The sequence below is a fragment of the Rhamphochromis sp. 'chilingali' genome (assembly GCF_963969265.1).
Source record: "Rhamphochromis sp. 'chilingali' genome assembly, chromosome: 9".
NCBI classification, from domain to species: domain Eukaryota; kingdom Metazoa; phylum Chordata; class Actinopteri; order Cichliformes; family Cichlidae; genus Rhamphochromis; species Rhamphochromis sp. 'chilingali'.
The window spans coordinates 19,024,635-19,277,311 of record NC_137936.1 but is presented as its reverse complement, the minus strand read 5'-3'; the positions used below and the strand labels follow the sequence as shown (position 1 = coordinate 19,277,311).

At 40.1% G+C, this 252,677-nt stretch overlaps 14 protein-coding genes and 1 long non-coding RNA gene across 21 annotated transcripts in view; 5 read left to right on the top strand and 10 right to left on the bottom strand.

Annotated features, from left to right (window-relative positions):
* Nucleotides 1-18,205: 18,205 nt before the first annotated feature.
* Nucleotides 18,206-25,072, top strand: oxtra (oxytocin receptor a; the record flags this gene model as incomplete). Its single annotated transcript, XM_080892361.1, has 2 exons — nt 18,206-19,133; nt 24,067-25,072. The coding sequence occupies 2 exons, from the start codon at nt 18,206-18,208 to the stop codon at nt 24,315-24,317; spliced, it is 1,179 nt and encodes a 392-aa protein (XP_080748487.1). The 3' UTR covers nt 24,318-25,072.
* A 2,382-nt stretch (nt 25,073-27,454) lies between these two features.
* cav3 (caveolin 3) lies at nt 27,455-30,105 on the bottom strand. Its single transcript, XM_080890541.1, has 2 exons — nt 29,800-30,105; nt 27,455-28,475 (listed from the first exon to the last, which is right to left on the bottom strand). Exons 1-2 carry the CDS (start codon nt 29,914-29,916, stop codon nt 28,134-28,136), a joined length of 459 nt encoding a protein of 152 aa, XP_080746667.1. The 5' UTR covers nt 29,917-30,105; the 3' UTR covers nt 27,455-28,133.
* Nucleotides 30,106-31,532: 1,427 nt separating this feature from the next.
* On the bottom strand, nt 31,533-33,985 carry LOC308402509 (caveolin-2-like). The gene is made up of 3 exons (XM_080891411.1): nt 33,736-33,985; nt 32,972-33,159; nt 31,533-32,765 (listed from the first exon to the last, which is right to left on the bottom strand). Exons 1-3 carry the CDS (start codon nt 33,886-33,888, stop codon nt 32,609-32,611), a joined length of 498 nt encoding a protein of 165 aa, XP_080747537.1. The 5' UTR covers nt 33,889-33,985; the 3' UTR covers nt 31,533-32,608.
* A 3,715-nt stretch (nt 33,986-37,700) lies between these two features.
* On the bottom strand, nt 37,701-40,704 carry gpr61l (G protein-coupled receptor 61-like). Its single transcript, XM_080892129.1, has 2 exons — nt 40,428-40,704; nt 37,701-39,538 (listed from the first exon to the last, which is right to left on the bottom strand). The coding sequence occupies exon 2, from the start codon at nt 39,484-39,486 to the stop codon at nt 38,182-38,184; it is 1,305 nt and encodes a 434-aa protein (XP_080748255.1). The 5' UTR covers nt 39,487-39,538; nt 40,428-40,704; the 3' UTR covers nt 37,701-38,181.
* A 750-nt stretch (nt 40,705-41,454) lies between these two features.
* Nucleotides 41,455-46,770, bottom strand: parp3 (poly (ADP-ribose) polymerase family, member 3). Of its 2 annotated transcripts, none has more exons than XM_080892581.1 (11): nt 46,615-46,770; nt 46,125-46,327; nt 45,920-46,045; nt 45,474-45,656; nt 45,124-45,262; nt 44,083-44,306; nt 43,832-43,987; nt 43,609-43,695; nt 43,350-43,527; nt 43,121-43,264; nt 41,455-42,630 (listed from the first exon to the last, which is right to left on the bottom strand). In XM_080892581.1, the coding sequence occupies exons 2-11, from the start codon at nt 46,308-46,310 to the stop codon at nt 42,455-42,457; spliced, it is 1,599 nt and encodes a 532-aa protein (XP_080748707.1). In that variant the 5' UTR covers nt 46,311-46,327; nt 46,615-46,770; the 3' UTR covers nt 41,455-42,454. The 2 variants fall into 2 exon arrangements, with proteins under 2 accessions (XP_080748707.1, XP_080748708.1); XM_080892582.1 differs by having other exon boundaries at nt 46,161-46,327.
* Nucleotides 46,771-48,881: 2,111 nt separating this feature from the next.
* Nucleotides 48,882-84,824, bottom strand: grm2a (glutamate receptor, metabotropic 2a). Its single transcript, XM_080892583.1, has 6 exons — nt 84,460-84,824; nt 71,951-72,687; nt 58,436-59,273; nt 55,828-56,891; nt 49,736-49,913; nt 48,882-49,131 (listed from the first exon to the last, which is right to left on the bottom strand). The coding sequence occupies exons 2-6, from the start codon at nt 72,476-72,478 to the stop codon at nt 49,058-49,060; spliced, it is 2,682 nt and encodes an 893-aa protein (XP_080748709.1). The 5' UTR covers nt 72,479-72,687; nt 84,460-84,824; the 3' UTR covers nt 48,882-49,057.
* A 3,385-nt stretch (nt 84,825-88,209) lies between these two features.
* On the bottom strand, nt 88,210-169,770 carry tex264a (testis expressed 264, ER-phagy receptor a). Its single transcript, XM_080890442.1, has 4 exons — nt 169,276-169,770; nt 156,899-157,120; nt 98,465-98,636; nt 88,210-89,569 (listed from the first exon to the last, which is right to left on the bottom strand). The coding sequence occupies exons 1-4, from the start codon at nt 169,531-169,533 to the stop codon at nt 89,205-89,207; spliced, it is 1,017 nt and encodes a 338-aa protein (XP_080746568.1). The 5' UTR covers nt 169,534-169,770; the 3' UTR covers nt 88,210-89,204.
* On the top strand, nt 131,227-133,514 carry LOC308402624 (uncharacterized protein). The gene is made up of 2 exons (XM_080891608.1): nt 131,227-132,070; nt 132,958-133,514. The coding sequence occupies exons 1-2, from the start codon at nt 131,718-131,720 to the stop codon at nt 133,226-133,228; spliced, it is 624 nt and encodes a 207-aa protein (XP_080747734.1). The 5' UTR covers nt 131,227-131,717; the 3' UTR covers nt 133,229-133,514.
* Nucleotides 133,040-135,226, bottom strand: LOC308402625. Its single transcript, XR_013972785.1, has 3 exons — nt 134,667-135,226; nt 133,653-133,832; nt 133,040-133,165 (listed from the first exon to the last, which is right to left on the bottom strand). It is a non-coding gene; the product is annotated as an uncharacterized lncRNA (long non-coding RNA).
* A 1,770-nt stretch (nt 169,771-171,540) lies between the features above and the next one.
* On the bottom strand, nt 171,541-184,999 carry fancd2 (FA complementation group D2). Its single transcript, XM_080892431.1, has 44 exons — nt 184,903-184,999; nt 184,624-184,684; nt 184,322-184,456; nt 184,167-184,234; nt 183,969-184,075; nt 183,784-183,844; nt 183,602-183,654; nt 183,415-183,493; nt 183,173-183,297; nt 183,002-183,089; nt 182,817-182,921; nt 182,626-182,726; nt 182,398-182,509; nt 182,240-182,275; nt 181,530-181,676; nt 181,296-181,430; nt 181,078-181,209; nt 180,831-180,935; nt 180,594-180,703; nt 180,432-180,486; nt 180,036-180,155; nt 179,236-179,309; nt 178,995-179,138; nt 178,792-178,892; nt 178,580-178,695; nt 178,325-178,433; nt 178,130-178,228; nt 177,931-178,025; nt 177,694-177,849; nt 177,479-177,595; nt 177,097-177,225; nt 176,895-177,013; nt 176,661-176,771; nt 176,218-176,348; nt 176,028-176,127; nt 174,826-174,948; nt 174,614-174,707; nt 174,442-174,513; nt 174,261-174,299; nt 174,098-174,172; nt 173,636-173,710; nt 173,385-173,531; nt 173,192-173,302; nt 171,541-171,888 (listed from the first exon to the last, which is right to left on the bottom strand). Exons 2-44 carry the CDS (start codon nt 184,682-184,684, stop codon nt 171,802-171,804), a joined length of 4,359 nt encoding a protein of 1,452 aa, XP_080748557.1. The 5' UTR covers nt 184,903-184,999; the 3' UTR covers nt 171,541-171,801.
* An 888-nt stretch (nt 185,000-185,887) lies between these two features.
* gpx1b (glutathione peroxidase 1b) lies at nt 185,888-187,484 on the top strand. Its single transcript, XM_080892403.1, has 2 exons — nt 185,888-186,188; nt 186,806-187,484. Exons 1-2 carry the CDS (start codon nt 185,973-185,975, stop codon nt 187,154-187,156), a joined length of 567 nt encoding a protein of 188 aa, XP_080748529.1. The 5' UTR covers nt 185,888-185,972; the 3' UTR covers nt 187,157-187,484.
* Nucleotides 187,485-188,717: 1,233 nt separating this feature from the next.
* Nucleotides 188,718-199,297, bottom strand: usp4 (ubiquitin specific peptidase 4 (proto-oncogene)). The gene is made up of 22 exons (XM_080892402.1): nt 199,107-199,297; nt 197,717-197,844; nt 197,422-197,552; nt 197,211-197,337; nt 196,971-197,116; nt 196,543-196,604; nt 196,288-196,422; nt 195,295-195,409; nt 195,008-195,181; nt 194,739-194,897; nt 194,246-194,470; nt 193,975-194,058; nt 193,757-193,851; nt 193,468-193,650; nt 193,063-193,289; nt 192,756-192,953; nt 192,588-192,658; nt 192,393-192,508; nt 192,165-192,314; nt 190,684-190,787; nt 190,242-190,330; nt 188,718-190,081 (listed from the first exon to the last, which is right to left on the bottom strand). Exons 1-22 carry the CDS (start codon nt 199,256-199,258, stop codon nt 189,959-189,961), a joined length of 2,994 nt encoding a protein of 997 aa, XP_080748528.1. The 5' UTR covers nt 199,259-199,297; the 3' UTR covers nt 188,718-189,958.
* A 3,032-nt stretch (nt 199,298-202,329) lies between these two features.
* emc3 (ER membrane protein complex subunit 3) lies at nt 202,330-208,663 on the bottom strand. The gene is made up of 9 exons (XM_080891009.1): nt 208,428-208,663; nt 207,868-208,035; nt 207,719-207,776; nt 207,522-207,615; nt 203,246-203,350; nt 203,060-203,141; nt 202,865-202,944; nt 202,654-202,736; nt 202,330-202,554 (listed from the first exon to the last, which is right to left on the bottom strand). The coding sequence occupies exons 2-9, from the start codon at nt 208,020-208,022 to the stop codon at nt 202,426-202,428; spliced, it is 786 nt and encodes a 261-aa protein (XP_080747135.1). The 5' UTR covers nt 208,023-208,035; nt 208,428-208,663; the 3' UTR covers nt 202,330-202,425.
* Nucleotides 208,664-209,759: 1,096 nt separating this feature from the next.
* On the top strand, nt 209,760-218,574 carry LOC308402293 (RNA-binding protein 5-like). Of its 4 annotated transcripts, none has more exons than XM_080891007.1 (24): nt 209,760-209,868; nt 210,888-210,937; nt 211,019-211,187; nt 211,301-211,444; nt 212,513-212,582; nt 212,885-212,958; nt 213,648-213,731; nt 213,824-213,884; nt 213,983-214,048; nt 214,643-214,803; nt 214,906-215,003; nt 215,181-215,268; nt 215,567-215,684; nt 215,767-215,870; nt 215,991-216,111; nt 216,244-216,335; nt 216,444-216,638; nt 216,724-216,873; nt 217,090-217,161; nt 217,249-217,428; nt 217,615-217,689; nt 217,800-217,900; nt 218,026-218,155; nt 218,337-218,574. In XM_080891007.1, exons 2-24 carry the CDS (start codon nt 210,921-210,923, stop codon nt 218,460-218,462), a joined length of 2,496 nt encoding a protein of 831 aa, XP_080747133.1. In that variant the 5' UTR covers nt 209,760-209,868; nt 210,888-210,920; the 3' UTR covers nt 218,463-218,574. The 4 variants fall into 4 exon arrangements, with proteins under 4 accessions (XP_080747133.1, XP_080747132.1, XP_080747130.1 ...); XM_080891006.1 differs by having other exon boundaries at nt 215,991-216,147; nt 217,093-217,161; XM_080891004.1 differs by having other exon boundaries at nt 215,991-216,147.
* A 13,409-nt stretch (nt 218,575-231,983) lies between these two features.
* The window catches only part of LOC308402479 (sodium-coupled neutral amino acid transporter 3-like), a 35,541-nt gene continuing 14,847 nt past the window's right edge, over nt 231,984-252,677 (top strand). The window contains exons 1-5 of one of the 3 annotated variants that reach the window (XM_080891369.1): nt 231,984-232,333; nt 245,764-245,993; nt 246,857-246,889; nt 247,066-247,159; nt 247,258-247,373. In XM_080891369.1, the coding sequence (XP_080747495.1) occupies nt 245,857-245,993; nt 246,857-246,889; nt 247,066-247,159; nt 247,258-247,373 (380 nt within the window). In that variant the 5' untranslated portion in view covers nt 231,984-232,333; nt 245,764-245,856. Of the gene's footprint in view, nt 232,334-232,601; nt 232,732-245,763; nt 245,994-246,856; nt 246,890-247,065; nt 247,160-247,257; nt 247,374-252,677 lie in introns of those variants that run through there. The other 2 variants (XM_080891370.1, XM_080891371.1) reach the window with 2 other exon arrangements.

Here is a 252,677-nt window from a genome sequence, read left to right as displayed (position 1 = left end):
ACATTAATCTAGTAATTTAATGGGATAGGGGTTTGTTTTTGGCTAAAGGTCAATAGCCGCTGTGTGAAAAATACTGACAGTTAATTGAAAACATGATGAATTGCTATGTAAAGGGATAATAAGGACATCAACTTGCTAAGAGGCAGGTGTCCTACTGAGGCAGATGAACCAGGTATCATGTAAAGTATGGGACCCTGACATGCATCTATTTATAAAGCAATCAAAGATCCAAGTTGTCCTTGCTTTCTCGCCACCAAAAACAATTTCCAAACCACTTTGTTAAGACTGAGAAAAGCTATGAATTGTAATTCTTTACATTTTAGAGAAAAACACCAATTGCAGGTTTTTGTTACAAGGATACTCACTCTTGGTTCTTTAAAGTTAGGGAGTCTAATTGCATCTGAGGGTACACATTAAACAATGCAGACATATCAGTGTTTTAAAGCCTTATGAGTTAATTCCAGCAGTGCTGTTGATGTTTGAGTTGGCTTTTGCTCGACTCCATTCTGCTCTGGATTTTCTCTTTTCGAATAGAAGATAATGAAGGGAAAATGATCTGAAAATTATGGGCATAATAGACCCTCGGCTGCTCAAACTGAAGACAAAATCTGACACTAATGCAGGCTAAGCATGATCCTCAGTCTTGCTCTTAATGGGGTGATAGAGTACTTACTGATAAGCTAATAATAGCTTTCATTTGGTAAGAGGATTATGTTTTGTTTCAATTAAATGGGATTATTAACCTCTGATTCTATTCTCTTTGGTGTTGGGCAGGATGATGAGAAAAAGTTCACTTTCATGATTGCTTCCCACTGTCTAACAATAACTTTGTTACGCTCATATGACTGCTGAACCATGAAGCTTGGCTGGGTAGAGGGTGCACTAAGAAACTTATATAACTTTCTCAAAGAGCCACAACTCTCAGTGTAAATGTAATATCAGTAAAATTAACTTAGCTGTCTCTTCTTGGGAATATTTAAACACTTTGCTGTCAGATATTTATTTTGAAGTCTCGGGATGAGCATTGACACCATTGCCCTCTTGTTTCGGTGGCGCTTTCTGTCAAACTGCTCATTCGCTAATGACTGCTCATTAGTCAACCGCTTGTGGTTTCATAAAACCAATAAAGCTCCATTTTGGAATATAGTATGAGCAAGATTTCCAAAACAGACTTAATTTTCTTATTCAGTATGAGCCAAACTGAGTGACTGACACACACTTTGGTGGCTTTCAAAGAATGCAGGTTTAAGAAACTTGTGCATTGACTAAGTTTTTCAAACCAGGAAGCTTTGTCCCTGCTCTATACAATTTCAAGAGGTCAGTAAAACTTCTGTAACTACATTAACTCCCTTGTGCACACATTAACATTAGCCATTGGTGAGCTCAGACCCTTTTTGGGGGGGTGCTCAAGCACACCTAAATTTCATCTGAACCCCTCCTAAAAATAACATTGTCTTCTAATGGTTTTTTTCCCCCAGTTTCTATGCTGTAGATTCTGTTTCACCGTTGCATTTACCTTTTGGTGACTGTACAAGGACGATACAGAGGGTGAGAAGGTGAGAGCTGGGTGACCATAGCAAAAGGAGAGAAATAAGCATGAGTGGAAATGTAGTCTGAGGTAAATTAAAAATAGCAATAATACAATATTTAAACATTTGGCCTCTATACATAAAGGCCAAGATTCAAAAATATATATAAAAAACAAAAGCAGTCCTGATTGGGCTGCTGCAAATGTAAAACCACAACACACTTTAAATAAGCAAAACTGGATGCTCACTTAATGACTATGGAAAAAGAATTTTTAGACAACATATGTAACCTTCAAAAGATAATAAAAGCAAGCCTGTATGATTTATATCTCCTTTAAATTCTCAGAAGCTTCCTATTTTTTAGTTGCAAGCATATAAAGTCAAAAGAGACGACGCAATAATTTTTAAAAGTTTCTCAACCCGATCAGAAGATTCTGTGAAGTTCTTAGAACGTTGATAGTATCCCTCGAAGCTTTGCGGTTTATTATATCCACCTCAGTGTTTATTTTGATTGCATTAGATTATGGATTTGTTTACATTGTTGCTGTGTACATTTCGTGTTCGCTTAGTATTGCATTTCTGTATTGATATTGCTGTTCCCCATGACCCTAAATCAGATAAGCAGTTAAGAAAACGGCTCAGTGAATAGATTTTGTTGTTTGAACTATAATAAACTTGTTTTTCCCGACAGGTTGGTGTAATTTGTCGTTTAAGAAACCAATGAACTTGAACCTTCCGCTTTGCACTTAAAAGCGGAAGCAGCACAAACACCTAAAAGTTTAAAAATGCACAGACACGTTCACGAGACACGAGCACGTCAGCTCTACTGATGATTGCTGGCTGGTAGAAGGAGTAATCTTTCATTTATACTACATTTACATTAGAAATGAGAAGCTATTAGGTATTAAATCCAATGATGTAGTTTTTGTTTTCTATTTTTAGGGTATTTTTTTTGTCCCATGAAGCCATATTATAGACTCCAAAACCTCCAAGATACACCAATACACAAACACACAGAGGATAACAAACAGTCCAAAGGCCACTGGCCAACTGGTGTATTTGGAGGTAATGGTCCGAGAAAGGGGACTTACCAGTTGTTCAAAGAGCTGTAATTATCCTCCCTCACGTACGTCTCAGTGCCAGTAGTCTCAGCACAGTTTTCTTGCACAAGTCTGTGTCCGAGGTATTTTGAATAATTTAAAAGAAACACCGGCTTTACCCAATGCCACCAAATCCTGGTGTTTCATTTCTGAGGCTGTTTGAGGCAACGAACATAAAATATCAACCCAGTTATATCAAACAAAGAGAGGAAAAAGAAAAGAAGTAAATATTTTTTCAGTCCCATTTTCAGTCACGTTGCAAATATCAGTGGGAAGGATTTGTTTTTGGCTGCACATTATTAGAAGAGCACTACCTAAATATGGGCAAAGAAAGAATTACTGATCATTTATTCTGATGGCGCGGCAGGTGCATGTGTGGTGGTTAGTCTGTGATTGCCATAAACCCGACTCTGCCGTTCGCTCCATTCACTAATAACAGACTCTAAACACTGTCACACTGAAGCTCTGATGTATTGTCAGTGTGTCTAACACTCAAACAGTGACGCCCTTGGCTGCGTCTCAGTATTGCTGCTCCCGTCACAGCCTTGTTTTTCCTTTGCTTTGTATGGAACGCCAGGACTGCCATAATGAATTAATTAAATACACCATTAAATAATTAATTAAATGTGTCAATAATTAATGAAATGTGTCAATAATTAATTAAAATGTGAAATACATAAATAATTAATTAAATGTGTCAATAATTAATTAATTAAATGTGTCAATAATTAATTAAAATGTGAAATACATAAATAATTAATTAAATGTGTCAATAATTAATTAATTAAATGTGTCAATAATTAATTAAAATGTGAAATACATAAATAATTAATTAAATGTGTCAATAATTAATTAATTACATGTGTCATAACTATTTATTTAATTAATTAATTCCAATTTTAATTAATTATTGCCACATTTAATTAATTATTTAATGGTGTATTTAATTAATTCATTATGGCAGTCCTGGCGTTCCATAGCTTTGAGGTCACGGTGTAAATGGAATAATGTTATCTGTCGTGCCTTTCACAATTTTTCCTTGTTTCAATGCTTGTGAGTCAAATATTTGCATGTCTGAGGAACAGCTGCATGAAGTTAATATAAAAGTTTGTTAGAATATCTGAGGTTATCAGTATATGTGCCATACTTCAGCAAACCAGGCAAAATAACTGAACAAAAACAGTAGTTGTAGATTTCTGTCCTGTAATGTTATATACCATATTGCACCACTAGAGGGTGGTGTCATAAAAAAGTGGGAAAAAAGTAGTGTCGAAAAAATTAAGCTAGTTAAGATGGCGAACTGATAAACTTGTATGTAACACCATGCTGTTGGTCATTAATCAAAATTAAAAAATTAATTAAATTAAAATCTTGACCCCATAAAAGGTGTTAATTTGACTAGTTTTAGATGTAAACGTTACAATGTACTTTTTTATTAGAGGTGCAGTAATTAGCAGTGCTGGATTCATACACTACAAAGGTGAGTTGTAATGGTTGACACATCATCGTTCATCGTGGCCATGCCTTTGATTCATCTCACCAATAAAAGCAAGAGGAAAGAAAATACAGTTGACTGGTCATAAAGATAATAAGGCGAACGCCTCTGCTTTTATATACTAAGGCACTGCGCATGTGGAAAAAACAATTAAGTTTATCTGACATCATCCATCCATTCTTCACCCTTTCGTGACAAGAGCCATCTGTAGAGATTCCATAATCACAGTTTTCTTGGCAAACAGGCCAGATGTTATTTGTGGATTTTGTCGGTAGCCTGAATCGAACAATGTGTGTTTCGTCCAACAAACGCGAAGCTGGAATTGGGAAGAGTTATTGTTTAGTTGTTTGCTTTTTTTTTTTTTAAATTCAAGATCCTGTAAATTCCCTTCAGAGCAGGCAAACCCACATGTAAGTAAGTTTTCCAGACACACTACATGAGGTCTTATTGTTTTATTGTTCTATAAGAAGATGTCTTTTAAAATAGCCTGAACTCAGGAAGCTCCTGTAATGAAGTAGGGCATTTCCGCAAAGCTGAGGCCCACATCAAGAACTCTGCATGCAATATCGTACAACAAGTCTGTTATCCAACAAGTTCCAGCTATCGCAGCTCCATGTTTGAGTGAGAGATGCCTCGAGCTCGTGTGATGCATGACTTAGTTTGCTTGTTTAGACAATCTATCAAGCCACCAACACCCATGGCTGTAATCTCAGAAATCACTAACGTCCTCTCCTCTGTGAAGGTAACGTTTCTCATGGTTTAAGTGACATTAGCATGCAGAATATATCTTACTCCCACTGAGCCAGGAGTGGCAGAATCCCGCAACACTTTAGAGTGCATTGTTATGCTTTTACATGCATCGAATGACACAAGATCACCCAGAGGAAAATGACTGAGAACATCATGATCTGAGTTATTACAAAAGCAGCAGGAGCCAAAAGTATTAGCGAGCAGATTCCTTGCATCCTACTTCAATAGAAGTTTGAGCCTGAACCTTGTCTCTAATTAGATCTGTCAACTGAAAGCCCAAGATGTGTGGGAACAGCACAGAGAAGTGCTGAGCAAGTGGAATCAGTCATGAGGATGGGATACATATGCTGAATAGGTTTTAGTGGGCAGAAAACGTGGAGAACAAACTTACTTGTTTTAATGAGGCTCGATGTGATCACAGCAAATTTATCAGCGCTTCGGAAAAAAAGCGTTGCCTGCGTTTACTATAGCTCCAATGTCCACAACTATCTGTAAACTTATACTGTTTTTACAACAGTTGTCTCAGTGCCAGATCAGCTGTATGTCTGTACAAACAGAAAACATCTGTCAGCTCACTCCGCCACATCTTTCTACTGTGACATGGGAAATTCACACCACAGTGGAACGAAGACAGGCTGAAAGGTAAGAAAACAAATGCAGTACTATCCGAATAAAATCAATCAAAAAAGTAATATAATGTTTAAGGCACACACAAAAAATCTTAAACATGTATCCACCTTTGTAAAAGTTGGATATATTAATTATATTAAACACTTAGCACTATATGAGTGATTTTGTGCAAACATTTCTGCAAAAAGAGATCAGTACTTTAAGTTTTAAAGCCATGATTTGTGTGTAAACTTAAGATCCTGTAAATGTATAGTTCTAGTTATGTATAGTATAATACAATATACAGTACCGTGCAGTCTAGAGCTAACCCTCATGTCTTTATATTTTGCTTCCAAAGAGTGGCCATGAGCAGTACTTTTCTCTTTAGGCATCGGGTGCAGTCTTTACACCTGACCATTTTCAGAGGAATGTTTTTTTTGTTTATTAAGACACTAAAAATTGGCATATAAATTATCTAAGCATAAAAAAAGGCATCTGACTCAAGGAATGAACCGGTTTTAAAAATTACACAATTTGACATGAAAATAGAATTTTTGCACCAATAAGATGACTTGCACAGAATTATTAGCCAAAATCTTGGTATATCTCAGCATTGTGTGCAGTGTCTACTTAAAAAAAAAAAAACATTGAGGAAGTTGGACAAGTGGAGGAGAAAAGAATAAGTGGCAAACCTAAAAAAAAATCTAAGTAATCTAATCTAATCTAAATCATGTAAGAGGGAAATATCCAGCAAAGACCTGAGCTAGGACCTGAGACATGCATCTGGACCTGAAGCTGAAACATCTACTGTTCTCAGTGGTAGGGTGTTGACAACAGCTCTGATCAAATGATTAATGCAATTTTTTTTTAATTGAAATTGTCATAAATATGTACAGGAGGAGGTCAAAAGAGAGGTCCAGGAGCCAGAATTGGCCCACTGGATGTCTTTAGAGTCACACATACAACCTTTCATACTACACAAGAGTAATCAAGTAACAGATAATCAATTAAATGAGAGAAAAGTTCCTTTTCTGTTTGTTTGTTTTGATTTTACGATCTACTATAAAAATCTGACTTTTTTTACAATATGTACAAACATACAAACGTTCTGCTTTATAATAACAGGACAGTCTGGGTAATGAGCTGCCAGAACTTTTTCTGTAATTTACAATTTGCGATTTTTTAAAGTCCAAAGAGTTGTGCCAACAGATCTCTGTCATTAACTAAGTAGCATTTCTTTGTCTTGTATAAAAACTGAGACATGCCGCTAAAAGCGCACTTCTTTTTTCTTCTGTTGCTTTTCTCCATTCTGGCCCATTTGAAAACAAAGTGAGCTGTATGTGGCCCACGATGTAAAATGAGTTTGACATCCCTGGTCTACAGCCATCTGTAAACATGGTGGAGACTCGTGGTCATGGTTGAGAACTGCGTTTCAGCCAGTGGTGTTGGAGAGCTTGCCAAAACTGATGGAATTAGGAAACATCTGATTGGCAGTGGCTTAATTTTTTACCATGACAATGATCTCAAACAAACTGCCAGTGCAGTACAAGCATACCTGGGTAGAAAAACACACAGTGGAGTACTATCAGTCATGAATTGGCCTCCACAGAGTCCTAATTTCAACATTATTGAAGCAGTGTGGGATCATCTTGAAAGAGAACAGAACAAAAGGCAGCCAGCATCCAAAAAAAGAGCGTTGGATGCCGTTCAAGAAGCCTGCTGAACTATTCCTGAAGACTACTTAAAGAAATAACAAGAGAGTTCAGGTTCAAAGGTGTTAAAGAAAAAAAAAGTGGTCATAGCAAATATTGAGACTTTTGTAAAGCGCTGTACATTATTAGGAAAACCTGAGCAATATATTCAATACAATAGCACATTCACAAATGTTGTCTTAACACGGTTTATAATGTTCAGATTTTTAAACAATAGTGTGTATTAGTGAGGTCATAAATGGGGTGCTGTACTGGGGAACATTTTATTTTACTCCTGCTTGTGATGCAATAAATGTCTGCAAATGAAATCACTGCAGTTAGACTATGTGAAGACCTTTTATTATACGGTATTCTCTGTAGACCAGTCAGCTGTAATTTGCCTCTGAGCTGAGTCTTTTTGAATTATAACATTGTACATAAGATAAGATAAGATAGAACTTTATTAATCCCTCGGGTGGGTTCCTCTGGGAAATTCGACTTCCAAAAAAAGCACAGCAACGACCAAAGTTACAGTTACAGAACTGTATATATATATATATATATATATATATATATATATATATATATATATATATATATATATATATATATATATATATATATATATATATATATATATATATATATATATATATATATATATATATATTTATTTATTTTGAGCAGCTGGATAGCGTAGTGGTTAGACTACACGCCTTTGGAACAGAGGATCGCAAGTTCGATTCCTGCCTGGGGCGTCTGTATCCAGTAAGGGTCCTAAGGCTAGACCCCCTATGCTAAGCAAGCCTACCGCAGACATGAGCGAGACAGATAAATATGAAGGCATGCCGGCTCGGACGTCGCCCGGATCAACAAGGTCCGCGTCAGGTGTTGAGGAACCAGGGCACCCTGACGAAAAGTGGGCTACTGGAACAAGAAGGCATCGGTGGGCAAGGGACGAAAACAGGGCGTTGTTGGAATGCTACTACGCAAGTAACCCCGGCGGAAGGGGCTACATGAATAGGATGAGGGACCTATGGATTCTTCGATACCCAACATCCACAATGACGGCGAAACAACTAGTAGCTCAGTGTTCCAACATTCGAAAGAAGGGACTGCTCTCACAGCTAGAGATTGACGAGGTACAACACAAATGCCACGGCAAGGAGGAGTCAGGACGCCAGGTCAGGGGGGAGATATCATCACCCCCACCCGAGATTGGGTACATAGCCCCAAGTGCGATAGGAGAAGGATCGTTGAGTGCGAGAGGAACTGACCTAAAAAATAGGATCATGGCCAAGCTTGAAACCTGGATCCCCCGTAGCCGGTTACCAAGATTACGTGAAGTACCCTCAGAAGGTCTGCTAGATGATGTTAATGCAGCACTACGGGCAATACCTACAACCACGATTACCGACACTAACAAGCTGATCTACAATACGGCAGCAGTGATCAGTGAGATGCTTGGCTACAAGTTGAACAGCCACAAGGGGCAGTACCCTCCATGGAGAAGGAGGCTAGAGGGCAAGATCAAAGTAGCACGGAGAGAGGTTAGCCAACTAACGGAGTTGCAGAAAGGTGCGACGAATAAGGTGCCTAAGAAATACAGCAAGCTGTCCATACCTGAGGCCTTGGAAACTGCCAAGCAAAGACTCACAGCCTTGGCCAGCCGCTTGAGGAGGTACACCAGAGAGATAGAAGGCAGGAGAATAAACCAGCTGTTCTCCACAGAACCAGCAAAGGTGTACTCTCAGTGGCAAGGGAACAATAAGAGAACAGCACCACCAAGGCTGGAGACGGAGCAATACTGGAAGAGCATATGGGAGAAGGATGCAACCCATAACGGCAATGCTCAGTGGCTAGAGGATCTGAGGGCAGACCACAGCGACCTCCCTGAACAGGGTCCAGTAACCATCACAGTGGCAGATATCCAAGAAAGGGTCTCCAGTATGAAGAGTTGGACAGCACCAGGGCCCGACATGGTTCACGCCTACTGGCTGAAGAAGCTAACTGCACTCCACGAGCGTCTGGCAGCACAAATGAACCAGCTGCTAGTTAACGAGAGACATGGCTAACCGAAGGTCGGACGGTCCTGATCCCCAAGGACCCCAAGAAGGGACCGGTCCCCTCCAACTACCGACCAATAACCTGCCTCAGTACTACATGGAAGCTCCTGTCAGGCATCATATCGGCTAAGATGAACAGGCACATGGGTCAATACATGAGCGGGACACAGAAAGGAATTGGCAAGAATACCAGAGGCGCAAAACACCAGCTACTGGTAGACAGAACAATCAGCCGAGACTGCAAGACCAGACTGACCAACCTGTGCACTGCCTGGATTGATTACAAGAAGGCCTATGACTCAATGCCCCACAGCTGGATACTGGAATGCCTAGAATTGTACAAGATCAATGGGACCCTAAGAGCCTTCATCAGGAACTCAATGGGGATGTGGCGTACAACACTAGAGGCCAACTCCAAGCCCATAGCACAAGTCACCATCAAGTGCGGGATCTACCAAGGAGATGCTCTGTCCCCACTGCTGTTCTGCATAGGCCTGAACCCCCTCAGTGAGATCATTAACAAGACTGGCTACGGATACCGACTACGGAACGGAGCAGTTGTCAGCCACCTCCTGTACATGGATGACATCAAGCTGTATGCCAAGAGTGAACGAGACATCGATTCACTGATCCACACTACCAGGCTATACAGCAATGACATTGGAATGTCGTTCGGACTGGAGAAGTGTAGTCGGATGGTAACAAAGAGAGGGAAGGTAGTCAGAACTGAGGGGATTGAACTACCAGAAGGCAACACTGCAGACATAGAGGACAGTTACAAGTACTTGGGGATCCCGCAGGCGAATGGGAACCATGAAGAGGCCGCTAGAAAAGCTGCAACCACCAAGTACCTGCAGAGGGTCAGGCAAGTCCTGAGGAGTCAGCTGAATGGTAAGAACAAGATCCGGGCCATCAACACGTACGCCCTGCCCGTGATCAGGTACCCTGCTGGGGTAATAGGCTGGCCAAAGGAGGAGATAGAAGCCACTGACATAAAGACAAGAAAGCTCCTTACCATGCATGGAGGGTTTCACCCCAAGTCCAGCACCCTGAGGCTGTACGCTAAGCGGAAGGAAGGGGGCCGGGGACTGGTGAGTGTCAGCACCACAGTCCAGGATGAGACAACGAACATCCAAGAATACATTGGGAAGATGGCCCCAACTGACCGAGTGCTCAGTGAATACCTCAGGCAGCAGAAACCCAAGAAAGAGGAGGGAGACGAGGAACCATCATGGAAGGACAGAGCCCTGCACGGTATGTACCACCGGCAGATAGAGGAGGTGGCTGATATCCAGAAATCCTACCAGTGGCTGGACAAAGCTGGACTGAAAGACAGCACAGAGGCACTAATCATGGCAGCACAAGAACAAGCTCTGAGCACAAGATCCATAGAGGCTGGGGTCTATCACACCAGGCAAGACCCCAGGTGCAGGCTGTGTAAAGATGCCCCAGAGACAATCCAGCACATAACAGCAGGGTGCAAGATGCTAGCAGGCAAGGCATACATGGAACGCCATAACCAAGTGGCCGGCATAGTGTACAGGAACATCTGTGCCGAGTATAACCTGGAAGTCCCGAGGTCAAAATGGGAGATGCCCCCAAGGGTGGTGGAGAATGACCGAGCTAAGATCCTGTGGGACTTCCAGATACAGACGGACAAAATGGTGGTGGCTAACCAACCGGACATAGTGGTGGTAGACAAACAGAAGAAGACGGCCGTAGTGATCGATGTAGCGGTTCCGAATGACAGCAATATCAGGAAGAAGGAACACGAGAAGCTGGAGAAATACCAAGGGCTCAGAGAAGAGCTCGAGAGGATGTGGAGGGTGAAGGTAACGGTGGTCCCCGTGGTAATCGGAGCACTAGGTGCGGTGACTCCCAAGATAGGCGAGTGGCTCCAGCAGATCCCGGGAACAACATCGGAGATCTCTGTCCAGAAGAGCGCAGTCCTGGGAACAGCTAAGATACTGCGCAGGACCCTCAAGCTCCCAGGCCTCTGGTAGAGGATCCGAGCTTGAAGGATAAACCGCCCGCAGGGGCGTGCTGGGTGTTTTTTATATATATATATATATATATATATATATATATATAGACACACACACACACACACACACACATATAAATACAGAGACAAATATAAATAAAATATACAAAGGGGATAAATAGAATAAATAGGAATAAAAAATAAAAATACAAGTGAATTGCACATTTCAAGTATTGAGTCTATTGCACTGTTGACTATTTACAAAAAGTATTGCACAAGGTATTGTACAGTGAGGTGCAGAGGCACTACAGCTTAGTTGTTCCCCCCTCCTTTGTCCTCCTGTTTCCCCTACCTCTCCCCTCCAGAGAGGAGTTAAACAGTTTGATGGCGTGTGGGACAAAGGAGTTTTTAAGTCTGTTAGTTCTTGTCTTGGGGAGAAGCAACCTGTCACTGAACAGACTCTTCTGGTTGTTTATGGCCGTGTGCAGAGGATGCCCAGCATTGTTCATAATGTCCATCAGTTTCTTTAATGTCCTTTTCTCTGCCACTGTCACCAGAGTGTCCAGCTTCATGCCGACCACAGAGCCAGCCCTCCTGATCAGTTTCTCCAGCCTGGATGAGTCCCTCTTTGCTGTGCTGCTCCCCCAGCACACCACAGCATAGAAAAGTACTCCAGCAACCACTGACTGGTAAAACATCCTCAGGAGCTTCCTGCAGATGTTAAAAGACCTCAGCCTCCTGAGGAAGTACAGTCGGCTTTGGGCTTTTTTATACAGGTGCTCTGTGTTGCATGACCAGTCCAGTTTATTGTCCACCCACAGCCCGAGGTACTTGTACTTGTTGACCACCTCCACCTCCTCCCCCTCTATCTGAACTGGCAGTGGACCTTCTCTGGACCTCCCGAAGTCCACAACCAGTTCCTTAGTCTTTGAGGTGTTGAGTTGCAGGTGGTTTGTGTGACTCCATGCGACAAAGTTCCTCACCAGACTTCTGTACTCCTCTTCTTGATCATCCCAGATACACCCCATGATGGCCGTGTCATCTGCAAACTTCTGAATATGGCATAATTCAGAGTTGTAGCAGAAGTCAGAGGTGTACAGGGTGAAGAGAAGAGGGGACAGCACAGTTCCCTGTGGTGCTCCTGTGCTGCTGACCACTGTGTCAGACGTGATGTCCTTCAGCCTGACGTACTGTGGTCTGTCGGTGAGGTAGTCGGAGATCCAAGCCACCAGGCAGGGGTCCACCTCCATCCTGTTCAGTTTTTCCTGAAGCATACAGGGCCGGATGGTATTAAAGGCACTGGAAAAGTCAAGAAACAGGATCCTGACCGTGCCTTTTCCCCCATCCAGGTGTGAGTGGGCTCTGTGTAGGAGGTACAGGATGGCATCCTCCACTCCGACACCCGCCTTGTATGCAAACTGTAGTGGGTCCTGGGCATGTTGTACCTGTGGTCGGAGGAGGTTGAGGAAGAGCCGCTCTAGAGTCTTCATAAGATGTGACGTCAGTGCCACCGGTCGGAAGTCATTCAGCTCATTGGGCCGGTTCTTTTTGGGGACCGGGACGATGCAGGATGTCTTCCATAGGGCGGGCACTCTCCCCAGTCGCAGACTGAGGTTGAAGACTCGTTGTAGCGGCTCCCCAAGTTCAGCAGCACACGCCTTAAGCATCCTAGGACACACCTTGTCTGGGCCTGCTGCCTTTCTGGGGCGAAGCTTCCTGAGTTGCCTCCTGACCTGATCCACTGTGACACTGGGAGATGTTTGGGAGGAGGGGAGGGGGGGAGATGTCTTGCTGCTGAGAGAGGGATTGGAGGAGGGGGGTGTCATGGTGTCAGGAAGGGGGGGAAGCGAGGGAGGCAGGAGAGTGGGGAGAGGACTCTGTAGTGAAGGTGAGGGTGAGGGTGGGGGGGTTGTGGGCTACATATGCAGACTTAATTTGCCATCCTGTTCTCCTTCATCACCCAGACACGGGTAAGTCCTTATGCAAATCCCCTCCAATAGTTTCCAATGAATTTTTTCCTTTAACGTTGCTAATATCAGGAAATTCTAGACCATCATATTTTCCATCTGTAATCTTTCTTACTTTCCTAATGTTTCCATGACGGTCTGTCCTCACCACAAGGAACCTGGACTCTGAGCCTTGTCAATTTTTCTCTCTTCATGGGAGGAAAGATCTGTCTAACACTCTGCTCTCTGCTTTGTCACACAAGCCTCTAACTGTTGCAGCCTTCTTTCCTTTTCAAACAATCAATCAAGCACCAACTTCGAACCAGATTTCCTGCTGCTTAGCACTCGAAATGCATTCACAATTATCCACACCTAGTTCAACCCATAAGCACCACTTTGATGATTTGTTGCTTGAATTTTTTTCTATTTTTGACCAAAACTACACAAATTAAACGCTAAAACACAATCAACGAATAAACCGCACACAATACCAGTGTCACATTTCAGTGGCCTCGCCTTTAATAGATGCACAACATGAAGCTGTGTTCTTCAGGCAGCCTGCAGCTCAGACTGAATCTGTGCTTCTTCCTCACATCAAAAGGCTTCATGTCACCTGAGCATATAACAGAATTAACAGCATATTAGGCTGCCCTCGTGAAGCCAACTGTTTCCAAGTTTAGCACCAGGGGGTTTACCCGAATTGAAAACAAAGAGAAAATACCATTGAAACATTTTTTTTTTTGTATTTTAAGTTTAAGTTACAAGCATTACGGAGCTACAGACATTGACGCATAATAAGAAAATAATTTGTTATAACAGTTATTCTGCAAACACAAAGGTGTACAGTAAGGTTGGCTCGCTTTACGATTTGCAGGGTTTTATTATTTCATGCTACACCACAGTTGCTTCAATAGACACTAGCCAGAACATGTTTTTGTTAATATGTCCCGATGAGGACCAATCTGTTCTCAGAATGAGCACCTCTACCTGCAGACAGAAACATAACAGAAATGTATTTTATCTTATTTATTTTGCCCCAGTTTGTTGAAAATTGAGTGTTTATTGAATCTTCTGGTGTTTTTTTTTAATAAATTAAATATCATTTTGTATATATGAGTTTTAATTTGCATATATTTCCTTTTTTGTGCCTTTTTTCCAATTTATTGGTTTCAAATGATATATTTTGCTAATTATTTAGGTTTTAAAGGTCCACACTGGTCATGTAGAAGACTCAAATACTCATGTATGAAATATGATACACTAGTTGTTAAGGGGTTAAAATCTGCATTTGTCATTGTTACTATGGCAATGGCTTTTAAATGGAATAACTTTTTGGGTGTACTGGATTTATTTAACACATCCCTGAAGCTAAGATTACTCCTCTACATACGTCTGTTTGCACAAATATCTTTTACATCGTCTGCCTTTTCCGTAACTCGCTTATAAGGCCCAGACTTGGCAGTGTGGCTTCAGCCTTTCTCTGTTGTCAGATAGCAGCGAGACACAACCTCTGACAAACCATCCCCTTAAAGCTTCGCAGCCCTGATGGACTAGGGATGTGCTTTTCATTTTCAGAACCATTTTGCAAACATTTCTCACTTTATTCCACATCTTCTTCCATGAAACGTTTTAGCACTCATCAAACTTTCTGCAGAGCTGCAGATCGTGACGTACTGGATGTACTAAACTTTTCCATTTTCACTTCTGCTATATTGGGACAATTTCTCTTGCTATTCTGTTATTTTCAGACCTCCCCTCTTTCATTACTTGCTGACTCACTCTATGCGTCTCACCAGAGATCTAGTTAACAACCACATTAAATATTTTCACTGCAGATTGCACAGTAGATTCAATTCATCGTTACCCTTCTTTTCTTCTTTATCTTCTTAATTTACAGTCGCTGCTAAGCCATCTTCTTTTTTTTACATAACTGCTTTCAAACTCCGGGGTGCCTCTGCCTTTTTCCAAACCAAAAACCACAAAAGTGGGAAGGACCCTGTGGCATAGATATATTTTCCCACAAGGCTTTCAAGGCTGTGTTGTTGGAAATGTAAACAGCGTGCAGTAGCAGACAAATCCTATTTTTCAATAAACTCTATCAAATAAATCACATAAGAGCATTTTCATATGTTTTTTTTTAATGTGGTCATGAAAAAAGCAAACCTCAGGACTCATTAAGTGTAATCATCTACACTCTGTCGGTTTCACATGGTTAATGGTGTATATTATTTCTCTATCACAGAGAGTGGCACACATTATTTAGTATTTCACATGATGTTTAGCACAAATCCTTCTGTGTTTTTTCTTTTTTTGTCCTTTCATTTCTGCACTAACTCTCCAAATTAATCTATAACAGTTTTCATGTTGATGTAGGACTTGCGCAACACCCTTCACGCTTAAGTAGTATTAATCACCATTGTCATTTGAATCCCTAAATCCCAGTGCAGTGCTGCTCTTGGCAGCACATGTAGGAAGAAAAAAAGAAGTATATGTACAGAGGAATCAGGCCAATGTAACACATGGATATGAACATTTTAAAGGCAAATGTCTTCTTGTGATGGCATCAGCCACACAGGGGTAAATCAGTCCATTTTTTCACCTTATTAGTTTGCTTTGCAGTTTTCTTCATTAATATAATTCATTAATCATTTGGTTAAACCTAACACTGATATTATGAGGCGCGCACATAGTAGCATTGTGTGGTTTTTCTAAAATGTTTTGTTATATTAATTATGTTTCTCTTTCTTTGAGTTACCTGGGTTTGGGCGGTGGCTGTTTCCTGTCTGGGTAAAAGGTGTGGCTGAGGACTCTGGGAACAAAATGCCTGCTCAGCAGGACCAACCATGGGCTTACCAGGAGCAGGGGTGTTTTAGGTTTAGTTAGGTTATTCTGTGCTTAGTTAATATTAGTGTGTGTTTTTGCTTTCCCCCCTATTGTGTGTAAATGGTTTGGCCAAATCATTATAAAAGCTACTCTCACGTGTCTTTGTAATTAGGTCAGTTTGTGAGTTAAGTTGTGTCTCACTTTGTTTTGTTTAAGTTTCTGGAAATTACTTTTCGTGGAGGTATATTTAGTTGACCTCTTTTATGGGCCTGCTAAGTATGTTTTTGAATGTTGTTAATTCTGGACTTTTTGATGGTTAAAATAAAGAAAACCCTTTTTGAAGATACTTTTTTTGCCTCTGTCCTCTTTGCTTTGGCTGCTTGGTCCCTCACACTTATCCCCATGTGTGCGGGGTCATCATTCTGTCTTCCTTTATTATATATACACACATACATATATATATACATGTATGATTATAGAAAGAAGAATAAAAGAAGAAGAATGCTGGTCACATAAGCAAAACCAGTGTTATTCTTGTCCTACTGGACAGTTTAAAGTGACCCTTAGAAAATCAGGAAGACATTTCCAAAACTTAAAGCAGCCGAGTCATGCATCTGGTCTAAGATGCCTTTTGATTCAGGCCAATAAAAAGCATATGCTGAGAGCATCAAGGTGCCTTTAAGAATAGCTCTTTGTCAGGTCTCAGTGCCTCTCCTAAACAGCTTGTGCTTCAGACATTTCATATGCCAGCCAGCATTTCCTCCCATTCATAGCCAGATCAGCTTCAAAGGGTGAAGATGATGTCACAAGACTGAAACTATTACCATTTATGGCGTGCCTTATAAAAATGAATTGCTTTCTTTTTCTTTTTTAAATGTCATTTCATACGTACAATCAACACGTTTCTGATTTTAAGTTATACAAATGTGTTTTATGGTACAATTTTTTTTAAAGTTATTCACCCGTATGTGCCTGCACTCACATTTAGCCTGTGAATGAGCTTGTGTTTATTAAACACATGTTTACTTTTCTAGCTGTTCCAAAATTTGACTCTGGGTGTCTTGACGTCAGGATCCCTTCAGGTCTCCAGCAGAATAAAAACATATTTCACTCTGACTTCCCAGGCGGTTTCAAAATATGAAAACAGCTTAATATATCTTCTATATCAGACTTCAGTTTGGAGCTAGTGTTTTCTTCATAGCTTTCTTGATATTAAATCTGACAACAAACAATCTTCATCAATGAGAAAATCACGTCTTAAAACCCACTTTTATTCCTTGGCTTTTAACCTCAGTGAGACTTAGTTTCTTTTTTAATGCAGTAGTTATTTAATTAATGATTTCACTCTTCTTTTATTTGTTTTTTATTTATATCTCATGTAATTTTATTTTACAGTTCCAATGTACAGCACTTTGTGTCAGCTGTGGTTGTTTTAAAGTGCTTTATAAATAAAGTTGATGATGATGATGATGATGAATGAGGCTGGTTGGTTATAAAATGAGCTCCGTGATTTATTGCAGATCTGGAGGAGAGTTGGTCCTCCGAGCTGCAAACACCATCGACGTTACTACTGAATAGTGCATATAGCCACCTAGTGGTAGTGTTGGTGATGAGTAAGGCTGTTGTCTGTTTTTACTGAACTGGGAATCTTATAATAGGGGCTTATGCTGTAGTGCCGGTCATTCGGATTCTTACCACAGATCATGGTGGAGCTTTCCATTTCTATAGCTTTTCGCCCCTCTCTGTAACATTTTAATTTGCAAGCCTTAATCTTAATTTTGAAAACAGATGAATGTATATTTTCAAGACCACAGCCTCTTAATTGAGAAAGAATGATTTTTGTTTTGGGATGTTACTTTGACCAGTGAGATCCTTATATTTTAGATCCTGTTGTTGGTCGCTACTATTCCCTTCTTCAGCTGACGTTTCTTTTTCAATGGACTTTTTGTGAACTGTTCTATATGATTTAGATAAGTGGAAACATTTGCTTCCCTCTCACACTCATATCCTGCTTTCAGAGGGGGAAATGTATGGGTGATTGAGATTCAAAGAACGAGTTCCTTTCTTTATTATTAAGGAAACATTTTTGAGCAGGGTTATGTCTTGCCACTGGTGAGGACTCACGGAAGACTTAAAGACCCTCCAGGTGACTCTTTCAGCTATTGCATGACTGCACAACCCTGACGCATCTGCGGAGGACGAGACTGCAGCAATGGAAAGTATTTCAAATGAAAGTGACATTTGGCAATTCAATGAATCTTGGAGGAACTCGAGTCTCATTAACGGAACCGGTGGTTTGAATCAGACAAACCCCTTGAAGCGGAATGAAGAAGTGGCGAGGGTGGAGGTGACTGTGCTCGCCTTGGTCCTCTTTCTGGCGCTCGCGGGTAACCTGTGCGTCCTGTTGGCTATCCACACAACCAAACACAGCCAGTCTCGTATGTATTATTTTATGAAACACCTGAGCATCGCCGATCTGGTTGTGGCGATATTTCAAGTTCTCCCTCAACTTATCTGGGACATTACATTTCGGTTCTATGGACCAGACATCTTGTGCCGGTTGGTGAAATACCTGCAGGTCGTTGGGATGTTCGCCTCCACTTATATGTTAGTTTTGATGTCTATAGACAGGTGTTTGGCAATTTGTCAGCCCCTCCGTTCTTTGCACAGGAGAAAAGACCGTTTATATGTCATATTTTCCTGGATCCTGAGTCTGCTCTTCAGTATCCCCCAGATGTTCATCTTTTCCCTGAGGGAGGTTGGCTCGGCCGGGTCAGGGGTGTATGACTGCTGGGGCGACTTCGTGAAACCTTGGGGAGCCAAAGCTTACATCACATGGATCAGCCTTACCATATACATAATTCCAGTGGCCATACTGAGCATTTGTTATGGGTTAATAAGCTTTAAAATATGGCAAAACTTTAAACTGAAAACCAGACGGGAGCAGTGCATAAACCTGACGCCTAAAACCACCAAAAGCAACACACTGGCCCGTGTAAGCAGCGTAAAGCTCATCTCCAAGGCGAAGATCACGACAGTGAAGATGACTTTTGTGATCGTGGTGGCTTACATCGTCTGCTGGACCCCCTTTTTCTCAGTTCAGATGTGGTCTGCGTGGGATCCAGCAGCCCCCCGTGAGGGTAGGATCAATGTTTAAGTTTAATAATATGCCAAGTGCGCGGCAGTGCGCAAAGGATATCGTGCTCCACGCGTCCTTACGCACTTACATTAATTTAAAACATGCTATTCCCATCACTCCTTTACGCACCATCCACACAGTATTTACAAATGACAATAAAATATATTTATTTATTTATTTATTTTTAATCTGTTCCTCGTTAATTTGTGCACCAGAGCTCGAGTTAGTTGAAACAGACTGAGAAAGAAAACACAATTTAAGCCGTGCGTGCTCGGGTGCTTCGTGCCTTACGTTTTATAATGACTCAAAGAAAACCTGGTTCTGTTTTTACTAGAACGGCAAACTGTACATGGTGGGGTAAAGACTGGGTAGAGGTCTTACGGTGAAACAAACGCAAAGAAAACAAAACGAGGAAAGATGTCTGTGAAGGTTCTCAGTCATCCAGGTCATCGTAGTCAAAAACGAGGAAAGAGTTTCACATAAACGTTTGGAAGCGCAAAGCCAATGTGAGATATTCACGTGATTTTAACAAAATTACCATTAATATCATTACCACTGATGCACCTGGGAGTACGTAATTAAAAGGTTTAAATGTGTATTGCCATCCTGTGACTGGCACATTCTAGGCAGGAAACCAGTGAATTCATTTTACTGTTTTCAGTAATGTTTTCTCATCTCATAATACACGTTTTTGCGGTTAGAAACATCAGGGCAAAGCAGAGTTTTTCAAGTTTCTTTTGAGCCTCCCTGCACTGCAGAGACTGAGTGATTGCTAATCATTAACCAAATTAGTGTGCACCACCACGCGCTCAGCAGCTTTCATTTGCGCCGGTGGGGTACACTGACATTTAGCCACAATGGCCACTAAACAGCCATCTACTGCATTTGGTCTCAGTGTGTATGGATCTGCGGGACTGTGTCCACACCCACTCAACATCATAAGCTTTAACGAGTCACAATACATTTGCACATCTGAGCGACATTCTTTAAGCAGAAAAGATTAAAAGCACATATCTATCACCTTGGTGATTAAGGAAATTAAATTTCAGCCATTAACCCGAGAGAGTTGCAAAATAATGTGCTTGCATCTCATTGTGAGTAAAAATAAACAGCCAAAGGGCATTGCAAAATCTGTTTGTTTGTTTTTTGTCACTAAATCATGTGTTCTTTAGTGACCATGAAAAATGTGTCCTTTTCCACACAGCACAATAAGATAAAAGAAACTGTCATGATGCCCCCCTTAGTAAATGGGACACATTCTCTGGTGTTACGGTTCTTTCTGTTCTTCTGCTTCTGTGGGTTTGCATTAAAGGGTTCGGCTGACCGGAACTTCCTTAAGCTTCATTGTTCACACCAGATGTTTATACTTACACTTAAGTTTTAAAATAAGAGGCTTATTGCTCGATAGTTTGCTGAAAAGGCTAATTGGTGTAAGGGCACCGTAGTCAGCGTCAGAGAAGCGAGAAAAGAGTGCTTGATCCTGTGAATGGAAAATGAAGTGATTCATTTATTTTCTTTTGCAGAAGGCTCCATCAGTACAGGTTGATGATTGAAAGTGAACAGCACTCAGAAAGGGCAGAACTGGCAGTGACACACGCCAGTGTTCATGCACAAAAGGCAGACAGGAATGCCATCCATGTGTGCGTGTGCAGATACACTTTTCCTTTAAGTCATAATAAAAAAAATTTACGTTAACCCAGACCAGACTGCTTAAGAAACAACAGGAAGAGTCAGTTCATTTAATATATGTTTTAAAAAGAATCAGCAAATGGTTGTCAGTTTTCAAATGGTTTAATCATTAATTTCTTTAATCTAATATTTGGTTGGGATACAAGGAGATGACAGATTGTGCTTTGTATTACACTGGACGATTAGTAAGGATCATACAATGGATTAGACTTCCCTAAGTTTCTTGTAGATGTTTCACGTCTCATTTGAGAAGCTTCTTCAGTTCTAAGACCAAATTATGGAGAGTCCCAGGTATTTAAGCCCTAGTGGGAGTGTCCCTTAAGAGGGTCGTTGAATCATTTGCCTCATCACATGAGCCAACAACATTGTCATGCCTTATGAAGCAGGTTTATCAAGAGAAACTCAGGAGAATCTTCTCCAAACACAACATCCCAGTGCACTTCCGATCCAGCCACACACTCAGACAAAACTGGCTCATCCCAAGGACAAAACTCCCAAACAAGCTAAACAATGTAGTGGATTCTGTGCAGTGCAGCGTGGAGTGCTCAGACCTCTACATTAGAGAAACCAAACAGCCTCTCCATAAATGCATGGCACGACATAGAAGAGCCACCTCAACAGGACAAGACTCAGCTGTACATCTGTATCTAAAGGACAAAGGTCACTCTTTCAAGGATGCTATTTTTCACATTTTGGACAGAGATGGTTTGAAAGAGGAGTAAAAGAAGCCATTTATGTCCACTGTGAACGACTATCTTTGAACAGAGGGGATGTCTTATTAAGGAACAACTCCGACTAAGGCTTAAAATTTGGGACTCTCCACCATTTGGTCTTGTAACTGAAGAAGCTTCTCAGATGAGAGGTGAAACGTGTTCAAGAAACTTGACGAAATCCAGTCACTTTTCTTTCCAAGCTCCTTAGACTACGTTAAGCCAAGCAGCTCCAGTGCAGACAGCACAGTGATATCCATCTTCTCTCGCTTAGCTTGCAAAGAAACCAAAGTATTCCCTTGCTGTCATTTGAACAAAGCATTTGTATGCTGTATATGGTTGTGCAGTATACACACATTTAGTGTATGAATATGTCCTCAAAGCTAGTCAGTCTTTTTCCAAATTCCTCCCAAACTACTGAGATGTCAGCGTTATTATTCATGTTAAGGAGACAGGACCTTTCACAGATGAGAATTTGACCATTTTTAGCACCTGGTTAGGCTTATCAAGGCTATTTCTGGAAATGTCATGGGATACTAAAATGTCCCATTCCTCTCAGGTTTGCTAGAAGGACATCAGCAGCATCTGTGATTTCACATTTAACAGCCAGACAGATTTCATTATGTAGAGGACAAAAACAGAAGAAGGTTAAAGCCTGAGTCAGACACTCACAGAATCACCCCACCCCCCCAAAAAAAACCAGAAAGAAAATTTAACACAAACATCTCCCCACTGAGCCTGCTGCCCTCAGACACCGGCTCACACTCTATATACTATTGATTAAGAGCTTGAGGAACACAAAGCCCCATTGTTCAATCTCCAAGTGTTACACTTTTTAAAGGACAAGATGTGAAGAGAAAAATGCAATTTACTCATAAATATCACATATTGTAATAATCAAAATGAGATTACTGCTGATGTTTGTTTGCCCACAGGAAAAAAGACTCAGCATTAGGTCATCTCAGTAATGAATTGCTGAGAAGGCTATTATCAGTTGTGGCAGCCAGACAGATGTACCACCCAGGAGATGATGCTTCTTATTCTTTTCATTTGCTGAGTGATTTATTATTTCCTTGTGAAAGACACCAGGAGCTAATTTATTAAAGCCTTTTTGGGAGTAGTTCCTGATATTATTCAGCATCAGTGCAGGCCGTGCTCTCACTGCTCTGATAATAAATGTCTGAAAACTGCTCCAGCTGATATTATGCTCTGGCTGTTTCACACACTATTGCTCAAATCGTAACATCCATGACCCTCTAAAAGGAGTTCTTTGAGTCATAAATCCAACCCTTAATGGCTACCTTTAATCATGCATGTGACTTTCACACCCTTCCAAAGAGCATTTACATTGATTTTTTTCTTTCTTTCAAGCTTAGAAATTGTCATTAAAGACAACATGAAAATGGGAGGAGCATAAACACACTGAAGAAAAGATCAGCAATCAGTGAGATGAGGTTAAATACAGGGTGTAAAGTAATTATATATATTCCATACATTTGTTAAATGTCATGTGAAAGGTGTAAACTTCATTTTGCACGCTTCTGCAGATTACTTAGTGTAAGGTATCATAATGACACTGCAGGGGAGCCATTTTCACTTCTCTTATTCTAACTGTTCCTCTTTGCAGGAATTCCCTTTGTTTCAGAAAGTCATCACTTTTCTTCTTTAAATAATTCACCATTTCAATTCTTTGTGTTGTATATTCCCCCTTCTCACTCTGCCAGCATCCTGAAACAGGAGCTGTTTTCAGCAGGAATGCATCTCCAGGAATATGTTAAATGTGTCGGCACAAGCAATTTTATTTTTATTTTTTAAAGGAAGCCAAGCAAAAATTACAGATGACTGCAGGTTGGTTTAGTCTGTGGCTGTCATCATATCAAATTTTTTACCCCATCATTAACTTTATTATAAAAAAAAGTATCTTTCAGTTTGTAAGTTTGTTTGTTTGTTTTAGCAAATGAATTAAACTCATAATATGATGATATGAAGGAAAATGCACAAAAGATTTCAAGAAGAAAAACTGCAGATATTTCAATATTATCAACACATCCTCACCTCCAGCTGACTGTCCCCCCTGAGTCTTGTTCTGTTGATTTCTTCTTGTTGAAAGGGAGTTTTTCCTTCCCACTGTCGCCACGTACTTGCTCATAGTGTCTGATTGTTGTGCTTTTTTCTCTATTATTGCAGGGGCTTTACCTTACGATATAAAGTGCCTTGAAGTGATTGTTTTTGTGATTTGTCACACTATAAAAAGAATAGAATAGAATTGAACATGATATCAATATTTATTTTAAATATCACACAGTTATGGTCAATATCAGTGTAACACGGTACCTCATAGGCTTTTGTGAGACATGAAAATATCCACTGTGAAAAAACTCTACTGGGATAAAGACAGCTGTACCGCACTGTCAGCCAGTCAACAGCATCTTATTTGCTAGAATACAAAATTTCACAGAGTAAACAAGCTGCCTTTCAGTCCAGACTTGGCATAAATCTTTCATCTTTGTAACTTTTCTCTCTCCCCACACGCAGCCATGCCCTTCATTATCTCCATGCTGCTGGCCAGCCTCAACAGCTGCTGCAACCCCTGGATCTATATGTGCTTTGCCGGGCATCTGTTCCAGGATCTTAGGCAGAATCTTTGCTGTTCCACCCGCTACCTCAAGTCATCCCAGTGCCACTGTGAGCGTGACTTTAACTCCAGTCACAAGAGCAACTCTTCAACCTTTGCCATTAAGAGCACTAGCAGTCAGAGGAGCATCACACAGACTTCTACCACATAAGCCCCGGGCCCTCCATTCCCCTCCTTGCGCTGTGCCCTCAGCCTTTCACTACGTGCTGTCGACCATAAAATATCCAGCAGTTTGATTTCTTTAATGCCTCCTCACTGATGCTTGATGTTTAGAAGTGGGAAGACAACAAAAGTCTTAATTTTTTTTCTGTTTTATATCAGAGTGAAGTGGGAAAAGAATTGTGATAAAAGGAAATCTTCAGCTGAGTATTCCTAGGGGGTAAAGCGTTGCTCTTTAAAACTCACAGAGAGATAATCACAGACTAAGCTGTATCTTCAGCTGATTTTTTGTTGTATTTTCTTCTTACACTTTTCATTTTAGATGTACAGTATATGTTTGCAATGCAGAAAAAGTACAGTCTTTACAAAGCTTCTAAGTGCCGTCAGCCACAGCATGGGTTCAGTTAGTGTCACCAGCAGAGCTTCTGGATCCTACTTGTCATGTTGTGTTATGATGAAATTGTTCTTCTGTTGTAAATACTGCGCACCACATTGTTCATTTTGTCACATTTTCAGTGGACTGCATACCTGTAAAACATGTAAAATGTTACTTGAGTTCTTGTTAGATGTGAGATGCCTGTCACTGGTAAATATTTTCAAAAAACATATTAAAAAAATAAAGAATGAAAGCAACCAAAAATACACTTATGATAAAATTATTTAAACACAGCTGGTTAGTTTTCCTTTCGCCTCCTGAAAGGAGTCTAAAAAGATTCTTGGCATAACATTCAAGTTGGGAACATCCTGTTTCAGCCCCAAAATTCAGTATAGGGTTGAGACCTGACCTGGTTGAGACTTTATACACTAATGAGTGACTCATGTTTCTGTCAGATACCTGAAGGCAACAGTTGCTGCATGACATGAAAATAAAACAAGCTGTGACTAAATAACTCTGACGTGTTGACAGTCTGGATTTGTTAATTGCAGCACAATGGTTATCAATACTGGTAGTCAGAAGGGACTTGAATGAAAAGCCAAAACTGTATGATACAATGAATATTATAATTAAATATGAATAAATAATACTGAAAGTACAGCAACATCCCTCAGATGTGTAAAAGGCGAGCTTCATTATTATTCAGCTGCCTTATACTGATCGAGCCAAGCTTTAGATTTAATCTTGAAGAGTCAAAATGATGGATTTGAGTAGGCTAATATTTACCTTGAACACTAATTGGCCACTTTTTCAGGTACAACTGTTCAAATGCTCATTAATGCAAATATTGAATCAATTAATCACATGGCAGCAATTCAATGTATTTAGGCATGTGGATTTGATCAAGACAACCTGCTGGAGTTGGAACCGAGCATCAGGATGAAGAAGAAGATCATACTACTGTAGATGCCACTCCTGTCATCCAAGAACAGGAAATCCAGGCTACAGTTTACACCGACCCACCAAAATTGCACAATGGAAGATTGGAAAAAACATTGTTTGCTCTGATGATTGTGACGGATTCAGATTCCAATCATTTTATTTATCCCCAACTTATTGGGAAATTAAGAGTGTCACGAGTGGCATATAGTGAAACAGAATAAGTGGCTGGTGGTCATTTTGTTGACACTCTCTCCCCCCCAAAAGTTACCCGAGTATTGCTGCCAACCGTATCACTTTATGACCACAGTTATCCATCTGCTGATGACTGCTTCCAGCAGGATAATGCACCATGGCACAAGTTCAACTCATCTCAAACTGGTTTCTTGACCATGACAATGAGTTCACTGTACTCAAATGGCCTCCACAGTCACCAAATCGCAGTACAGTAGAGCACCTTAGAGATATGATGGAATGAGAGATTTTCATCATGAATGCGCAGCCAGCAAATCTGCAGCAGCTGTGTGATGCTATCATGTCAATGTGGAGCAAAATCTCCAAGGAATGATTCAGCACCTTGCTGAAACTGTGCCACAAACCATTACTGCAGTTCTGAAGGCAAAAAGCAATCTAACATGTACTAGCAAGGTGTACCTAATGCAAAGGCCAATCTTTCTATTAAACAGGTATACATATGTATGGATTCAGTCATTCGTAGCCTTGTTACTGTGCTAATGTTTAAAGCCACTAATGGAACCATTATTATTAAATGACTCATAAATGAGCGGTTATTGACCACATCAATAACTGCTCATTCACAAGTACTTTATGGGTACATTAATTAAAAATAAATATGGAGGCCAATCAGTGTGTGTGATTCTGCTTTTTTAATTTATGTTTCGCAAAAGGCAGAAAAAATATGTAAATGAAAAACTTAGAAAATGAGTATTTATATTTTATACTTTACTTGCTAACTGCCCTTTTTTTCCAGTGATTCAGCAGCATTAATTTTGTGCTCATGAAACTGAAAATTTGTTTTTGAAAATAAAGCCCTGCATTTCCTTTTAATCTGCTTTCCAGTGGATTCAACCTGACAATTCAGTGTGAGAATTGTAAAAATCTGTGAAAAGGTTTAATCTTGCAGTAAACATATGTTTACTAAAGTCTGTGAGTTTAAAATGTGTGTCTTGGTTATTAAAATGTGTGATGAGAGCTTAACCTAATTAAGTCTTACAAATTAAGAGCATCATTCTAGTAAAATGAAAGTGATTAAAGCCTTTTTGTTTTAATAAAATGTGGTTGCATAACTACATAAGGCATTAAACAGTGTGATAATGTCTTGAAGAGTCTGCTATTTCTCAGTATTATAGTATGTGGACTATACAAAAGTGGTTTATAGCTAAGAAGAAATGAGTATGGTGACAATGAATTATTGATCGTGGATCTCAGACACAAAAGAAAAGCACATGAAAGATACACAACAGCAACCTCTGGTGGGTCACAGGTCACAGGTCACCTCTTCCAGAAGGACAGTATCAGTGAAACAGATGTTAGGCTCAGATATTTTCTGACGCCTCTCAGAAGGTTTTGAAAAATGCACACAATACACTCAAACTCTGGTGCAACATAGTCAGCAAAACGATTTTCTGTCCAGTTTAAGGTATTTTTGTAATGTTTTTGCTTCTCAGACTGCAGGTCTAAAAAAAAAAAGAAAAGAAAAAACCAGAAAAGAAAAACACTGTGAAAAATTAACACAGATCTCACAAAGAAATTTTACTTCACTCCAACATATATGTTTAGAATTGACTAAAATACGCAAATAAGCATTTTTATTATTCACCTCATCACACTTTGAATAGAGGAAGTGTCTGTTCGACACATGTATGCATTTGTAAGTCTTCAAAACGACTACTATGTTTTGTACACTAATCAGAAATTAGGGGGAAATTACATCAGAATACACAAAGAAACCGGATCAGACAAAGATAAATTATTTCACTCACGTTAAAGTATTAACAATAAGATACATTCATTTAATTCAAGTGAAACAATTCCAGATGCAGGATCATACAGCATCAATTTTAAGATGGCCAAATGCGATTCAATAAAGCAGCAGCATCCTCAGGTTACAGCAGTGTCGTGAAGTTCGTTTCATGTGCAGTGAACCAGTAGACATTGTCCGAGCATTTTGTGTAACAAATAATACATGAGGGCGATCGAATCTAGATAGGGCCTTTCTCCAGAAGTGCCAGAGCTGTCGGAGAACCACACTGCCTGCTTCAGCTGTCACAGAACTTCTGCTGGCACAACCCACAGTGGGCATGTCAGGATTCAGATCGATGAGTCAGACACTGGGAGGGTGGGGAACAACATGTCATGTCAAGGTGGAGGAAGAGTATTAGGCAGCAAGCAAGATGCCAAGTCTGGTCTTCTGGTGTATAAAAAGATACTACGCTTCATCCGATCACGCTACAAACACTACTGCAGGAGTTCTTAGACTTCTTTGCGCAGTGCCACGCGAACACTGCTGAAGATCTTGCCCAAGGCTTCAAAGAAGGGATCGCAGAAGGTCTGGATGCAAAGGGAGTAGATGCGGCTCACGCACTGCGACTCAATCAGGCAGCTCTTGATGCAGGGCACCACAGCCCAGATGTGGCAGAAGGAGATGCAGGCAAACAGGAAGCCCCAGAGCAGGGCCACGGGGATACCAAAGACAGCAGACAAAACGCGGTAGCACCAGTATTTGGAAACAGTGAAAGTGGTGTAGCTGAGCTTCCACACCCCATCCAGGCTGTGTGTACCATCAGGCTCTGCAATGACATCCTCAAACTCCACCTAATAAGACATTTTAAAAAGCCATTCATTAATACCGATACACAAGAGAACAACGCTTTCAGAGCAAGCGTCACGCACATGGCAATGACATGCTTAATAATTAGTAATCATATGCCTCAGAAAGCTGCAGTGTTGGCGCATGCAGAGAAAATAACTGTTTGTAGCACTTTGTGCCTTTCAAACAGAGAAAAACTGAGGAGTGTGTTTAATGCAGCATCGTAATAATTCTAAAAGCTTTATTGCAGCACAAACCGAAGATAAACTCGTGTAAAATTCATGAGAGCTATTTTACATTGGTCTGATTTGGTTTTTAGTTTTCTAAAGTGCAGTCTTGGTAGGCTGCTTTTTCAGCTCAGGCTCAGTGATGAAATGTTATTCAAGCTAGAAAGTGATCATGTCCACATCTAAAGCATTTTCTTTGCTTCCAGAACATTGGTTATGATCAATTTGGGAGTAAAAAGGCTGTTTCCCGCAGAGATAGCGGGGTGAGATTATACTTTGAATGAACAAATGAATGCACTGCTGTTCTATATTTTTCTGCATGGTCTGGGCCATTTCAGGCATTAGAGTACTATTAGAGGCATATGTAAAGCAAAAAGCAGTGTAATTTTAGAAAAACCTAACACGCACGTGGTTCATACATAAGCTGTCAAATCCTCTGAAGGATTCTGTGACTAATTGAAGGATAGCGTTTTCATGGATCATAAATCATTTTGGTTTAATGAAAAAGCAAAGAATATGAAGTGTTAGCAAAGAATTGGATTACATTATAAGTGCTAATTCATCAATAAAAGTACTATCTATGCAGGAGTAAATGGATCAGAGATAGCCCTTACAGTTTGATAAATATTTCAGTTATTATGAGTTACTGTTGTATAATTTTCTGAAAACTGACAAAAGCAAGCCTCTAAATCAGTCATGAGCTTACACACTATACACAATCACAATCCTCATTGTTTAAATGTTTACCTTAAGTCAAACAATATATAATCTAAAGTATGGTGGGTTCTGTCCTTACATAAAGGATTTTGTGGTGAACACATGGCAACAATCACAGTATAAACAGTAACTTAAATAACACATCGTGGCACAGTGTATCAGTTTCAGGCTGTCCTGCCCCTTTCCTAAAATAAACTTTGCGTTCTGCACAAGCAACAGGAATAGCTCTTGGTCTATTTTTTTTTTTGCCGTTACACTCATATGTTATCACTTCTTTTTTTTCCAGCAACCACTTTAAAAAAATCCACATTTCCATACATGCAAAAGCAGGTGACAGATTCTTAAAGCTGTTAATGGCAGGGTGTCGTGTCCATGCTGCACAAACCTTCACCACGTCCTCGTTGATCTGCTTGGGATCTCTGTTAATTAGATCTATCTCTTTGGTGTGGCTGTCCTTCACAAACTTCTCCTCATTAGTGTTGTACTGGTACTGATCCGCCATGGTCGGGCTGCAGGTCCTGGATGAAGAAAGTGAAGATAAACCTTTAATCAACCTGCGCGCAGCAGCCTCAGTTCGCTTCTGACCTGGTATCACTACTGTGCCGCTCCCGCTGACATGCCAGGGGACAGCTGCTGCAGACGCCCTGGTAAAAATGGAGGCCTGACCCCCCCACCCCGCACGCACAGAGAAGGTTTACACTCACACACTTGCACACAATGTAATGCACACAGACATAAAAGGAATGTCTTAAAGGAGAACCCAGGGTTGTGTCACATTTCACACAGGGTTGTTGGGCTGACTGGGCCGGGTTTGCACAGAGGCCCCAACTTCCACTCGAAAGTGAGGCAGAAAGTCTCATCCTGTGGCTTTAGTTACTACACACAGTCTTAAGACTGGAGTTAAGTTTAGAGGATTGACTTTAACATGTTTGCACGTCAACAATCAATGATAACAGCACTCTGTTCCATTAATGTAATGGTAATGTAATTAATTAATGTTCACCTTAACACTCAGACTCATCCTCCATGTCCTATTTTTCTCAGCTTAGAATTTGTATTATAAATTATTTGAGGCACTGTATATTCTTTTAGAGGGCTTGTCGGGAAGGTTTTGACACACAACAGAGTGCTCAAATACTAAGGAAAATACTGCTCCATCATTGGAAGCTAAGGCAGAAAATAGATAACAAAAACAATTTAGCTTTTATATTCTAATCAATATGTTTACTTTCATAATGGTAATCATAACAACAATGTGACTCAGTCATTACTTTCCATACGCTGTGGTACAGAGCATGACGAGCCCACACAAATGCATGTCCTTAGCCTTCTCGTAAACTTCTGATTTAGTCACAGCGAATACATAAAATTCAATAGTCCCCAAAATAAAACAGGCTTCAGTCTTTCCTAAGCTCTGCAGTTGTTGCTATCAGTCATAGCTTTCTATATCAGTATATTCCCTAAACAAACTCATACACTATTGCTGCAACAAAAAAAGGAGGTGGGGAATAGGAGGCAGCGCAGAGATTGCTGTGATGAAAATTGTTTCAAAGGCTCTTAGCACCACCAGCAGCACCGGCAGCTCTGTGTTGCTATGTATTTCAAACAGTTGCGTGTAAGAGAAGTACAGGAAGCTCGACTGTGGATGAAGGACTGGCATTCCTTGTCCCAGTTTCCTGTTGGTAGAGACGGAGATGAAGAGGGAGAGGTGGAATGAGATCAGAGTGCATGTGATTGGGTGCCAAGCCAATTAGGGGTGTATTCTTGGCACTGAGGCAGACGGACAGAAATAGCTCTGCAGAGAGTCACGGTGGGCATACCTCTGCCTCCATGGGTGTCGGCGCAGTTAGCTGAGACTGCACTGGCTCTTGTCTTCCACTTAATGTACACAGACACAAGCGGGTCTCATGCCTATATTTAGACTCATATAGAATGTAGTGGGTAGAGTAGGTATCACTAGCTCAGGTTATATTACGCACACAGGTGGTGCTCCCTTTGCAATGAGCACTGCTGGGTGTGTAACTTGAGACAAATACAAAATATGATTTATAATGAAATGAATTTCCAATAACAATAAATTCTTACACTTGTTTAATCAAATATTAGGTTTGATCCTACAAGCTGTACAAATGAGGTGAATCACAACATTTACAGATTTGTTTTAATTTCTCAAACACAAGGGGAAGCACGCTGGTTCAATAGTTAGTTTTGCATGTTCTGCATGTCTGCATGGGTAATTGGGCTTTCTTCTACAGTCCAAAAATTTGCTTGTCAGGTTAATTGGTGTATCTAAATTGGAATATGCAGATGTGATTGGGTGCCTAGGCAATCAGAGGTCTCTATTTGAATATGCAGATGATGGTCTGTATTTGACTATCATCCACAGATAATGGCAGACAGGTTCCAAGGTTGCACACCTTCTGGCTCTTAAACTTCCACTCCTTTCGATTTACACTACATTTAACACAGGAGGCTTTCTGTTATAAACGTGTTACTTCCAATCAAGCTAAAAGAAGATTCAGAGGAACCTTTTTCCATAGAAAAATAAATCAGAGTGAAATTAGTTGTTGGTCTCCACCTTCAGCTATCATCTTGTTTAGTAGAAACTACTGCATATAGCTGGATTCAAAACCTTAAACCAAAAGTTGTTAGCAGGTGTTGAAACTTTTTTTTTTTTACATATTGCATTCATATTGTCTTCATTAACCTCACATACACATCAGTCCATCCAGAGGACTGTCCAGTGCTCTGCTAGAGCTCTTAACCTCCTAATCTGTTTTTATAATCAGTTCAAATTTTATGGGTGGATTAAATTGGAAATTAATTGCAATATTTGTCATTCACTTTGCTTTCAGTGGATTATTCTTTTACATGTGTATTAAGGAGGTTTAAATATAATTTATTATTGAATTATTATTTATTAATTCCCCTCAGTGTATGCTTTTTGTGTTGCCCTTATCTAGACAGCCAAAAGGTTTTATGCATAATGCACCATAATATTTAGAAAACAGAAGACTAATTATATATTTCAGCATGACAAATTACACGATAGGTGAATAAAAACAGAATAATCACAGATGGTTAAAATACAGATGATCATTTCCCTCCCAGCAGAATTAGTATGCAGTCTGTCGCCGCTGTTCATGTGCCATAATTGCTGTTTTAACCAATCGTTTCCACACAGTGTGCTTCCATCAGTTTTCATCTTTTGCCAGAAGGATGGTGACTTGACCACAGCACTTTCCAATACTGGTAAAGAATGGACTGATAAAAATGTTCAGTATGCTGGCCCACACAGTCTGAACCCAGCGCATATTGATGAGAAGGAGCTGCACACATGGCACGATCAACCTGAAGGACACAAAGAAGAGGACAAAATATGAGCTCATTTAATAAAAAGGAAGTAAAAATCATTTTGGACTCCTGGATAGAGTCCCCTGAATGTATCAGAGAAAACGTGACAACCATTTCTGCCTAAAGATTCTTACTTAGCAGAAAACTAGTGCAGCTATTCAGTCTTGTCTGTAAGTCTGCTTGTCACAGTGTAAGCGTCCTACCAGATATGCAGGCAGCTGAGCACAGCAAAGAGGAGCCCTGCTGCCAGTGAGACTGGCACAGCCAGCAGGAGAGAGATGAATCGGTAGCACCATAGTCTGGATACCTCAAACAGGGCGTGACTCCATAGCCACACTTTATCAAAGCTCCGCACAGAGGGGGGTTCTGCAATCACATCCTCAAACATGACCTCCAGACACAAACAGGGAGACTGTAAGTGATTCCTATGCTGGCATGAATGCCGTTTGCATGTTACAAATATCAGAAAATGATCATGAGAGATGAGGTAAATGAATGTGTTACTGTATCAGAGAAACAAAACAATACTTTATAACAGTGGTCCAAAACTATTTCTGCCATGCTCTCCCTCAGATTCCAGTAAAATTTCAATACACTCACTCCACAATTTTTATTAATGACTAACAATAAAAAATCATTTACATGTCACTAATAGCACTATTAGAGTGTGTGCATATGTCCACTTGAGGTCAGTATTGGGAAACACATTATTATTATTAAACTGGTAATTCCTCTTTCATTGAGTGGAAATTAAGCATAAGGAAAGTTTTCAACAAGGACTGAATTTATCCAAACTGGATAACAATTTACTCTTACAAACTTTTTAATTGGATGAGTCATGTGTACAACAACAGCTTAATAACTAAATCTGAAACACAGATTTAGTTACTAAGATTTAGTGCTCCCTGTCTCGTGTCCTGTACTGTGTATTCTCTGCTCATGTTTCTGCTGGTTGCACATTGGTTACCTTAAGACTGCTGTTGACTTTTTTGGGATCCCTGTCATAAATCACAGGCCTCGTGTCACTGTGGATGAAGTCCAGAGCTTCAGAGTGAACATCCACCTTTACTTCCAGCAGTTCCCCCAATGGTCTCTTGTCTTTCAATCTTTCGTCCTCCATGTTCAATAAGCTGCGCTGTGTGTCTGAATGGTATCATCGAAAACAGGGAGGATGAGCAGGAGGACGGCTGGCTTGTTGCTAGCACCCAGGTGGAACATAGTATTCTGCTGACTGAACTGACTGCTGTTGAGGAATGCCTTTATTGGCTTTTACAGCCGTGCTTTGACATTTTGTGACACACTACATTAAAAGTCTCATTTGTGCCTGCATGAGAAATATCCATCACTTGTGGAATCAAATCAGTCCTGACTTCCTGCTTAAATATTGCCAGGGTGATGATCAGGGGGAGTACTCTGGCACTCACATTACAGAGTTACTTCATCACAGCGACAGTGTTTGGCAGTGTTGGTCAATTAAATATAGACTCCTCACCAAATCACCAGCTCCTTGCTAGCAGTCCCTATCCCTCACAGCATAAAGTAAGCTGTCCCATTGATTTTTTTTGTATTCGTTTGTCTATTGTAAAACCGTGCCTGTGTAGTCACTTTTTTTTAACTTCAGCATGGCTCCTTGTATCAAGAAAAAAAACCCTCAAACCTTAGAGTCTTTAAATTGTCCTCACAAAATGAATCCTCATTCATTTCAAAGCATCAAATTACAGTGTGAGCTTTATGTATTGATTTCATATCATATTAAGTGTATTTCTATATTTTATTGTGACTTTTTCTCCCCTGACCTTTAAAAATGTATTGCTGAAGGTTTCTTTCACTTAAGTGTGTGGCGTAGGCATGTTTTTAACATGTTCTTTGGTACTGCCCTCTGAATTAATCAAATGGATCTTTCAATTCAATATTCTGGGCACAACTGTGCTGTAAAGAGTGTCAGATTTGATCATAGACAGCTCTGTCGCATCTGTAAGACTTAATATTCTGTGAAAAAGAAGACAGCCGTCTATCCGGTTATGTGTTGAAAATTATTTCAAGTCTTGGTCTTGTTAGAGATGTCAAAATAAAAGGATGTGAGGAGGATTGACTGGTATGTAGCACACTCTGTTGGTCATGGTTCTTCATTGCATTTTTTTTAATACATCCCTGTTACATAAAGCAGCTATTCCACTCACACATGCTTAAATTGCTCTTTTTCCCCACATGCTTGGGATGCAGTACTGTGGTAGTGTTGGCAGGATCTGATTAGCTGATGATTAATAGTGTTTGGCAACCACTGTGATGAAAAGCCCCTGGAAGACCGTGTTATATGATTGTGTTCACAGTCAGTAGATTCACTTATTATTAAAAGTTGCTTACATAGTTTAATCTAGCTTATAAAATTATCATTTTAATCAAAGTCATATCATCAGTAAAAATTAAGAGGAAAATCACAGTAAAGCAGTGTATACTTACAGTTTGAAAAGATAGCATAAGCACTGCACAAGTACTTGGTTGGGTATACTGCTAAAACACCCAACCAGAATTAAAATATCAAGTGTACTTTACCCAGATTAGGTTCTGTGTGCATATGGAAAACAATAAATGAAAACATAATATTAAATAAAACTAATAGCAATGCCCAGGCCATAGTGGTATGACTTATAGTATTGTGTGTTTCTATTATTATTTTCTGAAAATGTATTAAAACTGTACAAAATAAAACCTGAAAACAACAGTCTAGGTCATGATTTGTGTTGAGCTAGAATTCTTCACAGCATTCATCATAGCTGTATTTCACTATGTCCTCTGTCTGTAGCTCACAGGCCCAGATGAATTGCCTGAAGATCTGTTAAGGAGGCAGGCACACTGTGATTTGAAATACCTCAAATCTTCATGACTGGATTTTTTATTTTCACGCCAGCTGCAAAATAAAAACATCAAAGAGTGCATACGTCTGTGTTGTCTGTGATCAGTTTGTTCCAGATCAGGCCTTTGAAATGTGTGTGTCAAAGTGAGTGTTCTTTCCTTTGCCACTATTCAGCCGGATGAGATAACACTCAACAAATATCTTAAAACGAGCTTTTCTTCCCCCACCCCATCCTTCAATTTCCTCTATCTGCGCAGATATAAACTATTGACAGGTCTTGAACCTCTAGAATTACATTTTCAGATTCAAAGGGTGGTAGATCCACACATAATATGAACATCAGCAAACAGGCACAAAAGCACCCAACACCAATAACCCGCTGCTGTTTTATACTCCCCACAGCTCTGTCAGATTTGAAGAGAGAGGTCAGACTTCTGTCTGACCTTTTTTCCTGTTACTGTAAAAGAAATACTCGTACATTTCAAAGCTGTTTCCACACCAGCTGTGTGTGTATGTGTGTGTGTGGTCGTGAGAAATGATATGATGGTGATCCAGACTGTGCACGGTAAGAAAATTCCCCATTAAAATATAAGACTGTATTATAGGATTGCTAGTATTAAGATCTTCAGAGTGTACATCCACGTTTACTTCCAGCAGCATTCTCATTAATTTATGGTATGTTTACTGTAATTTACAAGTAAAATTTGTTACTGTAAAATTTATAACACAGTGCTGTGATGCTGTGATGTGATGAAGCTTTGCCTTTTTAAATTGGTGCTACTGTATTCTCAAAAGAGTTTATTAAGCTATGTAAACTATAAATGCACCTTCTATTCTTTTTTCTTTATTTATGAAAAAAAAATCCAATGCTTTGATTATGAAAAACTGGTGTAATCAAAATTTTACCAGCTGTCCTCAAGGCAAACACACACAAACACTGGAAACATTACAACAACAAAGGCTGAAAACAGCCTAACTGGAAAAAAAAAAGCAGAATAACAACAACTTATTAATTAATGATTCGAGCGTAAAGATTTTGTGCTTGTCATGAGAAAATACTGAGGTCACAGTAAAAATGTACAGTAATCGGTGGTTTACATTATCCCCAAAGACATCAGCATTTACACAATTTATTTTTGCATCAATGTTTTACTGTGTGTCCTACTATTAATCTCTTGATTGATGTGTGTGAGTCCTAAATTGTGCGTATTATTATTATAATCTCAAAACTGTACATTTGAATAATAGAGTCCTTTATGCTCCCTTGTGTGCTTCTGCATCATTAAAAATAAACTAAAAAAAGCTACCACGGCATTTACCCAGGGATTAAATATACAGCTACAGTAAGGTAAGAGTGGTGCATCGTGTATAGTACAGCAAGTGAAATGGTGTTAGCCGTTATTTGCTGTAACCACACTATTCTGTCTTTTTCCCTGTTTGTGAAAGACTAACACAAACAGCAGGGGTCATAAAATAGCACTTTGTCACCACTCTCAGAGCATAATCATTGCCCAGTAATGATTTCCATTGTAAATTCACTATCGTTTCCTCACCATACCTATGTCACTATTATAGTAGCCCTTATTTGCAGGGACTTCTGTGACCTACCTTCAGTCTTTCTTTGCATGTTAATGATCCGTATCTGAACTTCCAGACCTTTTAAATGTGAATTAGCAAACTCCAATCAGGATCTGATTCTTAAGTATACATCCAGCTGAAAGGTCGCTGGTGCTGTGCGAGTCACCTCCAGTCACTCAATTTCCACGACGACAGAGCCAGCTGATGCCCATGATCCATCAGCATATCTGTTGCACAGAAGAACTCAAAGGTATTAGCCCTCAGGTTCATTTGACCTCTGAACACAGAGAGCATTGGCACTTCTACGGGATTATTTGGTCATATATGATAACCACAAGCTCCTGAATATTAAATAGAAAGGCCCACAGCTTGGAAACATGTAGCACTTTAAAAATATCAACACAAAAATAGCATTTAAATATACATTATTATTGAGATATATAATATACTTGTTATTGAGAGGAAACCGGGAACCAACTCTCAAGACCTTATTATTGCAGTATTCCAGATTTACATTCATTCCAGATTTACATTTATAAACATATAGAAAATTACCACAAACACTGTTAAAATCTGAGAAATCAGAGAAAGGTTAAATTACGTTGGAGAATAGATCATCATTTCAATATTTCCGGTTACAGTACAACCACAGTCCCTTGACCTAAATAGGAAAACTTATCATAATTAAAAGATAAAATATCCTAAACATTATATTTGTACTTGAACAGATTTTTTCCAATACTATCTTAAAACAATACTGTCAATGTCCATATGTATGTTAAAAGCATTATTGTAACTGTTCCTTCTGTTTATAGAGGCCACTGGATTTTGTCCACCATCACTTATTCCTTCAAAAGTGGCCTGCTTTTCCCCAGCACGGACAGAAACATATTGATTAAGATCAAATGTCTTGCAAAAACAAAGAACAGCTACAGTGACTACATATTAGCTCTGCAGTACACAACTTCTGCTCATCATTGTTTAAGCATGCTCCTCTGGTATTTGTCCAGGTATCTTATTTACTTGATCCACAGTATGGGTAGTGGATGGTTGGGGACTGGAGTTGGCACAGTTGGATCGAGTTTCAGTTGTACTAGTGGTTCTTTGAATGAACTGCAGGAAGTTTTCCTGAAACGAACCCTCTTGGCTTGATGCCCCAAACTCCAAAGGCTGTGTAAGGCAGCAACGTCTAAACTTTACCAGCTCCTCTCTGATCTGTCTGTTCAACAGGCCGTAGAAGAATGGGTTGACAGCAAATGAGGAGTAGGCCAGCCAGGTGACAGCTTCCTCCAAGTCCCCAGGGCTCTGCATGGAACCAGTCAGAGACATCTGCAGGTGGAAGATGAAGTAGGGCAACCAACAAACCAGGAACTGGCCTACGATGAATACCAAAGTCAGTGCAGCTTTGCCTCCACTGAATGCCCTCTCTGGAGAAAGTCTTTGTGGCAGAGTACGGGTGGTAGTGATCATGGTAGTCTGGCTGTTGATGGAGTCAGAGCGATCCTTGGCAGGGCTTGCATTTGCCCATGTTGTTACTGCAGGGGCTTGCTGCAGGGCTGCAGAACGAGCCACCTTGTACACAGCACAGTAAACAGCAAAGATAACCACTGCTGGAGCCATGAAACAAACCACACTAAATAGCACTGCAAATACTCCTCTTAGGCGACTGTGGCTCGCGTGAAGAGAGCAGTGAGCCGCTGCAATCGAGCTCTGAGGTCCGTAAGCTGGCCATCCAAACAGTGTGACAATAGCCAAGAGGACTGACTTAACCCAGATCAGTAACATGACACCAATAGCAAGATTGATGGTCATCTTGACTTCATAACGCATTGGGTGTACAATATAGAAGTAACGTTCTACACTGATGGCTGTGATGGTGAGAATGGACAGACAAATGAGGAAAACATTAAGAAAGATGTAAACCTGACACTCCAGAACAGTGAACACAACAGTTCCAAAGAACGGCGAGCTGGATATGATCCCCAGAGGCATCAGGAGGATGGCACACAACAAGTCAACTGCACACAGGTGGCACACAAAGGCAAACCTCTTAAGGTGAGGCGCACGAGCAATCGCCACCATCACACCAGTGTTGGCCAACAAAGCAATGAGGTTGAGGGTAACCATGCAGAACAAACCGAAAAGATCTTTGATCTGTGACTGAGAGCTTGTGACAACACCCACATCAGCAGGAACGGTAGGATTGGGTTCCCACAGGGCAGTTGTAAGATTCAGAACAGAATGATTTGCCACAGAGGCTAACATGGACCTGGTCTTGTCAGCCATTATTAAATCGCAGCTTCCTCCATTTTTATCTCAGATTTCTTGATATGTGGATCTGTGTTGAAAGGAAATGGAAAAACTCTCATAAAACATCTATAAACATTTTAAAGTAGTTTAAAAGCAGACTTTACAAGCGTATTTATGTATCTATTAAAAAGGTATGCTTTTTATCTCTGTGTATGTGATCGCCTCTGTCCATAGAATGTCTTGCAATTTTATTTAATATGAATTAATTGAGAAATATATTGCAATTAAATTACCACAGTCATTTAATTCCTCACTGTGACTTGTTAAAAGGTCATAAGAATAATAGCAGCTGGTGTAAACATATTGATGGGTAAACTTTGAAACGTTTAGAGTAAAAACAATGGTTATACAACGTTCAGTCAGCTTACTAAACTGCTGTTAAATTAAAGAGTTGTGAGGAGAGTTGTTTCTCTTTAAAAAGTCTAATCCATTAACAGCCAGTACTCTAAGTGGTTTTACAGACTGATTTAGATCTAACTGCAATCTGATAAACCTTTGTTCACACGGCATTTTGTTTTCATCAGGAAGGAATTATTGACTCCTTTTGTTGTATTTGCAATGTCAGGATCAATTACGAGGAGATGATGTGATGTAGAAGTTATTATAATCACAACTGTGACTGAACAAATTTTGGTAGATTTTGGTAGACACACTAATAAAAGTAACTGAAATTATAAACCCATTGTTATGGTAAAATGTAGACAAGTACAAGTTATTACTTTAGACCTGCTGTAGGAACACACTAGTACCACTACTAGATACTGAAATAGATTGCAATGGTACACTTTCAAAAATTTCTGTGCCTTCATACATTATTGTGGGGAAAATATATTTATTGACTCCCTTTTGTATTTTTGTTTGCTTAATAAAGAAACAAATAGAGCACTGAAAAATGAGATCAAACTGAAATAACTTACCCATGAACCACTCTGTTTCTACACCATAGTTAAATCTGAATAGGTTAACCAAGTGTCAGTGCTGACACCACTATAGCTTAAATCCCACATATTGTTTATGCAGTCCCAGCTTTTTTGTTGTTCTTGTTAATACCACATGAAAAGTTTAAGAGGAGAGTTTCAGAGCTGCTAGACAGGTATATTCCCAATTCCATGACGGCTTTCCATTTTTAAATGATGCTTCTTCTCTTCCTTCTCCCTTCCTCTAGTAACACCCCAATTGCTGTTTGATGCTGTGTATGGCGGTGACTGTCACACATTGTATTGTGTGATTGTGTGAGTGATGTGTTTTTTGTTTTTTCAAGCGGACACACACTCCTCTGTCTTCCTCCAGAGCCCAGTCTCTCCTGGGTCCTAACAGCCACCAGTTCAAAGATTTATTTCTGTTTTTAATGTAGCTTACGTTGGCACTGCAACGGTTTTCTTTTTACATCTATTTGACTTTAAATATTTTCAATTTACTGGATCTTAGGTCATCTACATCTTAAATTATATGTTTCATTGAGCTGGATTATAGTATACCTGTAGAGAACACCACTCACATAATACGAACTTTCCTAAACATTAATAAATAAATGATAAGCAGTGTTTGCAGCAAGCACAATGTGAGCTAGTATCTTGCAAAATGAGTCCTTTAAACCCTTTGCAATACAGTGCTTAAAAAAAAATCATTAAACCACCTGTTATTAAAAAAAGAAACCACAAATACACACAAGAGAAAACATCTTAATCTTCACCAATATTCTATACTACATTTTCCACTTTTCTGTAAGATGATACATTTTTGGATAAATTCACAGATAATAACAATAACTTTACTTTAGCATTAAAAATATTACTCCGATTAAAGAGTCTGCACATGCTGGTGGATTAATCATTACATTGGGTGGTGGACTAATAAATGTGTTAAGCACTCTACATAACACATAAACACAGCATTATATGAGAAACATTATGAATTCGAAAGAGAAGATATCCAAACAACCAGTAAACATTTTAGATGATTTATTCTTTATTTATGGATTACTTGTTTACAATCACAGTCAGTGCATTACCATTATGGCATCATTTTAACTAATTGCCTTCATAATAAGAGATGTTGCAGGGGCACTTCAGTATATTCTATATTCACGTAATGTCATAGTGCATTACTACAAACATTTTTTTAATCTAAAATGGAGTTTCTCATTAATGACACCATGTGGTTGTATTTGGAATAAACCAATAAGGCATAGTGGGACTGGCTTCCAAAGCAGAAAACTCCTTGAAGCCTTCTTACATTTGTAACAGTTCTTCAATGTTACCTAAGAATTTGCATTTTACATTTTCATAAATATGTCTTTGTATAGGTACCATTTATGCCTCTTTCCCACACCAGTTTAACTTAATTTATCACTACTCAAAATGCATATATAAGTGCACATTCAAGACCCTTTCTTTCTGATGCACAGAACTGTGTCCTTCGTTGTCACTTAGACAAAATGATGCGTATGCAAATATGTAAACCCTATAGAAACAGAACTGAGACGCCAAACAGAAGGTGAGGTTCAATATGTAATTCAATGGTTCTCAAAATGGCAGGCTCCACCTCATTAGCTGTAAGAAGTCATCCACTGCTTCTCAACAACTAAAAACTTGAACATTACTGTTTTTTCTTAAAAAAGAAAAAACAAAATCACATGAATTGAAATCAGTTTTCACTTTACATTTTTCACATCGTAGTCCAGCCCTCCAGTTTGAAAACCACTAATTCAATTCAAAAACAAAAATGTGCAAAGACCACCATGCATTGTATATTAGCTTTACATTTTTTAAAGTATGTATAAAAACTTGCAAACTACACAAACATAAGCGTAAGGCACAGAAAAGTGCATCTAAAATGAACAGATCCACATTCACTGCATTAGACCATAGCGTTATCAGAAGGACTGTAGGAAGTCCATCACCAAGAAACAAACAAAAGGACCTTCATTTTTCTTTGGTTAGAATTAGCCATACATATTTAGCTCCAGCAGGTAGCGAAGGCGGCACTGACTCTCTTTGTAGATGAGATATTCACTGTTGCTGAAGTGACTATCAGAAAACTGGGGTTGCTTTATTGGCTTACCCTGAGGCACAGCAACCTTCTTACCCTCCTGGGTGATGAAGATATCCTTGGACGGATCTGAAATCAAAGAATCACAAAGTGATATAACAAAATTGACAGGAGGTGGCATTCATATTGCACTTTTCCGGACTAATTTATCATTCAAAGTGCACTACGGGCCACAAGGTGCTTACATGAACACCTGCAGCCTATTTAGGGTCACCATTTCACCTAACATGCATGTCTTTGGGCCGGAGGTAAGGCAGCGAGCACAGAGAGATCATGTAAGCTGCACACAGAAAAGCTACTGCCACTCTGATTTTCAAATGTTTATATTTTTATTCATTTGGGGGAAACTGACACAATCTGATAACATGAATAGCAAGTTTCTTTTAATGAATTTGTCATGAGTTACCAGTAGAAATTAAACTTCATCCAAACTGCCAAACAATTTCAAGGACAAAAGGCACGCAGATCTCTCAATATGCTGATAGTTTACTTTGTGACATTGTATATTTCTTTATACAAAGGTATTATTTTACCGTACAAAACGTAAAAAGTACTGCACCTGGTTCGACCATGCCTCGTGCCACCACACTATCATACCCGGCCGGAGGCGTCCTCAAGGAACAATTGTCTCTGGTAATGGTATGCTCTTTGCCAAGGGCGACCTCGCTGAGAAACATCACTCCTGTATTTTTGGAAGGGCGCACTGAAAATGGACAGAAAGTGAAAAGTACAATGTTATGACTCCAATAAAGACCCAAAATTGTCTTGTTTCTTGCTTCTAGCCTTACCGTAACATGCAGACTTGCTGTTTTCAGAGGCAAAATAGATACCACAACCGACACGGCCTCCCGAATGGGGCATTATCCTCAGACCACTCTTCAGGATAGCTGCAACCACTGCTATGTTTGTACCATGCCACAGCAGACGCCGATTCTCCAGATTATCGTTCTCATTAAAGCGCTGCCCCTGCAATGCGGAACATGTGCTTTCGGTCAGAGGACGCCCGTTTTCTGTGTTTGACTTAATAAAACTGGCTGTAGTGCCTACCTCTGTCTCTCGATCGACTTCCCAAACATTGAGAATTTTTGGTTTGTAATAGTCACCTGAAGTCGCTTTCAGGTAATTTTCTATGATCTTCAAATGTGAAAACACAAAGAGGGAAATAACACAACTGCTACTATTGTATAAAACAACATGAATAGCAGATCTGAGATAAGCAGCAGTCCAAAACCTTTGTATTTATAAGACTTAGTCACGTAAGAGACAGTACCTTGAACATTTCTGTGTTCTTTTCCATCAGAGTCAGCTTGCATTTGAGAGAATTGTAGTCTTGGTCTATAGGGTGAGGAACCGTCTGTATCATCTCTTCTTGAGCCTTCTCAGTCTCTGACTTCAGAGTCTGGGCAAGCTCAATGTCAGCCAACACCTGTAAAAAACACACAACAGGGAACAGACTTTAGGAATGAGAACACAGCACAGCGAGACAAAGCTTCTCCTAATTTATGAACCAGAAAATCTTACCAAGAGCATCTCTTTTTTCTTCTCCACAATCTCTTTGTCATTAATAGTAGGCGGTCTGTTCCTGCCAAAGTTATGTGGGATTGTGGTGTAGAATTTTGAGGAAAGCTCTTCTAGACGTCCTTTTCCACTTTTTTGATTCATAGCAGCTTCAATCTCCTCCAAAACCTCAAAGCCTTTTGCAATCTGGACCTTGCTGAGCTTGCCCAAAGGCATCTTTTTGATGTCTGCGTAATAACCACATACAAAAAACACAATTCTCAAGCAGATCATTGCATGTTTTCATAATTTTTGTGCCCAGGATTGCACTAAAAACACTTGTCAAAAAGTGTTTTTAGTGCAATTTAAAAGGTTTCCAAATTAGAAACAAAAATGTAAGGTCAGGTTGTTTTCAGATGATTAGTGTGCTCATAGAGGAAGCTACACAATTGATCCTTCTTTTGACTTCTTTTGATTTCAGGGTTTAGAAAAGCATAGTCAAAACAGGACACTCTCGTAAACCACGCAACCTTTCAGACCAAATCAGATAGTTACTATTAAGTCTTCACAGGAAACAAGTTATGGAGGTGCAGTGGGTTAAGCATAATAATGTGTGAAGCCAGCACTCACTTACTTTTAGAGCTATGAAACATGTACGGATGCACAAAGGGGACAAAGGTGCAGAGAGAAGCCTATCGAGTTTTAAGCCTGGGATTGCTTTTACTGTTTTATCTCTTCATTTTTGCCTTTTCTAGCTTTCTGCCTACTGCAGCTAGCAAAGCCCAGAACATTAATCATATATGTCCAAAATGCTGAGATGAGGGAAGATATGCAGATGTAGACTTTACCCTTTGTTTGTAACAATGTTTAATCATTTACATCGCATTCTTTATTGTTTCCTACAGTTCTTAGAAATACAAGTTGGGCTTAATATACAGGAGTATTTTTAAAGTCTGCACCCATTTCAGCTTCACAGGTACATTACACAACTGGTATTTTAAATACAAAGAGTGTTTGCAGACTGGATCTGTCGTGTGAAAACATTTACAAGTGAGACACACCCACCTAGGTTCATACATTCCATCGCCTCCTTGAACATGTCATTGCTGAAAATGAGCTTAATGAGGCTCTGTGTAGCTTCATCGAGGGTACAAGGTAGGGCGTTCTTTGCAACCTGGGCTGGCTTGCCATCAACACAGTCTACCTGCAATGTCCAAGAGAAGGCACAGGGAGATTCTGCTAAAGCTCATACAGAGTGTCAAAAGTCTAAAATATTAGAGACGCAGTTGAAGAATTTGTATTATTATTATTATTATTTTTTAGAGACTTTGCTTTTCATACTGTGATTTTAACAATTTGAGGTTTCATAACCACACTCAATGCTCCTTGACCTAATCATCAGGTATTTAAATTACCTTGATTTCAGCATCTTGCTCTCCATCCACCTCTATCAAGGTGTACTTCCCAGGGTGAGAGACAAAATTCATTCGGTCGCTCCAGTTGTTCTTTGTCTTGTCCTTAAACTTCTTCTCAAAGTCCTTGACAGCATTTTCAGCCTTATCAAAGGGCGAACTAAGTTTACTCTGTCCGACTTCCCCCTGAAACCAGGTTAGAAATGAAGCACTAACAGTGATGCTAATATGTCAACACACAGCAACAAGGGGTTAAAAATCAATAATGTCTGCTTTTCCCCCCTAAGCCCTTTAGAAAAAGAATCTATCTATCTATCTATCTATCTCACGCTCTCTCTATACACATATATACATAAATATATATGTATAAATATATATACACATAGTGTGGGTGGGTACATGAATTAACAGAACAAAATGCATTTAAAAAAACAGTGGAACAAACTCACCACTCTGCCCCATCTGTTCCATGAATAGTACTTCTTGTTTGCTTTAACAACTTGGATGACATAAAACTTATTGTTGTTATGTCCGATATTTGTCTGATTGAGCATGCAGTCGTAATCCTCATACACCTGGTGAAGACATTAGAGAACATTTATCAAAATCAGCTTTCTGCTCCTGCACTAACAAGCCCTACTTCACGTGTCCTACCTCTCCACAGGATGACAATGAACAGTGTTCATCTACCTTCTTGTTGCTTTTTACTTGTGGCCCTGCAGCCAGCAGGGCTTCCTTTGCAGAGGTAAAGGCATCTTTGGCTTTTGGTGTTTCAGGCTCTTGTTTGACCTTCTTTCCACCAGCCTTGGCAGCAGAAGCAGCTCGTCTCTTTGGTGCCATGGTCCTAACTGAAAGGCCTGTACACAAACTTATCACTTTGGTCTCTGGACATCATGACTGGACAAGTTCACCGGCATGCCTGCACTGCTCATACAACCATCTCTGACTGTTCATCAGAACAAGCCGAAGTACTCCCCACACATCCGTTACCGATAATTACAGACTATCTGCCATTAGTAAAAACAACACCCGACACTGCAACAGTAGTTTTGATATGTTTTGAAGCAGCGCAGACACTGGACCAGTTCCGCCCCTTGTTATTTATCATAAAAACAACAAGAATTTCCCTGTGTACGGGACTCACCTTGTAACGATAAATGATGCTAACAGCAGACTCAAAGATGTTCCTCGTCACCAATGCAGAACACCGGCTGTAAGTGAGTGTCTATAATTTTCTGTAAGTTTACAATCACTTTACAAAACACGGAAGTGCTGGAGCTGAGTTGTGCCCTCCTCTTCTGCTGCTGGAGTCAACGGAGCGGACAAACGGCTATACCGCCACCTAGCTAGCTGAGTCCGGTGTGAGGCTCGTTTGTGCCTTTCACAGGTGGATTAAGCGAGGACCAAGGCCAAAATGAACTGGTCTTTTAAGTTCTGTGACTATCTGTGCCCTACCTATAGCTATATAATATAACAGAGGTACTTTCTCAAAGGATTAATCACCTTGCTTTCCCTTCATCCGGTCCACGATTAACAACAGTAGGAGCTTCACAACTGTGCGTTTCTTTTTCGGATTTTCATGGAAAATATATTTTATATATTAGCTTAAATATTTTTATATTCATAGAATTTTATGTAGTAGCAAATTGCTATATAATATCATTTTCACAGCTCCCTTAACTTAAAAAAAAAACTCTAGCAAACAGTCTTGCTAAGCAAAAATATTAATTACCTGATGTTTCCAGTTCAGTATATTTTGACATTAAATGTGTGAGATTGAACATGTTAGACTTACTGCAACTTGATAAAAAAAAATTATTGCAGTCATTTTTTTTAAACTTATATGCATATTTTATGCTAAAATTGTGGAGTGAATAGGTTGCAGAGAAAAAAAATTGGTGGTGGTGGTGTGTGACAATTTATTAATGTACAGTTTAAACTCATCAGCCACTTTTCAACTGCTCTAATAAGTTAATCGCATGCATAATATAAGATACTATGAGATGCTACGTATACATGTTTATTTCTAGCAACCTAATAAAGGCATTGTTCAGACAGCAGGGTACCATGTGACCTTTGTGTTTGTCCAAGGGTTAGACAAACATATTGGACAATCTTTGTCTCTTAAGCAGTTTAGTTGTAACTTAACTTAATAAAAATCCAGAAAGACTGTTTAAAAGCTGCCTAACATGATGAACTAAAATGAATGAGCTACATTTACAGTGGTGGTTTTCCTCATGAGGGTGAGACTATCAGTTCAAGAGTTTAACAGGATTGCTGCAATCAACTGTATTGCACAATCAGGCAATGCCGAAAATTAATTACCCCCACAAAATTGTGTCTGTGTCTTGATAATATGCTTGATATATTGCGAGCCTGTCTGTCACAGTAAGGAACAGCATGTTTGGCCTGTCCCACGTAAAAACAGCAATTTGATGATGTCCAGTGAGCAGATCTACTGAAGCAGAACTGCAATTATTCATTGACTTCCTTCATATGGAAATGTTCTATATTTGGATAAACCCCAAAGCTGCGTGCATGTTGGTCAAATTAAGACAAATGAAAAAAAAATGTGGACACAAGATGGCAGTGTTAAATCGTTGATACTGTATGGGCCGGGTCCAAGACAGCTTTGGTGAATTTTATCCCATGTCAACAGATGATATTTGTGCAGGTAATTCTCATTTCAGTGGCTGTTTGGTCTAGGCAGATGGTGTAGATTTAAGCTGTTAAAATTTGGGCAGCATAGATTTCAGATCCCAGCTGATGGAGGTTTGATTTGCACACTATTATTTTAAAGAGTCGTGAAAGTTGACTTTTGTATTCATTACTGGGTTGCTTCTTTTGTCCAAGTGTGAAGGTAAATAAGACACTGAGTCCCAAAATGTTCTTCTGGTCACATCAGTGCTTTGCATAGGCCTGTGAATAAATTACTGGAGTTAGGGGAAATGAGAGGCACAGTGCAAAAACACTGCATATGTGTACTCTGTTTTGCATTTAGATAAATCCTGCACTTGCCAAGGGTGAAAATTTCATGTTATAACATAACATGACAGCAGATTTACAGTATATTTTACTGATTTGGCTACTGAAAATTGAAGGTTTATTTCACATTTTTAGATTATTGGCAATGTATTTTTGCACATGTTACCCTCTACAATATGAATCTCAATATGATGTGTAAAGGAACAGACTTTGAATCATTTCAGTTTTAATAAAAAACACATTTTATTTACATAAATTACAAGAAAGCACAAACTGGTTCACCAGAATCTACATTAAAAACGTCTTGTATATATTACATTTAACAGATTTACTATAATTTACTCCATTGTTGCAAGTAAAATCCTCAAAAACAAGGGCTATATGCGACTTTATTGGCATCTCATTTAAAATATGCTACGAGTAAAAGAACAAAAGAAAATAATCGGGACATTGTACTCACAGCACTTTGAGGACAACAAAGCCAGGACGATCATCTGTGTGACCTCTTCGATATCTGAGACACCTGACTCAGGACTAGTGATTATATAACTTTGTTTACAATGCTTGGCGAAAAATAAAATAAAATATAACTCAGCTGATCTTCACAAAGAGGATGTTGTGGAGTCCACCACCTCTCGTCCATTACACACTGTTGGAACAACATTGGAGGCCGTTGCTGCAAAACATAAAAAATAGGATATTTTGTGTAATGTCAGCAGTGTAGTGTAACTACTGTAACTACTAGTTACAGTTTGTGATATAAGCCAAAATTACTGTAACCCAAAGGGGCACCTGGGTCCCAGATGCCCCTGTGAAGCATGATAATTAACTCATGGATGATGTGGAATGCAATGCAGCTTGGTTTTTTTCTACTTATGATATGTATATTGAAGCACTGTATTTTCACTTAATTATCATAATAACACACAACACACAACAATTCTGTTCAAATCTTATAGAAATGTTCTAAATAAACAGACTTGGATTTTTTATTTACTTATTAAACTTATTAATTTATTTTTGGCTACACCAGGTCTGCACCATCAGGGATTGTATGGGGCCATTTTTGGTATTTTAAAAGGTTTTGTTTGGGTTTTTTTTTATTATGTATGACTTAAAAAAGACAAAAGAAAAAGGTTATGTATAACTCCCAGTGTCAGACAGACAAGTGTGACACAGTGATAAAGCATGTAGCAATATTTTCATAATAATATCAATTGTATTATTATTATTTAATATTTGTTTCAGTTTCACGAGTTTTGCTGTATCTTGGGTGGTACCTTGAGAAAAACTGGAGCCGGGGCCAGTGTTTACACTGAAGCGGGTGGTGTTCACCCTGAGTGTACTGACATTCTTCTGTGGCTGGAACAGGATGATGTGGATCTTGGGAGCAAAGAGGCAACCCAGTACCACCGACCCACTGAGACTGACCGAGATACACATGGTAGTGGTCTGTACCTGGAGGAGGAAACAAAAGGTAAAACTCCAAACTGTTGTGTTTCAGAGGTACAAAAATATGTACAGTAAGAGAAACGTAAAGTCACATTTCTAGATTGCCAAGCATTGAGGGAATTCCCGTATACCTCATAAGTGCTACTCTTAATTTCACACCTGTGGTTGAAAATGCCTGAAAGTTGCTAACTCTGTATATGGAGGACCGTTTTTGCAGCTCAAGAGTATTCATTCTGAACAAAAAAAAAACCCTGAAGTCAGAAAAGAAATGATAAGTACGTCTTTCATAATTCAGAATCAAAGCCAGGTGCTACAGAGGAGGAAGGGGATTGTTTATCAGCTGGGATTTCTAACTAGAGGTGTTAAGCGATCTGTTTATTTGCTTGTCAATCAACTGCGTAACCCTCGCTCCTTTTCGGCTCACCCTGCCCACATCTTGCTATGCATCCTCAGTCTGCTTCTTGCTTTCCAACGCTTTCACAGTCGTCTTTTTAGTTTTTTTCAGTGAGAAGATATAACACAGCAACATGGCAGGTGCATTTCTTTTTCGCAAGACGCAGCAGGTGTCTGTCATCAACCTGAATGCTAATGTCGGTATTAAAATATTGTGGGTACCAAGTGTGATTCTGTGCACTGACAGCTCCACAGAAAAAGCTATGCAAGTTGAGACAGAGATGTAACTGGCACAGCGTCAGTTTACCTGGTTTATTTTGAATATTGTTTAATTACTGCATCGGTTTCTTACTCTCTCTGTAAATTCATGACTTGAATATAGATTTTATGACTAATCAAGAAAAATATCTACAGGACATTATTGATATGTATACTGTATTTCACACTTTGGAAACATAGTGGTTATCACTATGTGTGGTCATGTACCATGTAGTGTAATACAGCTATATCACTAAACTGACCTTTAGTTGCATCGAGTTTTCTAAGTTGCCATCTGCAGTGAATTCAACATTAAGATTCTCCTCACACCATCTTTGAAATACAGTGCACACTGACAGGCTCAGGTGCTGTGTTGTAATGTAAATTCACAAAGCCTCAGATTCCCATTTTTTCACTATATTTCTAAGCTGTAGTTTTGAAAGCATGGAATGTAATGTACGGATGCATGGCGGCTGTTTAAAAATAATAATCTCACCAATCCCAACGCGGACAAAGGCTAAATACTTTTGGTTTTGAATAACACCATGGACAATACTGCATAGAAATAACCTGTTAAGTGGTTTTAATAATTCACAATATGTTGGAGTGAAAGAGCACAAGGAAGAAGAGGACAAGGAATCTGCTTTTCCCCTTATATTTCCCCAGATGTGTTATATTCTGGAGTGTGGATATAGAGCATGGCTGCTACAGTCTCTCTTCAACCTTGTTTTTCGCTGTATTGACCTTTGATGGTGCTGTTTTTGTTGCACAAATACAGCATTGTCTCTGTGTCTGTGTTCAGCTAACTTAATCCCTACAGAGACCCTCTGAGATGAGAGATGAAATTCTTCCTTTTTATTGCAGGTTTTACTGTGCGTTTATTGAAAAGCTTTACTGGAGTCTTCCAAGTCTGGCATGGATGCCGAATTTGCTAAAATCACAAGTAATTTAAAGATCAGTTTAAGATTTATTCGATATTTAGATGTCGAGAGAGGGGTTTTTTGTTTGTTTTTCAAACTGCTGAACTTTAAACTTTGGACAGTGAACAGTTACTTCCTATGCATTTGGTTTTCAAGGAATTTGTGGTTCACCTCTTGCTTAGTCTGATTGTGTCTACCTATATATCTATATGGTTACTATATATTTAGTGGTGCTACACTAATTTTAGCTGAAGGCAGGTGTACCCTGCCTCTCGCCCTAAGACAGCTGGGATAAGCTGCAGCGCCCCCTGTGACCCTGAAAGGGATAAGTGGAAGCGAACTGATGGAGTTTGAAGCTGAAGGAAATCAAATTTAGGAAATATCTGTCTAAACACATGTCTTGATAGACTTCACAAGCAGTAGTAGTTTCTGTAGCCTTCGGTGATTTCATAGAAGCACTTTGAATTTTAACAGTCGTAGCTATTTAATTAGCTTGCATTTGCTGCTGAGATGACCAGCACTGGCATAAGAGAGGAGCCCTCTTCCCCCAGCGGTGTGGAGAGCGTCTTAAATATTTCATTTGGTAATCAAACGTGTTATTCACGGCTCAGTAGATTGTATTTAGCTTAGTTTAACATTTCATGACTGCCTAGTACAGATCTGTATTTGTTATTCAGCTGGAGGTTTGCATCAGGCTGTGACAACAATTTGAGAAGAAGTGTAAAGCAAGGAGAACGCTGGTAATGTGTCCCTGCCTGTGAAAAACTAGAGACACTGTGCCAACTCAGTTGCTTCAGTAATTATTCATCGGTCAAAGGGGAGATTTGTGTCTATCTGATGAGTCTGTTCAGGCTGCGAATTGCGTTGCCTACAGGGCCTGGAGGAAGGGTTCCTCTGAGCCTCACTACAGTCCCAAGACAGAAAGCACAGCTGGGACTCAGCAGCCCAGTCTTTCACACTCCATTCCACACAGCTACGCACAGGGACTCACAGGGACTTTCAGTTCCCTAGCAGCCCTCATGGTCTAGCCTGTCTTCACCATGTTTCTGTAGAGGCAGCTGTGTCAGGAGGTTCCGCTGTCTTTCTCCCTTCTGCCTCTGTCTCATTGCACGTTGTTCAGATCCCAGTGGGATGAACCCACACAACTCAGACCACCTTTTCTCTGAAATTCTATCAGTTCAATATATGATCCTATTCAGCAGATGTCTGACTGGCTGTCTGCCTGCCAGTTATTTCATTTAGTCATAAGTAGTGTATAAAAAGAGAGTGAAAACAATGTAACCAAAACCATAGCGCACAGCACATTTTCCCCAGAGAGGGAAAAGACTTCTATCTTTGAAGTTCTGTTAAAGTTTTACATGAGGTGCATAGTCTCATTAATGGGTTGCTCTCACTCCCCACATTATTATTTAAACATTAGAGGTAAAATAAGGTAGTGAAAGTGTGCTGATAATCATAAAAAATTGAAGCAACTGTAATAAAGAATACATATCTGACTGTTAAATGCAGGCCCATCTACCTACCTAGGGAGTTCACCGTTGTCATAATAACAGCTGTTTACATACCACCAGATGCTAATGCTAACTCTGCGATCGCACTCCTGCATACAAACATCAATAATAAACAGAGCACTTACCCTGACGCTGTACATATCGTAGCAGGGGACTTCAATCACACAGACTTAAAAAAAGCAATCCCCAAATTCCACCAGCACGTCAAGTGTGCCACTAGGGGTGACAAGATTCTGGACAAAGTTTATTCCAACATCAAAATGGGCTACAGGGCCAGACCTTTGCCACATCTGGGTCAGTCTGACCACTTGTCACTGTTTCTAATCCCTGCATATGCCCCCCTCAAGAAAACTGCTCTTACCATCACAAAGAATATTACCGTATGGCCAGAGGGTGCCTCTCAGCAGCTGCAGGACTGTTTTGACAGGACTAACTGGGATATCTTTGAACATCAGGACTTGGAAATGTTCACAGACGGTGTCCTCTGCTATATAAAACACTGCATAGACACTGTTACAGCAGTCAAACGGATCCGGGCTTATCCCAACCAAAAGCCCTGGATGACCCGGGAGGTCAGGCAGCTGCTGAAGGAGAGGAACATTGCGTTCAGGTCTGGCAACAGGGATTACTACACCACAGCCCGATCCAACCTGAAGAGAGGCATCAGAGAGGCAAAGGGGGACTATAGGAGGAGGATCGAGGACCATTTGAAGAGTAATACCAGCCGGCAGGTGTGGCAAGGCATCCAGCACCTAACCAACTATAAGATCAATCTCGGAGCTGCGGACGGTGACCTGGAGCTGGCAGAGGAGCTGAATATCTTCTTTGCCCGCTTTGAGACCAGGGTACCGGAGGTATTGGAGCCACAGCAGCAACACGCCACCCATAGCAGCACCACCCTCACCCTGGAAGAGCACGAGGTGAGGCGCATGCTGCAGGCTGTTAACCCGAGGAAGGCGGCGGGTCCTGATGGTGTGCCAGGTCGAATATTGAGGGATTGTGCAGGACAGCTGGCTGGGATCTTCACCAGGATTTTCAACAAATCCCTCGCACAGGCGACTGTCCCACTCTGCCTGAAGTCCTCCACCATAGTCCCCTTGCCTAAGAAGCCCCACATCACCGGCCTGAATGACTACAGACCGGTGGCACTCACCCCAGTGGTAATGAAATGCTTTGAGAAGCTGGTCCGCAGACACATCACAGCAGCCCTGCCCCGCAGCCTGGATCCACACCAGTTTGCCTACAGAGCAAACCGATCCACGGAAGACGCTGTAGCCACAGCACTCCATGCTGCATTAACTCACCTGGAAGAGCATGGTAGCTATGTGCGGATGCTCTTCGTGGATTACTGCTCAGCTTTTAACACCATCCTTCCACACAAACTGGTGGCCAAGCTACAAGACCTGGGGCTTCCATACAGCACCTGCATGTGGATCAATAGCTTCCTCTCGGGCCGTAGACAGAGAGTCAGAGTTGGCCATCACACATCCTCAGCCCTGAGTCTCAGCACTGGCTCACCCCAGGGCTGTGTGCTCAGTCCACTGCTCTACTCTCTCTACACACACGACTGCACTCCTCGCCACCACAGCAACATCTTTGTGAAATTTGCAGATGACACCACAGTGGTGGGGCTCATTTCCAAGGGAGACGAGTCTACGTACAGAGACGAGGTGGAGCAGCTGACGTCATGGTGTAAGGCCAATAACCTCCTCCTCAACACTTCAAAAACCAAAGAACTCATAATAGACTTCAGAAGGAAAAAGGCAGAGATCCAACCACTATTCATAAATGGGGACTGTGTAGAAAGGGTGGCAAGCTTCCGCTTCCTGGGAGTCAATATAGAGGAGAACCTTTCCTGGAGTGTGAACACCTCCGAGCTGCTGAAAAAGGCCCAACAGAGACTGTACTTCCTGAGAATTCTCAGGAGGAATAACATCACACAGAGACTGCTGGTGTCCTTCTACAGAGCCACCATTGAGAGTGTTCTAACTTACTGCATATGCATCTGGTACACTAGCTGCACAGGGGCTCAGAGGAAAGCACTCCAAGGGATCATTAACACCGCCCAAAAGATCACTGGCTGCCCTCTCCCCACACTGGAAGTTCTACACAACGCCCACTGTTTTAAAAAGGCCCAAAACATCATAAAAGACACCTCACATCCTGGCCACTCCCTGTTCGAACTGTTGCCCTCAGGCAGACGGTACAGGGCAATCAGAGCAAGGACTAATAGACTCAAACACAGCTGTTATCCAACTGCAATAACCCATCTGAATACTACAAAAAAATGTCCATCACGCCACTCTTGTGTTAATCTATGCACGGTCTGAAGCATGTGTGTGGGAATGTATGTGAATGTTTTACTGTTATATCTTATTAGTATTTTAAGTATTCTATCTATTTTATTTATTGAATTTTATTGTTTTATTTATATTTTGATATTGCTAGGGATGATGCAATGATCGGGGACCATTCTTAATTTCGTTGTTCTCATGACAATGACAATAAAGTTTCTGATTCTGATATTGTTGGGAGCCACAGGCGATGCAGATATTGCTGACAACTGAATCAATATTAACTGGCATTGCATATAAAATTCAAATTCAAGCCCAGAAAAAATTATCATTATCTACAAGGATGTATTCTGGTCAGACTATAGAAATCTAAAGCCATCTGAATAAATAATTTATTGCAAATGATTATCATCCCGTGTGTGTGTGATTTAGAGAAGAATTAATTAACAGTCAGTGATAGTAAGAAGTCTGTGCATTCCCCAACTTCCATTAAAAGAGCTGTGTGTGCCTGCTTGAGGAGCAGGTATAAGCTCAGTTAACTCACCCTGTAGTCACTGGCAGTAACATAGAAAATGGGCTGGAAAGCCAGCCAGATGATGCAGGTGGTGTACATGGTAAAGCCGATGAACTTGGCCTCATTGAAGTTCTCGGGGCATTTGCGGGTTTTGAAGGCGTAGACTGTGCAGAGGATAATGAGGATGCAGTTATAAGTGAGAGACATGAGCATGCTGGAGTCCTTGCTGTTACACTTCAGGGTGACCACATCTCTCCTCTCTGGGTTCACTTCCTTCCTCACCCCTGGGGTCTCCACCAGCAGCCAGACCACCACCACTACCAGCTGGCAAGAGATCAGAGCACCACAGATGGCAACCTGGGAAGCTGGGCTGATAAAACGAGGCCTCTGGGCTCCATCCTTCACTCCACTGAAGATCCGAGCAATGCGATTGGTCTTGGTTAAGAGGGCTGAGTAGCAAACGGCAAAAGAGGTGCCTAAGCCTAGCCGGCGTAGCGTGCACACAGCTGTGGAAGGTTTGGCGATGTAGATGAATGTCATGCAATAGCACATCAGCACTCCAAGCAGAAGAATATAGGAGAGCTCACGTCCACTAGCCTTCACTACTGGTGTCTCATTGTGTTTAAGGAAGAGGCCAATAACAAAGAGTGTACACATGATCCCAAGACATGCAATGGTGACAGGGCCAATGGCCCAAGCATCTTCCCAGCGGATGTACTCCTCAGGCAGATCATAACAGCCTGTCAGGTTGGCCAGGGGCCACTGTCCAAAACTGCAGTCAGCACAGGTAAACTCATCATGCAAGTACTGGTAGGGCTGACAAGGGATACAGATCCAGCAGCACACATCTCCCGGCTGCATACTCTTCACCTCATTCTTCCTGCAGGGGTCACTACACTGGGAGGTGGGCACAACATCACCAGGCCAGGGAATCAGGCTGTGGTTCAGGCTCAGGCTTTGAGCCCAGTAGCCGACTTTACGGTAGACATAGCGTTCCCCGTCTTTGTGATAGTGAAAAATGTTGTAACGACCCAGGCTGTCTCCAAAAGTATCAAAGCGGACTATATTGTCTCTGTCTGGAGGACGAAAGGGGGCTGAAAGGAATAGAGAAAAATATTGTGTATTAGTAACAGATGTAAGAGACTCATCATAAAGAGTTTGGGACTACAGTATAAAATGTAAGGTATAAATATCTAAATTGGTCAACTTTGTAACATTTTAACTATTCAATTGTTTTGGAGCAACAACAGTGTGGACTGTGAACTCATATGTTATGCAACTCATTCTGTTTGTTCTGAAAGGAGAGTCTTATCTTTTAATATGTGCCCCTCAATATAGACTCCATGACTGTGAAAGGACACAGGTGCAAACTGGCAATTTACATGATGGAAGTCACAGTCTGAGTCTGTTCCTGGATGGAACAATAGGATGAAGATTCAGAACACACAGGACCTTACATGGCAAAATGTAAATTCATGGAAATCAAAGCAGAAATGAGCTATCATCTAAAAAATTGAAAGGTTACCTGCATATGAAAATTAGTGCTTGGGCCAGCTGTTAGTGATAATTTTCAGTACTGGTTAATCTACCTGCTATTTTCTCATTTATTTAAATAAAATGTTAAAAGGCTGTAAATGATGCCTTTTATTGTTAACCAGAGTATGAGGTCAATTTTTAATCACCGTTACTCTTTTAATCTTATTATTAAAAGTTATAATACTAATATATTACTCAACTTATTATTTCTTAAAATTACAGTTAATAAAATTGCAATCAAGTAACTGCTTCAGTCTGATTACTGTGCTAAACAGCCATTCTTTTACATACACTGTAGGGTTCCTCATTCAGTATTTTCATTTACAGCCTACGTATCTATCACACGTAATGATTTCAAAATATGTATGAGTTTAGTGGTCCACCTGTTTTTGTATGTTTTCTCCTTAGAGTGTTGCAGTGTCTCATGGGATAGACTAATTTAAGGCCTTTCATCCAATTTTAATTCTCTGGATAGTAAAAATCCTTTGGGTATTTTATTATTTATTTATTTATGTTTTTTTTAATTTAGAAATCGTGAAATGCAGCACAGCTGGATACAAACACGGCTGTCTGCATTCATCTCATATCAATGAAAATGTCAGTATTTCCATAAATCAAAGCTAATTTGCACAAGTAGGAGCATTTATATTGGAAAGCCAATCACTTACGATGTGTGTGAACTGATGCTGTTACAGTAGTTGGCACTTGTTTTGTGCTGCAGCTTTGTGTAGACAAGCAGGAAACAAGTTATATTTTTTAAGCTGTGTCTGATTTGTTTTAAACTAAATAATCCATTGTTCTTTTCACACTTGCATGCATGACAAAAGCAGCCTCCGAGCACGAGGGTGAGGAAATTGTTTCATCTCTGCTAATTGAATCATTATAGAAATGTTCTCTGGGTGCAGTGAATAAACATGCAGACTTAGTCTTAAATTCAACATTTTATGGAACTCTAAATTGATTTAACTCAATCTGGCACCATCTAGTACATGCATTGGTACCTGGAGTTATATTTAGTTTTATATACAGATGTTCAAATAATGACAAACATATTTCTTTAAAGCTTTGCTTAAGTAATGTTAGTTCATTAAGATTCACTCACCATCAATTTTGACCTTGAGAATATAGTCTCTGTAAAATTTTCGTCCATTGCCAGGCTTAAGAGCATCACACACCTTGGTGGAGTTTGGGCACAAGGCTTGTCTCATGTTATGTAAGGCAGTAGCCATTGCATAGACAGCATTCACTACAAACATGATCTTGGATTCTGGTTGAAATGGAACCTCCCGGAGCGAGTGTTTCCCACAGCCTAGATCATGGAGGCTGCACTGGAACTGGTTTTCCCAAAACTCTCTGAACCAGGGATTTCTGGTATTGTTGTATGGATGTAAGGAGGTGAAGTAATCATTAAACTTGGGAATTTGATAGGAGGAAAGTTCAATGGTGAACGCCCCATCTGCCACAGCTTCACTTCCCCTCACCACGCTCTCCTGGGCTCCCCAGCCATCACTTGCCACCCAGGTAAAGGTCACATTCATGCGGTTGGCTGCTACCAGCAGCTCACGGGCATCTTCGCTGCGGGTAAACAGAATGACCACCTTGGCGGTGGACTTCTGCTGCAGGGAGCGGATCACGTTTTCATAACTCCACCGGCTCATGGAGCGGCTCACCTTGGCCGAGGTGGCAATGCAGATTTGGCGGGCACGAGCTTCCTGTTGGAAGGCATCAATGCCAGTCTCACCGTAGTCACCTTCTGATGCCACTGTCGATACATATGTCCAGTTAAAGTAACGTAGGATCTCTGCCATGGCCTTAGCCTGGTAGAAATCGGGGGGCACAGTGCGGGCAAAGTAGTCATAGCGGGACTTGTCGCTTAGCTTGGCACTGGTTGAAGCATAGCTGATCTGAGGGATCTGGAAAAGTCGCAGCAGGTTGGCAACCTGGAGGAAGGGAAAGACAACAAATAAGCCTTTATGAAGTATTGATAATATGAACATGCAGTTCCAATTTTCTATATTTCTACATAAATATAACCAGAAAAGATGTTCATGCAATAAAAGTAGATAAGGTTAAACAAATAAAGCAAATACTATTTATTTATTTGTGTATTAATTGAGGAATAGATGTTTCACTATAAATCTGTGAGTGTGAAAAGTAGGAAAGCTCTGGGATCAGAATCCACTTCTATTTAATGAACAGGGATATAAGGCAGTTAGATTTTCACAACACATGTATCAGGATGGAAAGGGTTATAGAGCCTAAAAGGTTTAGACCGCGCCAATTTACTGTTAAACAGACTGTGTACAAATAAGAAATACAAATGAAGCTTATAATAGCCCGGGAGGTCATCACAAACCCAGGGCACCTCCTCTGCAACGACAACCCTCTGTCACTGGCTACAACAAAAACAATAGTCTTCAATCCAGGGCTGCTAAAGGTCAAGTGATCGAGCCAGAAAGCTGTTTGACAGATGATTTATGAAAGAAAGAGATCAAAATAGAAGTTTCTGGTTAGGGTTAGGCAAGGTAGTGGTAGTATCAAGGTTTGGGCTTATTTTCCTGCATCTGGGCCAGGTGAGCTTTCTCCATCATGGATGAAATAATGAATTGTGAATTAAACCGCTAAATACTAGAGGCAAACATGAGGCAAACACCTGTATATGAAGTGAGTTTAAAATGTCAAGCAACAACGCAACGACTCCCAGCACATGAATTATTCTATCAAATAATGGTCAAAGAAGCAAACAAAGAAAACAAATCTGACGGAGCAAAGAGTTCACGTAAGAAAACCCACCAACATCCCGGTTTGAACCTGCTCAGCACTGAAACCTGGGATTAGCATTGAGGAACTAAAATCCCTCAAAACTAATGAGCAGGTCTGATCCGCAGTCACCTGAAACAAACATTCCCATGCTTTTGCCTCTGAGAGATACATAATATTAGATCACTGTCTTCAGTAAATAAATCACAATGTGTAACACAATTGGATTGTATTTATGAATGCAATGATATGCAGCCGCATTTATGCAGAAAATCTCTAAGGATTCACAATATTTTTGTCACAACTACATTTTTTTTCTTTCAGACTGAAGCGATTAAGTTGTTAAAGCTACACAGAAAACATACACGGACCATCTGTGGGATTTGTTATAATTGCCTATTATTAAATATATTAACGAAATTAACTACACTACGTCTTTTCCCCCTGCAGATGCAATTAGTCTCCCTTCATCCAGGCTCCTATTTCTTAAACGGACCCCTGCTAGTCTCTTTAAAACTTAACACTCCTGTTGAATCAGTGGTGAGATCCTTTTATGTCTGTAATAATTGCAGCGACTGCCTGTCTACCTCAATATTTTTGATCTGTAATGCTTTCAACAAAAAATAAACAATAAACGTGCGGAGCACAAATGGCTGAGTGGCTACAGGTGGTACACAAAGTAAACAGAATAAGAAGGAACACATTTTCAGAAAAGTTTCTGATGAGAGAAGAAAGAAGCATGACGAGACAGGAGTAGAGTGAAACCGAGGGTAGGGATGAGAGTGAAATGACGTCAAAGTGTCAAAGAATCTCAAAACTTTGTATTTTCTGTGTAATAAGCTTTGTCAGTGTTGTGACACTGCATGCTGTGTGTGCAGAAGCCGCTACTGACTAACTTTTGCTTCAGGCACTTCTGTGGGAGCCTAAGGGGAGTCAGTCTGATCAGTCAAAAGAATGCCAACCTAATTATGGCTGACTTTAATGCCGACTCTCACACCAGCACACTCATGGTGCTGCATCCTGAATGTCAATGAGTCATTCTTATAAAAGTCAGAAAGGAAATTCACATTCCAGCTCATCCAGTGTGATTTCATTTATCATTACTATATATTATCTGCATGTAGCTGTAGTGAGAGCAACCTGGTTTACGCTGCAAGCAGTTTATAATAGTGGTAGTATTATAGTTATATATATATATTATATAGTAGTATTATTTTGACATCTATTTGAAAATAATGGCACTAATTTAAGTGCTTTGATGTATCAAAATCATGAAATGGAGACAAAGTAAAAGCATGGCTATATGTGAGGCTAGAATAGTATTCCTATAGGTAGTAGCCAATATGCAAATTGCAAGTTATTGGTAACAAATCGCTTGATTTGGGTGGAAAACAGTGAGTAGCAAGGAAAAAGCAAGTCACATCAAATAACATAGGCAGACACTTCTTCGATGAGAATTTATCGTTATAGAAACACAGAGCAATGCACTGAAATGTCCCCTTAGATCTGCTGTGATGTGCTTGGATTTAAATCATCAGAGCTTTATAATTCTGTTGGATCGTAGTGAGATGAATGTTAAATGAGCCAATCACAGTGATTTCCAGGCTGCTAATTTTATTGAAATGAATGACAGGATGTTTCACACAAAAAATGATATGCACAATCAAGTGCCACTGGTCTTGTTTTTTTACCACCACTCAAACAGGCACAATATCAAACACTTTTACTAGCGGATGATTTAGAGTTTTTATTTTGCTTCTTCTGTAGTGTAGCAAATGAAACACTATGAAAATCCAGGTTGTTGAAACACTTTACTGATTTTTTTTTCAAAGGTTCGTATTCAGTGAGAGTTTGAGGTCATCTGGAGGAACTCTGATTATGCAGAAAGGCCTATACGTAATCACATTTCTACATAAAATCATCTCTCTCCATAAACCGTCATGACAGCCATTCTCAACATGTGGTAAAACAGCTGGCAGTACTGTGCTTGCTTGCTTTAGGAAGAAATCAGCGCATAACTTAAAGTGCAAGTGACATGTTAACACAGATTAATCATTTTTACATTTACCAGTTCATCCTATGATAGCTAATCAGTGTACTCCATAATTCTTTCATATTTTCAGTGGGAAATGTTTCCTAACAATTCATTGGGGACATTCACAATTTTTTGTGTTAAATTGAGTTTCTCCTGTATTTTTTTCCCAGTTTAATATTTACATAATGATATCAGCATGTTGGTGATATGACTACAAAAAGGGACAGTAATGTTTCCAAAAAATCAAGGTTTGCTGATATCATTAATACATTACTAGCTGTGCTGTGCAATGTATTTCTGTCATGGACTGCAACTCCTGACTTAAGCACCTTGATTATCACCATCTTGATTTTTTCAATTTAGACATCACAGGTGTGACATCTCACCCTCTATGCTTCCTGCTTCTCCCAGTCTTTCAGTCTATCCCCCTCTCTGTGACTTCATCTCTTAATGTGTTAGTGTCATGAAAATGGCTCTCCTTTAACCTGGCTAAATCACCATGGTAACTAATGCTAACCTGATCAGGAAAAGTTTTTTTCCTGAATTTTTGATTTAAAAATTGGCTTGAAGTGCCACATTTTCACTGATAGTTTTATTTACTACATGTTTTAATTGTAATATGAATTTTCAGCTGGTGGAATACATTTTTTGTGCAAGTTTTTAAGATTGAAGCCCAGCTGTAAAGTTACAGCAGCACAAACAGTGTGTTGCATAATTAATTTGGTGATGCAGAAAATCTTTGCTTGTTTTTATACTTGATTCTAGTGTTTCATACACTGTTTGAACTGCAGCTACTAGAACACAGAGCACACACCAAGAACACCTGTCCAGTCAATAAATGTAATTTTACTCTAAGTTATCTAGAAACTGAAATGATTTCCACGTCTTTATTTATCTTTTATTAGGCTGTAATGTTTCCAGTTTGAGACCTCTAAAGTACTGCCGTCATGTTCAAAATCCCAAGATTGATGCTTTTCTGCAGCATTATATTCATGTCTTTTTTTAGACTTAAATGTTCTATACAGACTTTTATTTTTACTTTTTATCATCATCATTTTATCATCATCATCTAATAGAATCACTGATTGGAATATGCATCACTTCCCTATGAGTCATACGAGACATGAAATGCATGTGAGCATGCACAAAATCTGAAGCTGAAAACCAAGTTTAACAGAGAAAGCTGATAACCACCATCACCACCTCCCCCCAACCCCACCAGTAAAAAAGCAAAAAACAAAAAACTGGATGTGTTTAACATCTTCATAGTGTTCGCTGTTATATAAGGAACAAAGGCTAAAAATTCTTTTGGTTGTACTGATGGTTTAAACCGTGTGTTACATGCTCAAGGATGATTAACTGGTGAGATATAAAATGAACTTGAAAAGTAGAAAATTCGAAGTAGAAATTGCTGTGAAAGACGTTTTTCTTTCAGTTTAAAGTTTGTATTCACATCCTGACTTTAGCATTAACAGAAAAGCAGCCAGAAAGTCTAAGAGGGCTCCTGTAGGCAAGAAACAGACTGTCATCGAGGCCTGTGAGTCCCGTGACTGTTAAGCTGAGGGTATTAACCATCTCTGAGCTGTTCTAGACAAAGAAACAGACGTGTGCTATCGATGCTAGGAAGACCAAATTGGTCATCTGAGAATACTCACTGGAAAATTCATTAAGTATACCTTGCTGGTACTGGGTTGGACCCTGTTTTGACTTAACCCTTGTGTGGTGTTCGTATTTTTGTTACTCAGCCAGTGTTCATGGGTCTGGTGGACCCGCTAGAGTTTTGGCTTTCCAAATTAACACTATCAAACAATTTTATGTTAAATTACTCAACAGATGTTTACTTCATCCCAATTACAAGACATATGAACAGCAAACATGGTTAATTTTTTCCCTTTACCTTTGTTAGATCACATTTATGAATTAATGTGCTTCTCGTTTTTCTTTTATATAAAATGTTATAAATAAATCAGTTATAATCAAGTGGAGTGAGTGGAAAGACACAACACATTTACACGTGAAAAAATAATTCATTGTTTAATTTTTCTTTTGAAAAAAACTGAACACGGGTCTCACAGACCCGAACACCATACAAGGGTTAATTTTTCATGGCATACATTTAACAAAGTTCTGGAAACATTCCTCAGAGATTTTTGTCTATATTGACTTGATAGGATTACACAGTTGCTGCAGATTTGTCTGCTGCAAATCCACGATGCTAATCCCCCAAAGATGCTCTCTTGGATTGAGATCTGGTGACTGTGGATGCCGTTTGAATGCATCCACAGTCATTGTCATGTTCAAGAAACCAGTTTGAGATGATTTGACCTTTGTGACGTGGTGCATTATCCTGCTGCAAGCTCCCATAAGAAGATGGGTACACTGTGGTTATAAAAATATGGACATGGTTAGCGACAATATTCAGCCAGGTCATGGTGTTTGCACAATGTTCAGTTGGTACTAAGGGGCTCAAAGTGTGCCAAGAAAATATCTCCCACGCCATTATACCTACCACCCACCTGAACCATCGATACAAGGCAGGATGGAGCCATGCTTTCATGTTGTTTGTGTCAAAGAAACAGAAACCGAGACTCATTAGGACCTGACAACATCTTCTATTGTCCAGTTTTGATGATCCTGAATGAACTGTAGCCTCAGTCCATCTGCTTCAAGGTTCAGCGTGTTGTGCATTCAGCTTTCTTCTGCACACCTTGGTAGTAATGAATGATCGAGTCACGTCAGCTCCAAGTATACTGCCCATTCTCCTCAGACTTCTGACATCAATGAGGCATTTTCAGCCAGAGAGCTACTGCTCATTGGATATTTTCTCTTTTCCAGACCATCCTCTGTAAACCCTCGAGATGGTTGTACAGGTAAACCAGCCTGTCTGATACCACTGAAAGTCACTTAAATCACTTTTCTTCCCCATTCCGATGCTCAATTTCAACTTCAGCACATCATGTCTATATGCCTAAATGTAATGAGTTGCTTCCATGTGATTGGCTGGTTAGATATTTGTGTTAATGAGGAGTTGAACAGGTGTACCTAACAAAATGACCGGTGAGTGTATTTCGTTGTGTTAATGTTCATACGTGAGTTCACCAGCTGCCTTTTGTTCTCTGGTTCCCTTAGGTTTACACCACCTGCAGCTTGATGCAGGTGGTTGTTACAGCTTGCCTCCTTTGTGTCTGCATTTTGGCCCCTTTGATCTGAACTCTATTACTCGGTAATTATATTTATAACTTAGCACGCTGCTTATAAGGAGGTTGTCACTATCGGTTGTAACAAACTTTCCTAATCTTTGCCTGATTTCTGTCGTCACTACAATACAGTATGATAGTATGATATAATGATGACATTTATATAAATATCTGTCTAGGGTACCTAATATTCCACCTGTAGTATCAGTACATTTCACGGCATAGTTTTGTTGCCATGATTTTCTGTGCACGGTTAGAAAAATAAAAACATTTATCTGTGCTGCAGAAATTCTTCAATGCTCACAGTGATAGTTCTCTGTGGGGTGTTGAATGGAGCTGTAATCCACTTACACGTAGCTTATGGAATCTTGTATCACACAGCAGCAGGCATGACACTGATACAACAGGCTTAATGGAAATCATTATATAGATGTTTATATGGCATGTATTAAAAAATGACGATTTAGGGTCGAGGCCACTGGTAAAATAGGATGGTGTGCGCACAACTTCAACAATCACCATTTTTCTTTTTTCTGCTTATCCATTTATTACTCTTGTCATCTTGATTATTTTTTAACATCATTACGTTACTTTAACCTGGGAGGTTTTTGCCAGCTGGCTTCTGCGGCACAAGGATTCTCAGTCGAGAATGAACTCCCGACAGGTTCAAAGGAATACAAAATATGACAGTAGAGGGCAAGAAGTTGAGGAATGAATCCTGTCACTGGAAAATCTGTGGCAAAAGAGGGAACGATGTGAAACACATTAAGTCAGTGTCTACCGGAGAAAAGTTTTCATCCTGCAGTCTTTTCTGTTTAACAATTTGCACTCGGAGGGTTTCTTTCTGCCTGCACCTGCAGGTTTTAAGAAGGTCCTGAGAACGGCTCTATAAATGGCTATATATAGACAGACCTGCATGTGCTTCTTCTGGTGTTGTACATTAATTTAATGTCAATATTAATACTTTTGTACTGGAAATTAAAGAGGGAATCTTAATCTTTAGTAAATTTGGTTAATTTAGTGGTCGATATTGCATGTCTTATGACTAAAATTTATTGATATAGCACTTATCGAAATAAAAGCTGAAACCTTAATTACATAACTTACGGTTTGGTGTCGGATCACCACTAACACTGCTACTACTACTTACTTTTTGCAGGCAACGATTGGCATTTTGTCTATTGTTTTTGTTTTGACAAAAAAGACAGCAGGTGGTGTACAAATACGAAATCTTAAAAATTCATGCAAAGGTAAATGGTAAATGGACTGATTCTTATATAGCGCTTTTCTACTCTCCCGGAGTACTCAAAGCGCTCTATAAAGCGCAAAGGCAAAACTGAACACTCATTAAATTAATTTACTTGAATGGATCAAAATACTAAACTATACATAACTGCCTTTGGTTTTAGCTGTAGTGTGTGGCTTCCAGTCTCTTACATTCAGCTATAAGGGATCATGCTGCCTCAGACAGCACCTTATTTAATTAATACAATTAAGAACTGGCCTAGTGTGGATTTACAGCTCAGGGTCTGGTTCTGAGCAGATTACTGTGAAAGTGGTTTCCTACCAAGCAGTGAGGGCATGCCTGATCTGGTAGCAGCACTTGGGCCGATCTCTCAGCTGTCATATACTGCTAGTTGGCAGGAGAACAATGAAAAGATTTCAGATTGCATGACAGAAAAGTAAAAATATATATGTGCAAATTTCAAATGTAAAAATATGCTTTGATCTTTTGGAGATATGGAACATATGTTGCACTGATTTTTTATTATTATTAATTCTCCAATTTTATATCATCTCCCTCTACACCGAATCAAGTTTTCTCTGATTGGTTGACCCACATAAACAAAAGGTTTCAACAGCAGGTTGGTGGGACTATAATTATATATATATATAACTATATTAATGATATTATTGAGCTAATTGCCATACAGAGCTCATAGTTTTAAAAAAATGTTTATAAGAAAGTGTTAATAGCATTCTGATTTTTGTACATCCGTTGACCTTGATATAACATTTTGGCCATGTTCATTATAAGCATCCACCAATGTATATACGGCAGTAATGAACTGAAAGAATTTAATATACTAGTGAGTGGGTGAGATGTGCTCAAAAGAAAACATTTAAAAGCGAGAGATATACAAGAACACAGAAATAAGAAACTGAAACAGTGTCCTCGTCCAGGAAATATCAGGCCTCCTTTGTAGAGATGTCATGATTTTTTTTTTATTTTTTTTTTACATGAAAAGCCCATCTGCTCTTCCCAGAAGACTGTTTCTGTGTGCTTCTACAGCTATAACACTGTATTCCCAAAGCAGCAGTCCTTAGCTTCACTCAGTATCACACACACACACGGCCCACTGCAGCACTGTGGAACACTCAGGCAAACACGCACACGGGGAGTGGACATGCATGCACGCACAGCACACGCACGGTGTTATCATTAGCAGTGGATCGTTATCAGTTTATTTCTTATCATTTAGTTGCTTGGCAACAGCTTTAACAGAATAGAAATATGAGCTGTCACATACTTGGAGCAAGGTTGTTTTTGATCAGGTCCTGCCCTCTAATGCTGCTGGATAATACGAGTCTCCTTTATGCTGCAATAGTCTTTCAAAGCCCCCAGAGCCATGCGGCCATTCAGATTACACTAAATGAGAGGCTACGGCTGCACTTCCATTCATTTTAATGTCAGTCACTCAGCTTGGACATGTACTGCTTTTACTCATTTTCATTCTTTTTAGTCATTATTTCAATTTCATCTTTTTAGACTTAAATCATATCTGCCAGACATGGTCAGTACAATCCAGCCGGACACTGGTGTTAAAAAGCCTCAGACACAGAACAACAAAACTGGGGTTCAGCTGACTTTAAGTCAAGTTATCATTCATATCTATCATATAAGATAGATATAGATGTTTGTGTGTTTGTGTGTGTGTATGTGTGCGGTGAACATGATATTTATTTCAACCGCACAAATAGTGGATTTGGTCAGGTGGCTGAATAATCCAATCATACGTGAATTATTTACAATTTCAGGGCACATTCTTCACTTTTACCCATGAATAATGTATTTTGCACAGCATAGCTTTACCGATACGTTTCATCATTATTATTCTCCGGGGCTTGCGTTCTGTCATGTGTGTATCCATGTTTAAATCCTTCATATGACTCATGTATGCTCTGGAGATTGGCACAGTCTACCTGCAGATGAAGACAATGCTAAAAATAGTCTTCTTTGCGGGTGATAAAAATGAAATTCTCGAGCTGGCTGAAAGCTCATATATATATAAATATGTCCTATTTTTTTGCTCACACAGTTTAGTCTTCAAATGTCAACCAGACTGCTCAAATCAAGATCAACATTTTTTTTAATTCCAGCATGCTTCCTTGTGAATCCAGAAGAAATTCCATTTATCCACAAAGTTGCCGTTATTCAGAAAGCGCTTTTATCCAAATACCCTGGAACAAGCCACGTTTCTGCCTCCAGACAGCGATTTTTGTATGCTGCTCTGAAACATCACAGTGTGTTATTTTCCATTGTTTGCAGATTGGTTCCAGAGTTTTTTGATTTTTTTCTTTTTAAATCTATCCGTGTTTTATGCCTGAGCATTGTTCTTTTGTGAGCACTTGAGTATTTGACATTCCAGAGGTGTTGTTCTTCTAATGCGCCCCGGTGATTATGTTTTGCCTGGGGATGCTCTCATACCGGTGAGTCATATTCAGCACCGAAGACTGCTGTCGGGGTAACAAAAAGTGGTGTCCCGTCCGTGTATTAATCAGAATCCGACCCCGAGGCTAGATGTTCCTGGACTGCAATTGTAGAATTTAATGCACCCTTTCTTTAACCCACCCATTTAGGACACTGCAGAGTAATAAAGCTAATGTCCCCGGTTATATAAAAGGTATCCCAACAAAAATTAATATAACGTGACACCGGATGTGGACTGGCAAAGCGCTTCAGTGTCTTTGCTTCAAGTATAGAATGATATGTCCAGAGGGTAAACGTGTAACTTGTTGGTGCTTCACACATGAATAAAGATGCTGAATGTAAGCGAGCATGTCATCACAAGGTCATTACTCACCTTGCACTGATGACCCACTGTTTGGATACTCCACAGGGAAAATGGTCAAGGCTAAAAATTTGAATCACCCAACGATTTCTATATGTACATTTAGTCAAAGCATCCAGATGGCATCACAGACTTCCCCCAGACTGTTTAAGATACAGACTTGGGGTTGTGAAGTGCTTTGACGCCACATGACGCCATGTGACTCACTCCATCGCCTTCACTCTGTGATCAGATTTGCACGTTGGCGTCTCCGCGTTTCTGAGAAACATGAGCTTTCATTCCATCCCCCCGTTTTTTTCCGTCCTCTGTGTGCATGCACACCTCTGCCAATCTACCAGAAAGCCCGGCTGCAACCACAGATGGGGAAGACAGGACCTACCCTGCAAGAGCGTCATCAAACTTCGCCTCCACACTTAACTCAATCTGGGCCCGTGTAGCTGCAGCATGGCTAGGCTGGCAGCCAGATCCGCCCCCATATCTGCGATTGTCACACCACAACACCAGCAGCACAGCACAACACGCTTCTTCATTGTGACAGATTTAGACAGCACTCAGCGTTCTCACCACCTGTCAGTTCGACATGTTCCGCCACGTCGCCGGACCGAAAAGCGCCTTTAAACTAATAAATGCTGCTTGTCCTGTAACTGCCTTGCCTTTGGGGTGAAATACACACATGTGTATTAACTCTGTGCCATTCGCACAGATGGGCAGACATTATAAAGTTTCACTCACTCAGGCTGGTTCACCGAAAGGTCTGACAGGCTATAGATTATATACAAATGAGGCAGTTACAAAGAACGGACACATTATGTGGAGATGATTTCCAGCAGCAGCACAAAAATATCACATATTTCTCATGGCCCAAATGCATATGTTTGTGGATGAACACTGTCCCAGAAAATAGCAGTAAATCTTTAGAACATTAGGAAGATTAAATATAACTATGTGGTTAAAGTTCATTTTAAAATGCTAGCAAGTGTGTAAGAGGAGGGCAGATTTATTTGCATAATCACACACTCACCAACCAGGCGTGAGAAAGAGACGGCGAGCACACCTCATGACTGAACTTCATTACAAGTTATTTGTGGTATTGAAAAAAAAGACATCTGTATCCTATGGTGTACTTCTACTATGAGAAATATTCAGCGAGAAGCTAGGGCAGACCTGAGACCTCAGGCTTGTAATAGCATACCCATAAATTACCACAAGACAAGGGCACTCTCTGAGGAGCCCCAGATGCAGAGTTTTGCTAAAATTACAGCTCGTTTATCAACTCCTTTATTTTCAAACTTTCCTTTTGAACAGGAATCCCTCTATAGGTGCTATAGGCACGACTTCCCTTAAGCCTTTTCCCTATAGCTCTCCAGGAGCTCTCCACCTGCAAAGTGTATCATTTCTTTACATATTTGGTATTATTTTTTTGTCAAGACTACAGTAAATGAAGATGTTTGCATTTACATAGCACCTTCCCAAACTTACTAACCATCATTTACTCATTTAAAAACTTTTGGAGTTATCGTATCAATTTTTTGCAGAATAGAGACAGATTTTTCATGTGCCCGCTATAGCTAGTGAAGCAGCTGTTCACAGGGAATTAATTATTTTTGGCTTAGCATTGTGGGCATGTCTATATTGTCTATATATATACGCAGTGGGGAAAGGCTGCAAACAGCGCACTGCCACTGACAGGGGTTCCTGCAGTCTGTTGTTTATCTGCGACCTGATTCCAATCATTGTTTTTGGATGAGCAGAAGTGTGTTTCTTTTCTTCCAAGAAGCAGATATCTGGAACATGAAGCTGCATATCTCAAGTGGGGTGAACCGTGCTCTTCAGATGAGACGGCGTACTGGGTCGTCTGGCTGGCTGAGCCGGGATGATGAGTTTGGATTAATGCTTTAAGGCATGTATATTTGTGGATGTTTACAAATCTCAGTTCTGCAGGACGCACAGTATCTCTTTTCACAATGACTTGAAATTGCATTTATGTGGCAGCCATATTACAGCAGAAGATTGGGAGGCCCAATTAGCAGAGCTTTCATCGCATCAGCTTGAGTGAGCCGAAAGGAGCACTGCTGCTGAGAGTAATCATGCCATCACTAGTCATCCTGTCAGCCCGTCCTGAGTGCAACATCTGTAGCATGTCTGCCTCTGACAGGACCACAGCTGAAGTGTGAATTACTGGGAAAGAGAAAGAGAGCTTCCAAATTAGATCAGCCAAGCACATGGGCGTACAGGTAAACAGATCCTTCTTGCGGAACTGATACTCATTAAGTCCCTGTGTTAACATCTCGCAAGGGGTAATTGCACGTGGTACTTAAGTCTAAATGGACAGTTATATGACAATCCATCACAATCACTCTTGGGTTTGTAATCCCTCCCCTCTCTGGCGCTCTCTCTTGTGCCTACAGTAACAGCTAAAAGTGAAGTTCATCTTTTGAAAATGGTCTCTTTGACAAATTTAATGCAGAATTTTGATCAGTTTATTTATTGGCATAAAGCATTTTTAAAATAAATGAAAAAAAATAAACATTTCTGTTTTCACTAGTCCTTACCTGAATGGAGACATCGCTGTAGGACCCTCCTATGACCCCAGAGATAGCCAGAGGGACATCATCATGGATGGCGTAGGAGCCATCAGGGCACGTGTACTCACTGTCATCCACTTTGGTGAGGGAGGCCCTGACAAACTCTAGGGATTGCTCCAGAGCATAGGTGTCCTTAGAGCATGTGTCCAGTATGTGAGCTCCCAGTCTGAGCCCATGAAGGATGTGTTCATCCTTGTTGATTTCGTCTAATGCCAGGAGCATGGCTTCCAGTCTCTGGATCCCTCTCTGTGCATTGATCTTTCCACAGTCCTCTGCACCCTCGCCCTTCTGGTGCACAGGGAACAGGCCACCGATCATCAAATCTCCCTCCAGTGTGATCTCTTTCTTGGTGTCAGTGTTGTAACCCACCACAGGCAAACCCTGGGGAGCCTGGGCAAAGAGAGACACACATAAGCACAGCAGGCTGAGGTTGGACAGCCAGAGGGGTCGGGGTTGAGGGCGCACCCCCAACACAGGGGCTTTCTCCAATGACATATCCCTGGGCAAAACAAAGTCACCGTCCCGCCTGCGATTTCTGGTCAGCGTCCGGTCGGCTTTTGAATACGGCAGCACTGAGGAAAAGAAGGTGCAGCAGCAGCCCCGCCAGATCTCAAAGCTCCACTGTTTTTATTCTGACGGAGGCCATTTACAGCATCATTGCCATCCTCCGCGTCCTCTTCTTCAGAGTGTTTGTAGATTACAGCCTACAGATCAAACAGACAAATTCAGTCACAGCTTTTGAGCTGAAGTACAATGATCCCTTTGTCTCACAGACTGTGCGTCTGCCAGGGACAGACTCAGCCCTTGGAAATATTTGACATCTACACATTAGTAAATATTTGTGTCCTTTGATTCTTATTGATGATAGCTGTGACAGGCAAGACAGTGAAAACAAAAACTCTCCATTTGTTAACTGTCACCACACGCGCTGCCACACAGCTGGAGTGAGTTCGCTACCTTAGACAAATTTTTTTCCAGTTTGTTTTACAGTTTTCATGAAGACCAATGTTTCTCTTATCCAGAGTTATATGACATGTCTAGCTTTGAAATAGCCAGCTTATAAAGCAGCTTAAGGACAGGGTTCACCATTAGATCAGAGTTCACTGAGAATAACAAAAACATCCCCGTAATGGCTTTCGCATGTTTTCGGGCAGCATACAGTTAATCTCTCATTGTCAAGGGCCTCATTTAGTGAGCGTGTACGCTACACTTTTGATTCTGCTTTTCTATTCTCCCTCCATTTCATCCCCTCTATCTTTGTGACCTCACATTGCTTTTCTTCCAAGGCAGATGATTGTACAACTCTTTTATAATCACATGTGCACATGCTCCTGTACACCGAAAGTCGAGAGAGATAACAAATCGTGTCCCGAAGGAACATTTTGTCAAATCACATTAAATGCTCACAGAGTCTTACAAAGACAATATTTATGCACAACAAAAGAAAAATACGCGCAAAAATAAAACGAGATGGATTTGAGGACTCTGTTTTGAGCAAGCAAATTGATTTTGTTGCCAACAAATTGAATTAGTGGGATTTTATCTAGAGATACATGAATATACTTCAGTCTTCACTCACTGTTTTGGAACATGATTTATTTTCATGGGTTTGATGAAACGCAAAATTAATGTGGGAAATTCTTAGAAAATGAAAAGACATTTTTGTAAGGCCAATGTGAACAAGACAAACAGTGCACTGGGTGCAGATGTTCAGCAAAAGTGCACCAAAGCTGCCATTTGGGTGTTAAATCACAGCCAGTTACACTGTGTTTATTTAAAGCACTTGTTCTCTAACGATGGGTCAGACACCCTTTTGTTTTTAGGGCACACAGTGTGTTATGTTTAAATTTTAAATATAAAAAAATAAAAAGAATTCTCTGTATTTGTTTCATTTGTGTAATCATTACAAACATATAACACAGTATATAAAATGTTATGGTATGATGCTGTTGTCATTGGAAAATAACAGTTCTCAGCTTCATGCACATTACTATATATAGTCATAACTAATCATTATTATGTGTATTAAAACCAAGTATAATTCCATTGTTAATACATATATGCCTTCTAAAAACCTGTTTTTAACTATAAATTTAACATTCGTTAACTGGTATAATTGGACAGCCTTACTGAGGAAGGTGTGGTAAAGGTCACTCCTCACTCACAAAGCACACTGAGTCTTCTGCAGTCAGTCTTGTGTGATATGATGTGATATCCATCTATCCATCCATTCTCTTCTGCTTATCCAATTCAGGGTCGCGAGGGGGCTGGAGCCTATCCCACCTGCCGTAAGGCAAGAGGCGGAGTATACCCTGGACAGTTTGCCAGTCTGTCACACGGCTAAATGATGTGATATCATGGACATTAAATATAAGATTGAGTATAAGTTCAGAAACTTATTCTTACATAATAATATGATTGTTTAGTGTTCTCCTGATGGTGGTTTTTACAAACGTGAGCATTAGTCAATGTGAGCGTGGCATAGTTGCTGGTTCTGGTTCCTTTGTGACTTTTGAAATTATCAAAGTATACACTCACCAGACATTTTATTAGGTACATCTTTCTAGTACTAGATTGGACCATGTTTTGCCTTCTGAACTGGCTAAATTCTTCATACAGATTCAGACATCATCAGCAACAACACTCTGGTGTTTAAATGATGCTCACTTGGTAATATGGGGCCTGAAGTGTACCAAGAAATAACCGTTGATGCAAGGCACGATGGAGCTATGCTTGCATGTTGTTTACACCAAATATCTGAGCCTACCGTCTGATTGTCGCACCAGAAATCAAGATTTATCAAACCACTGTTCTATTATCCAGTTTTGGTGAGCTTCAGTTTCCTGTTCATAGCTGAGAAGAGCGACACCCAGCTCTTCTGCTGCTGTAGCCTGTCTACTTCCTATCTTCTGCGTACCTTGGTTGTAAGCAGAGATGATTGTGTGGGAAAATCCTAGCAGATCATTCCTAGCATATTTGGCACCAATAACCACACCACATTAAAATCACCTTCCTTCCCCATTCTGATGCTCGGTTTGAACTTCAGCAGGGCATCTTGACAATGTCTACATGCCTAAGTACAATGAGTTGCTGCCATGTGATTAGCTGATTAGATATTTGCATTAAATTGGAGTTGAACAGGTGTACCAAATAAAGTGTCTGGTGAGCATAGTGTCACTGACTAAGCGAATTATTTTCTTTTTCTTGACATTTGAGCGATTAGTTATCTCTAAATGTTATCCTCAGCTCTGTAGAACTTTGTCTGTTTCTCTTTGAAAGCTATAAATTCATTAATGACACACTATGGATGGATCCAATAAAGGTCCACAGCAATAACAATTATGCATAATGACATCTGTTCTGCCGCTGATGGAAAACCTTACCAGCGCAACTAATGTCCAGTGACTGTGCATGTATCAGTGTTCGATGTGTGGTGAACTGCAGGAGAGCAAATGGGGCTTATAAATGTGCGCCCAGCTCCACAGTGACAGCAAAACAGAGCCAGGCGTACTTGTGGCTATATAAATCTGCTGAAAAGATTGTGCATGCATATTTCTGCTCTCTGTGCATACACAGCCTTTTAGTTGTTAATCTACGTAGAGTTTTATGCGCCTGTTCCCTGGTGTCAGTTCCCACAAATCCCAGAGGCTTAATTAAGCAGCGTGTTGAGTGTGGGACAAGTTTATCGGAGTAAATTATTGAGCTAGAATGATCTGCCTCAAATCCATTGTCTCACCAAGTCAAGTAGGCTGACAAGCAGTAATTATCTGTATTGATGAGAGATTATGAAAACAGAGCAGGGGGATATTAATGCGCATATGTCTTCAAATCCATTTAAAAATACTGACTTACCTATTAAAACAACATAAAGCTCTCAATGGGATCAGGCTGCAGACCACGTTCTTTGGGGTTTTTCTCTGTTTCTCTGTCTACACTCTCTCTTTTTTTCTGTCTTTTTCTCTGTTGTTTCCATGGAAACTTGCCAGTAGATGGAGAGGGTGAAGGGAAAGTGGAAGACAGACCAGGACAAGTGGGCCAGTCTGATCATGCGTGGTGCCTGGTCTTATGGGAGAACTGGGGAAGCCTGCACTGTTCACTGACCAAACTTATCAAATTCCTGCCAGAGCGTTTCATGTTTTGCCTTCTAAACAGCAGCCCACCCTCAACCGCGACTGAAATAAAACAGCAGAAAGACGCAGCTAACACCGCTATTGTTTTAATATGTTATCTTTGACAGATTCTTAGTTGTTTAAAAATGGTTTGATGAAGAATTATCGCCTAGGAGATGCTTCTGGTGTATGCGCGACATACTTTACTGGGAAACAAGATGTGACATGTAGCGTTACACTTCAGGAACCATCAGTGAAACCTAAAAGGTCCTTTTTCTTCCGCACAAAATAATTGTGTAGGTGTCAGACTTTCCATTTGCTCCCTCAGCAGCTTGTCAACAAGTGAAACTCCAGTGCAATCGCCTGCGCTACTTGCCGCACGTACAAAGGCAACCACAACAAGCGAAGGAATATGACTCTGTACAATAAGAACATTCTAATGTTTGAAGAGTGTATTCCGGATTAAGTGTAGCTCTCTGCCACATTAAAACACCGATGCACAAGTTTTCATCGAATTTCTGAGATGTAAGCTGACTAAATGTATTTACTGGAGATTCTGCAGGGGGAAAAATTGTCTGCCATGGCTCTGGCAAAGCACTTAAGTGCATAGTCTCAAGGGAGAAGGGTGACAAAAGGATTTCTGACAGACACATTGTCAGTCTCTTTTCTGAGCCTGCATTCCCACTGGGAGCTTGTGTGTTACCAGTGGACTCCAATTCTCTGTTCAGAACACTCCGGTGTGCAACCTATCATGGTAGCAGACAGACAGACTCCTGTTGGAAAACCAATCTTTTAAAAATTCCAGTATGTCCATGTGGAATACAAGTTGGGATTCCCGATCCCATCAAAATGCTGTTATTTTAGGGCGAAATAAATTAGGCAAATTCTATGTGAAATTGACAGTCAAAGGAAAGGTTTGACATTATACAGCAAATATGAAGTTCGTTATCTGTTCATATACTTTTAGTTTCCTCAAATTAATAAGATTTTCACAGTTAAGCTTTGCAGTTTGTTGTATTGTAGATCAGTGTGGTGCCATTCCAAACTGCTGCGTGTATACTTAAATGACAGACGCTAAGAGCGATATTTACACTTTAGATGTAATACCCCACCCAGGATTCTGTCTACATGTTAACTTCAAAGACAAACTGTTCCTCTCATTTTTTCCTCTCCCCTCCTATCCAGCCATCTACATTTCTGTCTCCACCAGATGGCCTTTTTAATTCTGAAGTGTAAAGCCTGCCAGCCTCTTACACACTTCAAACCAGACTGTGCGAAGGAATTGGTTAGGGGGGTGTGTGTGTGTGTGGGGGGGGGGGGGGGGGGCTGCAGAAAATACAACAAAAGATAGCAGATGTGAGAGGCAGGGAAAAAAAGCGGAGGGAAATAAAGAGGGGGGGCTAGGTTTGAGGAAGACGGTATCCAGAGTGATTTTTTTTTTTATGACACTCATTTGCCCCAGGAGTGCAGCATTAATATGGTAATATCCCCCGCAGGCAACAGAAAGTGTTGAAGACTGGAGGTCATTTTCTGTACATGCTGCCATGAGTCTGGATGAGCAGGTTGGAGATCCCCAGTGGAATGACTTGGAGTCTTGCTAAGAGGAAGCACAGGAAATGGAAGTCAGGCTTCCCTAAAATCACATTTCCTGCTGACAAAGAGAGTGGTCCTGGGCTGGGGGTGGGACGGGCCGAGCTGGAGGTGGTCTGTAAATGGGAAAGAGGGCTCAAGAGTGCAAAACATATACATGCACATATTGCCAATCATAGATGGAAGATCAGGCTGGAAGAACCTGAAATTCTATATCAGCTTCTTAATATTCTATTGCTTATTGTCAAGGAAACTCTTATGGCCCAAACCCAATCTGACATTACTTAACTCTTTAGCTTCACGGTGTTCCAGGATGTCTGGAGGGGCGTTAATCTCGAGTGCATCATTTTGCTGCCAGATGAATGGATGAATATTATTCTGTCATTTCAAATTTCCCTCTGAAATTGCACCACTGACACCACACAGTGCCCAGGTTGCCTTTAGGCATCACTGACGCGTCCTGTAGTGTAACACTAAATGTTGTATCTTATTTCCCAGTACAATGTGTTGCTTTTGCAACCAGAAGCTTTTCTAAGGCAATCATTCTTCACCAAACAATTTTTTGATGAATTATTTTAAGTATAAAAGCTGGAAAAATGCAGGCACATCCATTCCAAAACAGGGATGGAACTGGTGGGCTGAAATAAATCAGGCAACAGAAACAAAAGGGAAAAAAGCTAACCGCTTGGATACTGTGGGCCTCCACTTTTACCTGCAGATTGATTCCTTCAGTTTTTCTCAGTCTGCAAATGGAAAACCTCTGTGTATGCTTCCTGTTTTGTTTTCAGCAGCTTGCTTTGTCTTTCGCACTTGACTTCGCCTCCTCTTCATCCTCTTTCTACCTGCAAAGGGGGAATCCCTCGCATGTGTTGAATGGTTCTTTGACTCCCAGCAGCCTCGTCCTGCTTCCATCATCAAACATTCATCCACTCCCTTGTCTCTCAGAGATCATTACTGCCAGGTTTATGGCTGGTCCGAGCACGGTGATAGATGTGCGGCGCTTGGTGTTGTTTCAGAGATTTGCGTTTTTTACAAACACAACAGATCGATGTCTGTTTTCCAGCAACTGGACTGGAGACTGGTGCTACTGGGGGAATTTTAAGTTTTAATCATTATTTTACATGAAATATGACAAAATGAGAAGTCACATTTAGCAATTTTGGGATCTTATGTAACTACAAATCCAGATCCCACAGCAGGATTGCTTTTAAAAACCTGCTCCAATTTTTCTCAGTTAGCTTTTTCTTCAACTATATGAAAGTGTTATTGTATTCAGGCTAGGTTGCAAGATTAAGCAGTGGTTTATTTCAGAGGGTTATTATGTTTCCTTCTTGGTTCCTTGTTTTACTAATAAATCCTGAACGTGAACCTCAACATTTTATTTGGCTTGATTTAGCAACTCTTTCAAGCTTAAACTGAAATGGTAATCCAAGTTTTTTTTTTTTTTTTTAATGATTAGGACTAAATAATTACTCAATTATTCAGCATTCAGAGTTTCCTGTTTCTCAGTGTAGTATCATGCAATGAAATTGTCAGTAGCCTGGTAACAAAACAGAAAATTAACAACTTTCATCACACTTTGATTCAAATACAGCTTCGTGATTGGTGCTTCGTACATGTCATCTTATTTTAGTCAACTAAGCACCACCCAATTCAAGCTGGCAAGAAGAATGCAAAGGCAACAGTCACAAATCAACCCCTAAATCATTTTGGTACAATGATTTGGGGGTTTGTTCATCAAGTCCCATTTTTAAAAGCCTTGACTTGAGCATTTTGGTCATCACTATCTTGGTTTTTGAAAAGGAAGGAGTGTATTTGAAATCAAGGATACTGAACAAAACTGCTCTATTAGCTGTCCACACTTTACATAATGAACACAAAGTTTAGTATTAAAAAGGCATCAAACTAGTGATTGAAACCATGAACTTATTGTGAGACTTTTTTCAGAGGTCATAAATCAAGTGGCAAACTAGTGAACAGCTGTTTTCGCATACACTTTTATACAATCAGTCATTTTGGACATTACATGCACATCTAAGGTACTTCTGCCTTGACTTTAGACTCCGAAGCTTAATCCATATTTTATGTACACTCTGTGACAGGAATGATGAAATCCTTTATGTGAAACAACCAACACAGGCCCAAGGACTCAGGCGCACTAGACTAAAAGTAGGATGGCAACTTTTTTGCAACTCATAAAAACTTTTAGTTACCGGGTGATCACACTGAATTCTTTTGCATTCAGCGGCTGATTGCAAGTAGTTGCATTGACCAGCTCGTCACTAAGAGATCAACTGTTCAACATCCTCAACTTCTGGGAATCTATTGTCATGAAAAGGTGATTGTGCAGGTCATCAATTATTAACAGCAGTCTGTCTTCTGGTGTGGTTCCTGCAAATTTCAAACATGCAGTAGTGCAGCTACTGTTTAATAAACCTGGCCTTGATCACACAATTTTAGCGAACTATAGGCCTGTTTCCAAGCTGCCTTTACTTTCCAAGGTTTTAGAGAAAATTGTTTTTAGTCAACTGAAAGATTTTCTAGATGATAATGGCATCTCTGAGGTTTCTCAGTCAGGTTTTAAAACCCTTCATAGCACAGATCTGCATTATTAAGGGTTTTTAATGACATCCTTCTGGCATTTGATTCTGGTAACCATGTTGTCCTTGTCCTGCTTGACCTAACTGCTGCTTTTGACACCGTAGACCACAATATTCTAATTTCTCGATTAAGTAATGTAGTAGATATTGGTGGCACTGCACTTAATTGGTTGAAGTCTTATTTGTCAGATCGAACTTTCTCTGTCAGCCTTCTCGGTTCCGAATCATCTTCTGCTCCTCTGTCATGCGGCGTCCCACAGGTCTCAATTTTAGGGCCACTACTGTTTTTACTGTATTTACTGCCTCTGGGTTCTATCCTTAGAAGGCATGGGGTCGCATTTCAAATTTAGTTGCCACTGAAGCAGAAGGATGGCATCTCCATAAAACCTCTCCTGCCTAGATGACATTAAAGCTTGGTTGGCTCTGAACTTTTTAAATTTTAATGAAAAGAAAACAGAGTTGTTGGTGTTTGGACCCAGTGGTCCCTGTGAGTCCTCCTCTGTAGATTTGGGACCCATGAAAGTTTATTTTAAACCTGTTGTTACTGATCTTGGTTTTAAGTTGGACAGTGATTTTAGATTGGACAACCAAATCAGAGCAGTGGTGAAGTCCAGTTTTTATCATTTAAGGCGACTGGCAAGAGTAAAATCTTTTCTTTCGAGGCAGCACCTTGAAGTAGTGATCCATGCTTTTATTTCTTCCCGCCTGGACTACTGTAATGCACTTTATGTGGGGGTCAGTCAGTCATTGCTCTCACGTCTGCAGCTGATTCAAAATGCTGCTGCACGACTCCTAACAGGAACTCGTAAAAGAGAGCATATAACCCCTGTCCTGGCCTCACTGCACTGGCTGCCTGTGTCTTTTAGAGTTCATTTTAAAATTCTTGTGTTTGTTTTTAAATGCTTTCACAGTCTTGCCCTCTCTGAGTTTCTTCATCTCCACACACCCTGTCGGTCTCTCAGGTCAGCTGACCAGCTGCTCCTGGAGGTACCGAGATCCAGGTGGGGACAGGGCCTTCTCTATCATGGCTCCAAAATTATGGAATAATTTGCCCTTGCACGTTAGAGAGGCCCCTTCACTGTCCACTTTTAAATCACGTCTTAAAACCTACTTTTATTCTTTGGCTTTTAACCTCAGTGAGACTTAGTTTTCCGTTGACATGAAATTAGTTATTTAATTAATTATTTTATTTTTTCTTTCTTTTATTTGGCTTTTATTTATATCTTATGTCATTTTATTTTATGGTTCCAATGTACAGCACTTTGTGTCCGCTGTGGTTGTTTTAAAGTGCTTTATAAATAAAGGTGATTGATTGATTGATTGATTGATTGATTGATTGATTGATTGATTGATTGATTGATTGATTGATTGATTGATTGATTGATTGATTGATTGGTTGGTTGGTTGGTTGGTTGATCTGGTGGGAGACTGTCGCCAGACAATCACAGTGCAACTTGGACCGACTGTCAGACTGGTTGCCAAAATCTACAAATAGCTGTCATCTAATTTATTAACATAGATTACCAACATTTTACAATCAGTCTGAGAACAACTGGTCCCGCGGAGCTGCTGCTTTACATTAAGTTACTAAAAGCAAATGAAGGTTGGCTGTTTTAATTAACATTAACACTGGGTCTGCAAACACTAATCAGCCATAATGTTAGGACATGCTTTCATCAGCAGAAACCAGGTGTCACCACTTGACGCTTTAAGACACTTTCTTTTTATAGTAAATGTGCAGTATTAGAAGCAGAGCAAGGTCATTGGGCTGACCCCTTTCCACACTGACGTTTTTCCCACAGACACATACAGAGGTCTCTCTTAGACCACAGCAGAAACCAGACTCCTATTGCTTAATCCTCAAATACAAAGTATAATCCTGTTCAAGCAGAAGTCAGAATTTATTTTAGCACGAGTTGGAAGTAAAAGGACTGAACAGCTGTTCATTATGACTCACAATGGAAATTATTGGTGCAGCTGACCTAGGACTCACCTAGGAACCTCTCACATATGCCCAGCATCACTCCAGCAGTCACTTTTAATCTGAGTCACGCGCATCATTAATTACCTGGAAGCTCCTGTATGCTTTCACTGGAATCCATGTTTAAATATTTCTACTTCATAAGCTGATGGAACAATGCTTTGTTTTTTTGTTTTTTACTTAATGCTCTTTGTCCTTGTCATAAGTGAGAGTTCAGGGTTTCGTGTATTTTGCATTATCATATAGTGACTTGAGCTTCATTTTAATTTATGTCACACAGAAATGAAACTGTAGGTTTCCCCATTTATTGTAAAAATTGGAGCCAAGACCGCATTTCCGTCATTTCCTATCTTTCACGCTTACTCTGTCTTCACTGTGTGCAACGCAACTGCACCTTATTAAAACTGGTGCAGACGTACCATCTGATTACCAAATCTAAATCAGCAGATGAACTCCTATGTTAACACTGGTGCAGTGAGAAATTAAATATTTAACTAAACAGATGTATTGTAGAGACATAACATGATCAGTCTGTGGATCCCACCTGCATGTATGTGCGTATTTGCGTGATCAGATGGAAGGGTGAGCTATTAAGCTGTCCTTTCAATAGCACAGGCGTGTCGTCATGCTTGAATTTAATCACTTGTGGCTGGTAGCAAATGCAACTCGTGTGTATTGTAAAAGGTTTGAATGATGATGAAGTAACAAGACCGATGTCTCTTAACATGAAACTGAAATCTAGAAAGCAGGAGGGGTAAAGTTTAGTCACGCACCATTATTAATAACTTGGTAGTCAACCACACATTGGTGCTAATGTTTACATAAGAGTAAGCTGGTTCGTGCACAGAGTTTTGGGTTCTCTGTGCATTTGAGTCTTTTTTGTATCGTCTTTGTTCACGCTGCTATCTGCACTGCTCTGAGAAATGAAGGTAATTAGGGATCCCTATCCCTGTGCTGCACTGGCAGTGAGTCCCCGTTGTCATCAAGTGAAGAGTAACAGGTGAACCTGGCCGCACACAGGAGTGAGCTGTGTGGAGGGATCACTAGGTTAGACAGCCTTGCCCCTTTCTGCCACTTTTTGTTTCTGGATTCAGATGATGGCAGCAGAGCGTGTTCCTCTCCAGTCAGCCATGACCTGAATAATTTACAGTAATCAACATCTTCAGCCATGAGAGCATGAGCTCACATATTATTCCAGTTTTTTAGTCTTAGAGGAGCGTGCCTGCTGTAATTCTGTTATGTAAGAAATTCAGATACATGCATCTGATATATTAACAGTTGATCAAGCAGCCTAATAAGTATACCTTTTGGTTTAATCTAAATCTGGGGTTTGACTAAACTGAGGCATTAAAAATGAGCCATTTTTTTTCTTTCTTTCTTGTGTTTTATCTGCTGAACGTGCAGCCACACAGATGCCCCCTGGGAATAATCCACAGTGCATTTTGCCTCCTTTAATACCTTTCTCCAGTATTAAGGATGCAGCCTCAAACTGTTTGCACGGCTTTTGCATTTCTTCATATTCCCCATGAGTTTTGAAAATGCTTTTTAGACGCTTGTGGAACAAATAATTACACAGACACCCCATTTCTAGACACACACAGGGCATCACAAGTCTCGGCTGCTGAAGAATTAATATGAAAATGCCCAATTTAGTTCCAAAGTGAAACATTTGAGATAGCAATCCATTTTCCCGTGGAAGAGAGCCAGAGTCAAGTAAAAGCCTTTGCCTGGAAACAAAAGAAACAGCTCCTTTGTGCAGATCATATTCTTCTTACATGTAACTAATGTCAATCAAGTTTTTGTCTCACTTTGAAGTCACACGGGAGATCAACCCAGTGAGGGAGATGGTGGATGTTGCCGTGTAGTAGTTACTGCATCGCCTGTTTAGTAGTTTTTTCAGCAGCCTCGCTCATTTATCATTCTTTTACTGCTTATGGTTATGCCCGGAGCCAGAGATGCAAACAAAAATCAGGTCAAAATGATGATAAGCATCGAGATAATATCTCGATGCTTATCCACAGTCTTGTCAGCATCATAAGAATAATTTTGTCAACCATACAAAGTCAAAACGCGACTTAAGCGCCTTCCTTACAAAACAACTCGTTTAACTTCAGAAAAATGCACTTTGGAGGCTTTCAACGCACAAAAAAATCCCAGAAAATAAGAAAGGGGGGAAAAAGAAACACATTTTCTTACCTGCCAACGGTTCCTCAGTTTCCAGCGCTACCGTGCAGTGGATCCTCGGTGCAGACTAAACGCATATCCTTCGCGCCACTGTTGGAGTTTTTCTTTTTAAAGCCTAAAGCAAGTGTGTTTGCGAACTACAGAGGAGCTGGGGAGCAGGGTGGATGAAGGAGGTGAGCGTAGCTGCCTGAAGTTTGAGCCGCGTGCCAGGCAGCTGTCCGTGGTGCTGAAAATAATAATAATAACGCCACACACACAGCACAAAGAGTCGCCGGATTCCTGGAGGAGCGATTCCTGCAAACAGCGGTTCAAAAGTCACAGCTCCTAAACGCGCTTGAAATAAATGCAAGTGAAGCCCACATCACTGCGTTGAGCGAGAGAGGGTTCTCTCTCTGTTTGAGCGTCAAGTGTGAGAGAGATTAATAAGACGGCGTGCATTAAAGGTGTTGTTTATCCTGGTGGGATGCCAGTTTATCGACTTGGCGCCCTGAGAACCGACACAAAGTTTAAATTCTACCTGTTACTCGACTGGCAAAATCCCCCATAGCTGGCAACGAGACACATATGTGTATATATATATATATATATATGTTGTTGTTTTCGTTGTTTTTTACATCAGCTGATGAACGCGCTCGCTGCGGATATGACCACAGCAACCTGGGAGAACTCTCAGAAGGTTTTTCGCACTTGAACAAAGACGCAGTTGCTCCACGCAGGAGCAGTCTTGGATATAGCAGTCTGCCTCGTCGCAACTCTGTGCCAAATTATGTCATTTAGAGCCCAATGAACCGACTGCGTGGCTTCCTGCAGACGCGAACTGACGGACTGTGGATGTCAGTGGAGAGAAGCTTTAAAGAATCGCCCGCTGTTTAGTTCAAATGTGCGGGGGGGGGGGGGGGGGATTATCTCCAGATGTGATCATTTTAATTTGGGATCGGCAAACAAGTTGTGACACGGCGCGAGATGAGTGTGAGGTCAGTCCCAGATGGCAGGCCGATGCGTTTCAAGGGACGTGCGCTTGGAGAGGGGATGTGCTGGGACCCCCCCTCCTTCCTGTCAAAAGCAGCTTCGCACACGCAGTCGTGGGCTTCTAAATTTGTATGTTGAGACTTCACATCGTCTCTCTCTTTCTCTCTTTCAGTGTAATGAGATTAATAATTAACTTCATGGACAGGCAATAATCTCCGCGCCCTCGAACGCTGTGTGACACCCATGTGGGTTTCACAATTAATTAAATCAGTTGTTGACCCAGTGTGTCATCGCACTCTTTTCCTCACCGATTTTTATTTTTGCCTTTGGACCACGGCTGGGGTGCCAGAGTTGATCCTGAAAGTGCAACACACATGTGGTGAGGGCATCTGTCCCCGCAGACTGGTCACGCACAAGACACCGATCTCATTTTTTTTTTCTCGTCAGAAAAAGATAATATTACTAAAGGCTGGCGTGGTTTGTGCGTTTTCTGGTCAATAGATAAGGTTATATTTCTGCTTGAGACTTGCAAGGCAATCGAGGACAAAGTGAAGGAAAAAACACGGTTATAATGAACCCTCCAACAAAAGTGGCCCTTGGTTAGATTGCGTGCTTGATTTGTGGGAATCACTGTATCAGACCAAAAGATCAGCGCTGTGTTGATGGTGGTTGTTCAGTAACACTCAGGTGTCACATCTTCATCTTCTGCCATCATCTACTGTTCATTTATTAGGATTTCCTGAGAGTTTAAGGAGCCAGACCAATATTACATTGTGGGGATAACATTTGTAATAGAATAACTTTAATAGATTAGCTGTTGCGCATTCTTAGAGTCACTTTTTATTATTTAAAGATCTGTTAAAAATGAACACAGTACATTTCTGCAACAACAGGGTTTAGAAATAACACTGATGTCATAATAAAGTTAACACTTATGAGATTTTTGCAGAGTATCAGTATAGATGTTAAGGGTCCAATAAACATGGAAGGCAGCTTAAATAAAAGATTTCATTTCTGCCTAACACCATTGTGGAGCTCCATATCTCTAAAAAGCCAAAGCGCATCTGAACATTAGATATGCCAAATGTGAAGCAGAGTTTTTAGAAGAACTGGCTATTTTGGTACATCAGGGTACCCATGTGTACCCATTTGAAATTTCTCAAGTCTCTTTCTGTCTGCTATGGTGACGTCAAAGCATGTGGAATATTTTTGAAACTGCAAATATGCTATTGAAGTATTGCTGCTAGCACATACTCTGCTGTGTTACTGTGGTAATCATGTGACTGACGTGCAGACTGAGTTGTAATTCATTGGGTTTAACAAAAGTATTATTTAGGATTTGCAGCCATTTTTATAAATAATCCTCTATTTTCAGAGGCTCAGAAGTCATTTAAAGATTGAATGACAGTTTCATTGCCAGGTTAGTGTACCAGAAGGGTTAACAGTTTAAGATCAACACATGGAAGCAACTCTAGATCTTTTATCTGCTTAATTTGTTGTGAAATACTGTGGAAACAGACCTCGCCTGGCCATGAAAATGCTTGTCAGACAACTGTACAGTTACTTTTGAACATGCAAATATAGAGGTTATGTACAAAAATGGCTGTAATTCCTAAATAATACTTTGTAAAACTCTTTGAAGTGAAGCTGAAGGACTGTATTGCAGTCAGTCTGGATTGTTTTATATCCAACCCACTGTCGGTGGTGGTGTATGGGGGCTTCTTCTTCTTTGGCCGTTCCCTTTAGGGGTCGACACGGCAGATCATCTGCATCCTCCTCTGTGGCACCAACCCCATGCACGTCCTCCTTCACTTCTCTTCCTCCTGCTGGCAAACCATCTCACCTTGCTTCTACTGGCTTTTATTCTTCTCTCCAGAGCATACCTCCACCTTTCCATAGCCTCTTCCACCTGCTCCCAAAATACGTATCACTGTCCAAATACTCCAACTGCAAGTCAAATGCAAAGAAGAGTGTAGCTGTGAAATCCTTCTTCAGTGGACTTTGGTGTCTACACATCTAATTTGGCTTGCATTCCTAACAAGCCCTAAATACATTTTTCTTTATTCAATTAAGTCAATATCCTCAACACTAACAGCACGACCAGGCACATGAAAGGCTTTTCTCTCTCTCTCTCTGGTTAATGGCGTATTACTCAGTAAAATTACCATGGTTACAATGGCGCTGGATTGGAAACAAAACATTAACACTTATAGGTCATGATGCTCATTAAGAACCGCAGGCTAAAGAACAAGTATGTCCATCAAACTTCAGTAGTCAGCTGGAGCCTATTCTTCCTGTTGTTTTGTGCACACAGCTGATTAAATAAATTGTAGAACAAATGCCAAACCACTCAGTCAAATGTTGACCCGATCGATGCAGCGCCGGCATTTGGATAAACAACATTTTGTGAGACTAATCTTAAGTGTTTATGCTTTCCAAATGTATCTACATTTGTATTATTTTATGCATTCTGATTAAACAGTTTCCCAGTTTCCCAGTCCTAAGGGTGCTGGGGAAATTGCTCACTTAAAAAAAACAACCCTTAAAGCAGTGCATTGTTTAACTCACCCAGCACTGAAAAACTGATGTTATGGGCTATTTTGTACCATTTCTCTTTTATGCTTCTTATGAATTCACATGTAATCCCCACAAAGCAATCGTTACATCGTAAAGTCGTGAAACTTCAGAGAAAGCTTTGACTGCCACACACACTTTGTTACCTTCCTGCATCCCTGTTGGGAAACGCACAAAAAAATATAGATAAAAGCAGCAGAGCGGAGACCATTTTTGCTGTTCTTCTCAAACTAACATTTCTTTGAAAATTTTATTACACACAGGAAGACATACAATGCATCATACATCATATCCGACGTCAACCTACAAACATGTTACATCTAGTTTCAGATAATAGGTGAATTTTGTCTACAACAACATAAATGTAAATGAAATGTGGCAGAACAAACTGCCCACAGAAAATGAACAATACGTTAAAATAATTCAATTAACCTTTTTTTGCAGAGTGACAATAAAATATTCTGTACACCTTTCAGGGGGAAAGCTTACAAATATGTTTGAACTTTAATCTAAATCTTAGTCCTGGTGACCCGGAGGCATTGATGATGTTACTTTAATAATCTTTTTCTCCACCTCAGCTTTTAGAATTTCCCCTCGTATAAAATAACACAATGAAACAGCACCATGAACATCTCTACAGCAGCGGCAACGCCTGCACTTTTTCACCCAGTCGGTACATCACAACACCAAAGTCGGGTAATGCGCACAAACGCGTGACACAAATTTCCTCAGGACTTGACCTTGAGAGTGGGGTTGCAATATCACCTGTCACATATGGGCAAAACAACATATACTTTCTGATGATCCATGATAGTTGGTAACTCTGTTTCCCCCTTGCTTTTAATCCTTAATCTTAAACTGAAAGGTTACTTCTAATCTGAAAGGGAATTAAAGTGATCCAAACAGGATTACAATTAAAATGAAATATCTAATTAAATCTCCCATTTGTTGTGTGTATGTTTGTATAGGCAGAGATACAGGATCGGGATTTTTTTTTTCTTTTTTCTTTTGAACTGAGATTAGAGCATAACAGAAAGTACAGGCTTCAAAAAGAGATTTAGAAGGCGCGGAAATACGGCATGTTGGTCATTACATTAACGGCTTTAGATCCATCAACAAGATTACATGACAGATAACCAGCAACAGCACAGCTGAGAAGCTCTCCAGCATGCCAGTGTTACGTGGCTACATCCCTTATCTCCTCAGCATCCTCCCTACTCCTCTCCTTCCCCTAAGCGCTCCTTCTTCTCAGCCGCAAGTTCAGCTCCTTCTCTAGCTCCGCCTTCACCTTCAGGAGTGTCCTCCTCTTCCCCATATTCCTTCTTCACCCTCTCTTCACCTTCCCCCAGCTCCTCCTGATCCATGTCAAGCTCTTCAAAGGAGGAGCCACTGCCCACTGAGTCATTAGAGCCTCTGTCGCTATGGTCCCTGTATTTAAGGTCTTCGCTGGCATCTAAAACGTCTCTCAGGGGCAGTGAGGAAGCCATGGAAGCGGCTGTGGAAACAGCCAGGGACGTCTCTCTGCTGTCCCAGGGCACGCCACCGCTTACTGAGCTCACATCACTGTGGGAATCTGCACCTGCATCAATGCAAAAAAACAAAACAAAACAAAAAAAAACAGAAGAAATTGATCAAATTGGCTGTGAGAAAATGGGTCATGCACAACTAATTAACAAAATAAAATCATTGGAGGAAAGGCAGGAAAGCTCACGTAGACTAAAACTGAAAGATTGATTTTACAGGTGAACAGAGGAAGTCTGTACTAAATATTTTGCTAATTCAGCAAGGTGGTGTTCTGATACTCTGTAGCGATGTGAAAACTTCAGTGGCTGAACAAAGTCATTAGGATTCATCCTCCGGGACATTGCTGCAGATATTCAAATAATGGTGGCAAGGCAGAGACTATTACTTACACAAAGCACGCAAGAAAGAAACAATGGGAACAGCTACGGAAAATAGTAGTTACTGCATGTATATATCTGTAGCCAACTTCACAATCGGTTGTCATATCTCGTGACTTTATGATCCATGGCAACACTGCGAATATGGTTAAAAAGCATCATCTTCTCAATGTTGGTTGGGTAATTAACATTAACAATATGCTTAGTATTGAAGCTCAACAAAAATGATGCAAGGATGTGAAGATATGGGTATATGCACTTACATACTCCTCCATCCTTTGATCACAGATTAGAAATGTAACGTTGGCTTCATGAAACCTAAAAGTGCTCACCGCTTAAAATTCAGCAGATGTAGCTCAGTCAACTTTAACTAATCAGATGAGCTCAGAGGGACCAAAATATTATTGAGAGACATTATTTATACAAAAGTCACAGACCAGCCATTTACATGTTGGCATTACTTGCATGAAATTGTGTAATGGACTATAATTTGCAGAGAGGGATATTCTTGCTGTGCATATTGCATATCTGTAATCACAAAGAATGTCCATTAACCTGATTGATGGAGATTTTCTCACCCACATGATCAGCTTACTAATGCTCTCTGTCTAAGCCTGATTCTAATTGCCCTTTGATCTATGATTCACTGTGACCCAATAACCACTTATTGTCCCTGATGAATGTTATTCATAGGAGTTTTTGTGCGAGCGATTTGGAAGGTTATTGCTGTACTGTGTAGGTGGACCAAAAAAAATCTGCATTATTTAGGAGAAATTTAAAAACTAAAACTTACAGGAAGGTTTAAATACAACATGTTCAAGGTTCACGGAAAGAAAAATACTCTGCATGGGCCAAAGATGTAAGCAGAGACACATGAAAGATATAAAGCTTTTTCTGCTTAGCCTCCCTAAAATTACAAATGAAAACTGGCATTAGGGCAAGAAATGTGAGAAGAACATCACACCTCCCACCTACAGAAGAAATATTACTCAGTGATCTTTCCGCAGTTGGTCTTCTCGAAGATACTTCAAAGAAGTGGAGGAAAAGCCCATGTGACGATAACTTTTAAAAAGGCTCCCTGTATAAAGCTGTGATCACATGCTGAATTAATGTGTTGAAGTTTGATTTTATACATATATGCATTACTGCGCAAAAGTCTTGAGCCACTCCTCATTTCTTTATATTTTCCTTCTAAGGAGCCAGACTTCATTTTAATTATTTTAAAGTGGTGTTGAGAAAAGGTTCTCCAGGCTTTCTGAAGGTCTTTGAAAGTTTTTCTTTGGACGTTGGATGCTTGTTCGCTTGTTTTCAGTTCAGTCCTTGTACCTGACCAGTATCAAAGAGGATGCTTTTTTGTTTGTTAACCCACTTGATCTATGAATCATTAACCATAAAAGTGCCAAACTAAAGGGATGAACCACTGTTGTGTCTACACATAACAGACATCTTGGCAAAGAAAAGAAAAAAAATACATTGTTAGGCAATTAACAGCTTGTCACAAAAACAGTTCATTTGATTTCATTTCTTTGGTTGAATCAACAAAATTTCCAAAGATAAATCCGTTTGATAGGTATAAAATTAGACTTTTGCACCAACAAGGTAATTCACAAATAATTTTTAACTAAAAAACTTGGCATATTTCAGCACGGTGTGCAGTGTGTCTTTTAAAACGTTGAGAAAAGTAAACAGTTGGAGGGCAAAAGAAAAAAGAGCAGGTTTAAAACCTACAGCAGATGAATAACACCTGAAAGTAATGTCCTTACGAAACAGGAAGAAATCCTGCAAAGACCTGACAGAAGAGATTCAGCTGATCCATCTGCTACTCGCTGAAGCTCCTCTCAAATTCTGATGAGGATTCTTAAGGAAGGGATACGGGGAGAAAAGGTTGAGGTATGACAAATTATACAAGAATTCGACTGAAAATCAGTGGCACGAGGTTTTATGGAGTGATGTATCCAAATCTAATTGTTTTGGTTCAGATAAGTGGAGAGGTAAAACAGTGTGTTTCTACAGCCATCTGTAGAACACAGTGGAGACTCTGTCATGGCTTAAGCTGCATTTCAGTCAGTGGTGTTGGGGATCTAGTTAAAACTGGTGGACTTACAAACATATTGTGATACTATCTTAAAAGGTTTCATTTTTCAGCATTTAATTGATTCCAAACACACTATCAGTACAGTAAAATCAGACCTGGGTAGAAAAGCAAAGAGTGGTACACTAGCAGTCATGGATTGGCCTCCCCAGAGCTCAGACCGCAACATTATTGAAGCAGTGTGGGATCATCTTGACAGAGAACGGAATAAAATGCAGGCAACATCCAAAGAAAAGCTTTGAATGTCCTCCTGGAGCCTGGTGAGCTATTCCTGAAGACTACTTAAAGAAATGATAAGAAATCTTGCCTAAAGGTGTTCAGACTGTCTTAAAGAATATAGGTGGTCACACCAAGTTTGACTCTCAAGCTTGTCTATTTTTGCGTCTGGACTTCTTTAAGTTGCTTGAAGACGTCTCATCTGAGAAGCTTCTCAGTTCTGAACTGAAGAAGCTTCTCAGATGAGAGATGAAACGTCTTCAAGCAACTTAAAGATGTCCAAATGCTTTTCTTTCCAAGCTCCTTAGACTACAATGACCTGGATGACTGAGAACCTTCACAGACTTAAATTGTTTCTGCAAAGTAGAAGGACAGCCTTAAAATGAAATGTGTTTGACAAATAAAACCGAATCTGACTTGACTATCCCATTAGACACTAAAACACTTTTATCCACATCATTGTCTTTCTGCCTTCACACTCCAAATGAATCTCATCCACACATCTAAGTGTGTCTGCACTAAATCTATCATCAGGGACCCAAACACAATAAACAGGGAGTCTCCAAGCTGCTCTGTGAGGTTCACCATTTCTTTTTATTTGAATCCCAACAATCTAATTATCACATCCAGCAGATCTGATCTTGTCTGGAGTGTAAAATATTACATATGGAAGTCCATTTAGGTCATTATAATAACTATTTATGAGCCTGTTGATTAGCTAGCATGTCCAAACACACCCGATGGGAACAGTCTTGGGTGGCACAGAAAGTGGTTATTTGACACGGTGGTGCTGCTTCAAAATGCATATAAACGGGTTAATGTAGTGATCCATAGTCTATTTCATTTGTGTGTTGCAGTGAAAAGATTGTTCCAAAGATTCATTTTACAATATAAGGTTTTACAGGAAATAATGGGTCTATTTAGGGTAATTGGGTGGACAGCCCCCCAAGGAAAAACCTCAACATACTGGACAACTTTCACCCTTCACTACAACTGCAAGCAAGTCCAGAAATTGCTAGTGTGGTTGAAGCCTCTGAAAGTCTTTTAGGTAACATTTGCCTAAATTAGTTGTTAAATTGGGCCCATTGGGATTATTAGCAGAGAATCAAGGTCTTGTTCTTCAAACTGTTTGAAAAAGAGAAGAGGATTTTTAAGGAGGTAATTAGACACAGACAGGGCTTCCTTAGTGCTTGGATAAGCAGAGTGGATTGCGAGAAGAGTGCGAAAAGGAATGCATAAACATACATTAAGAAGTGATACACTTAATGGATCATCATATTTACAGATGAGAGCCAAAGAGAACAAGCGTTTTAAGGAAGCTCATCATAAAAAACACACTTACACTGTGTTTAATGAAACTTCTTAATTTGGATTGTTTGGTTGTATTTGTTGTTTGCTTCAGTGTGCAGTAATATCATAGTAAAATGTCTTTTCATTCTTAAAGTAAACAGTGTACAGCCCTGATGTACAGTTAATGTTGTCAAATATATTAATGAGCAGAGCTGGGCCGCATATATAATATATATTACAGATGGTCAATCGCCATTAAATTGGTATCGGCTTACATATAGTGTGTCTGCTCTAATTGCCACTCAAGACACACTCCCCAGCCACTTCATGAGTTGCACTGGTTTGAACCCTTTTTTGGCATGTGACAAATCCCCTGTTTAACCACATCCCAAAGGTGCTCTACTAGACTGAGATGTGGTGACTGTTGAGGTCATCTAACTACAGTTAGATGAGCTTTGGCGTGTTATCCTGCTGGAAGCAACCATCAGAAGGTGGGTACACTGTGGTCATAAAGCAATGGACATGCTCTGCAACAATACTCAGGTAGGCTGTGGTGTTTAAATGATTCTCAGTTGGTACTGCAGGGTTCAAAGTGTGAAAAGAAAATACTCCCCATAGCACTGCATCACCAGGAGCATGCTGAACTACAGATACAAAATTCTGACCCTGCCACCTTAACTACAACCCTGCCAATAGAAAAAGGACTTCTTTAATCAAAGGCAAATACTCACTCATTCAGAATATTTGGGGGACTTTTCATTTATCTGTTATCTAAAGAAAACTGATTTGACCTCAGTGTTGGAGATTCCTCATGATCTACCTATAAATAGCCTTTTGTGATATCCAAATGATGCTCTAAAATGTTTTAAGCACTGGGCACGTCTTGGCATTCTGAGTAATGGACATTTAATAAAGATAGATTCTGTTTTTCACAGTGACGATTTATGGACGTTAATTCAAAACCACAGATCACAGCCAAGAAGGAAAACTGCCAAGAAGTGGGTAAAAAAACATTTCTCTGACGGAAGAAACGGTATTCAAAGGCATTCAACAAATATTTCCACAGAAACTGATTTCCAAGCCAATTTTCACAAGTATGAAAAAGCAGAACACACAACTCTCTGATAAAAGAAACTCTTCAAAATAAAATAAATAAATAAAAAATCCACCTCTCTGCAAACTCCACTTATCGTTTCGTTTCTACTACACACAGTAGCTAAGCATTGTTAGCAGTGTCAGCATTGTTCTGAATGATTAAAAAGGCTCTGCGTGTTAAATGTGGAGCATAAAAAGAAATATCACATCTTTCCAAAAAAAAGTGTTTAAAGTGAATGTGACAAATGTTTATACACAATCTTCTGTTGTACCACTTAGTAAGACCAATGTTTATCGAACTGTCTTTGAATAGTTTGTGAACAGTATAAACTGATGTGATAAATCATCGTTAGACTGGTACCACAGCAGTTGAAATACTACAACAAAAGAATAGTTTGAAACTAGGGCTGGGCCATATTATACCGTTCACGGTAATACCGGTATAATGTTAGGCAACGATAGGAAAATGAAATATCGCGATAGAATATGAGTAAAACGCGCATGCGCAGTGCCTTTGTTTTCATACGCACATGGCCGATTGTTGAGTGAAACAGATGAACCAGAATTGGTTTGTAAAAATGGTGCAACTTCAGTGATGTGGAACTGGTTTGGTGTTTGTCCGTCAGATACACAACAAAGCACATTTTTTTGCAGAACATGCAAGCGGCCGTCGTTATTGTCGTATTTGTCGGACTAAGATGCTCTTAAATCTGGGAGTAATCTGGGTCCTAAACTCAGTACACTTCAGGTCAAACAAACACTGCAGCATCACTGAGAGTTAACTGTCTAAATTCTTTCATCTTTAATAAAACGATCAGCATTGCTGCTTTACCAGGTGTAACAATTCAGTTTAACTTCCAGGCATCCATGAAAACAAAATTTATTACATTTAACGGAGTTAGAAGTTAGCAGGAAGCTAGCGGAAGTTAGCTCGCTAGTTTCGCTAGTTACCTAAGCATGATATAGCATGTTCTGACTGAGAGATTTCTGAAAAAATTCAAACGTACAGCTCTGCTATCACTTCCAACATAAATGAAGACAGGAAACTAAACAGCAGTGACGTTTGTAGGGTTACTGAAGTTGGGCTAGCTGGTATATAATGATGTGCTACGTGATCGCTAGCGACACAGCTATGTTAGCATAACATAAACAGTGAAGCTGGAGGATGAACACTAAGGTTCCTCATGGTTAGAGACAAATGCAATCGCATGGCAGGATGCTGTAAACGGACCAAACGTCAGTCAGGAGAACAACTGAGATAATCCATCCACAATACAAGGCTAGTCATTAATATACTGCAACAACATGGGAATAGAGCAGCTGCCAGAGAATTCAACATCAATGAATCAATGGTACAGAAGTGGAGGAAGCAAGAAGAATGAGTTTAATAAAGTTTGATTTATCTAACTGCTTTGTTTAGCTCAATGTGCCTTATGGTCCAAAAAATACGTACTGCACACTACAGTTTAATGTTGCAAAGCACCTCTTTTTAACTTCAGTGGATATTATATATGGTTATGCTCAGGATATGTCAGCCCATTTCTACTGGAAATGCCTTTTGGTTAAACTTTCAGCAAGGAATTTGCATTTGCACTGTTACATTTTTATAAAGCTTTAATGTACATAAAAACCAGCTTCTTGTTTAAGTGAAAATTAATGGAAGGTTGTCTTTTTGCGCTAGTAATGTTGTGGAGTATTTTGTCTCGCATCAATTATATCGTCAGTTATATCGTTATCGCAAATTTTCAAATGTATATCGTGATAAATATTTTTGGCCATATCGCCCTGCTCTATTTGAAACTTCGACAAACGCTTTTGTTTTCAATAATGTAATGTTTGCAGGCAGCCAGAGGAGAATCCAGTAAGTCACTGTATAAGGAAACGGTTAGAGGCAATAATTCTCCCTAAAATCTACCCTTTTGTGTTTATTCACCCAAAAACAGCCATTGCACTGACCACCTTGCTGTTGGCTAGCTTTGAGCTTTGCACAATGGACACACCACTCGTCTGTGTGGAGTGAGTCTGTTTGTCTTCTGATCTTAGAGCCTAACAGAGACTCATAATATCTTTTATTTTGCTCCAGCCTCTCTCTTTGATTTTTTTAAGCTTAAGCTAAAATATTTTTATACAGACACATCTTTAAGTAAATTCACATGTAGATGTGTCCTTTCATTGACATTGTATTATAGCTGTGTCATCTCTACTTAAAAAAAGGAAACTTTTACATTTCTATTTGGAGACATGTTCATTAGTAATATTAGTTATGATGGGGACATCTTTGGAAAGAGCAAGGCTAGCTGTCTATTCCCTACTTCTAGTCTTCATGGTAAGCCAAACTAATTAACTCTTGGCTACAGCTCCAGACCGAGCACACAGCCACAATGGTCTGCTGGATTAACGCAGACACGGCGGCACGACGAATTAACAAAAGATTTGGAGACCACTGAGTGAATGCATAAAAAGTAAGAGTGTGCAACGTTGCAAAATCACTTTCTCCTCATGTGATTAAGACACGTGGCAGATCGAATTAATTTGATCTGAATTAACGTATTTAAATGCTTTCTGGCACTTTAGTTCTTTCTTATTTACTTTCTCATTTGTTAGGGAAGCAATAATCAAAACTTTGTCTCGGTCTGGTGATGCTGACAAACTCATTTAAAGTTGTGAATAGCTCCGACTCTTAGTTTGCTCTTGCCCCTCAGAATGTGAGAGCGGATAAAGCTGCTGTGTATGGAGAGTGGTCTTCACCTCTGTCATGTAATGACGCTTTATTTTAAAGGTGGCTGCCAACTAACCATGGTCAGAACATGTTAGGCCTTCTTCCATATACGTCTCTGAAATTTAAGCTGTGCTTACAAGGGATGTCACATGATCTATTCTTAAGGCACCTGATTTAAATCAACCCATCCCCACTCACTCTGTCCCCACAGAGCAACACCATTTTTGTTCTCCGGAGATTTGTACGCTGATTAAGTCAATACGGCTCTGAGACCAGCCCACAGGTCAGCTGTGATTCAAAGAGTAATGGCAGCATGGAAGACATCGCGCTTGAAGGCACATACTTGTAATGACAGAGCAATTACAGAGTCTCAGATATCACCCGTCCTCTGTGATCCAGGGCGAGAGAGGAGTCAGCGCAGTGGCAGACAAAATAAAAGTTGTTACACATTTTCTCTTTGTTTGTTTTTAACTGACACAAGCTGTAGGATCAACAGAGTAGAAATGAATGCTTGGTAAGACTGAAATTGGACGACAGCAGTATAACCACATGATGGCTCCTTTTTCACGTGGCATTTGGTTGTCCCTGATTTTTTTTAAAGCTGCTTTCACACATCATTGACTCATCAGGCTAACCACCTCATTGTGGCTAAAACCACTGGCCACATGGTGAGGTTTGCTCTATTGTCACATAATCCGAGAATAGCAGAATATAGCTGCACATCAGCGCAGTCCGGTGATACTTTAAACCACAGGAATCGGTTAAGTTATGTTTAGTTACCTTACTACTCTCTTACGCTCTCCTACAAACTCCTTATAAAATGTACGCATCAAACGAATTAAGAAAACACCTGAGTCACATATCAGATCTCAATGAATGACACATTAAAAGTTGAAAATCTTTACTGATATACATTTTGTAATTGAGAACAGCAGGTGAAAACCGAAAGCATCAATTCTTTGACGGCTAGATTTTAAAAAAGATAAATAAATAAATCACACAAAAAATCTAAACTAAAGTTGTTCCGCTCTGAAAACTGTCCCTTAATTTTGAATCAGACAAATTGACAGCTCTTTCTTCTTGTTTGAGAAATCTTTTTGATGCTGTCACTAATTGCCTCCGGGGGAGCTGACAGTATCCGAGGATGTGTAAAATCTTTACCTGTAATGTCGGTTCCTCTATCGTCGTCCGAGTCCTCTTCCTTCACATCTGTTCTGACCTCCTCTTTCATTTCTGGTACAAAGAAGTCCGTCTGACGAGACAGCGGAACCATATAGTTGATGACATCCGAACTGTAGATCTCAATAGTTGGGAATGCACAAAGCTTCCTCTCCTATTAAAATGGAAAAAGAAAAAAGACACAAAACAGGAAGTGAGATTTACCTTATAATATCCTATTACCCTTGCAAAGATAGGTGCGTTCGTTCTGTAAAAACCACAAAGACACTGTCGAATGTCACCTTAATATTTGTGTAAACTTGTGCTTGTGTCTCTAATTGAGAAAGTGATAACCTTTCATAATTACACTGAGCTGGAAGAGGAAAAAGAAGGAAAACAAGCACACAGACAGCATGAAGTCTGACTAGCTTTGAGTTATGAGAAAGATCAGATCAACAGAGAGCAGACTATCTGCTTAAATGACTCACACAAGATAACAGAATTCTACATAATCATCTTCACAATGATCAAGTTCAAGTGATGCACAATCTCTTTAAACAAATAACATGCCCTTTTCTTCACAGTGCCAGTGGCACCGGGGTCACTGGTTCTCAAAATGTGATCCCCACTGGTGGGGAATAGAGCCACTGCAGCTGTGGCGTACACGGCCAGGGGAAAACTACAGATTTCTGATGGAGTCGAGCTAACTAACTAAAAAAACAGAACTGTGATTCTGTTTTTTATCTTTGGTGGTAGGATATGAACTTTTCTGCCTTATGTTGTCAGACATGCCTGAAAAAGTGTTTAGGAAGCAGTGATGCAAAGGCCCTCGTGTTTCATTTGCATGAAAAAGGTCTGAGCAGACTCAATTAACTTCAACACTGAGAGTAAAGGACATCTTCAGTTCTCACTGTACCCATCATGTTTTTCCAAGTTATTATTTTGCACTACAAAAGCTAAACACAAATTTAAAACACCCAAAGGCCTCATAAAACTGCTGGTTAAATCCTTTCTTTCAATGCTTCTCACATAAAACACGACAAAGAGCGTAGGGACCGAGGACCCGTGCTGAAGGAGTGTGATGAACACCTCAAACAAGCAGAAAACATTTCAAATATGCAGTTCAAAAGTGCCTTTGCTGATATAACACTATGTCTTTCACACATTAATATGTATATACTGTATCCCCTTCCATGTGAGTTCATTAAAGTTGCATTACCATCTACATCAGTGCGTCTACACTCTCCGCAAGAAGTATATGCAGTGAGTGGAGAGTTTATAAATATTATACTATATTTTCCTCTAAAGTGGACATTAGCCTTTCATAATTTTTCTTTATGCTTTCATATAGTTCTCAAGGGACTGCAGAGGAATGAGCTGTGTGATGAGCCATCAGAGCGCAGCAGAAGCAGAGGTGAGCTGCACAGGCTGGTCTCAGCTGTGATCGGCTGCAAAGTGACATATGAATGCTGGAATGCACAGACATGAACACAAGTCAATAAAAATCCCACACAGTGTTTTTGCCCTTGATTTTATTTTTTTATTCCTTATGATTCATAAAAAAAGTTGCCTAGTTGTTCACTTATAATAGAGATCCGGCTAAGGGTAACACTCTGTAGCTACTAAAGAGAAGAGAGCTCAGTATGATGGGTTGTTTTACATAATTCTTTCTCGTTCCTCATATTAAAGGCAAATTTATGACTGTATACAGCTGCTGGCTGTGAGCACAGCTGCAGCTGCTCTGTCTGGCTCTTATAGGTGAAGCTGTGGCTGGATACAGTTATCACTCAGCCTTCAGACAGCTGCATTCGAAGGTTGACTCTGTGGTGCTGTGAATATGTACGGCTGTACTATTTGCTTCTGTGACAAATGTGTTAAACCGCCAACCCCATTACAGCACATTCATCACTTCACACACACATGTGCAGTCAGTGTTCTTCTCATTAACAGATGTGTCACAGTCAGAACTGCAACAGCCCAACTACAGCCATGGGTACAGTGACCGCTTTGTCATACCAAGGCTGCCCTCACAATCACAGCAATTACAGCCTCTGCCTCAATCAGCTTTGGCAGTGGTCACTGAGAACTGACCCCCCTCTTCCAGTTTTCTTTCACTGCGCAGCCACACTGAGGCTGCACCGGCCTGCCTTTACATTGCACAGATTAATGCATACCTATGAGATTTTCTCCATTGGTGAAAATGATTAAAAGGTGGTGCAAAAGTTTTGCAAGGAGTCCAGGAAAACCCGACCTTTTTGGGTCTAACTATATTGTTGTTTTTGTATATTTTTGGGAGCCACATTCCTGACATTTTAGGACATAAGCATTATGTGGACAACTGATATCAGCAAATGGCTCCAAAACACTCAAAAGATTTCATAGTTTTGAGCTGTGCTTTGGGGCATTAAATCGCTACAAATATGCCCTTTACCAACACCAAAGCAACCTTTAACCATAACATTTCTCCACCATGCTTGAAAGATGGCTTCAAGCACTCCTTCAGCATCTTTCCATTTGCTCCACATCTAAGAGCTCAAACACACATGTGTCTATACACGACACTTCTTTCCCCCAAAACTGTCTCTGTCCAGTGTCTTTGAGGGGGTTTTTTTAACCACTCTTAATCATCTCCTTTTTACTGGCCACCCTCATATTTGGCTTTTTTTTGTTGCAACTATGCCTAGAAGGCCAGCTTCCAAGAGTCGCCTCTTGACTGTGTGTTGATAATGGTGTTTGGTGGGTGCCATTTAATGAAGCTGCCAGTTGAAGACCTGTGAGGCGACAAATACATCAAACTACTTGTCTTCTTGCTCAGTTGCGCTCCAGGGCCTCACACATCTCTTTCTATTCTTGTTAGAGCAAGACCGCACTGTTCTGTGGAGGGAGAACTTGCCAGCACTGCATGCGATCTTCAGTGTTTGTCAGTTTCCCACAGCTTTCATTTCTTAGAACAAGAGCAAGAATAGGAATGTTTACAGCTTTATGGGGGGCCCCTTTTAAGACTTGAATAAAACCTGCAAAGAATTCAACATTAACTGAATAAAGAAGTGTTTCAGATTTCAGCCGTGATGACAGGAAAAGGAGTTTTTAATGATCAGTTAGGATTTCGCTTGCATTAGAGAGCAAAACGTGCCATTGACACACAGGAGTGCGCTTTGCTATGAGCGTCTGTATAAGACAACATTCCATTATCAACATTAATGGCATTCACAAACAATTTCATTAATGTAATTTATTTTTTATGTACATGTCTTTAAACTTAATAACAACATATTTAAGTGATAACTTATTTTTAGCTAAAATTACAAAAAATCAATAGAATGAAAAAGTAAAAAAATATGCAATGCTAACTGCAAGTAAAACTATAAAAGCATTAGAACAAAATGCCCTTGAAGTATTAAAAGCACACAAAACAGAAAAATTGCCTCATGATTGTTATGTTATAACTGATGTCTCGGTATCTCCTGCTGAAACTGAGCAAGCCGGTGCTAATTTGAGCTACTGAACCTTGTAAACATAGCTTTTATCACCAAGTTTATATATATCTTTTTAAATTATTGCCACACAAAGTAGAAAGTAACTGTAAAGTAGAAGTTGTGAAATAGCTTTGAAGATACTTGATATTTTTCTATTAAAAACAGGAGACTTCGAATAGAAGGAAACATGCAGGGAAAGCTCCAGGGAAGTATAACTCTAAAAATGTGACTTTGCACCATTATATAGATTTAAATATTCTTATTCTATTCACTTTTTTTTCTTCGACTAGCAAATAAGCGAGAATGACATTTATAAGAAGTGCTTTTGGTTCAGCTCGTTAGTTAAACCTCTCAGTGACCACTTCGATTTTTAAAAAAAAAGCAGTTTCTCCCCAAAAAACAAAAAAGCCCTTAAACCTGGTGCACTTTTCAAAACTTCTTTTTGCTCTTTGAAAATGTTGCGAGGTTTATTTCTTTAAATCTGCTGCTGGATAAATGTGTTGTTATGTTAAACCGCACTGCTGATTTCTCCTTAGCGCACATATTCGTTCCCACGTGGAAACCTTCGCGCACTCGCTCTCTTTATATTACACAGTATAACTCCACTGTTTGAATTTTTATGCTCGCGCTGCTCTTCATCTCACCACGCAAATGTTCATAAAGGTCTCGTCTATAAATTTAAGTGAATGTATAGACTTGCTGTGTTGTCATGGTTATGTTACAAAACAAGCTATTCTGAGCTCTGAGGGGGAAATAATGAAAGAAACAAGTTGGATGGCCTAACTGCGGTAACCTGGCTCCATTTCCTATGGGTCAGGGTGATCTAGGTTGACTGATGGGTTTTAATCTAATCCTTGCAAAATAAGACTGTAGGAGCTGGTATGAATCACCTGGCTGCTACACACAGAGGCTCCAGCCTTGGGGCTCCTTATGCAAATGAGTGCCCATCTCCTTGAACCTACTCCGATAATGAGCAGGGAATTTGAGACAAAGACAGTTCACTATACTGTAGGCATACATGTATCTCCAAGGGATACGGTAACAGATAAAAGAAAGAAAAGCACATATAAGAAAGGTGTAAATATATATATATATTTGTCCCACACGCCATCAGACTGTTTAACTCCTCTCTGGTGGGGAGAGGGAGGGGTAACAGGAGGACAAAGGAGGGAACAACTAAGCTGTAGTGCCTCTTCACCTCACTGTACAATACCTTTTGTGCAATACTTTTGTAAATAGTCAACGGTGCAATAGACTCAATACTTGAAATGTGCAATTCACTTGTATTTTTATTTTTATTCCTATTTATTCTATTTATCCCCTTCGTATATTTTATTTATATTGTCTCTGTATTTATATATATGTGTGTGTGTATAACTCTGTAACTTCTGTCAGTGCTGTGCTTTTTTGGAAATCAAATTTCCCAGAGGAACCCACCCGAGGGATTAATAAAGTTCTATCTTATCTTATCTTATCTTATCTTATCTTATCTTATCTGCATTACAGACAGTAAGAGTTACTTTAAAACAGTCATTTGTTAATAATTTTCCATTTCTTTCCATAAAAGATTCTTCCAGCAGTGACTGCAAGATGTTATTTAAACACTTGGCTGAATCTGATGAATTAATGGTTACCACAACATCAGGGAGACAGGATAGAACTTCTATTATCTTTGGTACAAATAAAAAATTTTGCCTTTAACACAGGAAATGCAAAGTACTTTCTTTTGCAAAAGTCTCATACCTGAATAAAAAAATAAATGAACAAATAAAGCAACACAACAGCATGTGAAGCTACAAGAGGCACAAGATGATGCACATTTTCAATAATCCACTTTGCAGGATGCCAGTGTGTTATAAAGACAGCTTATTAGACAGCACGGGATTCTGGACCTTTTAATTTTGTAAATCATGTCATGCATATTACCAATTAATTACCAATTAATACTATATTACGGTGGCCCCTAGAGACAAAGCACGTACAAACTCCAAAACACTTGCAAACTCCAAAACACTTGCAAATTCCAAAACACATGCAAACTCCAAAACACTTGCAAACTAAAAAACACATGCAAACTCCAAAACACGTACAAACTCCAAAACACATGCAAAATCCAAAACACTTGCAAACTAAAAAACACATGCAAATTCCAAAACACGTACAAATTCCAAAACACTTGCAAAATCCAAAACACGTACAAATTCCAAAACACTTGCAAAATCCAAAACACGTACAAATTCCAAAACACTTGCAAAATCCAAAACACTTGCAAACTAAAAAACACATGCAAACTCCAAAACACTTGCAAACTAAAAAACACATGCAAACTCCAAAACACGTACAAACTCCAAAACACATGCAAAATCCAAAACACTTGCAAACTAAAAAACACATGCAAATTCCAAAACACGTACAAATTCCAAAACACTTGCAAAATCCAAAACACGTACAAATTCCAAAACACTTGCAAAATCCAAAACACGTACAAATTCCAAAACACTTGCAAACTCAAAAACACATGCAAATTCCAAAACACAACGGAAGTGCTCCAGGACGCTAGGGGCAGTGTTGAGCTTTTGTTACCTAGTAACTACACAAGCCAGGAAGTACCAATGACCGGATTTGGGGTTTGCAGCCTTAAAGGCCGCATTTTAAGGCCGATTACGTCACAGCGACAAGAGAAGGCTTTCCCAATTCAAAGGCTGCTCGAAATGCGGCCCTCAAATGCGTCCATAATTTCCCTGAATTTTAAGGATGGGTCGGTGTAGCCTTCATGGCCCAACATATCCCAGACTTCATAGTGCGGTGGTGGTGTGGATAATTTTGCCGAAAAAAAACGGTGGAAGCGGAGCGGAGGAAGTGTAAACTTTCAGAAGTAAGTACTGAATATTATGTCACTTATTTATGCGCAAATATTTTTTTAATGAAGAACATTAAACCATTATTGTTGGCCACATGTCGGGAAAGTTATGTGACATTAGTCATGTCTGTACTTTCAGAATTAACTTGGTTTTAAAGCCTTTACTTTAAAAATATATATATATAGTCGACCTTAATCTTACAGAGATTGTGATGATTTTGTGGATAATTAAAGTCAGTCATATATCCACAAACACAACAAGCTGAAAGTCAGTGATGCTGCTCGGTTTGCAGTCCTGAATATCACAGCACAAGGAAGATTCACTGCACTGTTAATGTTAGCTATGTTATATTGCTGCCTCTGTTCGGTGGTGTTGAGCCAAACGGACTTTAACGTGTGTTTGAATGAGCTGACGGTTCACTCGTTAAGCTGAAAGAAAGATGCTTTAATCACAGGAGTCACACATGTGTGTCCACTGTACCATCTGGGAACTCCTCTTGTTTCGTAATAACACAAACACTAAATCCTCCTTCTTTTGTGCTGTTTTGTAGCAGTGTATACACCTGAGACTGTCACCTGTCTGTCTGTCCTGCACTCTCTCTGTTTCTTTCTCTCTGATTGTGTAATAAAAATATGAACATGTGTTTATAAGTCACACTTGTGTTTGAATCCTGCAGCTTATCACACATTTGATTTCCATGTGTGACGACTGCAAGTGTCCAGAGTGAGGACAGACTGAGGGACCCACTGCTGCACATCATCTGTGAGGCTTTGCACCCCTGATGATCCACCAGGACAAACTCAACAGTGTGTGAGGAAGAGGAGGAGGAAGAGCCAGCAGCAGCTGACAGATGGAGAGAATAGACAGACTGTTCCCTGTTTGTGAAGGACTGCTAGAAAAGTTTAAAATAACTAATTGTCTGTCCTGAATCAGTCTTATTAGGTAATGTTCAAATAATTTTATCATTCCAGTGTTTTCAGTGTGGGAGAAAGTACTCAGGGCCTTCAAGTTACGCACTATGAAAGGCAGCAACAAGTGTAATATTCAGAAACCTAAAGTATGTATCAGCAGCAGAATGGAGCTAAAAATAAATGTTTGTTTCAGTTCTATGAAGCTTTGAGTATTTTGGATCAGTAGCACTGCTGTGTTTGTTGCATCATATTGCTGTAATTGTTTATATGCTTTATATATTCTGAGCTAAGTTGATCTATAGTGTTACATCATATTTTACAAGGATGTTATGTGTTTGTATACTTTCTGCCCAGTTTGACCCATTTAGCAGAAGCCAGCCTGTTTAAGGCTCTGATATCTATTCTGTATGACTTAAAGCAGTTATGACATGGTCTGATTTTCTCACCCAATAAAGGAATATTTCATATATCAGTCTACTCTTCATTTTATCAGAAACAGTTATCACAGCTTGTACATTTTCTTTTTATAAATATATGTAAGCAATGAGCCAAATTTAGTAATGCCAGCATGAAGGAACAACATTTGTCTCTTATATATGATACACCTATATATGCACTGTCAAAGATACTTGTCTTTGAGTGAAGATTTAAGGTGATAAGACATATAAATAACTGCAACTTGAATCTGTACTGAAGCTCAGTATTTGACACAGAGTTCATGTTCACTGCTGTAATAGCTAATAATGATTAATATAATAACTAGAATATTGGCCATATTATATTTACATTACCAAAGTGATATGACTTTAGTCTCATGAACAACATCAGCTAATTCTTATTTACTAATTAATCTTGAAATGACTGTTCAGTACAGAAATGAAGCCCAAAAATCATGTTTTACTGTCCTGTGGTCTCAGCCTCAGATACTTATCAAATCACACAAAGCTCATGTAGAAACAAACAAACAAATGAACAAAATATGTTCTCCCTCATTTCTGTCAAACCAAGTTGTATGACACGTTTCCAGCGGTTAGTATCACGGTTGCTAGGCAACCTGGGAAGCGCGACGGAGAGTAGACCGTCCCATACAGACAAACTTGCCGTTTATTTTGCAAATCGAGCTCAACACTGCCCCTAGCGTCCTGGAGCACTTCCGTTGTGTTTTGGAATTTGCATGTGTTTTTGAGTTTGCAAGTGTTTTGGAATTTGTACGTGTTTTGGATTTTGCAAGTGTTTTGGAGTTTGTACGTGTTTTGGAATTTGCATGTGTTTTTTAGTTTGCAAGTGTTTTGGATTTTGTACGTGTTTTGGAATTTGCATGTGTTTTTTAGTTTGCAAGTGTTTTGGAATTTGCATGTGTTTTTTAGTTTGCAAGTGTTTTGGAGTTTGTACGTGTTTTGGAATTTGCATGTGTTTTTTAGTTTGCAAGTGTTTTGGAATTTGTACGTGTTTTGGAATTTGCATGTGTTTTTTAGTTTGCAAGTGTTTTGGGTTTTGCAAGTGTTTTGGAGTTTGTACGTGTTTTGGGTTTTGCAAGTGTTTTGGATTTTGCAAGTGTTTTGGAGTTTGTACGTGTTTTGGAGTTTGCGTGTGTTCTTTAGTTTGCAAGTGTTTTGGAGTTTGCATGTGTTTTGGAATTTGCATGTGTTTTGGAGTTTGTACGTGCTTTGTCTCTAGGGGCCACCGTACTATATAGTGATTTACTGACACATATATTAGCCCATCTCAGTCCTGAGGAGGAATGTTTCTATAACATCTTATCTCATCCAAAACATTAGGGCACGGTCCGCTGGGTCATGTGGGTGGAGCTTCTGTGTTCTTTGGGCTGGCGGTGTGGTTGCTTAAAATGCAGCAGTGTTAAAGTACGTAGATGCCAAAGTGATATCAATATAAATGTACACAGTTTTCCAGCAGGGCATTCAGTTGTTGTGGCAAATCATTGGGCACTTACTTAATTCACAAACACACCACTCTAGAGCTGTTCTTCAAAATAAATGTAATTTGCTTTAACAGAAACAGTGAATATCATTACTGCACTCCTGCTAACGCATTAACAGTGTTACGTTGTTGAATATATTTATTTTGAAAATCATCCTAAAAATTACGAGTGGTGTGTTTTTCACTTCCATTAACATATTTTGCAATACGAAGTTGATTTTTTGAAAGTTTTTATTCTAATTTTCCGATTATAAAATCTTCACATAGGTTTGTTTATTCAATCATCTTCCCTGCTGCAGGCATTTCACTACACTTAATCTGTGGTTATAAGATTCATTTCTATTGTATCTTCTGTTGCTCTTTAAGGTATTTCAAAGACCTCAGTGACAGTTTTTTTAATTACTCCTTTTGCTGTCGACACAAACAACTACTTCTAATTACACAGTAATTGATTCTTCACTTTAACTGTACTTGCCTTTATGAACAGTGCACAATCAAAAGGCAATCTCTAAACTGAAGTACCCAAAGTAACATTAACATAATTAGCTTTTTTCTGTCTTTGATGATATTTAATGAAAACTAAACAGAGACAAAAAATACTAAAATATATACGGAAGCAGAGTTTTCAAACATAAGCCTACCTGTTATAGCTGGTAGGCCTATGTTATAGCTGCTCAAGTCTTCTGGCAGCATTAATCTTTACACCTGACAGTGACTTCTGTGATAGATTTTTATGAAGTTAACACCTGTATTTTAGGGGGATTGCACTTCTTTTTCAGGAGGCCTGATGGAACCTTTTGGAGAACAATGACCCACGTTGTGTTTGGTGCTGTTTGTTTTGGCTCTAGGATAGGCCTCAAGGACAGACTAGTTGCTTTTTGATAGTGCAGAGGCACAATTTGTTTCCTTATCTGGAGAGCAGACATAGAAGGGGGTATATGAAACTCTGTGTGAGATTAGAACATCAGAACAGGGATGATGATACCTGCTGTAATGTGTTTTCATTTCTCCTCTCCTTGATATTCAGTCATTTTCATAATAAATATATTCATATTTTATACTATTCTTCTGGGTCCCTTGATTATTTCTGCATGAAGAAAATCTCTCATCATAACTTCTTACTAACCTGCTTTTGTTTACTCCAACATTGTTGGGTCCCCCCCCCAACGCACACACACACCACCACCACCTTTTTTTAATCAAAGTATTTTTTCTTGTGGTAAATCCTCCTCAGCTAATATAAAAAGCAGGAGGTCTAACATACATTAGTTTATTTCACAAGGCATTATTACTGGTACTGATTGGAGCATAATTCACTATCATATGTTACGAGATCGCGGATACAAGCGGCAGAAATGAGCTTCCTCCGAAGGGTGGCTGGCCTCTCCCTTAGAGATAGGGTGAGAAGTTCGGCCATCCGGGAGGGGCTCAGAGTAGAGCAGCTGCTGCTCCACATCGAAAGGAGCCAGCTGAGGTGGTTCGGGCATCTGACAAGGATGCCCCCTGGGCGCCTCCTGGGTGAGGTGTTCCAGGCATGTCCCACCGGGAGGAGGCCCCGGGGCAGACCCAGGACACGCTGGAGAGATTATATCTCTCGGCTGGCCTGGGAACGCCTTGGTATTCCCCCGGATAAGCTGGAGGAGGTGGCTGGGGAGAGGGAGGTCTGGGCCTCTTTGCTTAGGCTGCTGCCCCCGCGACCCGGCCCCGGATAAAGCGGATGAAGATGGATGGATGGATGTTACATAAGTTTCACTGAAATAGGCTTGTTCCATATTACATGTTATACACAGTGTGTTTCATTTGTCTTACCTGTTTAAATGATTACAGCCATTTCATCTGACAGCCAGCAAAAGGAAAAAAACAGCAACAACTAACATCTATTATTAAACAACGATATGTACAGCAAAGGGGTCTGATCTGTATGTTTCACTGACCAGTAATCTATACTTACTGTCACGGAGGAAATAAATAAAGAAATAGCAGACAGATTAACTGTCATAATCAAAACTCGCTCCCGGCTTGAACATCTTAATTATACGACAAGCAAGATGTTCTCTTTCCACCCAGTGGCCTTTTGTGGTTTCTGCCTGTCTGCTCTCTGATTGGGTGCCATCTATTTCCCGAAAGCTTATCATGGAGTCAACAAGCTTCCACTTAACCTGTGTCTTGAAGCTGCAGGGAATGAAATGTGCTCTGCTGCAGGATACAGAGGCAGATGGCTGAACCATCGAAAAACAGGTCACTGCTTCCTTGCCCGTCGCCTCCTAGCAGACTCAATGGTTATCATCGTCATGGCCACACTTTCCAAAATTCCTCATCACATTAGGAAATCTCACCTCTTAATGATTACTGATGACTAAAGACTAAATTGACTACATTTAAATTGACAGCGGATACAATTTAATGATTAATATTTACTATACAAAATAGCCTTTTCTTAATTTTTCATTAATAATACATCTGAAGGAAAAGCTCTTGTGCTTGCAAATAAACAGAAGATAATCCCCAAGTTGGTGATGTAAACAAATCAGAATATAGTGGAGGTGTGAAATCCATTTATAATTATGTGCAGTCAAGTGCTAAAGGCACAGAAGTTTGAATTTCAATAAAAATACACCTGCTAAAGTCACTACTGTATTTGGTTACATTTTGTCTATGAAAAAAACACATTTTAATTAGAGAAATCAGACAATCTGGAGTTTGATTTGCCTGATAGCTCAAAACTCTGGGGCCTGCTGTTTGCTGACAACAGTAGAAAAAACATATATGTAGGCGTTGCGGCAAAGTGTAAGACACAGAAGTGGGTGATATCCATCATATATCCACCAGCCACCCCTCATTTTTTAATGTTTTGCTTCAGAGGAGCCAAATATAATGCATTACTGTATTAGTTACCATGTTTTCAGTTGAATCTATGAAAACTGGCAAATATCGCAGTTTTAGGCATATCTTAGTATGAGGAGTGAGTCCTAAAAATTTAGGAAACTGGACAAGTGGACGACAAACGAACAAGTGACAAACTTATAAACTATCAACAACAGATGAACAGTATCTGAAAGTCATCCTTAAGAAATCCACCAAAAGCCTGACACAGGGTCTAAAACATGCATCTGGCCCTTCAGTTGATCCATCTACTGTTCACGGACGCCTCACTGGAAATGGTCCCAGTAGAAGTTGGCTGTCAAGAAGCCATTCTTAAGGAAGGGAAGGTTGAGGTATGTCAGATTAAACAAGAACTGGACGAAAAATGTGCGGCAACAGGTGTGGTTCAAATCGTCAAATATGTATGCAGGAAGCCAGGAGAGAGGTACAACGGGTATCTACAGCCAGCCTGCGCCTGTAAAACACAGTGGAGGCTCTGCCATGGTTTGGGGCTGAATTTCAGCCAGTGATGTTGGGGATCTTGTCAAAATTGACAGAATTGTGAGCGCAGAAAAGTACTATCCGATTTTGATCCACCACACAGTGTGGGATCATCTTGACTTAGAACAAAACAACAGTCGACCAAAATCCAAAGAAGAGCTTTGAATGTCCCACAAGAAGCCTGGAGAACTATTCCTGAAAACTACTTACAAGAAATGACAAGAAAAGTGCCAAAGAGAGTTCAGGCTGTGTTGAAAAGTAAAGACAGTCCGACCAAACATAGACTTTCAAGAGATTTTGCCTTATAAGCTGTATTTCCATGTAATGTTTGCATATAGTTCAATACATTGCTGCACCTATTTCCCACATTCCCTGCAAAATATAAAGAAATCATGGGTACTGTAGTACTCTACCTTCAAAATACACATCACAATCTCTGGCACATGGCAGAAGTTCAAAAGCAAAGAAAACATAAAATGTTAGAAAAATATGTTATTTGCTGCATGTATTGTTACTACAATACAGCATTTCATGCCTACACAGGATATTTTATCTTGTGTGTAACCATGTCGGGATTTCCTCTGTAAAGAAAAGTATTAATTAATATCAGCTGCTTGGCCGATGTAGTGTACAGGATTTTTAACCAGAAAAGAATAGTATCATCTTGGCTTAGGAATGCTTCTTGTATCACATACCTCATTAGGTAATGAGTAATTAATCAGGCTCTATCCTTAGAACAAGACAAGTACTGTGATATTTACAGGATCTCACAAAATGTCCGTGGAAGAAGAGGTGTGAAGTGAACAAACATAGAACAAGTCAGTTTGAAGGAGAACGAGATGATTAAACAGAACAAAGGACACAGGTTGAAGCATCAGTTCTGTGGATGTGCCCTTGAACACAGTCTTATCCCCAGGATAGTACTCTGACTGACCTTTTATTAATACTCACTTCAAGATATAAGCAGTAATTCCCCCACTGAATCAATAGAAATGCCCCCACTTTTAATTACTGCTCATAAAGCAGCCTTCCAGGAGGAATATAATTGCTACTGCAACAATCAAGATCGGTATATCAGTCAGATGGGTCTCATAAAAAGTCTTCTCAGGTGAGATTGAAATACATACTTTTTCACATTAATTTAAAAGCAACTGGTTTTCTGTCACTTATAAGAAAATATGAGAAATGATAGCAGCTGCTCAAATGATTGAACGGAGACAACAGTCAATTTTCTATTATTACCCAAGTCTGACAGGATTTCTAGACCACAAAAGCGAATGACTTGAACCCTAATAATTTCCAAAAAGTTACAATGTTTTGAAACTGGAGATTTAATTGAACCTTCTGACAGATTGAAAAAGAAATGGCATACTAAAATTAAATAATAAATTAAATATTATTTTGCACATATGCATTGTTGTGCAATTTATTCATGTTTTTCAGGAAAAAGAAATCGTACTGAGGATGAGGAGGTTTCAAAAACTCACAAAAACCCATGCATCGAATATGGAACAAGTGGCATTACAGTGCCAAGTTAGTAGTTTATGGTGATTTAACTACACATGTGGGTTACTCAGGACTGACTGGGACAAAAAGGTTTGTGTTTTCACACTGTGTTTCAGTGTAATTAGAGTGTGTGTGTGTGTGTGTGTGTGTGTGTGTGTGTGTGTGTGTGTGTGTGTGTAGGGAGAACTACAAGACAAAGATAAAGATATAGGGGAGAGTCTCCTGGGGTTTTATAGTCTTTGACCTCTCTGGCAGCAGCTCAGTGAACACACAGTATCCCCTCCTTCAACAGAAACAGCAATAACAGGAAGGTGAACATGGATAATAACACCCCTAGAGCTTCATTTACTGCCTTGCTTAACTAACTCTGAACTAACCCCCCCCAGAGTAACGAGGCCATAAATACAGCAGAAGTATTTTAGCCTTTCACATATTAAATGTATTCTATCCTCTTAGGTCTGATGAATAACGCTAACACAAACAATCATTCACTTGCAGACTTGCAGACGTGTCTTGAAAGATGTGATATCAAAAAAAGGAGATTTTCAAAGATCTGAGCATTAGGTTGGTTCTTCCTTTCATGTCTCAGCTCTCATCTCCGGGTTTGTGTTCAGCTCAGGAGCTGTTCTGGCTGTTGGCCAGAAAAAGAAGAGACAGAAGACACAGGAGAATCTCACTTTGAAAACACAGAAGACTCACAAAGTCGAGGAACAACCCACAGCAAATATCAGGAGGTCTGACTCTAGATTGACCGAGACACGGGGGTCATCCTCACCTCACTGTGTTCTTTATATTTTCAGGGATGCAGTGTGTTGTTTGTCAGTTCCCATGGATAAAATTTAAACTGTGAGCAGTGGATAATTTACCCAGCATCCTTTTCCGAGACCAATACTACATGGTGAATTTTGTTTTAGGAGCAATAAGATGTGTGACTTTACGCCTTACCGCAACTACAGTTTGATTTATTTGGGGACTATTCCTGTGATCTAGCTTAATAATCCCTAATAACGAGAGCTGTTCACCTCAAGCTGTATTTTGTTGTTTTAGCTTGTTTTCTATTCTTTTTTTTAACACACTACATAGTTTACACAATTATCAACAATCACACAAAGAAATAGATCAATTTGTCAAAAAACCTGTGCTCAGATTTGATTAACTCTTAAAGAAATGGCAATTCTCACTTTTCAAACTCCTGCTAGAATCATTACTCCCAGCTCAAACAGCATGTCTCAGCTTGACGTTCGTTGTCGTGCAGAGTTGCAGATGTTAGAAACTTGCCGCCTTAAATATAGGTAGACAAGGCAGACTAATATGGCCAAACAAATAAAAAGCAAATTATCGCCCTTCATTACAGCTCCTTTTACTCCGTGTAAATCACTAAGATGTTATTTAGGACTTTAAAATGTGCCGATCCTATCGGTGAGTTAAGTGTATATTCCATACGTGAGTAGCCACCAGGGAAGCCTATAATTGACTGTCCCACATGACTGAACGCAATTTGTGACAGGTAGCCCATGAAGGCAGATTACAGTGCAGTAGGTAAAAATCCACCCTCACACTTACTCACTGTTAAAGAACACCATCACACCTGATATAGTTATGTTACCTTGTGGGTTATTTTTGGACTTTTTTAATTGTATATTTGTTGAAAACATGCTAGCTGTGTGGCTTTAAAGTTTTTTTTTCCACTACCTTGGTCCACACTCAAAAAGTTTCTACAAGTGTTACAACTGTGTACTGTCCCTGAAGGATTTAGCACACTGACCTCGATAATTCCCAGACTTCTGAAATATTAACATGTTAAGATTCACTGTACCTCAATTATGGTACTTTGGTAAGTATAATTGCTCATCCTATAAACAATGGTCTCTCTAAACTGTTTAAAGTAATTTCTAATATAGGACATGTCTGAATAACCCATACTGCAATATTTCAGTTTAATTTCTGGTGTTAACTTAGCAGAGTAAATCACCTAATCTGCCCAGCTAATAGTAGATCTCTTCTTTAAACACAGCTAACTATCGTTAAATAAACTAGCGATCCTAAAAGGCTGAAGCTATAGTGTTGTCAGGAGTAAGACACACTGACAGCCTACCTCCGTGTCGCAGGAAACGTGAGCTGTGTAGCAGCAGTGAATAATGAAAGGAAGACAATGTTCATTCAGCCATGTAGTAAACTGCTAGCCCAGTGCAAGCTGGTAAAAGAAGCTTGCCTCTAGCTATGGGTGTAGGTCACTTCATCATAATAGGGTATGTAAAGAAAACAAACCCATTCATACACACATGAACATATGGACACACTTGGGCACATTTATTTATAGATGGATGATTTCTCACCCCGGCCCAGAGGCACACAAAAATGAAAATTAATACAAAAGGTAGGTGACTTCTGGTGATAATTGGTGACAGTCTCCCGAGTTCCCTCTATCCCCTGGTCTATTTACTCCCACTGCACTATTACAGCCACAATCCACCCTCCTCACACCCTTCATAACCTCCTCACCCCTTCCTATCTGTGGAAAGAGACAAAAACTCTACTTCACACCTCTGCAGAGGTGTCCAATTCAGATTGTCCCTTATGGTCACACACTTCTCCGGAACAGAGCATTTTCATTCTGCCTCCAATAAGGCTATTTTCTGCATCCCTCTCAGCAAGCCCAGGCCTTCTCCATCACCTCTATCACCTCCATGCTTCCATGCCCCAGTGGAAGTGTGCAGACATGGCTGGCTGGAGGTGGCAGAGATCTGACGACTGAAAATTGCATTGCTGCAGAAGGCAGGGCGATGGGTTTGTAGCAACCTCTCTGTGCACCTGTGCAATCAATAAGTACACAGCCTTCATGAGCTACAAGTATAGCGACTCAGTCAGCAGCTGCTGTGGCCTCCAGAGGTCTCCCAATTGATCTGATGAGCTGGCAAGAGGTAAAAAACAGTGAGAGTGGCTGAAAACAGATTTAAGAGTAAGCACGAGGCCATTAAGAAAACCATCGGCGAGGTTTGCAGTCAATTAGTCCTGAACATTAAAGCTTCAGGAATCAGTGAAGCACTACATGGAAAGCAGGAAACAGAAATGCATGAATATAAATCGTGACTCGTTTTAAATAGGCAGAAAGATTCCCTCCTTTATTTGGGATATTAATCTGAGAATCTAATGTTTGAGATATCCACATATCTGTTCTAATGAGATACAATTAGGATAAGGGGATGAGGACAGTGACTGTGACACGGAGAAAGAATCTATCCATTTTTTGCTTCTGCCAGGATCTCATCTGCAGAGCACCTTAAATATTTGCCACAATGAAAGTCTCTACAAAGTGCTGCAGCTTCTTTGCACAAGCAAACCCGGAGGCATTTAGAGGGCCCAAGAAATTATTAGCAAATAATTTTTGACCTGTCAAGTGAAGAGGGCTCAATTCTACAGAAATGGCATTTTGCTAAGTTTCAGCAGTATAATGAAGCTCTACAAAACCTAGGGCAAAAAACTTGAATTGTGTCTACGTCTCAGTGGCATTCTTATAGAGAGCCACACACAGCCAATCAACTTATATACACAAATCCTGCCCAGACATAATTTAAAAGTTCTGAAAGGCAGCAGCAGAAGAAAAGTATTGTCCGAAGATAGAAAAAGGTGTGATTAATGTAGCAGCGATGTGTTTAATGTGGCGGTAATGAGTTCTGCCAAGTATTTTGTGAGATTTGGCCAAAGAATGAAATGACAGACAGGGCACATTATAACAAAGAGCTGTGAGTTAAAGACCTGCACAGGATAAAAAGGAAGTAAGGGGTGATGAAAATTATTCCTTCCACACCTAAAATTTCATAATCAGCAGAGAGACACAGAATTCTGTTGGCCAGGATTTACTTAGTGCAGTGTCTCCCATTAAGTCCACAACAACCTGGCCTTGTAGCTTTAGAAATCAGCCATAAGGCATTCAACATCGTCTCTTTGAATAAACCGTGGCTACCCATCCTTGGCATTAACAAATGAAGAGAGTGCACACATCAATCTTAATAAATCACAAATCACAAACAGGACTTACAACATTTTTACAATTCTCATGTTTGCCTTGAAGTTAAAAACACCCACACTTACTGTATATTCTCTACAGTTCTGTGGCTAGAGATGCTGCTTTCCTTTCACAAACAAAGTTTCTTAAGTTTCGTTGACTACACCCCTCATCCCCTGGCATTCAAAGTTCACAGCAAACAAACAATTACAGCTGATGGAACTGAAGACATTATAAAAGAAACAGTCTAAGCAAGATTATGAGAGAAACGTGGCACTCAAATAATCTAGAATCTAAATCCATATATGAATCCTTTCTTTAAGGATGGGCTCAGCACTCTGTAGAGAAAAAGGTATATGTATCTGCAAGCTCTTTCTTTCGATTACTACCCAGAACTAATTACCATAGGTTTGGCTTTAGCACAGACTGATTGGTAAATTGACAGTTTTGCCTTCCAGCTCAGCTCTCACGTCACCACTACAGGCAGGCACAATGCCCACGTAACTGCAGATGTCCCTTGACGAACCTGAAGCTCTATTTCCGAAGATACCGGCAGTCTCTCCCTGACTCTCATCCCAGCCACTGTACAATCAGCTGCACATCATGCTTGAGGCCATATTATAATCAAGTTACCACAACCACATTGTCTGAAAAAGCAGGGATTTCCAAAACAGAAGTTCTCCTATCCCCAGCTATGCTTTAAGGTCCTGTCCATGAACAGAGATGAGGGGCAACTTATGCCAAGAAACACTGCTTGACTTTGTACCAGGCATGTAACTATGGCCCTAGACCCTGTACTTCCACAGTACCCCTTCTCAGCTAAACCCTGGGGAACCCAGTTGCTTCCCCAAAGCACATGTAGACATCTCTCATTTAAGCGCTCCTTCGGCTGCACGAGAATAAACCCAGCTAGGATCAGCATTTCTCTGCCCCGACCAAAGCTCCCTGGAACCAAGCCCTGATTTCCTTTCCTGAGTTGAGGCCAAGCCAAAGTTCTTCTCCGTTGCCTCCCCAACCGCCTGCCACACTCCAACCTTTCTTATTCTACGACTACCAACTGGAGCCTTCCCACATTGTTTTTTACATTTTCCAGTTGTACACAGTGCTATCAAGTTTAAATGAGCCAACACAAAGGCGACATACTAACACCCTCAGCATTATTATGCCAGTACATACAAAATCTGTTGCAGCACGTAGTGGCTAATAGGACTTTAATTAACTCCAATAAACTACACATAGAGCCAACAAAATTATAATAAAGAAGGAAAACAAACTTCAGTTTCACAGCCACAATCAGTGTGAGTGGAGGAGAGAGAACAAAACAGGAAACTCAAACTAATCTTTTGACTAAAGACATGTTTTAAGTGGTACCAAGGATAACAATTTGTTTTCGCATCACGCCTCCATCCTTAAAGATAACAAAAATCACAGGGAGGGATGGTCTTATGTCAGACACAAGACAGGAACTGTTGGGTCTGGGTTAAAGTCGCCATTGCCCTACCGCTGTCCACAGGGCAAGAACCATGTTTAAGCCACAGGCCACCCTTTATTAAGGCTCTGTCAGCATGGCACAACGGCAGCCTAATGGTTACAATTAACAATCCCTACTGCTGACAGAGCCCCTATCAGAATGCCCCCTGTGTGATACTTGCAGCCTGATCCTGTTCTAATGATTGTGTTTTATGGGTGCAGTGAAAAAGAAACCTGAGCTAAAAGATGGAGCCAGAAGATGAAGAATAGAGAAAGAGGAGGTTTAGAAATAAAGAACAGCGCTAAAATGGGACAGAAGTTTCAGATAAATCTAATCATGAATGGAGCTTTGAGAAAATAACACAGAATGTGGCTCTTGGGTTTAGACAAGGAATAGTATGCAGTGCTGAGATATACTGTAGTTATTGGTTGGAGAAAAGCACTATCATATAACAGTATAATAAAAAAATGAAAGAAAAACATTTTTTCTTATAGGTTTGGTTTTATTGGGTTGCTGCAATGATAAACACAAACGCCAATATAAGCCATCTTCATACTGGAGACACAATTTTCAGTTACAATTTTAAGAAGCACATATGTGTTCTATTGCTACATTTTCCATGTCTATTACATTGAAACAACATACAGGGCAGGGAGAGGACAAAGATAGTTTTACACTGATCTGTAAAATTATGTTGGCTGTTGTTTGCTGGAGTCAACCCTGAGATTGGGGAAGAGCTGAGAAGTCCTATAAATAAAAGCTTCAACGTGGTGGTTTCATTTGTCTAACCATCTGTTTTATCCCAATTCTATTTCCTTCAATCGTAGCATATTCTGTGGATGAACAAAGCCGTTTTTTTCCATCACGTTTTGAAAGCAAATTTATTGCTTTATTAATGTCAGTTCGTTTTTAGCTGTTTTAATGTTGCCATCTAAATAAAGAGCAAACTGCTCATTTTAAAATACCACTTCTTTAGTTATTTAGTTATTCAGAATAAAGTTCAGATGGTTATTGGCAGTCACAAGAAAACAGGCCATCTGGAAGTGTGAGAGTTTTCCTCGTGGAGCGGTGAGCTGGTCATGAGTCTAACAACACCAAATATGAAATGAGATTGGAAAATTCTCATGTTGTTTGATCCTCCTGACCAATTGACTCCATACAGATGTTAGTCTGGCAGTGTTTAAATTAGCATTTGACAGTTTTTTCCCCTCCTGCCAAGTTTACTATGGAGTTGCAGTGTCCTTAATTTATATTCAAGTTATTATGTTGAAATTGAAGTAAAAAATGTTCATGAGCCAGAAGAGCTTCAATCCATTGGGTTTCTGGAACTCTGTACATGATTCTTTCAAAAGACATCCTCTCATTTGGTTTGATTATGGTAGCAGAGAGTGCTAACGCACCAAATATAAAGGGTTTTGCTGAACAACCATTCTGATGTACCTGTTCAGGGTGATACGCTTGTTGTACGCTTGATGACAAGTGGCTGCCAGCAAACATTTTAGGCTCTGTTGCCTAGGTGATGCTCTAATGTATGTACCACCATGTGATTGAATGAGAGTGTCCATGAGTTTGGTATCCTTCATTCTCACTTGTAGTCACTTCAATCACTTGCCTAAAAATTACTAACTGGTTAACTAAGGAACCACCAGTTTCACCACTGATCGCTCAGTGAATATAAGTGATTTTCTCTGGTCAATGTGTCACTGCTAGTTCCTTCCTGTTTGGACGGTATCTACGACCTCAGTTACACAAGCCTAGAGCATAGGTGTCAAACTCTGGCCCTGCGAAGCCATACCAAATTACTATTAGAGCTGGCCTACTGGTATTATACAGCTAATATATATATTGTTTAGTATTAAGCTTTGCTTGTTCCATATTCAGTTTTTCAGCAAAACGTGTTTGAGTCCATAAGAAAAGATTCATTCTTATATCTGGAGGAATAAATATATTTCAATATATATTAATGTTAGCCCGCGACTTTGTTCCAGTTTTGAATTTTGGCTCACTGTGTATTTGAGTTTGGCACCCCTGGCCTAGAGCCTGGCGTGTGACCACCTGGCAACAATCACTTGCAAAGCAAAATTTCGTATTAACCTGCGGCAACCATTCACCAAACGGTCGATGAACATACATATTTCCCTTGTGACCAGGGAGTCGCCTACTGGCCTCTAGGTCTCCAAACTGACGCCTTAGTTAATCACTTGCCGACAATTCAGGCTCTGGTTGCATAGGTAACCTTGTTATATCTGTAGTTTTTAGCACTGTTAACTTCAATCACTAATCCATTCATATTGTTTAATATGATACATGCCCACTTCATGTCTAACAGTTATTTCACTTTTCATTGCTACAAGCTACTGAATCCTTTCATTCTTTCTTTTCACAGCATTACTGCTACACCATGCCATATGCTTTACATATTTCCCAGGACCAATTACAAAATCTCTGCAGAAGTCATTTTAAGTTAAATATGTAACATGTTACATCACTAATATAAACTCAATTACACGCATGAGTATAGTTTAAATTAATACATGTTTAAAACACAAGCCAATTTGTGTTTTTTCCTTAACAACATGGATATTTGTTAGCCTGGAAAATCTTCACCCATACAGAAAACAATTACAGTGTTCAATTTGTCCTGTTCCAATATATTTGCAAAGTGAGAGAAGCTGCGATTTCCAACTGCACAACCTCCCTACACTAATACAATTTCAAAACAATCACTGGGGCTTGGTAAGCAAACTGTACCCAATGAGTTTAAGCACCCATCTATATAATTGATGGACTTGGACACACTTCAAAAACAATCTCAGCGTTCCTCTCAGAGCTGTGTCCTTAGCCCACAACAGTTTACACTGATAACCATCAATTGTAGTGTCAAGGACTGAATTGCGGACAAGACAACAGTAGTCGGCCCACTTTTTGGCGTCAAAGAACCAGCTTATAGGGAGGAGGTCAAACAACTTGTGAGCCGGAGAAAGACTAGCAATCTATCCTCGAATGACAACAAAATGAAAGAGATCACTGCTAACTTTGGCACCATATTGGAATCCTTGGGATGCACATCACAGACAAACTGGTCCAAAAAGCATGTCATCCCTAACTACAACAGCCTGACACCATCTGGGCTTCTTGCAACAGATAAGGACAGCAAACCTCCCCCCTCCACTTTTGCTGCTTACTACAGGTATGTCTGGCTAGCTGCTTCTTTACAGCTATGCCTCCAGATACTATAATACCTTTTTTCCTTAAGAATTCTGAATAATTAACTGGCAAAAAGGGCTTCAAAATAAATTTGTTACATTTAGTATCATTATTAATCTGTGTTGGATCTTTTTAACATTAATAACAAAAACAATAAAGCCAATGAAAATGTTGCCGACCCAAAAGTTCATTTTCAAGCTACTTGTACACTGTATCTTTCTTGTTATAATTCATCCAAATTATAATCCAGAAAGACTTGAAAACGTTCTTGCCTTATCACATTACTTTACTCAGACTTTCTCTCACTTTTCCCTAAAAAAATACCACTTTGCTTTAGAGGGCACTTAACTCTGACCCATCCTCCCCCCTTAAGCTCATTCAATTTGGCCACACCTCACTGAATCTAAATTACTATATAAAAAGCTAAGAAAATCCTCATCAGAAAAGCCTTGTGTTAGAGCAAAAACCTTCCATTAGCATGTCTGTTTCAATGCTTTCCATCACTATTTCTGTCCATCAGTCTAACTTGTGTCACTCCACCTCTGATAGGTTTTTATTATGTGCCGTCCCCGAAGGTAAAACGTGAACTTCCAATATTGTTCCACTGTCTGTCTCTCTTGAAATTCACTGAGCCTTATACTTTTAAATACCTGCTGGCTTTATGAGAGTAAAACTACTCTTCAAAGACACTTTACTCCTTTGTGTGTGTGTGTGTGGGGGGGGGGGGTTCCTTCTTAAAAGTTTTTGAAAAGTTTTACACACACACACACACACACACACACACACACACATATACATTCTTTCTTGAGGAAATATATTTGAAAAGGGCAAAGTTTATTTGCAGTATTGTATTTTCTTTGTCCTACATTGTTGATGCTGCATAAAATAATATCGCTGACATTTCATTTTGGACTTTGACTTTTTTTCTTTCCTACCTTAGGTTTGCATTCCCAACTTGTCAACAAATTACTAATTGGATTGTACGGTCCCTCTGGAAACTAGACTATGACGGCAGAAGAGCTGCTTACAGTCAAACTCAAACTTCAACAGCCCTGAGGCTTCGGTATGTCTGTTCATGTCAAAACCACAGGTAACTGTCAGGCCACATCAATAAGATATACATTATTTAGTATTCCTGATTTTGGATGCTGCTCTAAACAAAAGTAAATCAATACATTTTCTCTGTCTGACATAGTACATTCAGCTGTATTGCACAATGGTGTCGGACTCTGAAAGCAAAGCCCTTCAAACTTAATATATTGGAACATTTGTTCATTTTACTGTAGCACATCTAAACTCTTTCAGAAGAGGCTTCAAATAACCTGTAGTTTCAAAGCAATAGCTGGAGTTTGTCAGGTAGAGATTTTCTGATTTTCTACTGGAGCTGACAGCAACATAGAAGATGGAAAATGTCAACACTGACTGCTTCTCAAAATGAAACATGACACTCACTTCAGTCTGGCAGTCTTTCTTAAAAGACACTTTTGCACAGGAATGTGGAGGAAATGGAAACGCTCAGCAGCAGCAGCTCTGCCTAACAATCACCGACACAATATGATTTGAATGACAGCAGCAGGGAAGTGCATGTTCTAAAAATCCAACCAAGTACACGTGCAAGACAAGGCAACCCACTACTGAAGTCTGCTTGACTGCTAGTGTCAAAAGTGCGGGTGAATTTATCAGCACTCTTAATTCTTCCAGTGAGCAAGTCATTATCATAGCGCTACAGTACGCACATTTTTTTCCAGTGAGAAACTTTTGGAAAGCTGAATAATTCTTTAAGAATAAATATATAATTTTATAATTGTTTAAGAAGCAGCTCTGAGACATCTCATAAGGCAGTGCAAACATCTAGCAGTGCTATTTTGTCCTCTAAACAAACTGTTTTTCCCCACACTGTCTTCACCCCCATTGTCTTACTCAGACGGGACAGGTTGTCAGCTGCCCACTTTCAGGTATGTGGTTTAGTCATTTGTGTTTTACCGCCGCTCTGGGCAGCTGACTTGACTGAGTTTGTTGCTAGGGGCAACCACCTCTCCCAAAGGTTTCCCTTTGTGTTTTCCATGGAGACTGGATACTTTGATAATGTGAGGGATTACAAAAGACGTGGGGGAAGTGCCGAGTGGCTGGCAAACGTCTTGTGAAGAATGTGAGTTTTCTCAAAAGAGCAAAATGAGAAAAGAAGTAGAAATGCCAACAGAAATACTGTGTTCTTGAGATGTTCGCTTCTATCACTCAATCTTTGTAAGCCATGAACAGTTTTTGCCTTATAATTTCAGTAGCACTTTACATTACACCTTTATTACTGTATAATAGTAGCCATTGGGTAACAAAGACGTTTTTCCCGTTTACCTTCCATCACCCCCAACTAGTCATTGCAGATAGCTGGCCCTACCTGAGCCTGTTTTTTTCAGAGGCTTTTTCCTGTTAAAAGGACGTTTTTCTCTCCCACTGTCACCAAGTGCTTGCTCAAAGGGGTCATCTGATTGTTGGGATTTGCTCTGTATTATTTTAGAGTTTTTAACTCACAAATATAAAACTATAAAGGCAATTACTATTGCTGTGATTTGGTGCTATATACATAAAATTGAATTGAGTTAATAAGTCATAACATTTAATTAAGTTTATGTGGTAATTTCACTCACTTGGACACTAGAAGGGGGAATTATGTTAAAATGCTCTTCATAGACTACAGCTCTGCATTTAACACCATAATTCCCTCCACACTCACCACCAAGCTGGAGCATCTGGGACTCAGCTCATCTATGTGTCTGTGGATCTCCAACTTCCTAACTGGCAGACCACAGGCAGTAAGGATGGGCGGACATGTCTCAGCCTCCACCACTCTCAGCACTGGAGCCCCCCAGGGGTGTGTTCTGAGCCCCCTGCTGTACTCTTTGTACACATATGACTGTGTGGCCACTACCAGCTCCACCACCATCATCAAGTTTGCTGACGACACCGTCGTGGTGGGCCTGATCTCTGATAACAACGAGACGGCCTACCTGAAGGAGATTAGGAATCTGGAGAACTGGTGCCAGAGGAACAACCTCCTTCTAAACGTCAGTAAGACAAAGGAGCTGATAGTGGACTTCAGCACTAAGCAGGAGAGGAACTACCAGACCCCTGTCATCAACGAGTGCCCAGTGGAGAGAGTGGACAGCTTCAAATACCTCGGAGTTCACATCACGCAGGACCTGTCATGGTCCTGTCACATCAACACCGTGGTGAAAAAGGCCCGACAGCGTCTCTACCACCTCAGACGCTTGAGAGACTTCCAACTGCCCTCCAAGGTGCTCAGGAACTTTTACTCCTGCACCATAGAGAGCATCCTGACGGGAAACATCTTAACCTGGTTCGGGAACAGCACCATGCAGGACAGACGAGCTCTACAGAGGGTTGTGCGGTCAGCTGAGCGCACCATCCGCTCCGAGCTCCCTGACCTGCACTCAATCTACAGCAGGCGGTGCCGGACCAAGGCCAGGAAGATCGTGAAGGACCTCAGCCATCCCAACAACAGACTGTTCTCTCTGTTGAAGTCAGGAAAGCGATTCCGCTCCCTGAAGACCAACACAGAGAGACTGAGGAGGAGCTTCTTCCCGCAGGCGATACGGTCTCTCAATCACACCACCACACAGTACTGACCCACACATACAGTTCTTACACACACTGGACATTCTGGACATTGTTTCACTTCATTACTTAAATCACGCTGCTGTTATTGTGTATATGCTGCTGTTATTGTGTATATATTTATTTATATTTCTTCATACATTCTTATATAGTTCTATATTGTGTATTTTGTTGTACAGTTATTTTATTTTCAACTTTAATTTATATATTTTATCTTATTCTCCCAGTTAAATTTACCCTTCATTCTAATTTTTCATATTTATTTCCTATCTTATTCATAGCCTTTTCCTTTTTTGTTTTCTTTAGGTCACGAGCAGTTGTCCAAGCATTTCACTACATATCGTACTGTGTATGACTGTGTACGTGACAAATAAAATTTGAATTTGAATTTGAATTTAATTTAGGATGAAATGCATTCAGCATGGTCATAAATGGCTTGGAACAATTAATTCATGAAGAGGAAACATATTTAAAGATATCAGTAATATTAGTCAGTTATATTTTTGTAGTAATATAGTAACAAGCTAACAATAAAAAGGTATTATGGTGAGTATCGTCCAAATAATCCGGTCTTTAAGTGATGATGTGATGAATCCTGCTTCCGGGCCCAAACTACTCTGCGCTTAATAAGGCTGTTGTGTATTTAACATGGTCAAAGGAGCTTGCAAAGAAATGTGTCTGGACTTCTTTAAGTTGCTTGAAGACGTTTCACCTCTCATCCGAGAAGCTTCTTCAGTTCTAAGGTCAAATGGTGGGGAGTCCCAGATTTAAACCTAGTGGGAGTATCCCCCCACAGAGGGACAAAAGGACCCCCTGATGATCCTCTAATCGTCTGAGCCAAGGTGTGAAACTGGGTGTGGGTCCCAATCAGCCAGGGTTTCGGGTGAGCTCATTGTGAAGGCCATCTGACCTCAGGAATTCGCATAAGATGATCTCTCGGTTTTTATTACCACTGTTCATTTTAAAGCTCAGTTTTTAAAACCTTACGATGTAACTACAGCCCAGCCCATGCAGCAGTGCATTAATGACTAACCTCGTATTGTGGATGGATTATCTCAGTTGTTCTCCTGACTTAAGTTTGGTCTGTTTACAGCATCCTGCCATGCGATTGCATTTGTCCCTAACCTTCAGGAACCCTCACGTTAACTTTTATCGAGTGGAAAAAGGTAAGGGTTCATCCTCCAGCTTCACTATTTATATTATGCTAACATAGCTGAGTCGCTAGCAATCACATAGCACATCATTATATACCAGCTAGCCAAACTTCAGTAACCCTACAAATGTCACTGCTGTTTAGTTTCCTGTCTTCACTTATGTTGGAAGTGATAGCAGAGCTGTACATCTTAATTTCTTTTGGAAATCTCTCAGTCAAAACATGGTATATTATATTTAGATGGAAACTAGCGAGCTAACTCCCTGCTAACTTTTAACTCCGTTAAGTTTCATATATTTGTTTTTCATGGATGCCTGGATATTAAACTTAATTGTTACACCCGGTAGAGCAGCAACACTGATAATTTTATTACAGATGAAAGGATTTAGACAGTTTTTAACTCTCAGTGATGCCACAGTGATCGTGTGACTTAGGGACCTGCAGCGGAGTTTGGGCCCAGGCACGGCTAATGACGTCAGACTTAAAGACTGCATTACACCACCACCAGCCTGAACTGTTGATACAAGGCAGGATGGATCCATGCTTTCATGCTGTTTACACTAAATTCTGAACTACGGCAATTTTTAGTGATCCCATGCGAACTGTAGCCTCAGTTTCCTGTTCTTAGCTGACTGGAGTGAAAGCCCCTTGTGGTCTTTTGCTGCTGTAGCCTATCAGCTTCAAGGCTTGACATGTTGTGTATTCAGAGATGTTCCTCTGCCGACTTTGGTTGTAATAAGTGGTTATTTAAGTTACTGTTGATTTATCATTGGCACAAAGCAGTTTGACCATTCTCCTCTGGCCTCAGGCATCACTAAACATTTTCGACAAGAGAACTGCTGCTTATTGGATATTTTCTCTTTTACAGACCATTCACTGTACACCCTCGAGGTTATTGTCTGAGAAAATCCCAGGAAATCAGCAGTTCCTAGAACACTTGGATGTCCCTGTCTGGCAACAACCACTCCATGATCAAAGTCACTTAAATCACCATTCTTCCCCATTCTGATGCTGATGCTGTATGCCGAAATTCATTAAGATGCTACCATGTCATTCACTGATTAGATTTGCAATTTGAATAGGTGTATATGTAACATGTAGCAGGTAAGTGTATTTCTGTGAAGTAAAAATTGGTAACAGCATAATTGTTGTGCTTAAAGTGCACTCCTTTTTGAGTCAGTGTAACTAAATTTATATATTTAATGCACTGCCGTGTTACCTGGAAACACTAATACACAGAAGCTGAGAGATTCTGCGTATTAACCACACAAACTTCAACAATTTCTTTTTAACTCTGTTATAATATTTGAACATTTATATACATTTAATAAAATAAGCAAGAGTTGAACAACATAGCTATGTCTACCACACTGTCAAGAGGGACTGTGAGAAGCTGTCTGTAGCCCATATCAAGATCAACTTTTAAATACCTTAAGCTTTGTAGTCATTATAACACCATCTTTAGTACAATGGCTTTCAGAGGCTCAGAGGACCTTCTTTCTGAATTTTCCAGTCTCATTGTTCCTTTACCAAAGAGCAGATCTCTACACTGGTGTTTCTTTCAAAAGAGAAACAGTTTAGTTTCAGGCCATCTATTAAAATAACTTACAAGAACACTATTCTTCTAGCTAGTCATTTTCATCCTCAATCTCTCAAAAAAGGTTTGCCCCCAAGACAGCTTCATCATGTTAATTGGATTTGTGATAGTGATGAAAATTATGTTAAATATGCTGGTGAAATGATGAAACATTTTAGAGATGATTCACAAGCCTTGTATACTGCTGCCAAAATCAAAATCAAATAAGGATCAAAAACACAGAAAACCCCATGAAAAATGAATTTCTAGTGATTTTCCTTGTTTCAAAAAATTTCAATCAATGTGCAGCACATTTTATACTGACAGTACCGTTACAGTAGACAGAAATTCTGGTGAAATCGCTAAGTATGAGATATAAGAGCAAATGCTAAATCATCAGGTGACATTGCATACTCCAGTGCAAGGTATAAGCAAAAGTTCTCATTTGAATCATTACACCATTACACTGCACCACTAGAAGAGCAAACGATGAAACATATATTCCTGTTGCCCATGGGCAGAGACACACAGAAAATGAGCATATATGCAAATGAGCGAGGGGAAAAGGAAAATGTAAATCTGGTTTGTCCTCTCCATACAAAACTGAGAAACAATTTATCTTCATTTTCAGAGAAATATATAAAAAATCCCCAGACATAACGATATGAAAAACAATAAGCTGCCTTCAAGTCTCAAGGGACAGCAGATCCATACGAAAGCATTTCTCATACTGTGCTAGTGACAGCATTAAGACGAATGAAGGCACCGCAAATTTTAAACGGTGGCAGAGTGATGCCATTATGTCACATTATTATTGTACAGAAAACAGACATCATCGTGGATTGCTGATCAGCAGCTGATTGAAACCCACAAGCAGTTACAAGGAATAAAAACATACACGTGCATACCTGCACACACAGACACACTTGCAGTGCGAGAAACACGTCTGCAACAAATCTGACTTCCCACTCAACGTGTAAAGTGTTCCAGGAAAATTCTATTTATGGTGCATCCACTCCAATTAGCAGACTTGTGCAAAAGCAAAGCAGTACGCCCACACCCAGCATAAATTCAAGATCTTTCTGCTGCTGATACTATCAGTTCATAAGTTTCTGGTAAAACTCGATAAAACTGAAAAAACAAAGACATTACATAATACAGTGTCCATAATTAAATATATGTCTGCTGAACTTTATTTCCAGACTTGAACCGTTTTAGAAGCTTCTGCTGGCATAAATTTTAAAAATGGCAAATGGTTTTCAAAAAATACTGACATTTCTTAGCGTGAACACTTGATGTAAGTGTGTACTTGTTTAGTTAAATACAGGGTTTAAATAGTGCTAATTGTTACATTTTGTATTTATATTTTGTATGGTATTCCAACTTTTTGTACATCAAGCCTACAGTGGCTACATTAATTAACATTTAGGTCTAAACTAATGAATAAAGGTTTAAGGAAGTTTTTATGAGTGTATTCAGTTCTTATATACTGTCTTTCTGGCACATATGTTAAAATAGTTACTGGCCACTGGAGTCCTTTGTCCACTGTTTACACAAAGCAATATTCTACCTTCCTATGGGCCTTTTGACTCATTGGCAACCCCTTGGCAACCGCCATTCACTAAGGAGAAATGTCATTGTGGTAGAAATTCCCCAACCAGTTGGCAAGCAGTTACTGGAGGCTAACTTGCTGTTGATACTTGAAAACTAAAGGGTCACTGACCGGTGTGAGCAGCCTGCATGACTGGGTCTTTAGCAACCAACTTCACAAGGACAGCCAGCAACCTCCAACAACCACTCCACCACTGGTTTCTTCCTAACGACCGGTGGTTGCTGACAGTCTCTAGGCCTCTGTGACTGAGTTCTAGTATGACTAAAGTATATGAACTGGAAAGATATTCTGGACTTTAATGGAAACTAATATAATGTTACTGATATCACATGTTAAAAATGTAACTTTTTAATAGAAATAATTACCTCCACACAGGTAAAAACACTTTATTTTAAATTAAAAGTAAAGCCAAATACATTGACACTGGACTTCAAGCAGATATAAATATAACAACATTCACCAGAAAATAAACATTAACTGTCAGCTGAGATAGAAGAAGTAGCTGCCAAGTGTCATAGTGATTTAAAATGATGTCACAGCTATCACAGGCAACACGTCCTTGACCTGTGACATTAAACCTACTATAGTAGTCTATAATCCCCATGTCAGAATGGAGTTAAGATCGACTGGTTGGAACAATTGAAATCATGTGTAAATGTGACTGCCTGTGGATCAGATGTCATTAATTAATAATTAATAATCAGGTATAAATATGGCCTGGAATGAAGGAATTTAGTTTAGAAGAGAAATCTTATCAGCCTTATGAGCAGGAAAACAAATGCAGCAATCAATTAAAGAGCACATAGTCATGTGTATATTGTTTTCACCTGAGAAAACACAAACCTGCCTCTCAGTCAGCAGAATATCATTCACCAGCCTGACCTCTGACATATTTTGAAGCTCGTCTGTATGTCATCCACTTCATTTCAGATCTGCCTTGCTGTCATCCTCTGTGATCTGCAGCACAGCTGACTGGTGTCCTGCTGTTAAGCGTGTCTACTCCTCCAAGCTTGAAGTCAGTAGGCGAGGTGCATGCCATGAGCCATACATATAAGAAGCCATAGATTTACACATAGGAGACCAGAGGGGAGGAGGTTTCAAGCAGCCTAGTGGTCTTCAGAGTAATATGTAATCTTCACTCCTTTGCTCGTGCAGTACTCATCACTGCACTCGGGCGCATCCCATCACCTTCTGCCATCCTGCTCAGTAAACCGCTCAGTGCCATGAAGATGTTTATGGTATTTCACACCCTGCCCTGCGCCGCCTCATTCCTCTGAGCGACAGCTTCCTGAATGGCATTAATAAATTGAGCTGCACTGTTAGGCGTCTCCACTTCGGTTCACAGGGGAACAAGCACTCATTTGGCAGTTATAAGAGATCCAGGTCAAAAGGCTAGGTTTGTCTGTACCATTTTATCAAATAAAAAAAGTAAAATGTCCACTGTGTGGCACAAACTTGTACACTACATTAATTTCTCATTACCCTGCTGTAGTAACAGTTCACAGAACTGTGCTTTTAAGATACCGCCAGGATATAATCACCTGTTTGTGTACAGCAATGTTCAATAAATGTATTCACTCACACATACTTTGATACTTTTTGATCGTCCATGTCCCTAAAATCTAACTACAGGTAAACATCTTTAAACCCACCTTTGTTACTATCATAGGTACGCCTGTCTGTGAAATATAATTTTTAATCATTTGTTTCTCAGTGGACTCACAGGCCTGTTTGACTCAACCTCACACTTTGACATGATTTCTGTGTAATATTAACCTTTCCTTGTGCTGCTACTGTTTGCAGCCTCTGTGGGAAAACAGCAAAATTAGAGTGGTAAGACTGGCTGATACAGAGACAGACACGGTGGTTTTAGAGGTGAGTTGTGCAAAGGGATGTGCCTTAGAATACTGATCCATAGCCTGCAGCTTGTTGAATCTGCCCCTGAGATAAAAATCCCTTCCTTCCCTTCCCACAGCAAAATGATTTAACATCTGCGCCAGGGAAGGGTGCTACTTAGGGCTGGGCCATATTATACCGTTCACAGTAATACCGGTATAATGTTAGGCAACGATAGGAAAATGAAATATCGCGATAGAATGGGAGTAAAACGCGCATGCGCAGTGCCTTTGTTTTCATACGCACATGGCCGATTGTTGAGTGAAACAGATGAACCAGAATTGGTTTGTAAAAATGGTGCAACTTCCGTGATGTGGAACTGGTTTGGTGTTTGTCCGTCAGATACACAACAAAGCACATTTTTTTGCAGAACATGCAAGCGGCCGTTGTTATTGTCATATTTGTCGGACTAAGATGCTCTTAAATCTGGGAGTAATCTGGGTCCTAAACTCCGTATGCTTCAGGTCAAACAACACTGCAGCATCACTTACGGTGTGTTCACACCGAACGCGATGGACGCGAATAAAACGCCCCAAACGCCCCTAATTTGACGCGTGTACATTCGCGTCTCAACGCGTGTCCAAGAAAAATCCATCGCGCGTCAAAATATGATATTTTGACGCGCGTGAACCGGAAATGTGGGAGGAATGTGGGAGGGAGTTGTGCCAGACCGGTATCTTTGCAAGATGGCAGCTATCGAGCTAGCGCTTGAAGAGAGAGTCTCCCTTCTCTATGTACTGTGGAGAGCAGAGCAGCAGCGTAAAGGACATCCTCGCCGTACCTGGGTCCATCAGGTCCTCCAGAGGCATGAGCAGTTTGGTGAGTTTCACCACTTGCTCCAGGAGCTGCGCCTGGATGACGGCCGATTCCAGCGCTATCACCGTCATTCACTCGGCCAGTTTGAGGACCTGCTTTCCCTCGTCGGTCCCAGCATCGCCCGCCTAGACACCAACTACAGGCGCTCAATCCCACCTGCAGAGCGCCTGTCCGTCTGCCTGAGGTTAGTAAAACTATTTAATACGGTAGTCCTTTATTGATATCTGTGCTAATATGCTAATCCATCCAGTTATACACTGCTAACATGGATGTGCTATGCTAACAGTGAATGCTGTCGGTGTTTACTGAAAGCAAACTGTGGTACAGAGACGACTCTTTATAATATTTCTAGTGATACTCAGAAGCTCTCATCAAGCCCCGATTTAATTCGATTTATGCTGTTATCAGTGTTTGAATGATAGCATGGCTGTGGTGTCACATCAATGTATGCGCTCGGTGTTTGCTGATATCAAACTGTAGCATTAGCACCACTGAGTTAACCTTGTAGTGATACTCACTCCTTTTTATTTAGACCTGGTTTAATTCTGGGATAGTTGAATATTTGTATATAATCCCTGCAGCTGTCAGACTCTATAGCAGGGGTCACAGCCTTTATTAAAACAGAGTTAGATAAAACTGTGAACAGTTTGGTTCATCTCTAGTTACATGGTTCTATCTTGATAAGCTGTCTTATCACAGATTAATTTTTCAAAAATATTAATGATTTAAGCAAGGAAAGGGCTACATGTCAACATACAACTCTTTATTTCTATTAATGTCTTACTTCATTCCTACCTGATTGACATGTTTAGGAATTATGAGTGATTGGCTCACTGTAGTTGTGAAAGTTGCTACCAATCAAATTATGATATGTTAAAGTTAAAACAAAACACAACTGTTTTAGATATTATCTAATATACATTTTGTAATTATCCTTATAATTACAAAATGTTTTATGTAAGATTCATGTTTTGTGATTTATATCTGACATCACAAAAGTATTTTGGAATTTGAATAATGTATTTTGTAACTGCAGTACACATAATACTGATTTTGAACAATTTTGTCCAGGTTCCTTGTCACCGGGGACTCCTTCAGGACCATCGCGTTCAGTTTCAGAGTCGGTGTGTCCACGGTGAGCCAGATCACCCCCCAGGCAGCGACGTCCATCTGGGACTGTCTAGTGGACGACTTCATGGCTGTGCCTTCACCTGGAGACTGGCGGTCCATCACAGAGGGATTCCAGGAGCGCTGGAACTTTCCTCTGTGCTGTGCAGCTCTGGATGGGAAGCATGTCCAGACAAAGGCACCCCATATATCATATAGGAGACACACACATTGATATACACTAAATATTCATTTCATTTCTTTTTTGTGGTGCCCAAATTGATGCACCTGCTTGATTTTGTTTAAACAATTATTGCACACTTTCTGTAAATCCAGTAAACTTCTTTTCACTTCTCAAATATCACTGTGTGTGTCTCCTGTATGATATTTAACTGACATTTTTTATTGTAACAACCAACGATTTATACAGGAAAATAATGTCTATTAACAAGGTTGCCCAAACTTCTGCATCCCACTGTATCAGTATATTTTGTCATTAGTATAATATGAAATAAATTCTACATGTGTAAAGTCGTGTGCCAACATTTGCTGTGTAGTAGAACTGAGACATTAGTCATTATAAAAATTTATTTGAAATAATATTAAAAGTCTCAAACAGAAAAACATTAAACATAAATATATAAAATATAAGAATTTACAGAGAGACAGGAATAAAAAGGACCAGCTGCTCTCCAGAGCAGGAACAAGGCTGAGGAGGAAATGCTCCATTGGAGACTGGTGTGGACTCTTCAGGGACTCCAGGATGGCCAGCTCCACCGCCGATGGACCGTCCTGGGACCCGTCCCTCATCTGCCTCGGAGCCGTCCTCCTCTGTGGGCCTGTAAAACAGCACAAAACACAAAGAAATGAGAAGGCTGCTACTAGATTTTAATTTCAACATTGAAAAAAAAAAAAACAATAACAGGATATAATCAGATTGGTTGTAGATATTTAGTAAAGGTGATCACAAGGGAATCCCACCGACTAAAAAGGTATCAGTGCTTGCTGTACATATCTGTGGGTGCAGCAGCAGGAGCTCAGGGACTGGGGATGCTCTGCTGCAGAATCAGTTGGTTCTATCAATACAGTATTAAATGTTAACAGGTTGGATATAATAATCGTAGAGTAGACAGTGGTCCCTCATTTATTGCAGGGGTTCTCAGAATAACTAGCCCCTGGTCACAGTTCTCACAATTGATTCTCAAAGTGCAAACCTTTGTAGATTGCAAAACGTAAAAGTATTATTATGCCGCGGTTTGTCTTCATCTGCCCGCCACTTTCGTGCGCCTTTTTCCCTCACGGTGCAGGTGTCTATTTCCGAATGAGGCTCATAGTTATGGGTGTTTTTGTGCCGTTTTTTCTATTGGACGCGATGGTTATCAAAACCAAACGTGATAAATTTGGCAAGCGCAGGAGATTTGTCAATCAGGCTGCAGAATGCAATGCTGTACTGTGCAATAAAAAATCAGCGAAAAAGCAAAGCAGTGACGGATGAACAGCGGGACCACTGTGTGCTGTTTATTAATAAACAATAAAATATATTCCTAAATGACAACATGCATAAAAGCAGAACGGTATTTGTACGTCAGTGGGAAAATAGCGGTGGCTTGCTAGCTTTTGTGCGGCTTCCCCGGGTCAGTGAAAACTTTCAAAAGAGAAATGAATGAACTTACCAGGTTGCCCGATCTCTTCACATATCTTCCTCCAAGCTCGGTCCTTTTTATTCCTGTCTCGGTACTGAAAGCAGCTGGTGTTGTACAGCTCCGAGTTGTTTGCTACCGCATTGATTAGCCTTCCCCTCCATTGAAGTATGAAAGGCTTTGGCTGGATCTGCCCCTTTGACCTAGGTAACAGCCACGTCACCAGGCTCCTGATTGGTTGTCGCGGCGCGATTTGACGCTGGAGTTCAGATTTTTCCAACTCGAGCGGTAGACGCGAAACGCGCGTATGCACAAAATGCAACACAAAAACTCACGCGCGTGGTTTTATTCGCGAGTCAAACGCGCCAGACGCGCTGCACTGACGCGCGTTTCACGCGTTTTGGCGTTTTCGCGACGCAAATCTGCTTCCGAATTTTCGCGGGACCCGCAATCGCGCGTCATCGCGCCTTTCCATTGACTTTACATGTAAACCTGACGCTCTATTCGCGTCCATCGCGTTCGGTGTGAACACACCGTTAGAGTTAAAAACTGTCTAAATTCTTTCATCTTTAATAAAACGATCAGCATTGCTGCTTTACCAGGTGTAACTATAAAGTTTAACTTCCAGGCATCCATGAAAACAAAAGTTATTACATTTAACGGAGTTAGAAGTTAGCAGGAAGCTAGCGGAAGTTAGCTCGCTAGTTTCGCTAGTTACCTAAGCATGATATTGCATGTTCTGACTGAGAGATTTCTGAAAAAAATCAAACGTACAGCTCTGCTATCACTTCCAACATAAATGAAGACAGGAAACTAAACAGCAGTGACGTTTGTAGGGTTACTGAAGTTGGGCTAGCTGGTATATAATGATGTGCTACGTGATCGCTAGCGACACAGCTATGTTAGCATAACATAAACAGTGAAGCTGGAGGACGAACACTAACACTTTTCCACTTATAAAAGTTAACGTGAAGGTTCTTCATGGTTAGAGACAAATGCAATCGCATGGCAGGATGCTGTAAACGGACCAAACTTCAGTCAGGAGAACAACTGAGATAATCCATCCACAATACGAGGTTAGTCATTAATATACTGCAACAACATGGGAATAGAGCAGCTGCAGAGAATTCAACATTAATGAATCAATGGTACAGAAGTGGAGGAAGCAAGAAGAATGAGTTTAATAAAGTTTGATTTATCTGACTGCTTTGTTTCGCTTAATGTGCCTTATAATCCCGTGCACCTTATGGTCCGAAAAATGCATACTGCACACTGCAGTTTAATGTTGCAAAGCACCTCTTTTTAACCATATAACCATATTATACGTGGTTATGCTCAGGATATGTCAGCCCATTTCTACTGGAAATGCCTTTTGGTTAAACTTTCAGCAAGGAATTTGCATTTGCACTGTTACATTTTTATAAAGCTTTAATGTACATAAAAACCAGCTTCTTGTTTAAGTGAAAATAAATGGAAGGTTGTCTTTTTGCGCTAGTAATGTTGTGGAGTTGTATTTTGTCTCGCATCAATTATATCGTCGGTTATATCGTTATCGCAAATTTTCAAATATATATCGTGATAAATATTTTTGGCCATATCGCCCTGCTCTAGTGCTACTTTAAGCAATATAGATAAGTGTTTATCTTCAATTTGGCACATAATATTAATATATTAATTGGATGTTATCCCTGGGCTAATTTCTGTTGCATGGCTCACTTGATTTATTTTGAGTCATCACTTTAGTCATATTAGTTATTTATCCAAACGAATCGTACCTCTGTGAACAGTCAATAAACAGGGAAAGGGCAAAAAATACACAAACCACTTAAGTAAGTGTAATTTAGCTCATTTTGCACACACTTCAGAAACAATACCTGATGGTGATTTTGAATGAGAAAATCAAAATGAACAAAAAATATAACAAGATGGGGGAAAATGCAAGCTTTCTTATAATTTTCTTTTAGTAGTCTTTAAGAATATTTCTCCAGGTGTCTTGAAAGATATTCAAAGCTCTTCTTTGGATGTTCTCTCTCAATATGAGTTCACACAGCTTCACTAATGCTGAGGTCCGGGCTCTGGGAGGCCAATCCATGACTGATATTGTTCCACTGAGTGTATTTTTATCCAAGTATTGCATTGGCAGTGTGTTTGGGAGCATTGTCATGCTGAGCCATTGCCAATCAGATGTTTTCTATGACACTGCATTGTGGATCAAAATCTGCATTAAAAATTCCAAAGACTTTGACGAGATCTCCAACGCCACTGACTGAAATGCAGCGCCAAACCATGACAGTCTCCACCGTGTGTCACAGATGGCTGTAGGCACTCACTGTCGTACCTGATCTCCTTTGTACATACTGACGATGAATTTGTATTCATCACTCCATCAGACCTGTTGCCAGTGATTTCCGCCCCAGTTCTTGTGTAATTTGCTATACCTCAGCCTTTTCTCCCTCTTTCCCCTCTTAAGAATTGCTTCTTAACAGCCACATTTCCAGGCCATTGTTGGAACTACTGACGAGATGGATGCATTTCTCAGGTCAAGCCTTTGTTGGATTTTTTCCTATTTGTTAAGGACACAACTTTTAGATACTGCTCATTTGCTGTAGATAGTTTTTTCAGCTTCTTCTTTTTTCCCTAAATTGTCCAGTTTCCTTGAAAATTTCAAAGCACACACTTCACAGTTTTGGCTCTCTGGGAGTCACCTTGTTGCTGCAATTTTAGGCATGTCAATCTGTGTTATCGTTGGCATTTATTTAGATCAAACTAAAAAAAACCTTTATTATGTGTTTTCCTGACAAGCTACTAGTAAAAAAGTGCCTAAAGATACAATTTAAAATTGGCTTTTTGTTAAGTTGTCTGTTAACAACATGGGGCAAGATACTAACCCCATGTTTGCCTACTGGTGGTGGTCAGAGGGCCCGGTGGCGCCAGTGTCCGGCAGCCTCGCCTCTGTCAGTGCGCCCCAGGGCAGCTGTGGCTACAACGTAGCTTACCATTGCCAGTGTGTGAATGTGTGTGTGAATGGGTGAATGACTGAATGTAGTGTAAAGCGCTTTGGGGTCCTTAGGGACTGAGTAAAGCGCTAAACAAATGCAGGCCATTTATGTGTGTCTAGGCTAGGAAAAAAAGTGGAAAATTAATGAAAACACAGTCAATGTCAGCCAATTACAGGGAAACCCAGGTTCTTGTAAGTAAATCATGAATAAATGAGGGGCGCAATAAGAAAGAAAAAAAATACTTGTTTACATGTTTGTGTAACAGAATACAGAAGTAGTTTATGTAACACTTAATACTAGTTACTGTACCACTCACTATGTGTCACATTTAACAGACATCTGAAAATTACCTTTAATATGTTTTTAAGACAAAAGAAAAGTGGTGCATAGGTAACTGCCTGAATCACTAACCATTTAATGCATGACAAGGTAAAAATGGCTCAAAATAGAATATTTAGCAAATGCGGGAAAATTGGTTTTGTAAAAAAAAAAGGTTAACAAGCTACGAGCACTTGAATGTGTCAGCAAAAAACAGAAATAATAACCCTGAATTGCTTAAATTGGTATTTACTTTTGTGCTGCTGTGCTCTGGAAGAGGATGCTAATGTTGGTTTATTTAGCCCTGATTTATTTGACTGTCACTCAGAGTCAATGTCAGTCTATAATTCTTTAGCTGTTCAAAATAAAAACTATTTCATCAAGCGAGTGCTGTCAAAATATGTGTAAAACAACAGCATAAAAGCCATTTATCCTTAAGTGTTGTTAAATATTCCTGCTGAGCACATTTAATAGAATTCTCTCCCATTTGCTGAAAGAAACCACGGCAGGCACTGCACGCACTAATGAGAGACTGGATTAATTACACTTGTAATATTATTTGTTAATAAAACGAAACTGAATTTGATTCTGTACATGGGGGAATTAGACATCTTCCAAATCTGATTCATTTATCAAGGGTGGTCAGCTTTTTTTTCTGGTAGGAAAGGTCAACTGCTGATTTAAAATGACCACCTGAGACTATATATTATATATATTAAGGGATGTGTCACTATTAAAGCTGTATTGCTAAAGCTGTATGAATAAAAATGTATCACAAAAAATACCACATTGTTTGATACACCCTCTGAAGCCCTTGTGCCCGAGACCTGTTCTCCAGCTGGACTATACTGCTGACCACAACATGCCTGGGCTTTGATAGTGGAGCTGTTGCAGTGAAAGGTGACAGATGAACCACAGCTTTCATTGTCCACTCAGGAACAAAGGCCTTCTTTGCCAGTTCTAACATATTTTTAAAAGGCACTGTGCATCAATATGGACACTTTATATAGCACTAAATAGCATAACTATCTCTCATTTCTTGTTGATAATAAGCAAAAACAATATATAGTCCTCCCCATCCTATATTAATACTTTCAAATACTGCTGATAATAAGCTCTGTCTTAATGTTTGATTTTACATTTGTTCTGCAGTTATTCATCGTGTTTGTTTGAGCTGAAAGAGCTAAACAGAACCAAGTATATCACTTTTCGATCAATTTTACACCCCACACATTTTTTTTTACTATATCCCATTTGCTGCCTGTGTGGATGCTCTTAAAGATCCACGAAGGCTAAGGAAATACATAAACCATGATGGAAGCTGCTGCTTTGTCTGAATAGGGGATCTATAGGCAAAGCCGTTTTGAGAGCTGTCTGTGTGATGCCTGTGGGCCTGGGTCTCAGGCATGCTAATGTGGCATTTGGGTTCATGAGTGAATGTGACAGGAGATGATGGGAGTGGGCAGAGGACAGGCAGAACCCCTATTATCACTATGATAAGCAGCTCTTCCTTTCTCTTAATTTCATAGGAGGTCAATCCGAATGCAGACTATTAGTCTGCTCATGCCTAACTTATTTAGTGTAAGTAGTCCCTGATGTAGAATGGATACATGGAAGCAGAAGATTCAAAGTATGCAAATTTTTAAGGCATCCTGTTTTGTTTTTAAAGAACATTTCAATTTCTTCAAGTGCAAAAAACAAAAAAAACAAAAGCACAGGTGTGATATGAGACTTACTGAGAAATGTGCTGCATACTAATGTAATAATGTGCTATACAGACGTAGTAATACACCAAAAACTACGCCCCACGAACACTAACATACAGTTTATGGTCATGAGTAAAATGTTAGTGGCATGCTAGAAATGTCTGTGCCTGTTTGTCTGGCTTCAATCACTCTGATATTAAGACACTGACACGCGATGCTTTATGCAAATGCTGTTCCAACATGTTGAGTTACAATATGCAAATAAGTTCTCAAGCTACACAGATGGGCATTCAACGATACATTGAGATCCAAACTACTTTTTTTTTAATGGGACACAAGACATGCCGTTTAGAGAAGATAATTATCTATCAAAAATGTACTTTTGCAAACCATTATACTAATATTCTGGTTTAATAATGGTCAAATGTTGAGCTTATAACTAGAGGATGTTGCTTTCATTGCTGTTCAGTCAACTGAGTTCAAATTAATGAAAACTGCTCCCACTGCTCTACTGGAATTAAGCTCTCTAATGTTTCCTGAGAGTGTATAGACTGGGAAGGCTAAATGGAGAATGTCTGAACCTGTGTCATTCTCTAACTTCTATTGATCACAAGCCAGTGTGTGATCCCCAGCCTTCTAACTTTCCTCCAACACCCAATTCCTGCTTAGCCTATTGGCACATTAATCCTAATCTGCAATAGCTGCCGTAATGCCGATTGCATTAGCTACTGAGCGATCAAATTAGGCGCCAGCGCACTCGACCGCCTCCTCTATCATTGGCACTTTCCGATGGAGACAACTACACGCTTACATTCAATTTGCTGCCCTAATCTAATCGAGCAGCTCGCACGCAGCACTCCGGCCTGCTTCATTTCTTGCACAATTGGTGACACGGAAAACATGATTTCTACAGCTGGACAATGACACACGCAAGCATCCACAGGCACGCATTCGCCCACATACACTGACATAAATTCATGCGAGCATATGTATAACCCGTTTCCCAACATTCGAATCCAGATATCCTCGTGGATGCTTCACTGCATCTACAAGCAAATTTGATGCAAGCCCTTCCCAGGAGCTTGCTGCCTCCTTGTTAGAGGTCGGTGGAGATGTAGCGCTGTGAGTTGGTGTTCACACTTTCTCTTAATCATCGCAAATAATCTCCAAAGCATGCTTTAAGCAGCCTCATAGGTAGGTGACAAGAGGAGCGCCACAGTCAGACACGTCACTGTCACAAGAAAGTGAAAACAGTACTGCTGACTTTATTTAAATAAGCTCCGCTTCACATTTTAGACACAGCAGCGTTATTTCAGTTGGAAAGCATAAAAGGTATCTGGTGAATGCAAAGGCTTTAAAATGCATATGAATGTATGTTAGTGTATATATTATTATTTAGCAATTAATCCGCATGCTTTATGTTGCTGTTTTGTTTTTTACCAGTTTCACAGAAAATATCCTAAAAACATAAAATATCCTTAATAAAATTCCAAGATCAGATTAAGACAAGCTTTTGTTTTCACACATCAAAAAGTTTCCTTTCTAGTGCAATTAAAAAGACAAAGCCCACTGTAGTAAACTAACAGGCATTTAAAGCATAAATGAGATTTCCTGCTTAATTTCTTGATATTAAAAGTTTGTGAAACACTTTGTATCTCAACAGTTTGGTCCATACATTCACCCAGATATTCAGTGCTTTCTAATTACGTTCTAATGTTTAAGATTAACACAGATAAGTCTGTGAAAGACAATAAGCTCCGTGACTGCTAGTGACATGTCAGTGCAAAATCTTAATGACTTCAGACTTTGATCATTAAATAAAGAAAGAATTCAACCCCACGGATCTACAACATTCTTCCCACGGGGAGAGAATAAATAAAATCAATATTTGCACCCGTGAAGCATTTCTCCAGGCTCCACACTATAAACCACTGATGTCTCATCTCTTTTAATGAGGGATTGCTCACCAGGCCTCTTTAACACACTGACTGTTCCCACTGCAGCTTCAGGCTGCTGCTAGTTAGAATGTGACGTACAATGCTGTAAGTGTGCCCACCATGAAGCTATGCAAGAAGGGGTTGGCAGCATTACTCTTCAGAACAGTGGTGCTACCAGCCACTTTATTAGGTACAATTTGCTAGCATCACCCCCTTATGCCTTAATTCTTCACAGCACAGATTCAACAAGGTGATTTTCATCCTTGCTGACATGGCAGCATCATGACACAGTTGCCACAGATTAATAAGCTGCACATCATAGATGTTGATCTATAATTTTGTTATTTGGAAGCAGCCATCAGAAGATGGGTGCACTGTGGTCACAAAGGGATGGACGTGGTAAGCAACAATATTCAGGTAGGCTGCAGTGTTTAAAAAAATGCTGAGTTGGTCCTAAGGAGCCCAAAGTGTGCCAAGAAAATATCCCCCACACCATTACACCACCAGCAGCCTGAACTGATGACACAAGGCAGGATGGATCCATGCTCTCATGATATTTTTGCCAAATTATGATCCTACCATCTGAATTTTGCAGCAGAAACCAAGACTGTTTATACACATGGAGTTAGTACACATGTACTAAAGAAGCAAGAAAGAGTCTGGATTTGAACTAGATTATTTTCAAAAGGTGTATATTTGAAAGTAATCTCTTTCAATTGGAAGAATGTTTGGTTTCAGTTACTCTTTTGGCAAGCTACAAATGAAATATGTATTTTAGCCCAAGGCATGCTTTAAAAAAAACACATAAGCAAATAGAGTTTTGACCTGAGAGTAGAAATAGTAAAGTGTAAAGGCACTGGTCCCCTGTTACATTTGCACTTTAGTCTCACAGGTCTAGCCTAGCTCTTCTGTTCTTTTATTTTTTTATGCACTACCTTCAGACTATATGGTCAAGATTTTTCTATCTATAAAAAGCTAAATTTGCGCCCAGGAAAATTAATGCAGGGAGACAAAATTTCGTCAACACTTTACAGACTGTTGTGTGATCACACATCCAGTATCAGCTAGTATTTTTATCCTGGATATTAAAAAATGGCAACTACAGATTCATTGTCTCTTGGTTTGCATCATTTAATTTAATCAGCATCGGGATATAAAGATAAGATAATAAAACATTTATTGAAAGCAGAGTTTTAGCTGCACATCCAATGGTGGTAAAATGACATATGGTTACGCTTTTACATATCCAGGCTGCTGATGGGCAATTTTTCCTGCAACTTTTAACCGCAAACAAGCTTTGCATGCTAGCAAACATAGAAATTGGGCAAATGTGGTCAGCATCAGCCCGTGTTTGCATTGCTGCATAAGACGAAATAAGTTTCAGCATCTGTACAAATCTCTTAAAGATTAAAACCAGTAATAACGGGATAACCGTGACCGCTCTGGCTGGGGCCTCTCAGTGTGAAATTTGTAGGTTCGCCTTGAGTCCTCACAGGTTTCCCCTGAGTGCTCGAGTTTCCTCTGAAACTTGCACAAACACATTAAAGTTGGGTGAACTGGAAACTTGTCTGTAGGCGTGAATGCAAGTGTAAATGTGTTTGTTTACATCTGTGGTAACTGCGACACTGACTAGTGACCTGGACAGGATGCATCGAGCCTCTCACCTAAGCCGGAGCTTCAGCTTCATTTTTCACAACAGCAATCCCCTGTGCTTATCTTGTCACTTTTACATATCGCCACTTCTTCCCTATGGGAATAAGCCACAAACAGGAAGTGGTGTGTGCAAGTTCACAGAAACACAGACAAAAACACACAGTTTATACACAGAGTACAAGACAGAATGAGAGTCCTAAGTAAATCCTTGCCTAATTAAAAGATGCTGTATTGGACAAACTGGTAACAGATGGCTTCTAAAGAAGGCTCCCGGTGAATTCATTAAGGGCTGAAATTACAAATACACATTGGGATGCCTATCCTCAAGTCATCATAGAAGAATCAAAAGTACTTAGGCCAGTGCTTTTTTTAAAGTCAGGTGTTGTTGCAGCAGGGCAGCTGCTTTGGAAAATAATTTGTGTGAGATGAAACAACAGTTCAAAGACACACACTGTGTTCACAAAGATCAACACACACCATAAGGAGGCAAAACAGAAACCGAACAAAAATATGTGTCCTTCTACCACAACATCAACTAACTGTCTGTGTGTAAGATTAATCCAGTGCTTAATCTTTATAGATTAGCTTTGAAGTGACTTCTGTTTTTGTAATTGATTTTCTTTCCTTATCATCCTTACTATCCTTTGCTGTTTTTTATTTCCTCGAGGACTTCTGCGAATCACATTTTTTATAAAAACAGTGACATTTCGTTTTTCATAAAGGCTACATAATTGATCAAAGGTTCAAAAGTAAAATGGACTGTAAGGCCACCTGGGACCAAGAGAAGAAGGACGCAGCAGCAGAAAAGGTGTCTGACAATTACTCTCGCATGAGATAACACAGCATCTCTCCATCTCACGGCTTCCTCCTGATAGAGGACAGAATATTTATCCTCCGCTTGCTCGATTTTGATTTCACACTTTCCTGAATTCAAATATAACTTTCTAAGAGCACCTCTTTAAATATGCATAATTATAATACTAGATTAAAACACTAAATGTAAAAAAAAAAAGGCCAACTTGGGGGAATTTTAAACTTTTGCAGTCTCACTGTGCATAGTGTGGTCTCTGTCTGACTTGCACCACTGTATATGTTCCAGCTCTGTTTATTAGTGTTGGAGATTTAGCTTCAGAGAGCAATGGAGCCAATATTTTACATATAAAGTGAGAGTTATTTAATATACATATCCACCTCTGATATATTTTTGCTGTAGCCTCAGATAAAGCAGTCCTAAATGTGCCTACAGCAAGACATGTTTGTATCCCCAGGCAATAGCTATGTTTTTTGTAAAGTATGTGCAAGTGTGCCCAGGAGTTCTAAAGATAAAAAGCTTATATGTTAACATTATGCTGATATTTAGCATAATATGCTATGTAACAAGGACATTACTCTAAGGCTAATGAAATTAACCAAGGTTAACTGGAAGCAGCGTTGTCAAACTAGGGGTCTGATTCAAAACACTGAGTGTCTATGCACAGTGAGGGAAATGTGCATCTCATTTCTAGCTGTGGTAATGCAGGGTCCTCTTATAGATTTGAATCATCGCCTACATTTTAGGCATCTGCAAAGACCTCATTTACAATCCTGTCTTTAGTCATAAATGCATGTAGACACTCCACTGACACTTCATTATTTGCACATGAAAGTGCTGTTTGCACCACAAGCTGAAACCAAGATACTCCTAAAATAAAGGTTTTATGTTATGATCTCAGCTGTGGAAATTTAGAAAAAGGAAGAAAAAAAGGGAAAAGGGGAGGGGGGGACAATGTAAGTTATTCTCCGACAGTAATTATAGCAAAGCATTTGTCTTCTTTTGCGAGTACTGTGCTTTACAAAAAGAAAACATGGAGACAAAACAAAGGAGACAGAACCACACTATCAGTGTTGCATTTACACAGCGTCTAGCATAGCGTAACCAGAATATTACCACTTTTTCAGCATAAACAGAGCATGTCCCGTCTCCCCTCATAATATTATTTCTTTCCCCTGCTGTTGGTACGGAAATGCCCAAAGGCCATCGCATGTCTGTGCAGCTTCTTTACATAATTCTAGTATCTTATTGCGCATCCAGTAGAAAACAAACGCACAAACACAGAAAGAAATAATTCTGCAGCATAGCAGCAGCTACAAAAATCAAGTGACAGGGGGAAAAAAAGAACTCAAAATATATTTTAGGAAATGTCAACAGCTGATCTCGTTTGACACTTCTGCTCCTGCTCCTCTCCTGTGTCACAACAGCCAGAGGGTTGTGGATTAACAGCCGTATGTGCCAACCATAGGGGTCTTTCTAAGTTATCTGGGATCTGTTTAATATTTGCTCACCCCCAGTGGTAAGGCAGTGTGGCCTTTTCACTGAGGGACAGTCACCACTAATATAGCAGATTGCATTCATGTGGTCCACTGAAGGTCAGAGCTACATATGACATGAAGATTAAGATTTGAAAATCAGTTCTTGGCAAAAATAGAGACCTTTGCTTTGGTTTCAGTGAGTGAGGCCTAATTAAAATACAGTGAGGCATATTTCATTCTCTACTTAATAACAAAACTACATAGGCTGAGTACATTATTCAGAGATGGCATTGGAGTATTTACAAAACGCTGCTCTGTTAACCAGGCACGAGTGATAAAGCAGGGATAAAACAACACACACACACACACACACACACACACACACACACACAAACACAGATACTGTCATCACTCAAACAAGTGTTTGTGTTTTGTTTTGTTTTTTGAATAAAGTGGCTTCTTATGAAAACAAATGAGTATCTGCTCACTTTAACAGCAAACAGAGATTACTGTATTATGTTACAGCCTGAATTTGCAGGAACAAGATGTCTTCTTAAAATATATCAACCAACTGACCGCCCACATTGTTGACACTGACTAGATTTGCATGCTCTATTCAAAATTTGGCTAAAAGAAATGGCATGCTCTTAATTGTACAAAGTGCACTGGACTTAATTAAGTGAACAAACTTGCATGAATATTGGTGTAAATATGAGTACAAGACAAGAAAAGTGGTCCAACTCAGGCTCAGATGCAGAGGTGTAAAGTGCACCTCTTCGGCCCACATTCAACCGAGCAAAAATAAAGTCTTACTGCTAAACTGAAGAAATTAGCGGGTCACTGCTGAAGTATAAGAAAACTGCAAACATACTAGCTGCTTTGTGAATGAAAGCTATATAAACTGTTTAGCAGCCCAAACCAAGCAAACCAAGTAAAAATCTTCAAGTTATTATTAACAAGTATTTCTGACTGAAATCAAATTAACAGTGCAAACACAAAAAATACACAGAAATCATGTGTCTGTGTATTTTTCAAACATCCTGGTATGAAAATGTGTGTCAGTGTTTAAATGTTCTTTACAAAATGACAGATTCTGAGTGAGCCAAAAGTTCCAGCAGAGAATTGTTTCCTAAAGGCCATGAACTTCTGTTTAAAGGCCAAGGTGTCCTCGCCGACTTGGCGAGATGTAATGAGCTGAAACAGAGTCAATAAACCTCACTGGGCTATCTGACGAACAAGTTACTTGACACACACTAATAAGATTTTGTGTGCGAATGTGAATGTGAGGAAGGAAACAGTGCTTCCAAACAGGGATCGTGGCTCATTGTGGGAAATGACCGGACACTGTGTGGCTGCACAAACCTTCTATCTAAAGTAAACTCTCCCGCTGCCTCAGTCTCACATCCAGGCTGCCATTCTCAAAGCAGATGAAAGAGGGCAGGCTCACACATTCAAAGAGACCTTTATTAAAAGGCTAATGAGAGAACAAGCCGTCGTCCCAGACTGAAAATGACTAAATCTGAAGTTTTTGTATAAAGGAAAAAAAACCCTGTCATTACTTAGTGACAACAATAATGCATATATCGACTCAGGTGAAATGTAGTAGGTTAAAAAAAAAAAAAAATGTGTGGCCAACTTACCTCTCACCCAAACAGCAAACCTGTGATTAGTGGAGAACACAGATAAATGTACAAACTACCCGAGTACACTTACAAGGAAAAAGCCTAATTGGCAGCATGGTGCGTGATGTCCTGCAGGTGCTGCAGAACGAAGAGTATCCAAGAGCCGAGGGGAAGAAGGAATCGATAAGTGCACCACAAACACTTCTGCCTCTTATCACCTTTACTTACTGCATCACTGGGCTGTCGCTAAGAATAGGTTCCTCACGTACCAGGATGACTAAACCCTGGAAATGCTTAAATGTTTACAACGTTTTCTCAAAATGTGCAGACAGATAACAGACGTAAAGGAAATGATTTTACTGAGACCGAGTAGATGGAGACATAGCGTTTTAAAGCATGAGGTTATAGCCAGCATACCAATGTCATATTGTCTTTTAATTGCAATACCTGTAATTTTGTGTAGTTCTGAGCTTCTTCGCCCCTCCTCACCTTGTCAGTCTCTTCTGGAAGCACCGAGATCCAGGAGGAAGCTCAGAGGGGACAGAGCCTTCTCTATTGTTGCTCTTAAATAATGGAATAACTTTGTGCCCTTGCACGTTAGAGAGGCCCCTTCACTGTCCACTTTTAAAACACGTCTTAAAACCCATTTATTCTTTGGCTTTCAACCAAAGAGACTTAATTTTCCTTTTAGTTTTTCTTTTAGTTATTTGACTTTTTAATTGGTTTTATTTATGTCTTATGTATTTTTATTATTTAGTTACAATAAATACCATTTTGTGTCAGCTATGAAGTGCTTTATAAATAAAGTATAGTATGGTATTGTATGTTATGTTATTTATACATGTCTGTGTCCTGAAACATGAAGACCTTTTCTGTCGTTCCTCAATTTTTTTTTTTTTTTTTTGTGTGTGTGTGTGTGTGTGTGTGTGTGTGTGTGTGTGTGTGTGTGTGTGTGTGTGTGTGTGTGTGTGTAATTTTTTCTCCCCTTCCAAGTGAGCGGTAACAAGGATGAGTTACATTTTTAAAGCCTTCTGATACAAATGAGCAAATATGACCTACACGGCAAATTAGTACAAAAAAGTACATTCCCAATCACACTTTGATAATCAGATGCCTAGAAGTTGACATTCAGCCTAGTGAGGCTTAATTGCACAAACCTTAGAAAAATGCAACAATTTTGCTTAGGCGTAAATAGGTTAAGCATTAGCTGTGATTTACCGTAGATGTAAACAAGTGCACGGCTCTGTGTGAAAAACAGAAAATAAGTGAATTACAGAAGTGCTGTTATTCTCTGAAAGCTCGGCAGAGCAAACAAGAAAGCAGGCATTATATGAAATTTTAGGCAGAGCCCAGTGTGTACACTGGGCTTCAGAGCATCATGCCCAGACTTTGTAGGAAAGAAGGGGGGGGGGGGGGCTGATGAAACTGCCATCGGCGTCATTGGAGTCTAAATATAGCTTTGTGCATCTACAGCCAAGTGTTCCCTCTGCAGACTGTCAAATGGCGGACTGAAGGAATAACAGCCATATTAATTGTAAACATATAATATGTAGCCTTGCAGGTCAGGCCTCCACCTCTTGGCTCGATGCTTTCTGTTCTTCCAAGGTTATTATTTCTGAGAGCCCTCAAGAATCGAGAACCTGGTGTTAGCCAATAAAATGTAATGCAGAGAACTGCTGAGGAATGAAAGCCTTAATAATGAAGGAGCTTTATCTTGCTCTCACCACGACCTGCATCTTAAAGCACACAGACACATTCACAGGAAAAGCAGACAGGCATATTCCTCCGCCAACAAGATTTTCACCAAGCTCCCCAGCAATCAGTCACTGAGACAAATGCGTGCTCGCAAACTCACACATTACTTATTGACTCTCACTCTTGCTTTCTGCACTTTGATGGCATCGCTGCCACAACCCCTGTTTTTCTGCACCATCCCACGCAGAAATCGTTGGACAGAGAGCAGTTAAGGGAGTCTACGCCTTGAGCCTCCGAGGCATTAAAGATGTAAAGGGGCTGAAGAGGATCAAAGTAGGGGCGATGCTGCCACGCCTTCTCCCCGCCTCTATTTCCCTTTGGGCTGGTGCAAAGTTCTCAGTGCCAAACAAAAAGAGCAAAGAGAGGTTCACTTTAAAACTGTGTTAAGGCTTGTGATGTCTGGTGATAGTGCAGAAACAAAATATTGCTAATCGATTGCAACAACTGCATTTGTGTGTTTTTAAAAAATATAAAGCCACTATGCCACCATGCACCATGGGCTTTCAGTGTGGAGTTTGCATGTTCTCCCCATGTTTGTGTGGGTTCACTCCGGGTACTCCAGCTTCCTCCCACCGTCCAAAGACATGCAGTTAGTGGGGTTAGGTTAACTGGAAACACTAAATTGCCCATAGGTGTGAGTGTGAATGGTTGTTTCTGTGTATGTATTAGCTCTGCGACAGACTGGGACCTGTCCAGGGTCTACCCTGCCTCTCGCCCTAAGAAAGCTGGGAAAGGCTCCAGCGCCTTTCCCAGCGAATGGATGGATGGATAATTATAAATAAAAGTATAAATCTGTCATAGGGAGTGACTCTAGATGGTCATGCCCCACCAATACTGCCACACCCATTTTCCTAACTCAAACTAACACATATATCTTTAATTAGGTAAATCATCTTTACACAGAGACACATATTAGCGCTATTTAAAATAATTAAACTAATCAACCTGATTTGTAAACAATACAGACTCCTGAGTTAAAAATCACTGTAGGAATAAGCCCAAAGAAAAAAAATACAATGTGGGATATTTAAAGGACAAATTCCAGTGAAAGGTTTAATGTCAAACTGTGGTTGTAGGTCCCACTTACACCTTACACCCTTGTACACTGTAATATAAGAGGGAAAAAAAACTATAGTCTTTCTAATAAGGGTTTCTCTCAGTGGATCAAACTCTGGTATGTTTTTGGTTGTTTTGTTTTGTTTTTATTTCCTGGCCTGCAGTTTTAAATCGCCATATGCTGAAGAGCTGTTTTTTGATCCCAGATAAATTCATAAAGTGGGTAAAGGTACTTACTTTCATAAGACATCTGTACATTTACCTCACTTGGGTATGTAGGAAAAGTAATTTCAAATTGCCAAACTCCTAATATAGTATTTCTCTGCTCGCTTAATTTTCATGCAGTATGCGCAGTTCCTTTCTTTTCTTATGGCAAATACTCTGTATATAGATACAGACAGACAGACAGACAGACAGATCGATCACACACAAACCAAGGAAAGCATATTAGTATATTGCACTCACTGCATATCACATACTTTACACAGTGACACAAATGGGGAGTGTTGGGCAAAGCAAAAAAAAACAAAACAGCACTAATCAGATATCCTTATATGCAAACAACCAAAGCACCTTTGAAAAGCTATAGTGCCTACATTCCCAGGGGGTCTGGGCTGTATACAATATACTGTAGAACAAAGCAAAAACGAGTAGGTATCTGCATAACAATTCAGCCCTTAAACATGTACCTGAACACAGCTTTCTCATCCAAGTACCGGGAGAAAAAAAGGCTCTACTACAAAGCTTGATATTCAGACAAGCTGGGATGGGGGCAGTAAGTGGGAGGATTCCTCTACCTGACTTTGTAGAAAATAACTCACACACAACAACAACAACATGAGGCAAAACAGTAATGTAGAAGCAACAGCCACTCATTCTCTAACTGTGTTCAACTCCCATTCACCATCATGCTGCCTGACAGACAGCATGTAGTTTTTCAGCTGCACGCGAGGGGTACATGGCTGGTACAAGGCACAAACACTGACTACAGACAAACAGACAAGAAAGATATGTTAAGAACAGATATCTCTGAGTTTTCTAGAAGCCAAAACAATTCTGACTTTGATGACAGAAAAACCTCAAAGCAAAAGCATACTTCTAAAGCATAAAGTGGTTGCAAAAACAATGGCTGGCTGTGACTGAACAGACACATTTATATTCAACCACAGAACCATCTAACCAGAGCGAAGGGCACTTCAGTTGTTTACTCTGTGGATACACCTGAAATCAGCACAGTTCCTCTGGATAACCTCTAATCAAGCCATTGCATGAAATATAGATGTTGTGGACAACCAAAACAAAATTTCTATATTTAATTCAGCAAATAATAAGATCAAAGAGGATGAGGAAGAGTGGCTGGTGAATAAACCATGAGCAGAATGAAGGTGAGGAATCAACACTGTGCGGTGGCGGAGCATGAAGGGTGTCACTAACTTAAAAAGGTGAAAACAGTGAGGATTTTACCAGCGATTAACAGCAACACTTCGGCATCAGTGCAGTGGAAGACACAGTCTGGGCTGCAACTCATTTCATTATTCATAGATCAAGTATTCATACTTAAGAAGACAACACTGCAGAACCTTGGGTGACATTATCAGATGTTTTGTGAACAACAATCTGAGTATCATGATATAGAGAAGCAGCTCATCTCCTTTGAGAAGATTTACATATTGCCTGTAGTTTACATGTTATTTTTAAGGAAGAAAAGATTTTTTAAAAAAGGGATAAATACTTTACATTGCAAATATTTTTATTTTACTTTTACAATTTTAAACTAATGACATCAGTGATGGACTTGGTGTACTTTAAAATTGATCAGGGCGGGAATATTCAGTATTTTTTTTTTTTTACTTTCATGACAAATAATGAAGGATGAGGATTTCTCCTAATATACGTTTAATTTAGGTTTCTTAAATTTAGGTTAATTAGTTCATTTAGGTTTTCAAAGGAGCTTGCAAAGAAAAGCGTCTGGACTTCTTTAAGTTGCTTGAAGACGTTTCACCTCGCATCCGAGAAGCTTCTTCAGTTCTAAGGTCAAATGGTGGTGAGTCCCAGATTTAAACCTAGTGGGAGTGACCCCCCACTAGGAAAGAGGAGTGAAAGAAGCCATATATGTCCACTGTGAGCGACCATCTTTGAACAGAGGCGGTGGTTTACGACACCAACTCTCTGCCATCTATAATCCAGTTTTGAGTTCCCTCCCCAGACGCCTTAACGCCCACTCACATCCTGGGCCATCTGATCTCAGGAATTCGCATGATAAGGTGGGGCCAGGTTTCACAATGAACTCACCCGAAACCCTGGCTGATTGGGACCCACACCCAGTTTCACACCTTGACTCAGGCGATTAGAGGATCATCAGGGGGTCCTTTTGTCCCTCTGTGGGGGGATACTCCCACTAGGTTTATATCTGGGACTCTCCACCATTTGACCTCAGAACTGAAGAAGCTTCTCGGATGAGAGGTGAAACGTCTTCAAGCAACTTAAAGAAGTCCAGACGCTTTTCTTAGCAAGCTCCTTTGACTACGATGACCTGGATGACTGAGAACCTTCACAGACATTTTAAAAGGTTTTAAAATGTGTTTGCATTCATAAACAATAACTGGGATGTGGAACAGGAAGTCCTGAATCAAATATCCGCTACTGACCACTGTCCAGTTAGAAGTTTGCAGACTGCAGTTTTCTGATCCATCAAGCTACAAAGCGTTTATCTTTTTTTAAGATCATATTAGATTGTCTGAACTTGCAATCGGCTTCTTCTTTTAAACATTCCTGGTCAGTTCTGCATTGTGTGGACTTCCACCGTCCACTGCAGAGTGAGTATCTGAAGTCATACAGAAAATGAAGAAATGGGAGCAGGCTTCATATTAGATCGCACTTAGCACGTCTTCACAGCTGCTTCTGGACAGCTCGTGCCCCCGTGACACACAAAGCTGGCCACTCAAGTTATTAGCTTCAACTGTTGCCGACCTGTCATCGCAACAGACCCATACTCCTCAAACTGTGGGCTGTGGGCTTTGATGCACAATTCTAATTCAGGCTGAGCTCAAAACAATATTCCAGTTATTTATCTTTGTGACAGTGCTAAATTGCTTAGACTTTCCTTCCAGGCACTACTGTGAAAACCAAGGAAATTGAGCTTTAATGCTGATAAAGATTTAAGCTTTCCCAGTTCCGCTTACAGTATTTTTGTGGGCAATGATTTGTTAGTCTGCACTGTTTACGATTTCCCCTCTTCTCTATATAAAACATATCTTATCTTTAAATATGATCTAAGTAACCTATGAAGCAAAATTAACCCATAAAAGCCCAGACACACTTTCACTGTCAAGAAAACTATATAATTGCTGAAACAGAAACTTTCTTCAATCTGTAAAAGGACGGCGACACCCATAAAAACGTGGGTTCTTATGGGTTACGATAGACTGCATTCGTATACAGTCACAAACCTCGGATGATACAAATGCAGGATATTTCAGGAGGTTTATAAATATAATTCTTTTAATTGTTGAGGCACCTGCAGGGCATACAACATCATCCTATGACACAGTATAGAGGGAAATGAGGGGAAAGATGCTTTTATGATGTTTAAGCTTGATTCAGATAAATGGATTGGTAAATGGACGGGGGCTATCAGCATCTCATCTTGCTTCTGCTCACGGGGACTATTACCGTTTTTTTTCTGGGGCGAACACCAAAATAACAGCACACTGATTGTTTGCTTTGATTCTGTAGGTCCTGGGCTTGCTCAGTCCTTTAATGTAGCATGACAGCTACTCCTTTGTCCTCTAATTTTTCCTTTTCTTTCAACACTGGCATTTTTACAACTCAGAGAAGATACCAGTCCTGCTGTCTTACCTGTTCAATCATTGCTTTCATTTGAAGTGATATTAAACATAAATGGCCAAGACCTCAGGCATTAATCTAATATGACAAATTCACTGACATTTTAATTTGCTTTTAATAGTCAAACCAACACATGCTGAAGATATTATAGTTTAAATACTGTTATGCTTTGTGGATAAAAGACAAGTGGCTGACTCGCAGTCAGGAGCACCAGGGAAATTTCACGGTGGCCTAAGGGTTGTTTTATCCTGCCGTGAATGTGAGCAGCAATATTACAAAAGCAGGAATGATCTGCCTGACCTCTCAGAGTCCACACATCAGCTGTAGCTCTCTCGTGTTTTCCTATAGGCTGTATGTTCTCGCTCTTTTCTTCTGCAGCAATAGCACAATAGATGGTCAAGTTAAGAGTGGAGGTGAGAGAAAGTGAAGGAGAATGAATAATCCTCCCAATTGTCTCATTGCCCAGTTCTTGTACAGCTTTTGTATTATTATGGTTACACGCCTTATTTTGAGAGTGAGACAAAGCACATCAACAGCACTGTTCTTTTTAATAATCTACACTACACATCCACTAACACGATTAAAGTGAATTCTTTTAACCAGATAGAGCCAATCTGTTGTGGTGACAGCCCTAAATAACACACAGCCTAAGTGGAATGGAGCCAAATTCCCAGCCTGAGTTATTGTTTCAGTCTGCCCCATGGCTGGACACACAAAGAAAGTGCTGAGGTCCAAAAGGGCAGTTAGGCACTTAACCTGCTCACAGATAGCAGAAGCATTACAAGAAGCCAGTAGGTTTACTAAAATCCCTGAGAAAACACTCTCACGCTCTCCAAACACTCTCAGAAACTGATTGTACGTCACCCGTCTCTGCTCCACAATCCCAACAGTGTCGCTGCTTTGAGTAATTTAAGAAAAAGAGTATATAATTATTATTATACACATATGAGGATTTCATGGCCCACTTTCTGTTTAGCCATTCTCTCCAGGCTTGTGTTTAGATGCAGTTGGAGAAAAGTTCTTTTAATCATTTATACACAGACTAGCACAAAAATTTAGTAGAAAGAATATGTACAGTTTGTGCAAAACTGTCACACAAGTCTTACGCTCCTTTCAAACTCCCTCAAACTACACATCTACTCCATTAATCATACATGTATGTATACATTTCTAATACATTCACATACCTTCCCCTTAGACCAAGCCACACTAAACCATATTCCATTATTCATGAGCCGTGCTGCAGCTAGTATGCATAGTGCTCTTGTCAGTGGGTGTTATTAGCCCACAGAGGAAGCTCCTAAACCCTGAGTGCAACAACCTGTCGCAGCACTCAGGTCAACTGACGGACTAAGCATTTCTGTCTCGCACACACACACACACACACACACAAGTGTGTGAGTGAAAACGGATCCCAGCATAAAAGACACAGCTGCAAGCTCACAAGAAACGCACACTGACACTAGCTATGATTATATAACTACTACTAGATCTTAACATTTAGGGATGCAGTGGCTTTGACTTTAGACCATTTATTCTGTGTCAGTGCACATATTACAGTTTGTCCTGCCTCTAAAAATCGGGTGTTACAGCTCATAGAGCGCCACATACTTCAAAGATCATAAGGTTAGACTGTGTATTAGTATAATGGCTAAAGTTGGTCCTAGTTATCCCAACCAGAGGCAGCTTCAAACTACATACTTGGAAAATATGACATATTAAAATATATATTTTGTGTCATTTTTAACTCCCCCCCTCATTTTTCTGTCATTACTCTTGCAACCCCTAACACTTAGTTCAGCTGTGCTGTGACAGAGCAGGTAAAAAGAAAGAGCAGGAGACTATACTGCATGCATCAGAGGAGTTAAATGGCAAGACAAAACTACAAATTGATGTAGACATTGTATACAGGCAAATTTTCACATTCCACCTGATATAGTGGACAGCTAAGAAAAAAGAAATCCAATTATTTCAGTACCAATAATTGAAGCATTAAAGAGAAGGCCAGGATGACAGAGAACAATATAAAAAGTGAGAAATAGCTGTGCCTACACGACAGCTTTGATGTGGTGGCTGAGCTGATATAGCCAGTGGACAGTCCTTGCACCCATTTTCCTGAACACAATAACAGATGAAGGACTAAATGCAGTAAGGCACTACTGTGATGGCATAATGGTACCATTTACTTCTACATGCTGATCATTTAATGGCTTTGTGTTGTCAATTGAAAAACTGCAGTTTACAGATAAAGCATAAAAGGTTCACAGAATTAGAGCCAAACCACTGAATTTCTGCACTCAAATGTGAGGCCTCTTACACTAAATCAGCTTTTTTGTGAACTAGTTTTCTGTCACACATTGTCACGAATTTGAGAAAGGTGGTTTGTTCCACTCTGAAACACTAAATGTCACAAAGATCGAGCTTTTTTTTTTTTTTCAAATATAATAATGCATTTTCTGTCTAAAAAATAATGGGGTGTTTTCAACTCCTGTGAAAAGACAGATATTAAATAAACAGATGATCAGACACGGAAGCAGGCACATGCATGCGAGTCCCCCTACACACAAAATTACACGAGGAGCATTATTCATGCAACGGGACGCACCTAAATGAAACCATGTGTGTAAATGTCATAAGCAAATGTCAATAGCTTTTTGAGGCCTGTCCTGAGGAAATGGAGCCAAGCATACGGGCTTGGAGGACTCATATGCACCTTCATTTTCTACTATTTCATCTAGTCTAAATATGATTTGAAGACCTCATCTGCTCATGTGATGAATTAAACGACACATAGGCTGGGAACTTTTTACAAGCAGCAAGCAGAAAAGAATGAGAGACAAAACCACAAGAGAAAAATGGAAGAAAACTCCTGCTTCTCTTGTTCATATGATGATATACACTATATGTGGAAGAGTGCATGAATGAATATAAACGACCTGTAAACATATTCACACTGTTTAGATCCAATGAGAAAACAAGGCTCACTAAGAATGCTAGCTAAATATAGTAGCTAAATATAGTAGCTAAATATAGTAGCGAGCTCGACCCAATACTACTGTTTAAAAAGTTTAAAAGAGTATGTACCTCAATGTAGGAAGCAATTCTGGGGTACACTCTGTAAGGCCCGAGCACGTGGGACAGAGGGGTGGTGCAAGGAAAGCTGGTGGTCACAGCATGGCTCACATCTGGCATAGAAAACACCTTGAAGCCAAACTTCTCATACAGCTTCTGCAGATCTTCATCTGGCTTCTCTTCACCCTCACACAGGATGCTGCCCACCACGTAGCGGCACTTCTCTGGTGGCCTCTGAGCGCGCAGAGAGAGAGAAAAAGTGAATATACAGCATATGATGCATGTTCAACCCCATTTCAAGCCCTTTAATGTAGAAGGAGTAAGAAGTCGTGAGGTTTCAGCTGGACGAAAGACAAAAAATAACTGATCACAGGGTTGTTATTAATCAGCCACGCTCACATAGACAACTTTTTCTTTGCAGAGTAAAAAACAAAAGGTCAATATTTTATGATATATTACGATTATTACAAGCAGTGCTTTAAAGCATATGAAGAGGCTCAGTACAGTGAAAGGGAGCTAGTTGGAGGATGCAATCTGTATGTTGGGATTAATGCTGCATCAACACAAAACTACACACGTGTGCAAGTAAAAATAGAAGCCATTTGACTGAAACATGTTGAGACGTTGCACCTTCATATAGCCCGAAGTGTCTCTGGACAGAGGGCTGCCAGCTCTGGTGAACATCTTACCCCAGATATCCAAAAGCCAGATCACATACACGGTAGTCCAAATTGTATATGTGCTAAAAACGATGCCCGTACCGTGGGCAAAATATCTTATTTTTATGCAAAAATGATTTGAAACATTTCAAGTGATAACTAAATAGGATGTTTTGTCTTACATGAAAAGCATTTATTAATAACAGGGCTCTCCACACAGTTAATTTACTTCCTCTGAATTCTGGAGGTATTATACAATCAATTTGATGAGTAATATTGTAATATTTCTAGGTTCAGCTACAGAACATCACCCCTAGAACTGGCAGAGACTGTCTGTCTTGTCTTATGACATTTGAGGAGAGCAGACACAAACTGACAGGATGGTATGATCTCCCTCACTTAAAGGCCTTTCTGCCAACATTATGTCTCTCAATGTGCCCACATGTCTGCATGCAGATGTGAGATAGGCACAGGAACAAACACTGAGTGAGCTGTCAGTCAGAAAAGGATCTGACAATGGATCTCCCACTCACATCCGCTTGTTTGCAGTCTGTCTGCTGCAGAAGGAGAGTGGGAGCTGTGGTTAAAGGGCCATACCAGTTTGGGTTTTTGTCCCCAGTACATTTTATATTAACTGCCCTTTCTTGATGAGCGTTGTCACTGTATTTTAGATGCCCGAGTCTAAGTTTTCAGCCGTGTGTAAAATAAGTTGTAGCTTAGATTAAAATTCCTAGACATGAGGAAACTGCCAATAATGATGATGCTGCCTTACTGCAGGAAATTTTATGCAGAACAACAAACAGGCTCTTTAGAATGAGTGCAATTCTAATGGTTCCCATTAATTCCTGTACAGTATAAAAAGAACTTGCAGAGACACATAAATAATGTTATGTCAAAACAACTGGATACAAAATAGAATATTCACTGTGGGAAATTACCCGATTCAAGGGCATTTTAAATTGCTGCCATGAGATTTTCATAACACAGTGAAATCCAGAAAGCTGATGAGAAAAGCAGGATTTGCAAGTAAGTTCAAGTTTCACAAGTAAGTTTAAGTGACTCCTGTCAAATGGGTTAAAACGTGCAAAAAACAGTGTAGTGTTTAAGACCTGCTGCTGGTTTCTGCTCTGTGACAGTGGATGTCTGTGGAGGGCTGGCACCGAGGGGGCACAGATGGAAGACGCTCATCTTCATGTCCCTGGCATCCTTGCATAATTATCACGACTCAACACCACAACGTCCTCTTCTTTTCCATTTCACTTCTCACATTCGGAGCTATTTTTTGACCACACTGCTACTACACTGTGCCATCGCTGCTGTCTTACTTTGTTCATGCAGCAGCTTTTGTGTTGTATTTCAGCATTTGTGGTTGGGTGAGATAAATATATTTCAACACACAGACCCCTCAACCATGGGTGCCGCTCGCATGCATGTACCATGTGGGTAATAATAATGACTGACAGTGTCTGTTTGGGATGAGCAGATAATCTTAACTGTCACATGACACCATGTTCAGTGGTGATTCAGAGAACATAGATCACCTGCTTTTGACAGGGAATTATTCATACATGGCAGCGTGAGATACACTAGATCTATTTACAACGAAGCAATGAGTCACTGCAAACACAGGGAGTCACAATGGCTGCGTTAGCAGTGTCACAGTGAATTGTCGCAACAATGTAACCATGTACACATCTCTATTTAAAAGCCTAGTAACATATAAAGGAATGTAATTACTAGTTACTAACTATTACTGGTACTAAAGCAAAAACACTGACGCTAGGAACCATGCTCTCCCTTTAGTAACTGCAGACAGCAGGTGGAATTCTTAGCGTATCTATCAAGTGTGACCATGTGAATTTCTCTTCGTGGCTTTTAGTAAAAATCCTTTTTAACTGTTGTCAGTTTGTCTTGAAATATAAGGTGATTCTAACCGTTGGGTGATTTTCCAAGAACCTTATCTTCACTTAGTTTTTAAAATCATTCAGTAAATCTTTGCACCATAAACACGATACAAAAAAACTGCTTTTCATAGGCACATGGAAGTGCACATAAGATTGTCCGTGTGCAGAAGTACTCTTGTCCACCGCCACAAACGATTTATGAAGATGCCAAATGTAAGCAAAAAAGAAACAGACATGCACATAAACTACAAAAATAACACCAACAAGGTGAGATAATGAAAAGTGCAAACAACCTTTTTTTTCCAATTTTATGTGGTGCAGTAAATTAAACTCTTCAGATAAGTAAAACATTAATTATAGCTTAAAAAATATATTAAATTTAAATTTAGATGAATAAAACAGCATTAGTAACATGATTTCTTCTTTAGCCTCTCCCCTCTATCCAAATGGATTTATGTGCAGGGATTGGCCTGCATCGCCCTCTGTCCTACATGGATGCATCAAATGTATGGGCTGTCAGCATGGCTTCTGTACAAAGCTACTCCCTGTCAACACTGGTGGTTTATGATAAGACAAAACAATAGCCATTCAAACACAGAAGGGATAACAACACCCCTCCCACGTACGGCCTTTCTTCAGCGTCTTATATCTCGCCATCTCTCATGCTCTCTGCACTGATAGACTAGAGTGGTAGCCAAACCAGTAGTTCACTAATGATATCATTCAGGGCTCTAGCTATCATTCACATCCCACACAGCAACAGGAACAAACAGCAGCTCTGACTGCATCTCATCTCTGCTTCCCTTCAGATAACACACCCCAGAAACTACAGGCAATTAGGAGAGGGAGAGTAACAACACTCCATGTACTTGACTTGTACTGGCTTCTCCGCCACAGTTGTTCAAATGTCCGAAAGGCAGAAATTCTTCACCTCTGTCCACACTGCCAAAGCTGTGATTTTGAAAGACCATTTCTCACAGGTAGCAGAGGAAACGCCGACTGTGGCTTTTTGATTGGCGGGAGTAAAAAGCAAAGCGATAGATAATGGCAAGACTGTGGTGCTTTTACCTTGGAAACTGAACACAGATATATTATATTTCGGTACCGAGCTGTAGAAACCCAATTTCCTTAAAAGTGGCTTGTAAATGTGTGTGTTTTATGTGTGTGCAGCTATAGATACAGGCTTATAGATAGATATAGATCTTTCAGCATAACATTAGCATTATCAGCCATAACTACTTTTTATTGATTTTCACTGATTTTCTTGCTAAGGGGATGAGTGTGGCTAAACTCTCCCAATGAGAAAATGTCCTCTAAGGGGTAAAAGAGCTATTGGATCACTTTGAGGTAGAGGTCAAGTTTCAGGTTTTTCCTTTAATTTGCCAGTTGTTTTGTACATATAAGCCAGCTCTCTAAGGACCAGTTGAGAGACAAAGTAATTTCAAAAGCAATTCTTTGCTTGAGGCTACAAGGGTTCTTTTTTGATGGATGAGTGCTCTCCAACAATACAAAAGCGCAGCTGAGAGAGGTAATTTTTTATTAGCAGACACGTAATGAGGATTTACTTTCTTCATCTTGCTTGCTCTTAGCCCCGTATCTCTAGCCTCCTGGCCTTCAGTGCTTTGTATGCACTGTTTCCAGTGTGGGGCGCTTTGTAATTGGTCATTTCTGAAGTGTCAGCAGGTTAGGGAGGACTGGGGACAAACACACCAAGGAGACAACTCTCTACCTTGCCGCAGCATAAAACAAAGGATCACAATAAGCATGCCATGCTCTGCTTAATCCAGGATTATCACCACAGTCAAGACAAAACTGGAAAACTTCCACTCACCAAAAAGTAAATCTAAAATGTAAACTAGGAGGGAAGGAGTGACTAATATTGCTCGGTTTTTAAATAAACCATGTAAACCCTGTAAAGGCAACATAGCAGCACAGCTATGAGCTGTGAAACAATGATTGAAATAAATAAATACATCATTCTTATTTCATGTCAAGTTTGCTACAGCACAAAACTAAGTAGTGTCACTGAAATTAGTGCTGAAAAATGATAAGACTTAGAGCCAAATGCGACATGTTTGCCCTTCATGCTCTTGTTGGCAAACTGGGCTTTGCCATCGTGACAGACTGGAGTTAAAGAGGCTGTGATAGTACAAGGTCCTTTCATTGCACTGCAGCCAACAAATCTGCAAATTTAGACCCTCTTTAAAGCACTATGCCATCTTCAGATCAGTGTCCCCAGTGAAGTATGACAAGGAGGAAATGCAGCATTCATAAAGAAAACCCCAAGTCTGTGTAAAGCGGATAACAACCACAATCATATTTCATCTACGGTTCAACTGGATCGGATAAATGTATGGCGGGTTTTGCTGGGGAGCTCTCTCTTTCCGCTCAGTGGTTCACGGGATCATTTTCTTCCCATATATCTGGAACACTGAGCCAGATGGTTGTTTAGGGCACTTCAAAGACCAAGCAAAGAACTTGACACATGGGGAGAAACAAGAACAGGAGACTACAGGATAAGCAATTTCTCAACAAGAGCTGTCTTTCACCTCAGTGTGGCAGAGCAATAACCTGTCTCAGCTGAGTGGAAGCCATTCGCCCCCCACAGGCAGATGAGACGGCAAAGACAAAGTCACCAGGAAGGAAATTGAAACTTGCAAGGCTGCACAGCACCGGGACCACAGGTATGCTGTGATGGGCTGTTTGCAGCTTAATTATCGCAAAAGTAAAGGAAGCACATGTATCCAACTAAAAAAAAAACAAAGAACTGTGCCATTCATTTTACAATTTAGGCACAAAGCAAAAATCAACCATCATTGAGAAAACTGAGTGATTTAGCATTAGACTTTAATATTGGATCAAAATCACTTTTTGAACTGAAAGCTCAAAATATAAAAATGTCCTCAAATTTAAGTGAGCCCTAAAGCATCCAAATCAGATTATACATCCAGTGATGTGATGTTGTGTGGGCCCCAGTGGCCCTTTAAGTCAGGAGCCAAAGGAAATCCATTTTTTTGTCTCTCTTGCTTTCACCGAGTGCAGCTCTGTCCCTTTAGGCTGTGCTCAGACTTGGTTTGTAATTACACATGGCATCCTGGGAGCACTGGCATGTATAATTACTGGTGAGGATAAGCACCCTGCTGGAGGCAGGACACAGTTTTCCCTCACACAGTTGTGGAGCTGGTTTACCACTCCAAGGCCAGCTGGACACTGCGTGGCACTCATCAAGCGAGATGTAACAGAATTAATCTTCCCTAATAGGAAATATGAATGAATCCACCCCCTCATCCCCAAACATGCTTAGCTCTTTCTCTAAAAAATGTTCATCTGTATTCCTCCACCATCTCCAGACATTCTCCATGTCTTGTCTAATAAATATTCAGCTCTGTAATCCAATATCCTGTGTATCCCGGCCTAAAAAAAGCAGATGCGTGAAACGACGAGATGGATGGTGCAGAAGATTCAAAGACATTTTTCACCCTCTTGTTTCACTGACTAATCTGAACATGTCAGTTTATAGAGTAAAAAAAAGAGTAAAGCAGTTTGTGAAGACAGCTGAATTTGGGGGGGGGCACAAGCGGTTCTCCATTAAACCGATTCCATTCTCGATTTTCAGTGTCTTTCTCAGTCCATAAAAATTAATGGGGTGTTTTACTACAGGGAGAGTTGGCATGTCCATATCCTTGCATAATATTGGCTTGAAGACCTGTGGGACCAGACTCCAGGGTATGAGTGTATTTATTTCTCGTTTCATATCCACCTTTAAAAGTGGCAACCCCTTGCCAGAAGCCCCTCTTTCATGTTGTTGCTGTTGACAGACAGACAAGCAGCACTAAAATGCTAATAAATCTGACTGGGAGTGAAGCGATGCTCGGCGCTCTGATCTGAAATTCCGATTGATGAATTGGAGCAATGCAATGCTCTCAAGGTGAGTCAGACTACCAATTTATACCCCTCTTCCAAGGCACTTCCACACCTCTCACTGCCACTCCCATATATGTCTACACATGACATTTCATTTTCTCCTCCTTGTCATGGGGAGCCATGAGTTGGTTTGCTTCGGAGAGCTAAAACAAAGTGGGAATTCAACAGATCAGAGGATGAACCAAATAGCAGCTCTACTTGAGATTCAATGCTTACACAACATGCTATGAGTGTCACAGACAGTTGCATTTGCTATGTAGCTCCTTTACATATAGTCAGATGCCATTATATTTAAAGTGAGACGTAAATTTGTACTGTACACTAATTTGACTGAAGGAGTGAAATTGCACGCAGTTGTCCCTCAGTAAACTACTTCTGGTAACTGTAAGTACCTCCGGTAGTTTACTGCTTTATCCTTCATGACACGTTGGCCTCGGAGCACTCACTGCTGCCCACTCTTGTTAATGAATTCTGCTCTGGAGATTTCTTGCAGACAGGCAGCCTGCTTGTAGATTCTTTACTCGCTTTCATGCTACAACACAAGAAAGGGCTACAACTACAAAATCCAGTGATTTAGTCTGTACTTATCCAATCTGGGATCGCGTCATGGAGCTTATGTCAAAGCTCTATTACAGGAGATCCCGAGGGAGCTCTCTGCCTTCGATTGTCAAGCCGTGTAGGGTCACTGTGCAGCTGACTGACACCTGAGAGCCAAACGATTATTTTGAAATTTGAGGTTCAATCCTTCAGGTTTGTTGCAATAATAAGTTAAGGTAATTATAAGACCAAGCAAACAACTGTATAGACATAAATAAGCAACAGAGATGTCTTTAATATACAGTCAAAGAGCCTTCTGACTTGCCACATATACAACTGAATATATTCCACTGCTATAACAGAAGCCCTCTATTTTACGTAGTCAGTTTTGAATCCACATTTTCAGGGCACAGACCCCTTCTAGCTTTCATCATCGTCATTAAACAGCCACCGTATTTCAATCTGAATGCAAGGTGAATGCAGAAGAATCATCGAAAAACCAGCCATGCCCTGGAATAGAGAGCCAGGAGTGAAAACCACTGGAGTAATGTGTCATGGTGACCAGCCACTCAAGCAGGTATGAAATCCAATTTTATTTTAATTTGATGAAACTCATTTTGACTGAATGAATACTAAGAGGCTGGGCTGAGTCACACTACTTATGCCATTATAATAAATTGAGTATAAAGATCAATTGTGGTTTTGAGGAAGCACCTTCCTCCCACACAAACTCAATTTCAACGCTAATAGTGCCATCTAGAGTCCGTCAGTGTGCAGCTTAGCACGTTCAGTACATAGTAGATAGGAGATAACAATCAAAGTAAATACTGCATAGTTTAAAATACCTTCTTACTGATTTAACTAAGGAGTGTCAGGTAACTGCATAACATTATAAGATTCTGCATCTCAGCTGTGCTCCAGACTATCCTCTTTATTATCATATTCCAGATGTGGTCTTCTCCTGTTTTTTACATGTAAACATACATTTATTGCACAATTTAAATGTATATTAAACAGCTTTGCTGAATAAAGAAATTCAGGTATTCATTTTTCCTTAAAATAATGACTTGCCTTTTACTTGTTCTGCAGTATGCAATTTTGACTTATGCCATTGTCAAAGGTAGTCCAACACTTTGGACTACCTCTACTGTAAAACCCCAAAATGACTTAATATTAATTAGTGCATTGAGCTTTATGTATTGTTCTTTTTGATGGTGGCGGATGGGGGAAGTGAAGTTTACTTACCAGCACTTTAATCATTTAACAAGTTATATTAAATGTGATTTTAATTAACTCAAGCATGATAGACATTTTTTAATCTAATGGCCTGATATAACACGAAACTATGAAACAGCATATTTTGAATAAGGTAACAGATTCACTGCCTTCTCTGAATGCGGGCCAGTTATGCTTAACGCCCAAAGATCCATTCTGAGTCAGGAAAACCCCTTAGAGCCTTGACAGTTTCACACAGATAAGTACATAGTTTCATTCTTGCGAATGCGTGCGGTGGCTTTTAAGGTCTGTGTGTCTTAAGCTCGTGGTGGCTTGCTGTTAGCAAAAGCTAAACCCAAGACATTAGCCACTGATGACTTCCAGCCTGTTTTCACGCTCAACATTACTATTGAAATATTCATTAAAGCACTGTTATGGCAGCTATGCAGTACACGACACACACAAATTACAACAAAAAAATAATTTCAAGCTAGTTAAACAAATAATAATCTGTATTAAATATAAAAATAAGTAAACTTAACATACTGTTCCTTTTGCACAGTATGTTTTTTGACTTTATATTACTAGTAATTTAGGTATAGCATACTCATAATGAGAATGTGTTCAAGCACATTTGTTTTAAAGCCAACTTATTATAACTTATAATGTAAGGCCATGCTATCAAAAGGAAAATAAGAGTTGTAGTCAAGTGAAAGAGAAAGTTTGCACAGGAAGTGCAGCCCTGTCAAAAAATAAGTCCTGTAGCTTGTAGAACCACTTTTAGCAGCAATAATTTAAAGTAATCGTTTTCTGTATGACTTTACCAGTCACTCACATTGTTGTGGAGGAATTTTAGCTCAATATTCGTTAAAGCTAATCAAGTTAATTCTTCTTTAGTTAATTGAGGTTTGTGAGTCTTAAATCTGGAGCATCTGGACTTTGATCTGGTCATTGCAGGACCTTGATTCTTTTATTTTCAGTATTCTGCTGTGCTCAGGATCATTGTCCTGCTACACGACTCAGTTTTGGCCAAGCTGCTGGACCAGTGTTCTCACATTTGACACTTTTAAGAATACTTTGGTAAAGCATTCTTAAAAGTTTATTTGAGCTTATATGCTATTTTTGGTTTTCCCCAAACATGGCCAAACATCTCCACTCTGGTCTTTCCAAAGGACATTAAGAAGTCGTGTGATTTGTTCTGAACTTAAACTGCGCTGACATGCTCTTTTTAAAGAGAAGAGTCTTTTCCCCCTCCCGAACAGGCCATACTTGTTCAGTCTTTTTCTAATTGTGTTGTCATGATCTTTAATATTTAACATGCTCACTGAAGCCTGTAGCTCTTGGATTTGTTTTTAGAATTTCTGTGAGCATTGCATGGTCTGACACTGGTGTCAACTCCTGTGAAGAGTTGAATGTTCTCCACTAGTGAATAATATTTCTCAATGTAAAATGATGGACTTCAAATTATTTGGAAATAGCCTTTTAATTGTTTCCAGGTTGATGGACAGCAACAACTGCTTCTCTAAGGTCATTGCTCATGTTTTTCCTCTTTGGCACGGTGCTAACACACACCTGAAGACTCCACAGCGGCAAACTGTCAAAAGTCCTGCTTTTTTTGGAGGTGCTCGCACTTCCTGATGATCAGTTAATCCATTGCTTTTAATGAGCACCACCTGGCTGCTAATTTACCATCTTAATTCCTTAGGAAGAATTAAGGGTGACTGCAGAGTCCTGTGAACATTTTCTTTTCACATGACTGCAGGCGTAAATAGTTTCCTTAAGTAAAGTCTAAACAGCTAGCTGTAACAGCTAATAAAACTCATGCAATAAAAAAGCAGTAAAACAAATCTGATCACATAAAAACTGTATCTCTTCACGCAGATTTACTGCATTACAATTTAGAGTCCTGTTTGAAAAACTTTTTTTTAACATTAGTGTTAAGTAAAATTTTCAGCAAAAGTTAAGCCATGTGGCACTTTTGCAATTTATGTTTACTCCTGCGGATGGTGGGGAGTAATCAGAATGTCATGTCACTTTGAAAACAGTGAAGAGCCGTGGGTTGACAAAGAGTCAGGTCAAAAAGGGATTGAAAATTTGCACTAAGAACCTCAAACCTGTCAGTTAAGTTCAAATACTTGCCTACTTACTTTACCCCAGTAAAGCCTAATTCCTCATCACACTGCTTTTTTCCAGTTGCAAGAGTCATGCGATCTATATAGTAATCTGTGTGTTCTGTAGACACCCTATGAGCCAGACTCTCCACAAACTCCAGCAAAAAAGTTTTAAAAGCTCTTCAATTAGTCTTTACCCAGAACTTTCCACTGGCATGACTCACAGTCAGAGCTTCTACTAAAAGACTTCAGTTAAAAAAAGACAGAGAAAACAGTGGGTGTAAGCAGAAATACAGACAGTTATGCTGTTGTGTCACATTCTTTATTCTATAAAGGGAACCGAATTGTGATCTGGCCATATAGAAATTCTGAAACTCTTACACACATGACACTGCTCCTTGACCACCACATAGACTGAAGTTGTGTCAAATGCCTCTATTTTGCCACACTGTTTGTCAGCTAGGTCAGCTCGTCCAACAATGTACACTCACCTTCCTTACCCTGTGTCAGAAGGACTGATGCAATATAAGCAAACAGAGCCTAAGTGTTAGGTTTTTTTTTAAGTCAACGACTAAGCTATATATAGAAAATAACTTGCAACTGTGAAATTTCATCAAACTGCACAGTGTTTGTGCTGCTCCCATACCAGCTGGGAACTCAATGAACACTCCCATCAGCTATTGAACAGACTCTTTTTGTTGACTAAAAACACAACTCGTGATGCCCAGCAGTATGTAGAATGAAAGCAGGAAATAACCGCAGTTCTCAGCTGAGGAATGACCCGGTTATGCAAAATTTGGATCTGGATCCATCTGACAAAAGGATATTCATTGCTTCTTTTATCTGGATTGTGACTGTAATATAATTCATTTAGGCTACAGCAGAACCCGCTACATTTTCAGACATCTGTCAGCTTTTCCTAGACACATGTGAAGAGGCTGTGTTTGCCCTTATAGTCAGGAGTCTGGTTACCATTTCTGAGTCAGAAACAGGCAAATGCCAAAGTGCCTTGGAGCCACAGATGAGTGGGGAAACAATATCAACAGTGCAACGTGGCAATGAATAGCCGACTGGTTTCATCATTCAAGCTCAGTTACTTTAAAAGACAGCTTGTATATAAAAGCCACTGAGCTACACACAGTAAATGACACTGAAATAAATCTGCTCACGCAGTTCAGTGCCATGAAAAAATATGAATAAACAGTATTTAGAGCAAAAAGATTTTTTTATTATCCAAAAGGGATCAGTGGCCACTTAACAACTTAGCCGATGTTTCGTAGCTTTAGTAAAATACATGTATTTATATTTAAATACAAATGCATTTACATTTAAAGCAAAAAATGCCAACATAAGCACTTTCCAATGACAGGATACTGCATGGAGAAATGAATTCAATTAAAGATGTAACTGTAGCTGCTGGGAAATTGTGAGGTGATTTTAGAGACAATACAATAATGCTACACATACTGACAATACTTTTAAATATAAAGGCAATCTTTATCAAATGCTAACATGTATATTTGTTCATTAAAGGAAGGAGTTTTTTGTGTGATAAAATTAAACTTAGAAGACTTTCTTACTGGAAAGTTTTGTAACACAGGTTTTAGTCAGCCTTAGAGGAGTCTCTTATACTGCATGGATGCTATATATCTGATCTGTGCTGCTTTGTTTTGCGTGCGAAATGTTTTACTTACTAACACATTATAAAAAGACAATTTATCAAGAAAATAACCAGCACTTATTGAAGCCATGGTCATATTTTACTTTTTTTTTTTCAGGGGTATTGTTAAGTCCACTACACAGACAATCACAGCTCAATGTTAAATGATGCAACAGTCTAAGTTTTCAATATACATTGTGAGCCTTTGAGTGACCTTTAGGACACTCTGCAGGTCAGTATATCTTACTGGCTGCAATATCTTATCTGCTAACAGAGTACATTGGATTTCGATGTTATGTCACGGGGTCAAATGTAAATACACCTTCAGTGCTGTGTAGTTAAACATTACGGTAACAGGTGCTACGTCTCACGGTCTCACCTGCTTGGGGTCATCGTAGAAGACACCGATGGCGTTCAGCTTTGGCCCAATGCTGCAGCTCTCAGTGTAGGCTGCACCGCAGTCCTTGTATGGTCCCTCTTTAAACTTATAAGCAATGGTGACATTTCTAATTGGCGGCGGTCCAGTCTTAATGACAATGTCTGACAGGACCCCCGCGTACAGCAGTAAGCTCCCCACCGTCACAACCAAACACAGCAGAAGGACAATTATCAGCAGCAGCAGAAACAAATCGGACATGGTCTCTCAAGGCGGTACAATAGCTGCAGACACTGCAATATCTGGTGCTAAACGTCCTCCTTCGGGTCACTCTCGCACCGACGCTGTCGTCCTAATGGCTCAAATAACACGGCACAAGAATCGGGACTATTCAAAAGTCAGTGCTGAATTGTTGTTGTTTTTTAAGCCGAAATAGCTACACAAAGTCCAAGCACAGCGGAAAGCTAGTTATTTCCCCAAACAAAGGTACACGCTTCCCGGTCAGACCAAGCTTATTCACCTCGGGGGGAGGCGTTTATGTTTTATTTAAAGGACTTGTTGGTTTTTTGTAAATTACGTCGGTAAAATAGCAAATAACCGTATAACACGTAATACTAAATGAATATTACTCCTACTGAGCTTCGAAAATCCGGCTTGGACGCAAAGAAATACTCATTATTTTCAATAGCACCCCCTTTCCATTAATATGAACAAGTCTAAAAATAAATAAATAAATTGATAAATAAAAAACTGAAATCAAACATTACTGCTTTATAGTGTGACAACGTTCAGGTAACGGTGTAAATTCAAAAATACTCATATAAAAAATACATGTAAGCAGAATTTGGTGGATATTATCATTACAGTATGCGCAGGCATACCAGAACAAGTCTGGAGTACTATTTGGGACAGGAGCGGCGTGGCAGAAAACAAAAACAAAAAAAAAAACAGATGCACTATTTTCCTGCTTTTCACAGAAAACTACCAGAAACAACACAAGATGATGTGTACACTCACCATCAGATTAGAGGTCCTCAATGCTTATTTAGTTCCTGGGACCAGAGACACAAACCATGTTTAATCTCCTCAGTGCTATCAGCTCTAAACCACTTAGATCATGAGTATGAAGTGTGACAAGTTATCATTGTTTGGCAGATCAATGTGCTGCAGCCAGTTTTGGTGTATTGTTCCATTTCAGTCAGCTGCATTTTGGAAAGCATCTAATTTATCACGTACTGTTCACATCACATCCTGTTTGCTAACTCTTTTTGTTCCTAATTTTATTAATTTACTAGATTCATGATTATAAGCAGAGAAATGCTGATTATATTTCAGCAAACATATTTTGTGTACCTGTCTCATGCTGTTTTCAAGTGCTGCTGATGGAAATTTTGTGATATAGTGCATTACGATATATGATCAACATTGCTGAAATAAAGGCTGCTACATAGAAATGTGTGCTACTATCTACTGAAATAAAAATGTTAGTTTTAAACTACACGGAATAGACACAATAAAACTAGCACAAAGGCACTATTTCAATTTCCTTGGTGATGTGTTAAATAATAAATTGTGCATTGGACCTGTAGAGGATTTCTCTCCTCCTCAGGTATTTTAACAGCATTCAAGCCATAATGTATTATCAATAAAAACTCTATAATAACCCTGCAAAAAAGAAAATCCAATACTTTAAGTTTCAGGAGCAGAAAACTCTTATACATTCATTCAAAGCAGCATCTGTTCTTTGTGAGGTGAAACTTTCCCCAAAGCTGTCACGTCATATTTCTTTAATTATCATGTAATACAACTTTAATGTGAAATCCTGTGCTTTTATATCAGCAAAAGCAAAAACTATGATTCACTGTTCATAGCTAGAGATCCATAGTACATAAGGAATGGCACTATTTAAGAGTTGTTGTTTTTTACTCTAATGTAGAATTTTAACCATCAAGCGCTGTTATTAAATGCTCATAAATGAGTCTCCAGGACCTTAAAGTATCAAATATATATTGTTTCCTTTCCTTTAGAGCTTACACTAATCAGTGCTGTCCCTCATTACAGGATTTGTTGAGCCTGAGCACTGTGATGTGATTTTCCCAGGCTTACAATACAAAGAAAAAAACGCAAGTTCTCTAACATTGCCTCAAATGACAGAGCGTGTCAAAACACTACATTATTATGGTGATATTAAACTAATGACAGGACATACCATTTTATACAAGATCTGGAAAAGAGAGGTCTTGAAAATTAAATGAAACAATCAAAATCATTTTTATTTTTTTTTACAGTTTCAAAGCTGATAAACAAGGTATTTTATCGGAATCGTTAAATTGGTAAGCATTTTAAAATATAACATATGAATGACATATTCATCCACCACTTTCAAATGTAACACTTTTTTTAACACTGTGCCCTAGTGTGATAACTTATTTAATAGGATTAACAGTAATGAGATGTGTTCACCTGTAAATAGAAACAAAATGAAAATAGGAAGATTCAAACATTTATTATTATGTCAGTAAAGACGTATTACTCAGAGTCATCTGAAGTATCCTCCTGGTCCACATTCTCCACCCTGTTAACCTTTTTAATTCCCTCAGAGTCACTCTCCTGGGCCTGCACACAATAACAGCACACACATGGTAAACATGACTATTTGTGAACACGCATGCATGAAACAGCATTAATGGTAGAGAATAAATACAGTGACTATATGTAAGAAAGAGTTACATAGTTATACAGTACACCGCTTCCCTGTTAACTGTCTCAGCCACTGTCTGTGAAGGTTCTCAGTCATCCAGGTCATCGTAGTCAAAGGAGCTTGCAAAGAAAAGCGTCTGGACTTCTTTAAGTTGCTTGAAGACGTTTCACCTCTCATCCGAGAAGCTTCTTCAGTTCTAACCATTTGACCACCATTTGACCTTAGAACTGAAGAAGCTTCTCGGATGAGAGGTGAAACGTCTTCAAGCAACTTAAAGAAGTCCAGACGCTTTTCTTTGCAAGCTCCTTTGACTGTCTCAGCCACTAATTTTTAGCCTGCTAGAGAATGACAGTTATCTTATCGGCCCCACTGCTCTACAGCTTCAACTGTCTGTTGAAGCTGTTGAACCGACCAGTTAATACTTCTAAAAGTAAGTATAGTGCATTGGAGGGGGGAGGGGCTTATTTTGTATTTTATTTTAACCAGTTTTCAGATGCCAAAAACTTTTTTTTTTGTTTAATAACTATTCAAAAACAAACAACAAATTGTAATATATATACACCACTGCCCACTTTATTAGGTACACCTTACTAATACATTGAACTCAAGGTGCTGCACATTTCTCAGAGATTGTGGTCCATATTGGCATGACAGCATCACACAGCTGCTGCAGATTTGTTGGCTGCACATCCATGATACAAAAATCTATTTCTCTTTTAAAGGTGCTCTATTGAACTGAGATTTGGTGTCTGTGGAGACTATTTGGGTGCAGTGACTTCATTATTATGGTTCAGGAAATCAGTTTTGTGATTTGGCACATTATCCTGCTCGAGTATTGCTGTTGACCATGTCCATCTCTTTATGATGATGGTCAGCAGTAATAGTCAAGCAGGCTGTGATTTTTAAACAACGTTCAGTTGGTACTAAGATGCTTAAAACACCACGAGCAGCCTGAACTGCTAATATAAGGCAAAATGGATCCATACTTTTCATTTTGTCGACACCAAAGAGAGACCCTACCATCTAAATGTTGCATTTGAAATCAAGACTCATCAGCAATGTTTTTCCAATCTTCCATTGTTCAATTTAACTGAGCCCGTGAAACTGGTGTACCTAACAAAGGGTGTGAGTGTATAGGCAACAAACGTCTAAACTGCAAAAAGCCTTTGGAGTGTCGGCCCAATTCATGTTTTATCTTTTACAAGAAATTACAATTACCTCATCTTCTGACTGCTCCTGTGGAGGTGGTGAACGCTCTGGCTGCTGCTCCTCCTCCTCATCATCATCATCATCTTCTTCTTGTGACCTCTGAGAAAGAATCTCTTCCCCCTGCAGGGTAAATCATATTCTTTTAAGTTAATGATTTAAAATGTATTAGGAATTAAAACAATAATGTTAAATAATATTTTACCTTCAGGTTGCGATTCTTCAGATTACCCATCCAAAAGGCCTCCTGACAGTTGTTGAGCGTCAGCATGGCCTTCACTCTGTATACAAACAGCTCGAGGCTCTTCTTCAAGGCTGGCACGTGGTTGGTCAAGCTGGTATCCTGATGCATCTGAGCACCAATGTATTATAATCAGTTAAAGAAATCCCGAGGATAAAGGTGAACACTACACAGACTCGGTTCTTTCTTGAATTTAACAGAAATAATCAAATTACCTTAGAATGTCCACACATGTGATGAAGCTGCCGAGTGCTGAGCTGGAAGGTCTTCAGCAAACTCTGGACGTCCTCCTTGAAAGATACAATCATCGCCATGTCTATTACAGGTTCATGGACAAATATTTTCCAATATGTGCTGATATATAAACTTTTCTTTGCAGAAAATAACATAGGGAAAGATCCTTGGCTTAAAATGGTCTTATCATATAGCTAGCCAGCAGAGCCGCTCAGGTTCATTGTATGCAATCCTCAAGCTGACGGTGGGGTAAAGTTAATTAGATTACTACGCTGATGGTGTTTTTATTATTTTGCCAGTATATAAAATCATGGTTAGGGTATACTCTCCTACAGAACCATTGAGAGTTTTAGTAAACATGACACTGTGTAGTGTGCATGTGACGGGGGTGGGAGATCTGACATAAAAGTACACCGACAGCTGTGAAGTGGCTTCATAACTACCTTGTGCCTTTTGAAACTGTAGTCCAATAGCGGCATTCCCAACTTCAGGAAAGACTCCAGGAAAAGGCGGCCATACTATCAAATACAAGATTCAAACCAGTTAAGGAAAACGTTGAACAGTTAGTGAAGGTGAGATCATAGTCAGCATGCAGAACCCACTCACCTTTAAGCACACGTTGAGAACGGGCCGAGAATCAAAAACCTGCAAGGACAAAAACACACACGTGACATGGAATGGATATTAACTCCCTTTTTAAATATCATTCATTCTAATCACTTTTCCAACAGTACCGTGACCATATACTTAGCTAAAGGTCAGCAGTCAGTCAGTTTATATGTTATACCTTAACCAGGTTGACCAGGATGTGAAAGTCCCTGACAGCCAGATTCCATGTCAGCAGTTTCTCACTCTGAGCCTAGAAGAAAGGCATACATGACTTTCTGAGTTTATGGGTCTGACTACTGTGATTTACATAAAGGAGAACATGCTGGACAGTGTGACACCTAGTGGCTGACCTCAGTGTTGTCACTCATTTTGCTAGCAGGAATCTTGCGAACAGCTTTCTCAAGCTCTGCCATCAAGACTTTGTAGAACACCAGGAATGTCTGCCTGATGAAAGAGAGAAAACCAAAGACTCAGATCTTAATCTAACAGCTTAACCAACAGTACAATCACCAGAGTTGACTCCAGTATGACTGAGAATCAAGAGCTCATGGTAGAGACCTACCTGCTGAGAGTGGGCCAGGAAGCAGAGCTCTCATCTTTTGATGCATTGATGAGCTCTGGGATTCCTTGAGCAGCTATTTCCTCCACTGCCTTTAGAATATCATCAACATGTTCCAGATAGATGCTACAGAGGCAGCCGAAGAAAAAGATATTGCAAGATAAAAAGATCGTGATTCTGATTTCTGAATTACCTTAGACTAAATTTGACACTGATGTGTGATGTACTTAATTTTTTATCGCCTACTGGTGATATATTTATATGCACTCACCGGCTGCTTTGTTAGGTACACCGGCTCAACTGCTGGTTAGTGCAAATATCCAATCAGCCCAAAGCATGGCAACTAAACGCGTTTAGGCTTGCAGACATGGTCGAAACAACTTTCTAGATGTCACCAGTCAACAGAGAACAGCAAGCTCTCTATGAGTTTGAAGGAAGTCAACAATAAATCAAATAACCACTTGTTACAATCAAGGTATGAGGCAGATCAGCAATTTGCACAGGATCAGCAAAATTAGGAAACAGAAGATTGGAAGAATGTTCCCTCATCTGATGTTTCAAGATTTTTACTGCAACATTTGGATAGCAGAGTCAGAATCTGGTGTAAACAACATGAACGCATGGATCCATCCTGTTTTGCGTCAATGTTTCAGGGTTATGGTTGTGTTGTTATGGAGTGGGAGACATTTTTGGGGGGTCCCTTAGTACCAAATGAGCATCTTTAAACACCACAGTCTATCCGAGCCCTTCCCATACTGTAAGCAATCAAAGCTGGAACAACATGAATGTGGTTTCTTTTCTTAAAATATATTTTTGGGGTTTTACAGTGGATAGAAAACAAGAAAGCTGGAAGAAAGATCAGGGGGAAGACATGAAGTAAATGACCAGTCAAAGTGGTTTCTTTAACATGACCTGGCTTCCACAATCACCAGATCCCATCCAAAAGTGCATCTCTGGGATGTGATGGAACAGGAGATTGTAGCCAACAAATCTGCAGGAGCTGTGTGATATATTGTGTCAATATAGACCAAAATCTCTGAGGAATGTTTCCAGCAACCTTGGTGAATCTGAGCTTGAATGACGTCTAACCCAGTACTAGCACGGTGTACCTAATAAAGTGACCAGTCAGTGTATACTCAAGACTTTTAGCTGCTTTCATTTGAGTTTACATTTGCACTAGAGGGCCACAAAAAATGCAGACGTACCTCAGGAGAGTGTGAAGTGCTTCATTGAATTTGGTGCCTCGCTCCTTCTCGCCACTGGCCGTCACCCAGTCCTGGTTCAAGAAACGCCGTGCAAGGGACGCTAAACCAAGAAAAATAAATAAATCAGGTCCTCACACACTCTTTGAAAATAATTCAAGTGAATTAAAATGAGGCATCGTATTAGCCCAACCAGTCTGCTCTCTGTAAGCGGCAGGATTTCCTCCTTTCTCTGACACAGTGGAGAGAAGCTGAGAGAGACACAGAGCTATGCTGAGATTTGGCACTGTGCTGCGGAAGTTGAGCAGATATTCAAAACTGTGTCTAAAAAACAAAACAGAGAAAACAAATGCATTTATTATGTTATGAAACACAAATATCAGAAATGTCTAAAATAAAAACAGAGGAAGAAGAAGAGAGAGAAAGAGTTTCGTGGGGAGCATTCTGTCAACAATAGCTTGGTCCCTGGATATCAAATCTTTTTTTCTTTTTTTTTACATGTAAGCGTGTAACATGTAAGCATGTGCATGTAACAATCTACCGCAGAAATAAGACTTCTTAGTGAGAGATGAAAAAAACAAATCAAACTATTTAGAGAAGTGTCCTCTAGCAGAGTCTTAAAACTTAACCACTCACTTCACAAGCTGCTCCAGAGTCAGCTCAGCACCTCCCTCTTTGAGTCGTCCAGCAAAAAATCCCAGAGCCTTCTTCAGTAAGCTCTTCTGTGCTGGTTGACTAAACCCAGACCTGAGAGATGCACATATATATCACATAAAACCCAACACCAGTCAGACTGAGGCAAACACTTCTCAAGGCACACTGCTCTAGATGTCTTCTGAGGTAAACATCAGTGCTGCTGTTTCTCCTTACCAGCTGAAGGTAGTGTTCAGGACCTGCAGGAGCAGCTGATAGGCTGAAGACATTAACTGGTATTCCTCCACATCTGTTGCAGGTCCATCAACAACGCCGTTGTTTTCAGATAGCATAATCTGTGAAAGAGCGAAAGCATGTGTGAGAATTTCTTAAAAACGTGATTTCCCATCTGAAGTCAAGACATTTAATGATTCGATACCTGGAAGTGGTTGTGGCAGTTCTCCAGGTGTGAGCAGAGAGCAGGCATAAGTTGGACACAACAAGAGGCAATATCCTTAGAGCTCCTTTGCTGGAGGTGGGAGAAGCCCACACTCTTATCAGTTCTTCCCTACACAGGAACATAGTTCAATAATTACAGTTAAATTATTAAATTTATACTGTATGAAACTATTGAGTTTCGAGGACAAACAGGCTTAAATTAATTTGGTCTAAATAAATTGCTCCATCTGTGACTAGAATTCCTGCTACAATATATGAAATGTTAACCTAAAATGAGCAGTGTTTATTGTGACAGAGTATTTGTTTTCTCTAACATTGCTCCATAATGCTCGTTACTACTGTTGCTATGCTTTTTTCCACACCTTGAGGAATGGAGCTCTTTTGGCCGGGGCAGCTGTTAGACTAAACTCTAATTTGCGAAGCATATCCTCCAGGAGGAAGACGAGCTCAGCAGGGCCCAGCAGAACCTCCTCTCGCACCTTAGCAATGCAAAAACATTAGCTTGATTCAAATGGTGCATACGGTATAGTTGTAAAATACATTTAAGCAGCACACGTTTCCAAAAACGCTTATTTACCTTTGTGTGGAGCTCAGAGTCCAGCAGCGAGCGTGACAGCAGCCCACACTGCAGAACGCTAAGCACCTCCATGTCGAGCTCCCTAAAAAACGGTCTGTAGGACGCCAGGCTGACACCTGGCCGGATCTCCTTTACCTTCTCCTTTTCTGGCTGCTCCTTGATCACAAGCAAGTTCATGTTTTAGTTTGTTTTGCTTTAAACAAACACATGAGAGGGTCGACTTTGTGAGATGTTTACCTGCTGAGTTTCATCTGCTTCTGTCGCCTCTTCAGCCTGTGAGCTGCTTTCTGAAGAATTCTTACCAGAGGCCTTCCTTTTCTTTCCTGTGCCATCTAAATAGCATAACGAGGTCAATGTTATTATGTATAACTAACATACACATAACAGAAGCATATAAACAACGTAGGCTAAAATATCCTGTTACAGGTGGACTCACCTTTCTTTATCTTATTCACAGGAACAGTGGAATTAGGTACAATCCCATCTGTACTGTCTCCATCAAAATTAGCAATAGGTGGCACATAGCCAGGTGTTCCTGAAAGTCAAAATAAAGTAAATTGTTAGTAAAACTGACACTGCAGGGCAGAAAAGAGGGGTTCTAAGTCCTTTTATTGTTGGATCAAAAACACACCTGCCAGAGCTCTCTCCAACAGTGTCTGAAAATAAGTGATGTTCTGCAGGCGAGTCAGTACTCTCATCTTCATATCTGTGTCTTTTTGTGTACAGAATGCATTTACCACCTGTGGAAAAACACACACAGCTTTAGGCGACAGTCACGCAGGCCTAGAGACCAGCCACTAGGGGAAAAGTGTTGCTGTGTGGCTGGGGCTTCAGTCACACATCTTGTCTTTTCCAAATAAGTAAACTGACATTAACATGCAGTTACCTCTCTGAACCAATTGATGGTGTGAAAGAGCAAAGTACAGAGGAACTCCCTCTCAGCTTTTGACAAGCTCTCAACTTTCTCTACTACGTCCATGTCTGTTAGGATCAGAGGGCACCCTGTAATGAAGCACATAAACACATAAGCATAAACTGCTTTATAGCCACAGTACCACACCGGTTTCCAAAAAGTATTCGTCACTCCTTCTTCCTCACCCAGAAGGCCGTCAATTTCCTCCAAGTCTCCCTGATGCCGCTTCTCCACACACAACCTCAGGAGACGGAAAAATGGGGACAAACACAGAGAAGACACTCGCCTGCTCCCACAAATACAACAAACAGGAAATATCAAATACAGTAAATACAATGAGCAAAACAGATTATTGATTTAGCATTCTCTTATCATGGGGACGACTCACTTATGTGCCTTATTGACTTGATTTTGCAAATCTCCTTTGTTTTGGATGTCTTTGGCCAGTAGAGGCATCAGGTTGATAGCAATGCCTCCCTGCTCCTCATCTTCATACAATTTGTACATTGCACGGGCCGGAAAGGGAAAGGACCTGAAAAAAGACAAAAAACAGGGCGGCTCAGTGATACCAATTATATAAAAATATAACTCAGTATGCTGAAAACAGTTACTACGTCATCATCACTGACCCTGATATTTCCGGGCCCAGGTCCACTACAAAGTCATCCTCAAAGTCTTGAAGGACACTTTTTCCAATCATGTCCTAGAAGAATAAAGAAAATAACAGGAAGGTTTCATCTTACAAAGTACAGTACAATCAGTTTTTACTTTAAAGTTTAATGCGTACAGTTATTAATGTATAAAAACAGTTTTAAAAAGAAATAGAAACTACCACAAAGAAAGAAAATAATTAAAAGTTATGTCTGAGCAAAGACATCTTTGTAATCATATCCACTAACGCAGCGGTCCCCAACCCCCGGGCCTCGGACCGGTACCGGTCCGTGAGTCATTTGGTACCGGGCCACGAGAGTTGAGGCTCAGGTGTGAAATGTATAGTTTTCAGGGTTTTTAATCGGTTTTCAGCGTTATTTTGTTATCGTTTTTATCGTTTACTCGGTTTTCCTTGGTCTTTTCACGTGTGTTATGAATAAATTTTCTTTTTTTCGGTACCGGTACTAGTTTTATTTTGTTGTATTTATCCGCGACACCTTAAAGGCCGGTCCATGAAAATATTGTTGGGCATAAACCGGTCCGTGGCGCAAAAAAGGTTGGGGACCGCTGCACTAACGCTAGAATGTTGACCAGCTAACACCTATAGCTTCACATAATGCTACTTTGGACCTCATGATGAGACAGTAAATGTAGCCTCCAGTTTGCCTTCAGTACAACATGACAAACTGCATTTGAGAAAGCCTCTTAAGCAGCAAGAGCGAGATATTCTACATATTGCAGAATAAGAGAGACGTTTTTGTGAGTTTCTAAAACATACCTGGACCTGTGGGTCCAGAGTAGAGCTCAAAATCAGGTTGGCCAGTTCATCATAATAAAGAGCTGCAGCCTCAGGTGAGCTTTCACTGCTCGACTTCACCAGCTCCAACAGAGCCGTCACCTGCAGCGGGAAAAACAAACATAACTGGAGATCTGTGACAGACTTCAAAGGAAAAAAAAAATACTGGTTCAACCAAAATGAAAGGGTCCAAAGTTTGAAAGGTTCTGAAGTTTTTACAATGTAGATACACCATATATTTAAATACTAGCTGATCAAACACTGTTATCTTAAATAAAACAGGCAAAGATGTGGCAAAGATAAAAGAATAATGAGATTTTAAAGAGTAATCAATAAAAAAAATCATTAGCACCACTTGTTTTAATGGCTAATACGTACCTGTCTGATTGTCTCCTGGGACAGCGACCTGCTCTGCGATTCCTTCGCTTTGGACCTGGAACAGACAAAAGAGGTTAGGGACAGAGTCTGCTGATGACACCGAAAAATTAAATCACAGAGTAAACAAGATGCTTATCTAATGTTTGCCAAACAAGTTTTTACCTGAAAGCCCCCATGCTGCCTACAATCATCACAGCACCAATGATGCCAATGCGCTTGTACTTGGGCACAGTGCTGGAGAGCTGTTTGCGGATCACTATGTGCATATCATCCTGTTTGGAATAAAACAGAAGAACACAGGTCAGTAGATGAGGGACAGTAAAAAATAAAAAAAAGCAGAAAAAGTGTCCAAGGCTGGGCTGTCCAATATCTGGATCCCCCGAATGCGTGATTTTGCACCTGAATGTGAGATCCTTGCTTCTGTCCAAAGGCCAGTTTGCTCAGAAGGTGGAAAAGTCTTCGAATCTGCTGCGGAGTGAGGTTGTCCATGTAGTCCAAGATTCCCTATGTCAAATATCATGACTGGTTACAATCAGAACCAAAAACATTTTAAAAACACCACTGCTGGGTAAGAAAAGCCATCATCCGCACGCTGCTTGCTTTGTATATTTGATTTGCAGCTACAATGTTTCGATCGCCTCGTCACCTTGACAAAAACAGCATACATGGCCATTTCCGAGGGTTTCTCGTTAACCAGACCACAGAGCAGCTCCAGAGCCACGTCCACCTCTCCACCCACACCACTGCACACGTGGGTCACGAGAGAGCCCACCACCTCCTATTAAAATACCACGGGGTTGAATTACTCAGAAGAATCTGTATTTAGAAACATTTACGCATGATTCAAATTATTCTCAAACTCACCTGATGGCAGTAAGAGTCAAACGCAGTGAAGGCATGTAGGTACATGTTTCCTCCGAAAGGCACCACGCAGGGGTCGGGTGAGCGTACCAAACTCTGAGCTAAAGCAAGGGTGGAGGGGAAGTACCCTCGCATGACCTAAAAGAAGAACAATAATAAATACAATGAAGTATTAAAAATTTAAAAAAAACTGCACTGTTCTTATATTTAAGCTTCTATTTCTACAGGCTGACCCACCTGAGCGTAGTCCCTGAAGGTTCTCTGTAACAGAGCCTCTTGGATCAGTCCGTTTCTCACTTTGACCTTCAGCACTCTTTCTGCCCCCCGTCGGCTCTGGTTGGCATTGGTGGAGTGAAGAATGAGCAGCACCAGGAGATCCATGACCTAACATGGCAAAGCAGAAATATTACAAAGAGATGCCTAAAAACCTTAATGTGGTGTATAAACAGGCTTCCTAAATGTCCTCCTTCAAAATGTTTCCCATAATCCAACTGTGACAGTTGACATCAGTAAAGATGAGTAACAACATGGTCTAGTAGGTGCATGTACACATGGTGGTGGACTCAAACAAGTCACTATGATAAGCAAGAGAAATTAATTTCTGTAAAATTATCCAGATGTTATGAAGAAATGTGCTTGAAATGTTAAAAGTAACTATCCAATAGCTTTCTAATAGTGGAGACTTTTGGATGCCCGTGGTTCTCAAACTCTGATGATACAGAAGCTAAAATCACACTCGTCACCCCAGAATGTTTTAAATCTGTCACTAAATACAAAATCAGCAGCTTAACTGCATAAATTACATTAATTCAACTTCTTCTTATGTATACAGCCATGAATTTTTCACCTGGTGACCCATGGCCCCCTTCTGTTTGAGAACCAGTGTATAGACCTAAGAATGGGACCAAGCCGTCAGTTAGCATTCTTTGGGAATATGCTGAACTTACCTTATGCCCCTCCACCTCATCCACAGACTCTATGGCCTATTAAAAAAAAACAGAGAGAAAGAGAGAGAGAGGGGGGAAAGTACATTTAAGTCACTGACACAAGCAATTGACTCAGTCAGTTAAGTGAGGGGCCATAAGAACATTAGTTCATTTCATACCTTGATCCAAGCCTCAGAAATGGTTTTCTGGAATCGCACTGCAGACTTGATGCAGTCCAGTATCAACGAGATGCTGTCCTGGCTGCTGCCAGCTGCTGCCGCGGAGGCAGACCTGCATCAAAAACATCAAAAACTGGATCACATCACCAACAAACCACATTTATTACTTCAAAACTTCAGGTGTGTCACATGTTTTGATACTGGGCTATAAATTAATTGTTATCTTACCCGCCTGGTGCTTTGCTATTCATATGACTCTGAGAGACTTGCAGCACAGGCGGAAGGACGCATTGCTCAAGCTCCAGCTTTTTTCGAAGATTACAGACAACCTAAAAACAAGGAACCACTTCTCATATCCATTCATTTAGTAAAATTATGGTGTGTATGGGGATTTTTTTGTATTGCTTGACCACTCTGACCTCGTATGCATCAGAGGCCGACACAGAGTGCAGGATGAACTTGACCACTACGGGGAGGTCCTCTAGCTGCACAGCAGCCAGCGTGGCCATAACAGCTCCACGGACCTGAAAAGCCAGAGAAGCGACAAGTAAGAACGCATTTCTACCAGTGCACATGTGTGTTTATATGTGCATGTCCACACTACCTCTGTCAGCAATGAAGATGCGAGGTTAAGACTAGAAAGGGCATCCAGGATGGGAACGGTCAACTGAGTCTTCTCCTGGAGTAAAGAGCTGCAGAGAGGAGGGGTATTAGCAGCAACCTTAAAACACAGATTGACCACAGCACATGTGTGTTAGAGATTTAGTGTACATACTTGAGCTCCCTGGCTATATCATTGTGCTGGGAGTCTTCCAGTATCTCTGGCAAACTGGTGATGATGTCACACTGAACCTCCGCCGGAGCTACTGACACCAACTCCATGAGCTTCGACGCCAAATCCTGCAGGAAGATAAATAAGCACAAAAGAAGAAACATGTGATTATAGGACAAACTCAACAGGCCAGACACACCTTCAATTACAAAAGCAACAAAACCTGTCATCAAACAAATGATTACCTTAGTGTCCACAACTCTGTCTAGCCATTTGAGTTGGTTAATAATAATGCGTGGGATACTAACTCCTCCATTGCTGGTACTATGGAGTAGAGAAGACAGTTAGATTTTTTTTAAAGACATATTAAAAGTATTCCAAATTTTAAACCAAAAAATTGTGTAGTACATCAAAATGTCAGGAAATACTGACCTATCTAACATATACTCAGGGAGCTTCTCAAGCAAGGTGTTAATGATGGAAGTCTATTAAAAAAAAGGACAGGTGATTGGGGATTTGTGGTAGTGTATTTGTACTAATACATACTGCTTTTCATTTTGACTGTGCTTGTGAAAATGCAGTTTTCATTTAGAGGTGATCACAGAAAATCTCACCTGTAACATTTCAATCCCCAACAACATCCGCAGCAGGCTTTCCTGGAATGAACTGACAGAACTGCAGCACACATGAAAACATATCAGTTTAATTAGCTTAGTCCAACTTCTAGCTGTGTCCTCCATAATTTATGGAGCTGTCAAAAGTAGCCTTATAATTCATTGGTTGTTTATGGGATGTTTACCTGGAGTCTCGATTAGACGACTGTGGGATGCATGGAAGAAGGCAGTTCCTAAACCTGTCAGTGTTCTCCATATATGACTCCAGTGCTGTGATGAATTCTTGAATGATCTAAGAGATGAAAAGTAGGAACTTAGGGCAAAACGTGTTTTTTGTTGTATTTTTGTGTTTACTGTAGGGTTGTTGTACGGTTTATACTCACACCAGGATACCTGGGGCTCTTCTGAATTTGCTGCTGTATTCGTCTCTGAAACACTACTTGGTCAACACCTGGAGAGGGATAAGACCAGATGTAGGTGAGCATCTCATTTCATTTACAGCCCTGCTTTGTTTCAAAACTGAATTGAGTGCGTTTACCTATCTCGTTAGGCATGCCGCCCTGTCTCAATGTGACACCGGCCACTCTGACAAAGTCAACAAACACACACTGACTGGTCTCCTCTGGGGCAGCTTCCTTAGACTGGCGACCAGCGCTGCGACTCTTCTTCACTTCTGAAAGCAGATATAAACCTTAAAAAACAATATCACAGAAAACAGCTATACAGCTTCTCTCGCGGGAAACTGTGTCAACATAGGTGCTACTTAGCTCCCAAGACTGATGAATTTTTTGGGAATACATGGAGAAACATGCCTTATACACATACACGTTTTAAACTTACTAGGTGCTGCAGGAGCTCCCTCTCCTTTATCCACGGAGGAGCGTCGCTTTTTGCGCATCATCTGATGAAATATGAAGGACAGAAGGCTGTTAATAGCTATATTAGGCTACCAGACACACACAGGGGAGTTAAAAAAAAAAAGAGGGGACGGTAACCACTGTCGCTATAATAAACGACACATTTCAATAACTTTAACACAAACGTGCTTTAACATCATGTCGATATGAAATGTTCTGGTAAGGTTGACAGAAATGTTTTTATGAAAAATGGTAGACATACTTTTACTGAGCAGACGAAGCCACGGACGACCAGACACTGAAGTTACAAAACAAACTTCCGCGCCAAACAGCTCCGCGTCATCAGTGTCGTCACACTCGCGCATCCTATTGGCTGCTAGAAAAGCTCAGCCATAACTGCACCGTTATAGGTCACTCTGTTTACTGATCTGTGTGCTGTATTTTACTGCAGTCCGTCAGTAATGTGCAATATTTTCATTTTCAAACACTCAGCCGGTGTGTATGAGGTGATCATACTTAAGCATTTGGGACTGGATACATAATAACTGAACCGGCTTTACGGGAAGAGCAACTCCATCAAAGAGTACACTGGATCAAGCTATTGCAGTGCCCCTTGCTTTCTTCTTCGTCTCTCTTAGTTTGCCGACAACATTGTCCCGCTAATATTTAAATTTATTAAGTTAATACATTACTTATTTACATAAAAAATATATTAATAAATATCGTTTTTATAAGTAAATTTTTATTAAAAATAAATAATCATATTTATACATGAGCCTGTATGGAACCCCACAATATTTTCATGACAATACATTAGTGTGTATTTTGACAGTCCGCCTACAAAGTATTTGCATGTATATTCAGCTTTAACTGTACTTATTGTATACTTTCTTTATTTTTTACTTTTTTGCTCTCAACTGATGACATGCAGATGCAGCTCAAATAGCTGATTTTGTTTCCACAGAAAATTTAGAAAATGTGGGCTAGTTCTGAAGAAGCACCAAGGTAGGCCTGGCTTTGCACCTGCAGCCAAATTGGGGCAGTGGAAAAGAGGCAGGACACAAATGTGCAATCAATACAGACAGTGTACATGTGCATATCAATTCACATGTACACATATCAATTCACAGGTTCTCAGGGGTGTTTGGAGCAGGTTATCGCCCTGCGTGGTATACCAGCCCACTAATTTCAGGGAGTGAACTATCTTGGCAGGCAATACAAGCTCTTTGACCATATAAAGCTGGTCCAAAGAAACAGAAGAGCGCACTGTGTTGGTAGTGAAGAAGGCGTCTGCTCTACCTGAAGAAAGGAGGAAGAAAAGAAAAGAAAACAATGGCTACAAGTTTTTACGACCTCACGGCCAAACTGTTGACCGGGGAGACGTTTAATTTCTCGTCCCTAAAGGGCAAAGTCGTCCTCATTGAGAATGTCGCTTCTCTCTGAGGTACGACCGTCAGGGATTACACCCAGATGAACGAGCTCCACGAGCGGTACGCCAGCAAGGGGCTTGTGATCTTGGGAGTACCCTGCAACCAGTTCGGCCATCAGGTGAGAAATTTATCCCGTCTATCTGCGCTTTGAAGCACATGGCTAAGGCCTTTCTATCCCGTCAGTCTAGAAATAATCATTCTGTAAGTATCGTTACTCTAAATTTCCTGCTTTCACCGTTAATTTATCCTATTTTCCCGGAAATGGCTGACTTATTTGTATTTAATCAAATTAGAGGAAGTTATTTCCACCCCTTATTTAAAGGTTTAATCTTGTATAGTTCCCAAGTTTACTGGCAAGTTTTAGATCGGGCTTTAGTATAATATTAGTCAGCTTGTAAGTACAAGAGACACGTCTAAATTCATAGGTTATTAGTGCTGTTATTATATTAGCTGAATGCGCAAAGCATTGGTGACTTTTAGCAAGGAGGAAGTTGTGGCTGTGTGAGAGATTTTCGTCTTACAACAGAGTTTTTACGCAATATGAAATATACTTTAAAATGGTTAATATTTTATAAGGCGCTGAAGGACTACACAGGTTATTGTTACTAGTTACTTATTGATACATAGTTATTGGTGGGATTCAAATAATATTGAATACTTGCTGTAGGGAACAGGGAAGTTTGTATTTTCTGGTTCTTCCCGATAAGAATGAGCCAAGAGTGTAACTGTGTGCAGGAGAACTGCAAGAATGAAGAGATCCTCCTGTCGCTGAAGTATGTCCGTCCTGGAAATGGCTTCGAGCCCAAGTTTCAGCTCTTTGAGAAGATGGACGTGAACGGGAAGGACGCCCACCTCCTGTTTGCGTTCCTGAAGGACAAGCTTCCAACACCCAGCGACGACGCAACGTCTCTGATGACCGACCCCAAGCTGATCATCTGGAGCCCGGTGTGCAGGAACGACGTGTCCTGGAACTTCGAGAAGTTCCTCATCGGGCCGGACGGTGTGCCGTTCAAGCGTTACAGCCGGAGGTTCCTCACCATCGACATCGAGGGAGACATCAAGAAGCTCCTCAGCCAGACGAATTAAAACCTCGTCCTAAATGCTGAAGCAGCCTGCAGCTTAGCACTATGTGTGTGTGTAGCCTTCATAACGAGAGAAACACCACTGCGCTTACAGCTTCAATAGATGCCACCTAAACTCACCACCTGTGCTCTCCTGTACGCAGTAGCTGTCTCCTGCTTTCTTTTTTTTTTACTAAATGAAGAAATCCTCTGAAACCAAACTGTGAGGAGGATATCTGATGAAATGTAAAAGGCAGGACTGTTTTATCTCTTCAAAGCTGCGCTGGGTGCATGTAAAGCACAGCTGTGGTGTCAAGTTTAAAGGGGATCAATAAATATATTTTTTGCAAACATTTCTCTGACTCCTAATTATATATATTTATATATATTTTCTTGTTTAAAGGTCATATTTGAGGGACTATTTTGTCAGCTTAATCTTATTAGCATATCTAAAAATACTCAGACATTTTCTGTAAAGGAGGGCTGGGGAAAGGTTATGAGTGGTAGATTATTCATCCACAGGCAAGTGTTGGCTTTGTATATAGCTACAGTACACCTGATTACAGGTGTGTTTCCTGTGCTTACATGTAATTGTACATCAGAGTTCCTTTTGCAAACAGTCAGCATTACTGGCAGGCAATTTAGGTTGCATCACCTGCAACCAGAGGTAATTATCTTAACACAGACAGCAGTACTTACAGCTTCAGCGTGAGGGTTATATTGCATGCAATTATTCTAAACAAAGCACCTCATTGAGGACTTGAGCTTTATTACGCTTTGTATCAAAGTACATTTAAGTATCGCATCACCTGAAACCAGAGGCAATCTGTGTTATATTGCAGTGCATGTCCAAACAAGTGAGCTTGTTGAGGCTTCCAGTCTTTATTGTAATTTGAATTCAAATATTTTTCAGTTAAAAACAAAACTGCAGATATCGGCAACAAGATAAATATGAGAACAATCATTTTTACACCTATTTAAAATAGTGTTGATTATGTACAGATCGAGTTTGAACTGCTGACATAATTTTGGGTGGATAAGAAGACAAGATTTTCTGCTGCTGAACTGTGTTTTCAGTTACATATCTAGATTACAGATATAAAGCTTTTCTAGTTTTAGGCATGAATGATTGTTTAGGTAGTTTGAACAACATGATGATGCCAGGACCAACCAGCAGGGAGGACACCCAAAGGCCCTGTATGTTAGCGTGCCATTATAAAACCAGGTGCAGATTTATGCCCCAGAACAAGCCTTGTGGGATTACATTATATTAAGTGTTAACTGTCACAAGTAAATGTATTCTAGTTTTTACTTGATCACATTCAAAACATCCAGTCACCACTTACAAATGTGCTCCAGGGGATTGTTGTGTATGTCTGGCCTTCAATAATATAAAATAAAAGAATCACTTTCAACTTTACTTAAGAGCCAACTGCTGTATTAGTATCACTGGAAGGAAAACTGGCTCAAAGTGCCTGCATTCAGTGAGAATGCTGTTAAATGACTGCTTTCCTCCACCCCCATCTGACATCTAACACATTTTTCCTTGTGATAAGGAGCAAAGTTCAAGTTTCATGAATAAAGCACCACTTTTATTCTAGTTTATTTCGCTTCACTCAGTGTGCTTAGAAGATATCAAATATCATAGCCATTTCAATACAGAGCTGCATTATTGTACAAGACTAATTAGGACAAGCTATCGCAAGTGAACTAAGGGTCCGGTCAGGCAGCTTAAAAGACACATTAAAATTATGTGGACGCATATGACAGACCAAACCCTTTAATGCTAAAGGCCTAACCATACACTTCCATGATTTCTAGATACACCAGAAGCAGGTAGATTTTCACGGAGAATTCAAAGTGCCTCCTTTTTAAACAGGTTGCAGGAATTGAAAGGCCGCTTTTTTCATTATGATTACAAAAAAGAAAAAAAAGAAAATACAAATTGTGAGCAGGGTAAGACTCCTCTCATGAGTTTAGGGCCCCGAGAGCAGAGCCCGTGCTGTGCATCAAAACATATTCGGGGGAGAAAAAAAAACAAAACAAAAAAAACAACTCATGGCTGAACTAGAGCAAGGCCAAAACAAAAAAAAACAAACCCCCCAAAACAGCTTCTGCCACAACTCATGTCAAGATCTAGATGTTAGGGACCTTGAAATGAGACACCCTCTCTGTGGTCTAGATGCGGCACAGATCCACTGCTACCGGTAGTCTGAAGCCGAAGGATCCCCTCAGAAATAGTTTCACTTTAAACAGGTGGCATAAGGTAACAGGATTCTTTCAACAAAGAAGGTGCCATGTACTGTCATGTGTGCACATCACACTGCTAAAATTTACCTTAGCACAGCAAGAATATGTGAGATAAATCTAGGCACAAAGCCAGCATCCTGGAAACACATCAGTTTGTTCATTTTATCATAAATACCTTGGATCGCTTTGGTTGAAACAAATGCATTTGGCTTTTTGTTTTAAATATTTCTGACTGGTCTTGTGGGCAACAGAAACATTTGTTTATCTATATATTTGAGGGCACTTCTAACCTTAAGTTTCTATATTCACTTATATTCCTCTTCAATCCAGACTAGCAAACTACTTTAAGAAATCAGCAGACCACCCGCTGCAGGGAGGAAAGTCTCACAGTTCACTCTTATGTCAAGGCTGATGGCTGTAGCTGACAACATATGAGACAAATCAAAATACAGGGAAGGTAGGATTAATAATTTTATGTCTGTGGAATCCTCTGCCACTAAAGTAGCTTTGTGTGTGCGTCCGAGTGTCTCTATTTGCCATATGCACTTCAGTGTGTGTCCCTTTTCATCTGGGCTTCCTAATTTGTGTCCATGTGGTCATCGGCTGGCTCCGGGGCTCCTCCCAATGACGCCGAAGGTTGAGGTTTAGAGGGGCTTTCTTCGTCTATGCGCTGATAGAACAGCACGTAGGCGGCTTTAGTCTGTAATGGCACAACACGGGTAAGATTACATTACTAGAAGAGGAATACTTGACACCAAAGTCAACACACCAGCAAGTGTCAGTACTCATCATTCTTTCACTTGAAAGACTAAAGAAAACAAACACCCAGTGATCACCAGTACACAACACTGAAAACTCACCACTATCTGATCCTCTGTGGCAGATGAGACGCTGCTGTCATCAAAGTAATACCACTTTCCATCCACTTTATTCTTGCCATAAGCCGTGTCTGTTACACAGAGACGGTGTAAGGTTAACGCATGACTTTTCAGGAATTTTGTTCAGGAAGACATAAAAGTCTGATTACACTGCTTCACTATGACAAAAGATGGCATATCAAAGAAAAATAAACTGAGTGTGAGTGCACAATGAAAACAATGATGTACGAGGCTCTACGCCTTATTACATTTTAACCAAATGCAGCGTCCTTGGAGACAGAGTGACTTTCTGAGCACCCCATCTGCTGACACATACTGTCATATACTGTGTTCATGTTTAAAGGCTAAAAAAAACTGCGACCAGCAGTTGGCATCAAAGACTACATAGGGGAAATTTCATTGTATAAATTAAATGCTGACTTACAGTGACCCCCTCCCATTCCTCCATAGTGGTTTGACACAGCAATAAGGTCGTAGACGTAGGGGCCGGCCTTAGGGTCACACACAAACTCAGACATGTTGAGATCCCTGGCAGAGAAAATACCATCAGATGGTGAAACCCTACATGTACTGCACTGTTTAAGCCATCCTTACTAAGTGTGAGTCAGACTTTTGTTTTAAAATAAGGATTTCAGCAACACAATCTGCTCTGTGGTTTCCGTTGGATCAAGTTCCTCAACGGTGTTCTAAGATTGAAATGTAGCTGTTAGCTTAACTGTGAGGCAACTTCCCTTTTATAACACAATAGAACATTTGTGTCTCTCTAATGAGGGAGTGGGGAAAAAGTTAACAAATTAACCAGCGTTGGGAAATCTTATGCATTTGTCACCTAACATCTTAGTCATGTAACAAACTCCATTGTTCCTCAGTCACACACCCACAGCAGCAGGTTTCTGGAGCAACCTTGGGTGTCTAGCCCAAAGTTGCCATGTGGAGGAAAAAACAAAACTGCAAAGCCCTCGATTAATGAACAACCTGGGCAAACAAATTACAAAAAATCCACACAACCGTAAAAGATAAGAGCAGAAAGTAGGTCTAAATGTTCTATTTGGGGTCATGCCAGTTTATAAGATAATAATCCACTTCTTGTAAGTTGAATAAGTGTTTCCTCATTCAGAGCTCTGGTTGGTTATTCTGTGAATTTCAAACTACAGCTCCCTCTAGAGTCAAAGCTATACCAATACTACAGTGTTTTCCAGTTCCTTATTTTAAAATTTTCACTATTTTACATGAAACTGCATTAATGGTTGTAATCATTTTTCATACACTTCCTTTAACTTTAACTTAAGACAAATCTTTTTAAAACACACAGTTTTTCCATTTATATTACAAGAGGCCTCTCAATCAACGCTGTAACATCAGTCATGGTTTAATGATGTTAAGAGTTGTCATCTTGATTGACAATGCAAATTGAAATTTAGCTGACATGACTAAGGAAGGAACCATCTTTACAAAGAAGGTTCTGTAAAGAAGTATTATTTTCTACCTTCACTACATGGGTAGCTGCTATGTGGAAAACTAAATCATTGTTTAGCCCATTGCTCTCTTATCTATAAACAAATCACACTAAAAATAAACTGAGAATCATGTCCTTATTTAGTTTTTCAAGAAGTTCTATTTGTAAGTACTGAAGTCAAAAATGTGTGATACTGATCTTGACAACAGTATGCTGACAAAGAGAATTTTAGTTTTTTTTATTTCTCCTACCAAAAGGTACAATATTAAAAAGTTAATTTGTAAAAAGCATGTGACTGAGTATATAAAAGGCAGGAGGATTTTTTTGCATCTGTATTTGCTAATGCTACTGGACACAGCCAATAAAAGGAAAGAGGGAAAACTGAGTAAAATATCAAAGTCCCAAATGGTGAAAAGACCAACTGAGGATTCTGCCACGACAGTACATACCTGATGGGAAAGTCCACCACTGTGTCCAGCTTGTCCCTCCAGCATCGGTTGTATGAGAAACGCTTTAGATGAACCACCAGAATCCGAGGAAGTGACCATAAGTCAAACTTCTTTGTGGCCTGTTGGTGTTTCTTGCATGTTGGACAATACCTACAAGAACATATTCAGTTTAGATAAAATATAATGTGTGTAAACATTTAAGAGTAAGTTATGCTGAAGGGTCCTCACCATGGGTCATGCTCTCCCAGTGTTTCCATTGTTGTAAAGAGCTCGATGCATTCCCTTAGAGCCACAGTGGTTTTCTTTTTTTGGGGCTGCAGCATGCTCTCATGCTTCTCATAAGCCTAAGCACAATATTTACACAAATATAAACAAAGTGTATGAGCGCTGTGTCACAGAACTGTGTGACGAATATCAACTGACCTCTGCTTCTGGTTCATCATAGTAGAGTTTCTTCGACTCTGTGTCCCAGTCGATGGCCACTGTGGAATGTGCTGCAGAGGAGAGAATGTGGAAGAAGCTGTGTTATCGTAAAGTGGCCTGAAAAAAGGAAACTTTCCATGCAATTGAAGTTTAAAGATGTACACTGACGATTAAGTTTGAGGACATTTCCATCACAAGGCAGCGGGCTAATGTTGGCCGTTCCGTAAGAGTTGACTATGCTGAATGTAAAGAGCTTGGTCGTGTCTCCTTTGGACCCATTTTGTAAGTCAGAGGCCTCCTCCTCCTCTTCAGATTGGCCATTTTCTGGCTCTGGACTCACTTGGTGGTCCATGGCCTCCTCTTCACCTAAACAGTGACATAAACCACATCTAATTATTCTTGTTGCAATGCTTTTTGAGTGCTCCTTGATGACGACTCCTCAGCTGGATATGAGTAGTTGATGTCAGCTTCGTACCATCATACAACCCATTCGTTTCATTGCAGGTCCCTGAGTGGTTGCTGCCATTGCTGGAGCTGGCGCTGCAGGAGGCCCCATCTGATAAGGGACTGCCACAGCCACCCAGGCTGGCATTGAGACTAGAAGATGTAGAACATTCAGGGGCCTGACTGCAGCTGGATATGGTGGCTGAGGCTGACGCCCTGCTTTCAGTAGAAGGGCTCTGGGAGCGTTTTACATAGCGTCTGCAACACACAACAAGCAATACGAGTTAACATGGTTAACCAATTCTGGAAAGAATTCAGGGTGTGCATGTTCTGCTCCCTTTCCATTAAACTTCTTCATGCCAGATGTACTGTATGCACACTGCTACTACACCATAATATAGCTGAATTTCTTTTTACCAATACAGTAGGTTCTTACCCAATCCTCTCTAGGATCTTATCATAAAGAACGTCTGCTATGAGGTTATGTCTGGGCACGGTGATAAGTAAAGGCTGGCCAAACAGCATGGTGCTTGTGGAGCTTCCAGCATGCTTTGAGTGGCGCTCCCTGAAATAAACAGGCAGGCTCATCCTTTCACTGTTCTCCTCCTGTACCTCATACCTGCAGAGAGCGTTGACACAAAAAAGGAAACACGTCTTACACTCACATTGTACAACCACAGTGAGTGAGTTCTCAGATCATCACCAGGTCAATAACACAAACTTACACAAAGATGTCATCCTTTTCCATGATTTGGTTGAGACCATCATCCCGTCTATAAAGTTTATGGAATCTGTGATTGTAAACATCTGCCACCACCATCTACAAAGATAAAGGAGGCAAATTTAGAACAAACTATAAACTGTTTCCCAAGAGTAAGAAAAACAAACATGTGAGCATCATAAATTAGACAAAACTCGTGATGTAAAAGAATAAGATTCTAACATTTTCTGGAGAGATTCCACAGAGTTTGGACAAGGCGCTGCACAGGTCTGTTATAGTACCCAGTTTGGGGACCACCACCCGATACTGCAAGACAAAGAAAACAACATATGATGTTCTCAGTGACTATGCTGCTATTTTAAAGAGATATAGAAATATATCTTAGACATATCAACTATCAAATTTTTTTTTTAAATCTCCAAATCGTAGATACTTATCAGTTTGACTGTGGATTTAGGTCTGGAGCAGCGAGTGAAGGTTAATGCCAACTCACCTGTGTGGGTCTTGACTGAGGGTCTGATCGCACCAGGAAAACTTCCATGGTACGGTCCTTCTTCAAGGGCAGAGGCAATGTGAGGTAGCAAAATGGGTCAAAGGTAACAGATACCTTGGAGCACTCTGGGCATACCAAGGTGGATTTGAAGAGGCCATGGAAAATATCAACTATAATAGAGTCATTGCGCAAACGGTGGTTTGTCCAGGCTTCCTTGGCAACAATCTGTAGTTCACCAAGCAGTGGAGAAAAGGAAGAAGACCTCCATTAGATGGCATTTTAAAACCATCAATTCAACGATGATATTGCTTTCTTGTTACTATACAGAAAAACTATTTCATGTCTAGCTGTCAGTATAAAGCAGACTGGCAGTCATTCTGTTTCAAATTTAAAGGTTCTGTAAAGGTTGATATTTCGGCACCACCATGAGAGAATCAGACAGACTTTTACTCTTTAGAGACAAAACAACACGATATCTACATCTGTACTATACCTCATCTGGACGGCCCTCTGCATCCCTTAGGGCCAAGTAAGGCTTCTTCTTGACCCTATTCAGATCTTCATGGAGCCCGTCAAGAAGGAAGGCCAACAGCTCCTGAGAGTCCTGCTGCTGATAGCCTGAAAACTGGGGGGCAAAGCGTCCGACCTGGGTCTGACAATCAAAGGATGATTATTATTACCTTCATAGGCCTCGATGAGTTTGCCTGAATGTATTCAGTCGGTATACACCGACTTCAGTTCAAGCTATTTGACACAACTTACTTTGAAGGTACGTGGGGCCACATAACTGCTGCGGCTGAGCCACATTTGTTTTACTAGATCTGCATAGGCCTCAGCTATCTCCCCCCTCATTCCCAGAGGATTCTCTCTGTTTATCTCTGCCTCATACTGGTCAGTGAGGAAGTACTCTGTGAGTGGAGATGCATTGCTCAGGCACTGAGGGAACAGGAACCAAAAAAAGAAAAGACACGAAAAAGGATTAAGTGCACAGAAATATTAAAGCTCACTTCCACTAAGCGGAAGCTGCAAATGCTTGTTGTTTTTTTTACCTGAAGGGCAGAGTTCATGAAGCACGTATTTCCCAAATTACTGAGCCCACATAAGCCAGGCTGCGATTGTGACTCCCTGTAATTGTAGGAGCTGTATGAATTGTAGCCCCCATATCTGTTGGCAGAAAGGATGTGATAGTTTGTCTGTAGTATTGTATTCAGGATACAGCTGTTAACACATGGTAATCAAGTAAGCTAGGTGCATATAAAATCCCAGTTGTCCTACAAATAAGCCTATAAACTACGTGCTCTTTATTATTCAGCATACTAGTACACTAAAGCATGCATGCAATCTACATTTTTTTTAAACTTAAATATGGTCAGACAATAGACAACGGGCATCTTTAGATCTTTAATCACTCTCAATGTAACAAAAACTAATATTTTCTCATTTACTGTCTACATATTTCTGCAAATTTCATTAAAGCAGCAGACTACATAAAGAGCAAATGCATGCAGCTGATTATACCGACACAACATATGCAGTTGCAAACTACTGAAATTTGGTGTGAATATATTTTGTGCTTTATTCTGGGTGACATCAAGGAGCTAAAACAAATAAATACAAATTTAATTAAAAAACTGAGATGTTAAAAGGATAAGATAAAGACTAATGGCATTACAGACAAAGTAAAACATCACACTCCTAGTTTTGCAGCCTGTCAAGAATTTTTGTTTGTCTTACAAACTACAGAGTGGTCTGTGGGAACACAATGTGATATAATGATTTGTAAGAATTTTAACAAGTTGGAAGATGTCGTCACATTTCCTTGAAATATCTTTGAAAACTCCACTTGTTGAAAACTTAGATTGGATATTGGAAAGTTGTTTTTCCCCTCTTTTTAAAATTAAGTGACAAGCTGTGTGTAAACAGTGAAAAGAAATATCACTCCTATGCCTTACAAGCTTTGCCAGTATTTATCCATGAGAGGTAAAGTTTCAATAAACAACAAAAGAGAGGGGAGAAAAAGTAGATCAGAAAAGGTGCCTTGCCTGTTGCTGGATGAGGTGCTGTTGTTCAGCGTGTATCCAGGGCTGCAGTTGCTGTCTCCATTGGTTACTGTTGGGGATGCGTTTGAGGAGAGTTTTGGAGAGGTAGTGAAATTCCTGGATGGGGTTGTACTTGATCTAGTAAGAAAGAATGAAATCGTGTTTCAGAAAAGCACATTCTTAAATATGTAAACAAACATGCCTGCGTGACTGGAGAGGAGAAGAAGTAAAAAAAAAAAAAAAAAAAAAAAAGCTTACTTGGGATGTGAAGCTTGTCTAGGCCACGTACCATCCTCATTTTTGCGCTCAATCACAAGCACCTGGGAAAATATTCGACATGAAAGCTAGGTTGGCACACCTGAATTTCATGCATGACTTTACACATCTCAGGCTTGAGTTTAATGCTACACATATGCCATATGCCACCAAAACTACATTAGCCATAGTTAGGTTTATGACCTGCACTTTTGTGACTAACTAATGTTTCTTTATTCTAATACATTGTATTTTTCTTCTAACTTGAAAGCTGCTATGACTGATCTGGAATTCAGTGGCCGCTGTTATAAAAAAAAAAAGAATTGAATTAATGCCTTCATCTTCTCTAACCTTGATTGTGAATATAACACACAAGTTTATTATTGAGCTGTAGTCAAACAATAATCTCAGTCTTATTTGAATAGCACTACCTGTCCCTGGAAAAGACCAGCATCCTGTACGGTGCTGTCTGGCTTGTTCAGCTGCTCGTACGTATTGCTCATGTATTTGTTCCAGAGCCTGGTCTCTTCCTCTGATGGGATATTGAACAGTGTTCTCATCTCCTTCTCTATAGTGTCTAAAAATGAGAAAAGTTTGATAAATAAGCATGAAGAGTCAAATAGTTTTATTCAGCAAACACCAACGTATAAATTACACATGTGGATGCTCACCTATAGTATCAGCTTTACTGAAATGACGTGTAACAACATTGTCCATATTGTCATTCTCACACAAGTTCAGCTCCAGCAAATAGACCTCCACTTTACAGTGCTTGACAAACATGCCATGTTCAACGACCTAGAGAAGAAAAGAGACATTTGGAAGCCCAGTCCACGCACTCTGGTACAGGGCTAAAATTAAGAATATCTTTAACAGCCTTACCTTCCTGACGATAGGTCTCTGGCCCTCAAGGCAGCCGTACCAGCTCACTAGCTTATTCCATGCCTCAGTAGGTACTAGGACATAATCAAGCTCATCTATAAGGTGCTCTTTCAGGGCTTGAGTCTCATGGTCTTTAAGGAGAAAAAGGGAAAAAACAAAACAAAAAAAACAACACACATAAGTATAAGCTAAAGAACTAAATGTTTTGTTTTTTTATTTCTGTGTGGAACTTATATTGTTCAAGCAAAATCAACAGCAGTCCATTAGGGGATTCTTTTTAAAATGACAATTTTACCTGAGAACAGGCCAGAGTTATCAATTGGTCCTGGATAGAGGCTTCGTTCTCCAACATTGTACATATCCCAGCTGTCAAACCCCACATACTTCTTCCACTGTTTGAACCACCGACTGTCTATTAGATACCTAAAACAAATTGATCAGTCACAGTTAAAGAAAAACATATCACTCGTTGGAAGATCCTCTTTTCCCCTTAAAAGCTTTAACATTTATATCTCGTAATGGATTTCTTCCCCCAGCATAAAAAAGGGTCAAGAGATTCTAAAAGGTATGGTATAAAAGGGCACACAGCCCTACACTTTCCCAGAAGATTATGCAATACCAAACTGCCTTGGCATTTATAGTAACTGCAAGCTAGTTTGACTTAATCTCATCTAAAGAATCTCCTTTGGTTAATAAACTTGTATCCACACTGCAACACGCATTCAAATGCTAATTCAAAAAGCTGGACTATGGCTCTTTCGTGTCAACACTGTAAAATTAACGGGCTTCAAAGTGTCAAACAAACAGTTGCATGATCTTATCCCGAGATTAGTTTTGCCAAGCTATGCCTGACAGTGTTTAAGGCTCCTGGAAATGAATACCAAAGGACAGTAGTTCAATTTTAACAATACCATAAATGGAAGGGCCGAGTCATTTAAATAACTCCAGAAAAACAGGTTAGCTTTGCAGCTAGTGGCTGCAAGAATGAACGTGACCTGGTCGTTTGGCACCCACTTCTATTAACAAATGAGATTAACGGGCACGCTTGCCCATCTCACATGTCTGTGGTGTTGTGTTTACTGGCTGAGGTGAAGCCTCTTTAGTACACCGGCTGCAGTATGCCCAGGCCTGAGCAGTGTTAATGGTCTGAAACTATGTTAGCTAACATAGTTGGCTTGCCGGTAAGGGGAACGTCACACGGTTTAACCGGTATGTCATGACAAGCAGGTAACTACTTCTCACATTAATTCTGTCAGCGGGCCCATTTCCTCATCATCATCCCGCAACTGACAACGAGACTGTTTCACTGGAAAAAGAAACTACAATCTGAATCCAGGGCCTTAGCTATTCTGACAGCCCACTAGCTACCACGACTGCTAACGCCGCTCAACTCATCACAAAACAGGCACTAATTAACGTGCAAATGAGTCACTTGGCAGCTGGGTTGCTTGTGTGCGTCAAGGATAATATCTGTTAATACAGGCATTAGTACTAATAGAGAAATTCAAATGTCGGGCTGACTAGCAGCAAGCGTGCTAGCCTGCCAAACTATCATTAGCACAGCAGCTATCGAGTTCAAGCTTACAAGCGTTGCTGTCATTAGCTTGCTAGCTTAGCATGCTAACACTTCCTGTTTATCGGCTAATGATAGCTAAAGACCCAAGTATTGGTGGCCGCTAGCTTACCATTCGTCACCCTTTCTCAGAGACGTTTTCAAAAGAGACCCAATAGTCTGTTTTTGACTTTCGGTTGAAGGAGTCGGTATTTGTGCAGCTACCGGCTCCGAGTCGGAGTCCGTTGCGTTACCCGACTCGGGTCCGCCTCCCTCGGCCATCATGCAGCCTGTGTGCCGGTAACGTGAACGCGCTGAAACACACGCACTGGGACGGGCTTCATTTGCCTCATTCTTCCTCTACGGGTGGTGCATAGCCGCGGAGAGCTGCTATTGCACTCCAGCGTTCAGTCACTAACACTACTAAACCGGTAAGTTACGGGACATTCAAATGCCAACTGACTGACAGCGAGTTTCCCATAAAAATGATCTTACAATTCTGTGCTTCAACTCTGTGTTCGCTAACCTGATGATAACTTTCACTTACATGATAGGTTTTTAGAGCTCGTTATCCTCCAGGCAGTTAGATAAAGCGAAGACTGTAAATTTTAACGGGGACCGAATGCAAATGTTTTGTGTAACAATGAGCTATTATTACTGACGAGGACAAAATTATTATCCTCGCTATGATTTAAAAGTTTTTGTCAACATTTGTCCAAGTGTTTTTTTTTAATATAGCAAGGGGTTTACAACATAGCATTTGCAAACATAATATTGCTCTTTAGAAAGCATAAATAATTTCAGAAAAAAGGATGATTACCAGGGTCAGTATTATTACCCCCCCCGAAAAACTGGTCTTTTCATTGACCCACAGCACAAACCGTTGTTGTGCAATGACGGGTTTTAACTTTGTAATGCTCAAAGCTTGCAAAATCAGGTCAAAACTGAGGACTGTCTTTCAGTTTACACATAGTATTAAAACCCTTAGCAAAGATTTGAGCTGTCACCAGAGAAAGCATTATACCAAAAGCAAAATTAATCAATTTAGATTTCTGTCAAGAAATTCAAAGAGTGCCACACAGTACAGAACAAGCCTGGCATATGAAGGTATGTATCTTGCGAAATGTGAGAGCTTGTACTGGCAGAGATAGGAAGCAAAAGATTTCAGACACTGTGGAAAGAAATCAAGTGAGAGATGTGTCTAAAGAACAACTGCCAAGACATTACTCAATGACTGAGCCAAGTCAGAAATGATAGTCTCAAAGAAGACAATCACTAGAACCCTGCACAGGAATGGACTGCGAGGTTGCAGACCAAGAAAAACTCCACTTATGCAGGAATGACACCTTTAGGCTAGACTGAAGTATGCTAAAGAAAACTTGGAGAAAGACTCTGTATACTGGAAGTGTATCCTTTAGTCAGATGAGACAAAGCTAGAGCTCTGTGCTCATGGCTCATAGAAATGCTGCTTGTGTTTGAAGAAGTAAGAGGCGTACAACCCAAAGAACACCATCTCCACCATGTAACACAGTGGTAGGAGTATTGTGCTGTGGGGATCAGTTCATCTGAAATGTGAAATCTTCTCAAGGTGTAAGGAATTGTGAAAAAAGAAGGATTTGTGAAGATAATGACACAATTATAAGTCTCTGCTTGTGAAGAACAAAGCATTTTAGGTCCTCACATAGGGGAGAAAAGCGCTATATAAGAACTAGTCCATTTATTGTGTAGTATTTGAGATATTCATGTTCAAACATTGCTTTAGATTTCAAATTGTGGAAAAAAACATTGGAAGAGGGTCAATGGATGATTTTCTTTTTTGAGAAAAGTACATCTTGAAATGTATTTTATATGAAGTTAATATTTCATAGCCACCATTATATACCCAGTCTTTGTACCATGCAATCAAAAATGGTCAAGCAGAAGGCTCATGGTGATGAGATCAAATGACTCCATTCATAGACACTGCACTTTTTCCCCTAAGGGACATGGTCATGAATGTAGCCTTTTCACAGCTCTAATCGCTTGTCTTTTCTATAGATCGAAATCCAGATTTCACTTTGGTCACAGTTCTTACTGCGACACTGCCCAGTTGAGCAGGCTTTGTGACTGAAGCCTCTTTCAAGTCACTTTTTCTTCTTTTGTGCCATTTTGACTACATCCATCCTGCCTTATATCAACAGTTCAGGCTGGTGTTGATGGTGTAGGGAATATTTCCTTGGCACACTTCGGACCCCTTTGTTTTCCACAGAGCATAATTGGATGCTTACGTTACATTTTACACCTGTGTTCAAGCATGATCATCCTTCATGTTCCTCAATTCATTTGTTCACTTGCCTGCATTTCTTTATGCAATGTAAACATGACTGACAGGCTGTTAAAACAAGATTGCAGTATAATTAAAAGACAACAACTTACTTTTGAGTGACATTTTGTCCATTTAAAAAAAATTCAACTTACTACTAATCATCCTAACCCAGGTAAATGAAGCAGACACTGTATTGTGGAAAACTGACAACAAAAGAGTAACGTTAATGTCCAAGGTATCTATTCAAATCCTTTACTGAGGATGAATGTGCCATGTGTATTATTTGAATATTCAGCTGTAGTGCTTTTTCTTCCCTTACACTGAACGCTATTATTCAAAGAAACAAAAAAGAGAAAACCCAGCACAAAACAAAAACATCTATTTCTTCATATTTGAAAAGTGTTAGTGTACATGGAAAACAAATACAACTATTTTGAATCAAAACAGACTTTATACTGTACAAAACACAAGGGAGTTAATTACAAAATAAACAGTCTACATACTTCAAAAACAATATCTCGATGACAAAACTCAACATTTCCCCTGCCACAAAACAAACAAACCTAACCTGTTCTGGACCTGCTTCTATCTGCAATCTAAAATATGAGCAATGATGGATGGTTAAAGCATTATTAAATATAGATCATTTTGACCTGTAAAACTGTTTTATGTACTATTTTGTTTTTAAATGACACATACAAAATGAAGACAGCTAATCTAGCTGTGCACGACATTAGGAAAAAGAAGCACTAGGCAGTTCAGATTCTATTACTTAATGGCATTATGATTGCATTCAGTTTCAAGCCAACAAGAACACATTTAAAAACAAAAACAAAAAACCCATCATGTAATTTCTCTAGAACAGCCCTTTCTTTGAAATAACAAAGCAGGGCTCCCTATTATGCATGAGGCAGCAGTAGAACCAGTGTATTTGTGTTCATTTCAGTTCATTTAAGGACAGGAATGGAAGGTCGATACAAGTGAAAAGACCACTACAACAAATTACACGATGTAAACTTTGCATATGAAGGGATTTGTCCCAGTTTTGTGGTTTCAGATAAAAAAAACAAAAAACAAAACCCCAAAACAAATCCCTGAAATAATCAAATTTCAAATTGGATTCTCCAACAAGGAAGTGATTAGGCCTTCAGAAGATTCCGCTTGGCAGCTCCTTGCTGAACATGCCATCAAAATCCAACTCCCGGCTCATCAGATCATCCTCTACATTCTCAAGCGCCCACTGATGGTCAGTCAGTTCCAGTGCCTCCCACTCAGCCTAAAAATCAAAAACAAACAGCACATGAAATTCCCAAAGCCCCATGCCACTAACCCCAACCCCTCTGTAGTTAATTCAACTAATTATAGACATAAATACTTTGAAAGCTTTATTTGTATCTGCAGGCATGGCCATGGCAGCACCGCTCATCTGCTCCTGCATGATCCTCGACTGGTCTGCGCCTGTGGGCATTCAGTCACAAAGCAAACACAATCAGTATGTGGGCATTTTCACTAAAGTCACATGATGTAATCTAATTATCCGTTTTAACATTTAAACCAATTTCAACTTTGTGAAAGACTCCACTTACCGTTATCTTGGCCTAGGATTAAAGAGTACATGCTTCGAAGTCCAAACACATTCAGGAAATACCAGGATGCTGAGCTCACCCTGCATAATACACACGCGCAAACAAATCACAATGTCATCACACACTAGCTTAAGCATTTTCATATCAATAAATAATCAGTGGTGCAGTATGAGTCCAAGTATCTTGCTTTATTACCAAGAAGCATCCAATGAGAGCAACTCTATTCCTTGTTGCAGCATGGGCTTAAAGCGCAGCGTGAGAGGGAAGGGAACCTTAGCTGTGCGAAGGAAGCACAAGCAGAACATCGGCATGTAATTTCTATTTAAATGATATCTTGACAAAGGCAAACTTGCTTTTGTGTGGGTCAGGGAGATAAATTACTTGTTACAAATCCTGAAAAAGTCCAGTTGATCCAGCCACCGATGAGGATCATGGGAAGCACGTTGGTTACGTTGCCCTTCATCATATCTGTCAGCATGCTCGGATCTGTGAACATTTTATGGGTAAAGAAAAAACTTTAAACGCCAGAAAACTGAAAAGATATTAATAAATACTTTTTGCACATTGGTAGGAGATCCAGCTTCACTCTTGATGTAGAGACAGGTGTCAAGGTGTTAAGTTGCTGGTTGGCCAACCTGCAGTATGTATGCTGGTACCATGTACTCTAGAACTAAGGCTGATGTAGACTTCTGTGGGGAACCTTTGTAGAGTCTATGACGTCACCTACGTAAGTTGCAGACATTTATCCTTGTGTGTGGTTATGTGTTAACTACAGTGTGGTCGTGTCCTGGTGTTTTACATGCAGTCCCAAGTAGGGATGGGTACCGGTATCTGGCGCCTTGATGGCACCGGTTCTGACATAAACGGTAGTAACCAGACCGAAAAGCAGCGCACATTTCGGTGCTTTTTTTTTTCCTGAGCTGTGATACATTTTAGATTCTAGCCAATCATTTTACGTTTCCGAGGATAGTAGGCGGGGCCAGGTACGTACATTCTTTTAGAGCAGAGCTACAGATTAAAAATGACCAAGGCAAAGCGGTCAAAAGTCTGGCTGTACTTCACAGCAAAATATGAAAACTCAGCAGCCTGCAACAAGTGCTTTAAGCTGATACTGTGAGACTGTCAAAGGAGGTAACACCTCAAATCCGATGAAAGACCTGGCGACGCATAGCGGGTTTTTTTAAAAGCCAAGAAATGCGCTGTATTTGATAGCTTGCTGCGAGACCTCACACCGGGCACATCTACTGCGGGTGGGTTGCCTGTTATCGGACCCGGAGTTAGCAACATCCCCCAAAAACACGAAGAGGAGAGTCCTGGCCCCTAGCCCTGCCAGTGTAGCAGAAATGATGAGGATGATGATGCAGCAGCAGCCGTTCTTCTCTGCGTGAGTAGCTTAATGTTGTTCGTGTGTAATTTATGTTGAGTAGGCTAACCACGTTATTACATTAATGCACGTAAGGTGAACTAGCAAACATCATCATAGCTACATGCGGCTGTCTTCTTGTTTGATGGCAGATACTCCCTTCACCCTGGCCAAAAAGGCTAAAATGACCAAAGAAAAAGTGGAAAACAGTTAAACATGAGAGGTTTTTGGACAAAGTTTGTGTTTTTTCCATTGATTAAGCACTGCTTCCAGCCAAGAGTGATACCATATATCCCCTATAGCTGCAGAAAAGGCTAACATTGTTATCTTTTTACAAAAAAAACAGCTAAACATAAGAGGTTTTTGGACCAGTTTTGTGTTCTCCATTCTTTAAGCACCGGTTTAAGCACCGGCACCGTTTCAAAAGTACCGGTTTGGCACCGGTATCGGATAAAACCTAAACGATACCCATCCCTAGTCCCAAGTCAACAGAAAAAAAGAAAATGCTTTCTGGTAACCAGGTTTTAGTTTTTCCCTGAGCCAAACCTATTTGTCCCTCTAGTCTTTCCACTTCTTTGTACATTTCCCCCATATCAATCCTGATAGTTTCAGCACTCTCCCCCTCCAGGAATTTGCTGACATGTGGGAGTCCTTATACTGATGCTATTATACTGGTAACTTCTCTTTATAATTAGATGATGATTGTTATTGCCTCACTGTTAAATTCAAAAAATATGCAGTGGAAAAAGTTAATGTACAGGAGGAATCGACGGTGCAGAACGAGCCAAGCATAATAGTTGTGGGCTGTGTGGATGTGTTGTGTAGTTACAGTTCCAGGGAAGTGCATTTTAAGTTGTGCTGTAGGGTTTCAGAGGGGTTTGCATGAATCCCCAGTCAGTCTGCTGAAGAGTCCTGCTCTAGGCTGTGCTTTGTTTTTCATGCAGATTGGTTTAACACTATGAGACAACACTTTGCATGGTCACATTTCAGCCATCTGAAAAAAGACTTTTTGGGGGTTTACATTTTACATTTATCTCAATAACAATAAAATTTTATTTGACTTTTTAACTATGCACCTGAGCCGAGAATCTTCTGAGACCTCTCCACTTGGCCGAGAAAAAATGTTAGTACTGTCTCCCAGTTTAATAGTGACTTAGTAAAACTCTCACAGGGCCTGATTAAAAAGGGTCTAAAAAATGTTATTTCAGTGAGGACATTCAGTTGACCCTCTTGCTATTTGTGTGATCATCCCGCTGATGAAGGCTGCATAGAATTGAGTCATCACCACTGCATTGTTGCATTTTCCATATCTTTGTATTGATCACACCTAAAAACGATGGCATTATTGAACTAGATTAGAGATTTGAGCTACTTCTAAAGAGATCAACCACAAATGTGCAGGATCTAACCCGCAGCGTTTCATTAGGTCAACATTTTCATTCATACTTCTCCTTCCTCTTTGTTGTGTTCTTTCAGTACTGGATGACACACAAAAACACACCAATGAGCTCTGCGGTTATGTAATCACTGATAATATGTTACCATAACTGCATTACATTACAAGACAAGTAGTAATGCTCTTTGCAGCCACATCATCTGATGTTATGAATCAATCAACACACTTTAAATATTGGTATGACAGCTTTGTACATTCAGTATGCTTTTACTGACAGTGACTTTGAAGAAGAGGATGAGGTTGAGCACCATTTAGTAACAAAACGAAGACGAGTACCCCATCTGCAGCCAGCTCCAGGACCAGAACAAGCCCACCAGACAGCAAGTGAAGAAATATGGATGTCAATAACTGGTGAAATTGAATGGTCTTCTTGCCCAAGAAATGAGCCACCCTGCAGAGCTGTTACTGTGATAAGCCAGGGCCAACACGGCTGACAGTTACTCATGTGCAGGACATCAAGTCTTCATTTGAGCTTTTCATCCCAGATTCCATCCAGAAAATTATTCTGGATTGCAGTAATCTAGAAGGATGGTGTGTTTTTGGAGAGAGGTGGAAGGAGATAGACCAAATTCATCTAAGAACCCCAAAGGCCTACTTTGGGGTTCTCATCCTTGCAGGAGTTTTCAGGTCCAAAGGGGAATCCACAGAATCCCTGTGGGATGCAGAAACTGGCAAGAACCTTTCCGTGCATCAATGTCTCTAAAAAACTTCCACAAAATTTCCAGGATTATCCGTTTTGATAACCGAGACGACAGACCAGCTCGACGGCAGAGAGACAAGCTAGCTGCCATCAGGACAGTGTGGGATAAGTGTGTGCACCACCTCCCCCTGTTTTTTACCCTGGGCCTAATGTCACCATTGATGAGCAGCTGATCCCATTTAGTTGTGAAACATATTGCTTCACGTGTAAATGTGTTGTGTCTTTCCACTCACTCCACTTGATTATAACTGATTTATTTTTTTATAACATTTTATAAAAAAAAAAACCAAAAAACGAGAAGCACATTAATTCATAAATGTGATCTAACAAAGGTAAAGGGAAAAAATTAACCATGTTTGCTGTTCATATGGCTTGTAATTGGGATGAAGTAAACATCTGTTGAGTAATTTAACATAAAATTGTTTGATAGTGTTAATTTGGAAAGCCAAAACTCTAGCGGGTCCACCAGACCCATGAACATTGGCTGAGTAACAAAAATATGAACACCACACAAGGGTTAAGACCATGTGTAAGGCAAAAAAAACAAAAACAAAAAAAACATTTTGTATGGTTGGATCTTAGCAAGGTTCCAAGTAGAGCTTCAACATGCAAGAAATGGGAGTGAGACTAAACATTTTTTTGAGCATGCAAAACTGAAAACAATGCTTAACTGAAACAGGCTGCTATCAAGTGGTCTTAAACTTTTGATTGGGACTGTAGTAATAATAATAATAATAATAATAATAATAATAATAATAATAATAATAATAATAATAGGCAAGAGAAAAATTTGTATTGTGCTGTTCTGGTTTGCTCCAGCACTTTCTCCTCCTCTGCCTCAGAAACTCTTAACCTTCTTCCTAACTCACTTTCCACCTAAGGAGTTGTGTAATCAGCCAAGACTCTTTATGAATTATTTTACCAGGACTCAGCCGTAGCTTTAAGTGGAAATTCTGAGAATCTGTTATTAAAAAGATTTGTGAAAACACTGCTCGTGTCCCATGTCTTTCAGCCACATACTAAACAACCACTTTTTCTTTTAGAAATTAGAAGTTGTTACAATTTCACAGCTTGCTCTTTATTTTAAAAAAAAGAAGAAAAAAAAAGAAAAGAAAGAAAGAAAAGAAAAAAGTCTCACCTGTCATTGGAGAGGGTGGGACAACCTTTCTCTTGGTCTTCTTGAAGAATCCGTCTTCTTGGTTATTGAAGTAGAACTTCCTCATCAAAAAGGACTAAAACACACAGAAATAATCACTGATATAGTCAAAGCACATACAAGTAAACAAATACATTGGAGTTCTCACTCAACTTTGCAACTCACTTTAGGCAGCCTACCTGTTTGGGAATGTATTTTCCATTTTCTCTGAGAATTCTGCTCCGAATAAGTACCTGGCTGGATTTGAAGAAAAAGTCACACATATGAGCTCAGCATTGTTTTTCCTCCTTGTGATTCGGTTTATAATTAGATATGATGTATGACGCACCTGTCAGAAACTTGTTCTAATGTCAGCTTTTTGTCACTTTGAAGGAGAATAGATACATAATGCCGTATAACCCCAACCAGAAAAGTGATGAAGACAATGGGCAACACCACCCAAAGTCTAATATTGGAGTCCAGCAGAAGCTCCGGCTCAGCCATTCTGTCTGGTTACCTGACAGGAAAAATAAATAATTAAATAAATAATAACAACAACAACAACAAAGCAAAAATAAGAACGGCAAACAGAAAACAAGTCTAGCTGCTTAACCGAAGACACCAGCATGCTTTTTTTTTGTAATAAATAAAAGAGAAGCTGATGTCGGGCTGAGACTGACGCTAGAGGGATGGGCTGTCAGGTCCTCCGGTTAGCTAGCCAGCGCCCGTGACATTAGCGACTGACACTGAGCTAAGAAAATCCAGTTAAACGACACCATTTGAGTTCATCTTCGCTGTGTGGTAACTATATGTTGAAAGCGTCAACATCTTTATTTAATAAAACTGCTATGTGGATTAAGAAAGCTGACGCTAGCGGAGTGCTAATGTTAACATTAGCCGGGTGGCTACCTGCTTCTGGATGTATGGGTCACTGTAGATGAGAGCTGGCCAGTGGTCTCAGCACAGCAACCGCCGCTCCTAGTGTGTTCCCCAGCGGCGACAGACACACCCCATGCACCGTGTGAGGTAGTTAAATAACTTATATAATTTCTAACGGTTCGCATCCACTACTGTGACCACTGCTCTGCGTTGGCTCTGGGAATGAGGAAGATTTTCTGCTTCTGCAGCTCATCCGCGTCGCAATCACTGGGACTGCAGCGCCACCTCGCGGGGATGTACGCATTGCATTTTGCTTTTTCTTCTTTGTCACACCAACCCTCTGCATGTCATCCTTCACCACATCCGAAAGGTTATGGTTAACCTTTTTATTTACTATATTACATTATTACATTATTTAAGGCTTAACATATGTCTTTCGGATTTTCCTGTTTCATGTTTTTCGTGTCTTCAATGACAACTTGCAATAGTGCAAATACTGTTTCACAGCACTGTACAATCCCTCAATTCATCTTTTTCTTTCCTTTTTTTCATATTTGTCACATTGAAATGTGTCAGATCATCAAAGAAATGTTAATAGTAGACAAAAATAAAACCAGAGTAATTACAAAATTCAGTCTTTAAACTAGGGTTTTGTTAATTTAAGCAAAGGGGTTACCCAAGTCTACCTGGCCTAATGATAAATAGTAAGTTCAGTGTAAAGTTAGTGTTCATAATTAAACAATAATAGAGGGACTGCATAAAAACGACATCCACAGGAGAGTTCCAAGAAGAAAACCACTGCTGACCAAAAAGAACACAAAGGCTCACCTCACATTTTCCAAATCCATTTTGATGATTCCCCAGACTTCTAGGGAAATATTTTGTAGACTGATGAGACAAAAGAAGGTTTAAGTCATGTTACATCCTATCATAGAGCATTTTATAAAAAGGACATCGGACATCGTACCAGCAGTCAAACTTTGTGGTGGTAGTTTGTTGGTCAGGGGCTGCTTTGCTGCTTCAGGCCAACTTGGTGTAATTTATGAAGCCATGAATTCTACCAGAAAATCCGGAAGGAGAATGTCTGTTTTTTTCTGCATTGTCATTAAATGAAATCATCAATTAAAAACTGTATTTTGTATTTACTCTGGTTTGTCAGATTCTTTTTTTGTTTGTTTGTTTTTTGCTGATCTGAAACATGTAAGTATGCAAAAAACAAAAAACCCAAACAAACAAAAAAAGAAACCGATTTTACTGTTTTAATGCACCGCATTAGGGGACACCTTGTTGTAAAGGATCATAACCAGTAGGTGGCGGTAATGCTCACTTAAATGCTTTTTAATGCTCTTAAAAGGTGAAGTCAAAACGAAGAAGACTCTTGTCGCTACAGACCGGAACAAGTGGAAAAGCTTCTAGAAAGGTTTTGAGTATCAAGCTGTCATCGTGTGTAGGGGGGTGATTTATTAAAACGGTATGTAAAACTGACAAAAACTGCATTTTATATCTGCTTCCGGTTATTTATTTATATAAAGCTTACGTTTTGCTACAGCATCCATGAGACGTATCAATCAAGCATACAGCGAGCCCTAAAGTGACCTTGCTGTGTTAGCGCCTGTAAGCAAAGTACAAAATCAGCCTGTTTTATATAATTACACAATTAATGTCCTCAGTTAATCTCCATATTATGTGCTTTGTGTTTCTGCAGTTATGAGTAAGATCAGGCCTGTGACATCTCTGGCTGCCTTTCATCTTTAGCGTAGCTCAACTCATGTTACGTAACGCCAGTTACTTAATCCTCTTATGTTGCTGGTCAGTTGACCCATTTTACAGTGGAATAATTACTAATATATTTTTTAAGTATGAAACTACTTCTGCTTAGCTGTAATACGTGTAATGAACATATTACACGTTTGTTTTATTATGTTACAAGTGAACGTTAAAGTGGTTAGACGTATCAAATACTATGTGTTTCTTTGCAATTGTGAGACATATTTTATGTCAAACAGACACACACAAACTATCTAGCCTATTGACCGCATATGTAAAGTGCGAGAATGAGGGTTGTGTTATATCTTTTGACGGCAAACGTTTCTGTTCCCGTGAGCAAACTCCATCCACAGTCTGTGTAACGCAGTGACATATATTTGGTCCACAGTGTCTCTGGAGACTTCATATTTTCACCAGAATGTGATTTGATAAATGAGAGAGACAAGCTGACAACTGTTATTACACTCTATGGGATAAAAATCAAAATGTATAATTAATTGGAAAAGAAAATCATAGTCATGAAAAACGATATTATTTTTATGTAGGTTATATGTACATTACAAAAAGTTTTAATATTCCTTTTTTAAATGGAAAAACTAGTAATATATCCTCACTGAACCATGATCTGTTAGAAGTAAAGAACACCATTGCACGAAACATTGATTGAAATGGTTAGTAACAGTTAGTACTAATAATTTTTTTCCCCCCCAAATCTTTCCACAGAATTGTCCACAAACGCTTGTGCTGTACTAAACCATGGGAACTGATAGAAGGTGAAGTCCGCATAATCCTTGTGATGGTCAGGAACACGTTGAACATGTGCTCATATATTTAAGTCTCTGGTGCTTTTGCAGGATTAGTCGTAGTGAACGTACTGGAAGATATGGTTCTGATATGCGCAAACACGATCCAGAGTGCTATGGAAAACGAAGCAGAGATGTGGAAAAGGATTATGATCGACGCTGGGTCCACGATAGGTACAAAGACTACTGTGATGAACGCAGGGACCAAGACAGCCCAGAGGTAAGTGGAGAAGAATTCCTTTGCGGCTTGAAGTACGTCTTGATCAGAGTGATACTGAATTTGTTGTCTTTGAAGTTAAACATCACATTATTATATATTTTTTTCTCTTACAGAGGAGCCGAAAACGACGCAGCAGCAGCAGATCTGATGATGAATATGATGGTGAATATCCAGGGCAGGACTACAAAATGGAGCAGGAGGAGGAGAGCAAAACGATTATGCTGAGGGGGCTCCCTGTCCACGTCACAGAAGATGATGTAAGCTCACAGTTCACCATTCAGTGGCATTCATGCTTTTTAAAGGAAAAAACACACCAAACTGTATATCATATAACTTTTTCACGAGTTGTAAGGAATCTCTTGCAAGAAGTTCAAAGCTGTAAACTGTCACAGGATGGGTGTAAAACTTTGGCACAGAAATCAGCAACACTTCACGACCTTTGTGTGTGTGTGTGTGTGTGTGTGTGTGTGTGTACAACTGTGCACCTTGCCATCTTTCCCTTCCCTATATGGAATTATCCAGGTGTTAATCTGAGCATTTTGGAGAGGGGGATTGACATCTGTCATAATTAATATACACTGGGAAAAGGAAAAAAAAATAGTGTCTTGTTGGTAAGTACAACAATGTGTCAAATATGTCAACAATGTGTCAAATAATAGATTAAAAACTGCCCTAAACTTTACCAGGCATCACTTGACACAGGCGAAAGTGAGAACACACATTCCCAACGCAGACATTAGTAAGTCTGTAAACTACCTGCTCATTAGTAAAAAGTCTGTATGATGTTGGATTGTGATAGGATATGCTGGGCTGAGCCGATAACATTCAGGGTGGAATGATTGTAAAGCACACATTTTGAATAACTTTATACACGACTTTGGTGCACAAGTTTGAATTTCTTTTAGATTTTCACTAGATGTCACTTCCACCAGACACTTCTGAAAGCCATCAACAAGCTTCTGTTATAATTCCAACTGAATTTTTGACCGATTTTCTTGGCAGAATTGCTAAAATTTATTTAAATTATATTGGTTGGGACCCTGGAAAAAGGAGAGTCCAAAAAATATTTAAAAGCCCAAAATTACCATGATATTCATTTTCATGATGAGTCTGCGTGGGTTCTTTATGGGTACTTCAGGTACTTTTTACTCCCACAGTCCAAAGACATACAGTTATTGGGCTTAGGTTAACTGGTTATTCTAAATTGGGAACATGTACCTCATGGTTCACAACCAGTTTCCAGAAAGATGGTTTTAAGTAAGGAAACAGTAAGTAGGAAGAAGATCTGTGTTCTGATGAGTCTCACGTCTGCTTCTGTTTTGCAGATGCGTACAGCTCTGGAGCAGCTACAGGGACCACAGCCTGTGGACATACGTTTGATGAAGAAAAGGACAGGTGAGCGATACTCTTCAGAGGAACGTTCCTCGTTCCTTTCCGCGCTTGATCTTTAAACCCATCTTTCCTATTTTATTACAACCCCTGGAAAAAGAAAATTAAATATTGTCGTAGGGTTCTTTGTGTCATATAGAAATTCTGATTTGATGACATGGACAGGTAAGAAGTTAAGGGTATGTAAATTCTACCATCATGATGTTGTAAACATCCCCGCCGCTGTGCAAGCCCATTGTAACTTTGAATTTTGCACCAAAGCATTTTGACTAACACGCCTCCCGTCTATATTTGAATGCTGTCTCTAGGTATAAGCCGAGGTTTCGCCTTCGTGGAGTTTTATCACTTGCAAGATTCTACCCGATGGATGGAGACCAATCAGGTTGCTTCAACAATCACCAAGTCTAGAAATATTCTTGGAGATTAGAACCCAAATTAACCAGTACAGTAATGATGGCACTTTACAAAAAGCCCAATTTGTTTGTATTTAGCCAAAAAATCTTGATCATAGATCTGTGATATCTGAGATGTAGTATTTCAGATATCACACATCTGGTGATGCTTCATAGCAGCATTATTGAATTTTTGTTTTCTGTGAACACCACTGTAAAAATGCACATTTGTTTGGTTTATTCTCTTACAAATTTTAAGTTTATTCTCTTAAAGCTTACAAAAGAGGGAGAGTTTGCTTCCTGTTAGCAAGTGGACTTGTTTAGTACCGACTGCCCCGGGGTTTTTTGCACATTCTGCTCCAGCTCTGTCACTTTGATAGTTTCTCATCTCCATTTATTATCCGAAGACTGGAGTGAGATGTGGACGGGCTGGCAGCACTCCGGTCCCAAACACTCAATCCCTCATTCTCTGAACTTCTCTTCCCGTCTCTGCTCCTTTTTTTTGTCCTTGAGACACCCCCATCTAAGCAACAAGTTAAAACCTAGCCACTCTTTCCTGTTCCCTCTGCTCTCACTCATTGGGTGGGGTAGCACTGGGATCTCAGCACTTGCCTCTTTGGCTCAGACGTGTCGTATTTTGGTGTAACTGTTGTTTGTTTGTCTTTATTTTATTTCACAGAACAAGTTGGTGATCCAGGGGAAAACCATCGCAGTGCATTACAGCAACAGGAAACAGAAGTTTGAAAACTGGCTTTGCAATGCTGTGAGTGTTATCTTTGAACTTATCCCACAATATTACTCTTTTTTTTCTTTTTGCTTATTGTAACAAAAATACACAATCGACGGTTGTTGCAGTGTGGTCTGTACAATTTTCGGAAGAGGCTGAAGTGTTTCAGGTGTGGCGCGTCAAAAGTTGGTGAGTTTTCCCCCTTAAGATGAGTTTTTTGTCTCTCTGTGAGAACGAGCAGTTCATTATATATCCTGCCTGATGTTTTTTGGCATTGCTCTTTGTAGGTGACTCTACTGGTGTAAATGGTTTAAATGTCGAGTGCCAACAGCCAGGAGAATACAGTGGAGACAGTAAGTGTTTGTTTTTCATCGATGACAGAAAGAGTGCAAAACAAAAAATGTATTTGGTATAAATGTAATCATCTTTATGTTATTAGATTTTATTTAATAATCATGTTTTATGTATTCTCTGTATTTCTTTTTAAATTAATAGTAATTAAGTTCCACTTTTTTGGGGCAACTTCTGCTTTTTCATGTGAATGAGTGTGATGTCATGAGGTCAGCTTTTTGCTGATCAGTGTCAGGAGCAAACGCCTGCTTTTAGTTGGGAGATTACTGAAAAACTGAAGCGCTTAGCTGATCTTTCTGAAAGTAATACTATCAAGTAATAAATATGTAGTAATATAATTAGATATTAAAGAATGGGGAAGACATTAAAATAACTAAATTAATACTGTGGCAAAAAAATACAGAAGCAATAAGGCAGTAAACAAAGTTATGTCACATTTCATAAATGAAATAATGTCTGCGTGTAGTTTTTATATGAATTTTGATGCCTTTTAAGAGCATTTTTAATATATATATTCTTGATTTTCCTTTTGGTCTAATGAAAAATTGCACGTTCCCATAGAGACATTTATTGATGACTTTTCTTTTTGTTCACAGCGATCATTTTGAGGAACATTGCCTCTCTCTCTACTGTTGATGGAATTTTGAACTTACTGGCACCGCACGCCAACCTGTCCACCAACAACGTCCGCCTCATCAAAGACAAGCAAACGGGACAGAACCGAGGCTTCGCCTTTGTCCAGCTCTCATCCCCGCTGGTGCGTAGCTTTATTTTTCAGCAGTCAGTATGACTTTATAGTGTACGTTGGTGTGTTTCTAGCGGAGGTGTCGAGACAGTGTGGCTCTATGTCTTTCTACAGGAGGCTTCTCAGCTGCTCACCATTCTCCAGAGCCTTCAGCCACCTCTGAAACTGGATGGGAAAACTGTCGGCGTGGATTTTGCCAAAAGTGCTAGAAAGTGTGTAATTCCGCACATACATAACATATATTTAGACAGCCTGTTTTATATTCGTCATATATTCATCATATACTGTACATACCTTTTGAGATCCTAGAATATAATAAAATACAAATCGGGGTCTTATTTTCATTCTGCATTAGCTTATATTTAATTTACACATAATTCTTTTCCCAGAGACTCAGTGCCGCCTGAGGGGATCAGAGCCAGTGCTCTCTCTGTTGCCAGCACAGCCATTGCTGCTGCTCAGTGGTCATCCAGTCAGGTACCATAGACTGTACCATGTCTAAGTAGAAAATGTGAGCTTCTATGGCTTGAGGGATTTAAAGAAATGGACCAAAAAGCTACAGTGATATTGTCGATATTAAGAACTGATTAAAATTACATGGACTCTTATATCTTATTGTCAATTAAAACAATACTTGATTAGTGGAGCCTAACATCAAAATCCAGGAAAGGATTTATTGACTTAACTAATTTATTTGCATTATGCTGATACAGTTGCTCTACTTTGGGTTGCTTTATTTTGTTTCTGACGTCACATATCTGTTTTGTCTTTTCAGTTGCAGCAAAGCTCAGGTGCAACTTCAGATCAGATCGCTTTTCCAGAGAGTTATGCAAACATGTGGCCACAGCAGCCTGAAGGACTGGTTCCTGTCGTTGGAGATGGATTGCTTGGAGGTAAACAAGGAATCACTCGCAAAAATTTGGGGTGGTTTTATTCCGAGGTTGAGATTCTTGACTTCATCATCACTCTCCCCAGCGGCTCCAGGAATGGCGTCTGTGATCCCCGCATCTACAGCTGTGGTCCTATCCCAGGCAGCTCAGGTCTACCACCCCATCATAATCAGTCAGCCTGCTGTTCAGGTAGGAAGTGTATTAATGTGGCGTCTTTGGGGTGAAAAAATGCTACTCAAATGTGATTTCTGTCTGTGTTGAATCCAAATGTTCATCAGGGTTTTTTTTCCCCCCTCTCCTACCTCTCAGACACATCCACTAGCTGTTGCAGCCCAACAGGCTGCTAGTGTTTGCACCACATCACTCACAACACCAGCATCTTCCACTGTTGCAGCAACGATCTGTGCCGGATCGACTGCTAACACAACAGGTGAGAGGAGTTGGCTGCAGAAATACTCCTCTGTGTGTGAGTGATAGAGATGATGATGATAAAACTGAAGATAGAAAAAAGGTTTTGCTTCATATCTGCCTCTATTTCAATGTTTTTGTTTTGTTTTTGTAGCTGTTCCTGACACCTCCATGTACCAATACGATGAGTCTTCAGGTTACTATTACGATCCACAGACTGGCCTGTACTATGATCCTGGCAGCCAAGTATGTGCACTTGATCTTATTGCATGTGCAGAACCCATGCCATGCAGCATATGTATTTATTTTAAATACACTGTTCACATTTTTTTGTCTTCTGCTTGTCATCAATAGTACTACTACAACTCAGAGACTCAGCAGTACCTTTACTGGGACAACGAGAAGCAGGCGTACATCCCTGCACTGAGTGAATCCGGCACAAACACAGAACAAGCGTCCTCAGCGAGCTCTGCAGCCACCTCTTTAAGCACAGGCGGTAAAGAGGCCAAAGAGAAGAAAGAAAAGCCCAAAAACAAGTCCGCACAACAGGTAAGTGCTGCTCTCAAGATGTTGATCCTGTTAATAGCTGTTAGGTCGTCTTTGAAATAATGTTTTTGGCATTATTAAATTGCAGATTGCAAAGGACATGGAGCGTTGGGCAAAAAGCTTAAATAAGCAGAAAGAAAGCATTAAGAGTACTGCCCAAGGATTAGGATCTTTTAAGGATGAAGACAGAAAAGAGTCTGCTGCTGCAGATGCAGGTTTCTTCCTCTTCGAGAAGAAGGTAGTGTAACAGTAACTATTAAGAATAAATATGATGTGCTTTGGATCAGTGCAGTGGTGTACGGGTAGGTTCTAACTGGAGAAGCACACTGATTTGGAATATTATATTTAGAAAGTACATTTTCCTTCTATCGTCACGAGTCACTGAATATCTTTTAATCATGAGATTATATATGTTGTGGGTCTTTACTCGTGGGCTTCATTTGGTTCCTTTCAGCAGATCGGAAGCTTTGAGATGCCGTCCCTCATGACTGAACAAATCAAGCTTGAGGATGAGATTTCGTCTAAGGTTTGTTGTAACTTTGCAGCTATTTCTCCTGTTTATTAGTAAAAATAAATCCTTTAACACTTTTCCTTTTGTCTGTTTTCATGTTAGAGTGATTTGGTCGCTGCCTACAATGGGGATAGCGACCCAGATGACAACGGCTCAGACCGAGCAGCCGATGAGGAGGGGAAAATGACCGACTGGAAGAGGATGGTGTGTCTGCTGTGTCGGCGGCAGTTCCCCACCAAAGACGCTCTGCTGCGTCACCAGCAGCTCTCTGACCTACACAAGGTGAGGATGGCAAACAGCGGGTGTTTAATGTGCAAGCAGCTATGAATATTCTGGGCTGCGCCATCTGTTCAAAGCAAAATGGAGCTCACATGCTGTACCTCACAGGAAATGGAGGTTGCATTTATTCGTGCCAGTGATTATTTTGTTCTCGCGTTTCGCCCATGAAATTACTTTTAATTCTTTTAGAAAAACTTGGAAATTGAAAGAAGAGCTAAGCTTTCAGAAATGGAGCTGGAAGAGCTGGAGAGGAAGGAGGCTGAGGTATTTTGCATTACAATGTCATCTTTCTGTCTCTGTTATTTTAAAAAAAAAAAAAAAAAAAAAGAAAGAAATTTGAATGAGAACATAAGTTTTCTTGTGATTTTTAACAGCTGAAATACAGAGATAGAGCTGCAGAAAGAAGGGAGAAGTATGGTATTCCTGAACCTCCTGCACCTAAAAAGAAATTTTACAAAGCACCAAGCCCAACAGTGTAAGTGGGAGGAGTTTAATCTCACAGCAAACAGTCTATGAAAACTTTTAGTAATATCTTCTCCTTTTTCTCATTATTTTTATGTGAATTGGACCTTTTTAACACCTGTAATTCACCATCATCAGAAACTTTGAGCAGCCCACTAAAGACGGTTTAACAAGTGATAATATCGGGAGCAAGATGTTGCAAGCGATGGGCTGGCAGGAAGGCAAAGGTCTGGGACGTCACCAACAAGGCATCACCGTTCCCATCTCGGTGAGCAGACTTTTTTTTTGTCTTCCAAACTACCCCTTGTCTGCTGGCCAGATCCTCTTAACAGATGGAATCTGCGCGCCAACGTGCTAATTTCTGCCCACATAGCAATTAGCACTGCTGCCTGAGGGGCACCTGTGTCTAATATGTCATCTCTTATAATCGTCTTTGCTTTTCCTAACAGGCTTCATTGAGGACCAAAGGCACCGGTCTGGGCATTAAAGGAAGCTCATATGAACTCTCACCATCTGACACCTACAAGGATGCTGTGCGCAAAGCCATGTTTGCACGCTTCACAGAGATGGAGTGAACTGTGGAGGAAGGTGATTGTGCTGTGCTCTGAAATCTTTATCATGTGGACAAAGGATTTGAACACATAACATACAGGAGATTTTTCCACCTGTACAAACTTTTAACTGGAGTTTGTCTTGTTCATTTAGGAAAAATTTAGCTTTTTAAAGCTAGATTTGTTTGTTTTCAGTGCACTTTACATGTACATTTTGTATATTGTTTGTACATAAAAATGATGTAGAACCTCTGAAGCTTTGTTTTGTGAGAACCTCTAAGAGTCAGTGTGATTAAATAAACCTGCACAAGCTCTTGTGTGATTTTTCTTTTTTCTCCTGATCAATGAGGGTTATTCTTGTCATGTTTGCATCTGCAGTGGTGTAGTCAGCTCCTCTCACCTATTAGTCCCACATTGATTTGACAATTACTATGCTCAGGTCTAAATGCTAGACACAGACTCTTAGTCGATTTGGAGTTAATTTTACCACTTTAACATCAGCTACTGCACTTTTATTTTTAACTGTGTGTTGTAAATCCCTGCATGCTCAAGAATTTATGTAGGAGTTGGATGCATTGGGGCTTTATTGAGCTGTCAAAGTATATACAAGACAAATGGTGATCTTCCTGTTGTGCAAAGTTCATCTTTTATTTCTACAATCCTCTCTGTGATTCACAGGGTAACACCGTCCTAAAAAAACCCCTCAACATTTCTATAAAGAACCATCAATCTGCGTTCCTATAAACATATGAGAAGAGACCATAAACGTGTCAGCTTGGAGAAAGAAATGAGCATACATGTATTAAACAGATCCCTGGCTCTGGTGAATTTCTCTGAACCACCACTGGACAGTTTGCCAATTATTTCTGCCAGACTCTCTTTGGCTTCCTTAATATCCTCTTTCCTGGAGGGGCTTATGGCTGGCAGGTTTCACCTGCTCTTGCTCTTCTTGCCAGTCTTTTTAAAATACTTCACAGGATGCTTTGCTACGTGCATTTGGCTCAGTAAATGTCTAATATTTACAGGAAGAAATTTTTTTTTCCTAAAGACAGGCTGCTCTTCCACCACAACGGATGTGTGCTACTTTGTGTTTCTTCTGTAATGATAAAAAGTGTTTCATGTCTTGAATTCCTACGCTGGGATTTTCTCTGGGTATCATCAAGCAGTGGCTTATCAGCTTTTGTCCACAGCCAAAGTGCTTCAGAATTAGATTAAGTAGTAGAGACTTTATGAGATGCTAAAATTTAAAAAGGTTGTGTCTCGTTTTCATGATACCGGCAAATCTGTTCTAAGATCAAAAGTCAATGAGTCAAAAGTGGAAGTGTTCATTCAGAAACTGTTCCTCAATTTGTAAATGTCATTTCCAGACTGACTTAACGTCTGTCCATCTTTAATTCTTGATTTGACCTTTATAGCAGCAGGAAAGCTGTAACGTAAAGTAAAGCATGCTCTTTAGGGCACAAACATGACCATAAAACGTTGGGAAAAAAACAAGCTTCCATATTATTATTAATTGATTAAAACTCTACTACTAAAATAATATACCTAGATGTGATATCAAAAATCATGGAAACAGTAACCATCTATGTGTATTTGGAGTTGGGAGTTCGCCTTGTGATCGGAAGGTTGCCGGTTCGAGCCCCGGCTCGGACAGTCTCGGTCGTTGTGTCCTTGGGCAAGACACTTCACCTACCGCCTACTGGTGTTGGCCAGAAGGGCCGATGGCGCGATATGGCAGCCTCGCTTCTGTCAGTGCGCCCCAGGGCAGCTGTGGCTACAACTGTAGCTGCCTCCACCAGTGTGTGAATGTGTGTGTGAATGGGTGGATGACTGGGTGTGTAAAGCACTTTGGGGTCCCTAGGCGGGACTAGTAAAAGCGCTATACAAATACAGGCCATTTACCATTTGAATTCACCACATCAAAATCCACAGGAAGACCATACTGCTGTTTTACATGTGCTGTGCAGATGGCTCTGTTGCACAAAGCTTCCCTTTCATTCCCATCACTAGGGGTCAGCATCAGTTTTAGAGCCAACTCCTTCATTCATTCATAAATTAAACAACCAGAAAAAGAAAACTTGAAATTGGTGTGAAATGCAGTAATTGTAGTTATATATCTGTTTATAGCAACGTCTGCCTCAGCAGTAACATGGAGGTTGTCCTCAGCATACTGCTGTTCACGGGGTGGGATGGGAGAGGAGGATTAAGATGGTGTTGGTTCGTAATGCAGCGGTCACAATGGTGCAGCTAGAGGCAAAATTTAAATCCTCTTCCACGATCCCTACAGTGATGATTCCATGTGTCATACCATGTGGCACAAAAAGGAAAGATGCCAAATCTTCCCAGGTTTCCTCTTGACTGACAGCCAAAAAGTGCAGATTAAGTGACCCTGTAGTAGCAGAATGACAGCACTGATCTCCCTGCTGATTAATACTGCAGCGCAGAGCAAACCGTGCTCACCGTCTCACAGGGACACTTGTGAATGCCTACTCAGTTTTCAGCATGTCTTTGGCTCAGCTTACCAGAATCTGTGTCAGTTGACTAAGCTGTTTTGCATAACACAGTCAGTCGCCACATTTGTGCTCAATAAAATTGTGAGGATAAGGCTGGCATATCTCATCTCCCAAGCGACATAAATAATTTTAAGCTCGTGCAGGGGCGCCTCCTGAATATTTTTCAAAGTGACACAATACGGATGACAAAAATTGTGTATGCAGGAATAAATTACAAGTTAATGTTTCAACTCATTGAGGGATGTCTTCTTCTCTTTTGTGCTCGTGTTTATTAAAATTATGTTTATTAATTATTACTATGACTGTATCAGGCCCTATCTCAGGCTTACATCGTTGTGGAAGAATCTGGGGTTCGGCCCTCTTTCCTTGAAATGTACGATTTGTGGGCATTTGCTCATGCACAGCTCTCTTAAGATCCTGTACCAACATTTCAGTCGGCTTGAGGTTTGAACTTTGACTATTTTTTGACTATTCCATTACAACACCTTGATTCTTTCCTTTTTCAGTCAATCTGCTGTAGAGTTTCGTCTGTACTTGGGCTCATTGTTCTGTTGAATGACCCACTTTCAGCCAAGCTTTAGCTGTCAGACAGATTGCCTCACATCTGACCCTAAAATACAGAGAGGTTTGTATTGACTTAGGAACAGAGACATGCCCATGTCCAGTGGCTACAAAAAAAGCCCAAATCACCCCCCGCCTCCATCACCGTGCTGACAGTTGCTATGAGGTGTTTGTGCTTGATTTTGATCAAATATGGAACTGTGCATTAATTATGTCCAGATCTGTCCAGAGGACTTAGTTCTAGAAATCTTCTGGTAATCTTGTAAACCTAAACTGTGCTGCAATATTCTTTATAGTAAAATAAAAAATAGTTCTAACCCTAGCTGTAACCGAAGCCCCAGAGCCTTCCTTTAAACCTAGATTTAACATTTAATAGTAAAATATAAAGATTTACATTTGAGGTTTTAGGTCCCATGATGAAGAAGTCACGTCCTCATAATGTGACTCTATAATCTGATTTGGGTTTAACTGGACCACGAACACAAGTTATGTGTTAATACACACACACACACACACACGAACAATGGTTAGCCAGCCTAGGTACTCATGCCCCCCTACGGCCTAGTATATTGTTATGAAGTTTGAAGGCGGCCCATAAAAAATTGTGAGTAACAGAAGTTTTTACTGACTTTGACATTCTGTGTGACCTTGACTGTGACCCGATGTTCACCACAGTGAAATCAGCTCAAGCTCTTATTGTTATCTACCATCACACAAAATTTGAACATGATATCTTAAAAACTGTGGCTGTTAGACTGCAAACAAACAGATATAGCCTAAACTTTGGAGCTCTCGCGTGAGATATTTTTTTAAATTATTTTGCAGAACGAAGCTTGTTTATTTTGCCTAAATTGTCATATTATAATTTGTTGTAAGCGGGGAATGCTTTCAGAATGCTTTGAGGCAGTTTGTTTGTTGTCAGCAAACAAGAATTGAACCGATTGTGTTCCAAGTCCCCACAGATGCTATCGTCGTTTTAGTGGTTTACAGTGTTTGCTCTAGCTGACAGATGCTCCAGTGTTGACTGCATGTTGCACCACGAGCAAAAGTTATGTGCATGTGTAGTAAGGGTGTCAATATTTGTTCAATTGCTGAGTGTAGCAGTCGTCCCCTGAGGCTGTAGTGTCTGGAGCACAGGGGCTTGCATTGAGAAGTGATTGAGATCTTATCACAGTGAAACCTCAGCTTGCAAAAAATACTACACTGAATCAACAACTTGTCCATTCACAAACACCCCAAGAGACGTATTAATGCAGGCTAAACATTTCTGGCAACCAGTCTAAGCTTACGAGTGCAGCCTGAGCAAAGACCTTCTCTAGGAGTGACCTGATGTTGTGTAAAGCTTTACTGGTGGATAAAAAAAATGCCAGAAAAGTAAAATTAATAGAGTTAATCATTGAATTTAATCTCTATTAAGACAAATATCGCCTTATTAGGAAAACTATTTGTATTAATGAGCTTCTCTGTTGAATAAATTGGAAACCATCCTTCAATCAGCTATACATATTTATTCTTATATAATTCAGCTATTCGTTCATATTTATGAGGGGAAATAAATCTAATTTCACTAATTAAACCAGCATGAATGTCCATGAATGAACTTTGCAAGCCTTCAAGGAATAAAAAGTAAATAAATAAAATAAATGAAGATCACAACTGCAGCTTTCTCTGAAGTTTCCAAACCATGCACATTGGATAGGTGTCAAACATAGAGAAGAGGCGCCTCTTCTCTATGTTTGACACCCCTGATATAATCTATAACTTTATTAACTCACAGTTTTTCAGCATTAGGAAAACATTTCTCCAACCTCTGTGTTTCTGCCATTTTCTCCCATTTCTGCCAGTTTCAAGCCACCTAGAAGTCATCCTCCAAATTATTAATAGTTATTCACTTTATGTACCTGTGGGATTTAGTCTGTAAGTGGAAATTAAACATTTCTTAGAGTTTTCTGCATCAGTAAGGTCAAATCTTTGTATTAGTAAGCTTTATTATGAATATGCCCAGTTCTTTGAAGTTTGTCTGATATGTTATTAATCCAAGGGTGGCATACTGGTTAGCACTGTCACCTCACAGGAAGAAGGCCCTGGGCTGGGTGGGGTCCAGTCTTGGGCCTTTCTGTGTGGGGTTTGTTCTCCCTGTGTCTCTGTGGGGTTTCTCTGGGTTCTTCGGCTTCCTCCCAATGTCTAAAGAAATGCACGGGGTTAGATTAGTTTGAGACTCCGAATTGATCATGGGGATGAATAGTTGCCTCCTTGTTTTTGCCCTTCAGCAGATTGGTCCAGGGTGTACTCCACTTTCTGCACATTGACAGATGGGTCAGGCTTCACCCCCTGGCTAGAAAATGGATGTTTTTATTTAGTTTACAAAAATGACAGTCCATAATTCAAGCCTAGGTCTCTGTTTGTTGCAGTGTGGAAGAACTGAATGCTTATGACCTGCTTTTGGAAGTAGCAAAAATCATTTATAATATTAAATATTAATAATAAATATGTTTACCATTTGTTGACTGAGTTGCAAAAAACTATTGAGAACTGCAAACAGAGCTATAGTGAACTGGTCAGTCAGTGGGATTTGGCGAGAGAACAAAGCATGGCACTCATTTTGACCATTTAATTCGGTGCATTAGACTTTGCTGTTTATATGTGTGCGTGTGTGTGTAATAAACAATGCTGTGAAAAAACAGAGTTGTCAGTTTAAACAGGAAAGCTTTGTGTGCCATGTTGTCAGGTGGGTTGTTGGGAAAGCCACACAGGTCCCCAGGACATGCTGTACATTGTCATGTTTGTCTACGGCAGAAGTGTTTTTGTTCCTTTCCTCAGGGATCTAAAAGGAAAGACATCTAAGACTACACTCAGAACAAATGACTTTCAAACAGAAGAACCCACACTGCTAACACGCTCGTCTCATGCAGGCAAGTTGTTCAAGTGTCCAGTCCAGCTGTCCAAACAAAGCACAACTGAATTCAATATCTGAGGAATCCACTAATCCACACAATAGCTTAGAATAAGCTAATACATTTATTTGGCAGCATTCATAAAATGTGTTATTTCATATTATTTGTTTCCTTGGGAATGTTTTGGATTTTCCCCCCAAAATGGATTTGATAACCTCTCTTTAGATATTGTCACGAACCGGGCCATACGGTCATGACAAAGAAAACCCCAGACATGGTTAGGAATGTGTTCCAAGCTGCTTTATTATTTTAAAACAAATAAAACAGAAAAGAAACCCTACTGTCAAAATCAAACAGTGGTGTGTGAAGGAATGGATGAGTGGAAGATGATGCGTGTAATAGTGTCAAAAGCAAAAAACCAAACCTAACGCAGCCAGAGTCCAACCTGGTGTCTCAGAGCCAACCTAAACTATGCCCTAAAGGCTTTTTATATAGAGTCCTGACACGCTGGCCCAGGTGCTGCCAGTGTCACTGATTGTAGACGGGAACCCCGCCTCTCCAATGCCTGCAAACAAGACACACACGAGCCAAAAGGAAGGCAGGGTGCAGTGGGTCGTCACAATATTATATTGAGTCTGAGTGTTATTAACTAAGAAAAAGTAACTTCTTCTTCTTTTAGCTTTTATCTGTTATATTCATTTTGTACAAATATTATGACTGCATTGTGTTGATGATTGCTAATGGATGAATATGTTGTGCAGATACAATCGATTGAGGAGTTTAACAAGTTAATGAAATGAGGTATTCAATCACACAAAGATCATCCCAGCAGAAGATTTTCTGGGACTCACCCCAACAAACATCCTTCTGAGCCTATCATTTTCACTGGCTGTGCCACAGGCTTTTGGTCATTAAAATGATTCTCTCAAACATGCAGCTGGATTGTGTGTAATAAGTTAAGAAATTACTTGACCATATGAACGGTTTGGAGCAAAGTCTGTGTGACATCAGAATTTCTAACTGCATCTCTTTTTAAATCATAATATTAAAAGAAAAAATATTTGGAAAGAGCAAAAAATATTTGTTAAATTTTATTGGTATCATGTATTGGTAATTTGAAAGGCACATTTTTGATCCCCCCCTCTGCTAATGTTTGCTGCCGTCAGTCTTGCACACGGACCCTGTTCCCTGTTTGGGCCTCAGTGTTTCAGCTCCCTCCTGGAAAAAAAACAGACTGTCCTTCAGGGAATTCCTCCTGCAGAGAGGAATAATGCAATGGACATTTCTCTGTCGTGCAGAGCACTGTCTGCAATGCAGGGTCTTTGAAGGATGGGCAGGTGGCCCAAGTATGTGTTTGCATGTGTAGAAGAGGGGACACTCTACAAACTTGTTTTGTAAAAACTTTCTCAGATGATTGAAGTCTTGAGAGAACAACAAACAGCGGTCCTCTGGTATGACAGATGTCTCCTCTTGATAAATGCTTCTGAAATTCTTTGATTATTTTAGCTTCCTGGGCCATTATGTAACATTTACAGCTGGTTTTGAACTGATTACAGCTCTATGATAATATGTATCTATAGATCTGTATCTATGCATGTATGGATGCCTTTCCAAATTGTGATATCAGTTCATATGCAAGTGATGTGTTTGATGATGATGATGATGATGTTTTTACAATGAGGGTAGTATAAGGCCAGATAAAGTGTGCTGTGCTGTTGAGAAACTGGCAACTAGCAAAGCATGTGCACCTGAAGGAATATCTCAAGTTTGCCAGCAGAACAATCTCAGTTTTACTTCCTTTGGTGGATTTTTAGTGCACATCCTCCTACCTTACTCCATGTTAACTATTCTACATGTGCCTATAGTCAAATACAAAACTGGTAAAATAGAAAAGCATATGCCAATTTCTCTGGATTCAGTACTGTCAAAGATTTTAGCCCAAATTTGTTCAGATGGGCTTCAAGAATATAAATCAACCACAGACAGTCAGCTGGGTTCTAAAAATAAACACGACAGCGATTTGTGCATATACAATCTGAAGGGGGTTGTTTAAAAAATATAACAGACAAAAACTAAACTATATTTATGTGCTTCTTCTCTGCTACCTCCAGCTCCATCTCCTGGGTTCTTGCCATTGCCACCTTCACTACCTCTGCTCCTTACATCTTCACCTTTTCTACCTGTCTCTCTCTCATTCACACTCGTATTCTGTCTTGCTTCTGCTGACCTTCATTTCTCTTATCTTGCAAATTCATACCTCCACCTCCCCAGGCTCTCATCCACCTGCTCTCTACTCTCACTACATATCACAATGTCATCAGTAAAAATCATAGTCCACGGAGACTCCTGCCTGACCTCATCTGCCAACCTGTCCATCACCGCTGCAAACAAGAAGGGGCTCAGAATAGATCCCTGATGTATGTCCAACCCCACCTCGAACTCATCTGTCACACCTACCACACACCTCACGCAGTACCACGGTTCCTCTCTTAGATATCCGTGTCGCATCATCAGTAACGATCTCTTTCTGTAGATGATGACGACGTGCAGCGACACTGCATGCACAAACATGTGAAGCTGGCATCCACAATAGCTCCTTTTAGAGCCCGATGTGCTCCACTACATACAGCACATGCACTTACAGTAAAAAGCTTCAGGTGGCATATAATGATGCATTCAGGATCTTGCTCAAGCTTCCAAGACAAATAAGTGCAAACCAAATGTTTGTGATGACCTTTCATGCCATGCTTAGAAATTTTATGCAAAAATTTAGGTGCTGATTAATTAATTCTGAAAATGTGGTCATAATATTCTTAACTGTACCTACTTTAGGTAACACAAGATATTCCTCCTACTTCTGGAAACATTGGAACATTTGCTTAATCATCACTGATGATTGTCTTTTTGTTGTTGTTGTTGTTGTGTTTTCCTGTTTTTCTTTTTCTTTTACATTAAAAATGGACTATGATGTCTGAAACAACGTTTTAGTACAGCAAGTTTTGGCACAACAGTCAGTTCTACCCACAACATCTGCTCTGTTCATCAGCATTTGTTCATCTTTTACTGGGAATGTAAATAATGCAAGATTTAAGCTTCACTGAGCACTTCAAAATGAGCAACTCTGCATTAAAATGTGTCAGCGAGCTTTTTCTTATTACATAAATTGATCCTTAAGGGAAATCGCTGCTTTTAAATTGCAGTAAAAATAGTTATCTAGTTGAATGACTGCTGCCATATTTGATGTGGATCATATTTTCTCTTCCTTCTTATTTACTTTCTTCATGTAAATCAACTTGAGCTGGCATGTAATCCGCTTTAACACCTACACACTGACTCATGCCTGTAGCCCCCAAAGCCCGATGTGAAGTGTTGCCAGTGTTAGCTGATGTTCACACAGCAGAAATATGAATCATCGTCACACTCGATTCACTTGATCTACTAGACGGCCTATAGTCCCACATACAGAATCATCTCACCGAAACCGACTCTCAGGTAATTGCATAACCGCATCATTTCCACAGCAATGGCCGGTTATTGCTCATCCACGAGTTGGCCATGTTTCAGGGATAATCATACAGTGACTGGCAACTCTCTCCCAAAGGATAAATGCATCAGTAGACTGATCTTAATTGTCTTTGATTGCAACATCTTTCAATCCTGCAAAGTTAACTGAATGGGTTTACTGGTCTGTGATGAGATGTTTTCTCCCTGTTTCTCCTAATTATGAAGATGGTGGGGCCCGTGGTGCTGTGGAGGATTGACAGGAGGCAAAAAAGAAAAAATGAAAAATCTTGCTCCAGACTTGTGAGGAAAGCTCCTTGTAAAATACTCGATGTCTCAGTCTCAATGTGCCTTATTTTTTTTCTGTTCTGTGACTTTAAAGTCTAAATCTGCTTATTTACTCCAGTTACCAAAGTCATAAGCTGATATACGTCAAACATGTTTCTCCTGACCTCTCAGTACTCCCAGACGCCCATTGTTTTCATAAATCCCCTCAAAGCTGTTCACAAGGCTGCACTGCTTTGTTTCTCTGTTGCAAAATGTACAAAGATGTGTGTGTGTTTTTCCTCTTTTTTCTTTCTTTTCTTTTTTTTTTCTTTTTGACAAAATGATTAGGAATTTAAAACAAACAAACAAAAAATTCTGAAAACACCCTTTAACCTTTTAAACATATGCTTCTGCCCAGCAATTCACCTTCAACATCACTTGTCCAATACAGGCATTTTCCCTCCCCTATGACATCTTATAATTTAAAATAAATCCACCTAGCAGACACATTCATGCTAATATTTCCAAAGAACATGCATTAAAAGCAGAAATTAAATGGTTGACTATAGAATTAGTGCATGGCTTCTTGGTCAGAGCTGTTTCTTCTGACCTGTATTAGTCTCATGATCCCCCAGTCCTCCCAGGTCCTGACTCACCTTCTGTATGTCTCCCCCCTATATGCTCTACTCTGTTTGTGTCTGTGTGGGCTTGTGTGTGGGCTAATGGTGCTTACCTCCTCACAGCTATGGGTATGGTTGCCCTAGTTTCTCCTGGCACACCCGATTTCCACTTCTACTTGCCTACAGTATATGACCTTGGTCCTCCTCTTCTTGCTGGGTTGTTGACACTAAGATCTCCTGGTGATTGAAGCTTGTTTTCTCGTTGCTCAGTAATTCTATTCATTTCCCATATTGACTCTCCTCTGCTGCAGATTTTGAATTGGTTGTGCCAACCTGCCTTACCTGTGTAAGATTGTTACAATCCTGGGTCTTTTGACCCAGCGTTTTGAGTTTTAGTCTATTTTGATGTTTATGGTTTATGTTTAAGTTCATTAGGTTATCTAAGTTCATTTGTTTATTAGATTCCCCTCGTGATTTCTACCCCTGTGGTAAGTCTCCCTTGTCCTTTATGTGTTTCATGTCTGCGTGTCTTTTGTTGTCAAGTTCATGTAGTCATGTTTTATTTTGGAGAGGTCCTGGTTTGTTTATGGTTATTGTGGTTATAGTTCTTAGGTTTTGTTATATGGCTTCCTGTATTGCATGTTGTGCTTGCGTGGTGTCTTTCTGTCCCATGTTTCAGGTCCCTATGTTCTGTCTCCCCAGTCTGTTAAGTTTACATGTCTAGAGTTCAGTCAGTGTTTTTCCTGTTTTACTTTGAAGGTCCATGTCTCATGTCAGTGTTTCTAGTTTTGCTTCCCTTGTCTTGTCCAGCCTAATTACTCCCAGCTGTGCTCTCCTTCAGTGTCTCATTTCCCTCATTGTTCCTCAGTGTATTTAAGCCCTGTGTTTCTCTTTGTCAGTGTTGTAGTCTCCCTCATAGCTGTGATTTTCCCTGTCTCTCCTTGTGCTGTAGTTTTCCCAGTTTAGACTTGTGTCCCACCACGCCAGCAATAAAGCTGTGTTTTTTTAGTTTACTTTTCATCTCTGCAAGTTTGCGTTTGGGTCCTTCTCTTACCTGCACACAGCCGTTTTGTGACAGAAACCTCCCTGACCACATGAAGAAAGAGTCATCTGGATTCAAACATGTGAAATCTGAGTAGTAGTATTCAGTCCTGTGAGCAAACTGTGACAGCTCCATAGTTTAAAAGCAGAATCTGATTAAGCTCCTTCTATTGTACTGTAATCTCGCTAATTGGAAAATACACTTTATTTGATTATTATTGTTATTGTGAAAAAACTACCATGTTAGTCTGTGTGATGTTTGTTGGTGTCTGAGCCAGAACAACAATTTGTTGATCCAAGTTCACCTGTGAACTTTGGCCAGAGAGACAAAAGAATGCAGGCAGCCAGAAGATATTCTTATTTGCTTTTTGATGGGAGCTTTTCTGCCAACAAAACAAGTTATCTTCAAGCCAAATGCAAATAACTGCAACCTATCAATTCATATGCATCTCAAGTATTTAAGCTGAAAGATTTTAGACTGCAAATGACATCTGAGCATAGCTGGTAGTAACCACATGCTTAGTCAGTGCTGATTGAAAGGATGCCCGTGGAATACTGTCTCCAAAACTTGTTTAAAGCTCTGGATGTAGCTGTGGAGGTTGAGCAGCAGCGAATTGGAAGGTTGGTGGTTCGATCCCTGGCTGCTCCAATTTCCAGGTGGCATGCCTAAGTATTCTTGGGTGAGACACTGAACCCCAACTTGCTCTTCGACGTGTTCATTGGAGTGTGAATGTTAAATAGAAAGCAGTTAGTTGTAGAAAATGCTTGTGTGAATGAGACATGTTGTAAAAGTGCTTTCAGTGCTCAAGCTAAAAAGTGTCAAGTAAGAACCAGTCCATTTCCTGCTCTGCTGTGTTTGTTACCAATTTCAGTGCAGCTATTTAATGACTTACCTTATAATTAACCATGTAGTTGCTCTCTCTGTTCGGATTGGCTGAGCTGAATTAATTACTGTCATACTTTTGGATTAATTTCATTAGTACCTCTTCTCAGTGCTCATCTAACATGTGAAACAAACCTTTGGCACAAGCAGTTTCTATGGTTACACCTCGCTCTCGGAGCACTGCGTGCACTTCATCTTGTTAGCAGACAGATAAGGTGAGGCAAGGTGAGACCACATCCTTAAAAGAAGGAAGAACAGAGGGAGCTAAATGAATTGCTGTCCCTCTGGAATCATTGTCTGCATCTCCTTTGCATCCACTGCCTCCTCATTAGTTAATATACTAGCCCCTCATTTATGGGAAAGGGAACCAATAAAAGACAGTTCTCTGGAGTTCAACCACACATTAAAGCATATACATTGATGCACACACTCATGGGGTTCCCTCTTTGATGTACCATAGCATACATCTGTTGCGCTCCTCTGCTGACCTTCTGGGATCCACAAGCCACTTTCTCAGCATCTCTGGCCCTTGCCTCTATGGGTAGCTGTTCCCCACTGGGTTATCCCCAGAGGAGATGCACCGTGGGGTTAAACGTCCTGTCTTTTCCACAAGGTCAGGGCTCAGTGCTGTACAGCTTCAAAGAAAGTGGAGGCTTGCATGGCGTTTATTATGGAGAGACTTTGAAATACATTTAAAGTTTCTAGAAAATTAATATAAATTGCCCATAAATTAGTCATTTTTTCCCAGTAAATCACCAACACACATACAGTCAGAGACATCCGAGGGAAGAGGCACCTCGTCTAATTTTACCTCAGGTGTGTGTGTGACCTATCCTGTGAACGTGAGCTGGAAGAGGGAGAAAGGAGACGATCCCCGGAGCCGTGTGACATCAAAACGCGCTACTGCCGGTGACCTAGAAATAGCGCTTGCGTCGACCGTGTGCGTAAGCAGCGCTGGTGGCAAATAGTCGAGGATGCTGTTTTACGTTGCTGATGGCGTTTCAAACGGGAGACGCTGCAATTGGTTAAAATTTCATTATATTTTCTTTTGGAGGCAATTAAAGGAGACGCAATTAAATTGAGTAAACAAATCTATGTGTCGGCTCCCTCAGTTCATTCACGATCTCTTTGTCTCACCGCGCGCACGCAGGCACGGTGATGAGAAATGCATGAACATGAAACATAAACCACAACCAACACCGTGTATCCACAACATCTGAATGCCAGCGGGTGTGCCGTTTTAACCCATCTCGTGCTGGTCATCATTTCCGCGCGATTAAAGGTGCGTGCCAAACAGAGCCCAGGAGGAGCACGAGGAGGAGGAGGACGAGCGGGGTGTCTCGCGACCCGGCGCGCTCTCGCAGCATACACAACAAGAATTTGATTTGTGTCGCTGTGCATGCAGTAGGCGGAACCCGAACACTCTTCACATCCCACTTTTGAGAAGATTACGAGAAGAATTCATCGGGAAACACATGACAGAAAGGCAGCCGGGAGGCAAGGCGGTCGGACGTAGCGGGACAGAGGCTGTCAACGCGCAGGCAGGCAGAGGCGAGCGGAGGCAGGATTCGTGTGGAGATATTTGGAGTTGGAGGAGGGCATTGGTACTTCTCTGGTAAGGCAATGGAAATCTGCCGTAACCTTGATTTGTAGCCCTCTCGGTGTGTTAAACTTAGCAACAAGCGTGTTTTCTCACGTTGTAGAGATGAAAATGTTAGACTTGGCTCAGGTAAAAGAAAAACGATGCTCTCTGTGCATGCACATACAGAACATGAATATGCTGCTCGATGACGCTGTTGGGTTCTTTCATTCAAGTAACATGCAACAGACAGATGACATTACTATTGAGATCCTGTGCCACCCTTTGGACTACACAGACTCCCCAAGAAGGCTACTTTCTTCCTCAGGGCTTATCCTCGTAGAACTACAGACATATTCCTCAGGAGACAGATTTTTTTTTCCAGCAGCAAAAAATGGGAGAATTTTTATTTTTATTTTTATTTTTAAAGGAGGGTATTCACTTTAAATTCCCTGACTCTATTTTTTAATGGCCACTGCAAACTTAAAGCCCAACTAAACTCTACACTGATTATTTTTCTATTTTTATTGCATATATATGGCGCTCAGGATTAGGAATTGCGTTTTAATGCCTTCGATTTTAGTGACTAGGTTGGATTTGACTGGTTCTGGCTGTTTAATCTGGATGTGTGTTATATATTTCAGTCAAACTTGCAAGGCATCCACAGCTGGCTCACACTGTCACAGTGTGGCTACAGGTGCCATCTGGTCCTGGTGTTTGGTGATCTTTGCCAGCCTGAGAGGCATAATTAACACTTCTGAGGAGGAAGTGGGGAAACAGAGAATGCTGCACATCATGTGCATATATGCAGTAATAACTCTGTATCTGATGTTTTTGGGCTGTGCTACACATGTGCATGACCTCTGTTTGTTTAACATGATATGGATACTTTCTATCATGCGTGCACAGAATGATATTAAGGATATGCATTAATCCATACTATAAGCGTTTGTGTAAAAAATTCTAATAACTCAATAGCAGCGGCAGGTTTTCTGGGGTGACCTGCAGGAAAAGTCTTCAGTCATTCTCTCCTCCATGATGAGTCACTTCAGGGGCTTGAGGGCAGCAGGTGAAACTGTGACTGCTGGACTCGGCAGGCTGGAGCGGGCTGTCAAGAGCTCATGTGTAGCCTACTTGGCCACTGATGTTACAATTGACTGACTCCTCTTTCTGGTCCATGTGAGGGCAGTCTCCCACCCCATCCCAGAATTAAATCACACTGTTGACAGATTGATCCAGCCCCTGGTGACATTGTGTGTGCTGAGCTTTTGAGCTGCTGTGTGATTAAAAACCTCCATTTGACTTGGTCAGATTGTATTTGTGTGCGTGTAAGCACATGCACGTGTGCACATACATGCATACAGCACTGATGATTGAAATGGAGGTTAAAAAGACTCTGTGATGTAAATGTCACTGCCCCTCAGATTGACTATAAAATACATCGATTGAGAAGACAAATGTGAAAGAATGAGGAGCGCCGCGTAAATGTGTTCGTGGCCTCCGTTCACACCTCTAAATGGTCCTCTACTGTAAAGTGATTCAAGTGTCCATCAATATTTGTGTTTCTTGTCTTTCAAACTCCAGTTATTGAATCAGAGATGTTGACGACTCCTTCACCGCCCTCTTTTTCTCTCCATTATTAGATCAGATGCAGACACAGGACTTTACGAAGTTCTTGTTTAATATGATCAAAGCTCTGCGTCTGTGAGAAGTATATTCAGATCCTGGAGAAGTATTGGTTTACGTGTGCAAGAATGAAAAGAAAACATGGAGGGATTTCTCAGTCTTAGAAGGCAATGTAGTTCACCGTGAGAAGAAAGCAGCACCCTGCGGTGACTTTGTCAATAGTATTAAACTATGAAAGGACCTGAGCCACTGTCTGGTCTTGAGAGATTTGATTTTGGTCTTAAAGAAAGGGATAAACTAAAGAATTTGCTTAACCCTTTCCCCTCCACAGTCACAAATAGATATTCATTTTGCCTTTTAATGATCAGTTCTGTATTTTGTGAGTTTCATGGGTTTATTCTTGGTAAAATGATGGGATATAACAGCTTTGTTGTGTTTTGAGTGCACATGCTTTACACTGGAACTTCTCACCTTACTGACTACAAATGTACATCAGATATACCATTTGTCTATAGTTAATATTAGTTCTCATTATAGTATGTAGACTTGCATTCATAGACAAGGAGGTCCTGTGGTTAAGGTGTCATCAGTCACGGCATTACTGCATTTTCAAAGTGCAGACAGGTTTATTGAAAACTACCTGCACATGTCCTGAAGGGTATTTTAGATGATTTACAGCTTGCATAAGGTCAGACCACTTGGGATAAATGCCAGCCCAATAGATGAGCTCTAAGAAGGGAAAAATAATTATACCAAACTAAGTAATTAAGAGTGGATTGAGAAGAGTCTAAACCAATGCCTCATACGAGACACTGCCAGTTTAATTGAAATTTTATATTTGCTTAAATTCATGTCTGGTTTTGGAAAGGTGCAGCTGTGTGTATAATAATATATTGATTGGTTTGTATTGTGGATTCTTTTTCATTATTTTTTGTTTGTGAGCCCTTTGGGTGAATACCTGATTTCTGACTTGGAAGCTGTTCAGAAAAGAGTAAAAAAACAACCATTAGTTTTTTTTTAAAAAAGGACCACACAAAGATGGAAATAATTTTGTTCTGTGGGATTTTCCCCCCCCAAATTCCCAGTATCAAGTTTGAGAACCACTGCCAGTGAGTTCTGTTAGTGGACTTTAGGTGATCACAGGGTTTTTATTAAATTGGCAAGGACATTTCAGTAGGACACACAGAGGAAAATCTTACCAGTTGTCCAACTTAGAAGCCCCTAAATTCTGAGTATGTTACTCGTAGAACTGCATTTTTGCTCATTTTCCATCACTGGCCACTGTGCTCTGTGAATTTCTATAAGAGATTTAATTCTTAAGCCTTACATTGATCTGATTACATTGTATGCCCACTGTGCCCTGGAGTTCTCCATCATTTGGACATTTGGGATTTGGACTTTCATGGTGCTGTGGCATTTGACATGGTCAGCAGTACAATATCCACCCTGGTGGTCACACACTGCGTGAGTTGTACTTCCAGCTGAATGAATGCACTCTTTCCCCCCACACTTGCATCACCATGTGATGAGAAGGAAACAGGAGAGAGACGGGTAGCAGATGCCAGGAGAGGATGGTTCTTTGTTTTGGGACAAATGATAAAGAGAAGACTGAGCTGGCATTGAAAAGTGTGGCGATGAGGGATGTCTGCATGGAAGGCATTATATAGATGATGTCCTCTGCTGTGTACGTGCTGTCCTCTTTGCTTAGTCCCTTGCCAATCTGCTGTTTGAGATACTGAGCAACAAAAGTTTGTGAAGAGACAAATTTTTTTACTCTGGAGGAAGCTGTAAATCTTTGTGAAAGGAGTTTGATACCAGTCGATGATTCGTGAAGGTCACTTCTGTCTGATGACAGCGATACTAAGATGACTTGTTGAGGATATCCTGAACCTTTTGTTTATAAAATGTTTATTAAGCATGTTTATTTATTCCCAGTATTGTCGCAATTACTTATTATCAGCAGAGTAGCTTTGCGACCCTCCCGTCTCTGTACCCTACGGTGGCCCTGAGAGGCCAAATGGACTGTAACTTAAGAAAACACCAGAAAAACGCTGCAAAAGCACACAAAACACAACGGAAATAGGAAAAAAGAAAACAGAAATAGAAACAACAAAAACGGAAATAGGAAAAAACAGATTTCCGAAAGAAGAAGGAAGTGTTTCTGGGGAGACAATAACCCCAGAAACACTTCCCCGTTTTTCCTATTTCCGTTGTGTTTTGTGTGCTTTTGCAGTATTTTTCTTATTGCTGGTGTTTTCTTAAGTTACAGTCTGTTTGGCCTCTCAGGGCCACTGTACTGCACTGACAACACGCTGGCTAAACAACAACCAAAGCTGCATGTAAGTTCACATTGTGCTAGCTAAATGCTACATCCAGATGAACAGAATCAACCTTTTGGGATTTACTTACCTGGATGACTGAGCATGCATCTTTGGGTGTCCTCAAAATACACTTGCCATCTGATAAATAATTTGATTATATCCTCACATCGTATGAAAGTTTATTCGCTTAGGGCATAAGCCCAATAAAGTTGGACAACAATTGTATTCTTTATAAAAATTGTGCTTATTAACCATTTATTTGCAGTTTTTTTTATCAAACCATCTCACTTTTGTGCTCCTATGCTCTGTACAGACGATGTAATAGCATCTTGTGAGCCACAAAGCCACAGGGATTGGATCACATTCAGATCAGAAGACACTACAGATGCTTATTAATCTGTCAAGTATTTAAAGCTGCTTAGCACCTCAAGAGAAATATGGTCCTCATAGGTGGTAATGTTAGAGAATGAGCTTTTTGTGCTTTCTATTTGGATGCACCTATCTCGTATCCAAACACAATACCCATGTTAAGTCAGCAAAAGTAATTTATTATGCCAAGCACCAAACCACTAAGTGTCAAACATGCATCACAGCCTTGAGCCAAAATATAATTATCTGCTGAGCCAAATGCACGTGTTTGATAGAGGACTGGGAAAACAAGAGAAGGAAGAGAAGGAAATCTGCTTCATCAGAGATTTGGCAGATTACAGGTACAATAACCTTTAATATGTAAATAGGTTTTTTTTTTGCACCTTTTAAAGGAAATGCACAGGCATATGATACTACAGGAACATTGTACTAGGAACTGGAATCTTTTCAATATTACATAAGCAGTAATTATAGAAATGCATCAACAAAGTAGGGCTGAGGAGATTTAGTTCCTTTCTGCACTATAGTGATCTTTGTATTTGCAGTGCGAATTTATTTCTCAAGTAGTTACTTGAAATTCTGAGGAGTTATTAGCCCTGTGGATGGCTACTACCAGTCTGAACAAATCCTCATCATCTGTTTCACCCTTTTCTGATGGAGTACAATTTTGTGCTTCAGTATTCTTGCATCTTGCACTGGTGATGTCACGCGCATTTATGATGAAAGCTGGAGAAGTGGTACCAAGTCCCAACTCGTGGCACACCCGCAATACCAAGCTAAGAGCGTAAATATTATGGGTTTATTTCTGTGAAGTGGCAGGAAATGACATCTTTATATACAGTATGCCTTAAACCCATCCCTGTAGCCATTATTTCTTTATCTAGAGTCCTGCTTGCATTGGTCTGAAGCTCACAGTGCTCTCTTCTCTGTGTGGTTGTTGTTTGACTGTCGCTTCCAGTATTAGGGTGTTCAGTGTTAAAGTTGAGGCAAAGTGACAGAAAGTGTTGGGTGAGTCTATAAATAAATTTCATTTCCACTGAGTCACCACACTGATGCCCCCATGCTGGCGTATCACAAGGTACTAAATGGTGTAATAGGATTTCCATTTTAGGTTTCAACCGAAGGTTTGGTTATTTTGAAATAGTTTTAATTGTTCCTGTTGTACCGCTGTCATGTATTACAGGTTTTCTCAGTTGAAAAAGGTAAAGAGGCAGCCCACATAGCAGAGAGGTCTGGCCCGGATCTGGTGTCAAGCCGGCACTGCTGGCTGACTTCTGGCATGGTAAGTGGTATGTCATCCAGATCTGGGCCAGGCCTGGCATAGATGACACTGTTTATGTGATGGCATGCCATATCTGGCCCGATTATGGTTTGGTTTATGTGGCCCAGGCCTATAGAAAACAGGTCTGGCCCGGATCCGGCATCAAGCTGGCGCTTCTGACTGACTGGTTTCATGGCAGGGTGTATGCCAACCAGATAGAATAGAATAGAATTCAACTTTATTGTCATTGCACATGCACAGGTACAGGGCAACGAAATGCAGATGTGGGCCAGGTCTGGCAATGATGGCACTATTTATGTTCCTATTTTCCTATTTTAGTTAGAAGACCCAAGTGCCATGTTGCAATGCTATACTGCTATTGTAGCCAACGTTTCAAATGCAGGCTTGACAGGTCTGTGAGTGTACACTTTATCCAAAACCTGGTGAGGTTATACTGCTGTTGACCACTGGGTGACTGTAGCTCAGGAGGTAGAGCAGGTCACCAACTGATCAGAAGGTTAGTAGTTCGATCCCTGGCTCCTCCAGTCTGCTTGTCAAGAGTGTGAATGTGTATGAATGTAGTTAGGAAGCACTCAGTGTAGAGAAAGTCTGTGTGAATGTGGCATGTTGTGTAGAGCGCTTTGAGTAATCTGGGAGAGCAGAAAAGCGCTATATAAGAATCAGTCGTTTCTCTGTCTGAACAGAGTTTTGTCATGTTACTTTTGCACTATTATGTTGCGGCACATGTTGTTATTACATGGCTTGATTAAGGTACTCATTAAGCTGACATCTGGGGCCAGAGCTGAAACTGTTCTGGGCCAGCACAGGGCCAGCAGTGTGTCTACAACTGGCCCGTGGCTGCACACAACTTACACATGGCCCACATACCGCAAAGAATGACGGCCCTTTGGTGGCCGAGATCAGGTTTGCCAGAGGTTGTCCACACATGGGCCAGCACAGGACCACCAGTGTGTCTGCAACTGGCCTTGTGCTGGCCCACGTGTGGGCCACCTCTGGCAAACCTGATCTGGGCCACCAAAGGGTCGTCATTCCTTGTGGTATGTGGAACATGTGTAAGCACATTGTGTGGACCAGATCTGGGCCATACCAATTTTGCTATGTGGGAGGGTGTAGCTAGTGCTTTTCCTTTGCCTGACTAATAGTTTTTAGCAGACGAAGTAAAATGATACAGATTGATTTCAGGTCTCAAAATGTGGTAGTTTATCAGTTCATTCAGTCAGGCACTCTCAACCTTGATCAGTGTCTATTTCTTTAATACAGGGGAGACCCATACATCAAGCCAAGGCGTGGGTCCAAGATTTTAAAAGTTGCTGACCAAAGCCAGTGTTATTCTAGCTCGTATGGAGCAATAGAGCCAGCTTTACTAAGATAAAACCTGACAACCTCTGAGCAACTGTCACCATGCTTAGATAGCCTAATACATACTCAGGATAGTTACCGGTATTATTAAATTCAAAAACTCTGTACAGATGTTTCCTAAGATTTTTCACAAATTGTACATGATTCTCCGTACTAATGCTACTACTACTACTGAGGAATGTTTTGATGTGAAGCAGAGTATTTTACTGACAGAAGTTCATCTTTCAGACTTTATTAGCACACATCATCATATGTCGGCCAAACATCGGTAACAGTTGGTTAAAATAGTGAGTGTTATTAAATTAGTGCATTCCTACTCATCGTCCACTCTTCTGTTTCAAATGTGGTTTGAAGGAGAAATTTTTGCTTTAAACAGTCACAATGATCATGATTAGAGATTCCCTCTGAAACATTTGCTGTGATATAATGCCTTCTACCTCAGTGTATATTAAAGTGCACTGCTAATCTAGGACCACATCCGGTGTGGTATTATAGTCTCTGACGTGTGTGTCTCACAGCAGCTTATAGGAACGCTGGATATGAGGAGCATCTCAGAAGCTCACATACAAATCTGTCAGTCAGAAGTTAATATCCTATTCGCCCTGTTGGCTAATCACAGTAGTGCTTCATGGCCTGCTGCAGAGAGAGAGAGGTCAGGAAAACAACCTGTAAGGAAACAGAAGCAGAGGATGCCAGTATTCATGGGGGCAGTGGTAATGAGAGGCCTGAAGACAGTTAACACAAGATTTTCAACCCTTGTGCATGTTGTGTTGGGAATATTTAATTCTTTTTGAGCGTTAATTGAATAGCAGCAAAACTACTCCAGTCATAGAAACGCCAGCCAACTCATCTGCGATGTGCCGAAGACAATGCTTACTCTGCTTACAGTGAAGTACTATAGAAACTCTGCTGCCATACAAAGGCAGAGTGCAGAAACTACAGAAGCAGTCAAACTGACAAAAAGGTTTTTTACTTTATTTTAATTTTTATCAGTTAGGGCATCAAAATGTACAACAAATAGTCCATAATGCTTTATTATGGGATCTTTTAAGGTTTATCAGACATTGCCACACAAGCGAAAAGCATCTGAAAAGGGGAGCTAGTGCTCTACCTTTGGAGAGCAGAAAATGTTCTCTCTGTTTGTATCTGGCCAGTGCAGTGGTTTCCACTCTTGCCTCACAGCAAGAAGGGAGTGGGCTTAATTCCAGCCTGGGGGCTTTGTATGTTCTCTCTGTCCAAAGACATGATGTTAGGTTGATGGGTAATCCTAAATTGCCTGTGGGTGCAAGTGGTTGTTTCTGCATTAGGTCTGCGACAGATTGGGGATCAGCCTTTGGCAGCTGGGATGGATGGAACTGGATAAGTGGAAGAAAACAGATGTCTTTTAAAACTCATTAGATATTAATAATGAAATACTAGTAAATAGGACTGAGTAGCTTTCATATTTGAACTACCGAGGATTTCGTATGACCATCGATATTGGACTTTAAAAAGCCATGTTTAGTGCAAGGTAAATTCTACACTGGCCTCTTATGCTTTTCTATCATAAATAGCTTTATTTTCTCCCTGTAGCTGTTTGGAGGGTTTCCTTCATTCAATAACAGCATGAGATTTTTCCATTATTAAGCTCCATATGCTTTGTGGTTGTGTATCTGTGTAAATTTTACCTTTATGTGAACACCAGAACACCAACAGATGGTTGTTGGATGCTTTAGTTAAGCATTTTCTGCTGATTTGAGGCAGCTGCTGTGTGCAGTGGCACATTCAGAGGACTTAAACACAGCTTTATGTGTGACATGATGTGAGGTTACAGTCAGGCTATTCCCTCGTCAGCAGCTATTTTTATACAGGAGTGACCTGAGCCGTTTGATCCTCATTTCCTGCTTTAAAGAGATGGACCCTAATCTGATCATTTTTATCATCCTGACTTTCAGAGGTGCCAAGTCTGAACTCATTGTTTTAAAGTAAACTGTTAGCTGATAGACTTATTAGCAGCTCATCAGTTAAGTTATGGGCATGTGTAATCTCTTAAGCTCCAGGAAATCTTTTTACATTCATGGACAGAACAGGATGAGATATTTGCTGCCTGTCATTTTTCCAGGACACAAAATATTACAAAATAGTCAAGAGCATTTAATGAGTAATCAAGCACACTTTAATTTTCCTTTTGTTTAACATTTTTAGTGATACATTAAAGTCAGCAAATAGGAAAATTTGTCATAGTTTGGGGATGCATTTCAGCCAGTGGTGTTTGAGATTGTGTCAAGGAATAAAACTCAGAAAATTATCATCAGATTTTGATCCACCATACAACATCATCTGGAAAGTGTCTGATTGGCAATTTTCAGCATGCAGGATGAGCATACCATAGAGAAACACACAGTGGAGCACTATCAGTCGTAGACTGGGCTCCCCAGAACACAGACCTCAACATTATTGAAGCAGAGTGGGATCATATTGACAGAGAAAAGAACAAAACGCTGCCAACATCCAAAGGAAAGCTTTGAATGTCCTTCAGGGAGCATGGAGAGCTGTTTCTGAAGAAAGTAATTCCACGAAAGCTTTCCTAAGAGAGTTCAGAATGTGTTGAAAAACAAAGATGGTCTTACCAAATATTGTCTTTACAGTTTGTTAGAATTTTACAAACTCTGTTTTGCCTCAAACCCCATATGTGCTTGTAGATCTTTTAACAAATCTCTGTAACTATTTCCCATTTTCCCAACAAAATACAAAGAAATGATGATTGACTCAGACTTGCACAGCACAGTCACTTTGTCAGCTTTTATATGAGCAAAATAGATATGATAATTCACATCCTGCTTTCTTATAGTATTTAAAACATCTTAGGTCTGCTTTACTGGACCTGGGTGTAAAAAACAGTCATTGAATGTCAGACACATTTCAACAGATTAAGAGCCTCGAAAATTACACTGGGGACTCAATTAAGAAGGCTCATATGGCCCCCGGGCCTGTTAGAATGTCATCAAGCAGTGGCAGCAGCAGCAGTATTACAGTTTGAGATTACTCATTACATAAACACCCCCACCACCCACCAAGACGCATAGAGAACCACACATTTAATTACAGTATACACTAAATTGACTGCAAACACAAATTCACACAAGCACAGCGATACTTTAGGGTGAATCAGTGTTATTTGATTCAGGTATCACTCGGGAATAACAATCAACAGAAACTGTCTGGCTCTGCTTCCCTCCTCCTGGGATGACGTCTCGCTGCAAAATTGCTTACGTCAGAGCCAGCGAATGGAGGCAGACACACTCACTGTGTGTTGGCAAACGGAGGTGATGCTTTAGATGAGGGCTTGAATCAACATAGCCTCTGCAGTTGCTGTGGAAAGACTCATTTACTCCCACCAAGAGCATCACAATGTGGCATTAAGTCTTGCATAGGATTAAGGATTTTTGGAAAGCAATGTGGAAATTCTAGTCTTCCTACATGGGCCTTCTGTTGTTTAGTTAAATAAAAAAAAATTCTGTCTACAATTTTTTGCTTAATTTAAAGTTTTGTAAAGATATCCCTGGTTTTCTATGGTGGTATAGGATTTGAACCCAGAGCCCAGTTCTGGGTGTGACAAACAAAGGAGACCACAGACAGTCTTTGAGTGATGCTGAAGATTTTTATTAAGTAAATCAGATAAGCCGTGTATCAGCCATATATATTAGTCAGTACATTTAAATCACCTGAGTTTGTGAATGGAAAACAGCTTTAAATGCTTTAAAGCCTCCTGAGCCCAGCCTGCTCAGGTTTGTTCGATCTCTAACCAGTTCAGCTCCACCCTCAGTTGCCTAAAAGTAAACACAGCCAGCATGGAAAGAACAACACAAGGTCAGCTATAAAACCATCACACAGCCCACAGGTGGCCTAAAATAACAGCAGCAGACACCTTGTGTGACAAACTGCACAGAAACATGTTGAGTGTTTTCTGATGTTTGTTGAGTTGTTTGAAATGTTGCATTTGAAGTTACCTGGCATTTAAAAGATGTGACTCCTTGTAGTCTAGTATAATATGGTGCAAATGGTGCAGTTGTTTTGCAACTTTTGTTTCCACATCATTTACATCAGTCATATGTGATAAGCATCGATCATGGACATACTAATAGTATTATTTCCCCAATTTAGGTGGAAACTTGGGCAGTAGCACAAAGTAATCAATAAGTCTCAAGCGTGTTAAACCTAAAGTAATGAGCCTGTTACAAAGATGTAAGTAGTGCAAAGTACAGATAATTGTGTGAAAATGTAGGGAGTAAAATTTAAGCATGCAACAAAAATAAATATTCAAGTAATGGACAGATATCCAAAAATTCTACTTAAGTACTGTAGTACTTTAGTACTGTAGTATTTTAGCTGCCACCTTTGGCATTTAACCCCAAATAAACAACCTTGAAAATTCTTCAAACCCTTGGATCTGAAATCAGCCTAAACAGATATTACATGCTAGCATGACATAGTGTCTAGAGACTACAGAAAATCCCAGTTTGTAAACACAAGCCTGCCACTGTTTAATATCACAATGGTTCTGTGGCTACTGGGTTTCAAGCTGTTGGGCTGCAACTCCATCGTTTCTTGTCTATAGTCATTTGCGCTTGTGTGGTCATAAACCTAAGAACAATACATGCATACATGCATGTTAGTAATGGAAAAAAATGATATAGGCCACCTGAGTCATGTGCAAGGATTTTTCTTTTACTGCTTGATGTCTGTACTATGTTCAGACTCAGAGATAATAAAGCAGTCGCTTGCTACTGAAAGGCTAGGTAGGCTTTTTCACATCCTATTTTCAAATCCTATCAACATCCATGCTCACTAATGACCATGTAAGGGATACACATCGTATGCTGTCCATGACAATGACAGTTTATTGCTTCTCACTCAATTGCCTTCAAGAATGTCTTGTGTTTCCTTTGCTGAACATAATGATTGCCGAAGATACAACTCATGCCAATCAGGACTACTGTTTCAAGCTCTGCTGCACAAGGTCATTTAGGAGAAACCCTTGTAGCTGGACAGCCCATCGCGTATTGTCTTTGAATGGCTTCCCTGAACTGTTTCGTGATTTGTAGACTGTTTGAGTGGCACTGTGGTTCTGTGCGGTGATTTGTCCCATGAGAGTGGCCCTGCCTCTGCCATTGCTGCCGTCAGCATCTCTGCTACAACTGTGCATGGATACAGGATATTGGCATTTACTGAATTCAAGGTGGCATCTTTTCAATTAGAGGCCAGTAAAATACCTTTTCAGCCTCTCGAGTGGCCTGGCGAACTACAGCCAAGGGGGCCCCGGGAGTATAATGATGCCTGGCACAATAGTGCCACTGTTCTCCAAGCCGTTCCCAGGAAACCACACAACATGTGCCATTGTGCACTGTGCTTTGCTGCCCAACCACGTTGCCTGGCTTTAGCCAGAGATACCAAGAGGCCTGGCTGTGCAGTGGAGCTCACAGCAATGTGGTTGGTAGGACAGGTTCAGAGGACTGCTAGGTGAGGAGTTTATTCAACGCACACTGTATTTGATGCGGTGAAACATTTGTGAAAAAAAGAGCTGGTACATTTAAAAGAGCGGGCTGTGAAACGGAAGAAGCCTGAGAGAAGAAGGAGAGCTGAGTGGTTGCCAGGAATGGTAGTACAGAAAACCCTGAGCATTGTGGCAATGCTGAACCCTCTTCAATAAAAGGGGAAACCAAGAGAAAAGTGACAAGCAGAAAAATGAAGGCACAAAGACGGGTAGAACTGGTTTGTAGCTGGTCTTGGCTGGTTCTGCTCTTTTTATCCCAGTGCTGGGGATTTAAACATTTGTGTGTTCCTCCTTTGTGGCCCCCCAGTGTCATAGCTTCCACCGCTGTTTATGCAGCAGACCAAAGGAGAACATTCAGGGCAAGCCAGATAGGGGGCTTTAGACAACAGCGACCAGGAGATACATGTCACTGGGGCTTTTCTGGGCCTCTCATGTCAGCTGGTCAGCTAAGACAACAAAACACTACAGGATACCCAGGAAATAGAGTCCTGATACAAAGCCCAGTGTGTCACAGCTAACTCAAAGATGTGTATGCTCAGTGTAGACCTGTCAGCTGATGTGTTAATTATTCATGGCACTTGCCAAAACATCTATTTTAGTGGGAGCTTATTTTTGCTTTTGATTACAGGAGGAAATGTTGGCTAGTTTTACAGTCATGTTGATCTTGATTTACTTCCATTTCCAGTGTGTGGTTTAATAAAAAGTTCATTTAAAAAAAAGAAAATTTTAATTGAATTCACTGAAATTTTTCGCATTATTTTTCTGAATCGTCTGAGTTGTCTTTGCCATCCTCTTCTTAGCAGTGGATAAAATCATGAGTGTGGTGTTTGAAGATACAGACACCTTTGAATGACCTCAGTGATTCTGTGATTCTTTTCATTGTCTTGTTGTTATTACATACCAGAGAACTGCCATAATATGGATGATGTTTCATTGCAAAATGGTCATCTTAAACTCCTATTTTTTTCTCTTACAGATCCACCGAGGAAAATAAGAGCTTCACTTTCTCGCAAGAAGTAAAAAAGGTCACATAATTTCAAGGGACAAATTATTAGCTACTGTAGCAGATATGAGTGAGGATAAACCAGCAGAGACTGTGGAGAACACTCCAGCTGAGGCGAGTGCCATTCCTAATGGGAAAGGCCACGAGCCTGGGGAGGAAATCTCAGCATCAGCCAAAACACCACTTGCAGAGGACGGTGAAAAGTGAGTATACTATAGATTATTACAGTGTATACTTGTGTCAGTAATGCACAACGATATACAACAATGCTTAACCAGTTTTTTCCACTTAATTATGTTGTTGATATGCACTTTTCTTTTTTTTTGCAAAGGTAAAATGTCATGTGTTTTTACATTTAAAAAATTATTCAGTCTTGGGTCTCAAAAGTGCCTCTAATAAAACAGAACAAATTCTCATAGCAAGATAATGCCAGAGGTCAAGGAAAATGCCAAACTGGATTCTTTACCTTAAATGAAGTAAGTTGATTTCTTCAGTGGCTGCTCTGACTTGAAGTCTTTACCTGTGGCAGTCCAAAGACAAAATACTGTATATGGGTGGAATTTTGTATTTCAATCACTATACTCACAACACATTGAAGACAGATACAGTGCAGTAGATAAGTTTGTTCTTTCCAGTTAGACCGATTATTCTAACCTGCTGCCTGTGGCTTAGCTGTGGCCTAGTCATTAGAGTGACTCTCATAACTGAAGGCACAACCCATGTAACAGCAAATAATGCATGCATATTACATGTCTTTTGAAGTGCCTTTAAGTAAAATATTCTCATATCGCCTTCTCAGTTACTGTACCGGAATTTGTGCTGGATAATGGAGTGAGCTCAGTGCCTAATTATCATGTCACTGGCTGTCTAGCAATACTTGTTGTATCCTGTGCCCATGTAATAGATGGGATAATTAAAGCGTCTCTCTCCAGGACACAGGCGATCATTTATAGACAATCCTTTCACTGTAGTGTTATTGCTCTTATTAAATTATGACTCTGGGTGTTGTTTTTCCACTTTGTGCTCTCGTTGGGTGATGGATGACTGCTCCCTACGCTGCTTGTAGGGAAACTGTAGCCAATAGTGCCCAGAATGCTAGGTACGTATGATGCAATAAAGGAGCAAAAAATGTTTCACAGTAAGTGTGTGGCATCTGTCTCACCTGTTTTCTCTTTGTGAAAATTAAGGCAGAAACACAGTAAGGCTGTTAATTTGAGTGTTTTTGCTCTTAGTGCGGCTCCTTTGTCCTCCTCTGACAGTTTTTGTGATTGTTAGTCCTAACAGGACTGAAAATGCAGACACCAATCTACCAGAGAGCCAGGAGTTCTTATCAGGCGTGGAGGAGAAGAAGACTACACGCTTTACAGATGTAAGTTCAAACGGCTTTATTAGAATTATAGGCAAAGCCTGCAAGTGCTTGAAGTTATAACACGCTTACTCTGGCCCTCTGTCTCTTGTCGGTTGCAGTTTGAAGGAAAAACCTCATTCGGGATGTCTGTCTTCAACTTGGGCAATGCAATCATGGGTAGTGGAATCCTAGGACTTGCGTATGCCATGGCCAACGCGGGCGTTGTCCTGTTTTTGTAAGTTGTTCATAAACGTCCGATGTGAGGAACATGTTACTTCCTTGATTGCACGTTAACCGCACTACATCACTGACACGCCTGATTCATTCCCTCCCTCTAAGGTCATTCCAGGTCGAGATCGGCGTCACTCATAAATAGCACCTAATTGAAAAATATAATTGTTTTGTATTAACCCAGCAGCAGAACTTCATTATGACCAGTGTTGGGTAAGTTACTTTAAAATAGTAACTTAGTTACATTACTAGTTACTTCTCTCAAAAGTAACTCAGTTACTTCAAGTTACTCGTTACTTTCAAAGTAACTAGTTACTAGGGAAAGTAACTTTGGTTTTACTCAGAATTCTCTTGTTAATGTGTTTCTTCCATAACTTTGCCAGTCTTCTAGCTTGCTTACTTGCCACAAGTGCACTGTGCCACCTACCAATAGAAAGGATATGATAACGTGCATATTTCCACGAGAGAAATCCCACGCCTGGACCGTCATTGACTGCTGCCATGATTCTAGCCTACGTCACAGAGTCATGTGCGCCTTTTACATCCAACACAAAAACTGCAGTCGTGGTGCTTTCGATTGTACTCAGAACTCAGAAATTCTGCCTTCTGAATAGGAAGATGTAGGTAATACCAGACTGCAGATGAGCTGCATACAGGGCTGGACTGGGAAAGAAAATTGGCCCGGGCATTTTGACTAGAAACTGGCCCACCATTATAGGAAAAATCATAAAGCCTTTGAATGAAAACAAACACTGTTGTGACAGTGATGTACACTGTTTTGATGGTATATATGCATCAATCTATCAATCGTTTGTTGTAAGATTCAGATAATTATTTTTTAAAAGCGAGACATTTTAAATGAGAATAAGAAAGAAAAGTATTTCTTTGTGCCCCCCTCTCCCTGTTAATGCCCTACCTGCCCCCTTGGCCACACTTTGCTAGATCCGCACCTGCACAGTTACCAGCTGTCAGCTACCTAAAAAAGGATCCTGGTGTTATTTGTCTCTCAGAAACAGTTCATAACTTCCCTTCAACTCATTCATGTCACCTAAAAGGTAAACCTGTTTCTCCATCACCTGCTCAGCTCTGATGATCCAGTAAGGACATCTCCTGGTTTCATCTTCATGTTTCCCTCTCACCAGATAACCAAACCATATCATGACCAGCAGGTTTACAGCTGTGGCTCCAGCAAACATCAGCTGATACTAGAAATTAATATTAAATAAATTCTAACAACAGCTGATCAAGCTTAAACGTGCTGCTGTTGTTTAGCGCGACATCCGCTGGTTTCCTCTTTCGGCGCAAAGTGAGCGATAAACAAACAAGAGAGCCGATCAGCTGATCATTGATCAGTTTCATGATTGAAGTAGAAACGGGAGAGGGAGGGGCAGAGGATGAGAGGAGAAGAGGCAGCTGTGCAGCAAAGACACAGAATAACTCCAGCTTTGTGCCTTTTTCATTGTAGCTGAATTACGGGACAAACTGTTCCTTTTCACCTCAATAAGAAACGCGTAATATTTTCTCTGAATACCAGACGGGACGGTTGGCAACTCTAATAACTTATGAACAAAATAAGGTTCAACATCATTAACTTCATAGCACCCACCCAGCTGTATAGAAACTCCGTCATGCTAGCTAGCACGCAGTATGGAAAAAGTCAGAATAACGAAAATAAACTCCACCTAAACTTGGTTTATATCTGACCCAGAGAGACTGCAGGTCATAACTTCTTACCTGAAGTTCAGTTCACACTTGGACCGGCGGCCGCCTGGGGTCTCTTTTCTTTCTGCGTCCCCTTTCCTTCATCCACCTGCTGGCCTCCACCACTTGCTAATGTTACTGAATCTGTGGAAGCTCCGCGATAGCCACCACACGAAGTAACGAGTAACGACCCTATCTAAATCCCAGTAACGAGTAACGCGTTCCTGATTTTGGCATAATAACTAGTTACCGTGCTCGTTACCACAATAATAACGTAGTTACTGTAACGCGTTACTTAATAACGCGTTAGTCCCAACACTGATTATGACACAGAAACTGGCAACACCGGGCACATTTGTTTGATAAATAATGACTCAGACAGATCGTACTGGAACTCATTTACATGTGCTGTAAACAAGTACATTTGCAGTAACAGATGCAAAAAATTACCACTTTTTTTCTGTGCGGTTGTTATTCTACCTTCAGACAGTGCATGTGGGTGCTGTGTGTGAGAACAGCTTAACATTTATAATAGCAGTGCAGTCTGTCAGATTAATAACGTCACAGTCCACTGCAGTTGTTATTTTCTGTCCAATTACATGCACTGGAGGTCTTTTGACCTTTCATTGACAGAGTTCCCATGCTCTCTATGCTTGATTGGGCCATTTATTTATTTATTGTTGGTTATGGTATTTGTTGAAAAGACAGAAGGTGATCAGAATGATCATGGGGCATCTGACCTCAGGAAATCACATGATAGGGTGGGGTTAGGTTTCACAATGGGCTCACCCAAAACTTTGGCTGATTGTGACTTACACCTGTCTTCATACTTTGTCTTGTGTGATTAGGTAGAGGATCATTAGGGGGTCCATTGTCCCTCCTGGGGGGACACTCCCATAGGGCTTAAATCTGGCACTCTCCACCATTTGATCCTAGAACTGAAGAAGCTTCTCGGATGAGAGGTGAAACGTCTCAGAGTCCAGACGCTTTTCTTTCCAAGCTCCTTAGACCACGATGATCTGAATGACTGAGAACCTTCACAGACGATCAGAATTATCCTTAAAATCTTGCAAACTAAATACTAAATTGCTTTAGATTTTGTTGTTGTGTCATCTCCTGGCATCACCCAGCATATTTTTATATCTTTCTGTCATGGTAGCTGCAACAATCACATGTTAAAGCCCAAAGTCCCAATCTTTAATGCAAAGAGAGGGTCATACAGGTTCAGACAAGCAAACAAACGCACCAAGGCAAAAATCCAAAAACAACAAAAACATCATTCATCTATAAAGCTCACTGGAAACACAAAGACGCTAGCAAAAATACTCAAGCAAAATCTCAACTCCAAACAAAAGAACTCAAGGAGAACAGAGTAGAAAATGTTGAAGGGAAACCACAAGACCGTCTCTCAAAGGAACGGGGGGACGCAGGGGAGTATATATACTGAGGGTGTGATACACGGGTGTGGCTGTAGACTGTCGGGACATAGGACAAAGAGCGGAAGCAGAACTAACGTGAGTTGGATGAAGGTGAACAATTATAAAAAAAAAAGACATGACACCGCCCTATCTGAATCCCATTCCTTTATAGACAGGTCTAATGTAACCATGTATCCTATCTTAGCATCAGTTTCATAATGACGTGATTTATAGTAAGACATAGTAATAATCTGGGGTGCAATATAGCTCCTATTTCTTTTCTAAAACAACAATATTAAAGCTAACGTGTTGATTCTATACTGGACTGATGAGCTGTCAAAGCTTTGCGTGATTTGTGGGGTCTTAATGTGCATGTTCACAAAGCTTATAGTTTGAAGATTAATCTGTTTTATTGCACAGTTCTGAAAAATAATGAGGTTTGTGTTTCTAGAGGATAATCCCATGGGTGGAATCAGCACTTTCACTCATCTTCTTGTCTTCTTGTCATCCCTGAGTGATGGTGAGAGACTGTAAGGTGGCTGGTGCTGAACCTACACATCTTTCTTTGAATGATTAAAGGGCACTGTTCTAACACGCATAGCACTCAATTTCTTAGAGATTTCTGACAGCCACAGTTTATTGAACTGTCCTTCAGTTAAAGTGAAACGTCAAGTAATAAAATGTATAGTAGCGCTGTGTCTTTGGTGTGCTTGTAGCTTGATGATCGATCTTTAAATGCCATTCAAGGATACTACATCCTTGTTTCTAAATGTAAATCTGTCTTGATCCAAACTGTTTCATTAGTTTGTGCCGTACAGCCAACCAGTGATCATTTAACATTGCTTCATTTAAAAATTGAAATCTGAGGCCTCGCTTATTTCAGCAAGACATTGCCAAGCTGCAATGCACACAAAATGTAGTTATACTGCACATATAGCAACACCATGCATCTGTGCTGAAAGCTTGCAATCCAAATCAGTAACCCTATAAAAAACTGTTGCTACAATAGAAAATGAAGAATATGACAAAGTAGTCCATAACCAACGAGCATGTGTTTTAAGGAAGAAATCACTTTTAAAAATAGTCGACATACCATTAATATGTTGCCTTTGAACTGTTTTCAAGTGGATAGGTGCATTTTTACAGCATCCAAACCTTTTGTATTTGTGATGTTATTTCCAAGGCAATTATGTGTGCGTATAGAAAGCTCCTTATTTTGAACTTTGTTGTGTGAATGCAATAGAATTTTGCTTGACAGTAACCAACAGCTGAAACTAACTCATAGCAAATAAGCATGTGTGAGTTTATAGTACGTGACCAAATGAAACAAGTAGTGTCTATTTATCCATCCTGTTATAGATGAAAGCCTCTTCCTTTTTGTCTTTTTGTCCATATCTGTATGATCTTGTACCAAACAATAGAGCAGCAACTGAGAAACAAAGTCAGGATCAGAGACACCATTTGGCAAGAAATGCTGGAAATGTTTCTGTGCTCTAGATAGGGCTTCAGGCTGTCGATTGCTTCAGAAGTCCCATATAATCTTTTATTAAATGCACTGGTACTTATATAGTGCTTTTGTTACTCAATTTGAGCACTCAAAACACTTTATCACTATGAGCTTCATGTACACAAGTGCTGTTTTCCTTATCCTACAGCTTTCACCCAAGGATTCTTTGACATGCAGGACGGTGGAGTCAGCGAACCGCTAAACCCGTTTTTTTTTGTCACACTATCATACAGTGAACTGTGTCATTCTGAACACAATACTAGTGTTTGCTCAAATAAGTGGAAAAAAGACAACAACATAATAATATAAATGAATGAACTACTATAAGCTAAATTGCATATGTTAATATGTAGGCCTGCAGGGCAACAACCCACATACTGTAAGTCGTTATTGACTGTGTGTAACTCAATAGTTACATGTATTTTAGTTGGCAAACTGTAGGGATGGCTGAATAATATGCATGCATGATGTTTAGATGTTTACGCTCACTGAATACTTCATGAAATACAGTTCAAAGTCACGTTCCACACCCGATTTAAACTTCAGCGGGTCGTCTTTACCATTTTCTGTATGCCTAAACGCATTAAGTTGCTACAGTGTGATTGTGAGATTAAAAATTTGTGTTAGAGTGCAGTTGAATAGGTGTACCTAATGAAGTGTCCAGTGAGTGTATACCTTGTAT

Excerpts from the sequence above, each read along its gene's own strand:
- grm2a (XM_080892583.1), bottom strand. The coding sequence starts at position 72,478 with ATGTCATTGGAGAAAGCCCCTGTGTTGGGGGTGCGCCCTCAACCCCGA. Across the intron at positions 59,274-71,950 it reads ACAGCGATGTCTCCATTCAG|GTTGCCAACCTGCTGCGACT; the intron begins GTAAGGACTAGT and ends CCCTTCCTCCAG. Across the intron at positions 49,132-49,735 it reads CGGCTCCAGTTTTTCTCAAG|CAACGGCCTCCAATGTTGTT; the intron begins GTACCACCCAAG and ends TATGTTTTGCAG.
- tex264a (XM_080890442.1), bottom strand. The coding sequence starts at position 169,533 with ATGTCCGATTTGTTTCTGCTGCTGCTGATAATTGTCCTTCTGCTGTGT. Across the intron at positions 157,121-169,275 it reads TCTACGATGACCCCAAGCAG|AGGCCACCAGAGAAGTGCCG; the intron begins GTGAGACCGTGA and ends CTGCGCGCTCAG. Across the intron at positions 98,637-156,898 it reads GAATTGCTTCCTACATTGAG|GAGAGGAAGCTTTGTGCATT; the intron begins GTACATACTCTT and ends CCATTTTAATAG.
- cav3 (XM_080890541.1), bottom strand. The coding sequence starts at position 29,916 with ATGGCGGATCAGTACCAGTACAACACTAATGAGGAGAAGTTTGTGAAG. Across the intron at positions 28,476-29,799 it reads TCAACGAGGACGTGGTGAAG|GTGGAGTTTGAGGATGTCAT; the intron begins GTTTGTGCAGCA and ends ATGTCTTATTAG.
- parp3 (XM_080892581.1), bottom strand. The coding sequence starts at position 46,310 with ATGGCACCAAAGAGACGAGCTGCTTCTGCTGCCAAGGCTGGTGGAAAG. Across the intron at positions 44,307-45,123 it reads GATGGAATGTATGAACCTAG|ACATCAAAAAGATGCCTTTG; the intron begins GTGGGTGTGTCT and ends GTTATTACGCAG. Across the intron at positions 42,631-43,120 it reads ACGAGGCATGGTCGAACCAG|ATCCGTCCAAGGATATCTTC; the intron begins GTGCAGTACTTT and ends CTTTGATTTCAG.
- gpr61l (XM_080892129.1), bottom strand. The coding sequence starts at position 39,486 with ATGGCTGACAAGACCAGGTCCATGTTAGCCTCTGTGGCAAATCATTCT.
- LOC308402509 (XM_080891411.1), bottom strand. The coding sequence starts at position 33,888 with ATGGAGGACGAAAGATTGAAAGACAAGAGACCATTGGGGGAACTGCTG. Across the intron at positions 33,160-33,735 it reads AAGTCAACAGCAGTCTTAAG|GTCATGTTTGAGGATGTGAT; the intron begins GTAACCAATGTG and ends TTGTGTCTGGAG. Across the intron at positions 32,766-32,971 it reads CTCAGCTGCCTGCATATCTG|GTTGATCGTGCCATGTGTGC; the intron begins GTAGGACGCTTA and ends TGTGTCCTTCAG.
- emc3 (XM_080891009.1), bottom strand. The coding sequence starts at position 208,022 with ATGGCTGAGCCGGAGCTTCTGCTGGACTCCAATATTAGACTTTGGGTG. Across the intron at positions 203,351-207,521 it reads CCCACCCTCTCCAATGACAG|ATCCGAGCATGCTGACAGAT; the intron begins GTGAGACTTTTT and ends AAATGTTCACAG. Across the intron at positions 202,737-202,864 it reads AATCCTAGGCCAAGATAACG|GCGCAGACCAGTCGAGGATC; the intron begins GTAAGTGGAGTC and ends GAATGCCCACAG.
- LOC308402624 (XM_080891608.1), top strand. The coding sequence starts at position 131,718 with ATGTGGGAGGGAGTTGTGCCAGACCGGTATCTTTGCAAGATGGCAGCT. Across the intron at positions 132,071-132,957 it reads CGCCTGTCCGTCTGCCTGAG|GTTCCTTGTCACCGGGGACT; the intron begins GTTAGTAAAACT and ends AATTTTGTCCAG.
- usp4 (XM_080892402.1), bottom strand. The coding sequence starts at position 199,258 with ATGATGGCCGAGGGAGGCGGACCCGAGTCGGGTAACGCAACGGACTCC. Across the intron at positions 194,471-194,738 it reads CAGAGGGCCGTCCAGATGAG|ATTGTTGCCAAGGAAGCCTG; the intron begins GTATAGTACAGA and ends GGTGAACTACAG. Across the intron at positions 194,059-194,245 it reads CTCAGTCAAGACCCACACAG|TATCGGGTGGTGGTCCCCAA; the intron begins GTGAGTTGGCAT and ends TTTGTCTTGCAG.
- LOC308402293 (XM_080891004.1), top strand. Across the intron at positions 212,583-212,884 it reads TTTGATGAAGAAAAGGACAG|GTATAAGCCGAGGTTTCGCC; the intron begins GTGAGCGATACT and ends TGCTGTCTCTAG. Across the intron at positions 216,874-217,089 it reads TCTTCCTCTTCGAGAAGAAG|CAGATCGGAAGCTTTGAGAT; the intron begins GTAGTGTAACAG and ends GGTTCCTTTCAG.
- fancd2 (XM_080892431.1), bottom strand. The coding sequence starts at position 184,684 with ATGATGCGCAAAAAGCGACGCTCCTCCGTGGATAAAGGAGAGGGAGCT. Across the intron at positions 180,936-181,077 it reads TGTATGCTGTTTTTGTCAAG|GGAATCTTGGACTACATGGA; the intron begins GTGACGAGGCGA and ends TATTTGACATAG. Across the intron at positions 180,487-180,593 it reads GGCAGCATGGGGGCTTTCAG|GTCCAAAGCGAAGGAATCGC; the intron begins GTAAAAACTTGT and ends TGTCTGTTCCAG.